This window comes from Ochotona curzoniae, unplaced genomic scaffold (genome assembly GCF_017591425.1).
Source record: "Ochotona curzoniae isolate NIBS_2020 unplaced genomic scaffold, NIBS_Ocur_1.0 contig_2321, whole genome shotgun sequence".
NCBI classification, from domain to species: domain Eukaryota; kingdom Metazoa; phylum Chordata; class Mammalia; order Lagomorpha; family Ochotonidae; genus Ochotona; species Ochotona curzoniae.
Window position 1 is genome coordinate 11,310,670 of NW_024465421.1, and position 281,371 is coordinate 11,592,040.

At 45.9% G+C, this 281,371-nt stretch overlaps 3 protein-coding genes across 14 annotated transcripts; all 3 read right to left on the minus strand.

The window, feature by feature from the left end:
- Window positions 1-1,625: 1,625 nt before the first annotated feature.
- Window positions 1,626-26,801, minus strand: SLC5A11 (solute carrier family 5 member 11). Of its 9 annotated transcripts, XM_040973888.1 has the most exons (15): window positions 26,652-26,801; window positions 23,663-23,734; window positions 22,972-23,076; window positions 22,323-22,382; window positions 19,234-19,338; window positions 18,098-18,203; window positions 15,881-15,961; window positions 14,113-14,318; window positions 12,528-12,663; window positions 8,764-8,871; window positions 8,347-8,497; window positions 5,525-5,693; window positions 4,204-4,419; window positions 3,032-3,203; window positions 1,626-1,831 (listed from the first exon to the last, which is right to left on the minus strand). In XM_040973888.1, the coding sequence occupies exons 1-15, from the start codon at window positions 26,775-26,777 to the stop codon at window positions 1,626-1,628; spliced, it is 2,019 nt and encodes a 672-aa protein (XP_040829822.1). In that variant the 5' UTR covers window positions 26,778-26,801. The 9 variants fall into 9 exon arrangements, with proteins under 9 accessions (XP_040829822.1, XP_040829824.1, XP_040829823.1 ...); XM_040973890.1 differs by lacking the exon at window positions 19,234-19,338 and having other exon boundaries at window positions 26,652-26,777; XM_040973889.1 differs by lacking the exon at window positions 15,881-15,961 and having other exon boundaries at window positions 26,652-26,777.
- A 17,837-nt stretch (window positions 26,802-44,638) lies between these two features.
- TNRC6A (trinucleotide repeat containing adaptor 6A) lies at window positions 44,639-199,972 on the minus strand. 2 transcript variants are annotated; one of them, XM_040973186.1, is made up of 25 exons: window positions 128,512-128,662; window positions 128,070-128,117; window positions 105,422-105,509; window positions 97,692-97,713; window positions 81,401-81,847; window positions 68,414-71,020; window positions 67,141-67,317; window positions 65,527-65,702; window positions 64,390-64,422; window positions 62,772-62,852; window positions 62,376-62,427; window positions 58,528-58,670; window positions 58,002-58,148; window positions 57,710-57,847; window positions 57,153-57,281; window positions 56,703-56,780; window positions 56,217-56,427; window positions 55,766-55,897; window positions 52,540-52,698; window positions 51,209-51,349; window positions 50,708-50,815; window positions 49,127-49,348; window positions 48,191-48,261; window positions 47,175-47,314; window positions 44,639-46,772 (listed from the first exon to the last, which is right to left on the minus strand). In XM_040973186.1, the coding sequence occupies exons 1-25, from the start codon at window positions 128,514-128,516 to the stop codon at window positions 46,397-46,399; spliced, it is 5,931 nt and encodes a 1,976-aa protein (XP_040829120.1). In that variant the 5' UTR covers window positions 128,517-128,662; the 3' UTR covers window positions 44,639-46,396. The 2 variants fall into 2 exon arrangements, with proteins under 2 accessions (XP_040829120.1, XP_040829121.1); XM_040973187.1 differs by lacking the exons at window positions 58,002-58,148; window positions 128,070-128,117; window positions 128,512-128,662 and adding exons at window positions 174,742-174,867; window positions 199,688-199,972.
- A 14,328-nt stretch (window positions 199,973-214,300) lies between these two features.
- On the minus strand, window positions 214,301-248,010 carry RBBP6 (RB binding protein 6, ubiquitin ligase). Of its 3 annotated transcripts, XM_040973190.1 has the most exons (19): window positions 248,000-248,010; window positions 243,607-244,787; window positions 239,602-239,701; window positions 236,954-236,990; window positions 232,789-232,833; window positions 230,822-230,910; window positions 230,608-230,704; window positions 229,712-229,851; window positions 227,011-227,183; window positions 225,251-225,354; window positions 224,806-225,140; window positions 223,697-223,793; window positions 223,494-223,572; window positions 223,325-223,379; window positions 221,864-221,932; window positions 219,915-220,277; window positions 219,522-219,623; window positions 216,874-218,631; window positions 214,301-216,555 (listed from the first exon to the last, which is right to left on the minus strand). In XM_040973190.1, the coding sequence occupies exons 2-19, from the start codon at window positions 243,770-243,772 to the stop codon at window positions 214,986-214,988; spliced, it is 5,379 nt and encodes a 1,792-aa protein (XP_040829124.1). In that variant the 5' UTR covers window positions 243,773-244,787; window positions 248,000-248,010; the 3' UTR covers window positions 214,301-214,985. The 3 variants fall into 3 exon arrangements, with proteins under 3 accessions (XP_040829124.1, XP_040829122.1, XP_040829125.1); XM_040973188.1 differs by lacking the exon at window positions 248,000-248,010 and having other exon boundaries at window positions 243,607-245,043; XM_040973191.1 differs by lacking the exons at window positions 219,522-219,623; window positions 248,000-248,010 and having other exon boundaries at window positions 243,607-245,043.
- Window positions 248,011-281,371: the final 33,361 nt, after the last annotated feature.

Consider the following 281,371-nt stretch of genomic DNA (forward strand, 5'->3'; position numbering starts at 1 on the left):
TCTGTATCTTAGACCCTCTGACTGGCTCAGCTGAAAGCTGGCTTTTAGCTACGCAGTTCTCAGGAGCCCAAGACAGGAGGCTGGATGAGCTGCACAGTTGCTGCCATGAACTTGGCCCTGAAGGAGCTAAGCTGGTGCAGGAATCGAGGGTGGTCTTATCACAGCTTACCTGGGCAGAGGTGTGGAGCCAGGCTGGGGAGGGCATGGGGCTGCTGGCCAGGAGCCGGGGGCCCATTCTTGAAGATCACCCAGCTGCTCATGCGCAGGGCATGGAGATAAGGCATCCGTGTGAATGGCACACTCTGCCCTCGTGGGACTCTGGCTCCTGGTTGAGCAGCTGGTGAAGTAGTTAAGAAAGTGTGACACAGGCTTCAGAGTTACCAAGTGGTGGGGGTAATCAAGGAAGGCTTCCAGGAGCAAGTGATAGCTGAGCAGAAACTGGCACAGACCTGGCTGTTTGCTCTCAAGTCACACCGGGTGTGGGGGTTAGGGGCTCTCCCTTTTACACCACCTGCATGCGAGGCTCTGATCTGACCTCAGGCTGCTGAGGTGGGCAGGGCAGAGTGGGGACCAGAGGGTGGCCTGGGTTGTCAGGGGTCTAGCGTTCCCAGCTTGAGGCCTGGAGATGTCCCTGTGAGATTCTCAGCACATCGTCTGTTCAACTCACTTCCACCTGCAGCAGGAGCGTGGGCAAGGCTACTGCAAGAGGGCTAAGCAGGGGTGAGGGGAAGAGCTGGGGCAAGCTCTTGTTGTCGGTGAGAGCACCCGGTGCCCCACTCCCCTCCCTGGCCCTTGGAGAGGACAGCACCAGTTCTCAACAGGAAGAATGGGGAACCAGTTGCAGGGACCCAGAGACAGCCAGCTCCCTTCCTGGGAGGACACTGTGCACCTTGTATCCTGACCACTGGTGTCATTTAAATCACTGTAGGAAAGCTAGGGCTAGGGACTCAGGTTGCGGCTCCTCAGGTAAAACCACTGCATGTGACAGCAGCATGTCGCGTGAGCACCAGTTCAAGCCGTGGCTGCTCCACTTCCTCTTCAGCCTGGCACCCATTTGGGGAGTGATCCAGTGGTTGAAAGATCCCTATCTGTATCTCCCTTCTCTCTCCCACATCCTTCCTCTGTAATTCTGCCTTTCAACTAACTGAATCTTCAACCAAAGGAAAACAAGAGAAGGGCACATAGCTCCCTGATCTCAGGACACCGACTCGGGAGTGAGAACCACCCAGAGCAAACCTCTGGGCACTGGCCAACCTTGGATGGCAAGAGGGAATGCAGGTCCCACTTCTAGCAAGGTTCAAATGTTGAATGCAGGGGGCCTGGAGCAGTAAACGGGCTTTTCTTATTCTAAGTGGGTGTTTGAGCAACCACATCTTTGTTTGGAATAATAATAATAATAATTAAAAAGCTTCTGTCCCCTGGGACCTCCAAAACATAATCTCTGGTCTAGGAGGTTCTGAAAGGGGTGAGTGAAATACCCTGTAGAAAACGACTCCCCCCCCCCCAAACAGCTGGGAAACATCACAGTAAATAAACAAAAGCTTTATTATTATTGTTTTCTTGCATTAAAAAATAACGGGGCCGAGGAGGGCGGCGAGGGCAGGGAACCCCGGGCAGACGGCACGCTAGGCGAAGTAACCCCACATGAAGAAGGCGCAGCAGATGCAAAGGAGGCAGTTGATGTCCAGGGCCCTTTTCACCACGGCGTTTTCCTCCAGGGACGCCAAGGTGGGTTCGGCTGGGCTCGGGGGCACCTCCGCGCTCTTGCTTGTCACCCCGCACAGCCACAAGATGGCGCTGAGCACCTTGGACTGCTGTGGGCTGGCGTCACCTGCAGAGAACCCGGCAGAGCAAGCTCGTGATGGCGCCTTAAAGAGGGCAAACTAAGAGAAGCAGTGGCTTAAGCTGATAAGCAGCTCTGCTGCTTCTTCTTCTTAAAGATTCATTTATTTTTGTTGGAAAGTCAGATATACAGAGAGGAGGAGAGACAAAGAGGAAGATCTTCAGTCCGCTGATTCACTCCCCAAGTGAGCGCAACGGCTGGAGCTGAGCCAATGCGAAGCCAGGAGCCAGGAGCTTCTTCTAGGTCTCCCACATAGGTGCAGGGTCTTTGGGCCATTCTCTACTACTACTCAGGCCACAAACAGGAAGCTGGATGGGAAGTGGGGCTGCTGGGACACGAATTGGTACCCAAATGGAACCCTGGACATGCAAGGTAAGGATTTTAGCCAATAGGCTACAGCACCAGACCCGCTGCTCTGCTTCTGAACCAGCTCCCTGCTAGTACTCCTGGAAAAGCAGCCGAGGATGACCTGATAATTCAGACCCCTGCAAACCATATGGGAGACCTAGATGAAGCTCCAGGCTCCTGGCTTCAACCTGATCCAGCCGCTGGACCATTCTGAGACCACCTGGGGAGTGATCCAATGGATGAAAGATGTATCATTCCCCGTTTCTAACTCTGACTTTCAAATAAATAATAAATCATTAATTTAAAAAATGTTTGTAAAAGAGCCATGGCCATGACAACACAGCCTCAGGGCTATGGAGACAGCAGGGATGGGTGAGGACCTTGGCTAAATGGCAGTCACATCCCCAGGGAAGCTGCAGTTGCTGCACAGCCTCTGGCAGCTGCCTCGCTGTGGGTACCATGTTGCTGCGTCTTCCCCTTTCTTTCAGGAGTGGCTGGAAATCTGGAATTTCTTGTGCCAGTGCCAGGTGTTTCCATAGTAACTCCTGGCTTAATGCAGCAGTAAGCGGGCTACACCAAATTTCGCCAGGGTAAAAGCTGTGCCCCCTCCCTGCCAGAGTTGCACCAGATTGCAATTCCAGGTGTGCCGGGCGCTTAGCTGGCCTGCCTTTGCCGCTGTGGCCCAGGCGAGGCTCGTGGGAACTCCCTCTAGTGACCCGAGAGTGGGCAAGGTGTGTGCGAGGGGCTGGAGTCCCCAGGCTATCTGCTCCTCTGGCTGGTGTGGTTCCCTGAGTTCCCTATAACCCCACGCTGTTGTCCCCACGGACAGCGACCACTTACCACTGTGTGTTTTGGATGCGCCCTCCTGCACCATCTCCAGCTGGATGCCGGCGCTGTGGGTCTCAGCTGTCCCGTTCTGACACACGGCAGGTGGCCGGGGAGTGGCCGCCGCCCCCTGCTGCTGCTTCTGGACTACCGGGTCGTGGCGAGTAAACCAGGTCAGGCGGCTGATCTAAGGAGCAGAGAGCAAGGGTGAGGACGTGTGTTCCTCCCCAGGTTCAAGGTCGGGCTTCACCTCCAGCTGGGGCCACCCCCAGAACAAGCCTCCGCGCCACATCCCCCAGAACACTTGGCTTACTTTCCTGCCCTTAACAGTCCTCTCTCATCCTAGCTCTAGGGCACAGTGGTACCCAGACAGGAGGCATTCCAGCTTGCCGAGTTCCCTGGCCCATTACATGGGTGATGTGAAGTCCATCAGAATACAAATAGACTTGCTTGTGTTCACCCTAACCCGAATAAATAAGGCTGGGAAATTATGAAGGAAGGATCCCACATGCAATTCCCTAATAATGGTAACTTTTAATAATAATACATTTCTAGGGGGCAGCATTGTGGCATAGCACATTAAGCCGCTGCCTGCAGTGCCTGCGTCCCTCATGGGTATGGGTTTGAGTCCTGGCTGCTCCACTTCCCATCCAGCTCCCTGCTAATGTACCTGGGAAAGCAATGGAAGAGGGCCCGAGGACTTGAGCCCCTGATACCCAAGTGGGAGACCTGGATGAAGCCCTTAGCTTCTTACCCGGCCCAGTTGTGGTCATTGAAGCCATTTAGCGGAGAGTAAACCAGTGGTTGGAGGATTTCGTGTGTTTATGTAACTCTGCCTTTCAAATAAAAAACAACCACCAGAGCCACAACTCCCCTAAGGCCACCACCACGTTCTGCAAGAAGTCCTTCCAGCAGGACATCTGCCCACAGCTGATACTCAACCACTGCTGGACACATCTCTGTCTGACAGTCTTTGCTGCATCAGAAACACTGCTGCTTTCCACTGAACGACAGCAGAAGTAGGGACAGCCGCAGAGCCGTGTGGCCCCACGCAGGGCCTGAGCCTCCAAGTCCAGGTGAGAGATGGCTTCTGAATGGATCCCCCGATCCTTGAATGGTCAGGCCTCTTGGCTTAACTCGCTTGGAACCACGCACCTCAGCGGATACGGGTGTCCACAAAAACGTACCATCTCCTTGGACGGAGGCTCTGTGAGCAGGCTGATGGCTGTGAGGGTGACCAGGGTCACCGAGGACAGGATCATGGAGAAGTAGAGGTAGTGGACGTCCTTGACCACGGAGGGGCGCTCGTCCGGCTGGTCGCAGGTAGGCTGCACGTAAATGAAGTCCAGGATGAGCCTAAGGAAGCCCAGGAGCAGGCCCAGGACGAGGCCCCAGAAGGCACCCTGCCAACCAGAGCAAGATCAGCTTAGTGACACAGAGGGGTCAGGCTTCAGGCCGGGGGCTTGTTCATCTTGGGAGCGTCGCTGCATGGATCCCTGCTTGGGAAACACCTGGAGCTGTTTGTTTAGGAGTCCCTCAACATCCCCTGGGGGATGCATGCGGGATTTTTCAAGGATACCACCATCCACAGGCGCCCCAGTCCCCTATACAGAATGGCATTTGCATGCAGCATAGGCACCCACTTCCGGTCACTCACAACACCTAATATAGCGGGGGATACAAATTCATGAAGAAAGTCTACCTACGTACAAGAAAAATGTAAAACCTACGTCTAGTTTTCTGCATACTAGGCATTCTCGTGAGCTTTTGTTGGCAAGGTGAGGGGAAGACCTCTTGCTTAGATGGATTTCAAAAAATTGAGGCAGCAGGGGGAAGCCACACCATGGCATACTGGCTGCCACCATCATTCCACATGGGTCCTGGTGCGTGTCCTGGCTGCTTCACTTCCCGACCAACTCCCTGATGCTGTGCCTGGAGCACCTGCGTGGGTCCCTGCCCCCCCCCCCGCGAGAGACTCGGAAGGCGCTCCTGTTCCTGGCTTTGGACTAGCCCAGCTCCTGCGGCCATTTGGGGAGTGAAGCAGAAGGTGGGAAGTCTAACCCTGCACTTCTAATAAAATAAGTAAAAAAAAATTTTTAAGTTTTTGTGTGCTAGTTAAAATTTCTTAGGGAATGAGGACAAGAAAGAAAAGTTTGAACATGTTAGGGACAAGTGTACATTTTTTTTTCTCTTTTTAACCTGAGCTGGTTGAATCACAGAGGCGAAACTCATGGATACTGCCAGGAGTTTATCACATGTCATTTATTCTTTCCTGTTCACTTGGCTTCTTTGCTTAATGACCAAATTACCTCAAGGTATTGCCGACTCCCTTCCCGACTGTAGCCTCTTTTCAAAGACCAGGCGCTCCCTCCCTGGGCCTTCTGTTCTCTGTCCCTGAGAACTCACACAAGGGCAGCCCATTCTCCCATTTCCGGTCTGCTTCTCTCCCCCAGCACTCCCTGTCCCCACCCCCGGGGGGCAGTGTGGTGGGGGCTGAACCGGAGCTACCTTCTCATTGGTCCGCTTCCAAAAGCATCCCATGATGAAGACCACAGCCACGGGCGGTTGCAGGTAGGAACTGATGGCCTGGATGTAGACGAAGAGCTGGCCTCCCTGGCTGGCCTGGACCACGGGGATCCAGAGCACGGAGACCACAACGAGCAGCAGCACGAAGACCCTGTGCCAGACAAAGAGAGACCCCGGGTAGGTGCGTCTTCCCTGATGATTCACTACCAGTCTCAGCTTGGCATGGTGCCACCAGGTAAAGCTCTGCCCATGGCACTGACATACCATATCCAAGCCCTGGTCCTCTGCTCTGCTTCAGATCCAGCTCCCGGCCATTGAAGGGGACAATAACATCCCCACGCTGTCACCATAATCAAGATTTAGAACATCCCTCATGCCAGAAAACCCCTCGTGTCCTTTCGTGGTTTCCTCAGCTCCCACCCCAACGGCCACTCCTCCTGCTTTCTGTCTCCTGTCAAAGATTTGCCTTTTGGGACATCACCTCTCAGTGGTATCCTGTGACTGTGGCCTGTCACAGCTGGCTGGCTTTTTCATGACATGCTGCTCTGAGCTTCATCCATGTTGTTACACAGCCAAGGCGCCTTCCTTGCCATGGCTGTGCTGTCTTTGTTCCTTCTTGGCCAGCTGCTGGGCGTTTCAATAGTGTCTCCTTTCTCCTACTAAATAATGCCTTCCACGAACATGAGGAGTTAATCTTTCATGTGGACATAGGAGGCAACTTCAATGAGAATGAAAAGAGATGCCAAAAAAAATTGAAATCCATGCATTTTTTTTTTATAGCATAGAGGGTTCCTCTATGCTTCTATTTCCAGTGATGCAATCTCTAAGTTGGCTCAGTATGTTTATATATATATTTTAAAGAAACTGCCAAAATGTTTTTCATGCTTACTTTTATTTACTGGAAGGGGCTGGAGAGAGAGAGAGATCTTCTATCTACTAGTTCTCTCCCTAAATGACTGCCATAGCTGGATTGGGTCAGGCGCCTGGAATCCCACCCAGGCTTCCCACGTGGCTGGCAGGAACTCAGGTGCTTGAGGCGCCACCTGCTGCCACGTGTTAGCAGGAGGCTGGGACTCCTCCCACTGCAGGAGCATCCCCCCCCCCCCCGGGGGCAGCTTACGGCAGTGCTCCACAGCATCTGCTCACACCAGACTGGAACGCTCAAGCCATATTTCTACCTGTCATGTATGAAGGTCCAAAAAGTTTTTTGAAAAATGGAATTCAAGGGTAAATGTATTATGATGTTAACATTTTTAATAAGATTTATTTAATTCACTTGGAAAGTCAGAGTTACAGAGAGAGACAGAGAGGATGAGAAAGAGAGACAGAGAAAGATCTTCCATCTGCTAGTTCATATCCTAAGCGGCTGCGATAGCTCAAGCTAGGCAGGGCTGAAGCCAGCAGACAGAAGCTTTCTCCAGGTCTTCCATACGGGTGCAGGGTCCCAAGGACTTGGCCAATCCTCCAGTTCTTTCCCAGACTATAAGCAGAGAGCTGGATGGGAAGTGGAGCAGCCAGGATGCGAACCTGTGCCCATGTGGGATGCTGGTGTTTGCAGCCTGTTGCCAGCTCTATGCCAGCTCCCTTAAACATTAAAAAAATTTTTTTTTTCAGTTCTCCTTTTTTTGTGTTGTTGTGACCATGGGAGAGTTGCAGTCTGTGTCCTCATGCGGGTTCTTGGTTACCCCACTCCGCGGGCTCTGCAGGGGTGCCCAGCACCGTGCCTGGGTTTGGGCTGCCTCCATGATGTCATTTGGAATCTCTTGCCTTGCTCATTTGCCAGCCTCGCGCTCCCTTGCCCAAGTGCCTGTGTAAAGCTGCTATTGCTTGGTCTCCTTATGCCGGACGAGTTCTTCGTTTACGCTCAAGGACAAGTCCTTTGGCTGGCGGTTTACTTCCTCCCAGGCTGAGGCTTGTCCACTCCTGCTTTCGTAATAGTTATCTTTCCAAGCAAGAATGTAGAACATCTTTGATGAAATCCACAGGACCATTTAAATGGATTTATACTTTTGGGGTCATCACTAAGAGAACTTTTTCTTTTTTAAAAGGCAGAATTACAAAAAGCGGGAGAGACACAGATCTTCCCTCTGCTTGCTTCACTTCCCAAATGGTCACAACAGCTGGGACTAGGCCAAGTTCAAAACCAAGAACCAGGAACTCCATCCAGGTCTCCCATGTGAGTGGCAGGAGCCCAAGGACTTGGCCCATTTTCCGCTGCTCTCCTGGGTTGCATAAGCAAGGAACTGAGTCAGAAGTGGAGTAGCTGGGACTTGAACTGGCACCCAGGTGGGATGTTGGCACAGCAGGTGACCGTTAATCCATTGAGCCACAGCACCACTCTAGAGCTCTTCTCCTAACCCAAGGCTGAGACAACCCTCTTTAGGGTTGTTATTTGTGTGTATTTACATATAATTTGCATGTGACTCCTTCCTGTTCCATTCCTCCAGGTAGAGTTGAGGGCTTAGAAGAAGCCTTGATGTAGAACGCTTCGACCAGCCCTGGGTTCCTCTATTCTGTTACTAGTTTGTTCCTGATTCCAGTCCAGGCTGGGTGCCCCTGCTGAGTCTCTCCCCATCATAGCACTCCTAGAGGGATGGGTGTGGCTGTAAGCCGTGTCTAGTACATGGCAGGGGCTTGGTGGGAATGAATGGTCCGCATCTTTGTCCCCACAGGAGACTACCCCGGCCTCTGGGGACTACCAGCTGGACTCGGCCTCTAGGTGTCCAGATTTCTCAGTTCCTCCCGCCCCACTCTTTGTACCCCACTGCCCGATCTCCTCCTAGCCCCACCCCAGAAGGCCTTACCTGCCCACAATCATGAGCTCCCTCTCTGACGCGCGAGGCCGGACGTGATTCCAGAGGTCCATGGTGAAGATGGTGCTGGCACTGTTAAAGATGGAGGTGAGGGAGGACATGAGAGCAGCCACCATCACAGCCATCATGAGCCCTCGGAGTCCTGGGGGCAGAAGGGAGTGCTATCGGCTGGGGCTTTCCTGCCAACACCTGCTGCTTCCTACCCAAAAGTCAGCTGGGCCCATGGAACTCTGCTGCGAAGGGGCAGAGGCTCAGATGAGGATGAGTGGACAGAGCCCCCCTGGACAGCCAGCCGCCTCCTGTCCACAGCTCTCCCACTAGAGCCCAGGCAATGTCCTCCTTCCTGGCTGCCCCCAGGGCAGGGGGTGGGAGGGAACTCAGGCTGGGGACAGGGCAAAAGGGGCTTACCTGTGGGCAGGAGCTCCAGCACCAGCTTGGGGTAGGCGATGTCGGAACATCCCGAGGGGTTGCCACAGACCCTCCGACAGATGTCTGGGTCTGCACAGGCCACTTGGTCTGCAGGGAAATCACAGGTCCAGGCTGAGCGTGCAGACTGATGCGGGCCAGATTACACTTTGGAAGCTGTGACCAACCCTGTCTCTTACCCTCTCTGAACCTCAACCTGTTGTCAAGCTGGGAACACGGCGTGAGCCTCACTCTTCATGAGATGAAATTGATTGTGAGGCAAGCACCCTGCACCACATGAGCACAGCTCATGCCACCTGCTGGTGTGTCTTGCCACAGCATCCCACAACAGGCTGCCTGTTCCTGACCTGCTCTGCAACAGGGGCTAAAAACAAGGCATGGTTGGACTGAAGCTGCCTGTGGCTGGACACCTGGTGAGTGTTCTGAAACTTCCTCTTGTCCCTGGCTCCCTTCTCAGTGTACATGGAATACAGCAGCCATCACTCGCTGCGAGTGCCAATGCCAGTGCCTTTCCGGGTGGCCCCTGGCTTTCTCCCTCCTCCTCTTTCTACGTTTCTCTATTGGCATCTCTCTGATCTTCAGGTGCTCCTTGGATCACAGCCTCCGCATGGGTGAACTGGGCTAGCCACAGACGGAGACACCCAGTCGCTGTGTCAGAGAGCTTGGCTCCACTCCCGACTCCAGCTTCCTGCTACGGTATGTCCTGGAGGTCGTAGTGATGCTCAAGGAGTTGGTCCTGGCCACCTAGCTGGGAGAACTGGGTGGAATTCCCGATTCCCAGGCATTTATCTGGAGAATGGACCAGTGAATGGGAGAGCTCTCTTCCTCTATTCTCACTCTGTATCTCTCAGATAAAATCAATTAATTAAAAAAATGGCTTCTGTACTAAATATTTTTCCATTATCTGCTAGACAATACAGCATATCAACTGTCTATATAGCATTCATGCGTTATTAGGTATTATACATCATCTAGGGCTCGATGCGGTAGCCTAGTGGCTAAAGTTCTCGCCTTGCACACGCTGGGATCCCGTGTGGGTGCCGGTTCTAATCTCAGATGTTCCATTTCCCATCCAGCTCCCTGCTTGTGGCCTGGGAAAGCAGTTGAGGATGGCCCAAAGCTTTGGGACCCTGCACCCACGTGGGAGACCTGGAGAAGTTCCTGGATCCTGACTTTGGATTGGCATAGCATCGGCCGTTGTGCTCACTTGGGGAGTGAATCATCGGACGGAAGATCTTCCTCTCTGTCTCTCCTCCTCTCAGTATATCTGACTTTCCAATAAATACATAAATCTTAAAAAAAAAAGAATAAAAAATAAATCTTAGAAAAGAGCAATCTTATTGAAAAATATATGCCTTTTAGAAGGTTGGAGTTTTTGACTTTTTAGTACTCTTCTGAATTAGCTCAGAAGAATATTAGAAAATATTTACTTTTCTTATTACAGGAGCATTGTCAGGGGCCTCCCGGGGGCACAAAGTTTATGTTTAAGTTCAAATCTTTGTGAGCTTTTCCTGATCTGGCTTTTGGGGCCAATGTTTCGTGCAGCTTTGTACTGGTAGAATATAGCCATGGCCTGTAACGCTGGGACCCTCCTACAGGGGCTAATCTGAGTCTCGGCTGCCCCACTTCTGCTCCAGCTCTTGTGCCTGGGAGAGAAATTGATGATGTTCCAAACATCTGGGCTTCTGCCACCCATGTGGGAGACACAGATGGGATTCCAGGCTCCTGGATTCAGCCTGGCTATTACGGCAAACTGGGGAGTGAATCAGTGGATGGAGAATTTCTTTCTTTCACTGTCTCCCTGACTCTGTAACTCTGTCAGATAAAAACAAAGCCCTTTAAAAAGGAAATAAAAGCTGCTCTCTTTGAGGTAGAGGCGAGGGGGGAAGAATCCCCCTGAGATATAATTGTCAACTACGTAGTTTCTCTTTCTCTCTCTGGTTGAGCAGCCTGAGCTTTAGGGTCAAACCCCGGGCTTGCAAAGCATGTGTGTGACAGGCCACAGTTTGCCCACTTAGTCTCAAAAAAGTGTTCTTTATAGGCAAGTGAGTTGGTTCAACTAAATGAGAAGTACAACCCACAACCAGTTCATTACCATCTGCTCACTGCTGTGAACTAATTAATCAGCCATTTCTTGCGTGCAGTGGGTTCCCTTGCCAGAAAGCTTCAGACCCAGGCCCACATTATGTCACACTGAGTTAAACTACTGCCTGTGGCACTGGCATCCTATTTCTGAGCAACAGTTTGAATCCTGGCTGCTCTGCTGCTGATCCAGCTCCCTGCAACTGCGCCTCGGAAGATAGCAGAGTCCTTGGGGCTCTGACGGCCTCATGGGGGACCTGGACAGAGGTCCTGACTCCCGACTTGGCCCAGACCTAGATGTTGGCACCATTTGGGGAGGGAGCCAGTGGAAAGAAAATATTCTCTCTCTCTTTCTCCATGTCCTTGCTCTGCCTTTCCATTAAGCAACAAATCTTCACAAAGACAAACTAAACCCCAGAGTTCAACAGTTCCCCCAAATCACTTCGGCCCGGGGAGCCCCTCTCTGGCCTCATCTGTGATGTCACCTTGTGTATTTCTCTCATCACACTTCACCCAACCAACACGAGCGCATTCATTGGCTCATTCCTGTGTTAACCCACAGCCCCTACTGCAGTGGGGACACTGCCTTTCAGATCCACAGACAGATCTCCAGGGACTGCTAGACCAAGACCTGACAGATCGCCGTTCTCACAGCATTCTCCAGGCACAGAGATGAATAAATAAATGGGTGAGGAAATCAGTTTCTCTGAGCTACCGTGTCATCCTTTGAAAGATGGGAATATCAACAAGGGCACCTGCCTCTTGCAGTCATTCTGCGGGTGTCATGGGGGTGAGGGTTCTTTCTCATCCTCAGGGCATTTGTTCCAGAACTCCTCAAGGATGCAGAAAGCTGAAGGTGTGCAAATCCTTTAAATAAAATGGTGTGGTATCTGCATATAAACTAGACACAGCTCACCATATACTTGACATCATCTCTGGGTTATGCATAATATCTCATGTTACGTAAGTAGCTGCTATGCTGTATTGTTTAGGGAATAAAGGCAAGGGGGGCGGGAAGGCTGTTGATGTTCAGTACAGATTCAGTGTTTCTGGAATAGTTTCCAACCGTGGGACTGAATCTGCACATTCGGAGCCCCAGGATATGGAGAGCTGGCTGCAGTCAAATGAAGTAAGAACAGCGAACACTTGCCTGTGCCAGCTGGTGTTTTAAGACGTATGAAACCCTATCATCCCCCCGTCACAGGCAAGGAAATGAAGGGAGAGGGGTCAAATGACTTAGGGAAGGTCACTTTGTAAGAGGCAGAGACAAGTTCCAGGCCCAGGAAGTCTAGATTCAAGTTCATAACCACTACGCCTGACTGCAAGATGCTCCCAGGGACTGGCCTCGCACTTGAAAAGTGCATAAGGAATGTTGATTGCTTTAAGTCACGTTTGTTGTTCATACATGAAGTTTTCTCTGGGTCATCCGGATCCGGATCCCAGTTCTTATCTGCCTGGGGGTGGAGGCTTCTCTAGAGGTAAGACCAAAAACTCTCCGAGTTCCTCACTGAATCTGGTCTAGAGAGGCAACATCCAGAGTCTAGCACCATGGACAGTGACCCCAATTCCCTGCCCTAACTCCCTCTAAGTCCCAAGGAAATGCATACAGAACCCTTGGGAAGTTCCAACACCCACAGATGCTCTCTTCCCTGCTGTCTTCTCACCTGGAAAGAGGATGCGGCTGACCATCCCAGGAAACACCATGATGAAAAGGGGCAGCACCTTCATGTATGAGGCCATCAGAGAACCTCCTTTGGCGTGGGACAGGTTCTTGGCAGCCAGTGACCGCTGGACAATCACCTGGAAAACAGCGAGGGTGGCTGGAGGTGGAAATGGGTTTCTCTTAGGGTAGACCAGAAGTGCACAAGTTCTGTGTTGGAGGAGTGGGCTCAGCATGCTGGGTTGCCTTCTGGGGGGTGGAACATGTCTTCCCTGTGGTGACTCCCTACCTTTCTCCTCACTGTTTTTTTTTTTTTTTTAACCTAGAAGTTTGGTCCTGATTGATGAAAGGTGTCCATCAAATTTCATTCTAACCCACGGCTACCATCATCATCAATTAGGAAAGCACGTAAACTCCAGGCATCCAGCCGCTGCTCTCATGGGGCTTCTCAACAAATGGCAAGGAGCGAGGCTCTCCACCTGCTGCAGGCCCCACACAAATCGTTCCCTCTGCAGGTGTCACAGACCCGCTGGCTGCACAGCCGTCACTAGATCGCCAAAGACAGAAGACATCATAGAAGAAAGAAGGCCAGGAGGTGGAGGCCAAAGTCACTGCAGGGAGGAGACGCTCAGGAGGTGAAGGGAGAGACACACCCAACGGTTGGTCACGTGGCGTGAGTCCTTCCTTCTGAAGCTGTCTGACGCTGCCTGGGCTTGGCTCCTGCCTCCCTGCCTCTTGGCTGTGTGACCTTGGGTAGGCAACGATACCTCGCTCTGGCCTGGTGTTTGCATCTGCAGGATGGGTTCACGCCAGGACAATTCACTGGAACACGTAGAGTTGTACCTGACCCACTGTAACTGCCCCCCCACACCTACTGGGGTTGTCCACTTCTAACCTCCCCCTCACGTGAGGGCTTTTTTAAAAAAAATGTTTCTTGATGCTTCACAAATTCCGTGTGTGTACCTGAGGGATCCTTTTTCTTAATGTTTTTTTGTTTTTGTTCTTTAAACAGGGGCAGAGTTGTTTCATGTTGATTTTTAAAGTTTCACTTTATCTGGAAGGCAGAGGGAGCCAGAGATTGCTCTTTGTCCTGCTGAATGCTAACCCAGTGCTGGTAACCAGCAGGTCTGGGTGAGGACAAGACCAGGAGCTGGAAACTCCATCCAGGTCTTCTACAGACTTTTTAAAATTTAATTAATTTATTTTTGTTGGAAAGGCAGATCAGACTTATGGAGAGAAGGAGAGAGGAAGATCTTCCATCTGCTGGTCTGCTGGTTCACTCCCCAAATAGCCACAGCGGCTGGGGGCTATTAGCCGGTTGAAGCCAGAGTTTGTTCTGAGTCTCCCACACGCGTGTAGGGTCCAAGCTTTTGGGTCATCTTGCACTGCTTTTCCCAGCCCATTAGCAGGGAACTGGATCAGAAATGGAGTAGCCAGGGCATGAACCAGCATCCACACAGGAGGCAAACACAATGACGAGAACAGGTGCAGGGTGGGGAGATAGCTGATTTCACTCACCCCAGGAAAGAAGCAGAGGGAGGTGCCCGTCCACTGCCCGCTGCCCACTGCCCGCTGCCCGCTGCCCGTACCTGGTCCGTGCACCAGTACCACAAGGATGGAACGGACATCCCAAACAGGATCCCGGGCCACGGCAGGTCAGACGTCAGCGGGTGCCGGAAGAGATGGAAGGCGTCTTGCCGGGGCAGCCCACAGCTGCTGTTCTCGCTCCGGTTGCTGGGAAGGGCCTGAAAGTATTTCTCCCGCAGACCTTCCAACCCGCCGACCTCAGCAAAACCTGCAATCCAGGGGGAAAGCCAGGAACTCAGGCGAGGAGCAAGGCTCCCAGGGAAAGGCTGTCCCCTAGCGGTCATGGCTGGAGATGGCTTGTAGGACTAACAATCCCAAATGCAGAACAAGATTGCTTATAAGAATTCAAAGGAAGCCAAATCTATTGAAGGCAACTATCAAAATATTCTCCAAAAATGACATCCTAAATTATTCGCTCTAGGAGATAGTAAAACCTTGAAGTAGGTCTAGGAAGGACTCGGGGTTTTTCTTTTCTTTTTCTATTAGAAAGACAATGTTGCAGAGAGAGCAGAGAGGTCTTCCATCCGCCGGCTTACGCCCCACATGGCTACAGCAGCCAGAATTGAGCTGATCTGAAGCCAGGAGTTTCTTCTGAGTCTCCCACGTGGGTGCATGGACTCAAGAACACGGGAATCCTTTGATGTTCTCACACACATCAGCAGAGAGCTGGATTGGAAGTGGAGCAGCTGGGACTCAGGTTGGCACCCTATGCCACCGTGATGGCCCCAGGTGTTTTTTTTTTTCTTAAACACTCACCTATTTATTTATTTGAAAAACAGAATAACAGAGAAAGAGAGATCTTCCATGCACTGGTTCAGTCCTCAATTGGCTACAACAATCAGGGTTGGGCGAGGCTGATACCAGAAACCAGGAACTCCATCTGGGTCTCTTAAGTGGAGCCCCTGTACCTAAGTGGCCTTTCCAGGCAGGTTAGCAAGAAGCTGGACAGGAAGCAGAGCAGCCGGGGCTTGAATCAGCACTTAGACACAGGACATCGCTGTCACAAACAGCAGCTCAACCCATTGGGCCATAATGCCAGCCCTGGATTTAGTGCTAAAATAGTTATGAATGGGCCTAATGCCATGGCACAGTAGGTTAAGCCTCTGCCCACAGTGCCAGCATCACATGTGAGATGGTTTGTGTCCCAGCTGCTCTACTTCCAATCCAGCTCCCTGCTAACATGCCTGGGAAAGTAGCAGAGGATGGCTAACGTTCTCAGACCCTTGCACCCACAGGGGAGACTCAGAAAAAGCTCCAGGCTCCTGGTTTAGACCAGGCACAGAGTCCCAGCCATTGTGACAATTTAAGGAGTAAACTAGTGGATACAAGGCCTTCCTGTGTCTCTCTCTCCCTCTCTCTGTACAATCTTGGCTTTCAAATATATGTAATAAAAAAGTGCCACTGGGGGTGATGTGCCTAGAAGGCAACAGGGAATGGCCCAGGTCCCTGGGTCTTAACTGGCCATTTAGTAGGCCTGGGTCTGAGCTCTGGGCTTCTGGCTTCAGTTTGGCCCAGCCCCAGCTGTTACGGGCATCTGCGAAGTTTACCAGTCAGAAGAAGACCTTTATGTCCCTTCTCTTCCTCCTTCTTCCAAACATAACAAAAACAAATGTAAAAGCCCGTAACTTTCCACCATGAGCACAGTTCTGTTTTGGTTAGAACAAGGACAGGAATGCCCGCCTAAGTGTCACACATTGACCGCGGGGCTTGCTGACGGCAGCAGGAGAGCTGACGTCCCTGCTAGAGAAGGATGCTGTGGTTCTCACTCACTGTAGCCCATCAAGGTGAGCGCGCCGACAAGCATGATCAGGGTCTGCAGAGCATCTGTGTAGATCACAGCCGCCAGGCCACCTGTGGGGGGATAAGCGCAGTGATGAGGGGCAGGTGCACTGATGGGGCGGAGCCAGCTTGGGTCTTGGAGGGAACCCTGAATGCCAGATGGGCAATTTCTCAGTGTCGACCGATCACAGGTGCTTGTAATGACCCTCTCTAGGTGCACATGTCCATTAACTGCAATGTGACTTTGCTTTCAAGTTATTCCCTCTACCTCGTAAAACTTGACCTTAAAACTTACTCTGCATCACAGAGCATGATGGAAGTAATTTGTTTTTTCAAGGCGCCCTCAAGCTTTCTATCTTATTCTTAGGCTGCTCTGAGACCACAAACTTTAAGAATCAAAGTCTAGAATCGTACATATGTGCTTCTCATATTGGAATGCCTGCTTTAAATCCCACTTGGTCCTTCTCCAATCCAGTTTCCGGTTACTGCCCCCTGCCCCCTGGGAGGCAGTAGGTGATGGCTCCAGTGCTTAGTTCAAGGGAAGGTGACAGACATACAGCTGGTGTGTCTTTCCTTGCTCTGTCCTTGACAGCAGAGGATCACCCAGCTTAGATTCTGGCTCCCAGCTCACTGCACTTCATTTGTGACTCAGCCTGAACCTAATGAAATTCTAATTTTAATGCTGTTATATCCACTCTCCCTCTACCCCAAATGATTCACTGTCCCAGATGTCATCAACGGCCAGGCTGGGTTAGGAACCAGGACCTCCATCGCGAGTTCCCACACGGGACCTTAACCCTCGACCTGACCTCTGCTGCTTTCTAGAGCTCACATTGGCGGGAAGCTGAACTTGAACCCAGGACCTCTGATGTGGGACCAAGGTGTCCCAAATACTAGGTGTCAAATGCACATTCTTACTGCCATTTCTCTACTGTTTATCAAGCGTTTAGCATACACCAGGCACTGTGGCACATATTAGATTCAATTCTTCACCAAATAGCCTGTGAGCATCCCACCAGCTTCCACACTGAGGCATACTCCCTGCCCTCCAAGAACTTAACAGTTGGAGACAGACCCAACGCCCTAACAAGGAAAGCAAAGACGAGCTGGCGAGCGTCAGCAGCCATTCCTTTGCCCACGCTCCAGGTGCATGGTTCCCATTTGTGTTGAGGACTTGGCCAGGGTCTTCTTTCAGCAGGTCCCCTTTGCACGTGGTGGATGTGTTACTGTTCTCCGCAGTGCCTCCAGTGGAGTTGCACGGCTCTGAGAACGAAGTCCAGGCTCTTATCTCCTCCCCGGCACCGGCCCCTGCCTTTGCCTTGAGTTGTCCTCCTACCACAGGGGCGGGTATCGAGGACAACACCCAGCAGGGCCGGTTCTCACTCTCGGTTATGTGAAGGCACACCCTGGCTTAGCTGCATGATCATTGGCTCGCCCAGCTTTGACCACCTTGACCCTTTGCTGTTCCTCAGATAAGCAAGACACACACGTTCTCATCTCAGTTGGGGCAGCTGGCCTTCCTCTGCCTGCCGTTCTCCTCCCTGTACTTTTTGGGGCTGTCATTTTAATTGGGTTGAGACACCAGCACTGTGGCACAGTGAGTTAAACTGCAGCCTGCAATGTTAGCGTTCCATAGGGGTGCTGGTTCGAGTCCCAGCTTGCTCCACTTCCCATCCAGCTCCCTGCTAACGTGTCTTGGAAAGGTCTAAGTTTTTGGGCCCCTGCACCAGGTGGGAGACCTGGATGAGGCTCAGCCATAGCCACTGTGGCCATTTGGAGAGAGAGCTAGAAGTATCATCTCTCTCTGTATATACATATTCAACGCTTTCAAAGAATTAAAACATATCTTTAAATCAATAAATAAATCAGGTTCAAATGTCACCTTCAGAGGCTCTACCAGGAGATCCTATGTTGTTTTTTAAATCTTCCTCCATCACTTCCCGTTCTGTTACATTGCTAAGTTTTCCTTTTTCGCAAACTTACTAGGCATTACTATCTTATTAATTAATTAAATATCCTGATATTTGAGAGGCAGGGATATAGGCATATTTTTCATATGCAGGTTCATTCCCCAAATGCCTACAACTACCAGGAAGTGGACAAGCCAAAAGTGGGGTGCCAGGAACCCAGTGTAGGTAAGGGGTAGCAGGGATCCGAGCCATCACTGGGATGGAGGCCCTGCCAGCCTCACTCCATCTTTGGTCCTACCTGCTATGGTGTACAGGGCCGTGATGACCAGCAACCCAATCACAGACAGGTACAGATCCAGGTGCAAAGACTGCTGGATGAAGATGGCCCCGGCATACATGTCCACCTGAAATCAGGACATCGAAGAGAGTGGGTGGATGTGACAGCCCAGGCACCCCGCAGCAGCCCAGACTTTGACAAGCACACAGGAGTCACTCCCCCAGCCCCGTTCCTTTTGTGTCTTCATTTACCTCATCCCAGGCCACAGGGTCTCAACCCTGAGCTCTTAACAGGAAACAATGTTTGAGATCCTCGCTCTGGGCTAACGCAACGACCTCCTCCCAGCTCAGCCCTGGGACTTCTTGCATCCCAACCCTCGTCGGAAACCGACTGATCATCCTCCCTGACCCCAAGACTAAGGCCGAATAAACACACCAGCACTGCTTGCCAGGCACGTGCTTATTTCCAGACTTCTGGGCACTCCTGAAAATGGAGCCAACAAGCCATGCTCGCCCAGGCCTTCCAACTTGGGCTGGCACCAACCCATCCATCTGGAAGACCACTCCTCGCCGTTCCAACAGCTAAGCGCCTCCTAAGATACAGCGTCCCTTCTAAGACTTCCAACCACACAGCCAAAGAATATTCTAGAATGGAGCCTACTTTGCACAGAATCCGTCATTGCTGCTTGGATTGGGTGCAAGTCCCCCTGCGTCTTGCTCACCTGCCTTCCCACCCTAGGGCTGACAGAGAAGACAGCTGTGGGGCTAGGCTTGTAAGACTGTATGTTCCACCAAGTGGCAAGGCTTGTGCTGTTCTACCGCTTTCCAAGAAACCTGCCATCCAAAGGGCAGGGCAGAGCAAGACAGGGTTAGGGGCCCACGTGTGTGGTGATCAGCTGCTGGTTGCTTGATGCAAGATCAGAGTCCCACCCCAGGGCGGGGTGGGGGAGGGCAGGGCTCCTGGGGTTCTCTCCAAGTCCAGCCTGCTCTTCCCCACCTCCCCTGCCACTCACACTTCTGGGCTGGCCAGGGGCAGGCGAGAGGTCTTTCTCCCAACATCCCTGGCCAGGTTTGCCCTTCTCCGGCCCCTGCCTGAAGCTGGCCCAGGAGGACAGGGAGAAGTTAGCCCCGGCAGCCCGGCTGGTCCCCGTGCCTTACTGAGATCTTGGTGAAAATGTAGATAAACAGGTAGAGGACGGCGAGCGTGATGGCGATCCTGCTGCCGCCAAACCGCTTCCTCAGGTATTCTGGCATCGTGGTGACCTGGGTGGGAGGGGGCGGACAGAGGGAGAGCTTTCAGCATCCATCGCTGACCTACAGCAACTGCTGCAATGTCCACCATTATCCGGCCTCAACCCGGCCCATCGCCCCAAACTTGGGAGACTTAAAAGATGAAGAGGTGGGGGTACAGAGGAAGCGGGGTTCCACCAGGGGTGTGTCCCCATCAATTTCCCCATAACCTGTACCATTATTGACTTGTTCTTTCGACGGATTCACCTTTTTTTTTGTTCATGATAAACCTACCTAAACATGAAACTTTAAAAAAAAAATTGAATTGTATCTGGTGTTGTGGTGCAGTAAGCTAACTCAATGCTAAGTAGCTGTTTGCAAAGCCAGCACCCATGTGATGCCGGGTTCCAGATCTGGCTGCTCCCCTTCCCATCCAGCTCCCTGCTGATGGGTCTGGGAAAGCAGCAGAAGATGGCCCAGGTGCTTGGGCCCCTGCACCCACATGAGAGGTTTACAGCTCCTGGCTTCTGTTTGGTCCAGCTCTCTGTGTTGTAGCCATTTGGGTCCAGCTGCAACAATGGTTCTGGGGTGGGTGATGGACAAGGCAGAAGGAAGGCATCATTGCCAGGCAGGGCACCCCAGGGGCTGGAACGTGCTGTTAGGAGTTATTGTGGGGGGTTGCCCTTGTCTTGGGGGTGGGCATGTCCTTTCCTAATCTCACCCCCACAGTCCTCCCGGGCGTGGCGATGAGGCAGTGCTGCATCTTGACCCCAGGACCTCAGACCAATGCATGTCAGCCCACACAGCGACATCCGCCTCGGAGGATATAGGCTGCTATGCTTGCAGGCCCGCCTCCAGGCTGCTGCAGCTGGGCTGTGCCCAGGTCTGATCCAGGAGAGACTTACAGGTGTGAAGCCATACAGGACAGATGGCAAGCCGCCCATGGCAAGGTCAAGGTCAGACTGTGGGTAAGAAGACCGTGGGAGCCGGGGTGGAAGAGCTCAGCTGCCTTACTTGCTGGCCGAGCAGGAAGTGGTTCACAAGGTGGAAACTGGGTATTGGGGAATTGAGGGGGGGTTCAATGTAACATGACTACCTGACCTGTGTGTGTGTGTGTGTGTGTGTGAGAGAGAGAGAGAGAGAGAGGGAAAATAGTGGCCACAAAAAAAAAAAAATAGGGAAAGAAAAGAACAGCTGCTTTTCTCTCGTTCTTCACCCCTCCCACCTCTCCGCAGAAGGGCCTCTTGGGATTCTGACCCTCTCAAACTCCTGCAGCCTTATTGGTATTTTCTGTAAGGCAGGAAGTTTTTAGAAGGACTTTGCACTGGACTCTGACCCCCTATCAAGGCATAACAAGGCCTCCTCCATGACCATGGGACCAATTCTTGCTGATAACTGTGAGTACTAATTAGAGAGCACCCAAGGTGACAGAGGACCTGTGGCATCTGGACAACAGGTGCGTTGAGGCAGTCAAGGTCTGGGATGGAGTCTGTCCCTGGCGGCCTGGAGCAGGTGACAAGGCTCTCTTATCGCTGGCTGGCAAACAGCCTTCATTCTCAACGGACCTTGGTTTGAATGCAGGGTGCAGGAAGCTCCCAGTGAATTAACCAGGGAAGGCAGGGTGAGGGCCACAGACGGCCAGCAGCATTGGGCACCTTCTAAAATCAGATGCTGGGGAGGGGGGCAAAACTGAAGCTAGTGCACAGGGAGCATGCGGCACAGACGCTGTTGGTTCCAGTCTCCAATGACCCCCAAGTACAAGGTGTGTAGGAAATGGCCCACATTCCCAGCGACACTCCCCTAGTCCCTTCTGGCTCCAGCTGCCCCCCACCCGACTTAGTGAGGAGGGGCTGGCTGTTAACACAGGAACCACCCACCCCCTGGAGGAGGCTGGGGGATATCAGGAAAAAAAAATCAAGTGAAACAGCTGACAGCTGCCCATGGAGGTGCTCGCCCACACCCCCTCACTCCAATATACTCCTTGTCTCTAAGCGGGCGAGAGAACTCTCCGTCACCATCACCTCCCATGATCACGCAGAGCTTCCCTCTTCCTCAGGACCCCTGGCGAGGTGACAGCAGCGCCACCCTCCCCCATATCCAGAACACAGGGTCTTCAAAAAGTATGTGGAAAGCATGTGTCAAGAAAACTATCCATGAATTTTTTAAAAAAATTTATACCAAAAATAGACTTATTTTTAAATTTCATTTTTATAGAATTTGGAAATAGCTTTGTGTTTAACCTTTGTGTGTTAGCCCTGATTGCATTTACACGCAACTCAAAGTATGAACTCAAACTGAAAGATAGTTTCCAGGTATGTGTAACGAAAGCAAGAAAACGCAGACACACGCACTTATTATGAAAGGAGAAAAACTGGCATTGTAGCCCAGCAGCTTAAACCATTTCCTGCGCCACTGGCATCTGCTATCAGAGTCCCCGTTTGAGTCCCGGCAGCTCCACTTCCCATCTAGCTCCCTGCTAATGCACCTGGGAAAGCAGCAGAGGATGGCTCAAGTACTTGGACCCCTGGCACCCATGTCTGTTCCAGTCTTGTTCTACCCCAGATATCTGATCACAGGTGGGCGTGGGCTGACTCCAGGTCTCCATCATCGAAGGCGTTCGGCACTGAGTGGGATGATGACAGCACACATCCCTGCGTGCGACCCTGGCTTGTAGCGGTCCTGGAGGAAGTGGCTCTAAATGTCCTTTCTAGTCCTGAAACCCTTTCCACTCTATGTGTTCCTTAAGGTTCCATAAACGACAGAGTGGGTTGTGGCTTTATGGAGAACGTTATGCTATACTGAATATCCCTGCATACCTGGACATGGTTTACGAAAGTGAGATCGGCTGGGAGTTTGTGGTGATCTCAACTGGGTGTTGTCTCCCCCGTGCTGGGACTTCTTAGTGGCTCTGATGGATGCCCAAAAGTGGCAGAGGGGAACGTAGGACTAATCTTCCAGAAGGGCATCTCTTTTCATGTTCCCCTCTCTCCCCCACTGCCAGGGCCCTTTGCACTCACCTGGCCGGCGATGTAGATTGGGAGGAAGATCCATGCCAGCATCAACACAGAGAACATGCCCTGCCCAGGGAAACAGAGTCAGGGCCTGACACCTCACCCACATCTGGGTGGGGGCTTGGCTCTCTCTCTGCACCCTGAGGCCACCTGGCCTGAACTCCACCATAAGGAAGCCAGTGGAGCCACAGGAGCACCAGTTCAACTCCCTGCTACTCTATTCCCAATCCTGCTGCCTGCTAATGTGCCTGGGAAGGCAGTAGAGGGTGGCCCAAGGGCTTGGGTCCCTGCCACCCACATGGTAGACCTGGATGGAACTCCTGGCTTCAACCTGACCCGGGCATGGCCAATGGGCATTTCAAATATACAGAAATGTCCTCCACTTCCCAGCCACCTTCTTTCTTCTGCTTCTGCACAGGAAAGATCCTCCCCACCCCCATTCCTCACCTACGCCCAAGGATCCGCCACCCAACAAACCCAGGGTGCCCCGAGGCTTCCTGATCAAACAATCTGGCCGACTAGGGTGCCCTTGAAGGCCCCTGCTTGTTTCAAAAAGCCCCACTGGGGCTATAAAACCGGCATGCTCACCCGACTTCCTCGCAGGACCAGCCTCACAGGCAGAGGCAAGGCTGCTGGGCTGGGCTATAATACTTACATTGAGCTCATACGCAGCTACGGAGATTCCAGACGCAGCCCCGGACCCGGCCAGGCCAACGAAATGCCCGCTCCCAATGTTGCTGGCAAACAAGGAGGCACCCACCTATGGGCAGATGGACAGCGGGAAGAACCCCCATTCCCAGTTTTTGTCAAGCTCCAAAGGGTCTGGAATGGTAGGAGAAGTGGGGACAGCAGGGTCATCCCTGGTCTCCCTGGCATCTTTGTTCAAATTAGAAAGTGATCCTTAGTGGCCACAATTTGTTGCTGTGAAGCCAGAAGAAGGTAAGCTGATATAGTTATCAGATGATGATGATGATGGATAGATAGATAGATAGATAGATAGATAGATAGATAGATAGATAGAGGCTTGTAGATGATACAAACAGAATCAGAGATTCAGATGAATGGCTGGATAAGAGAGAAAGAGAAAAGTATTTGGAGAAACCAGGACGTGGTGACATGGTGACATTATTTGAGCGTCAGTACTCAGCCTGACCAAACCAGGCCAACCTTGGATCTTCCTGAACCTACAATGCTCTTTCCTGTTTAAGGAACTTTGAGAGGGAGCCCAGTCTTTTCTAGTTTTGACTGTGACTTTCAGACATCACGGAAGAAAGGGGCCCAAGACAGGACAGGAGCCCTTGAAAAACCCATCGGCAGTTCTTTCAGTGGAACCAAAGGTCACTTACCGGCCACCACACCATGTCCCCTCCAGCCAGGAAGTAGCCTTTTACTGTGTCCCTCTTGGTCTTCACTGTGGACTGAAACAAAGAAGAGGGAAGCATGAGGGGAAACGGGGTGACCAGGGGCATCCTCAGGTGGCCCTCGGTGCCTGGTAGTGGCTGAGATGCTACCTAGGGGGCTCACATCCCGTACCATGGAGCCTGAGTTCGAATCCCAGCTCTGCTCTTGACTCCAGCTCCACGTCTGTGAGTGCACAACCTGGGAGGCAGCAGGTGATAGCTTAAGGACTTGGTTTCCTGACACTCATGTGGGAGACCCAAGTTGAATTCTGGGTTCCTGATTTTCATCTGGCCCAGCCCTGGCTGTTGTGGTCACTTAGAGTGGGCAGCAGAGAAAGACTTCTGCATCTCTCTGCTTATCATCGATCTATTTATTATCTATCTCAACAAGTTGCATATCAAAGAAAAGAGATAAAAACTCAAAGGTTAAAAAGAAAATTTTTTGTTTGTTTGTTTGTTTTAAAATTCAGCTCTGGATTTGAAGAGATTCCCTCATTCAGGACTTTCCAAGTCTATGACACATCGGAGTGACCTGGTCCTCTTGCAGAGGCCTCTCCAGCATCTCCCTCAGACGTCAGCATCACACTCAGAGTGCCCACCTGGCTGGCACCTGCTCAGGTGGCCAGAGGGCTCAGCACAAGCCAACCAACCCAGCTCTGTCTTCCCCGTGAGAGGGCCGACAACAGCTGACCCTTTCCGTCTGGAAGGTCCACAAGACACTGTGTGAGTCTCTCCTTACGAATCCTCTCTTGATGTTGACACACGGCCCCTGCACCTCCGGTTCTAGAAGCTTCTGCCCCCATCAAGCAATCCCACAACATACCATTCATCACTCGCGCAGAGCTGCTACGACACAAACCCACACTCACTGCCATCCTTGGCACTTCCACCCTTCACCCTGACCCTGACCCAGGTCTGTCTTACTCATCCCTGTGTGTCCTACACACAGGTAGGGGAGGCAGGGGAAGGCCGTTGGGATGGCCAGCACTTTTGTTCCTTTCCTGACCTACAGGAGCAAAAGCTAAGGGGTAGGAGTTGTGGGAAACCCTCCAAAGAGTCACACAGAAGTAAACGCACAGGGCCGGCACTGAGACACTGCATCCCTTCTGGGTGCCAGTGTAAGTCCCAGCTGCTCTCCTTCCAATCCAGCTCCCTGCTGACGGCCTGGGAAGGCAGTGGAAGATGGCTCAAGTACTTCAACTCAGCACCTGTGTGGAGGACCTAGAAGAACCTCATGGCTCCAGATGGGTGTGATCAGGTTGTTGCAGCCATTTGAGGATGGAAGGTCTCCTTTTCTGTGTCTCTCCTTCTTCCTCTGTAACTCTGCCTTTCCCATAAAAATAAATAAAACTTAAAAGAAAAAAAAAGAAAAAGAAATGAGCACATCTCATTTTTCTACAGTGTGAAAGGCCTGGTACCAGGATACACCAAAGACAGACAGATATATCTTCTCCACATCCTTGCCTTGAAGCTACTAAATCCTTAATATACAATGAGTTTCTAGAAATAGATAGGCAAACAAACAAAAACAACAATGCAGAACCCCAAAAATGTGAAACCACAACTCATATAAAAAAAGAGAGAAGCTTTCCTTAAATATATGTGAGGGTGTCTGACCTCATTTATTACCAGATAAAAAATGTATTAGCAACACACGTAGGTGTTATCAGCACCAAGATATTGACAACACCTGTTAGTGAAGAAATGACAATACAGACTTTGGCACTTGATTGATAAAACCAAGATTAGCTCCAGGCCTGAGGAAGGCCAATAGGCATAAAGGGTAACTTCTTCAGATGGTTCTGCCCCAAGGGGCTGATCCTTCCTGACAGCTAACCCCCCAAATAAGGAGTGTCTGAGCTTTGCTTATTTCAACAACAGATCGGAAACCATGCCAGGAATCCTTAGCAAGGCTGCTTAAACGGAGGGCGGTGCTTCGATCTAATGAGACTCTGTGTTCCACTTTAGGAAGTTGGGAACATTTCTACGTACTAATCTGAAAGGACAGCTAAGATAGAGAAATTTTTTAAAAATTTATTTTTATTGGAAAGGCAGATTTACAGGGAGATGGAGAGACAGAGAGAAAGATCCTCCATCTGCTGGTTTACTCCCCAAGTGGCCGCAATGGCTGGTACTGTGCTAATCCAAAGCTAGAAGCTTCTAAGTCTCCCATGTGGGTGCAGGGTTCCAAGGTTTTGGGTCATCCTCTGCTGATTTCCCAGGCCACTAGCAGGGAGCAGCCGGGATATGAACCAGCACCCATATGGGATTCTGGCGTGTGCAACACAAGGACTTTAGCCACTAGGCTACTGCACTGGGCCTGAAGAGTGATTTTTTTCCCCCCAAAAAAAGTTATAAAGAGGGTGTAGGAGCCCCCAATAACCCCACTAGGCCCACCCTCAGCCCTAGTTTTTTGTTTTTTTTTTTTTTTTTTGCAGCTGCTGTCAGGTGCTGTGGCTTAGCCTGGCCCATCCTGTATCCTACCCAGTTCTCATGTGCATGCATGGGTGCTTCAGCCTAGCTCAGCCCATCACGCCCCCAAATACAGCCCACATGCATGCCAATGGGTGCTGCAGCCTTGCCAACTTGACCCACCCCCTAGCCCTGGCTCTCGTGTTCACCAGCAGGAGCTGCAGTCTGGCAGTGGAGGCCCCAGTGTTCCCCTACCAGACCTACTCCCAGCCTCAGATTTTGAGTGTGCCAGTGGGTGATGCTACCTAGCTCAACATGGCCTGCCCCCATGTCCTGCACTTGTCAGCAGGTGCTACAACCTAGTCCCAGCCTGACTCACCCCCAGACCCAGCTCTCATGTGAATCAGTGGGTACTATACCTAAACTAGCTTCTTTCTCTACAAAAGGATGAGGCTAAGCTGTCATCTTCTGGTCAGACATTTGCTCCACTCCCCCTCCCAGGAACCTCCATGGTTTGGCTTACCCATAGTCCTACAGCAAGGACAAAGAGGAAGTACAGGACCAACACGGCAATGTCTCCTGGCTCCAGGCTCCTCTGGGGGAAAGGGTCCAGGGGATCTGAGGAAGGGGGCTGGGTGCTGCTCTCCATGGTCCTGAACACACTCTGATGCCTGCAGGGAAGAAGTAAACACACATCAGGTGACTTCCCTGGCTGCTTTCCGGGGGGCAACTGAGGGCTGGGTGGTGGAGACATCTGCAGGAAGGCTGGTGCATCCATCCATCCACTCGTTTACCAAACAAATGTTTACAGTGAAGTCCCATTTAATTCTGCAGTTGATGTTGTACCAAGTCAACCATTTGCCTGGTAGGCAGCACAGTGGGCTAAGTGGCCATCTGTGACACCAACATCCCATGAGTGTAGGTTGGAGTCCTGCTCCCTGCTCATGTACTTGGGAAAACAGTGAGTGGTGTCTGGGCCAATTTCACCAGGGTGAGAGAACTGGATGGAGTTCTGGGCTCCTGGCTTCAGTCTGATCCAGCCCCAACCATTGAAGCCATGTGGGGAGTGAACCCATAGGTAGAAGATTTCTCTGTGTGTGTGTGTGTGTGTATGTGTATGACTCTCCTTTTCATATAAGTTGACCAATTTTTTTAAAAACTGAAAAACCCCTGACACTCAATGGTTTTTGTAAACTGGAGGGAGGTTCTAGACTCACAGAGTTACACATGTGTTTTCTGCCTTAGCAGCTACATCAGGAAGTCTCGGCTGGAGGTGCCAGGTCAGTGCCCTATCAGTGTTGCCCATCTCTGGCCTCCTGCCGCCACACACCAGTAGTATTTCCTCATCATTGTGATAACCAAGTCACTCTCATGGCATTCAAGACATTGCCACAAAGGCAGCAGCACCTGCACTGCCCTCCTCCCACCAAGCTAAAGGATGCCACTAAAGGGTTTTTTAAAGAATTTATTTATTTTTATTGGAAAAGCAAATATATATAGAGAAGGATATACAGAGAGAAAAATCTTCTGTTCACTGGTTCACTTCCCAAGCAGCTGCAACAGCCGGAGCTGAGCTGATCCAAAGCCAGGAGCCAAGAGCTTCTTCTGGGTCTCCCACGTGGGTACAGAGTCCCAAGGCTTTGAGCTGTTTTGCACTGCTTTCCCAGGCCACAAGCAGGAAGCTGGATGGGAAGCGGGGCAGCCGGGATATGAACCAGCACCCATATAGGTAGATTTGAATGGAGTTCCAGGCTCCTGGTTTTAGCCTGACCCAATAAGCTAGCAAATGGAAATAAGCTAGCAAATGGAAGATCTCTCTCTGCCTCTTCCCCTATGTAACTCTGCCTTTCAAATACATAAATCTTTAAATGAAATCTGCCTGTAACACTCACGTCCCATAGGAATACTAATTCGAGTCCCTGTTGCTTCAATCCAGCTCCCTGTTAATGTCCTGGGAAAGCAGTGAAGAATGGCCAAAGGCTTTAGGCTCCTGCACCCACAGGGGAGACCTGGAAGAAACTCTAGGCTCCTGGCTTGATCAGCCTAGCTTCAACCACTGCAGCCATTTGGGGAATAATCAGCAGATGAAAGGTCTCTCTCTCTCTTTCTCTCTCTCTCTCTCTGTCTCTCCCTCTTTTTCTGTAACTCTTACTTTCCAAGTAAAATAGGTACATATTAAAAAAAAAAAAGGCAGGGTCCAGCACGATGACCTAGTGGAAAAAGTCCTCACCTTGAAAGCACCAGGATCCTAGATGGGTGCCGGTTCTAATTCCAGGAGTCCCGCTTCCCATCCAGCTCCCTGCTTGTGGCCTGGCAAAGCAGTCGAGGATGGCCCAAACCCTTGGGACCTTGCACCCGCATTGGAGACCTGGAAGAAGCTCCTGCCTCCTGGCTTTGGATCAGCTGGGACTCGAACCCAGATCTATCCATACAGTTTCAGCACTGTTGCTTCCACAACAGGAGACCTGGTGCAGGATGAGACCTAGGCGCTTAGGAAGCAGTTCCCAGCTGGGGGTCAACATCCCAGGACTGCACAGGCCTTAAAAAGGGAGGGAGGATGAGGGGGAGGAGGGGCTGTGGCTGCCTGGCCAGCAGTGCCCTGCCTGCTGCCCTCCACTCCCTTGCAGCTCTCTGCCCGCCAGGCACCGAGAGGGATGGCAGCAGTTCCCTTGCTTGCAGCAGATAAACAAGTCATTCATCACTGTCTCGGGGAGACTGGCACCAGCTCCAGGCCTTTCTGGGCACCAGGCAGGGTGGCTGGGAGCTGGGCTCCCAGCAGGCCCCTTTTTCATCAAATCTTGCTGTGGATGAGACAGCAATTTCCATGGGAGTGCCAGATTGTGAGGTTCCTGCTGTTGTATCCCTACCTGTCAGGGCATCTGAGTGATCCAGGCCCAGGCCCTGGCTGTGCCCCTGGCTTCCGAGGCCCAGAAATACCAGAGGTGGGATTTGTACGCAGGTCCTGAAGCAAAGCTAATCGTGTCCTAGCTGGCTCACTCTCTTTTCTCTTTCACCACGTCTTTTTAATTCCCCCTGCCCTCCTCCTGTTCCTCTGTCTTTTTATTTTTTAAAATGAAGACGTATTTAGTTGTTCGAAAGGCAGAGGGACAGAGAGGGAGAGACAGAGAAAGATTTTCCAGCTGACTCACTCCCCAAATGGCTGTGAGAGCCAGGGCTGGGCAGGGCTGAAACTCAGCAGGGGCGAACTTCATCCAGATTTTCCATGTGGGTGGCAGGAGACCAGATGGCCATCTTTGGCTGCTTTCTGAGGTGTATCAGCAGGGAGCTGGATGGGAAGCGGAGCTGCCAGGGCTTGAACCAGCAATCCTATGGGATGCCAGCACTATCAGTGATGGCTTAACCGGCTACACCTAATAGTAGCCACACCTCTATTTCTTTTCCACAAATATTTATCAGACAGAAACTATGCAGGCAGGTTCTGTGCTAGATTCTGGCGACTCAAGGAAACTGACATCTATTAGGCACCAAGTGTATGCCAGACTTTGTGATAAGCCCCAGATGTTTAGTGAAACATGTGGTTGTGAGGAAAGAGCTGACTGACAGAGGTAGAAGGAAAGAGCGCTCCCATGTAATGGCTCACTCTCCAAGTGGTCACACTGGGGGAGCTGGGCCAGTTTGAAGTCAGGAACCAGAAGCTTCCTCCGGGTCTCCCATGTGGGTGCAGGAGCCCCAAACATTTGGGCCATCCTTCGCTGCTTTCCTGGGTGCTTTAGCAGGGAACTGGATTGGAAGTGGAGCAGCCGGGACTAGAACCAGCACCCAGACGGGTTGCTGGCCCTTCAGGCAAAGATCTAATCTCTACTGCACTATTCTTTATAACTTATGTGTGTCTGAAACACATTGGAGGAAAGAAGAAATAAATGAAGCAACGTTTACAGCGCAAGGCCATATTTGCACTCAAAGACACAGGATAGTGCAAAGCATGTTGCTGGGAGGTGACTGTATTTGCTGATGAATATCAAACACAGAAGTGGAAAGGTGGGAGGGGGAGGGAGAGAGAGGCTGAGGGAGAGCTTGGACGACTATCTCGTTGCAACTCGTGTTAATGGGTCAGAGACTCCGGGAAATAGGTGTGATTGAGCTGATAACACGTAGACTTTCGAACTGCCTTGGACCAAATCCCAACTATACCTACTGTTAGCAACATGTCCCTGAACACATAACCCTTTCTTCACTTCCCCGGCTATAAAACAGGGCCATTCATGAGCTGCACGACACAGGTTGGTTCAAAACAGTAAAGCAAATCCTTCAGAAAATGCTATCGGAGACTTGATCTGTCCCCATCCTGCTTGTAAAACTACACTAAAAAAAAGAGGATGGGCTTTGTGGTTGGACGGATGTTGGCTGTGTACACACCTGAATCTCCATTCAGACACAGCGCCCTGAGGATTCAGGTATCCAATTAGCTCCTCTGCCCAGGGAGGCCCAGGAGGCTGAAGTCCCGCCCAGGCCCACTGGGCTGGTAAATGAGTGATCCAGGCTCCAGCTCAGGTTTAACCCTCCAGCTCCTAAGCATGCATAGAAAATTCCACAGGGGCTAGCAAGGGCTAGCACGAGTGGCTACACGTCTCCCTTCACTTCTCTGCTTCTCTGCACTGCGGCCCCCTGTGGTGGAGGTGGTGGCCCACACCCAGCTATGAGCTGAGGCACAAGTGCAGGCATCCCATCCAGGGCAAGGAGCCTAGTTCTGCAGGGCACAAAGGGGCTGCTAGGCTTGGACGTGCACAATGAAGGACCCAAATGACCACATCTTGTCTCCTGACCTGAGTTCTTTAAGGACGTTCTCTTGGGGCCAGTGCTCTGCTGACATCCTGAACAGGCACTTGTTCAAGACTTGGCTGCTGCACTTCCCATCCAGCTCGCTGCTTGTGGCCTGAAAAAGCAGTGGAGGACGGCCCAAAGCCTTGGGACCCTCCATCCAACGTGAGAGACCTGGAAGAAGCTCCTGGCTTCTGGCTTCGGATCAGTACAACTCCAGCTGTTGCAGCTACTTAGGGAGTGAATCTAATGGATGGGAGATCTTTTTCTCTGTCTCTCTTTCTCTCTATAAATCTGACTTTCTAATAAAAAATTTTAAAAAAGAAAACTGTTCTCTAATAAGGCCAGTAGTAGTATGGCTTAGGAGCACTGGTTCAAATGCCGGCTACTCCGGCCTCCTGCTGATGTGCCTGGGCAATCAGCAGAAGACGGCCCAAGTGCTTGCGCTCTCTGAACTCAAATGTGTGACCTGGATATAGCTCCAAGTTCATGTGGGCTGTCCGGCCATTGTGGCCATTTCGTGTATAAACTAGTAGATGGAAACTGTCTCTCCCACCTTCTGTGTACCTCTGCCTTTTAAACAAACTAATACATTTTTTAAAAAAATTTCTTTAGAACAAGAGACAGATCCATCACATTGGGCTGGAGCAGGGACTGGGAGCCTCCCCAGCCCACTGGGAGGAAGCACAGCTGTGGCCGTTTAGGAAGAGATTGCAGGTTGGGTAGGGCAGGCGGCATTCTCACACAGTCCACATGGGCACTCTTCTCCACCCAGCACCCCTCGGCTCTCCCTCGGGGGTGACCTTGTTTCCTGATTCTGGCAGAGAATCAAAACATCACAGGTGCACCTGTCTTGTGCAACAGACATCTTGAAGTACACACCTCAGCACCAAGCAGATGCTTCTTTCTGCCCCGTCATCCTGTCCCATGGCAACCTCACCCACACTGCTGTTCACACCAGAAACTGGAGTCTCCCTCCCTCCCTCCCTCCCTCCATCCCTCCCTCTCTCCCTCCCTCCATCCATCCATCCATCCTGTGTGAGTCACAGGATCCGTGACACCTGTCCATGGCACTCAAACACAGCATCAAAGAACTGACAACATCTCCTCCCGGAATCCATCCCACCCTCAGTGCCATCTCCAACACGTGATCTATTCCCCTTTACTTCTAAGGCGCCCACTCAAGTCCCCCTGGCTGTTAGCCTACAGGGCAGAGGGGCTCTGGTCTTGTCTTCTCCATAGATCCATCTCTACCCACCCTTCACAGAAACCAGAGAGATCTTCCTTCATAAATCAGAGGGCATTGTTGTCCTGCCCCAACTGTCTGTACCTGCTGTGGTTTCCTGGCTTTTTTCCCCTCCAGCCTCACACACCTTGTTTCTACTCCTTGAACTACTTCCAGCCTCAGGGTCTTTACCATTCTGTTCCCTCCGCCGTGGATGCTCTTCCCTACACTCTTTTCTTGGTTACCCCTTACTCATCCACTGAGGATATCCCCTTTGGGGCCTTCTCTTGGCTCCAGTATAAACTGGGTCCCCAAGTTAGTGGCTGTCATCATGACAGTTCTTAACCAAGCATGACATCCGTGAGAATGTCTTGTGACTGCACCGGGACCACCTCTACTTGGATCACACTGTGTGCTCAGAGCAGTGACCCCATCACCATTGACGTCACAAACAAAAGAGCATGGGATCCCTGGCACCTTGGCTCTGGCCCTTGCTCATGGCTAAGCCCCCAAGGAGGGAGTATCTTTTTTCAGAGTCAGAGCCCTGGGGAGGGTTTTGCTTCCAACTGCTGCCCCAGAACTAACCGGTCAGCCTGGTAAAACTGCACTAACCAGCTGGCAGAGCTACCTCCCGCCCTCCCGCCCGTTGGCGAGCACGATGGCACCTCTGCTTGTTCATGGGCTTTTCTGTGTGACCATAGTCTGTTTGCCCACAGCCCCTAAGCTCTGTGCCTACCTTCCCAGGTAACCGTGCCAGGTGGATGAGTCCCAGGCTGCTCAGCTCTCCGGCGGCGGCGGCGAGCGGCAAGGATCAGAGACCTGTGTCTGCCTCGTCCTTGCCAGCAGCTGCCATGGGGCTCTCCCCCGCCCCTGCCAGCTGTTCGTTGTCTCTGTCACCTCTGCTGTCCTTTTGGGTCCCTCTATACCACACCTGTGGGCTGGGCCAGGCTGAGGTTCGCATTTCCATTGAACAGATAAGGAACCTGAGGCTCTGCAAGGTGAAAAGAATGGCTCAATTTCCTTGAACTGGGGGATGTATAAAGAACTAGGACCCATGACCCATTGGTGCAAGGCTGCCAGCTTTGTGCCCCCATGTCTGTCCCCCAGGCTCCCTCCAAAACACTCTTAGCCTGGCACCTGACTGCTTCTCTGTAGGACAGAGACTGAGACCCCCAATCCGGATACCAGCCTTGCCCCCTGCTCACACACAGGTTCCATGATGGAAGAGGGAGTATCTTACCTTAGTTTGGCTGCAAGGTGCGCCTGCTCTGGAAGACTTTGGAGGCAGAAGGAGGCTGTGAGAAGGGAGCCTTCTCCCTTCACAGCCCGGAGCCCCACATGGACCCTCCCCGTGTGCCTGCTTCTGCAAGCAGGTCAAACTCCAAACTCCAGCCCCAGCTGCCACAGGGAGTAAGGGAAGCGTGAATGATCTCCCCAGAACCCTTGAACTCTGAGCAGGCCCCCCTGGGGATGGTGGCCTGCCCTGTGTCCTGGCCACGCAGCCTTGATCAGGATCCTCACCTGGTGGGGGGCCCATAGCTGGGAGGAGTGAAAAAGACGCTGGAGCCCAGGAGTCCTGCTTCCCTTGCCCGCCCCACTCTTCCTCTGGCCCGCCTCTACGCTGGGGACAGGCTGGCTCAGGACAGCTGGAGGGGGCGGGGTGGGGGGAGGGATGTCGGGGAAGAAAGGGGAAGTCCCTGGAGGAATTGGCAGCCCAGCCCTGGCTGCGGCCACAGCAGGTGGTCACTGCTTGGTCAGGCCATTTGTCTCTGTGCTACTGCCCAGGCCAAGGCAAGGATGAAGATTTTGGAACCCAGGAGAGTGCAGGAGTGTTCAAGCCATGGGCAGGGCTCCACTCCACCCCGCCCCCCATGGTGAGCCCTGGAGGCCAGGAAAGCCAGGTGTGTGGGGGGTGGAGGGGAGGTGAGGGGGCATTTTAACAATGTAACATTGTACTGAATGCTCTAAGCAGCAGAACACTTACTGATGCAGCTGCTAAAGCGCAGGTGCTCAGCCTGGGGTTTCTAACACCTGTACCCCACAGCAGAGGAGCCGGTTCCATTTCCAGCTCTAGCTCCCTGGGAAACAGAAGTGAAAGTTCAAGTCCTAGGGTACCTGTGACCCACGATGGAGACCTGGACTGAGTTTCCCGCTCCTGGTTTCAGCCCAGCCCAGCCTTGGTGACCACTGACATATCTTTGCTCACGTGTTATTTCCGATCAGTCCTGAGATGAGATAGGCAAGGCTGGCCTGGATGGGCAGAGATCTGGCAGTTTCGCTGATGAGGCCTGTGGGTTTAGGGTTGCTCTCCAGGCAGATGGACAACAGAGACTGGGAGAAAGTCAGGGATCTGATCTGCAGCCTGAGGCCGCCACCAGCAGAAGGCAGCCCGAGCCTGGACCAGGGCAAGGAACTTTGAAGCACTTCCCCCTGCCATAGTCTGGGCCTGACTTCTTGGGTACCTCGAGAGGACCTTAGCTTGTTCCAGGGACTTTTAGCAGAGACAGGCAGGAGGGCATCTAGCCACTCCGAGCACAGGTGTCCCTGCTGGTGGAGACAGTCATGACTCAGCTGCAATCCGGGAAGACAGGCGCCAAGAGACTGGTGCTTCCGGTTGTTCTAGAAAAGTTGGACAAAAACCTCATGATTATGCATGGGTGAGGGCCAGCTGTGGGCCACTTGGCTATTGTCAACTCGGACAATGGCTCTAATTGTCAAGCTTCTCCCGTTGTTGCCCTTGGCAGCGGGAGAGGATGGTGGGGGTGACCACAGTGGACATTTTTGATGAGGTTAACGTGTGAGTGCATCCTCCCTGGGACCCAGTAGTCTCCATTCCATCTTCCCAAGGAAGTCAAATCAGACAGTTCTGCAGAGACTTGACACACAGATGTCCACGGCCTCCTCACTCCCACCACGTCCCAGAGCAGGTGCATTCAGACATGGGGGGAGGGAAAGAATGTGGAGCAGCTGTTTAATCGAGCGATTTAGATGCCCAAGTCTCCCACATCATGGCACCCAGGCTTAATGTTGGCCTCTGGTCCCTATTTCAGCTTCCTGTCGGTGTAGACTCTGGGAGGCAGTGGTGACAGCTCAGATAACTGGCCATCTGTGCGATACTCCTGGCTCCTCTCCCAAGCCACCACAAGCATTCGGGGAATAAAGCAGCAGAGGAGAGCACTCTGTTCTTCCTTCTCTCTTTCAAATAAATAGCTGTAACAATCCCTTAAGCAAAGTTTTTTAAAAATTATTATTATTTGAAAGGTAGAGTTACAGAGAGAAGGAGACACACAGAGATCTTCCGTCCCCTGGTTCACTCCCCAAATGACTGCAACAGTCAGAGCTGAACCTATCCGGAACCAGGAGCCAGGAGCTTCTTCCAGGTCTCCCACCTGGGTGCAGGGTCCCAAGGACTTGAACCATCTTCCACTGTTTCCCCAAGCCACAAGCTGGATGGGAAGGGGAGCAGCCAGGACACAAACTGTAACCATATGGGATCCCGGTGCGATAAGTCAGAGCCTGCTGGGCCACTGTACTGACCCCACAAAATAATCATATTAAAGGAACTGGCACTATGGAGTAGTGGGTTAAGCCACTCCCTGTAATGTTGGCATTCCATATGGGTATTGGTTTGATTCCTGCCGGTTCAACTTCCAATCCAGCTCCCTGCTAATGCACTTGGCTTTTTTCTTTTTGGTTTTGGTCTGGCCCATCCCTCACTGTTACAGCCATTTAGCGAGTGAACCAGTGGATGGGGAATTTCTCTGTCTCTTCCCCCACCCAGTCTCTAACTCCGCGTTTCAAATAAATAAAAGAACCCTTTGTAACAGCGATTATTTTAAAGAGATACAAATCAGGGCCCGGTGCGATGGCGCAGTGGTTAAGGTCATCACCTTGCACGCCCGGGATCCCATATGGGTGCCAGTTCTAATCCCAGCAGCCCCGCTTCCCCTCCAGCTCCCTGCCTGTGGCCCGGGAAAGCAGTGGAGGACGGCCCAAAGCTTTGGGACCCTGCACCCGCATGGGAGACCTGGAAGAGGCTCCTGGCTTCAGATCGGCATAGCATCGGCCGTTGCGCTCACCTGGGGAGTGAATCATCAGACAGAAGATCTTCCTCTCTGTCTCTCCTCTCTGTATACCTGCCTTTCCAATAAAAATAAAATAGATCTTAAAAAAAAATAAAAGAGATACAAATCACAGATACACAAAACTGTGCATGACTGTCAGGTCTGTTATGCTGGAAACAGAGTATCTGGGGATAGCACCGTGACGTAGGGGGTGAAGCTGCCACCGGGCACGCCAGCGTTTCATGTGGATTTGGGTTCGAGACCCAGCCGCTCCACTTTGGATCCAGTTCCCTGCTAATGTGCCTGGGAAAGCAGCTGAAGAGCAGGCCCAAGCTCCTGGTTCCTGGTTACAAACTGGCCCAGCTCCAGGTGTGACAGCATTTGGGGAGTGAACTAGCAGATGGAAGATTTCTTTGTCTCTCTGTAACTGACTTTTCAACAAAAATATATAAATCTTTATAAAAAAAAAATTATCTATTGGAAAGTCAGAGCTACAGAGAGGAGAGACAGAGAGGAAGATCTTCTGTCCGATGATTCACTCCCCAAGTGGACTCAACATCCAGAGTTGAGCCGATATGAAGCCAGGAACCAGGAGCTTCTTCCGGGTCTCCCATACAGGTACAGGTTCCCAAGGCTTTGGGCAATCTTCTACTGCTTTCCCAAGGCCACAATCAGGGAGCTGAAGACAAGTGGAGCAGCTGGGATACGAACCGGTGCCCTTACGGGATCCCAGCACATGCACTGCAATTGACTTTAGCCACTAGGCTACCGTGCCGGACCCAATAAATAAACCTTTAAAAAAATAATAATCATAAAAGAAAAGCAGGGGCCAGTGTTGTAGTTTTGTGGGTTAAGCTTTACCTGTGATGTTGGCATCTCATACGGGTGCCCGTTCCATCCCGGTTTCTCCACTTATGATCCCATTCCCTGCTCATGTGCCTGGGAGAGCAGTGGAAAATGGCCCAGGTGCTTGAGCTCTGCACTGACATGAGAGGCCTGGAAGAAGCTCCTGGCTCCTGGCTTCGGAGCAGCCCAGCTCTCTGTCCACTGTGGCCATCTGGGGAGTGAATGGAAGATCACTGTCTTCTCAGAACAGGAAACACAAATTCCCAGTGATGGGAGTCAGGGTGAGAGCGAGGACTTGACTGCAGGAACTCGATGGAAATATCTCTGAATGTGGACGGTAATTCTACAGCGCTTAGAACTGAGCTCAAGCACAGGGAGATGCGCGGTGCTGTACGCAAATTGCATATTAACTATGGGAGTGGCACCATGAGCCGTGACTGTGGCCACGGTTGTTTTGCTGCTCTGAGGTCCCTCAGTCACCTCCGGTGAGGGTGGATTTCACGGCGCCAAAGTGCCGGACTTCCCAAAAGCCTGAGTTTGTCTAGGAAATCCGCTGATTGATAACAAGTAGTCAGAAATGAGCAAAACCAGTTTCCCTGCTGAGAGGCTGCAGGGGCGCCGGAGTCCCTGAGCTGCTATCCCTGTGTGTGGCGTCTGAGCTCTGTGGGAGGCTGCGATTCCTTCCAGAGTTTTCTACAGCTTTCCTTCACCCACCCTGCCACCCGCACCCAGATCTGCATTTTGCTGTTAGCAAACCCTAAATGCCTGTGGTCAAACAGACCTGTGGTTCTAGCCAGCTGGCAAGCATGGGAGGAACAGAGCAAGATAGTAACTTAGTAACCAGGAGACTTTGGGAGAGTCATTTTGCCTTTCTAAACATCCAGGGCCTGCCTAGGCAGGCAGAGGCTCAGAAATGGCCGCCTGGTCGGATGGCCTGGGCGGTTTCTGGCTTTTGCCTCTTCCCACAATGACATCAGAGAAAGCTGTCTAGGCCCCGTATTTTCTCTTCATCTTGCTTTGCAGTTTTCCCCAGACTCTGTGTTCTCACAAATCTAGCTGGCCTTCTAGCCACAGCGAGACAGGACAGCGTGCGGGTTAAGGATCCAGAGACTGGGGCTGGCACGATGGCTCAATTTGCTAATCCCCAACCTCCAAGTGCCAGCATCCCATAGGGGCCCTGGCTCATGTCCCAGCTGTTCCACTTCCCATCCAGCCCCCTGCTGGTGGCCTGGAAAAGCAGTCGAGGATGGCCCAAAGCCTTGGGACCCTGCACCTGCGTGGGAGACCTAGAAGAAATTGCTGGCTCCTCCTAGCTTCTGATCAGTGCAATTCTAGCTGTTGTGACCATTTGGAGAGCAAACCAGGAGCGGAGGATTTTCTTCTCTGTCTCTCTTTCTCTCTGTAAATCTCCTCTTGCTAATAATAATAATAATAATAATAAATAAACAAATCTTTATAAAAAAAGAGCAGAGGCCGGAGAAGGCAATCAGGCAGGCTTGGGTCCTCCTGGCTCTTCGCCTACCTTCCACAAATGGCTTAGCCTTCTAAGCCTTGATTTTCCCATCTGTAAAAAGGCACTTTGGAAATGAAAAGAACAGGAACCTCAAAAATGGAATGAACAGCTGCCTTGATTTTGATGCCAACAATGTTCAAAATCCATACTGGCTGTTTCCGCTTCTTTGGTCTTGTGGCCCAGCCTGGTGAAGCCTGTTCCTGGCCCTAGCATGGTCTCGAGGCTCTGCAGACCTTAGGTCTGAAAGCCACGTTTTCTCCTCCTGCTAACAGCCAGAACATCAAGACCCAATATGGTTGCCGGAGCAACCTGGGGAAGACCTCAAACGTCTTTAGCATCTCAATTCCATGCTAAGGAACGTTCCTACCCAGGCCTTGACCGGGAACGATCACCATGACAACCACTAGAGAAACTGCACAAGGACAAAAAAGAGGCGGGCCGATTCCAAGAACATACCACTCCTTTCTTGAAAAACCAGGAACATTCCTGCCTCTTATTAGCGTCTCTCTCCGCTTCACCCCCGGTGGTCCTGAATCTGTCTCCTTGCCCCAAGTCTCCATCAGGTGAAATATGTCATCTGCAAGCTAGATTTCTGCTTCACTGTCCTTTTGCATCTGAGTAAAACCGTGCTTTGGTACCAAAGATTTAAAAGACTCTGTATTAGTGTGTGTGTGGGGGGGGGGGGGCGGTCCCTGTCCACTTACCAGGGAAAAGAAAAAGATATGCATTCATTGGCTTACTTCCTAGATGGCCAAAATGGCTGTAGTTGGGCTCAACCAAAGCCCGCCAGCAGCAAGCCAGGAACTTCTGGATCAATGCAAGCGCCTAAGACTTGGGTCATTCTCTGCCGATTGTCCAGGTTCCTTAGCAGGGAGCTGGTTCAGTGGTGGAGCAGCTGGGATTTGAACCAGTGTCCATTGGAGCAGCAACGGCTTGGCGCTAGTTCCTTGTGAACATCCTGTCTAAACCCATGGCTACAGAGTGGCTGTTTGGAGGCCGAGGCTTCTGGCCAGAGAGGCCTCCGGAAGAGAGCCCTCTTAGGGTAACAAGGTGTGTGTGAGGGCTGTTCAGAAAGCTACGAGAGCTCTTGGCTGAATCGCTCAGCACTTGAACGGTGCAGGCTCAAGCCTGAGTGTGACTTCAAGGCCCTGGGAAGGATCCTTGAGTGGGGCGGGCTCGGTGGACGGCGGCTCCAGCAGGGGGCGCGCTCTCCTAGCAGGATTTCCACGAGAGGTGATGGGGCCGGAAGGGTTTTGCTCTTGCAATGGGCTGAAGCCACTCATGGGCTCATGAGCAATCTCAAAAGCTTTGTCAAAGCCAGCTGGGCATCGTGCCCTTCTGCCCCTGCCCTGCCCTGGCATGCTCACGCCCTAAATGACCCCAGGACTGTAGCCCAGGGTCCCTACCTCTGGAACCATGAGCACCCACGCTGTGGTATCTAGCCACTGAAAAGGGCGAAGGCTTCCAGTTCACCAAGATTCTCACCAGCACAAACCGGGCTTCCTGTAGGTGGTGTCTCCGACAACGCGCTGGCAATCGATGTTGGTAGCAAGTTCTGGTGGAGGCCAGTGCTTGTAGGGCCTGGCTGTTGCCTTCAGTGTCCGCTTAAATCCTCTCTCTTCCAGCTTGGTGACTTAGGGCAAACTTCCCTTCTCTTCTTTTCTCCCTTCAAAAACAAATAAAGGTTGCTGGTAAGGGTTGAGCGGGAGAATTATCCGAAGAGGAGACGGACTCGCGAAGTCTGCCTTTGTCTTTCTAGACCCAAGGCTGACCCCACCGGCCAGCTCTGCGTGTGGCTGGGTGGGGCCGGCTCTTGTCCAAAAAATGAGGGGCTGTTGGTGTGGCAGTGTTTAGTTACTGTCTGTCGCACCCGCAGCCTGTATGGACACTGGTTCGAGTCCCAGCTGCTTCCCATGTCTAATAACACATGTGGGAGGACGAGTGTCAGCCCCAGCTACCCACGTGGGAGACCAGGAGCCAGGAGCCAGGAGCCAGCACCTCCTCTGCAGGTGTCAAGGGCCCAAGGACCTGAGCCATCCTGCGTTGCTTTCCCAGGCCATTGGTAGGGAGCTGGATAGGAAATGGAACAGCCAGGATTTGAACTGGTGCTCACAGGGGAGGCAGGTGTCCCAGGCTATGACTTCAACTGCTGGTCTTCCACACTACCTTCCGTTCTCTGTATTTGAAGCTGCTTCTCTTCTGGGTCTCTGCCCCAGCTGGTGGTCCTAGAATAACCCCAACGAGTGGCCCTCCCATCAGAAGCCACACCCAGTCGTCCAAATCCGATTTCCTGGGTCACTGGGTGCATGTGAGACCCGTTAAAGGACTTCAGAGTCTGCCACTCCCTGCAGCCAAGGCTGTCAGATTGAAGATCTGGGGTCGCTGTTCTTTGCCTACTTATAACCATGTCTCTCTGTAGTCTGTTTGGAAAAGTTTTTGGCTTTAATATTTAAGTGGGATCCTGTGGGGAGGCCGGCTAATCTCCCTCCTTAGGGATCTTACTTCTCAATGCTCCTCCAGAAAAATGGTGTGCCCCCTAGCGGTTGCTTTCTCCACTTACAGGTCAGTAGGTGCAAGGCATGAATGCCCACCAGGGTGAGTGGGGTGCTGGCCACTAGAGCTTGCTGCAATGGTTGCGTGAGTGAAGCGATTTTTAAAAAGCTATCATTTTATTTATTTATTTTTTACTGGAAAAGCAGATCAGAGTTACAGAGAGAAGGAGAGCCAGAGAAAAAAAATCTTCCATCCACTTGCTGGTTTTTTCCCCAAGCAGCCACACTGGCCAGAGATGAGCCAATCTGAAATCAGGAGCCAGGAGCTTCTTCCAGGTCTCCCACGCAGGTGCAGGGTCCCAAGGCTTTGGGCCATCCTCGACTGCTTTTCCAGGCCACAAGCAGGGAGCTGGATGGGAAGTGGGGCAGCCGGGATATGAGCCAACACCCATATAGGATCCTGGTGCACGCAAGGTGAGGATTTAGTCACCAGATCCTAGATAATTTTCAAATTTAATTAATTAAATTTATTTTAAAGGCAGAGAATAAGACAATGAAAAAAAAATAGAGAGAGAGAGAGAAATCTCCCATTTGGAGATTTGCTCCTCACATAGCCACAACAGTCATGGCTGGGCAGGGCCAGAGTCGGGAGCCAGGGACTCAAGCCAGATCTCCCACCTGGATGGTAGGACCCCAAGTCCTTGAACCGTTACTGCATTAGCAGGAAGCTGGGACTAGAAGTGGAACCAGGACTCAACCACTCTGACACCGTAACTGCCATGCCCATGCCCGCCTGTGCCAGCACACTTCAAGTACTGCAGTGCAAGACCAGGCCAGGGAAGATTCCTGCTGGGCTTTTTGTTAGTTTTAGTTGATCACATGGAAGCACAGCAATCCACACGAACAGTGCCCAGTGCATTTCAGCCACATGCACGTCCCTGTGACAGCATCATCACACAGTGACATCTGTCTCCCCCTCAAAGGGTCCCTAGTGCCATCACCAGACCAACCCCAGCCTCATCCCCAATCACGGATCCATCTTCCCCACTGTGCGCATGCTCCAGGCTATCCTAGGAACAACACCACACAGAGCCCTGGCTCTCTTGGGCTTTTACACTCAGTGTAGCTGACAGCCAAGTGTGCTGCACACACGGCCAGTCGCCAGTGGCTGGCCCTGTCCGGCAGCGGAGGGCCGAGTGTAAGGGGCAGTGGACAGCAGTGGCTCTCAGTGCAGACACACCCTCGTGTCACCTGGTGAAGCGGCTTGCTCATGCAGCCAGGGTATGTGAATTTCACTCCCTAAGTGGCTGAACTGGGGCAGGCACTGGCCACAGCAGGGAAGATCCCACCTAGGACCCCCACACACCATATCTGAGTCCTGGCTCCCTTTGCAATTCCAGCTTCTTGCTAGTGGGCACTCTGGAAGGGAGAAGAGATGAGGGCTCTGGGACCTGGGGCCCTGCCATACACTGGTAAGACCCTGAGGGAGTTCAGCTCTCCTGGCTGCTGTGATGGAAGAGTGTTGCTCTCTGTCTCAGAGCTGGTGTTGTGGATCTGTGGGTTAAGCTGCCACTGGAGCACCAAGTCCCAGCTGCTATGCTTGCCATTCAGCGCTCGAGGCCCTGGATGGAGCTCTAAGCTCCTGGCTTCGGACTGGCTCAGTGCTGACAGTGCGTCTCTGCCTTTCTTCTTAAAATTTGTTTTTCATTGGAAAGCTAGATTTCCAGAGGAGACAGAAGTTCCATCCGCTGGTTCACTCCCTAAGTGGCTGCAACGGCCATAGCTGAGCCGACCCAGAGCCAGGAGCAGGAGCTTCTGCCAGGTCTCCCACGCGGGTGCAGGGTAACAAGGCCTTGGGCCGTCCTCGACTGCTTTTCCAGGCCACAAGCAGGGAGCTGAGTGGGGAGTGGAGCAGCCAGGACACAAACCTGGCACCTGTATGGGATCTTGGCGATTATAAGGCAAGGGGCTGTCAGCGTTGCAGCTGCCTCTTGTTCAGGGGCCCCGCTTCTTATGAGCAGACAGGGAAAAGATGTCTTCAGCTAAGCCAACTTGCTCGGCGTCCGCTGGCTTCCCTCAGTCCCGATGCTAAGAGCACCTTCTTCCCCATCACTTTAACCTGGAATGGACCTCCCCTCAACCTTGGCATCACTCCTGGGTTCATCACCTGGGCAAACAGACACACGGCTCCACCATTTTCTGTCCTTAAATGTCGACGGCTATTACCCCTTCCAGCAGTTGTTTAGCAACCGCCCTCTGATGCGATGGATCATGCAGTATCGGAGGCTGGGAGCTCCCACCTGCTGGTTCACTTCCCGAATGCCTGCCTGGAGCCAGGACAAAACTAGGAGTCAGCAACTCCACCTGAGTGTGTGTGTGTGTGGCAAGGACCCAAGCTCTGGCAGCCTCCCCTGCAGCCTGCTGGGCTGTGCACTCAGAGGAAGCAGAGGTGGGACTCACACACACCCGGGTGCTGACACAGGAGGATGTGTGGGCCCACCTAGTAAGAAGTAAGCCCTGCTAGTCCTGCCTGCTTCCTGAAGGCTCACACAGGGAGAGGGCAGATGCCCACTCTGGAAGGTAGCAGTGGACTCCAGAAGGTAGGGAGGGTGGACGCTGGCAGGCCGGAGGCGGGGAGTTCAGTGGGGTGGGCCTTGAAGCCGGGACTGTCACAGGGTTCTGCTGCAGGCGCTGGCCCTGAGACACGTTCAGGAAGTCTCCTGCAGGGATGGTCACTCAGGGTCTGGAGCTACCAGAGCATGCCGAGAGGAGCAGGCAAAAATCAAAACCACTTCAAAAAAGTTTTTTTTTTTTTTAATCAAACACCTTTTATTTCCACGTAACAAGCGCAAAAAACTCCCAAACACTTTTAACAATACAATTAACGCAGTCATGAAGTCAATTATATACTACTCGAAGCCCCAAAAGGTCGATCAAGCTTAACGTTCCAAACATCTCCAGACATGGTTTTTCAAAGCTACCTTTGGTTTTTGGAAAAACCAGTATGGAAGTCAATATACATTGTATGCATTGAACAACATTTTGCTTCTATGAGTGAAGGTGTCCAACAACATTAGCTTACACCTGGCCAGTTGGGGCGTGATCTGAAGCCATACACTGAAGTACACACACAGGTTGGGTGACCCGGGAGCCTCTGCGGTGAGAGGCGAGGGCCGCGGGGGGAAGAAGGCCAGTCCAGGCTGTGGCATTCCGCGTGTCGTAACAGAGGTATGAGAGTTTAACACTAGTACACTGTCAAGTCATTAAGCTTCATGTTCCAAATGGTCTCTTGCTGAGGCTTGAGATGGGCACAGACGGTGGGGAAGATGGAGTCACAGGAGAGTTTTGAGCAACCAGATGCTAGAGATGCTCAGAGGGTAGGGAGGAGCAAGCTACAGTTTCCCATTTTTTCTCACATTGTTTCAGGGTGAAATGGTGGAGAAGTTCAGATAAAAGGTTCAAATATTTGCTTAGATTTTTTTTTTTTTTAAATCGGTTGCTCTATGAGAACCCTCATACATATAGCAACTTTGAAACTTTCATTATAAAAAAGAGCCTACAAATAAATTCACAAAAAAGAGACAATTAATGTTGAGCAGCCAAAAAAGTCATGGTTTATTATATCTGAAGAAATTTCATAATTCAAACACAACCAAACTGTACATTTTACAATCACATTCTATTTGTAAACAGTTAAAAGCCACTGACTTCTTTTGCATCTTAGGACACAAACAGTTAGAATCAAGGCAATGAAATGATGGCAAATTGTGTACTGTTAAAACTTTTACCCTTGTTTAGTCTCTCTTCTTTGACTAAGCAAGCATTATAATACCATTTGTGGGCAAAAAAGGGGCTGGGCGGCGGGGGGGTGGGGGGTGGGGGGAGAAATTTAAAAATGGTGTAACTCGTTAGTTTTGCAACAACATTTAAAATTTTCTTTATACAACAAACAACTCTGTAAGCCCAATGCCTTGGTTACAGTATGCATAGTTACTGATTTCGGCTTTAAGGAACAACAGTTAGACAGGAACACAGTCACGAGAGCAGAAACAGAGAGCCACTTGATGGGGTTACAAAAATGATCATCTACCGATTATCAGCAAACCATCATCACTCACTAATAAAAAGACAGCATCGGAAAGCGGGATGTCCAACTCCAGCTTTAAGCGTTTTTTTTTTTTTTTTCCTGGCTTTTTTTTTGTCTTTTTTTTTTTTTTGGCAGAGAAAATTCTTTAACAGAGCTCTATGTAGTATCAGTGCTAAAAGTTGGGGTTTTCTTTTTTTTTTTCCTATAAGAAACTACAAGGAGGGGTTTTTTTTTTTTTTGTCTTTTTATTTATTTATTTTTTTTAACTGGGGAACTGGTTTTCCTGAGAACCACGCTCTTTGATTCAGGACAGGAATAGAAAACAAAAGAACATGGCCAAATGCTGCTCCTTTTGTCCCAGAGATAGAAAGCATCTTTTAAATCATCCTCCATTTTTTTTTTTTGTCTTTTAAAATTTTTTTAAATGATGGAAGAGTAAACATTTTTCTTCTTCTCAAAAACAAACAAAAAAATCTGTAAACAAGAAGATTCACCGTGGGAACCTTCAAAACAAAATGGAAAAGCCTATTCAAAGTGCAGGGCCCGTCCTGGGTGGCAGGTGGGCTGCGAGTCACAGCTGTGGCCACAGTTTTTCAAACTGCAGAGCGAAAATTCTTTAGTTTTACATGAGAAAAAAAAAAAAAAACTGGTGCAACACTTTCATTAATAAATCCTAAGTCAGTATCATAACTTGATCTTTTAAACTCCACGATAGCACAAGAAGGTAGGCGACGTCAAGGCATAGAGAGCACACACCTCTGAAGGACGTCCTTGAGTAAACATTTACACCGGAACAGCTGCCCCCCCATATTGCCGATTAGACGGACAGAACATCATTCAGTGCAAAGGTAAAAGCTCATACATTACCAGCCCAAAACACGGTTTTGCAAAGAAACTGAAAAAGGTCACAGAAAGAAGAAGAAAGGGGGGCGGGGGCGGTGGTGAGGAGAGGAGGAGGGAGAGGAGAAAGAAAGAACGCGAAGGCTTCAACATGATGGATACACACAAGTGAGCTCATCCGATACGGCTTAGAAGGTATGGCGCTATTTGGGAGTGTAAATAGATAGATACCTTTTCACATTATAATATTGGCCTGCATGATTCAAGTATTCAAACTGATATGTTTTGGGGAAAACAAAGTGGAAAATGTGCAGAGAATAGCTGTTCCCACAGGTGGCCCCTGGCTGCAGGCGGCGAGCCCAACTTTTTAGTGCTCCTTTCTTGCGCGTCTTGAGGTCACAGTTTGAGTCTACATCTACACCTTACATGGACTCTCCACCCCCACCCAGGTGGTCAACAGAAAGAAAAGCATTAATGGGGGATGGGCTGCTAATTCCTCGGGGGTCGCTGCTGCTTGGAGGACCCCACAGGCTTGTGGAATAATGGGGGGTCCCCCAGAGTGAAGTGCCGTGAAGGTCTCCACAGTTAGTTCCCGACAGCCCAGCACCATTCCAGTGATTGAGATCGGTCCGGCTGGAGAAGGAGTGGGAACAGTCGAGGGAGCCCAGCCGGCTCTGGCTGGACCCGAGAGACTGCCAGCCAGGAGAAGGGGTCAGAGACTGACTTTGTGCAAAGAAACGACTGATCTCCTCTTCACTGGCAAACTCAGCAAGAATAGTCGTGTTCCCCAGTACACACCTAGAGGAGAGAGGTACAGCCACGTGAGGGTGAGGGCACAGGGGGCTGCAGAGCGCACGGCGACGGCAGCGCCAGGGCCCAGGCTGTCAGCGACCCAACAGCTTGAGGGCGCGTCGGCAGCTCTGGGGCTGCGTGGCGCATGGCCTGGCTGTCCACAGCTCTCCCAGGTTGAGCCCAAAGTTAAAACTCGGCCAGAGTGCCAGCGAGGTGCGGACAGCTGATGCCCTGGCAGCACAGGAAGGGCACGCAGGGAGCCACTGCGACCAGGGCTGATTTCCTCCGAGAGCAAGGAGATGGGTCTCCAGTGCCCAGCGAGCAGCTGTTGTCAGATTCCCCGGGCCGCGCGTGCACACGCACGTCTCCCCTAACCCGTCCCAAAGGCAGGCGGGATGGTCAACTTACATGTGCAGAGACTTTTGTGCCTTCACTACCTCTTCCTTTGAACTGTAACGGACCAGGGCATTTCCATGTGGGAGGTTCAGGTGGAATGTGATCAGTGGGCCATGCTGCATGCACAGGGTACGCAGAGTTGAGCCATCAATCTAGGAGAGAGTGGGGATGGCCAGGAGTCGGCCTGAGGACCAGCTGGGCAAGCTGCCCCGGCTGCCCCTCTGCTCCCGGCTCTGTTCTTCGGTGGCACTCGCTGCTCGCATGGGAGCCAGCGGCCCTTCGCCTGCTCTGGTCCCAGCGCTGTACCTCTGGGCCACTGGGCTCCGGCACACCCCACACCCCCAAGACCTCCATCCCTTAGTCAGCCTCTGCTGTGGCTCCCTTGTGAAGAGGGAGGTAGGCCTTTAATGAAAATTCAACCTCCAGGGCCCATGGAAACACTCTCACTTCAAGGAGCAGAGGTGAGAGTGTCTGAGGCAGTGGTCAGGTTCCTGCCTGGGGCACTCAACAGAGGAGAACAGGTCCTTGCTGCCAGTGCATGGCCTGGGATAGACGGCAGCAGGTGACGGCTCGAGATATTAGATCCCCGTCACCCACACAGGAGTCCTGGGCTCCTGGATTTGGCCTGGCTCAGTTCTGGTTGTTGTGGGCATTTGGGAAGATCTGGCTTTCCCTTTCAAATAGGCAAAAACAAACAAACAAACAAAACCTAATAATAATAATAATAATAATAATAATAATAATAATAATAATAATAAGTAATAAAGAACAGACCAGGCTTCCTTAAAATGTAGCCCAAGCCACAATTACCTAAAGGCCCTTGTGAGACGACGCTGGTCTCCAGATCCCAGCCCTACGGGGCCAGGACCTGGATTCCAGGCTGGCCTTCACGCACACCTCAGCACAAGAGCTCTGTGTTATCCACACCAGTGCTTGATCACTCCTCTGTCCCTTCTTGAGTGCCACTCAAGGGCCCCAGTCTTACACAGACTGGAAGCCCCTGTTCCCACCCTCCCCGGAGTCCTCACCTGAGGTGTAAGGTTTTTTAGAACAAGCCAATTTGTTATTCTCCCTGAGCTGCTCTCACCCCAGCTGGAACCTAAACAAGGAAGAACAACACAAGTCAATTTCCCAGGACTGCAGCAGGACAAGCGCAGCACAGCCAGCTCCACGGTACACCTGTGAGAACCACTGCCACCCGCCCACCTCCTCCACCTGCTGCCCTGCACTTCACAGGGGACGTTTTCCTCCTTGGTCCAGACAGAGTGCTCATTCCAGTCTCCACCAGGCATCTGCTCCTGGCACAGTGGCTTTGCAGCAGATCTTGGGGAGTTCCAAGTGGCAGCAGTGAGAGGCTGCTTTGGGCCCTGAGGTCTGACAGACACCTGTACAGGTCTGTTGTGTGCACCTGTGTGCTGTGAAGCTGGAAGGGGCGGGCTCAGCTCTGGCACCAGGGCCCACTCTCCCCAGCAGCACCTCTGTTTAAACAGCACCCCTACACCTGGGCCAAGCTATCAGCGCACACACAGTCTCCAAGGGCTGGCTGGGTTGTTCCCATCTGCCCCAGCTGTGCCAACAGTGGCTTCTGCCCCACAGAGTCGAGTCTTGGGGTGCAGGCTGTCAGCACCATGAAGTTACTGCGCACTTACACAGCTCTGGAAAGGAGACCCACAATCCACTAATTCAATCGCTGACAGACAGCAATGTGGCTTCTGGCAAATGCTCTGACCTAATCATAAATCCGGCTCAGACTCTTCAAAGACCTGGAAACTACTGAAGACAGTGGGCATTGGGAACTGTATATTTCCGTTGTCATTTGGTGGAGCCAAGATAACAGGTCTCTCTGTCACAGGAGACCTGGACTGGCGCGCGTTCAGCGTGCACCCCACACACACACACACACACACACACACACACACACACACACACTCACCCTCCTCCCATGAAATCACCTCCCCCTTTACCTGGGGTGTATCTGGCGTCAGAATTTCCCCATCCTCCACCTACACGAAGGGGAGAATTATCCCACGTAGACAAGGGCGGCTTCTGACCAGTCAGTCCCGGTGGTGGGCGGGACGGAGCAGTGATGTTTTTAGGTGGCAAAGGGACTTTCCACAGCTCATGAGCCAGAGAGGTGTTTGTAACTGAACCAGGAGACCACGTCAATTTGGAATCACTATTTCTGGCTACTCAAAAAAAAAAAAAAAAAGAGGAATATTATTTACACAGGAGAACTTTCCATGATAGGAACAGCCCCCCCCCCCAATGAAAAGTGAACCAAGCTAACAAACAAAACTATTAAAAACTCCACATCAAACTAACTGCCAAAGAAGGAAAACCAGAAGCCCAAAGAAACGGTACCTTCCTTCAACATGTGCAGGCCAGGCACCTGTGAGCAAGGGTCTGAAGGTCCAGGGGCTCCTCAGACCAGCACACAAAGCTATACTCCAACCAAAACTACAGCACTGCTTTGAACTGCGTCACAGCAGCAAGTGTGAACCCCTTACCGTAATAATCGTAACTGTGCCACTCAAGACAGCGACTTAGGACACTGAACACATTTGTGAACTTGGGTGTTTACTTAAGGAAAAATTACGGCAGGGCTGCCCAGCCTGGGGCTCACTCTGAGCAGGTGTTCACCAAGGCCTGTCTCTCCCTGGCAAGCAAGGCACAGGCTGCTGGCCCTGGGTCTGGCCATCTCTGACCCTGGTGTACAGTCTACGCAGAGTCAGAGAGCTGAAGCCATTTGTTCACAGGCCCAATGTAGAGCCAGGAGTCATTCCTAAGCTTGCCAGACTTTGAAACAAGGTAGGTGTGTGTGTGTGGGTGTGTGTGTGTGTGTGTGTGTGTGGGTGTGTGTGTGTGTGTGGGTGGGTGTGTGTGTGTGTGTGTGTGTGTGTGTGTGATGGGTGGGAGGGAAAGGAAAAACGAGAAGAAACAAAAGCAACCAGGCTGCTGGGCATGTTGAAGAGGTGGCGCTCAATAAAGCAAAGCAAAGAGAATGTTAAGAAACACAGGGCACAGAGAGGGATGGACAACCCTCCATCCTACTTCCCCATTCTTTCTTCCTGGCTTACGAAGCATGCGCTTGTTGGGCCAGCATTATCCTAACTGTGGTCAGTAGCCCGGCCACAAGGGTCTGCTTCTGCCTTGCAACAGAACAAGGAGGGCGGTCTGCAGTGGGTAATTACGAGCTTCCACATCAGTCTGACTCTGTCATAACTACGCAATCCTTTTCTAGCAATCCAAGACTCGTCTGTTGCCTTTTAGAAACTACAGTTACAATAAAAGTAAAAGGAACCAAGGTCCTTCACTACGGAGTGTTTGGAAGCCACTCCGGCAATGGAGCAGAGATGGCTTTCAGGGAAGCAAGAGTTGATTCTTTTGGCCAATGATAGCTAGGTACAACAAACATAAAAAGGAACAAATGACGTGATATTTTGCAGGTTCGCAAAGCCACCTAATTCTCTGAAAGAAAGGCTCTAGATACAAAGAGCAGAGCAAGCTTCCCAAGACGGACCCTGGTCGGTCCAGGTCAGGCCTACCTGAAGTGCTTTGTGCTGTACTGCTGAGGGGAACGTTGTAGTTGGAGGCACGAATGGATGACCAGGCACTAGTTGAAGGCAGCGTGGTGTTCAAGGATGAGGATGACCCTGCACGGAGGAGGAGTCCATTTAGCCAAGGCACAGGAGTGCAGCAGTATGAACAAGACAAGGGGACAGGCCGGCCCCTGGTCACGGCTGGTGCACACGGCAGCTCCTGCTGCCTCCCAAAGCACAGCCATCAGGCCCGCCTAGGCCATTCCCTTGGGCTCGGGTCAGGTCTCCAGCATGCCCGATCCCAGCTACCCTGTCCTGGGCATTACTGGCGTGCCAGGCCTTCTCCAGCGTGGTCCACATGACGGCTCTGACTCCCACCCTTTGTCTCACAAAGAAAAACAACTCCCCGTTTTTCTATTCAGTCCTCAACTCCAGCATCTCCACAGCGCCCTGACTGCTGCTTTAGTGGTTTCTCAATCCCAGGATAGCCCCAGTATGCCCACGTACCACTGTTCCTGTCCCTGAGGTGGTCAACTTCCCGCACAGTATTAATTGAAAGATTGTTTATGACACTGCCAGGAGTGACGTAAGGGTCAGTTTCGGGGTCAATGTTTGGATAACCTTTCCATGGTTCACCAGGGCGAAATTCTGGAAATGGAAACAAAATAAGTTTAAGGCTTAATCATTTAAAACTCCATTATTAGACATTCAAGAATATTTATTTCAAAATCGTAGCAATTCTTAAATATTTCCCAATTTACACTAAAATCTTAACATGTTGGTTCGGTAATACAGCCTTTATAGTGCAGATTATTCTCTATGAACAATATTAACATTTTCCCTAACGGAAAACTTTCTGTACTGTGTGTGTGGCTATTATTTGAAAGGCAGAGTGTCGGAGAGGGAGAGCGCTTCTATCTGCTGGTTCACCCCCAAAATGGCTACCACGGCCAAGGCTGGACCAGGCCAGGTAACTGGAACTGCACTGGGGTCTCCCGTGCGGGCGGCAGGGGTCTTGGCCCTTGAGCTGTGATTGCTGCCTCAGGGGCGCTGGCAGGGAGTGGAGCATGTGGGAAGTCGCACAGGACGCTGCTGCCCCAAAGCAATATCCAAGGCTGTGTCTGTGAATGTGCAATTCAGCCGCTTTCCCCGCAGACATGTACAAACTGCACTCGTTAAGGGGCAGGCATATGCATTATTTTATAGTGCTTTACAATAAATTATAAACCACAGCAGCTCAAAGTCAGACAAAGAGGGCTATATACACATTTGTGGCAATCCTTCAGTATAACTGATAATAAAGTCAAGTTTGGTTGAAAAGAAATAAAGAAGACTTTTATGTGATTCTTCACACAGGTCAATGGACTCATCCTGCTGTCACTGCTTGGAGCGAGGACATGGGCAGCAGTGGCGCACACTCACTTTCAGCAGACTTTACGGTCAATTTTCCCTTTATCATACAACCTAGCTTCTTTTCAGCCACGTGGAATTAGATTATATCAACAGAGAATAAGCCTGGATGTCTCAACGCTTTGTTAGAATCACAGTTTCAGGAGCTGATTTGTGTGCAGGCTGCTCCACTTCCTATCTAGCTCTCTGCTTGTGGCCTGGGAAAGCAGTGGGGGGTGACCCAAAGCCTCGGCACCCTGCACCCGCCGTGGAGAACCGGCCACTGCTGTCATTTGGGGAGTGAATCAACGGATCAAAGATCAATTGTTTCTTCTGTGAATCTGCCTCTCAAAAAGAAGAAAGAAAGAGAAAGAAAGGGAGACTGAGAGGAGAGAGAGAGAAAAAGAGAAAGGATGGATCACAGCTGGAGAGAGCTGCCGGCATGGTACCTGGTGGCCAGTTAACACTGCTAGAGCCATTAGGCGATTTGGCACGGGGCCAGCCATCTCCTATTGAACCTGGAGGACTGGCTGGTGAAGTACTGCTGTTCATAAAGTCGTAGGGAACAAATGGAGACTCTTCCAGCCGGAAACCACTTGAAATAGCACCTGAAAAAAAGAGAAGCAGCAATGAGCAAACACATGGCCACATTTAGGTCTGTGGGTCACGGAAGGGACAGAGTTAGTCTATAAGCATGCCGACACTCTTCCTGACATTCCAATACCCCACCCTGAAGGATCCTGGGAATGACCTTGCCTCCGTAAATCTGCCTTTCAAGTAAAAATAAATACTAGTGAGGCTTCAGTTTAGAACACAAATGGCTCTCCCGGCTCCTGCCTCTCTCTTACTCAGAAGTCCTCTTCACTCTGCTTCCTTCAGCGCTCCTGGCAATGACGCCACCGGGCCAGGTTACTGTCAACTCACCTGGCTGGGCTCCGCATTACATAAAGCAAGCTTCCCACCCCATCTTCACATTTACAGCTAGAGGAATCTTTGTTAAAAAAGAAACCCCACAAATCCAATCCTATAACTTCCTATCCTGAAGCTCTTCAACATCTTTATATCCCACAGTTTCCAATTTTCTAGCATCTACCTCCACCGCCCTTCTTTGTAGCCCTACCTCCAGAGGCACCCGGACCCAGAATGCCCCGGGCTGTCCTCTTTCCACTGTGCACACCTCACCTTCTCCTGGGTACATGAAGATTCAGCCCAAGCTGAGAGTATTTACAAAGCCCATACTACTCAGACTGATTCCTGACTCGATATGCGTATGTCTTCTTATATTATTGAACTATTAGCATTGATTTTTAAGAAACTATTTATACATTTGCAAACTTACTTATTAACAGTCATAATTACACAGTGGGAGGAAAAAACCAAGCTCTTCTACCTGTCAATGGCTGAGTTGGGCTGCACCAGGAAGCTGGGAGCTTCATCTGGGTCTCCCCACTCGCAGGCAAGGTCACAAGCACCTGGACCATCTTACGCTGCTCTCCAGGTTACAAACTCACACCCATTTGGGATGCTGGCATCAGAGGCTTTACCCACTACACTGCAACACCAGTCCAAGCACTATCTTCTATAACTCTTATCACACTGCACAAAAGCTTTACTTTGCTAACAACTTGTTCCTCAAGTGCAAATCATTTGATATAAACACACACACACACATTTTCACATAACATACATACATTTAAATGTAAGTACATATGCACACACAAATTCCAGGCACCCAGTACAGTTTCTGGAGAGCAGGACAGTCAATTCATACTTCCTGAATGAATGGGTAATATGAAGCAAAATGAGAACAGTATTTCTAAAAAAGTTTTGAGGAGACTATCTTTGGCTTAACAGTTAAGATGCTGTTAAGGGGGCAGGGGGATGGGGAGAGCCTGTCACTATGGCTCAACTGGCTGATCCTCCACCTTGCAAGTGCCAGATCCCTTATGAATGCTGGTTTGTGTCCTGGCTGCTCCACTTCCCATCCAGCTCCCTGTTTGTGGCTTGCAAAAGCAGTAGAGGACGGCCCAAAGCCTCGGGACCCTGCATCTGCATGGGAGACCTGGAAGAAGCTCCTGGCTCCTGGCTTCAGACCAGCTCAGTTCTGGCCGTTGCGGCCACTTAGGGAGTGAGCCAGCAGATGGAAGATTGCTATCTCTCTTTCCTTTGCTCTGTAGGAATGCTTTCCAAATAAACTAAATGTTTAAAAAAAAAAAAAATAAGATGCCGAGTGGGACACCCGTGTTTTATACTGCACTGCTTGGGTTCCAAGTCTTGGTTCAGTTTCTGATTCTAGCTTCCTGCCAAGGTACATTCTGGAAGGATGGGGGTGTTGCCGCCTGGGAAACCAAAACGGAGCTTTAGGATCCTGTCCCGGCCCTGGCCCAGAGCCACTGCTACTGCAGCCACCTGGGGAGTCAATGAGTGAATGAAAGATTTCTGTCTCTTTTCTCTCTTTCAAGTAAATTAAAATGAAAAAATTTCAATTTAACTATTGAGAAGGCAATATTAAAACCATGTGATATGTGATACAGGAAAAAAATATGCAAAGAAAATGTGTCAAAGTGAAAGAAATTGGCAAAAATGAAAACTAGGGTTTATTTTTTTAATACTACACTGAGAAAATGTTAGTAAGAACGTAGGAACAATGGATTCACTTAGGGAAAAACCTGGACTGGGGCTGGCACTGTGACACAGCTTGCTAAGCCTCCATCTGCAGTGCTGGCTTGGAATGTGGATGCCAGTTCAAATCTCAGCTGTTCTATTTCTGATCTGGCTCCATCTGCCTGCAAGAGTAACAGAGGCTGGCACAAGTGTCTGGGCACCTGCACCCACACGGGAGACCCAGAAGAAGCTCCTGGCTCCCAGCTCTGGACATTTTGCACATTTGGGGAATGGACCTATGCATGGAAAATCTCTACCTTTTAAATAGAAGTTTACTAAATAAACAAAAAACAAATACTAGATGGTCAAAAGGGGAGTTTTTTTTGTTTGTTTTGTTAAGGGTTTATTTTGAGGATGACATCTTCCGATACGCTGGCTCACCCTGCAAATGGCACCATGACCACAGATGAGCTGCTTTCCAGACTGCCCACATGGGCATCTGCTTTAATGTGCACCCAGCAGGGAGCTTGGATTACAAGTGCAGCAGCCAGGACACTCACCAGCACCCACACGTGACGCCGGCACTAATGGCACAGGGTCAGACTGCACAGCACTACGCCGGCTCCAAGGGAAGTACTTTTTAAAAATGCATCATCTGATTTCTCTTTGCAGAGCAGTACGATACGGTAGTTTACTTTTTATTTTTATTCACAGAACGTGACTTTTAAAACGAATCTTTATTTTCTTTCACTTGCTGGTTTGCTACCCAAATACCTACGGAAGCCAGGGCTCGGCTAGGTCAAAGTCAGGAGGTCAATGTCGTTCTCTCCTGTGAGGGCAGAGCCCAGTTACCTGAGCCATCACCTGCTCTTCCTGTGCAATGAGCAGGAAGCTGGACTGCAAGCAGTGGACCTGTCTAAGGTGGCGTGCAGAGCAGTAACTGAACTGCCAAACAGCCATCCTAAAATACTTTCTAAAATGAGACATAGATCCAAAATAGGCTAAGATTTGATTACTATTCTACATTTTTTTTTTTTTAAAAAAATGAAACCACAGGCATGTTTTGCATACCATGTTTGCTGGAGTTTTGATCCAAAGATGTGTTCACAGAAATGCTGTCCACTGCCGTCCACTTCCTTAGTCGTGACTGTGGCTCTTTAATACTGTTCATATCCATATTTACATTCAAGTTTGAGTTCAAGCCTTAAAAATAAAGAAGCATTATTTATAAGAGAGATCCCCTTTTTGCTTTTGGTGGCATAACTTCTGTTTTCCAGAAACACATGTATAATTAATGTTTTCAATTCTACTTAATGTTCCTAAACTGCCATCACAATGCACACCTGACCTGGCCGAGTAATGAAGGCAAGGAAGGCCAGGGGAGACACAGGGGAGACACAGGGAAGCACTTAGGACCCGGGCTCGGGTCGGCTCAGTGCCGGCTGCTGTGGCCATTCGAGCAGTGAACTCTCTCCCTCCGCCCTGTGACTCTGCCTTTAGCACCCTGGCCAGAGGAACCCACCTATAGGGAAGTTGCTGAAAGCATTTATTGGTGATGGCCCTTTTTGCAGCTCAGGTGTAGTGTGGGGCATGACGTTGTCCAGGAAAGACTTCATGGCTGGTTGATGGAGTGACTGCTGCTGTGACGACGGAGTCTGTTGTTTCACCAGCAGGTTTGGATCAAGCTGACGAGACTGCTGCATCATTTGTTGCTGCACGCTAAGAGGTCGACCCTTCAAACAACAAACCATTGGAGAAAACTGTGGGAAAAAGAGCCTTCACACAGACGCAACATTGTATATTTGCATTCATTTTCTTCTTAGTTAGAAGGTAAAGCATCACAAGGAAACAGTTAATACGCCACACAGACCAATAGAAGGCTTGGCAAACACCGTATTTTATCAGATTTTGATAAACGGACATAGCACATTTCTTGTTACAATGGAAGTGATACTAATGGAGTTGGTTAATGAGAAAGCCAGCACTGCAGGCGCAGGATCTGCTGTACCTGCTGGTCTTGCTGCTGCCGGTTACCAGAAGGCACGCTTCTCTGACTCTGCGCCCTTTGCTGCTGTGCTAACAATCGCTGCAGAGAAGAGGGCAAAGAGACTGTCACTAGCACGCCATGACCCGTGAGGACGCTTCGCAGGACTGTGGCCCAGGGAGCCCCGGATGCATGCCCCGCTCTGTCTGCGTTCTGTTTGATCTAAGCCTTCCCCTCAACAGGTCAGCTTTTCCTCATCACCCCGCCCCGGCTTTAACCCAGCTCGGCCTCCTCCCCTGGAACCCGGGACCTCTCCAGAATGCTCCTTCCACAAGCCTGTTCAATCCGTCTTCATCCACTTCAAGCCTCACGGGGGGGTCATGACCTGTTGCATTTACTGCAGCACTTTCTCCACAGAGTCTAGTGTGACTGTCTGGCACACACTTGTGCACTATGTAAGACTATTCTACCTACCTGTAACTGGGAGATTTGAGAAAGCTGGTTTAGTTGGGATAGCTGGTTCAGCATGGCTACCTGCTGAGGGCCAAAGAGCGGATTCAGGCCACCGTTGTTTGGTGCATACTTCAGCAATGAAACTGGAACCTAACGACACAATGATGAGTTAGACACGTTGATGGAAGTACCTGAAAATCAGCCCCATGCATAACATGTTTACAATGATCAATAGAGCAATTAAATTTGTGAGAATTCATTGGGGGGAATTATAGTCTTTCTCTTACTATCACTCACATACACCTTTTCTTATGTAAAAGACAACAGAATTAATCTTAAACTGGTCAGTTTGGCTCTTACCCTCATCCCAAGACATTTAATAGAGAAAAAAAAAAAACACAGTAGATTTTTAGGCTTAAATTACCCTTGACCCACTTTCTTCACCAGCCCCATATTCTTTTGTAACAGGTGCATCTACAAGATCCCAATAAGTATTATGACGCTCACTAGTCATCTCATTCCAATATAAAATTATTCAACGTTCTTTTGTGGGAACCTTGTAGAGAATGGACACTCACCTGAGGGGAGAGTAATGGAGGAGGCACTTGAGCACGGAGATTAGGCTGAGATGAGCTAAGAGGTTGTGCTGGAGGCTGCTGCATGCCCCGGGGTTGTGCTGCTGTGTTTCCAACACCAAACATACTGGGATTGCCATTCTACAAAAAACAGTTTTATAACAATGAGTTCTTTAAGGACCAATGATGCATTACCAATTGTACTATTGATTAAAACACAATAACTACACGTAAGAGATCTTATTACTAGTACAAATCATTCAACAGAGAGCCTCAAGTATACATCTGGACTTACCTGTCTAACAGAATTCAAGTTTTGCATACCCAGCCCTGCTATGGAGCCAAGGGCCTGGTTAGGTAGTGCACTATTTGAAGGGGGGAGCTTCATGCTTTGACTGGACATAAACTGCATGTTTTGGGGTTCATCTGCTACAATGCCATCCTGATTGGACAGACAGAAAGATGTGCAACACCAGCCAAGCAGACAAGCGGAAGGGAGAAATCATTGCAGGAACAGAAGAGAAGTCACATGACATTCCAGCATCAACAGGAAACAGGTAGAAAACAGAAGAGATCAGATTAGTGTGGATTTAGAATACATACAAAGAGCCAAACATATTTTATGGAATTACGAAGAAAATTTCAATGCAACTTCTATACTAAATTGAGACATAAAAAGACAACAAACTGTAAATTTAGTAATAGGATGCACTGGGTTATAACACTATACATTATATTAAATTGTTCTAAAACATTGGTGTGAAGATTATGGCTACTAACTTTACTAGTTGATTAGTCAGAGTTAAAAGAGAAACACTTACCTTATCAAAATAAGGACTGCGCTCCATGGAAGACTCTTTGGAAACCTGAGGCCGAGAACCAGGGCCTTTCCCGACCGTTCGATTGTAATCACCAATATTTAGGCTATGTTTATCTATCTCCATTCGTTTCTCTTGTAACATTCCTAATGAACAGAAGACTTTATTACCAATCGTGAGGACAACCCAGTCAATACAAATAGAATCCTCTCTTGAAGGCCGGCAGCCCTCGCCTCCTCTGCCCTTGGAAGAGGCCTCCCTGTTCCCTGAGACGCCCAGGCTGACCAGCTTGCTCACTTGTGTCTCTTTCCATCCACTCTTGGAATCGACTCCAACCAGTGTTTCTTCAAATCCTCTTTCCAAGCCATTCTTTTCTACTTGGCCCTGTTACTGTTGCCAGTGTAGAGTGTGCATCATCTTTCCCAACACTTGCTCTTCCTTTTAGAAGCCAACGGAGTAGCAAATGTGGCAACCTCTCCTAACTTCATCAATCTTCCCACGGGGCTATTTTTACCCCAGGCACTACAGTCCCTGACGACTACTCTTTCAAACACCCTCGGTTCACTTGGCTTTGGAAAAAAGGTTCTAATTGTACTCTAACATGTCCTATCTCTCCTCATTATTCAAATGCTGCTTTCCCTCCACGAGTCTGCAACTTTCTGGTCAGTGCATATTCTTAGGGTGTTAGCTACAACCTGTGACGAATTAATCTCCTGAAATGTATCTAGCTCTATTTTGAGATTTATAGTGTTCACTTGATGTCACTGTATAATTTTCATAGTAACCTCAGACTTAATACTATCAATCTAATCTGCTATTTCTGCTGTATTTCTTATGTCACATAATGACCAAGTTATGGATTTGCTGGCTCTCAGCTCCAAATTCATCCTTTCTAACTGTCCTGTTTATCTTTTCTCCTTTGCCAACTGACATTGAGGCTCTGTCATTATAAGTCACTAGAGACCGTACAGGCAGAGAATTTTGCTGTGACTGCAGTGAGCTCACGTGGCAGGCTCTGGTAGCTGTCATGGTCTTCCTTGCGCCACACTGGTCAGCACGAGAGGTAAGCTTCCTAGCAGCCTCCTTCTCTCCCCAGTATCTTGTGGTAGAGTGGCTTTGGTGAGCTGCCTCTTTATCAATACCTTTTTCCAGCATTGTTTTGCAAAGTTCTACCAGTACATCAATAACAACTTCTCTGTCACTTATTGAATAGTTACGAGGCAAAGGAATTGATACCTATTCTAGATAGGGAGTCTTTCCAATCAATGGAGCTCATGTTATAGCAGAGGACATGCAGCAATATGTCCACGTCTATTGGGTTAACTCGTTTGCTATATAAGCTATCACCCGCAAGCAGTTACATAAGTAAACAGGTAGAAAAGCTTACTGAGGATTCAGCTACATAAGGGAAGATGGAGGAAACTTTCTTTGGACTGGGTTCTGTCTCACCAGTGAGCCTAGGACACAGCAACAGTGAAGCCAGCCACCTGCATGTTCTGCACCCTTCATGACAGGAATGAACATACAAAACAGGTGGCTACTGCTGGAGGGCTGATTCTGATTATCAAGGGGAAATGGATTTCCTGAATTAAAACAAAGGAAGTCAAGACTGTGGAACTCAGTGGATTCTCTGGGGTGCACTAAAAGATAAAGATAAACCACAGAGCCCAACACAGGGCAATTGAGGGCTCACACTCCACCAGCTCTTCCAGATAAGGACAATGAGCCAGGGCGGGTGTCTGGTGCAACAGTTAAGATACTGCTTGTGAGGCCTGCCATTACACTGGAGTTCCTCACTTGAGTCTCAGCTCTCCTTTGACAGTAGATAACGGCACTAGTATGTGGGTCTTTGCTACCAATGTGGGAGACCTAGATGTAGCTGCTGCTATTTCGCTTCAACCTGCTCCAGCTCTGGTTGTTGTGCTCATTTAAGGAGTGAACCAATGGAAGATTTTTTCTCTTCCTCTCTTTGTAACTCTGTCTTCCAAATAAACAAACAAACAAACAAACAAATCTTGTACTATCCAGACTACTGACTTATTGCCTCTCAGTTTCAAATGCACCCATTTTTGATGCTCTGTGACTAAAAACAGATGCATCTGACCATGAAGTGAAGAAACGCTGCAGTATGCATCTCTACTCCCAAACAGAAGGAGCACTCCCAATTAACTGTGAAACGTATCTTGACAATAGGATGCTGAACTCTACCACCATCCATATTACAATGTCCTGACACAAAGAGCAGAATGATGGACTTGTGACTGCTGGTGAACAATGGGGAAAACAGTGGGAAGGAGGGAGAACAAGAAGAGTGGAAGGGGAAATCCCTGGGACCACGGAACTGTATTATGAAAAATAAAAATTAAAAACAAAAGCAGAAAACCAAGACCTCAGATACACTGGGCCTTTTATGTTTTTCCCTTTGGGAGCTGGCATGGGAGCTTGGTGAGTGCAGCATCAGCAGTGCAAGAGAGAAGTTCAGTTTGCTGGCTCTGGTGTGTTCACTGCTGTAGCACCTAGTTGCTGCCAGGGCTCCTCACGAGTGCCCACAGTGCCCTTGGGCACCTGTGGCAGCTCTGCTGCAGTTCTTATCAGTGCTATTTTAGACAGTGGTTTCCTACAGTTTCACTGGGGTGGTACCACAGGTGCTTCTTTGCCACGCAGAGAGCCAATGCTCTCAGTCTGGGGTGTTCAGGGAAGGGGCACATTATCCTTCCCGAGCTGAGAGACCTCTCTGTGTAGCTGCTATCCACATATTCTCTGCCATGCTGCCTAGTGCTTATTAGCCATCCACTCTTTCAATTTGTTGTTGAAAGAGTTTATGAAGGTAAGAACGCTGACAGTCATCTGCAGTCATACTCTCACTGCAGTGAGCTGGTCCAAATTAATCTTCAACTTTTATTGACTCTAATTCCTATATCCCCACAAAATTTACATTCTTTCCCTTTATTCTCTTAGTTTTGGAATCACCAGATAATACAGCAAATCTCCAACTGCTATTGTTATTTAGCATCTTTTGTCTGTCTTCTGTTGCCAGTATTTTCAAGCCCTAAGATGTTTCCAATTTATACCCAAAACTATTTGCTTAAAACACCAATTATACATTGTTCTCCTACTTAAAACTCCTCAATCCCATACTTTCAGAATCAAATTCACATTCTCCAGGCCCGGTGCAATGGTCTAGTGGCTAAAGTCCTTGCCTTGAAGTGCCAGGATCCCATATGGGCGCCGGTTCTAATCCTGGCTGCTCCACTTCCCATCCAGCTCTCTGCTTGTAGCCTGGGAAAGCAGTTGAGTATGGCCGAAAGCCTTGGGACCCTGCACCCGTATGGGAGACCCACAGGAAGTTCCTGGCTCCTGGCTTTGGATCAGCGCGGTCACTTGGGGAGTGAATCATCGGACTTAAGATCTTCCTCTCTGTCTCTCCTCTTCTCTGTATATATCTGACTTTGCAATAAAAATAAATAGTAAATCTTAAAAAAAAAATTTCACATTCCCCAACTTCCTTGTTAGCCTCCTCACCCTCACCCGAACACCAATTGTGGATTCCTTGTCCCAGTGACGGTCCTACTGGCCCTTTCTCGGGACGGCTATTTCCCAACCTCAGTAACTCACTCCCTACCTGACAGTGTACGAGGTAATCAGAGCCCTGAGCTGTCAGTCCCTAGGCCATGCAGTCATTTGCACCTTAAAGACATGTCAAGCCATTCAAGTGATGCACTTTCCACTGGAGAGCACAGAAACACCACATTTTGTGACCCTGGGTCTCTCCTCTGCTGGTCTCAGTCACAAACAATACGTCTGTCTACCAGTGATGAATGTAAACATACATGGCTTTAAGGGTCTCTTACCTCCAGAAAGGTCCATCTTATTGCTCTGTACATTTTCTTCTGGTGAGTCTCTCTGAAGAAACAACCAACCAAGTTAGCAGACGTTTATCAATGGGACCCCCCCCGCCAAAAAGAATTTCATCATATATCATTATCTCTGAAATTCAGGGGAATCATGAAGCTCTATTTTTTTTACTGCTTCATGTAAAAACTACCAAAATTTCACATAAGACCAAGGATCTAAGTACTTAACTTAAAAATGGTAAAAATAAAGGAGTAAAGGTCAATTTAACTTTAAGGATATTTATCAAGAATAATATTTTTTTTAAAAGAGCAAATTAAAAAAAAAAAAAAAGAAAGAAAGAAATTGGGATAACCTATAGCACTCGTTATAAAGAGAGAGAGAAACCTACTCACCGAAAAACTGATATTTGAAAACTGTTTAACAAACGGATTTATCCATGCGTCGTCTTGTTTGTTTCCACCTTTCATCATTCCCTTTGTAAAATAACAGAGTAGAAAGATGCCATGGCCATCTCTATTTATCTGGGTATAGCGATGGGTTCATAAAACTTCAAGACAATTCCCAACTTTCATTTTTTTTAGTCAATAATTTCTCCTCCAAACAACTCTTACCAGAGTTGCTAACAATTAAAAAAGATAATCAACTGATTTGATTTTCAACTTCCTTTGCTCCAGTCCTCTGGTATAGCTGCAATGCATAGAGAAGTATCTAAAGGCAAGCAGTCAGAAGGAAGAGGCAGCAGCAAGGGCCTTGACGACCACTCCAAGGAAAAAGGGTCTCTAAAAAACCGACAACTCTGACCAGGCAGTTCCCAATATACAAATAGATTGTGTTTTGCAAATTTGGATTCTGGGAATTTCCACTTCAAATCAATGTAAAAAACTAATGATTGGCTCTCAATTTAGTCCAAGGAAACTGAGGTAGCCCATATTGTTATGCGCTACGAAAAAAGGAAAACAAATTAGGCCCCACCTCCCCAATCAAGTGTTTCCATGTGTAAAAAATTTTAAATGTCAGTCCCTGCTGCCAAGAACACAACACTTTGAGCAGCGGTTGAAGCTGTAATCCTGCGTAGTGTTGATTTTCTGTGGCAGGCTGGCAAATGGGAAATAGAGAAACTCGACAAGAACTGATAGACTGAAGAGCCAAGTGGCCAGCGGCGTTAGCTGGGAGTCAGGGACACATTTCCCGCAGTGAGCCAGAGGTCACAGGGCCATTCTCCGCTGCCTTAACTTCCCTTTCCCATTGCTGCTACCTGTTCCTCTGACTGTGAAAAGGAACATAGCTTCATAATTTCCCCCCTAAAAGCAGGTCTCTGAAGCAAGCAACTAACCCTCTCCAAGGCTGCTCAAGTCTTCTTTGATTCCTTCCTCTTTCAGTCCCACCCCATGTTCTAACGGCCAAGTCTTTCCCATCTACTCTGCAACCTCTCAAATTGGTCCTGTTAACTACGTATTCACTCTTGCTACTTAATTTACAACCTCCTTTCTAGCTTGAATCAATGTACAAGCTTCTTAACCTAGATCCCTAACTCTGGCCTCTCCCTTGCTCCTATTTGCATTTTATACTCACAATGGTTAATTTTTCCAGTCTCTTACAAGAACCTCACTGGCCTTGCCTTTTCACTGCCTCCATGTCTCACACAGGACAAAATTCAAATTCTTTTGACATACTACTGAAAACACTTTAAAATCCATCCCTAACCTAGCTACAGACACCACTTGTTATTCTTTCCACAAATTCCACATGTTAGTTGGGCTACTATTTTCCTGATCAATTCCCAACCCCCCAGGCATCTTTCACACTTGAACTGATACTCTTCTGATGCTCTCCTAAGGCCCCCAGTGAGATCATGAGCTCCCTGAAGGCGTAGCTCACTGCACTACATCTCAATCCCCAGCACCAAGCACAGTACCTGGCACACAGCAGAGGCTAAATAAATGTTTGCAGTTGCTTTCTAAAGATTTTTACTAGTAGAAACAAAGGAGAAAGAGTAAAAAGGCTACACACCCTTTCCCTTCTCCTTTTTTTGCCACTCAGACCCTGTAAGGAAAGACAAAGTCACAAAACAGCATGGTCCAGTGGGAAGAACACAGGGTTTGGAATTGGAAGACCTAAACTTAACTCCTTGCTCTGTCACTTTGGGCAAGTCACCACCTTTTCCACTCTCATACTCCTCATCACTGTTCTATCTTAGAAGATTATGAGGATCAAATGATTTATGTAAAACATGTAAAAGCACTTCAAAAGCTACATGACAAGGCAATAGGTAAATTCAGCCAAATGAACAATTTAAAAAATGAAAATGGCAGGTCCTGGACTTAGCATCCCAGGATTAAAAGTGGGGGACCTTGGCAGTCAGCCAGTCCAGCAACCTACTGGATACCTGACTTCTAAGGTGCCTCTAAATAAGGGTAGGGAGGCTACATTAGAATCACTTGGGGTAGCAGACACATACCACCATCACCAGTCCTCCAGTACCCTCTCTTCAGAACCAATGCTCTAAAGCAGTGGTTCCCACACCTGGCTCTCCATCACTTATTTGGGGAGCCTACCGAGGACAGGAAACTTGGTACCATTTCTAATAATCCAGCAGCTTGTGTGTAAAGAAGTTACACTTTTAACAACCGTCATAAGATTTTGACAGCAAAGTTAGGGAATACAACTTGTCCATCCATAAAAGCAAAATCAAGGATTTTTTGTCACAGGACCTTGTAGGATGGGGAAGATGCAAAAGCAGCAGATGAATACGGAACATGGCGACTCCAGGTAAAGGGGAGCTCAGGGACTCCAGTGGAAGGGGTGGGATGGGAAATGAATCGGCAGTGGGATGAAACATGTTCACATGGAGATTTGCCCTTCTCTTCATCCTCACCGCTGCAGGTGCCACCCTGAGGTGAGGGACCGTCCCAGGCAGCAGTGGTGGAGGAGGAGGAGGAGGAGAAACCCCAAGCTGTAGCAGTGGGGAGAAAGGAAGTTCCTGTGGTCTTGTTTTTCTAGGTGGCTGCCCACACAAGAGGCTACACTACGTTGGGGACTGACTGCACCGTCCTGATTGCCATAAAAACGGGCAGGCGGAAGGTTAATCTATGGGTAAACTACCTTTGGAATTTAAAGCTTCAAGGGCTTTGCCCTTGAACTGTTTACCTTCGATGACATTTTCTTTGTATATGGTGGCCAATTTAAAGATGAGTTGAGCTCTTGAGATGAATTACTATTCCACATTCCAATTTCGACATCCTCTTCCTCTTCCCAGCCAGTGGGGCGATTTCCAGGCAGCGGCATATCCTCACCACACCAGCCATCTTGCATAGATTTTGGCCCTGATTTGTGACACAGAGAGAAACATACTTCAATAAGACAATTCTTTCTGAAAGACAAGCACACATTAAAAAGCGGGAGAAACAAAACAGACTATTTTTAAATTTCCCTTCTCAAATTTGCATAGTGCAAATTTACAGTTTAAGTTGAGTTAAAAGTGTCATTTAAAAATAATATATTTAAAAATTGGAGCCAGGCCAGGGACTGGCTCCAAAGTGTGGCAGACTAAACCTCCACTGGAGACTCCCAACATTCCATAAGGGCACTGGTTTGCGTCCCAATTACTTCACTTCTGATTTAGCTTCCTGATTCCACGCTTGAGAGATCAGCAGACGGCCCACGTGCTTGGGCCTCCGCACCCACGCAGGAGGCACAGAAGCAACATCTGATGCCTGGCTTTAGATCGGCCCAGCTTCAGCCTCTGTGGACATTTGGGGAGTGAACCAGAGGATGCTAGATGGGCCTCCTCTTTGTAACTCTGTCTTCCAAATAAGAATAAACTTTATATATATATATATATGTATTTCTCCCCCCTTTTCAGGGCCAGCAATGTGGTACAGCAGGCTAAGCTACTGTTGAAATGTCAGAGTCTCACAGCATGCTGTATCAAATCCCAGCTGCTCCACTGCCAATGTGCTTAGGGGGAAAATGACCCAAGCATCTGGTCCCAATTCACACGGCAGATGTGGAAACAGCTCCTTGCTCCCAGGTACATGTTCATTTAACCTACAGATTAAGCCCCAGCTTGTAGTTATTTGGGATGAATCCCTGTAACTCTTTCAAATAAGTACATAAAATATTTTCAAAAAATTCAATAAAAACCTTTCATGTTTTTATAAATCAGAGGATTCTTAAACACAGACATTACTAAGTACTCACTTAGTAAATTGTATAGTGACTCACTTGACAAAATGGATAAAAGAAATTTTGAAACAATCAGAACAGGCAAGTTTTTTTTTTTTTAAATACAAATGGTAGCCAACACGTATTAAAAAGTCAGAAGCAGAAAACTACCGCATCTGTACCTATGGGTCTGGATTTCCACGGGGTAGCTTTTCTGTCTCATCTCATGGGACAGTGACATATGGATCTAAATGCAGGGGTTGTACCTGAGCCACGCTAATTTTCTGCATAAAGGTTTAGAAGGTCATCTGATGGTCTGGATATATAACCCCATGGTTCTGCTATTCACGCTCAGTCTAGACAGAATAAAAGCTGCTAGACTATATTTGGTAAACTATAGTTTAGATGTGGTAAGATGCAAATCGTTATTATTCATGGTTATAAAAAAATGAAAAAAGACAATTCAGAAAGATTAAAAACATTAAGGTATGGCATACTGTATGAATTCATTATCAACAACAGAAACATCAGCTAATCATGACCAATAAGTGATCAGCACTGCTATAGAACAGGCACCGGTGATTGTCAATAACTTACCAGATTTGTTTAATGCTTGTGGACCAACAGAGCTGGAGCCCCACGTGGATGCGCTGGATGCTGCAGCAATCGGCTCCCCCCAGCTGGGACCACTGTCTATGGGTTTCCCCCATGCTGAAGTTCCATTATCCACAGTTGTGGCTGGAGTAGAAGGCTCCCCCCAGGGCTCACCCCAGCCTTTAGAAAGTACAGGAAAAGAAGTGATGAGCACAGATGACAGGCAGATCCAGTGCAACAAAAGACAAAGAAGAATACTTAGGTAACCAAGGGTAAAACATTTCATGTTTATGTATTGACTTGAATAATAATGATATTGCTATATATGTAAAGCATATGACATGTCTTATATAAAGAAAACAAATCATTGCTTAAATTCTGAAAAAGTCATCTTTTTGAACCAAGCCTAGTGAACCGAGACACATCATGAACATGTGTAAAATACTATGTAGATAAAATTTTTACCTAAGGTGTAACTGTACTGAAAAAACAATTCTACTCTTAGATGTGCTGGGAAATGCTTATTGAAAATAAGCCCCAGGCCGAGTTGTCTAAGGGGGTGGGGCAGAGGGACTCAAAGCCACAGTTTTGTTTAAAACTATCAAACAGGTGGTTTCTGCTCACGTTGTCTGTTTCACCCTCAGATTAAGGCTAAAACGCTGTCAAGCACGACGTCAACTCTAAGTGCAATTGGGTGCTAAAGGTTAATTCATGAAAACTACATCTACAATAAATCAATGCATGTCAATTATACTTCATGAAAATATTGCTAAGACAATCTGCAAAACAAGGGAATTAGTTCATTATCAGAGAGGAAAGTAGGGATTTATTGAAAAGATATTGTCAGACTTGGTATAACCTGCAGAATGGCCCAAGTCCCTCAAGCTATGAGGGACACTGAAAGACATCCTGGCTTCTGGCTTTCAACCGGCCCCGTTCAGAACCATTTGGGAGGTGAACCAGTACAGGTACATCTCTCTCTGCAACTCTTGCAAAACAAACTTATATTACTGAGAAAAGTTAACATTCCAAACTGCCCACTGTGTGAGTTTTCCTAATAGTGAAATGCAGCACGCAAAATTCACAACCTTGCTCATCAACTCTCTCTATGACTTACCTCAAACTTTTCTATATTAGCGTCAATGAGGCCTGTGTGTACAAATCGGTCTAATTTGTTAAACAACATTTGAAGTCACAGTACGCTGGAAACAAGCCCACTTTCTGAATGTCATGAAGCACCCTGTGATGCCATCCGACTGGACAGAGCTGGACTTACCGGAGCCACTGCTCGCCTCTTTGTTTGAGATGGCACTTGCAGATGGCAGCAGCTGATGCACCGGTGCTGGCTGGTCTGAACGGCTGCTGCCATTCGGGACGTTTTTGTTCCACATGTTCACATTTTTGTAGTTGTACTTGCTCGGGTCTCCCCAAGCCGAAGTTCCATCGTCGATCTCCATTTTGCGTCGTATAGATTCTGGGGATGGTTCCTCCCAGCCTGTGGGCTCTTCTTCTTTTGCTGGAGCTGGGATGGGTCCCCCCAGCCAGCCTGTCCCAGGCGGCTTGCTGGGAGCTGGCGGGATGCCCCAGGAGCCGACAAGGTCTTGTTGCTTGTTCCAGTCGGGAGAAGTGACTGGCTTGGATGAATCTCCCCAACCTAGAGACTGAGCAGACTTTGGAGGGTCTCCCCACCCAGGGGAGGGACTAGGTTTACAAGATTCATCCCATCCTGACGAGTTATTTGGATTTATGTTATTTCCCCAAGTGAAAGAACTTGTTTTACCCAGTTCATTCCAACCAGAGACGGATCTGTCACTGTCACTCCCTCCTGAGCTGGATTTCTTATTGGCCTCTCCCCAATGGTTACTCCTACAAGTTTCTCCCCAGTTATCACTGGCAGAAACAGACCAACCTTGGTTTGATTTTTGTCCATCACCCCATCCCTGTTTGTTCTTTTGCGAATCATTCCAAGCGGACTTCTCTTCTTTGCAGTTCCCCCATTGATTGCTCTTGATCATTCCTGTAGCAGCAGACGAATCGTCCTCCCACCCCCCTTGGCAGTTTGAGCCTTTGGAATCTCCCCACCGCAGGGCAGGTTTGGGATCGCCCCAGCCCGATACAGATGAGGTATCATTACTATTAGGGCTAGTCTTATCTGTACACGCCCCTGAGTTAAAAGTCTGTGTTGCAGAGCTTCCCCAGGCCTCTGTCCCATTGTCAGTCTTTCTTTCCCCTCTGGGTGATGTTTCAGTATCCCAGGCAGTATTCTGCTTAATAGGTGTTTGTCCCCAACCGGAGTTGGACAGGACACGTGGATCTAAGTCAGTTCTGTTTACAATGCTTTGGAGTAAGGTGTGCTGATCCATTTTCCTTCTATCTCTACTCTGACTTTCCCCAGTTACTTTCTCTTCAAGGCGTCCAGTGCTTTCTGTACTACCGTCGCTCTCTACTGCACCCCCTGTTTTGGCCCAGACACTGTTTTGCTCACTTGTCTGAGATGTGGCAGAACCCTGATCCTCTTCCTCAGTAGATTTCCATCCATTTGTAAACTTCTTACCGTTGCCATTTGCACTGTCATTGGAATGCTGATTGCTAGGCAGTTTGTTCCACTCAACACTGGGTATATTAGTGCCAGTATTCTGTGCCGGGGTTCCCCATCCTCTTCGACTTCCTCCAGAATTCGCACCATTTCCACTTCCCCATGACGTGCTCTGGGAATTCGCTGCCCCAGACTCCCACACTCCTCCTCCTCCTTTATTTGTGTTAACTTGAAAGTTAGTGCCCATGGGCCCATTCATGCCAGGCTGCATTAGAGTTGCATTCACAGTGTCACCATTAGCTTGGCCGTTAGGGCCTGAACATTTGTCTCCAGAGTAATTAGAACCATAGGCACCCCATGTAGTACCATAAGAGCCTCCACTTTTGGACTCTCCATTGCTAAGATGAGACAGGGAAGTGCCATTCATAACTGACGGAGCCTGTATCTGAGGATGATTCATTGTGCTCACGCGCCAGGCCCCTGTATTACTACTAGGCAGTTCATTATTCTGTACTGAACCGGAGTTTGGTAAACTAGAGGTCATAAAGTTAGTAGTGTTATTTGGTCCAGTCATTTCAGTGGTAATATTTTGAGGTTGACCACTGAATGAAACCTTCTGTGTACCACTTACTTCAGTTTCACAAGTTTCCTGAAGGCTTCCCCAGGTACCATGGGTAGAAGAACCACTCGCTTTAGAGTTAATACTCTGATTGTTAGGCATCTGGCCTATGGTACTGCACTGAATATTGATGCCAGAACTACCGCTCCCTACAGGCCCTTTTAGGGCAAGTCCATTGTTCTCTAATACTGGCCAGGCACCATGGTTGCTAGCTGAATTCAAAGTGCTTGGATTTAACCCTCCATTTGATGAAGAACTTACAGTGCCCCAAGCATTCATTCTATTGTTGCTACTGTCAGACTTGCTTTCAGGAGCATCCACAGAGACCTGACATGTGCTTATTATGGCTCCATGGGGAAAGCCCCACGGCCCAGTACTACTTCCGTGGCCTGCATTATTGCTGCTGCTGCTGCTGCCGCTGCCGCCAACCACAAACTTGTTTTGAGAACCAAGTCCAGCGCTATTCCGGAGGCCATCTTTTTCACCACCTGTGCTCCCTGAAGCCATGATAGTGATGTTTCTCTCGGATTCAGAACTGGAGGCACAAGCAGCATCCATGCATTCTGAAGCCAACTCAGGATCACTGCCAGAGACGGAGGGCCATGCTTCTTTGTCTGACAAGTCGTTTACAACAGCATTCTTACAGTTTGTGCTAGAGTCACTTGCAGAAGACAGAGGTCCCCGCTGGGAATTTTCATACTGGGATCCTGAAGTGTTGTGGTTGATATCTAGAATAAAAGTTGAAGTACAGTTATTTATATAAAGTGCTGTCAATTTCCAGGATGACACTAAACAGTTCTTTGCAAAAGGGTGAATATATTATCATCGTCTATAGCTCCTCATTTAAAGGGAAATGCTACACAGATCCTGCGGTTATAAGGGCACCACAGACTGTCTTCTAACCATCAACATTCCACATCCAGTAACTGCACACAGGCTGAGAGGTTTGCTTTGGTCACCGATGTTATCCTAAGGCCCTACAGCAGTGTCTGCAATGTGAGACTTCCTCAGTTATCATCTGCTGCACATGAAAATTATGAACACAATGATGAGTGGGTTTGTGCCCCACACTTGGTGGGGCACAGTTTGGGACAGAAAGGTGATCTGGGCACAGGGACCTGACAAGGAGCACAGCAGGTGAGGACGTAGGATTATGAGCATGCGTACAGAGCCCAGGTTTGCTGGAATGCATCAAGAATCCTTTTTGCATCCTCCACATCTGGAGTAGTTTTTCGACACTAACTGCTTTGGGTAGTGCTATAAGTCTGCGAGAATTCCAGAAGGCTCTTCCATTTCATCAGTCTCCATAAGTCATCTGAAGTATTGTGTAAAAGCAAGAATATTTTTGATTCTTCCATTAAAATTTCTTCATTGACTTTCCTTTTTTTTTTTTTTTTTAAATTAAAAAAGACAATTGCTGGGCCCAGCATGGTAGCTTAGGGCCTAAAGTCCTTGCCTTGCATGTGCCAGGATTCATATGAGCACCGGTTCTAATCCCAGCGGCTCCACTTCCCATCCAGCTCCCTGCTTGTGGCCTGGGAAAGCAGAGGAGGACAGCCCCAGTGCCTTGGGACCCTGCACCCTGCACCTGTGTGGGAGACCCGGAAGAAGCTCTTGGCTTTGGGTCGGTGCAGCTCTAGCTGTTGTGGCCACTTGGGGAGTGAATCAATGGATGGAAGATCTTCCCCTCTGTCTTTCCTCCATTGTATATCTGACTTTACAATTAAAAATACATTAATATTGAAAAGAAAAAACCTGCTATGATTAAAGAAAAAAAACAAAACAAAACACTGAAGACTATTAATGACCACCCATGTAACTACAATCTTAGACAAAAATCTAGACTTCTAACCTAGATTTTTCTTTCTCATTGTGTTTAAGGATCTGGCAGCTAGAACGTCCTCAGAAACACTGAACTACATAAGGTGCTCGCAATTGCTGTCTGGAGGAAGGTGCCTGTACTGCATAAGAGTCAGAATGGAATGCTCCAATAGGACCCAGACCTACCGAATCTCCAGGGACAAAGACTTAGAAAATCACAGCTACTAGCAGCAATGGATGCCAAAAGAGGAAATAGATTTAATTTGCATATTTTCTCTTGAAGCACAATTGTTAAGTAATAAAAGATAATAAGCTAGATATAGGAGGAAAAAGGTACAGAAGAGAAACCAGAAATTTGTACATAATTTACCAAGTAGTTATTTTTAAAGCTCCATTGGTGACATTTACATTCTCCACTTAAGAGTCACTCTTTTAAAACAAAATAGAGTCACTCTTTTAGGTTGCTATAAATATTTATCACAGAACAAAGAATACCAATGGGGCCCGGCGCGGTGGCGCAAGTGGTTAAAGGTCCTCGCCTTGCACGCCCGGGATCCCATATGGCCGCCGGTTCTAATCCCGGCAGCCCCTCTTCCCTTCCAGCTCCCCGCCTGTGGCCTGGGAAAGCAGTTGAGGACGGCCCAAAGCCTTGGGACCCTGCACCCGTGTGGGAGACCCGGAAGAGGCTCCTGGCTTCGGATCGGCATAGCATCGGCCGTTGCGCTCACTTGGGGAGTGAATCATCGTACGGAAGATCTTCCTCTCTGTCTCTCCTCTCTGTATATCTTCCAATAAGAAAAAAAAAACAATAATAAAAATAAAATCTTAAAAAAAAGGTGTTTATAAAAAAAAAAAAAAAAAAACAAAGAATACCAATGAGCTAGCCATAAATCTACACAGCCACAGCTGCACCAGCACCAGTAAATGTGACATTTAACACTGAGCACTGGTGCCCGCAGCACTGAACCCTAGAGCTGAGACGCTGGCAGCACTGTGCAGATGGGTTCACACGCCGTGACGGGGAGGACTCATCCAAAAGCATTCATACAGCAAGGTGGCCGAGAACCTGACAGGGAGGCTAGAGACTTCTACACTCACACCTGGACTCCATGCATAGCACCATATGGCCAAGTCTGCAAAACGGACACAAACACTACTTCCTAACACGGCTGGCTTGTCGATGAGCCCAGCGTAAGTAAAGCGTTTAGCTTCAGGCGGGCAGCAGATGAGTGTTTCCTCAAGGGCAGGGTGCTGTTGGGACTAAGGTTCAGACGCTGGAGCTAGACTGCTGACGCTGCGGACACACTCTCTCACTGATTCACTAGGAGGCCCTCTTGTGCCTCAGTTTCCTCATCTTTAAGGCAGGAACAACAAAAACCACCAAATGCACGTAACGGTGAGGATGAAGCGATCAATTAATCCAAGTGCTCTGAACCCTACCTGGTCCACAACAGGTGAATGCCAGCAGTTACCACCACTTTCCAGCCTCCCCTCCAAAGCACATATGCCCTTCATGCCAGCAGGAAGAATGTTTGAGAAACCACGGAAGAGAAGTTGTGTTTACATAAAATCATCCCTTGATTGCCTCAAACAGAATGCTATTTACTCGACTTATACAGAGAAAACTCTCCCTGAAGAGCTACTACTGTTTATTTCAGTAAACTTCCTAAAATCCAACATTTTCCCCTTTATTCCTCACTGCACAGTACATCAACACCCCAAATTGACACACTTCTCCCGCAAATCTTAAACACCATAGCCAGCAGCATCACTGTACTCTCCTGGAAAAGTACTTATGCTGCCATTCTTTGTGCATGTGTGAGTATGCTCCTATTTTCATAAGGCAGGAATAGGAAGGTAAAATTGGCTAGGGCTGGAGTGGAAGTGTAGCAAGTAAAGTGGCCAGTGTGATGCTCACTGCACGTCCCCGCCGGCCTACTTTCTAGCTCCCCACTAGAATGGCCTGGGACTAGCAGTAGAAGATGGTCCAAGTGTTTGGGCCCCGTCGTGCACACACTGGAGCTCTGAACCATGTTCCTGACTCCCTACTCTGACCTGCCCACTGTCGCTGGCCATCTGGGAGTGCTCTCTTTCTGCAGTGCTCTCAAAAACAAACATGTGTCTCCAACACCATCATCCAACCTGTGCTTGAAATATTAACCAACGATATATGACCCAACCAAGACACAGACAAAATCGACATGTAAAAAATAATCGCCTTCTGCTACACCAGGGATAGCCAGTGAGAAAAATAAGATTATAATCATCAGTGGCCTTAAGAGAACTTGAAATAAAGTTAACAGAAATGTAAGTCTTATATGACTGTGTTTCACTGCAGTGTAAAGAGGACAATTTAATTACAGAAATTTGTTTCTTCACAAGAATATGTACTGATAAACTTCCTAAGTATAACCCATTTATAAGAAATCATTGGTAAAAGCCTGCAATATCGTTAAGAGTCACTTTAAAATTTAAGAAAAAAAAAATAGGATAACCCTATCAGAAAATAAGAGCTTATCAGAAAATGACCCTGGATTATCACCCACTGGTATTAAACAGCACTGTACTCTCAGAGCAGAGAAACGACTCAACTGACAAGAGAAAACAACGCCAGCCAGACCCCAGAAAAGTCAAAGACAACAAATATTTCAAGGATTAGCAAAGGAAAAGAAATGCTCATGACTGGAAAAAAATACTTTCAAAAATGAGATAATATACCAAAATAATGCAAAATAATTAAAGTATTCAATGCAACAGATGAAATCAAGAAGCATTTTATACATAAATTAAGTCAAAAAGGGATGATGGATTTATGTTTAAAAGTTAAGCTACTCAGTGTCAGAATCCATAGAACTGCAGAAATATAAAAACAAGGATGTACTCTGCCAGCAAGTTCCAGCACCACTAACACGAGTGAACGTTTTCAGATTCTTCTCATCATGACCTGATTGCAGGTGGTAGAGTTTAAGTTTGTTTTTTCCTGTATCTTCCTGTGTAGTTTAGGAGAAAAAGGAGCAATATCATCAGGAATTGTTAATTAGCATATCATTAAAGCTGGAAGCTAAGCGACAGATTCAAGACAACCAAAACAAAGACTAGTTCAAAAATAGGGTCACCAAGAGTGAGACACAAGGTATTCTGGGTTATAAAAACAAGTCTAATTAACAAAGAACAATTAAGGGGGTGGGACACTACCTTTACTAAAGGAGTCAAAATGACAGGATTCCCCAAACACCGTGAACAGAATGCTGCAGAGTCAAAGATGACAGCACGGAGATGGCCTACGACGTACTTCCCTTAGACACCACCAAGTACGATGCACGAACGCACAGGAGCGTCAGTAAGTAGATCCTCACTAAGCTTTCGCAGGCGATAGGAAGAAACATGAAAACTGCATATCCTTACGCGGGCGACAAGAGAGCAAGGCCGCTGAGTGTATCCACGAGTGCTGGGCGAGGCTGCAGGCAGACCAAGACATGCGAGGCTGCACATCGCTTAGGGGCTTTTTAAACTGAAGATATCACCAGCACTGACACGAAACGAGCATGCAGCGCCAGGAGCAGCCTCAGCACCACACTTCGACGGGAATACCATGTCTACACTGAGATACTGGCGAGGTCACGCAGTGCAGCCAAAGACTGGTGGTAAGTGACTCACAAGGAAACGATGTTAATTAAATTGATGAAAAATTTACATACACAGAAATTCACTCATTTCTCTTACAAAGTATAGTCTATTACAAACATGAATACACCAAATATTTGCATTCTGCTTTAAAGACTTACTAGAAGAAAGAGTTTCAAAAGTAATTAATACTGAAATTTTATAGTGTTTCCGACATTTCAGACAGTTCTCCCAGGACCACAAGAGATCCTTAAACTCAAAATTTCAAAGAGCTCTCAGCAAAGTTCAAGATGTCTTTTTCAGTGATTCTATCCATTGGTCCAGGCAGGGGTGGGTCCTGTTAGTAAGAATTTTAGGCTTTGGGGGCCCAGCACAATAGCGTAGTGGCTAAAGTCCTTGCCTTGAACATGCCGGAATCCAATATGGGCGCCAATTCTAATCCTGGCAGCTCCACGTCCCATCCAGCTCCCTGCTTGTGGCCTGGGAAAGCAGTGGAGGACGGCCCAAAGCCTTGGGACCCTATACCCACGTGGGAAACCAAAAAGAGTCTCCGGGCTCCTGGCTTTGGATTGGCTCAGCTCCAGCCGTTGCATCTGTTTGGGAAGTGAATCATCAGACACAAGATCTTCTCTGTCTCTCCTCCTCTCTGTATATCTGCCTTTCCAATAAAAGTAAATAAACCTTTAAAAACTTAAAAAAAAAAAAAAAATGTAGGCTTTGGGAGCTAGATGGCCTGTGGCAACTACCAGATTCTGCCACTGAAGCTCAGAAACAGCCAAACAGGAGTGTCTTCAGAAAGATCTTACACATAGGTTTCAAAATATTTTGCACTAAATAAGATATTTTACTTTTAAAAAAACTTTCATTTATATGAAAAAGAAAGAAGGATAATCTTCTACCTACTGGTTCATTCATTCCCCAAATGGTTCTAACAGCTAGGTGTAGGCCCAAACCAGGAGCTCCATCTTGGTCTCCACATGGGTGGCAGGAGCCCAGCGCCTGGGCCGCATCAGCAGGAAGGCAGATGGAAAGTGAAGCAGGTGAGAACTGAGCTGGCACTGGCATATGGGATGGTGGCATTGTAGGTGCTCCAGACAAGAGAGGGTAAGCATGTCAGCCATCCCAAACTGGCAGTGACAGAGAAGGAGAGCTGGGAGAACTAAGAGACGGTCTAAAGTTAAAGAAGACAGGGAAGGAAAGCCAGTGGCTGGTGAGCTGTGAAGGGGAAGCCAGAGGCAAGCAAGGCTCCAAGGACTTCAGACAGGTGAGTGGATGAGTGCGGATTCTAACCTCTTGAACAGCCGTCAAGAGGGAGAAGGCGGGATGGGGGCAAGAGACTGAGCAACAAGTTGGGGGTGACGAGCCCACTGCCAGCCAGACATGTGGAAGACATAAACTGACACAAAGCCCTGGGAGGGGACAAGACCTGAAAGCTGGCGCAAGGAAAGGAACACAACGCTAACTATAAAGGATGAGCTAAGCACAGCGACAGAGCGGCAAAGGAAGGACAGAGCTTTTAATAACAAAAGAAATCACCTGCAGTAAAGATGCAGATTTTTGTAAAGACAAAAATTGAGACTTTACCACAACTGAAAAAAAAAAAAAATTGAATGCCTGGATTTCACAATCAAAAAGGTGAGTGACATGATTAAGAGTTTATTTTGGTCAAGTGAGCAACAGCCTGACAGTGCTGGACTAAAGTATTAGAGATTGTAAGTAAGACTATTCCTTCAAAAACTCTGAGACAAAGGGGAGGAAAGTCCGTGACAGGCCTCAAATGAATAGGGATCTAAACTCATTTCTTTTCCTAGGCAACAGAGACTAAAGCATTTACAGAGTAAGAAAGTGCAGGTTGAAAGCAGTCTGCAACAGAAGGAGTGCAGACAGCATTTCAACTGCAACAGACAGCGCCCCCACATCTTATCTATTGTAGTGCTAATGTTTCTGATTCTTGGTCATCCACCATTCCACCTGAAATGTTCTTTAGCTTTTTTTTTCTTTTAAGGAAGCATTTCAAATATCAGAAAAACTAAGAATACTATTAAGAACATACACAGCGGAGGGAAATCCCAGAACCTATGGAACTGTATCGTAAAATAATAATAAAGATTTTATATATATCTACACGCACACATACATAATGCCTTACTAACAAAAATGTGTTATTCCCAACATCTCCTTCCTCGCTGAGTGGCTCTCAGGTTAACCTTGGTATGTTAACTGCATTTTAATTCATCCCTAGTCAACCCCGATATTTTCCATGCTTCTTACTTTGTATCATATTGCAAATGAACAAACAAAATCATTTTGGAACAATCTGTAAACGAACTATTAGAATATACTATTGAACAGTGAATATTCTTTTTGCTTAGGAGTCATGTTATTGGAGTTGGATAGGAGACTTTATTTTAAAAATACAGAGCAGTATCAGAATGACTAAAGGTGAAGTGTCATGAAGATTTGTGTGTACACGCATCTGCTGTTCTTTAACCAAGCAAGTTCAAATTTTCATGGCACTTCACCTTTAGCCACCATCACAGCTCCAGAAAGTCAAACAAAAATAAAACAGAGATTTTAAGTCTGATTAAAAACCACTGGTAAGTAACTACTGGGGGGGGGGGGGGCATAGTCACAAATTAGAAGGCCAGATCTCAGCTGTCCAGCTTGATCAGCCTACAGTTCTTTTAATAACCAAAAAGAGAGGGCCTGGTGTGATAGTGTAGTGGTTAAAATCCTCACCTTGAATGCACCAGGATCCCATACAGGTGCTGGTTCTAATCCTGGAGGCCCCACTCCCCATCCAGCCCCCTGCCTGTGGCCCGGGAAAGCAGTCAAGGATGGCCCAAAGGATTGGGACCCTGCACCCATGTGGGAGACCCGGAAGAGGCTCCTGGCTGCTGGCTTCAGACCAGCACAGTTCCAAGCCGTTGTGGCCACCTGGAGAGTGGGGAGTGGGGAGTGAACCATCAGATGGAAGATCTTCCTTTCTGACTCTCCTCCTCTCTGTGACGTTAACTTTCAAATAAAAATAAATAAATCTTTAAAAAAAAATTGAAAGGAGAAAGCAAAAGTAAATCTAGGAAGGGTACAAAAATCAATGTATTTGGGGGCAGGATGCGGTAGCCTAGCAGTTAAAGTCCTTGCCTTGAACGTGCTAGGATCCCATATGGGCGCTGACTCTAATCCCGGCAGTCCTGCTTCCCATCCAGCTCCCAGCTTGTGGCCTGGTGAAGCAGTTGAGGATGGCCCAAAGCCTTGGGACCCTGCACCCGTGTGGGAAACTCGGAAGAGGATCTGGGCACAGCACCAGATATTTCTCTCAGTCTCTCCTCCTCTTTGTATATATCTCAGTTTGCAATAAAAATCAATCTTAAAAAGAAAAAAAGAGCAAATATGAGGGCGAGTTTGGGAAAGAATTTTATTGCTTCATCTCATATCGGAGTACCTGGACTCTGGCTCCAGTGACAGCATTCTGCCAGTGTGGACTGTGGGAGGCAGTAGGTAAGACCTGGAATCAGCTCCCAGTTTTGGCTTTGTTTTGGCCGTCATGAAATCTGAGGAGCCAACCATGGGATCAAAGTTCTTCTTTGCCTCTCAAACTAAAACACTAAAACCCACCAACCAAAAACCCCATCTAGAGCCCCCTGCCCCAACGTAGTTAGATTTGTGTTCCTATAATTCAAAACTACAGATCAGAACACGACTTGCTGAACTTGCTCATACGGTCTGGTATGCTGTTCTTCACTGACCATTAAGCTCCTTTTAATGTATACAGTGAAGACGACGGGGGCTGGATCCAGCTCCTCCAAGAAGCCTTCTCCAGCTCACGGCTGCAAGGGACACCCACAAAGATCTGTGAACATAAACAGGGACAAAATGCTGGTAGGTGGAGATTCAGAAATGTGCGTTACAGGACAAAAGCCAAGTGTGGCTCTTCTCCAGAGTGGTTAGCTATCATCACGTGCATTCTAACTGCAGAATTCACTTCCACATGAGAAGGCAAGCTTTGTTGCTACGGCCCCTCTCTAGGACTCCCATCTGAAGGCACACCTGTGTATTTTACTAAAACACCCGTTTCTGGGAAACAAGATAATTATATTCCTGTTATTTCCACTTCAAAACTACCTTTGACCTTTCACCTCTCAGTCAAACCGAAAATATGTATTTAACATATTCCCTAAATATAGCCTCTTATTTGTTCTCTTAATTAACATAACACCTTATTTATTAGTTCACAGCAGGCTAGCAAGCATTTGTTGTACAATCTCCCTGAAGGCTTTCATCACATTTTTTACTATGTTGATGACCAATTATCTGGGCTTCCAATCTAACTTCAAAGTACTAACTGCCTATTTCCTGGAATCCAGATAGGTCTAAAATGCTTCTTGAAAAGTGTGTGTCCATCTACAGAAGTTAGGGAAAGGATTAATATTTCATTAATATTTCATCTCTGAAATATCAGTCGCTATGCTGATGGCTTTCGCATGTCCTATAACTTGATCCTCAGAGCAGCTTCAGTGCTGATGTCACTGTCCACGCTTTTTACAGACGAGTAAAGATCGGAAGAGTTATTTGACCAAGTTCACACAGTCTGTAAGAGGCTAGAAGAGTAGGGAGAAAGTACTGAATTGGGGCAGTAACTTAAATGTGACTCCTCGTCTGCGTGCTGTTCCTCCTTGCCCGGCACATCCAGGCTGTTAGCAAAGCACAGCGTGGTGTTTATGAGCGTAACGTTGGAGTCACACATCTCGACGAGTCCAGGATCCGCTCCTTATTAGCTGTGGAACACCATGGTATACTGTACAGAGTAGTCCCGGGTGTATATAGAACAGAGCACAGAGGTAGAACGCGAGCCACACCACATGAGACAAGTAGGAAAGACACAGAGAATTAAACAAGCTGCCCAAAGTCACACACTGGGACACAGAAGAGCACAGACTCAGAAGCCAGGTCTCTTGGCTCCAGACCTTGTACTTGGTCAGCAGGCTACACTACCTTTTGGAAAGTTTTCAGGTCTGACAACCTGGATTTTATTGAGTCTAACACCTTATCCTCAACTGCGCTTCCAGTAAAGCTATAAAATAAATGAATAAATGGATGATGTGAGCACACCTACTAAGTTATCAGAGAAGCTATCAGGACATGTTGAAACAAACTGAGCTTTCAGAAAAATTGTTATCATGTATTAATTCCTGCCAGTCATCAGTGAGCTGAGAAAAGCCATTCTGAGGCAAATGCATGTGCTCTATTTGGCACGTTAATGCATGAGCCTGGACAAGTTATTTCATGTCCTGGTACCTCAGCATCTTTAATGCAAAAATGGATAAGAACTACCTGTTTTGGGATTGTTGAATATTAAACTCAAAAACATGTACAAATGCTTAGCTTATGATCTGAAAAAAGAAGTGCTTGGTTTTAAGCTGTAAGCACCTTAGTAAACAGGGCAGAATCTATTGGGAGAGGAAACTGACAACATCATCACTTTGAAAGTAGGCGAGGCAGCTAATTGACAGCAGTGCTCATTCATAATTTCCTGCATAGAATTGTGACATTAAAGCCCAGATCCTGATAAATATACATCACCCCAAACCTCGGAGTTTATTTGATTGCGGCCCTGCTGGGGAAGGTAGAGTTCGAGTCTGGTAAGAAACACCTTCTCTCACCTGACTGGTTTCTGCTGCTCTGCACCTCTCCGTTACTCTGTGGCTGTGGACTGGTTAAAGCACTGCTTTCTGACTGGCTGCTTAACACCTTAACAGCAGATCCCAGGTTGGCTGCTATGACTGGAAAATGCTGACCCCTCTTTAGAAGCTGTTTATGTTCCTGGTGGCGAAATCGTGGAGGTACTTCGCGAGGATACCGAGGCAAGGCCTGTGGTGGCGGCTGCTGCTGCGGCTGCGGCTGCTGAGGCTGCTGCTGCTGCTGCTGAGGCTGCGGCTGTGGCTGTTGTAGCTGCTGCGGCTGCGGCTGTGGCTGTTGCGGCTGCGGCTGCTGCTGATTGTTGGCTGTAGCTCGCTTGGCATTATTATTAGTGCTGGTTGCTGTGGAAGTGCCGTTACTAGAGTTGGCAGGCTGAGGCTGGCTTACACTGGGCTTTATCTGTTCTGGCACTAATCCCAACAAAAGAAAAGGGGTGGAAAAGATTAGCCAGTAAAGCATACCTCCATAGTAAGCCATCTAAATGCAAAGGTACCACGAAAAACAGTTGAGACCAGTACACAGGGCAGCTGCACTTGGGGCTCCATGGCTGCAGGGAGTCAGGCTCTTCTGCTAACTACCTATCCAATCCACACGCACCATCTGGTCTCTCAAACAGCACAAGGATTCACCACAAGAACAAGTCAACTTTTTCTGGCTTCAAAAGAGTTCTTAACTTCCTCAACACTAACTATTCATTATTCTACCTCTTTTTTTTTTTATGTTTGGTTCCTATTTTTCATCTTTAGAAGATAACACAAGAGCAAGGGAAGAAAGCCTGCCTTTTTCACTGCTAAAACGTAAAGTCTGAATCATGCAAGATAGACTCTGAATATGTAAGTTAATGTAACCACTGAGTCTATGAGGATAATCAAACTTTGAGGCAAAATTATAGATGCACTATCTTAGCTAAGTCTAAGCAATGACCACCTGTAAACTAAATGAGAACAACTGGAAACTGTTAACAGTGACATTCCAGTCACCTCAAAGAAAGAAGTGAAACTGTTGACAGCATCTTAATTCAGAAAAAAACATCGCCAATCTCCCAAAACCTCAGAGAGACAACACCGTAGAGAAGCTGACAGACCCAGGCTTCAGTCCCAGCTCTGCCCCAGAGCTCTGAGTCCAAGGACAACCTGTATAAACTTCCCGTTACCACCTCTGGAAAATGGGATTGATGCCTAGGCTGTGCAGAGTAGCCAAAGGTTAAAGGTCTTCATGATCACACAGCACACACACAACAGCAGAACACAGGGCTATAGAAACAGTGCCTGTTCTTTAAGGACAATACAAAATTACCTCTTAAAAAAAACTGGTTTCCTTGTTTTTTGGTTTTTAATCTGAAAGGAAAAGTGATGGTTTCTGGCCACTGACTTACTTGCCAAATGACCACAATGGCCTATGCTGAGCCAGGCTAATGCCGGCACTGGAACTCAAGCCTCCAACAGATGTGGCAGGAGCCTAAGCACTTGGGCCATCCAATGCTGCCTTCCTGGGCATGCTGGCAAGCAGCTGGCTGGGAACCGGAGCAGCCAGGACCCAGACCAGTGCACACATGGGATGCGGACACTGCTGGCAGCAGTTTGACCACTGTGTTACAAGATGGCCTTACAATACCACTTTATACTAGTGTAATAGCTTAATGTTCCAGGGAGATTTTGTTACATCCTCACAGATATCAATAACAGGCAAGTGAAACATTACGTCATTGGTGAGGATACAGAAAGAAAACTGTATAGTGGTTAAGACCATGGGCCCCAGGGGCTGGCGTCACTCAACTGACTAATCCTTCACCTTCAAGCTGGCATCCCATCTGTGTACCAGTTTGTGTTCCGGATGGTCCCCTTCCCATCCAGCTCGCGTTTATGGCCTGAGAGAGCAGTCGAGGATGCCCCAAAGCCTTGGGACCTGCACCTGCCTATGAACCCTGCCTGGCTTTAGATGGGCTCAGCTCTGGCCATTGTGGACATTTAAGGAGTGAACCAGTGGATGGATGATCTTACTCTGTGTAAACCTGTCTTTCAACAAAAATAAGTAAACCTTAAAAAAAAAAAAAGTTGCAAGTCCTGAATATCAGGCTCCTAAAAACAAACAAACAAACAAAAAACCACTAGTCCTAAAATTAAAATCTCTCAGGCCTGGCGGCGTGGCCTAGCGGCGTGGCCTAGCGGCTAAAGTCCTAGCCTTGAACACTCCAGGATCCCATATGGGTGCCGGTTTTAATCCCGGCAGTTCCACTTCCCACCCAGCTCCCTGCTTGTGGCCTATAAAAGCAGTCAAGGACAGCCCAAAGCTTTGGAACCCTGCACCTGTGTGGGATACCCGGAGGAAGTTCCTGGCTCCTGGCTTTGGATCGGCATAGCATCGGCCGTTGTGCTCACTTGGGAAGTGAATCATCGGACTTAAGATCTTCCTCTCTGTCTCTCCTCTTCTCTGTATATCTGACTTTCCAATAAATAAATAAATCTTTTTTAAAAAATTAAAATCTCTCCCCACCTCCTACCTGAGTTATCTCAGTGTCTTTCTCTTGCCTATGGAGTAGGGACCATCTCTGTCAAGTGACCAGCATGATGTAACCATTCAGTAAACAAGTTACGATTGTGGGTGAATTAAAACAAATATTTATCAAATGCCTATGCCTGCAGAGAATATGATCCTCTGACTAAAACTGTGGCCACCTGCGTTGGCAAGTCTAGTCATAGCACTTCCTTTTAGTCTCAGCTCATTCAGCAATCTAACTTCACCACTGGCTGTGTTAGCCAAACATCTGGTATGTTCAGTCTACATCACTCATGGTAGTATTTTTAAATATGATACTGGACATTGTTTTTCCAGTATGACTTCAATTTCTAAAGTAATGCAAGTCAAATGTAAGGATGAATCACAGTAAAAAAAATTACAAAGATCTTATCCACTGTGTGGAACCATGTCTTTTACTAATAATTTAGTTCAAGTGCTTTCTGCATCTGCACATAAAAATTTTGTTTCTGAGACAATGCCTTCAATGTGTGCATTCCTTTATGTGCATCACACAAAAATAAATGAGTATTAGCTATTAAAGACACTTACGTCATGAGGACAATAAAGCATTACCACGTTATAAAGCTCCTCCAAAACCAAAAGCTTCCCATTAACTCAAAATTATAGAGAACACAAAGACCCAGTTTTTATAACCTGAGTACTCAACTGAACACTGTATTTAGCAACTCAATGTAAGCAAGGTGGTATAATTAGTGCAGCAACAATACAGACTTGCCACTTTACTATCATAAAGCTTAAAATGTCTTAAAACACACACATACACACAAAGAGGTAATAATTTTATACCTAAAACAAATGTTACATGAGAAAATGCATTTCATATATTAAAAAAACCTAGATATCCTGCAGCTACTCTGTCAACAGCCTATATAAAGACATGGTTACAGGTGACTAGAGTTGACAACAGTATCTGCATCTGTGACCCAGAGACCAACCTCCAACTCAGCTACAACCAACCATTGTTCACAAGCCGTACAGTAGCGCACGGGAACCAACGCCACGCCAGGTGCTCATTGAGCGAGCAGGGGAAAATCCACTGAAACCAGCTAACACTTGAGACAATGATCCAAAGATTAAATAATGAAGTATCATCTCAGAAATAATTGTGAAATGGTAATAATGAATAAAAATCAGTTAAAAGTAGGGAGAAAAAGGGTTACTGGAGAACAGATATAAATACTGAATAATTTTGGCTACTTCGTATGTTCAATTAAAAGTTTAAACTTTATCAGTAAGCACAGAAATCACTGGAAGAGAGGAAAGTGAATATTAGAAAACTTGTTCCATTCAACAGATAAAGAAAATAAGAGCAGAAAGATTTCAAAATTATGGTTAATAAAATACATAAAGATGCCAAGAGCAGACTTAAAATATTTTTTATCTCAATAAATATGGATGGGTTAAATGTACTTGTTAAAAGACACAGTGTTTTAAACTGAATTAAGAAAAATAAAGAATATATTTTGCAAAAGCAATACAGGAAATCTAAAAAGTAGACATATACTACCAAGAAATGCAAGGAAAATTAAAATTAAAGCAATATTAATTAGAGAAAATTAAAGAACAAAACCACTAAAATGAAGAATTATTTCACACTAATTAAAGAACTGTTAAGAACATAACATCAATACATGGACATCAAATGGAACTGGAAAAGAAAAAACCACACACTTTGGAAAATGGGTTGTATCTTTTTGAAGAATATCCATCCATACAGTATCAGTCACTTTAAAATCCACTCACACCACTCTTCCCCATGCAACACTAAAAACAAAACAAAAAAAAAAATCAAAAAAAGAGCAAGGAGTATAATATTCAAATATTTCAGGATGACAATACAAATTCAAGACAAAAAATGTCACTAGAAACAACAAAACTAGCAAATAAAAATGTAGGGCTATCAAAAAAGTAATTACAATAAATTTTTAGATGCTGCTAAACTAGTACTCAGAGAAACCTACACCCTTAATTATTTCCAACAATGAGGAGAGTCTATAATCCAACTGAAGAAGGTAAAAAATTCACTAGAGGGAGGAGAAGCAATGCCTCACTAAGAATGAAAGCAGAAAGCAGGATTTCAAATACAAAGCAATAAATCTAACACACGAAACTAGGAAACAGATAACCTTTTAACAACAAAATAAGTTAAAAAATGATTTTCTAAAATTAACATACTGCTTTACACATAATATTTATAAATAGTTTGAAAACACAGAGAGAATGACTGAACATGGACAGAAGAGGCAGAAAACTTAGTTTAATCAGGTAAAACTAAAGCTTTCATAGAAGGAGAAATTTACTAAAACATTCTTGAGGATCACATATTTTTACTTGTTAATTTTGTGTTTTTGCTTTTTTCCCTACAATACCTTTATGAAACGGACTCCTTCAAATCTAATAACATTTTGGTGGCCTCAGCACCCATGAAAGATGGAACAGCAACACAAAATATTATCAGTAAGTTATATAACATGTTAGTAAGTCCAAACTTCAAATGTAGAGTGTCTAGAAAGACAAGAAACATTATATGCAACCCACACCAACAGATCGAAAAGCCAGCTAGTGGCTCTTCACATGAAGGGCAAGGTGGTGAACATTCTAGATGTACAAGAGCAGGTGCACATGGGAGGTAAATGAGTGGCTGTGGCTATGCTCCAACAATACTTCACACACTGAGAAAGCCAGATTTGACCTGCAGACTGCACTGTTCCCCTGCACTATAAAGCAAAACTTACCAAAACAGGCTAATTGAAGAGGAAATCTGGGATTATAAATAACATTAGACATTAATGAAAGGTTTTCTAAGATGCATTCCTTAAAAAGCACAAGGCCCACCGGCGTGGTAGCCTAGTGGCTGAAGTTGCCTTGCACATGCCAGGATCCCATATGGGCACTAGTTTCTTTTCTGGCTGCTCCACTTCCCTTCCAGCTCCCTGCCTTGGGCCTGGGAAGCAGCAGATGGTCCAATGCCTTGGGACCCTGCATATGCGTGGGAGATCCTGGCTTTGGATCTGCTCAGCTCTGACTGTTGTGGAGTGAATCAGCAGGGGAATCTTTCTCTCTGTCTCTCCTCTTTGTAGATCTGCATTTCCAGTAAAAATAAAAAAAAAAAATCTGTGTGTGTGTGTGTGTGTGTGTGTGTGTGTGTGTGTGTATAAAAGGACCAGGCCCAGATGATTTCACATCAAGATAATCAATGTTTATCAAGAAACATGTGATATTAATCTTACATATCCCAGAAGTACAGGTTCCAAATTAAAATCTGCTACTTACTAGTTCTATGATTATAGGCAATGTACTTAACTACTCTGTGCTTCATTTCCTCTTCTGGAAAATAAGAGTAAGTTTGTTGGGAGGCTTTTATAGGATGGGAACAGGGGGAATGTACGATAGTGTAGCATGCTAAGCTCCTGACTGTGACACTGGCATCTTATATGGGCATCGGTTCAAACCCTGCCTATTCCACTTCCGATTCAGCTCTACGGATAACAGCGGAGGATGCACCAAATTTTCAGGTCCTTGCTCCTGTGTGGGAGACCCAGAATAAGCTCCTAGTACTTGGCTTTGGAACAGTTCAGCTCCAGCTGTCGCTGCCATTTGAGGAATGAGCCAGTGCATGGAAGATATGTCTCTTTTTTTTTTTTAAACTCTGCCTTTCCAATAAAAGCAAAACAAATATTTTTTTAAAAAATTACTGTCTTCTAAAGAAAAGATAATGACTGTGAAGAACTGGAAACAGTGCCTGCCACAAGCTGTCAGTGATTAATACTTCTCTAAGTAAAGGAGCATTTATAAAGGATAAGCCTAAGGGTTTGAGCCGGGAATCTGGAACAACAATTTCATTTGACAAGATATGAAATACAAAACAAAAATCACGTTTTGGAAGTATACAAGAGAGAATGAATTTCACTTCAGATATTATTAGATTTCTTGTTACAAAAGGATAACAATTAATCTGGTTTCAAGACTTCCTTATACCCTTAAATAAAAAGTCCAAACAACTTGCTTATATAGATTACATCCACAGATATTATTCTACAAAAAAAGAATTAACAGAAAAATCTAAAGAATATTTGAAGAATTTTAAAAAATCCTTCATATTTTAATATAAATGCATTTACCCCAAAGCAAGATGTCTGGCACTGTTAGACACATTTTTACAAGTTTCTTTTCTCTCTAGTGTACAGAAGACATATGGGTGATCACATAACCACCTCCATCCAATTTTTTGTGATACCTCATATTATATAACTCATGGAACATTCCATTACATAGTCAAGACAAAAAGTGAAAAGGGCAAACGAAAATCCTCCTGTTATTATGAAAATAATTCAGATACTGTGGTTCTCAAGAATTCCAGGGAACCTTCCAGGGATCTTGCCCTCAGAGCAACTTTGACACCATGTATAGAAAACAAAAGGATATATGATTCTGGAGTTCTTTTAAAGGATGGGCTAGAAAACTGGCTTTAGGATTCAATCTAGAAGTGGGAAAAGAAGTCATGAGAGTTGCAGAATGAGAAAAGATGACAAGACCCTTTAGGTTTAAATAGCAGGAGTAAAAGTAAAAATAGCTGAGAGTGGCAAAGGCAGGAGAGCAGGGGCGTTGGCTTGGCTCCGCTGTCTGCCTGGTGTCTCAGGCCGGAATGTCCACCTCCATTTCTCCCTGCCCTTCTATATCTAGTCCATCAACCACTAACAGATGATCTCACTGACTGAACCCAACCATTTCTGAGCTCTGGATGTCAATGCTGTGATTCAGCTCATTACCACCTTACTCAGCAAACTCTCCTAGTGGGTCCCCTTGGCTCAGATCTCAGTTGCCATTTCACTCAGTTTTATCAAAAATCCATCATTGGGTTATCCCCACGTTCTCTGTACTATAAAGTCATTTTCAAAATTAAACTTCTTGGTATGACCACTCTAAACCATTCTTTCCCTGCTATACTCACCTATATTTCTTGCCCTATCACAACACAACAAATTGCTACGATTCCTTTTGCCTAAAGTGTCTTGATATTCTAAATAAGCATGACCTTAACTACACTCAGACTTAAGTTTATTTTGGAATCATTTAAGACAACTAAGTTGCCTTCCTGCATTCTGAAAAAAAAATGCTTACGACTTTATATTGGCGCACATATGTCCACAAGGTTCTGGCTTCTTATTTCCGTCTCACTGTATCATTGGGTTTCCAAGCACAGAGCCCAGCAAAGCTCAGGAATTATAGGCTGAACTTAAGAATTGTCTGCACGAGATGACTGGATCCACAGAACAATAAACAACATTAGAGGATTAGCTAGCATGGAATACCAACATTTATGAGGTAACACAACAAGAACCGGGCAATAACAAGAACTACTTACTCAGTTAAAAAAAAAAAATCACAATACATTTTTTTGCCATACCATTTAAAGATACTGGCAAAATTTCTTATTCAAAGGATTTAAGATACATTTCTAAACTATGCTCTAAATTTGGACTTTGTAAAATAATAGACTGCTTTTTAAGTTTTTGACTTTTACTTCTAAAAACTATGGAGTCTATAGATTTGTAAAACATAGCCACTATCTTTTTAAAATACTCTAGGGCCTGGTACCTTAGCCAAGTGGCTAAAGTTCTCACACTGCACACCTAGGATCTCCTATGGGTGCCGGTTCATACCCGGTTGTTCTACTTCCCTTTCAGCTCCCTGCTTGAGGATTGGGAAAGCAGTAGATGGCTCAAATCCTTGGGACCCTGTACCTGCGTGAGAGATCCAGAGGAAGCGCCTGGTTCCTGGCTTCAGATCAGTTCAGTTTTGGCCTCTGTGGCCATGTGGAGAGTGACCCAGAAGACAAAGTTCTTTCTCTCCATCTCTCCTTTTCTCTGTAAATTTGACTTTCCAATAAAAATAATTTTGAAAAATCCAAAAATACAATACATTCTATAAGATTTATTTATTTGAGGCATGAGCAAGAATGATACAGATCTTCCACTAGCTGGTTCACTGTCCATGTGCCTGCAACGGCCAGGAGCCAGGCACGTGAGCCCTTGCCCCTGCCTCCCGAGGGCAATGACAGCAGCAGGAGCTGGAGTCCAGAACAGAGCTTAGATCATACGCGGGCACTCAACTGCGGGCTGCTGGCACCCCAAGCTGTGCCAAATTCCACCTCACAATTAGTTTGTACTCAAGTGAAAAACCAACAATAAAGAATCAATATTTTAAATGCACTTCAGAAAACAAATAAACTTCACTTTTACTATCGACATATGTAATACAAACAACTTAAAAAGATGCCATTAGTTATCTCAGTACTATCAACTCCAAATACCAAGCTCAAAGCCTCAACACCTCAAGAGAGCCGACATTCCAATCCTCAACTCAAGGACGTAGCCCTGACAAGTGTTCCTATCCGCTGCACAGTCACTCTTCTGAAATACTGGTAGAACAGAAATACAGCCTTAGTATACAAAGCATCACTTTAATACATGACGAGATCACTTTAACAGAACAAACACACACATAAATACAAATCTAAATTACTACAAGGAATGAAACAGTTAAAAACTACTAGCGAAAAAGATTATTTAAGAAACATCTGTGGAATACACAGTGTTTTTCAAGATCTTTCTGACAAACTTCGGATTCATTCAAATTTCCTTTTTCTTATATGGAAAAAAATAAAGCCATCAGGTTAAGCTCTTGGAAGACATGATGGCGGGAAGTGCCTCAGTCTGAAATGGCATCCTGATACAGAATGTGCTTTATAAAGAAAATGCTCTACCTTCTTAAATCAGAGTATATGCACTATTAGCCAAGCTAACCTGGATCAACGGTAGGTTTTCTTGATAAAAAAGGTGAATCAGAAACTAAAAAACAATGGATGATGAAATAAAATTTTGTCAAATAGTAACACGTTTCTCCCCAAACATGCCTATATTCCAATTAACATCTAAACTAGAAAATATTTGTCTTTAGAACAAATCTCCTCCTCTAAGGCAGACACTGTTTCAGTTTAAGAACACGAAGCCTGAGACTTGTACTGGGATGCACTAGGTTAGGACTGCCTGTGGCACTGGCACCCCACAAGAGCATCAGTTTGCCATCTGCTCCACTTCAATCCAGCTCTCGGTTTGTGAGATGGCCCAGGTGCTTGGGCCCTGCACCCACGTGGAAGATCTGGCAGAAGGCTCCTAGCTCCCCCAGCTCTGGGCGTCACAGCCATTTGGATTAGAGATCCTTTTCTGTCATCCCTCTACCTCCAAGTTTAATAAAGAACGGGTAGCAGAGTTCAAACCAAATCTGAGCAAAGCCATACACACCCAACAAACATAGCTCCTTGATGTACTTGCATATCAAGTTTCATCTTAATTGTAACAACAAAAACAAAATCTCTAAACCGATAGGAAAGTGCTAATGCACCTGGGAATGCAGGAGAAGATGGTGCAAATCCTTGGGACTTACCACCCACACAGTTCCAATGCAGTTCCTAACTATGGACTTTGGTCTGTCTCCCCCTCTCTGTCACTCTGCCTCTCAGATAAATAAACCAATCTTCTAAAAAAAATGAACAGAAACACATTAGATTACAGGTTAGCTACTTTCAAAATTATTTTGTAAGTCATTAAAACTGACTGAGACTAAAACATGAAAGTATGCTCGATGATTCAGCATGAATGTAAAAAAAAAAAAGTAAAAATCCAACTATTCCTTTCTAGAGGGAGAGCTGAAATGGCAGACGTTCCCTCAGAGCATCTCCAAAAGCTACAAATGAAGATTTTTGAATCAGTAAATGTAGGAGTAAGAATCTATTACATGCTCAACATTTACTACCTCTGGCCCCTATAATTTATGTTCTATATAACTTTTCATTCCCACAACTCTGAATGAAGCAGGCTGAATTATCTCCTTTATACAGAGATTAGGCTTAGAAATTAAGAAAATCACCAAAGATCACACACACACAAAAAAGAACTAAGAAGGCAATATTCAAATTCAAGTCTATCTATCTGATTCAGAAGCCTGGACTTTCAGTCACTGTACTGCAAGGATGCTAAAATTCCCAGGTCATCATCAGTGTAATTCATTGCTTCTGGAGTCTGGCCAGATCTGCTGCTTAAAATTCCTGCTAGAGCAAGTACATTTTCCTGAAAACTTCTGTACTCAGAGAAAGCCTTCATTCAACATGCATTCTAAGGAACAGAAATAGAAGTATGAAACCTGACCAGCAACTCCAGGTGCATACTGTAGCTTTCCTATTTTGGAGATGTCTTATAAATGACCATAACTCACAAAGCTACTCTGGGCACTCCACCTTTATTTCTATGCAAAAATTTAAATCCAGAGAAGCCAGCCGAGGCTCTTTTGAAGAATCCATAGGTTGAGGACACAAGTCTCAGATGCTCCTATAACCTTCAAACAGTTCTGGCTCCTCTTCCTGAATCCAGTTATTAGCCACAAGCAGCACACTCTGCTCAAGGCACTCATCATTGTCTCTCATATTTATTCTGTCTGCCTTATGAGTTTCATCAGACATCTGAATGTAAGAGACTTTTCATTTCTACCAACTTTAACCATTTGCTAGTATTCATGAGCAAAAAAACCCCTCCACGCTAGAAAAGAAGTGATTTCTCGCCCACGTGAAAAAGGAGTCCTTTCCAGTCTTCATATCCTGAGTTCATAATTTGAGACCTTAGGGGTGCATGCGCACACACAAATTATCTTCCTTCTCAATAGCAAGGAAGGGGAAATGTTTACTTTGGTATACTTAAAAAATGTCAATTTTATTGACTTTTCCCATGAAAGCAGAAACCCACATTTTTGTGCATGCTGTTAGTACACAGCTATACACACTTAATTTGCTACATACCTCAAAGATATTTTTCAAAGCAAGAAAATCACACTTGCTTGAGTCATTTTTCTTAAGGATGCCTTTAAAAAAAATTCATTTATTTGAACAGCAGAATTACATACACACACAAAAGAAACAGAGAAAAGATCTTCCATCTACCTACCGGCTTACTCCCTGAATGGTTGCAACGGGCAGGGCAGGGCCAGAATAGTGCCAGGAGCTTCTTCTGGGTCTCCACATTGGTGCAGGGCTCAAAGACTTGGATCATGCTCTACTGCTTTCCCTGGCTCACCAGTACAAAACTGGATCAGAACTGGAGGAACGCATACAGCATACTGGTCCTGTGGGCTGTGGCTTAACCTACTACACCACAGCACTGGCCCCCGTAGCACATTCTTAACCAGTATAAATCTCTGCCTCCATTTCAAAAAACTTAACACTTGTGTCAAGACATCTCACTTGAAGAAAGAATACAATCATAGCACATTTGGAATCACAACCTTATCTAATGTTACACTTAATCTTAGGACTAAATTCTTGGGAACTGTCATCTTCAGTTTGGAGTGGCTGCAACAGTTCCGTTAGCAGCACTGAGCTACACACTGGAAGTCACAGCCTGCTTGGGTCTCAAATTTCCATGAGAATCTATTCATTAATCCTTGTCAAGCTTCCAAAGTCCTTGAAACACAGGGCTTCATTACTGAGAAAGTCAAGTCTCAAACAAATGAAAATAAGAACTACCACGTGACCCTGTAATCGCTTTTCTCAGTATATACTACAGGGAACCTCTCTGCCCGCCCATGGAAGCAAAATGTGGGAACAATGGAAACACGTTTCTGTGGACAGGTGGAATAAAGAAGCTGTGTCATGCACATACACAGAAGTACACACAAACACACACTGCAGAAGTAATCAGCCTTAAAAAGATCTCACCACCCGCAGCATGGGTAAAGAGGTAGAGACACTAAGGCCTTCAGTCACTATGTTATATTTAACATATTATGTACAGGCCTCGGAGGACGTTGACCCCTCTCATTTTTCTCCTCATGAATGTTCCAGCGCTTCACTCCCTTTTGTTTTTTTTTCCCCCAGGGATAGTCTCATAATACATTTTTTAAAAAAAAGACATTTGAAATACTGAAACATTCAAAATAGTCCTGATCTGAAAGACTTTAAATATCTCAAAGCTTAAGTCACAGGTAAGAATAAAACTTTCAACAATGGCATTATGTCACTCATTATATTGGTCCATAACTGTATTCAGTGAATTCTGAATCTATTGCCACAATGAAATAAAAACTAATTGTATTCATGTAAGAAGGCTGGTCAAAACTTAATTTGTACTAATTCTAAAAAAAAAATTTTTAATCTAACTTTTATTAAAAACAGGTTCTCCACTCATGGCATCAGAATTACTAGTGTTCTTGAACTGGAAAGGGCAGTAGTCAAAAAAATCAGCTGATGAAGACAAACACTATAGGAGGCGCAGCAGCCCGACTGCTGACGCTCAGTCTGAGCACTAGAACCCTCATCTCAATCCTCAAAATGGTACTAGGCCTATGTTGTCAAACAAGTCTAAAAATCACATTAGCCACATTTCAAGTACATGAAAGCCCCATGTGTTTAAACTTGTTTTTAAAATTTTTAAATAGATTCCATAATATGAAAGTACTTCAAAAATGTGGGATTACCAGTTAGGGGCAGGCTAGTGATTCTGCTGTCAAGATGCTCATTAAGACCCCTGCATACCTTATCAGGGTTTTCTAGTCTAAATCCTGCTCCAGTTTGCAGGTTTCCCACTAAGGCATACCTTGGGAGACAGCAGGGGACGGTGAAGAGTATGGATCCCAGGTGAGAGAACCAAGTTCCTGACTTCCAGCTTTGAACTGGACCAACACCAGCTATCATAGGCATCTGGAGAGTGAACCAGTGGATGAGAGATATCTCTCAAATAAACTTTTAAGAAGTTTAGGGCCCATCTGAAGACCTCATCTTGCACGCACCAGCATCCCAAATGAGCACTGGTTCTAATTCTGTCTGTTCTCCTTCCCATCCAGCTCTCTTGCTTATGACGTGGGAAAGCAGTCAAGGATAGCTCAAAGCCTTAGAACCCTGCACCCACATGGGAGTCCAGGAGGAGGCTCGTGGCTCCAGACTGGCTTAGCTTCAGCCATTGCAGCTAACTGGGGAGTGAAGCCGTGCATGGAAAATCTTCCTTTCTGTCTTTCCTCCTCTCTGTATATCTGACTTTCCATAAAACAAACAAACAAATAAATCTTTAAGAAATTTCTCTAAAGCTTATTTTGTTGCAAAACATTCGTGAAAACCCATGCAGCTTTTTCGTTTATTTACAAGTTAAAGATTTTAATGAACTTGCTGCAAGCTCCATATATGCATGGATTTTTAAAAAAAATATATTTGGACCAAACTTCTAAGTAGCTTCATAAAATAACTTATGTAAACTGCACAAATCTCATGTATTTCACGACACGAGGGAGGACGGAGATGCTTCGCATCCTGCGCTCCTTCCAAGTTACCTTCTAACTCCAGTTTTTGAATTTCTCTTGAATAGAAAGATTCTAAAAACTATTTTGACAGTACAAACACGAAGAAAAGCTGGAATACAGTCTGACTGAGTAACTGAATGCATTTTGGCATTTTGTAATAACTTCTAGAACAGAAAGTGGTTAATGTGAGAACTGGGAAACTAAACTAAGTCTAGGATGAATTAGTACATGTGAGTTAGATTTGTCACCGTCCCTTCTGTAGCTATCCTTCCAATTTTTCTGTAAGTCTGAAATCAAAATTTAAGTTCAGTAAACAGTTATGTGAGATAAATCTACTCAAGTTCCCAGTCCATAAATGCTAATCACTGTGAATCCCAAATCGTAAGCACCAGAGGTATAGTCACAGTCCCCCAATCCACTCGTTTATCAGAAAAAGTATAGTTACTTTTGAAGAGAAATTTAGCAAAAGAATCATGAAGTGAGTGAAACTGCTGGCAAAACAACATAAATTATTTGCAAAAATTTCATATATTCCCTAGCTTGTTCAGATTTGTGGAAAATCCAAAAACAAGACCCAAACATGTTCATATTGTTCATGAGGATGCAAAACAATTTACACGTGCAGAAGGCATAAAGAACAGGTACTCAGATCATACTAAAAGCAACTCCCCACGGGCCAGGGAGCAGTCTAGACGAAGATAACCAAATGTCCATATTTAGGATCATGAAGTCCTAAGAAATTGGAAAGGGGGAGACCAATGGCAATTTGAATGATCCATCAGATGAATTCTCAGAGATTTTGAAAAGCTGAAAGGCTTGATAAAGACATCCCTGGTCGAAAATTAGGTTAAAAAAAAAAAAAAAGATGAACATGAAAGAGATACAGGCGCTGTAAAAAGCACAAGGGAGTGACTGGAGACATGATAGTCACATCATGATGGGATTTTGATTAAAGCAGGTCTTGAAAGCTGGAACAACTAAGGACAACTTAACATTTCTGTACAGGAGAGTACTGGGAGAAAGTGAAGTTTAGAAAACTAATATTCCAATGCTCCTGACTCCATTCCAGATCCATGCTAACTGTATCAGACATCCAGGTTCAAAGCCACTCACCTTCAATGCCTCTTCTCATCTCATCAGGAGCCTGTCCCACCAATTCTACCTCACACACCTGTCACTCTTACTCTGACGGCAAAGACCTCCATTTAAACACTCATTACGCTCTCTACTCCTGGCTCGCTATCAGATCATGCTTCTACTGAGACATTAGGTACTACTGACCCAGACGCTCCAGAAACCAAGGTTGAACGCCTGTTTTTCCCCATTCGTATCCTTTCCCAGAATGTCTTTCTTGAGCTCTTTTTTCTTATCCAGTGGTTAACTTAATTTACACACGCATGCACACACACACACACACACACCCCCATCTGACTGGCTCCATGTCTTCTGTCTCAACCCTGCCCATGACCACCAAGTATTCATTGCTCTAGGAATAGCAACAGCTCTGCATATCACTTCATATCTCTGCCTTGAGTCACTCTCTCATCTTTTCATTTTTCAGAGTTCCTGATTTCGAGGAGGGCTTTCCTCATCCCCTAGCTTAAACTAAGCTAACAGGCACTGCTCTGCGTTTCAATACAACGTAAGATTTCTCAGCCTTTACCATGCGGAGTCTGAGCATGTCACTCTGACTGCAGTGAAATATAATCTATTCTTGCTTTTGCTCATTCTATATACCTCATAAATGTTATGCAGACAGACACCACACTTATGATATAGTTTTAAAAACACTGAGAAAGCCTGGCACTTTTCATTCCCAAGCAGTCAGCCCCTAGGATGAAATTGAAGACAAACTGGGCTTTCTGTTTTCTTCTCACACTTAAGTCTCTTGTTGGGGGGAGGATCTCTGTGTTGTGCAACCTACAGCACTGACCTAAATGACAATACAGAGATGGCTGTCACCATCTGTCTTCAAGCAGACGTGGAGGACAACACAGCGAGAGAAAGGAATGAAGCTCACAGAACCTCTATGGGATGTTGTGGGGCCACCCAACAGACTCCCACCCCCTGAGAAGACTTTCAGCTGAAGACTGAAGAAATACAATACAAAGACTGAAACAGGGCTGGAACAGGAAGTGGTGCTCATCTGAGGAGACAGCACATTCTCCACATGGCCATCTACACCCCGATAAACCATCACACCCCAAAGGATGACTCGTGCAAGGTGCTGCCCCTGGAGCCTGTTCCCATCCTGTCTCCTTCACACTCTTCTCCCTCCCATTCTAGAGGTGAATAAAAACGCATATAAACAAACTTGCTTTAATGAAAAAAAAAGAAAAAGAAAAAAAGAATAAAAAATAGCTTGAAGCAACGTACCTTTGATTTTTTGTTCAGTGGCCTAAAAACAAACAAACAAACAAAAACAATGTAAATATGAAACTGAAAGAAATGGATTGTTATGATAAAATGTTCATATATTTCTATTATACAAGATATACATTTATATTAAATAAAGAATCTGTCATTTAGATGAAGTGCTTTGGAAAAGACAGGCAAGGAAGGCATACTTTTCCCACAGATGTGCCCCATTTCCTCAATACTTGCTACATGTTATTAATAAAAAAAATTCTGCAATATTTCACAGAAGACATCACTATGACTACAGTAGCATTTTTAATGGGAGCTATACATTTCCATTTAATGATTTTTATGTAACTGTCACCTTAATATTTAATGGATTTAATAAGGCTTGCATGTTTAAGTAAGCTCAAAAATTAATACAGATGCATCAACTTTTCTGTAGGTAAAATTGCATGAGATCATTTGCTGACTAGGAAAGACTTTGAAACTAAGTTGTCACTTCGTACATATCTACTTGATAAAGGATCCTAGTCAGAAGGCACAAACTGACAGGAGCTCTGCTCGCACTGCCTCCCACTGCCTGCAAACCCTCTCCCTTTTTTCTGACAATGCCTGAAAGGGGGTAGAAGGCAGTAGGACTGTCTCAAGGCAACTAAGCTCCAACTTCCAGCAGGCCTGAAAGAGAAGCACAGAGTCCACCCCAGCAAAACTCAAACTCCATGGAGTCCTGGGGATAACAGATACAACTGGCAAGCAGGGAGGGAAGATTTTCCATTAGTAACGGTATAACCAGCAAGTTGTTTCTCCCTTAATTGTCATGTGGCATGACAAATGATTTTGCTTAGTCAAATACAAATTAGGTCACCACAAACACCATTTTTAAATTATGTCAATGTAGACATGTATAAGAAGCATAGCAATTACCATAACAGTGAAGCCATATCAAATATTTATCATTCCCCTGAGAGCCAGAGCTTCCAGCCAGGGCCTAAATAAAGGGCTTTACTGGAGTATACACCATGATATACCACGGTGACCACAAGGCAAGTGAGGCCCAGCGTTTTTACTTTTTAGAGCAAAATCTCTCGAAAAAATTGAGGGAAGGCCAATTAGCTTGACAACAATTTATTTCTGGGACATGGGGTTTATAAAATTCTGATAGTAGAGAAACAAGTCTTATTAAAGAGATCTTGGTATTGAAATACTTTTAAGTATTAGAAGTAGCATGTCAAACAGTAAGATACATAATCTTCTAAAGTCAAAGAATTATTCTGTGGCATACTGAAAACCTTCAAAAAAAATGAAAAATGGTTACTCTCTTTCACAGTTTACTTTCACTGAACATAAGTTTTAGTGTATAGAGACCAGGGTCACATTACTTGAACCCAAGGTTGAGTAACACTGCTTTTCTACTAGACACACGCACAAAAAACCTACACAACTCCTGAGGAAAAACAGCTGCGTGCTGCTGCTTGGCAACGGTGTTCAAGCGCTCTGTCACCTACAGACAGTGACATCAAGGGGAAGCCTGAAGTGTCAGCCCTCAAACACCAACCAAATATAACACAACACATGGCTACCGATCAGTGAAACACGGCTAGTCTGGACTGAGACGTACAAAATATCTACCAGCTATCTAACCTTCAGTTCTTTTAAAACATACTAAAAATTCACTAATAATATTTTATACTGATTACACGCTAACATATTTATATTTTTTCTTATCCTAGGATTCCATAAAATACATCAATATTACCTTAACTGTCTCTCTTTACTTTTAAATTATCTTACCATGTAAAACCTCTGGGTCTTAGTTTCCTATTCTTGCAAAATAACAGTTCTGCTCACCTTTCAGGATTATAGAGACAGTCAGAATACAACAGAGTTTCTTGGGGAAAAGTACACGAGTAAAATCATTGTGGAGCTCCTTGCACAACAGAATCCACAGCTTCTGATAAATTTACACATAAAATCACTATTTCCGTTGCAGATGTTTTCTTTAAAATATGAGTTGTGACTTCAAAAGTAATGAGCACAACTGCCTCAACTGTTAAGTGACAAGCTGTAGACACACAGTGATGGCTGTTCTGCTCCCACCAGGCTCCCCAGTGCTCAACTCTTGAAAGCTCCAAGCATACTTCAGTAGCTTCAAGTTCAAACTTCCTACCTTTGTGTCCTAGTCTAACACTTAGACCTTGTTCAAGTTAATTAATTTCTCCAAAGTTTGATTCCTTCATCTATAAAACAGTAGGGAAAAAAAAAAAGCCCACTCACCTTAGAGCTGCTTGAGATTAAGTGAAGGAAATGAGCTTGTATCAACTACTCAGCACAGTACCTGGCCTACAGAGAAGCACCCAGAATCTCTTAGTTACTGCAATCCCCACACCATCTGCCTGAGCTTTGACACCTCCTTTCTCCCACATTTGGAAATGTGCTGGCTACATATGAACTCCTAGTCCCCAGGACCTGCTCTTTTGTATTTAAGCCTAACTCTAGAAATAAAAAATTAAGTCTAGTCCAGTTCAGTTGTTTTTAAGTGGGACAATAGGCACTCAGAGAGAATTATTCTATGATTGAGCTGCCAGCACTGATTCTAGAATTTAGGTCTGAATAAGACAGAAGGGGAGGAAGGTTGACCAGGTGGCCTAAAAGGCTACTCCTCATCCTGCTGGTGCCAGCACCCTGCTTATGGCCTGGGGAAGCAGCAGCAGAACGGTCCCTACATACATATGGGAGACCAGGAAGACACTCCTGGGGTTTGGAATGGCTCATTTCTGGATGTTGCGACCATTTGCAGAGCGAATCAGCAGATGGAAGATTTACCTCTCCTTCTCCCTCTTTATTTTGCAAACATTAAGAACTTAAAAACAAGTGAGAGAAAATGAGAAAAGGTGGAAGAAGAGCATTATTGAATGTGTACATTTAAAAATCCTAGATAAACCCAGATTGCAATTTGATGCAGCTCAGAAGAGCTTCATATGTTCTATTGTGTTCACTGAGTTTCGAAACAAACTAAATTAAATTAACTCAAGGAGTTAATGCAAACTGATAAATCTAGTTCATAGTCTTAAAGTGTTCAGGTCTAGTCTGATCTTTACCAAAGGTTGAAAACATGATTTTTTTCACACCCAAGTTCTAAACTCAAGTATTCAAATTGGGGGTTCCAACTGAACCCATTACACATTAGGTTGGGAGAGATTATAATTCTCATTGTTTTGTTATCTAGACTTCAACAAGAAGGAGCAAGCAGAGCCCAAACACCACTCCAGGCTCCTATGACGCCTTCTACCTCTAGATCACCCCCTGAAGAACCCCTACTGTTGCCTTTACTCAGCAACATCCCCTTTCACCACAGAGCAGATAGAGCGGTTGTCACTCCATCACCACTAAGGAGCAGTTAGGGTTCCTTCTGTGTGTGGGGAGTAGGATGTGTGAGGATTCACAGGGGCAATTAGGGTTTTTCTGGTCCCCAAGTTATTAATATAAAAGTGTATTTATTTCTCGCCCATGTCTCAACTTCCCCCGAGTGTTTTTAAGGACACCCTCTTTCCTTGAGGAAGGACAGAGGAGCAGAATTAACATCAATTCACCATCTAGAAGTGGCCCACGGAATCTCACCTGAAGATCAGCTAATCTTTAGAAGGGGAATAAGGAAGTTAAGCAATCCCACCCTTCTGGGTCTCTTTGTTCTAGAGAAAGGTGCTACTGACAACAATTTTTTTCCTTTGTCCTTTGGGTAACTCCCCTGGGAAGGGGGCATAAAAGAAACCATTTCCACACTTACTTTGGGTTTTTTCTTTCCTTCCTCCTGCCACTATGGCAGGAGCCCTTTTTCCCCTAAATAAATCCTTTTTTGCAAACAGGGAAAAAAAAGAAACAAACAAACACACACCCTAGATGAGTGCACAGCTCCATGCCTGGACATGTTGCTCCCAAAGTTACCAAGAGAATTTGCTAAATAAGGGGCTCAGGGTGGTAGCCTAGTGGGGGGGGGGGGCCCTCACTTCGCAAGTGCTGGGAACCCATAGAGGGGCCGGTTCTAATCCTGGTGTCCCTGCTTCCCACCCAGCCCCCTGCTTGTGTCCTGGGAAAGCAGTAAAGGATGGCCCAAAGCCTTGGGATCCAGCACCCACATCGGAGACTCAGAAGAAGCTAATGGCTCCTGACTTTGGATCAACTCGGCTCTGGCCGCTGTGGCCACTTGGGTGGTAAACCAGAGGATGGAAGATCTTTCTGTCTCTCCTTCATTGTGTAAATTTGATTTTCCAATAAAAATAAATAAATCTTTAAAAAATATATTGTAATGAGCTTTATTAGTGTCTTGTTTACATTTAAGTCATATTATCTGGCTTTTCATCTATAACAGGAAATTTGTGGGATGAATTTAAATTTCTTAAAATATTACACTGGGGCCTGGCGCGATAGCGTAGTTAAGTCCTTGCCTTGCAATGTGCCAGGATCCCATATGGTCACCGGTTCTAATCCTGGCAGCCCTGCTTCCCATCCAGCTCCCAGCTTGTGGCCTGGGAGAGCAGTAAAGGACAGCCCAAAGCCTTGGGACCCTGCACCCGAGTGGGGGACCCAGACGAGCTCCTGATTCTTGGCTTCAAATTGGCTCAGCTCCAGCCATTGCAGCCACTTAGGGAGTGAACCAGTGGATGGAAGATCTTCCTTTCTGTCTCTCCTCCTCTCTGTATATCTGCCTTTCCACTAAAAATAAATAAATTTTCTTAAAAAAGAAAAAATCACATTGGCTACTGGAGCCTGTCAAAATCCATGTATTTTCTGTTTTATAACAGACCTATTTAATGCATTAGAAAAATTACTACTGCATATTATTTCCCATATTAATTCTGCCACCATGATGAAGCCAAGATTAGCCTGACACATTCTGACACTTCGCTTCCTACATTCCAGTGTATAACTGGAAATGAACAGACTAGAACAGATAATATCTGAAATGTTTTTCAGAAATGAAACTGTACAGATCATATCAAACAGATCATCTGTTCTTACCGTAGTCAGCTTATGCTGCAACATTCTTATCAATGGGCCTGAGCAGCTGGCTCACACAGATGTCCGACACCTGCCTGGACACACCTGCGGGACTCCACTGCACACAGATCTGAGAGTCTTTCAAACACGCGCTAACTGTGCCTACTTGGGAGCCTTATTATTATAATAAAGCTATTTTTAACAACGCCTGGAAATATCAGCTGTCCTTACTTCACCCACAGGTTGTCTTCAAACTTAGCTGGAAACTGGTGAGTACAGTCTAACATGACAGCCTAAGCTATCAAACGTTCATGTATTAGAAGAACAGAACTTTCCTTTTATGTTGTGTGCAGTGGGTAAATATTACATCTATGTATACATAGGGATACCCTACCAGGACTTAAGACCTGGCATTACAAAAAAAAAAAAAAAAAAAAAAGAGTTCTGAGTTTCTAATGTCAGTTCTAGCAGGATGTGATTCAGGTGAGACAGAAGCAGGGGGAGAGGCAAGGATGAAGTGAGAAAGAGGCTAGCACTTTAGACTCGGTGAGATGCTAAATGGCATGATAATCACCATTCATGTACTTGAGGCATACTCACACTAAGAACACATCGGGGCCCCTGTACTGATCTGGCAATTTACAGACTTGATTACAAAATAACACAAAGATGAACTTCGACAAATCGGAGCCACAGTCTATGTTACAACGTAAAAAAAAAATACTCTCATGAAAATATACTTAAAGAACTCATTCTGCAACATATTGGGTTAAATTTCAAATAAACAGTCTTACACATCACCTTTGTCCTCTTCTCTAGCCATTTCACATACATTTTGACTTAGCAGTTTTAACTCCTGAACTCCTTAAATGCAGGGTCGATGAGCCCTAATACAACACTCAGATGCTTGCCACATCACTGATTCCACAAATACTTTACCCAAGCAGATCTTCAGAAAATCTCAAGTTTCTTAGAAGCTCTTCTGACTAGCTTCACACTACAGCAGACTTACTGAGAACACAATGTTTTCCTATCAAATCCTGGACCAAAGACTTGTCAGACTGCAAACACTGTTCTCCATAAAGTAACCTGTAACGGGTATAAGGCATTAATCAATGCCAAAACTCCAGAGCAGAAACCTACCCAAATGGCAACTGAGACATACACCTCTGCATTTCCTCCCAATCCTATCACCCAAGAGCAACCAAGAGACACACACATGACTAGGGTCACCTGCTTGTTAACCTTCACTGCATCTCAGACTTTCCAAGATGTTCTGTGCTCCACTCCTTGCCTTAATAGTTATTGATCAAACCCCAGACTCAGCACACCAAGAACTGACTTAATTATTTCTTCCTTCTTTATGTCTCCTCACACACCTAACTGCTCCCAAAATGTTAAGTCATTCAAGATCTGTAACCTAAGAGCCAGCCGAGGTTGCTCTTTCCTTGTACTTTTTAAATAATTTTTCTGGATTAGAGTCATGGTCCTTTCACTGGTGTATCAATTTCTGCTATTTATTCCTTTCAATCCAACTCCCCAATTCTCCATTCTTAAATATCAATGTTTTCTGTCACTCTGCTGAAACATCTTCAGCATTTTCCCCAAAGGCCAAAGCTCCCAACAGCACAGCCATCATCAACCTTTCCTGTCTCTTCTCCTCAAAGCTCTACTGTTGCTTCCACCTTCCATCAAAACCCACACTCTACCATATACAATCTACGACTACTTACTTCTGAATTTACTCTGCCTGCACCCTTTTCTACTCTGTTGTTTACTTGCATGAATAATTTCAACTCTAAGAAAATTTCGCTCTCTGCCTCATCTTAGCCCAAGTCATGCATCTGGCTGTGGTCCAACAATTTCCATAAAAACAGCTCATGTATATTTCTGCATCCAATAATTTTCTCTATTGAATCAGTTGGAGATGGCATGTAGAATAGTCTATCTTAGTTCTAAGCACAGTGCCTGGCATTATAAGAGAAAAGGACAGTCGTCTCACCGCTTTCAGAGCATGTTAAGGTCCCTGACACCTTGGTGCAGGAGATGAACAGAGTTAACTGCCATCAGCCCTTACTTGCAACAGCTTGCGAGACATCTTTATGATAGACAGTCTAATCCTGCCACAGTTTTTATTGCTTTGGTTACGGTTTCTTATGATTTAAAGGCTAGAATTCTTTTGCAAAAAACGATGCCTTCGGTTTATGTTTACATCATCCTAATGTAAAGAGTAAATGTTTAAAATCAATCCAGGTTCTAAAATACAAGGAAACTGACACTATTCTTCATTATCTCTATTTATTTCCATTAATGCTTTATGCCTGCATTATTTTATTTCCTATCATGCATATTATGCTTTCTCATTGACTTACTTTTTATTTTACAAAACTTAAGGAAACTAAGGCCCAGAGAGGCTACCTAAAATGTAAGGCTGCACCACTCTACATGCTCCAGGTGCCTGTGCTTTCCACTGGTGACATTTTATTCAGCATCCAGAGACAGCTCATTTGAAAGATGCAAGACCTATACAATGTACTTACCTTCAAAAATGATTGGCAAGATTAAATAACTATGCATTAAGTCATATGAACTGGCTAGCTACTTCATAATGCATATTCAAAAACATTATATATTAAAATTACTCTCTAAGTTAAAACATTGAATCAAATGCTTTTAAAAATCCATTAAGAGTTCACTTTTTCAAATTTATGTTTAAACCACTTATCAAAAATAGTTTATACACACACTACCTTCTTTTGAGCAGCTTCCTTCTTTTTCTTGTCGTCTTTTTTCTTTTTCTTTTCTTCCATCAACTGTTCTTCTTCTTGCACTAAATCCCTGAACCACACAGTTGCAATTAACTTTCCCAAAATGCATTAAAAAATAAAAATAACGTTGCATAAAAGTTCAGTTTTACTTGTTAGTAGACATGGCAAATTGTTCTTTCATCAATCACTGAAATAACATAATTTGCAAACTATCTACAGAATCTCAATGCAGTACCATTCACTTTAATAAGCCATGAGTAGCATAACTTTTAATATTGTATCAAGAACAACCAGCTAAAGTAGCAGGCTGACACTGGGAAAGAAGCAGTTTCTAGAAGTGTAAGTTGGAGCTACCTTGCCTCTGTTCCCAGGGAGCAAGTAGCAGCTAATGGCAGTCCTTGGCACCTCCCACAATCCTCTCCTACCTCGGTACACAGCTTCATAAAGATCTTTAAATATAAGTTATGCATATGAAGAGGTGGCTTATTTCTGCATTAAATAGTTTAATATACTTCAAAACACAACAGTTAACCATTCTGCTGATTCTTGGGAAACAACAGTAGCTTACATTTTTTAAAGCTCAAATGATCAAATCTGTCAACAGAAATTCTGGCTTAAGATTTCACAATAGTGGACTGAACAAACGTGTCTGCTTCCTTCTTTCTTCAAGGAAAAAGGTGCTAACTCTATTCAGAGCTGGTGAATATACAAGAACAAAGACAGCCACATTGAAGAATAATTGCAAGGGAATCCTATCTCATGTTCTGGCTCCTTTCTCAGGGAGCTCTAGAGAGGAGCCCCGAACAGGGCATGTGGGTGGGGTGGGGGCAGGCACCTGCCCAAGGTGGAGAGCATCCATGCAACAAAAGGCCACAGCTACTCCGCTCTTCCCATTCATTTCCGGTGTCTGTACACACAGACTTGGAGAGAAGCTGCTTCTGAATCCAGTCTAAAACCCAAACAAGTACTCTCCAAAGAAAATAACCCTTCTGAAGGAGCCCGGTAGACTCCTGCAAAACACCTGGTTGCTCCAGAACAACACTCTTCTTACTGGAATCCACTCTTACGTCCCTCCGTGACACCCTAAAATGAAGCCTGCCAATCAACATCCTTCAAACACACAGTTGTGCACCACCCCTCCCTTTCAAGGCAAGACGTAGTAACGGACGTGGAATAAACACAGCACATACTGTTACAAGAAACATACCCCAGCTACCTTCATTATCTTAGAACCTAGAACCTAAAATTTGATTCACAATACTGACATCCAAAATTCATGAGGTAATTGAAGAAAACACTACATTCTCTCTCTCTCTCTCACACACACACTCTCTCTCTCTCTCTCTAACCCTGCCCTGAGGAAGGCGCCCAGAGGGCGTAAAGTGACTGTCAGGTAGACACAGAAGGAGGTTTGGGAATATGAACCAGGCATTTGTGAAAGCACAAATCATTTATCAAGGCTTAAATGCAAAGAATACTGAATATGAAGCAGAAGATAAAGTAAGACAGGCAAGTTCAAAAGAAAATGGGAGGAATGTAGTACATTGTATGTACGTTTATGTAGTATGTTTTATGTGTACTGCAAGGAGATTTGACAAAAGTTAAAGTGGCTTTTCTGATGAAAGAGATTGAGAGGTGAGGCAGGGAACTCAGTGAAAAATAAAATGACATTCTGAGTAACAAATGATATCTTAGTCTACAGATGTGAAAATTAAATGTTGGGAGAAGAGTGAGACTGTGGCTGTATTTCGCTGTCCTGTTGCTCCAAGTGCAACTGTCCTGTGCCTGGCTGAAAAGCAGGGCAGAGCCGGGCCAGCGGGGACTGTGCTTCACCCTCAAATTCAGATGGACAGTGCTTAAGAGCAAACAAGCTCCCTCTCACTGCCATCCGAGGGAGCCAACCCTCTAGACCAGCCACAGCAGAGAGCACTATTAGTGAACAGATATAGCTGAATTGCTCCATTATCAGGTTATCTGACCCCAGACACGCACAATTTCAGGCAGAGGAGGACTGCTAGCTCTAAGTATCTAACCTTCGGTAGCCTCACACTCTCTGTGCTTCCTAAGCCGAGCACAGGGCAGGCATACAGATGGGCACTGATGACACCTGTGTCCCCCCTTAAAGTCATGGGGGTTGTGCCTTACGCTGGTCCTTCAGCTCCAGCTTCCTGACAATGGACACCCTGGGAGGGGGTAGCGATAGTTCAAGGAGCTGGATTCGCACCACTTACATGAACCCTACACTGACTACACTAACCCTGACTCTGTAGGTGCTGGGGGAGTGAACCAGCTGATGGGAGTGCTCACTTTCTCTTTATGCCAACCTATTTATGTCTCTCAAATATAATTTTTAAAAAGATATATTTTTACTGGAAAGGCAAATCATATTTATGGAAAAAAGGAAAGAGAGGAAGATCTTCCACCCACTGGTTCACTGCCCAAATGATTGAACAGCTGGAGCTGAGCTGATCCCAAGCCAGGAGCCAGGAGCTTCTTCTGGGTCTCCCACATGGGTGCATGGTGCCAAGGCTTTGGGTCATCCTCGACTGCTTTCCCAAGCCACAAGGAGGGAGCAAGATAGGAAGTGGAGCAGCTGGGACATGAACTGGTGCCAATATGGGATCCTGGCACGCGCAAGGCAAAAATTTAGCCAAAGAGCCATCATGCCAGGTGTTTCTCAAATACAATTTTGAAGGATGGATAAATGATCTTATATGAGAATATTTCAAAAAGTCTGTAAGAAATATACATTATTAAAAGCTATTGGTGTTAGTACCATAGCACTAGCCTGCTCCACCTGTTTAAGTCACACTTACTGCTCTACTTTGTCCCACCTCCCTGCTTATGGACCGGGAGAGCTGTAGAATATGGTTCAAGTTCTTAGGTTACTGTACCCACGTGGGAGACCTGGAAGAAGCTCCCAGCATCACCTCAGCCCAGCAACGGCCACTGTGGTCATTTGGGAGTAAACCAGTGTACAGAGAACCCTTTCTCTGTCTCTCTATAATTCTGCCTTTCAAATAAAAAGAAATCAATCTTTAAAAAAAAAAAAGTGTACCCTTGTAGATCAACTTCACAGTATTCTTTGTAAGGATGGGATTTGGAGAGTTTACTTAACACTGTAGCATACATTCAAATGCCTCGGGTGAATTCAGCCCACCAATTCCCAGTGGTACCCAAGACTAACTTTATCTCACTTGTGAAGATGTTACAAGCATTCATGCATAAACATCTGCTCTCCTCAGCATTTCTTTCAGGTTCTCCTGCGAATGACAGACAGGTCCTTTCCTAATCTTCTACTTCACGGGATGTTTCCTAACTGTCTAGATTTCTATCTCTGTTCTCAAGCTTTACTTGAAAGGTTGTTTGATGAAGGTAGTAAGGGCCTTCCTAGTCAAAAACATCCTTAGTATTTAAAAGATGAATCACATTTTCTCTCAAGGAAATATTTTAATGTGAACATTTATCGCAAGAATATGGAAAAACTCTGCAACACCATCATCACAGCCAACCAGCCATGCTTTCACCACATCTTCTCCCTCAGAACACCGACTGGCAAAAAATATAAAACTGCCACCAGTGCCCAAACGTTTTCACTTATAGGATTAAATCCTAGTAGACTCATTTAAGACAGCCAACTAGACCATGCCACCTTCCCAACAACAAGTTTGCTAGCTACAGAGAGACGGGTGCATGTGTGGTATAGCAGTTAAGATGCTGGGAGGGCAAGGGGGTGGGTGCTGGAGAGCAGTGGGTTTAGCTGCTGCAGATGATGGTCCTGGCTGTGAAACAACTGATAAAAGTTACTTCTCTTTCTCCCTTTCTATCTTTTGGAATAAATAAAAATGCTGTTGGTGGGAACTCCATGGCTCAACAAGCTAATTCTCTACCTTCAAGTGAAAAGATGCCATATAACAATAGTTTGTGCCCCAGCTGCTCCACTTTCTGTCCAGCTCCCTGCCTGTGGCCTGGGAAAGCAGTAGAGGATGGCCCAAGCCTTGGGACCCTGCCCATGCACGGGAGACCCCGATGAAACTCCTAGCTTTAGATCAGATCAACTCCTGCCACTGCAGACGTGGAGTGAATCAGCAGATGGAAGATCTTTCTGTCTCTCCTCTCTATAAATCCACCTTTCCAATAAAAATAAATCTTAAATTAAGAAAAAAAAAAAGGTTTTCGCAATGTGTATGTCCAATGTTGCCCCACATAACATTCCCACAAACATACACAACATCAGTGTTTCTTAGTTTGTGAATTTGGATTAGTGATGTAAGGAAGACTTAACCACAACTAGTGAATAATGGCAAGATCCCCTATTTGAAAAATTAAAAAAGTTCTTCTAGAAACAGAACAAGAAAGTCTAAAAGCTAACAGAAATGAGTAAAAGTTCTGTCCTTAGAAACAAACAACAATCGTGGGGCAGGTGCTGTGGCTCAGTACTGGGTGCCTGGGAGTCACTGCAGCCTCGGCTTCCCACAGTTTCCTGTAATGTCACGGGAGGTAGCCCACAATGGGCCAGGGGTTTGGGAGACCCAAGTGGAGAGCTTTCAACCCAGCAGTCACTGTGTGTGTGTATGTAAGTATGTATACACACACACACATACTCATCATATACATGTAATTGCCAGATTTTCTAAGGGAAAATTACAAGCCAAATTTAATGATACACTTATTTTTTTTTTCACCAATTTTCTGCAAAAGTTTTTTCAAGTATGTAATATTCAGCATTAGTAAGAATTAGTTCAAAGAAAAAATTTTTATTGTTGGTGAGAATAAAACTACCAAGACTTTTTGGAAACTATGATGGTTACAGCTTAATCATTTGACAAAGAATCTACCCAACCACACACATTCTTCAAAACGTATCATACAATAATAAATATCAGTACGCAAGGACACAGAATGTGGAAATTCACTGCAAGGTTTGTAAGAGCTGAAAAGTATGAACAAAAATGTCCACTCGCAACTCCAGGCCCCATTAAACTCTCGGGGAAAAAAAATGAGATCCACAAAATATAAAATGAGATCCCAAAGTGGGCAACGGGTTCTTGCAAGTGCCTTATTCCACCCTTTCGTGTGTTTGACATTTTCCAAAATCAAAGATCTGTAAGATCACAAGCTTCCACATCAATGGCCAAGGGCAACAAGGCAGGCCAACAGGTTCTGGAGGCTTCAGAGTAGACAGGTGTGAGGGCAGGGAGGCAAAGCACACGACCGGGGCCTGAACCAGCAGTGGAGCACACACCGGGGCCAGTGTCCTTTCACTCCTGCCCTGCCTGACGCTTGGCGGTCAGTTTTGCCCACGTGGCCAGCATGAGCCTCACAGAAACCAGTCTCTTGCAAAGGCGCTCCTGCACACTCTGACTGAAGTATGGAGCAGCACAAAGCAAAGCCCTCCGTGAGCAATATGGAAACACCTATTCATCACGAACTTCTAAATGCCTCCACCGTATTATCTTATCAAAACTAATTTCAGTCTTCAGCCGTGAACTGCACAGAGGTGAATGCTGCATAAGCCAACAAAGTGGGAGAGGAGTTAAAGCCATGATTGGGTCACCCCATGGAGCATCACACAGACTTCCAACACCATTCCCCGACTGCATGACCTGTACAACACTGTGGTTCTGCTGAGCTCCCGCTCTGGTGTTCACCACTTACAGAAACCATACCCACACCCACCCCGGGCACAGAATTTCTAATGAGCTCCCCTGGCAGACATTGCACATGTCCTTACAACTGGATCCTGGAAACATTTCAGCCAGTCCTCTGGGACGCTGTGAGGAGCAAACTGGGAAACTTGCACCTGGCTATCCCAGAACTCACCCTAGGAGCTTTCCTCCTCTGCTGATCTTGCTTCCCATCCTTTTCGATAGTCCTAGCCCTGAGTATGACTACACGTCAGGCCCTGCACGTCTTCACAGTCAAATTACAGACACTGAAGAGGAGGGCAGTATTTCTACAGACACAGAAGTTGGGCTTTTCAGGCAGAGGAACAAAGAAAAGTCAGAAAAACTTTCAAGAATGATAATTTTGGGGCACAGCACAGTAGCTTAATGGTTAAAGTCCTTGCCTTGCATGTGCCAGGATCCCATATAGGCTCCAGTTGAATTCCTGAGTTTTCCACTTCCCATCCAGCTCCCTGTTTGTGGCCTGGGAAAGCAGTGGAGGATGACCCAAAGCTCCTGGGCCCTGGCTTGAGACTGGCTCAGCACCAGCCGTTTCGGCCATTTGGGAAGTGAACTAGGAGATGGAAGATCTTTCTCTCTGTGTCTCCTTCCCTTTGTAAATCTGACTTTCCAATAAAAACAACAAATCTTCAAAAGAGGAAAGATTTATTAATTTGAAAAGAAGAGAGAAGCCCTTCTGTCTGCCACTCATGTGGGAAATCTTGTTAGCAGAGTTCTTGGCTCCTGGCTTCACTTGGCCCAATCTTAGTTGCGAAGGCCATTTCAGGAGTGAAACTGCAAATGCCAGACCTCTCTCTCTACCACTCTACTTTGCAAATATATACATCTTACAAAAAACCAAAAATAAAACAAAACTAAAACCAACCAAACAGAAAACACGAGGAGATATATGCCCTTGTATAATAATCAAGAATAGAGAACATCTGACCCATCGAACTTCTAAGACCCACAAAATCCTTGGTGTGGATCTGCCAGAATAACTGCAGGTGGGATTTCAAATTCAGCACGTATACAGCAGACTAATTTTTAATATGGTAGTTTTGTAAGACCCATGAGTGATGTTACAAATATCCAAGCGGTCCTGGGCAGAAAAATGATTCCTCACCCCCGCCAAAAACCCAGAACATTCAAGCTCCTTCCATCCTCCCTCCAACACACACACACACACACACACACACACACACACACTCACTCACTCACTCACTCACTCTAGTGGAGATGCATATTTTTAAGAAAGTATTAGGAGGAAAAAAAGGCAAGCAACAGAGTGGCAGCAATGCTGTATATTTCTAGAAAGCTCATTTTCTCAAGGGACCAATGGTAAAAGAGCTGACTTATTTTCCTCTTACAAATGAAGGAAATGGTATTGGCAGCAGTGAGGATACAGAGAATATACTGCCTCTTCAAACCCAAGGCTGAGCTTGAAAGAGGCTACTCTTGGCTCTGTAATTTAAATGAGATTAATAATGCCTGAGACACAGAGGGAAGGCGTCCTTTGTAATGGCATCCCATGTAAGACAGCATTCCCGGCTCCACCACTTCCTTTCCAGCTCCCCGATAATGTCCTAGGAAGGCAGCAGACACCCCCCAGGTACTTAGGCCCCTTCCACCCACGTCGGAGGCGTAAAAGTGATTCCTGGCTCTGGCAGCCAGCTCCTGGTTTTAGAATAGCCCAGCCCCTGCCCCTTTAGTCATTTGAGTAGTGAACCAGCAGATGCAAGATTTGTCTCGCTTTCTCTCCACTTTCCAAATAATTCTTATAAAAAGTGTATAAATATTGCCTGGCACTACAGTATAGTGGTTAAAGCCCTTGCCTTGCACGAGCTGGGATCCCATATAGTTGCCGGTACTAATCCCGGCAGCCCCATTTTCCATCCAGCTACCTGCCTGTGACCTGGGAAAGCAATCGAGGACGGGCCCAAGACTTTGGGGCCCTGCACCTGTGTGGGAGACTGGGAAGAAGCTCCTGGCTCCTGCCTTCAGATTGGCTCAGCTCAGACCATAGCAGCCATCTGGGGAGTGAACCAGTGGACAAAAGATCCTTCAAAACATAAAACATTTAATATTATTGAAAAGTCAGATTTATAAAGAGAAGGAGAGAAACAGAAAGATCTTCCATCTGAAAGAGAAGTGGAACAGCTGGAATATGAACTGGTGCCCTTATGGGATCCGGGTACATGCAAGGTAAGGACTTTAACCAGTAGGCTACTGCACTGGGACCAAACAGATCTTTGTCTCTCCTTGTCTCTGTAACTCTGCTTTTCCACTAAAAACAAATAAATAAATAACAAACCTTTTTAAAAGCTATCTACAACATTAGTATTAATTACAAAGGAAAAAATGTTAACTGTACAGTGGTGCAATCTAACAGCTACCACCTTAACCGAGCAGTTCAAGCTACTATTATCAGTAATGGGATAAGTGGACAGCATGCATCTCCCGGTACGATATATTAAGAAAAACACAATATCAGTGCTGTACTGCTCCTGCCAAAAACACATAATCATGTGGAACCAGGAGTCTCTAATCACGAGAAACCATGAAACAGACCGAGAAGGTTCCAGAACATGGGCAACTATGTCAACATGAAAATTAAAGTAACCTGTGATCTTGGATTAAACCCAGACCTGGAAGAATTTTTATTTTGCATTAATGGCCATTATTTTAGACAACCGGAAAAATATGATTAAGGTCTCTAGATCTGTTTAATGTTAAGACTATGCCAGCAAAGGCATCTGATCTACCAATTAAGAGGTGGGTTAGGATGCTGGCACTGCTCAGGGGAGCACCACTTAGGACTTCAGCTCCTGACGCCAGAGAATGCACCCACTGTGCAGCTGCAGGAACGCTTCTCCGCCCACAGGCAGTGGTGCTGGAGCTCCTGGCTGCTGGCTCCACCTGCCTGGCCCAGTCCCAGCTGTCACGGGCTTCCCTGTGCACTCTCCCCAACCCCACCCCCGTTCTCTCTCCTCATTTAATTAAACAATACTATGCTAATGTGATTTCCCCAATTTTGGCAACATAGTTACTAAGAAAGCATCTTTAACTTTCGAAAATACTCAAATTTGTTAAGGTAAAGGTGATCACACTGCAAGCTCCTCCCGAATGGTGAAGAGTGTGGATATAAAGACACTAATGTAACAAAACGTTGACCTTGGAGAAACAGTGGCGGATCAGCTCCAGTACCATTTCTCTGAGATGAAATGATCAAGCCAGGGAAAATCAGTGAGATTAAAAATAAGAAGACAATACTCCACCAACCATGACAGAGGCTCTTGGTAGCTTACAAGCCGCATTTCGACCTGCAACCCTGAGATACAGAACTGACGCTATTCTCTTTGACAGTCAAAGAAACCGAGGCTCACAAGATCTAAGAGATCTGTCAGATGGTAAGAGGCTGCGGTGAGGCCGACCCAAAACCCAGCTGACTGATCTACCCAGCTAAACCCTACTCCTTTTTTGAGGCTTCACTTAATTACTAGTTCCTTCATGATACTTCCCAACCCATACAAACCTCACCCTTGACCTCTAATCAAACAGTACCCATGTTCTAATTACTTTAGATGCTAATCTCACTCGTCCAAATAGAACTAATTACTGGTCTAAGGGGGAAAAAATACAGAAACAGTTGTTCTACTAGCATTGTACTTCCTGGCGCTGGGCACTCTAATTGGATGCCAATTCCTCTCCCTTGCTTTTACTAACACTATTCCCCCATTGCCACCACTCTTTCCACTTTGACTCCCACCCATACTCTACTGCTTTCAAGGATGTGTTTAATTCTAATCTACTCAAATAAACACTTCCTAGGCAACACAGCACACAGTGAAGAGCTGAGTCCAAAGTCAAATGGAAGTGGGCTTAAATCTTAACCCCACTACTTGTGTAATTTAAGCAACTCGTTTAATTTCTCTAAGCCTCCGTCTCCTAATTTGAGGTCTCAAAATGTAACCTCCTCCAAGAAGATCACTTTGAAGATTAAACAAGGTAACACAGACTTGCTTAACAGACGCACTATTAGCTCCAAGAGACTTGGTATAAAAGGCTGTGCTAGGCTACAGACAAAGCACCAAGGCTGCGAACAGGACAGGAAGAGCACAGAGCGGAAAAAAGAACTGAATATTAAAACACTAAAAAGGGGGCAAGTCTGTGGCACAGAGTCAACAACATCTGCGATACCAGCACCCCAAATCAGCACAGCTCAGTCCCAGATGTTGCACTTCCTATCTTGCTCCCTGCTACCCCACCTCAGAAGGTGCAGAAATTGAGTCCCCTAGGAGACCCAGATGGAGCCGCAGGCTCACGGCTTCAGGCTGAAGCAGTTCTAGCTGATGGAGTCACAGGGGGAGTGAACTAATGGATACAAGACGCCACAGTCTTTGTCTGTAACTGCCTTTCAAATCATAAATCTTCAAGAGAGAGTAGATGTAAGGGTGAGCCTGCAGGGCAGCAGTTGAGATGAGTTCTGAGATGTTCATGCACACTCCAAGTGCCTGGGTCTGAGTCCTGCCTCTGCATCCCGCAGGGGACCACTACCAATGCATCCCCCGATGGCACCACTAGCTGGAACCCTGCCACCCACACAAGAGACCCAGACTGAATTCTGATTGCTCCCATCCTGGCTCTTGTGGGTATCTGGGGAATGAATCAGCAAATGGTACATCTCAAAAGGTCTCACCCTGTCTCTGTTTTTTGTCTCTCAAATCAGGAAAAAAAAAAAAAAAAAAAGGAAGAAAAACTGCAGCAGAATAAAGCAGATGCCCAGTCAAGCCCTAAAAGCCCACATTCCAGAAGTCAAAGCAAACTGAGTACCAGGTACCCAAAGCAAACAAAGATATCAGTAACTCTTGTGACTAAATACAAAATTCCTCACAAAAGACTAACATAAAATCTGGCAGCATACAAAAAGGAATCCAAGACTGGTTAATGTGAAAATAAAAAGAAATAATAAAATTAAACCCCCCCCTCCAAAAAACAAAACCACGTCATGGGATCAGCACAGAGCATCCACCAGCAGCCGGCATTCCATACGGGCTCCACTTCCCATCCAGCTCCCTGCATGTGCAGGATGGCTTAAGTCCTTGGGTCCCTGCGCCCATGTTGGAGACTCAGAGGAAACTCCAAGCTCCTGGCTTCAGATCAGATTAGTTCAGCTCTGGTCACAGAGTCAATTCGGGGAGAGAGCCAATGGATGGGAGATCTCTCTGTAAATCTGCTTTTCAAATAAAAAAAATTTTTAAGATTTGTTTTATTTTTATGGCAAAATCAGATATACAAAGAGAAGGAGAGACAGTGAGGAAAATCTTCCATCTGATGATTCACTCCCCAAGGGACTACAATGGCTGGTACTGCACCGATCTGAAGCCAGGGGCCAGGAGCCTCCTCTGGGTCTCCCACACAGGTGCAGGGTCCCAAGGCTCTGGGCTGTCCTCCACTGCTTTCCCAGGCCACAAGCAGGAGAGCTGGATGGGAAGCAGGGCTGCAGGGTTTAGAACTGGTACCCATACGGGATACCAGCATATTCAAGGCAAGGCTGTTCAGCTGCTAGGCCACCTTGCTGGGCCCACAAATAAAAATTTTTAAATCTTAAAAGAAAATGCTAAGAGAAAGGACACAGAAAAGGAACTCATTCACAAGACAAACACACTCGAACTATAAAAAGAAACCAATCCTTCCCTAACCCAGTGAAGAGCAGCCCCAAAGGCCCACTGCACACACTCCTGGTGGAAATGCTATTCCTCTAAGGTCAGGAGGTCAAGGACGGACCTTCCATCAGTTCCTACTTAACACTGTGTTTGAAAAACAAAACAACAACAACACAACAAAATATTTTGTAGGAATTCCCAGTCAGAAAAATGCGGTGGAGGTAAGGGGGCAAGAGCGGGAAGGAGGACGAAAAGCAATCCTTTTTCACTGACGACATGACTTTATATGAATAAACAAGTTCAGTCCAGCTTCAGGATACAGCAGCAGCATTTACACGTGCCATAGCACGGATGAACCTTGAAGGTACCACCCTAAGCTAAACAGATCGGTCACAAAAGGATAACGAGGTATCTGGAGGAAGCTAAGAAACAGAAGATAACGGTGGATGCCAGGGCCGAGGGAGATGGGACTTCCCTCCCAGGCTTCACAGCTGCTACAAAGCCACAGCAACCAAGACAGTGTGCGACTGGCACAACATGGCGCTGTGGTGCGGACGAAGTGTAATCAGAGTCCAGGGAGAATGCCTCACGTCCGGTCACATCAAGAGGACCAAAAGCAAAAAGCCACTTCAACAAATGGTGCTGCAGCCACGAGACAGAATGAGGGGGAAAAGAAGCTGGAACTCTCATTTCTAATTTAAAAACACAAAAAACAAAAAACCTCAAAATATATAACCTTTTACACTAGGTGCAAATTAACCAGGCTATTATGGAAAATAGTATAGAAAGTCCTTAAAAAAAATTAAAAAAAAAAAAAAAAACAACAAACACTAAAACCAGAACTGCATACAATTCACTAGGAGGCGTGTATACATCGAATGAACAAATCAGAAAGAACAGCGTGGCAGAGTGCGGATCACGCACTTCCACATTTACTGCAGAGAGAAACCAAACAAACCAAGGCGTGATAAACAGACAACAGTATAGGCTCATATACACACACGTTTCCACACTGAAGATAAAGACTCCATGGGTGGAAATCAAAGCCATTGTCAAGTGAAATAAGGAACAACAAAGATTGTATAAGCTCACTCATGAGCAATCAAAAAAAAAAAAAGAGTTTAAGGAAGTTGAGAATCAAACATGATTATCACAGCCTGGGAAGAGCAGATAAGGAGCAGGCAAGGCTCTCCAGCAGGTTTGAATTCACAATTAGAAGTGAAGTTAGGATATTTCATGCACACCAAGGTAACTAAAGAAAATGATAATGTGCTCTATATTCCAAAATGTAAGAAGTGATTTTGAATATTTCCCCCACAAATAATAAATGTTTGGGGCCTGGCGCAGCATCCTAGTGGCTAAAATCCTTGCCTTGCACACACCAGGATCCCATATGGCCACTGGTTTGTGTCCTAGCTAGTGTCCCAATGGCCCCGCTTCCCATCCAGCTCCCTGCCTGTGCCCTGGGAAAGCACTCGAGGATGGCCCAAAACCTTGGGACCCTGCACCTGTGTGGGAGGACCGAAAGAGGCTCCTGACTCTCAGCTTTGGATCAGCTCAGCTCTGGCCGTTGCAGCCTCTTGGGGAATGAATCAGGAGACAGAAAATCTTCCTCTCTGTCTCTCCTCCTGTCTTGTGTATCTGACTTTCCAATAAAAAAATAAATAAATCGTTTTAAAAAAAAGAAAAGAAAAGAAAAATCAGGGCCCGGCAACATGGCCTAGCGGCTAAAGTCCTCACCTTGAATGTGCCAGGATCCCATATGGGCGCCGGTTCTAATCCCGGCAGCTCCACTTCCCACCCAGCTCCCTGCTTGTGGCCTGGGAAAGCAGTGGAGGACAGCCCAAAGCTTTGGGACCCTGCACCTGTGTGGGAGACCCAGAAGAAGTTCCTGGTTCCCGGCTGCCAGCCGTTGCACTCACTTGGGGAGTGAATCATCGGACAGAAGATCTTCCTCTCTGTATATCTGACTTTCCAATAAAAATAAATAAATCTTAAAAAAAAAAAAAACAGTTAAAAGAAAAAAAAAAAGAAAAATCCAAGAATGAGAAAATGCTTGTAAGTCATATATTTTATAAAGGACTTGTATCCAAGCCATACAAAGAATTCTTAGAGTTTAACAGGAGAAAATACACAACCCAATTGAAAAATGAGCAAAGGATTTGAACAGGCATTTTTCCCACATCAGATACAGTAAGTGGCCAAAAACACCACCACCGTGGGTTGGTAGAGAAAAACAAAGCAAAACCATGACACGAGGGTGGCTATAGTCCAAAGGGCTAACACCGAGCAGTGCCAAGGAGGACGTGGAGAAGCTGGGACCTTCCTCACGCTGCTGAGGCAAACAAAATGGGGCTGCTCTGGAAACCGCCTGGTATTCTCTCAAACCAAGTTCCCATATGACCCAGCAAGTTCACCTCAAGGTACGTATCTAATTACTGAAACCATGCCTGTACAAACACCTGTACATGAGTACTTACAACAGCATAATTCATAACAGCTCAAGTGAAAGCAACCCACAAGTTCCAGCAACTGATGATTAAGCAAAATGTGGCACAGCCCCACAACGGAATACTTTCCACCACAAGAAATGACATGATACATGCTGCAACATGGCTGAACCTTGAACAAATGAAGAGGTAAGCCTGAAAGAAAGACACATCTAATGTAGGACCCCACTGACATGAATGCATCTATCCAGAACAGGCAAATTCAGAGTCAGAAAGTAGATTAGTGGTTGGCAGGACCTGGAAGGCGGGACAAATGAAGAGACTATTAACTAGGCATGGAGTTGAGGGTAAGGGGTGATCAAGTTCTGGAATTAATGGGGATGACTGCACAGCCATGATTATTCCAAAAATCACTAAATCATACTACTTCATCAGGGTTGGTTTTATGGTACCAGTATCTTATTCCAATAAAGCTGTTATTTAAAACAAAACAAAACAAAACAAAAAACAGCATCCCATCTGGGCACTGATTTGAGTCTCAGTTGTTCCAACTTCTGACTCAGCTCCCTGCTAGTGAACCTGGGAAAGCAACAGCAGATGGCCCAGCTGCTTGGGTCCCTGAATGAGGAGCAGGACAGCCTAGAGCAGTTAGGGTCTCTGGTGCCTGGAGAAGTTACCTTCCTAAATACAAAGCCTTTCAAGAGCACTTTCTCCCTAGCTTCTTTTCCCCCCAGTCCCCTTGAGGGAGAACAAAGGGAGAGAATCAACATATGAATTCCCACCTCTTTGAGTTGTTACAACAAAACTAATCCATCTCTGGGTGGATACTTTCAAAAAGATAGTATCTGAGTTATCGGCTTCTCATCAGGATGGGGGCGGGAAGCCACCAGTCCCACCCTTCTGATGGCCTTTGGTTCTGGACAAGTGCTGCACTGTTGCCCATTGTGTTTCTTTCTTCTTGCCCTTCAAGCGACCCCCTCCCCTGAGAGGGTGCATAAAAGACACCATTTCCGCCATCTCCTCAGGTCTCTTCCTCCTGTGAAGCCCCTCCTGTCGCTGCCGCAGGACCCTTCCTTCTCACTCTTTAACAGATCTTGCCTTGCGCACTAAAGTTGTCAGTGTGAAAATTCTTTCATGTGAGACCAGAAACGCGGCTGCTGCCGTCTTTTGGGTTCAACTCCCCGAACACCTGTACTCACGTGGAAGACCAGGAAGAAATTCCTGGCTTCAAAACAGCCCAACTCCCACCACTTGCAGCCATTTAGGCAGTGAACCAGCAAATGGAAGATATCTCTCTCTGTCTCTCTCAATGTAATTCTACCATTCAAATAAATGTAAAAAAAAAAAAAAAGAGAGAGAGAGAGAGAAACAAAAGAATACACTCTAAAAAGGAGCTTTTTTTTAAGAAGTGGAAGGGCTGCTGTGAGAGCTCAGCTTAAGCTCAAACATGATACAGTGTTTTAGCTTCATGGTAAAGATTTCTAAGAGACAGTGAGGACCGCCGGAGCTGTGGCTGCAGTGCAGAGAATGTGTACCACAAGCTCAGCTTCTCACCATCTGCCTCACACTGCCGAGGGATTCTCAAGTAAAACAACACACCTGACACCCTTCACACAGTGCATTAAGAGTAATGCTGAGGAAACATTTAAATCAGCGTTTACTTAGGTATCACATGCCATATTTCCTTCTGATGAACACACACTTGGGGGGGGATTTATAAAGGACCCATGTCATACCACTGCAGCAAACTGCCCAACTGATGCTGACTGAAAACACTAGTAAGAAAGCAAAACAGTCTACTCCTGCTTGTTAGTCTACAAAACCCAATCAATCACTGTTTGCAGAAAAAAATCTTGTAAGTTCAAAGTATAAAATTCCTCAACCAGGTTTCAATCTGCTTTGAACATTCCATTCGAAAAAGGAAGTAAGCTGAGTCATCCTCACATAATATGCTACTCCTGAAAATCCAAAATGCTCCTCCCTGTTACCAGAGCAGAAAACGCTAAGATTCTCCCTTAGAGCCATCCCAGAGTATGCAAATCATGTTTAAAATATGACATCTTAAATAAGAAATCTAAACTCTACTTTCCTTTTTTTTAAAAAAAAAAAAAATTGAGAGAAACCATGCTTTAGTTGAATTTTCTCTTCCGAATTTCAGAAGCCTCCCTTTTATTGGTATTCTTTAGCTCTTCCAGCAGCCTCCCGATATTGTAATGTTTCTCAGTCTTTAAAAAGTAACGACCTTTGAAATCTGATAAATACTAAGAATAGTACGTGTGTTCTTTTTCTTTTAGGCACACACATTTTTCAGGCTACATCATATGACAACAGTATCTTTGCAGACCCCAGGATGAGAACCCTGACTCCATTTCCAGGGAGCATTCTTTTAAGTATTTATTGCAAGCCCAGCCTCACTGTCGTTCTATTTTCTTCCTACCGTGGTCATCAGATCATCACAATCAAAGCTAAAGACTTTCAACAACAAGGGAACTGCCTTCAGAATCGGGCATCTTTGCAGGAGACCACGGCAAACCATTTAAACGTGAAGACGTATTATTACAACCTCAAATATTTAAAACAGAACTTTCACTTCAACTAATTGTGTGGCATGTCCCAACAGCAAAGAAACACCGAGTCACTACTGCAAAGATAACAATGTTAGCTCAACGTTGGGCTACTTTACATAAAAATCCTGAGGCAGCCTGATCAGACACCCTGAAAGCACACATCATCCCCTATGGGATATTCCTGCCAAAAAGGTTCAACCTGAATCGAACCATACAGAAACAAAACAAAGCCAAACTCAAGGTGCAAGAATAGTACAACTAGACTACTGCAAAAACGAAACTAACATGAAAGGAACACTAAAAAGATGGGGGATGAAACTTCAGACACAAAACTAAAGAAAAAGCTAGATTAAGAAACTGAGGGGAGAAAAAAATACATGTATATCTAAGGAAAACACCTCTAAGAATTTTGGGAAAGTGTGAATTTGGGCCTAAAAATTAAGTTTCCTAGGTGTGCCTACTGGTTGCGATGTAGAAGCCCTTTTTTGGCAACATGCAGATTACCATACTCTGGGGTATGGGTGCTCCTTTCCCAGCTGCTCCACTTCCTATGTAGCTCCCTGCTAGTGCACCAGGGCAGGCATGGATGGCGCAGGTCCTGGGACCCTTGCATCCATGTGGGAGACAGGGTGGCTCCTGAGCCTAGGACTGGCCTAACTAGCCATTCAGATCATTTGGGGATGGAAGATCTGTCTTTCCCCCTTTGCCATTTTGCATTTCAAGTAAAGATGAACTTTTGAAAAAAAAAAATTTTTTTTTAGATTTATTTACTTTTATTGGAAAATCAGACGCACAGAGAGAAGGAGAGACAGAAAGACCCTCCGTCCAGTGACTAGTCACCCCCAAAGTGACCACTACATCCGGAATCAAGCTGATCTGAAGCCAGGAACCAGGAACCTCCAGGTCTCCCACAGGGGTGGCAGGGTCCCAAGGCTTTGGGCCATCCTCAACTGCTTTCCTAAGCCACAAGCCGGGAGCTGGATGGGAGGCAGGGCTAACAGGACATGCCCATATGGAATCCTGGCATATGCAAGGTGGGGATTTTAGCCAGTGGCTACCGTGCTGGTCCCTACAAGGATTAAATTTTAAAAACGTTAAAAAACAACAAATTTTATGCCAAAAAGGTACCTTTTCTTGAATTCTCATAAATCAGCCTATATAAAAAAAGAGGCATGATTTTAGAGTTTCTGTTCACGGGCAACACTTTTGAGGTAGTCAAAGAAAAGAACTCGGATGAGTCTTTCTAATTCATTCTTTCAGACGTATGTAAGACGCCAAAATTCAAGGCTATAGAATATTTCTTATGTCTATATTTCAATTTCGATGGCTATTACACATTTTCAAATTAAGCTTGCATTTTGTCAACTAACTGATTTGCCAAATGAAGCTTGGGTGATACCTGTGTGAATGCTCTAGTCTTCAGACTGTATCCCAGAAAAAACAAAAAGGACTAACCAAATCAGAAGGTGATCCGCCTTCCTCCAAGATCTAGGTCAAAGTCCCCGGTAGGGAGGTAGATCCTGTTGCCCCAGCTCTCCTGCTCAGCATCAGTCCTGGCCATGGTGTCTCCCTGACCAGCGTGTCCCACACTGCTGACCTACGGCATCTCCAACAATGCTGGGTCACATTGAGGGGAAAACACAATCTAGATAGCATGAAGCATGTCAACTTCCACTCCAGACACCAGATCCCACATGATACTAAACTCACCAGAGAGTGGGCCAAACAGATTGCGATCAACGGCTCCTTTTCAGAAAGGAGAAACCTAACTTGTCTTTTATCTATTGTCTATTGCGTAATTAAAACATTGCACAGAGGGCCAAACACAGAGCAGACTCCCAAATGTCTGTCGGAATCCCAGCTCTGCGGCTTGTTAGAGAATACAACCTTGAATTCGTTGCTCACATTTCTCACTTGAAAACTGTCTTAAACAGATCTGTGGAACTAGAGTTGTTAACAACTGGGGGAATGTAGCTTCCTTTTCCCCAGCTGCCCGTTTCTGCTCTGACCTCTTCAATTGAGCGGTGGGTCAATGGCCCGTGCACCTTATGAGGCCCCCTGCCCTTCCTCCCAGCATGCACTTCCTCAGGATGGCTCTCACTTCTCTCTTTAATTCAGTCCTTCATTTCTTGCCTAGACCATTGAGCTATCTCCTATGAATACGTCGTGTCACTAATCCCTGCTATGTCATTACTCTACCCAAGGACAAGCCATGGCTCCTCACACCTGAAGATTTATGCCCAAACTGTTCAACCTTCAACCACTTTGCTACAAATGCATTGTAGCCCTACACACTGCTATATCAAAAATCCCTGGTACTTTCTGTATTCTGTGCTCTTACTTCTGCTCTTTTTCCTAATAAATGCCCCTTTCTCTTTCAAAACTAATCCCACTCTAGGGTCACGGAATGATGGCTCAATGGCTAAATCCTCACCTTGCAAAAACGCCAGGATCCCCATACGGGCGCAGGTTCATCTCCCGGCTGCTCTACTTCCCTTCCATTTCCCTGCTTGTGGCCTGGGAACGCAGTGGGGGACACCCCATTGGGGCTCTGGGCACACCTAGGAGACCTGGAGGAGGCTCCTGGCTTCAGAATGGACTGGCTCAGCTCCAGCTGTGAAGCTATTTAGGGAGTGAACCAGCAGATGGAAGATCCTTTTCTTTTTCTCTGTCTTTTAAAAATATGTGATAAATAAGTAAATCTTCAAAAAAAAAATCCCATTCCTTCAAGTTCTGCTCCCCTGGGGATCACTCTTTCCTAGACATGAGCTCTGCCTCTTTCATTTGCCCCATATTGATGTAACTGGACACTTTGGGGGACCAACAATGAATTACAAAAGCCTGTTTACCTGGGAGAGCAAACCCAGATGGATCCCTTCTGCCCGTTTTATTTAACTGGCACACTATCTTGAGAAGGACTGGTTGCTCAGCACAGGAAAACAGCCAATCCTCTCTGACAGTCAGAAACTGGACTTCCAACGTGCGAGTCCACACTGTGGAGTCGGGGACGCCTACGGTATTAATCCAACAAGGAAAGGTTTGAGGTTTCCACAGGAAAAATCCAAGGGAAGAAAATCCAGAACAGCAGTTTTGAACCAGGAGTGATTTCTCCCATCTCCCAGCCCCCAGCCCCAGGGGACTTCCAGCAGTGTCTAAAAGCACTAGTGACTGTCACAACCATGCAGGGAGTGCTAGTGGCAGTTGCTGAAGATTCTACCCCGCCAAGGACAGCCCTGGCAGTCGTTACCTGACAGTGCTAGGCTGAAACACTAGTCCAGCCACACTCGACACCTACGTGGGTCTTACTTCCCACAGTGGTGCTGTGTTCTCAAGGTGAGGAGCTATATCTCCAGTAAGAGATTGTGTGGTGGGCCTGGCGTGGATAGCCTAGCGTCTAAAGCCCTCACCCTGCACGCCATGGGATCCCACATGGGTACTAGTTCTAATCCTGGTGGTCCCGCTTCCCATTCCGCGCCCTGCTTGTGGCCTGGGAAAGCAATCAAGGACAGCCCAAAGCCTAGGGACCCTGCACCTGCATGGCAGACCTAGAAGAGGCTCCAGACTCCTAGCTTCGGATCAGCTCAGCTCTGGCCGTTGCGGCCACTTGGGGAGTGAATCAGTGGACGGGAGATCTTCCTCTCTGTCTTTCCTCCTCTCTGTATATCTGACTTTCCAATATAAATAAAATAAATCTCTACCAAAAAAAAAAAGAAGATTGTATGGATACAGCTGGAAGTCTCACAGGTTTCACTGACAGTAGAATGGCCTTCAGCAAATTAACTGAAACCTTGAAGCCTCCTCCAGATCCTTTCTGCTGAAGCAGAGATAACAGTACCTACCTCAAGGCATTTCTCAAGGACCAGTTGAAGCCAGGTCAAGTCCTTGGGTAAGCATGCTACGACCACAAGCACATCCAACAGACTGCGCCCCTCCCAATGTCCCCACCCTCTCCCCAGGGCCTTTTCCCCTGACACCCTGCCCCCTCACTACCAGGTCCCACATTTGAAACACAAAAGTTGATCAGAATGATATTCTGCCAGCTCTACCTTCAGATCAGCGATGATCTCCCCAAGAAACTGTTGAATGTATCTGGACAATTAGATGCTGGACTCTTCGCTAGGTATATGCTTGCAATAAAAGAATCTCAACTGAATTTGATCTGTAATACTGCAACAAGGTGGAGAAATCCATCATGGAGGGAGGGCAGGGGAGGGGTAAGGGGAATCCCAGAGCCTATGAAACTGTGTCACATAATGCAAAGTAATTAATAATAATAATAATAATAATAAACCACAGAATCACTCCGAGAGGCTGACTAAAGGAATACGATGTCTGGGCTCTCAGCACTAGAGGTTAAAAAAACTGGCCCACATAATCCCATCTTCCCAACCTCAGAACAAATCCCTTCTCCTTGGATGCTCAGCCCCCATGCCTTCACAATCTCCACAAACATCCATGCTTGCTTTTTGTACTTCTGGACCAAAAGCTGAAGACCCGCAAGCACAGGAACGGGGTGGTCTTCCTTTGACTCCTGAACCCTGTCTCCACAGTGCGAGTTATTTCCGTGCTGCCCACAGTCCTCCTGTCGGACCGAGCCCGTCCTCCACGGGCATGGCCTACACCTGACTCTTTTCTCCATAACCCAAGAGGCCTAGCAAACCTCACACCTGGTCGCCCCAAGTCTCTCATTTTATAGATGAGACTCAGAGACCAAGTGACTGGCCAAGTGTCAAGGTCGTCCCTGCAAAGTGGCCGAGCCGGAATTCTCCCTCGTGATCCACGCTGGTATGGAGACATCAGGTCTACCCAGGGGTGGTCACAGCACATGAAAAGTGCTGCTGGGGTCCATCTAGAAAAATCTCAAGACAATCCTAGAAAACCTTCAGAAAAAAAAAATCAGCTGGTAAAAAATAAGAGACCCATATCCCCAGGCTCTTGCATGTTGCCAAAATTAGACTCGGAATAAGGCAATCTATTTTCTCTTAACATTTACTTTCATAGTTTCTTGACAACAAAATCTATGCAAATATCTAGCAGTTTCTCTGGCGGTGATACCACAATCTCTTTGAGTAAGAGTGATCAGCAAGCAGACCCCTCAAGGATTGCCTGCAAAGGCTGGCATCTACCAAGCCCCCCCCCCCCCCCCCCGAAAGCCAGCAGTTATCGGATGGTTAAAGCCACAATAATTGGATGGTTAGACACACTGGGTGTCAACTCCCACAGAAACCTACAACTTTAAAACTCATGAAGTATGAACTACATGATGAAGTCTGTGGCCAGGAGAGTGTAGCTTTCATGCTGTCCAAGTGAAAACAAAGTTGTTGACAGACATTCACCTCCAAAGTGAGTCCCAAACAGGATGCCAAAACAAACAGAGGGCATAAGAAAGCAAAAGGCCGGAAAACAGAAAATGAGTATGAGGGGGGGAAAGTGAAATACTGTTGCATTCCCTGATGCCCAAGCATTTCCAGCTCAAGAAACCGAAAGACATCTCCCTTTTCAAGGTACCCTAAAACAACAAACACCCCGCAGCCTTGTACAGGCCACACTCAGGCCCACCAAGAAGAGAACCGCTTACTGGGAACAGATTTTAATTATTTTTCACGGGTTGATTAAAAAACAAAAACGCATACCACCAACATAGTCTCAAACGCGGGGTCAGAAGAAAAGCAAAATGCAGTTTACCTTCGGTAAAGTTCAAGGGCAAAAGTGTTTCCAATGCAACAGAATCTGCCTGAATGCGATGTGTGGGAGAGAGGGGGAAAAAAAAAAAACGGCGAACACATAGTATCTTTTTATAAAGGCAACAATTTGAGTTACAAAGTAATAACGGGGAAGCCAAAACAGTTTGACAGCCCGCCCTAAGGGCGGCCTCAATCATGAGTCACACAATGCCTGCAACCATTTACAATAGTAATTAATGCACAAGTCCCCTAATTAAATTCTAAAAGGGTGAGAATGCTTTAACTAAGTTTACAAGAATTGCTGTTTGCTTTTTTTGGGGGGGGGGGGGGAGAAGAGCGCGAGAGAAAGGCAGGAGAGAAAGGCACACGCGTCATTACGCATCTCCCTGCAATCCCTCCAGCCCGTATTCCCCGAGGCCGCTGCTCCCTGAAGGTCCAGTTCGCAGCGTGCCAAAAGAAAAAAAAAGAAAGAAAAAGAAAAAAAAAATGACACAGGGGGAGTTGAGGGTGGAGGGGTTGGAGGGGGAACCCGCGAGCCGGGAGTGGAAACATTCATGAAAACGGGGCGGGAAGGCAGACGGAAATCGCCCATCTTACCTGCTAAGATTTCTTTCTACGTCTTTGGTAGCTTTAGCTTCCAATTCTCTGAAACAGAAAAACACACACACACGTACACACACGCACACACACAACAACAACAAAAAACAACACGGAGATGCGCGTGAACCCGGAGCTGCTGCTGTTGCTGCTGCGGCAAAAGCCCAGCGCCGGGGCCCGATGGGGGAGGGGAGGCGCGGGGTGCGGGGGGCCCGGGGGGCGCACCGAGCTGAGGGGTGCGGGTGGAGCTGGGGTGCAGCCTCCCCCCCCCTACACACGAGCCGGCCGGCTTCCCGCGCCGAGGCCCGCGATGGCGGGGGAGCCCCCTTGGCGGCAGCGCCCCGGGCTCCTCCCGCTCCGAGAGCGAGCGAGCGAGCGAGCGACCACCTCCCCCCTCCGCTCACACATACACACACACACACACAGCCCGCGCGCCGCTCACCTCATGTGTGTAAAGTGCACGAGCAAGGGGGGCGCGGGGAAGGAGGCTCGCGAGCCTCAAGCCCTCCGCAGCGCCGCGGGGAGAGGCCCGAGCCGCTGCACCAGCGCCATTTTCTTACACCGACCCGCTGCCGCCGCTGCCGCCGCCGCCGCCGCCGCCGCCGCCGCCGTCGCCGCCGCCGCCGCCGCCGCTGCCGCCGCCACCGCCGCCGCCGCCGCAGGCCCCACACCGGAAGTGAATGCCCCGCTCCGCAACCCCTTCCGGGAGCGCCGCGGCCTCCCGTCCCAAGATGGAGGTCCTTAGCAACTGGACCCCAGCCGACGGAGGCAGGCCCTTGGCAACCGTCCCGATGGTGGACGCGCGACCCCCGTCCCCCCCCGGAGGGACCTCCCTGGAGGTCTCAGCCTCCGAGGGGCTCGGAAGAGCGGCTCCCGCGGCTGGCGAGGAAGAGCAGGGGGTGTGGCGCCCTGCGAGCCCCGAGCTCAGCCGTTCTCGCCGCGGCTTGCTCTAGCCTGACTGGGGTTCCTCCCCTCCTCCTCCTCCTCTTCCTCCTCCCTTCTCCACCTTCTTTGCTGCGACACAAGTTTCCTTCCCCGCCGCCCGGCCCCTCCCCCACTGGCACACGCCAAAAAAATTATTTAAAAAAAAAAATTGCCTAAACCGCAAATTCTTTCCCTAGCCGCAGCGTGAGGAGCCCGCGCGCCTTTTGAATTGGGCCGCTCCTAATTATTGTGACCTTGGGCCAGGTTTTCGGCTACTTCTTGCTTCCTCCTCAGGTAAAAGAATGCATACCTGAGGCGGGTTGTGTGAGGTTGCCGAGCGGATCCTTTTTTTTTTTTTTTTTTTATTAAGCCGCCGTATCTTGCCCGCCCTTTGACTCAGCAATTCCGCCGGCCCCAATGTCTGCTCCGGGCCTCGATGATGGTGAAAAAACCGCCAGCGGCCAACATGTCCAGCCGCGACAGAGGTGGCTTTTACAAACAGCTACTGGCCTTGTCTTTGGAGACTGTAAACATGATGTGGAGAAGGAATACCGGCGTTGCTGGTGGGGGCGGCGGGGTGTGAGACGGCGGGCGCCACGGTAGCTGACCCGGGAAGACCGACAGGGAAAGAGGAGTAAAGCGAGGGATGCTTGCAGCAAACAGCCTTAACAGTAACCCCTTACAGGTGGATACAGTGTTCGTGTAGATACAGGGAGCTCACCTCCATGCACACGGGTGTGCCTTTTCCCCTCTTGATGCTCCCCCGCCCCTGCTTTGGAACCGGAGATAATTCCTTCTCTGTGCTTAAAAATCTGTTCCCTTTTACCTGCTCAGAGACCTCACCGCGGGCTGGGGGGCAGCGCGGGTCCCTCTTCCCTTTTTGCAACCTACACCCTTTAGCTGGCCTGGACCTTGCAGTCTCTGTGTGTTTCTCTCTCTCTCTCTCTCTCTCTCTCTCTCTCAGAAAGACATGAAATAAATAAGCTGATGAATGGATGGTTGCACAGAAAAACATAAAACATGACACGGAATGTTAAGTGATGATACAATGAGATTTTTTGTATTTACTTTGCTTTTGCTTTTTTTTTTTCTTCGTCTAATGCTAGGAGCTTGTGAAAAACGCTTTTGGGGGCGGGGGGCGGGGTGGGATACATGCTAGGAGGCATCAAATCAGAGAAAACCTAGCAACTTTCCTTTTCTTGCCATCGTTCCAAAACTTATTCACCCAATGAATGTCTTTGTTTTTCTACCTTACCTAAAGCATTAAAAATGAAGTCACCATATTTTTAGGAGTTTTTTTTTAATGAACATGTATGTGTAGCACAATATGTTTTCATCCCAGGTTTATGAATAATTTTCCACAACAGCAGAAGGTGGCAAAAACAGCAATATTTATCAACATTCGCACAGCTGTTAGGATCCGCTAGTGTTTTTAAATTAGACTTTCTGAGGTTTGACTAGCTCAGTGGCTTTCCACGGGGCAGTTTTTCCCACCAATTCCTGACCCCTTAGGGGACCTGTAGCGATCTCTGGTGTTTGGGGAGGGGTCACACTGGGCGGGAGAGGTCATACTTAAACATCAGTATGTAGAAGCCAGGAAATTCTGCTGGAAACCCTGCCATCCCATGCCTCGCAGTCCCCCCCACACAAAGGTGAACCAAAACGCCAGTAATGTCAAGATGGAGAAGCTCTGGGACTGATTTCCAGCCCCAAAGAAGCTTAAGAAGAAGTGATTTTTTTTTTTGCAAGGTGTGCTGGGAGTAGTTTGACAACATCCCATATGGTCCCTTCTGGGCTACTACATAGAATGCATGTTTTAATTACCTCTTAAGCTTGCCATGTAGAAGTAGGTCAAAGACGACTGATCGTGTCCGGCCAGCGTGGATTCCTCACTGGGGATCTCCTAGGGGCCCTATGCTCTTATTATCCTTTTGACCTTGAGGCTGCCAAGTTCGATGGGAACCTTTTTGTCCTTACCTTGATTTCCTTCTTAGCATCATTTGCCACAGGGGACCATTCCCTCCTTAAGGGAGTCCCTTTTCTGAAAATTTTTTAACCTCTAACCATTTTTTTTTTTTAATTTACTATCCATTGTCAGCCTTCCCTACATTACACAAAATGAATGTCAGAGATTCTCAAGGCTCTATTCCAGAATTTTCCCTCCATTTTCCCTTGGTGATTAAGTCATCTCATTAATTCTTTCGTATTGAAATACTGTCTAAAATGCAGATGAATTTCAAATTCTTCAACCCATGTCTCACCCACGTACCAGTGCACCCATCTGACAGTTCACCCACACAACCAATATTTACTCAGCACCTGTTATGGCACTAGAGCTTGGTTTTCTGGCGCTTGTTACTACTCTAAAGGCAAACTAAGTCTAGCAAGTTTGCTTTAACAAGCAAACTGTAAAAAGTATAGCTGCAGACTACAAGAAGTGCACAGAAGGAAAGGAATGCTACACTGAGAGAGCATGAAACAAAGGAACATAGCAATACTCATAATGTGAGTAAAGGACTCTGACAATACGAGTTTCAGCTGGGAACTGAAGGATGCTGGAGTCAAGGCAGGATCCAGGAATGGGAGAGGAAGGGTTCCAGGCTAGAGGCCTAGCTGTGGGTCATCATCACTACCAAGGGAAACCGGCCACCATGTTTCTCTTCCTTGTGTACTCATTAGGAACAAAACCAGGGGCAGGGGGAGAATGCAATATAGAGAAACAGAGGGAAGCTGTACAAATGTAAAGAAGACCTCTCCTGCATTTGTCTTGCTCAGGCTTTTTATTCTTTGTTTTCGACTCAGTGTTTTATTTCATTTTATTTGAAAGTCAGAGACAGACAATCTATCTGTTGGTTCACTCCACAAATTCCCACCACAGCCAAGGCGAGACTTGGTCAAAGCCAGGAGACGTCAAAGTGTCCCACGTGAGTAGGAGGGACCCAAGTACCTGAGCCATCCCATGCTGCCTGCCAGGGTGCACATTAGTGTGGAGCTGGACCTGGAAGATGGGATTCAACTCGGGCACTCCGATATGGGATGTGGGCAATTGCACCACTGTGCCAAATATTCACATCTATTTCATTAAAAAAAAAAGTACACACATATGTATTACAGAACAAAAGTGAGAGACAGAGACTGGAAAGAGAGCTTCCATCTGCTGGTTCACTGCTGGCCTCCACAATGAGCCTGGAATTCTATCCTGATCGCCCACGTGGTTACAGGGGCCAAGTACTGGGGCCACCTTCTGCTGTTTTCCCAGGCTTATTAACAAGGCGCCAGATCAGAAGTGGAGCAGCCGGAATTCTAACCGGCACCCATTTAGGATGCCAGCATCAAAGGCAGTGGCTTAACTTGGTGTACCACAACACTGGCCCCACGTTCTGTTCCTTCAGTTCTTAAGGTCAGTCCTTTTTCCTTCCTGAGAAAAACAAAGGACAACCTAAAACATTCAGATACTATGTACTTGAAAGAAAAGGATTTTTTTTCTTCCAAGGCTTCACCAAATACTCTGATGAGATACACAGATATGTATATTTATCAGATTTAAAGAGTGAAGGGAAGATAGGAAGATCCTCTGTATGCTGGTTCACTCCTCAAGCAGCTGCAATGACTGGAACTGAGCCGATCGAAAGCCAGGAACAAGGATCCTCTTCCAGGTCTCCCACATGGGTACAGGGTCCTAAAGCTTTGGACCAGCCTCCACAGCTTTCTCAGGCCACAAACAGGGAGCTGGAAGGGAAGTGGAGCAGCCAGGATGGCAAACTGGCACCCATATGGCATGCCAGGCATGTAAGGAGAGGAATTTAGCCACTGCGCTGGGCCCAAGATACATATATATATACATTTCTAAGGCATGACACACAGATATTATATGTAAATCCAAAAAAAAAATTCTCAATGAATAAAAAGAAATTGTAAACCTGATTATAGTCGAGATATCCTAGAGAGTATATTTATTCCGTTCACCTAAAATATATTTGATATGTGCCAATGCTTTATGAATAATACCTAATCATAACATGTCCTCACAAAGCCCTAAGAAGCAGGAATGTTGGCAGATGAAGCTAATTAACTTGCATAAAGCAGGAAACGGCCGAGCAGAAACACCTCGGTGTTTTGGGGGTGGACGTTTGGCACATGAGCTAACACATCACTAGCAACCTGTGGTTCCATGTCACAGAGCCTGGGTTCTTATCGGAGCCCAACTTCCTGCTCATGCGTGTTCTGGGAGGCAGACACCAGATTCAAGTAATTGAGAGACCCAGGTAGACTTATAAGTCCCGAGTCCAACCCCAGATATGTAGTCATTAGAGAAATCAACCAGCAAATTCAAGATCTGTGTGTGTATGTGTCTAACTCTACCTTTCAACCGAATATTCAAAGAGAAAACCAACCAAAAAAAGCAGCATCTTTTACTGTCCCAAAATGATCATCACTGATAATACCAGCTTACTTTAGAGTATTCTTGGAAAATTGAATTAATAAGGCTTATTTTGGTGCCTAAACGTTTTAAACACACAGGTTTCACAAACGTTCATGAGAAAAAAGTTAAGTGAATTTAAAAAAAAATGTGCCAAAATACATTTTAATTCTGCTTCCATTAACTTTTTGAAGCATTCCTGTGTAAACTACCTAAGGCATAATTTCAGAATACAAATGTGATCGGTTATCTCTGACATAAAGAACAAATACTAGAAAAGACATAGTAGTCAAGTGGAATATCTTTGCCTGGGTAAATGCTTGGGAGATGGGTCGACTTCGGAAGACTACTGAAACAGGCAGGTGCTGGTACCAGTCTATTCTCTCTGTACATGCAGACTCACACCACAATGTCAGGTTGATTATCCACACGCCAAGAGCCATGGTCACATTTAGAGGTAATTTTTTCTAGAATGGCAAGCTAATCTCAGTCAAGTTTGAAGAAAATAAACTGTGAAGAATTCTCAGTTCACGTGGCAGGTGCATTACCGAAAATGTTCAGGTGTGTTCAACCTGAGATAATAATTAGCTCCTTAGATAATCAGAAGCATGGCTTTCTTTTGTCTGTCATTTTATTTGTATTTGAGAGGCAGAGTTACAGAAAGAGAGGTCTTCTATCTGCTGGTTCACTCCCAAATAGCTGCAGTAGCTGGAGCTGGATCAGGCTGAAATTAGGATCCTGCAGCTTCATCCAAGTCTTCCACCTGGGTGGCAGGAGCCCAAGAACTTGAGCCATCCTGTACTGTTTTCCCAGGTGCAGGGAAGTGCATTCAAAGTGGTGCATCCGGGGCTCAAACCAGCATCTCTATGGGATTCCAGTAATGCAGGTGGCAACTCAAGCCTGCTGGGCCACACTGCTGGCCCCATAAACATGGCTTTCACTTCATTGTGAATGTCCAGTAAGAGCAGGCATCTTCATTGTGTGGAACTATCTCAGTCGTCCGGCTTTCACAGTTCCCACCCGCAGACTCTTATTAACACACACCACCTCTCCCCTCATCACATCAACCAAAACCACTTCCACTATTCTCCAAACCCTTTGAGGAGTAGAAGTGAAGCTCCATTATCCTGCAGTATTCACAAGGAAGTGATTCTAGAATCTCCCCAAACTGTAAAAATCTGCAGATACTTACATTGCTTCTATGTGCTTACAACCTACACTCAGTCTTGTGCAAACTTTAAATGCTCACTAGATGACCGAGAATACCTAGTGGAAAGTAAATGCCATGCAAAGAGTGGTTTTGCTGCAAAGTGCAGGGAATACTGATGAGAAAAATGTCCATGCATTTTCTTTTTTGGAATAATTTTGACCCATGCTTGACTCAATTGGAGGATATGGACTCCATGGCTGTGGAGGGTTAGCTGTATTACTTTATTGAGAAACCACTCTTAGCTTGACTTACTTAATATCTCTTCTTTGAAAGAAGGAGAGAGAAAAAAAACAAAAGATCTTTCATCTGTTGCTTCACTTCCCAGATGCCCACAACTGCTGTGGCTAGACCAGCCCTAAGCAGATATCCAGGAACTCCATCTGGGACTCCCACGTGGGTAGCAGGCCTTATGTACTTGGTGGGCCATCGCGTGCTACCTCTTAGGCAAATGAACAGAAAATTAGGACAGAAGGGGACTCTAAATCTAGGCACTGCAGTGACTTCACCTGCCATGCCATAGCATTCACTCCAAGAAGCCCAAGGAGCAGGGACTTAAGTCCTTAGGCGTTCTCTGCTCCAGTGAACACATCAGTTATGAGGGAGAGCAAGAAGAGCGTGTTAAGATGGAGCCATAGGACAGGGCAGCACGAACGCTGCCACTTGGGCACGTGGCTGTCCCAGCCAGCACCCTGAGACCTCACTCCCCTCTGCCTGTATTGCCTGTGCAGCAGCAAGGGGTTTTTGTATCTGACCTGCTTCTTAGGTGTCCCATAGTCGGTTTCTCCACTGCTACCTCCCCAAATATCCTGAAATCTCCAGATTCTTTTTTTCCTTTCTTTTGTTGTGGTGGTGATATCCACGATTTTCATACAATTAAATTCAGGCAGTTACAGTGAAAATTTGTATGCATGTTGACAAATACAGGTGCTCAACCAACCATGATCAGAATCCAAACACAGAGTATTTCTATCACTCCAGAAAGTTCGCTTGTGACCTTTCTAATTCATCTGTATGTCTCACCCAGCACACGTGCCAGCAGGAATCCACTTTTCTTTTCTCAAGTTTTATTTATTTGAAAAAGAAGGAGCAAGAGAGAGGGAGAGGCAAGTGGAAAGAGAAAGATTTCCCATCTGCTGGTTCACTCCCCAAACACCCACAATACCCAGGGCTAAAACCAGGAGCTGAAACCAGGAGTCTGAGTCTCCCACGTGGGTCGTGGGGACCTGAGTGCTTGCGCCATCACCAGCTGCCTTCCATGGCAGGAATCAGCAGGAAGCTGAGTTGGAAGCAGAGCTGTGATTAGAATCAAGACATTTTTAGATAGGATGTGGGAGTCTCATGCATTATCATTTATTTTATTTTTTATTTTATCTGGAAGGTAGAGTTACAGAAAGAGGAAGAGACAAAGACAGAAAGGTCTTTTATCTGCTGATTCACTCCCCCAAATAGCTGCAATGACTGAAGCTGGAAGAGGACAAAGCCAGGAATCACGACTTGTTTTTTTTTTAGCAGGGGGGAAGGGGTATGGCCAGGGAAGGGAGGAGGGGTGGTCTCACACATGAATACAGGAGCTCAAGCGCTTGGCGCATCCTCCACTGCCTTTCTAAGCACACCAGCAATGAGCTGGATTGAAAGTGGAGCAGCTGGAACTCGAACTAGCTCCCACACAGGGATGTAGGGGCTCTATGTCCTATGCCACAATGACAGCCATCCCATGTTTAGCCTCTTAAGCACTGTACCACTCACTGCAGGAAAATACTTTTCCGATGCGTATCCCTGTGAGTTAACACTGCCTGTTCTGGAATCTCCTGGGGTAGTTCACCGCTTGCCTCTGGCTACCTTTTGCTGGACATGCCTGTGAGAGTTATCTGTATCGGTGTGTGCATCAGTTCATTTCTTCATAATGCTTAGGATTATACCCTTGAGTGGATATACCACAGCTGACCTCTTGCTGATTCACTCCAGTTTGGAGGCATTGAGAGTAAAGCTGCCACGAGCAGTCTCACCTGCAGCTTTCAGTGTATGTGCATAGCACATCGCTGTTTCTATTTCTCTCAAATCCCTAGGAATAGAATGATTGGATCACAGGGTGTTGTGTATTTAACTACCTAAGAACAAACACCACGTGTCTACAGTGGTCACACCTGGCGGCACTCCCAGGGTCCTAGACGCGCCTCACTAGTATTAAGCAGGTGCACACTTAGCCACGGCTCTGCAAAAACCTTAGTCAGTCCTTTTTAAAATGAAAATTACATCATCGCACTCTCTACATTCTTTTTTCCCTTAAGACTTTTTTTTTTTAATAGGAAAATCACATATACAGAGAGGAGGAGAGACAGTGAGGAAAATCTTTCATCCACTAATTCACTGCCCAAGTGGCTGCAACGCCTGGAACTGAGTTGATCTGAAGCCAGAAACCAGGAGTCTCTTCTGGGTCTCCCACGCGGGTGCAGGGTCCCTAGGCTTTAGGCCATCCTTGATTACTTTCCCAGGCCAGAAGCAGGGAACTAGCTGGGAAGCAGGGTTGCTGGGACATGAACCAGTGCCCATATGGGATCCCGGCACATGCAAGGTGAGGACTTTAACCGCTAGGCTACCAGGGCAGGCCCAACTTTCTACCTTGTAATAATCTAAAAGCTTTATAGAGTTGCTGATTAGAAGCTTGATATCCTTAAAAAATTTTTTTTCAAGTTTTGTAAGATTTATTGTATTTATTTTAAAATTATTTTTCTATTTTATCTTTTTAAAAGACTTATTTCATTTTTATTGGAAAGGCAGATTTACAGGGAGAAGGAGGGACAGAAAGAAAGATCCTTCATCAGCTGGCTCACTCCCTAAGTGGCCGCAATGGCCAGAGCTGATTCAATCCAAAGCCAGAAGCTTCCAGATCTCCCAGTGGGTGCAGGGTCCCAATCCTTTGGGCCATTCTCCACTGCTTTCCCAGGCCACAAGCAGGGAGCTGGATGGGAAGTGGAGCAGCCAGGATACGAACTGGCACCCATATGGGATCCTGGTGCATGTAAGGCCACTTGGCTACTGATCCAGGCCAAACTTATTTTATTTTTTTATGTAAAAGAAATACAGACATACAGACAGAGAAGGAGTGACAGAAAGATCTTCCATCTACTGATTCACCACCACATGGCTACCATGGACCTGAGCCAGGCTGAAACCAGGAGCTAGGAGTTCTATCCAGGTCTCCCACATGGATACAGAGAGCCAAGCACTTGAGCCGCCCTTCGCTGCTTTCCCAGGCACATTAGCAGGGAGCTGGAGTAGAAGTGGGTCAGCCAGGATTTGAATCAGCGCCCGTGTGGAATGCTGGCTTCTCAGGCGGAGGTTTAGCATACTATACCACAGCACTGGCCCCAGTTGGATGTCTTTGACATGGTCTCACGGAGTTCCCCAGTACTGTGGTAATCCATCATGCCTCCTCACTCACCCCATACTAGAGACCCCAAGGACTCTTGCATTTTTAAGAAGCTTCTTGATGTAGCCCATTCCTTACCACCTGCAACCCTAAACCCCAGCGAAGAATCCCCTGGGAAAGACTTTTCTGACCATCCCCTGTCTTGACCTTGCCAATCGCACGTCCCAAAGGCATGCTGTGTTTCTCCACAGCTGTCATCATGCCATGTCTCTGTCATCCACCTGATGTTTGAGGCTCACGATTCTTTGTAATCTGCGAACCACTGCCGACAATGGCAGCACTCCACATCGGAGCACCGGTTCGAGTCCCTCTGCTGCACTTTCAACTCCCTGCCAACATGAATGGACTGAGGAGTTCATGACATACGTAGAAATAAGGTGTAAAACAATTGCAATACCAAAAGTGGAAGCAGAGACGGGAAGAGACGTATTGTCACAAGGTCTGTTTGCCAAGATATATACAATTGCCTAAAGTTATCCTGTAATACGCTAAGCACTTCTACGTAAACCCTACGCCAACCACTGAAATAACATAATAAAGAGTTATAAGCTAGTATACCAGCGAAGGAACAAAACAGGGTTGGGTAAAGGTTCAACTTTGTTCTTTACTGTGTGGCTGTTTGATTCCCCTTGCACCATTTGTTGTGAGATCATCTTTCCCTGGCACTCTTGAAAGAAATAAAACAGAACCATAACAATCACTGGCTCCGGGTTGGCAGGAGAGATGAATACGTAGAGTTAAGTGGCCTGTGTCCCATTTCAAGAGTGCTTGTGTTCTGCACCCGGCCCCAGCTCCTGACTCCAGTTTCCTGCTAATGCAGATGGAATTCCTGGTTCCTGGTTTTGGTCTGACCCAGCCCCGACTATCATGGACATCTGGGGTGTGAAACCGTAATTGCAACGGCCAGAACTGAACTGATCTGAAGCTGGGTTCCTGAAGTCTCTTCCCAGTCTAACATGCAGGTTCAGGGTCCCAAGGCTTTGGGCCGTCTTCTACTGCTTCCCCAGGCCACAAGCAGGAAGCTGGAAGGGAAGTGAGGCTGCCGGGATTAGAACTGGCGCCTAAATAGGATCCCGGCATAGTCAAGTTGAGGACTTTAGCCACCGGACCCCCAAGAAATATTTTTTTATTATTATTATTTTTTTAATTGGAAAGGCGGATATACAGAGAGGAGAGAGAGAGAGAGGAAGATCTTCCGTCCAATGATTCACTCCCCAAGTGAGCGCAACGGGCCAATACTATGCCGATCCGAAGCCAGGAGCCTCTTCCGGGTCTCCCACGCAGGTGCAGGTTCCCAAAGCCTTGGGCCGTCCTTGACTGCTTTCCCAGGCCACAGGCAGGGAGCTGGAAGGGAAGCGGGCTGCCGGGATTAGAACCGGCGCCCATCCCAAGAAATATTTTTAAAGATTTATTTACTTAGTTGAAAGGCAGAGTTACAGAGAAGCGGAGAGAACCTTGCATCTGCTAGTTCACTCTCCAAATGGCTGCAACAGTGAAGGGCAAGCCAGAAGCCAGGAACTGCAGTTGGGTCTCCCATGTGGGTACAGCAGCTCAAAGACTTGAGTCATTTTCTGTTGCTTTCCAAGACCATGACCAGGAAGCTGGATTCAAAGCGGAGAAGCGAGACTCAAACTGGTGCCTATGGGATACTGGCACTGCAAGTGGTACCTGTATTTGCTATGCCATAGTGCCAACCCCAGGCCTGAACTATTGAATCTCAACTGGGTGAATTTCAAAATACTTTTGCTGATAGAAACCAGGAAATGAAACAAACTGTATGGTTCAGTTTATATAAAATCCTGGGAAAACTGGATTTTTCCATAGTGATAGAAAAAACATCTATAACTGTGGGGATGGAGAAGATAAAGGAAAAGGCAAGATGGGAAGATTTCCAAGAGGCAGGGGAAGCTTCGGGGATGACAGATGTGTTTGTTATCTTGGCAGTGGTGATGGTTTCACAGCTGTATACATATGTCAAAACTTATCAAATTAGACCTCTTCAACAGATGAATCAAGAAAGCTGCTATGTTAAATGACAAGTGGCACATAGACACACTTTCCCATCTCCCACAAAACCCTTACAAATTAGAAGGGAAGAATGGACATCACCTTTATCAGGGGATCAAAGCGGAAATCTTTGGGAAGCGGGTGAATTGGAACCTAGCACCACTTGTTAGAGTGGGAGAAGGATGCTGCAGCTTCCAGGACTGCTCTTGACTAGATACACAACTTGAACCTGACTGTCTCCAAAATGGCTGGCTGCATTTTTTTTTAAGTTTCAAGGCTATAAAAGGCAAGAAAACACTAAGAAACTGTTTTTAGAGGTGGCTAAAGACACACAAGAAAAAGCCATGCTGGGTTCTGCACCTTGTGCTAAGAAGACATACAACATTAGGGAGCTGGATGGGGTGTGTGCATCTGATGGCTGCCATGTTAATTTCCTGATTTGAAGGGTCCTGTGGAGGTTGTATTGGACACTTTCCAAGCTCATCATTCCCAGGAGATGTGGCATGCACCAGAAACTGCTTCTAGACCGTGTCTTCAATTGGCTCTCCATTGGCTTAAAGAAGCACTTTCATGATTTTAAAAAATTCCTCTATTTACACTTGTCTCAGAGATGAGGCATTTGTGGTAAGCACTCATGAGAATGGAACGGCTAAGTCAAAGCAGGTGAACCTTTTAATGCTTAATCCATATTACAATGTGCTTCTTAAAGAGATTATGCCAGATTGTATCCTCATTAATTCATGAAAGTGCCCATGTTCTCTTATTCATACTAAACACTTCTGTGTGCATCATCTCACTTGCATTTGTTTCTCTTATTTCGTTAGTCACTGGAGAAGCTTGAGTTACTTTTTATTGTCTGTTATTTACATCTTCTTTAAAAATAAATAAGCAACAAACTAATGAACAAACCTTATCTCCATTTTGTCTGAAAGGCAGACAGATCTCTCTGCTAGTTCATTGCCAAGTGTTCACGACAGTTAGGGCTGGGAGAGCCTGCAGCCAGGAATCTAGAATCCAAACCGGGTATCCCCTATGCGTGGCAGAACCTCAAGTACCTGGGCTGTGGTCGCTGTCTGCCCGGGAGTGCATCAACAGGAAACTGGATTAGAGGCAGAGCAGAGACTCACACCTCAGCCCTCCCACATGAAGTGCAGGCATTGCAGAATGCAGAGACGTAACTGTTGCACCAAATGCCTGCCCCTTTTTATGTATTTTAGGTTTTGTGTTTGATTCATAGGAGTTGCACCTTCATGTTTCTAATCCAGTTTTAAAGATATCCATACCTTTAATTTTGATTATAGTAGTAATTCTTTGTATATTAAAGGATCTGGCTGCTTATCATTTAGTTTATAAAAACTAAATAGTCAACACAATAACTCAACTGGCTAATCCTCTACCTACAAACACTGGCACCCCAAATGTGTGCCAGTTCTAATCCCGGCTGCTCCAGCTCTGCTCCAGCTCCCTGCACGTGGCCTGGGAAAGCAGTCGAGGACAACACAATGCCTTAGGACCTTGCACCTGTGCGGGGGACCTGGAAGAAACTCCTGACTCCTGGCTTCGGATCAGCTCAGTTCCTCCATTGTGGCCACTTAGGGAGTGGATGGAAAATCTTCCTCTCTGTCTCTCCTCCTCTCTGTAAATTAAAGATATATATTGGAAAGTCAGATTTACAGAGAGGAGGAGAGACAGAGAAGAGAGGAAGATCTTCTGTTCATTGATTTACTCCCCAGTGACCGCAATGGCTTAAGCTGAGCCAATTTGAAGCCAGGAGCTGGAGCCTCTTCTGGGTTTTCCCCACGGGTACAGGGTCCCAAGGTTTTGGGCCATCCTCGACTATTTTCCCCAGGCCACAAGCAGGGAGCTGGATGGGAAGTGGGGCCGCCTGGATTAGAACCAGCACCAATATGGGATCCCGTGGTATGCAAGGCAAGGACTTTAACCACTAGGCCACACCAGCGCTGTGCCCTAAAAAAATCTTAAAAAAAAAAACAACAAAACCTTTTTTCCTAGCTTGTTACCTACCATTTAACTTATTCTGTGCTGTTTCTGTGCCTTGCTGCCATTTAAAATTTATGTGACCATTTTTTCCTGTTTGAGTTCTGTGTCTTAAGAAGTTTTCTCTGATTCAAGATCATGTGTGTGTACACACTTCCATGTTTTCTCTTTATTCCTAATTTCATTTGTTTTTCCTTAAATTGTTTATCAGTCTGGTGCTTATTTAGTGGAAAGCATCAGAAAGACATCTGTCTTTAACTTCTGTTTTCCCAAATGGCTAGCCAATTACCCCCAACACTAATTACTGCACTATAAAATTTTGTTTTTCTCTCTGATTTGGAGGATGGCCTTATTGTACACTCTAGTTTCTCCTCTGCGTTTACATCTATTTTTTTTTCTTCATGTTAAAAAATAATTTATTTATTGAAAAGGCAAAGCGACAGAGAGAGAAAGATTGATTGATTTTCCTTTCCCTGGTTCATTCTCCAAAGCCGGCAACAGCTAAGCCTCCCCATGGTGGAAGGGGCCCAAGCACATGGACCATCAGCAGCTGCCTTGCCAGGAGCACTGAGAGGGAGCTGGGTAGGAAGTGGAGCAGCTGGGACTTGAATCAATGCTTTGATACAGTGCTGACATTTGCGTGGAAGCCTAGCCCACTGAGCCACAACGCTGCCCCCTAGCTCCGCTTCTAGGTTCTAAATGGGTCCACGCACCTGCCTTTCTCTTCCTGCCCCTGCACCAAATCTTTCAGTGAGGTTTTATTATATTCCCATCCTTATGGGGGTTAGTCAGGAAGTTCTTCAGAGTCAAACTTCAAGTCTCCCTATGACTCAACAACTCTGCTTTTAGGTGTACACCTCAAAGAAATGAAAACATACGTCCACACAAATACTTGTCAATAAATGAATACAGCAGTTGTATTTCTACTCATTGAACAGTACATATAACTCAAATGTCCATCATCTGATGAAGGAATAAAAAAAACGCAGACTATTCATTCAATGGAATATTATTTGGCATAAGAAGGACTTACGGAGTACAGATACATGCTATGACATGAACCAAGCTCGGAAGCATTGTACCAAGTGAAGCGAGCCAGGTACAACATCACATATTTCTACATGGCTGTGTTGATCAGCCAAGTCCATAGAGACAGGAAGTGGATTAGTGATTGTGGCAGACTGGGTGGGGGGAGAACTGAATACTAGCAGGTGATCACTGAAGGACCTAGGGCTCCTTTTCGGGGTGATAAATTCATGGTTGTGACGGTCACACAACTCTGCAAGTGCACAGAAAACAAACAAAACAAAAAACTGACTGGTGCGCTTTAAGTGTTTGGCTTGTAGGATGTGTGAATTCTATCCCCACAAAAAGCTGTTTCCAATTAAGGGGCAGTTCTGCGCGGAGTTCGGGCCAGCGTTCTGCAACGGCTTAAGCAGCGCTGGCATGGGGCGATGTGGTCTGAAGGCTGGATGGAGCATCTGTGTAAAGCAGGAGAGGGAGACGGGAAGCGAGAGGACAGGAGGGCAGGGCAGGCTGGACAGAAGAAACCCGGGCTGCTTTCTAGAAGAACGAGAAGGAGTAAGCAGGGAGAGAGCTGTTGGAGAAAATGGGAACCCAGCCGATGGATGGCCTCCAAGGACGTGGTGGAAGAGCTAACCTTGGAGGAGGTCCAGTTCCATAAGACCAGGAGGAAGGGAGAGAGAACCAGCGCACACACTTGTGAACTGACATAGGACTTTTTTTTTTTCCTTTCTGGTCTCAAATTTCTCAGAAATAAAGGCTGGAAATGAGAGGAAGGGGGAACAGGGTCTGCATTTAAGGAAAGGAGACGGGCAGTAAGGGGTAAGAAGAGGGGCTGGGCTGAAAGCAGACCAGGGGATCCCGAGGCAGCAGAGGGCAGGGGCTCCTAGCTCCCCCTTTGCTGCCCCCTGCACATTGCTGTGGCAGAGGCCACTCCTGAGTCATCCCTGCTTTGGGCCGACAGCCCCAATTCTTCCAGTGTTACTCACTGCACTTGGCCTTGAGCCTTTCCCTGGCTGGACTTGCTGCTTTTGGCAAGCTTCCTCTCGGAACTGAATGTTCTTCCCTGTTGAGGGTTGACCCATGTCCCCTTGCTTGGCTCTGTGCCATGCTTTTCTTCCTCCAACCCGAGACGACTGGGGCACATAGAGTGTGGGTCACAGATCCAAGGAGGAGAGAGAAGCTGCCTGTCAGCCACAGGAAACACAGAGCAGGAAGATACTGATGGTTTGTTACAAGTTGTTACAAGGGACTTGCTGCCTATGGAGGTAATTTACAGGTGTGAGGTCAGGAGCTTGTCCGGGCTGGGGTGGGGGTGGACGTGAGGGGAAAAGGATGGATACAGCTCTGGGGCTTCTCAGACACCTTGAGCCTGGCTTGGAGGCACAATCGACAGGGCACCCCAAACTCTGAAAATCCACAATGTGTTTGGGTTCTGGGTGTAGCATGAGGAAGAAGTGTGTGGGACTCCTTAGATCTGCGGTTAGAGCTGTTCTGTCTCAGTGCACCAGGAAGCACCAAGTGCCAGGTTCTTTTTCCAGTCTTTATTATTATTATTAAAAATTTAATGTATTTGAAAGGCCAAGAGATGCAGAAAGAGACAAAGAGAGATAGTCCGTCGCTGATTCATTCCCTAATGCTCACAATAGCTGGGGCTGAAGCCAGGAGCCAGGAGCCAGGAATCAACCTGGGCCCCTTCTATGGCTGCCAAGGACCCAAGTGCTGGAGCCATCCCCTGCTGCCCCCCAGGGTACACATCAGCAGGAAGCTGGGACAGAAACGAAGCAGAGCTTGAACCCAGGCGTTGAGACAGGATACAGGCAGCCAAGCACCATCCTCATCTTTTCTTTCTTCTTTCTTCTTTTTTCTTTCTTTCTTTCTTTCTTTCTTTCTTTCTTTCTTTCTTTCTTTCTTTCTTTCTTTCTTTCTTTCTTTCTTTCTTTCTTTCTTTCTTTCTTTCTAAACGGACATTTCATCCATTTATTCAACACAAGTCCTATCTTTTTTTTTAAGGTTTATTTTGTTTAAAAGACCTGGAGGAAGAGAGAAATCTTCCATGCATTCCATCATCTTCCAGATGGTGGCAACGGGCCAGAAGGAAGCCAGAAGACAGGAGTTGTCATCTGAGTTTCCCATGTGGGTTCAAGGATCCAAGCACTGGGGCCATCCTTCATTGTTTTCTCAGGCACATGAGCAGGGAGCTGGATTGGAAGTGGAGCAGGCAGGTCACAAACTAGCGCCCATATGGAATCCCAGAGCTTGAAGGGGGAAGATTAACCAATCGAGCCATTGCTCCGAACCCAACAGCTTAAATCAGTAACATGCGCTACTGGTGCCTTGCAGCGCATTAGTGAAGGAGGATGAATCAGAGGCCGAGGAGACTTGAGTCAGTTACCTCGGCAGTGTCACGGGCATCCCAAGCAGACAGTCACACTGCTGAGCCAATTACTTGTTCCCTCCACAAACTCTTCACCCTCATAAACATCTCGCAAACACCCGCAAACTACATTCATTCCCTTGGCTGCCCTGCCACATCCCTTCTCTGCTGCTCCAGCTGCCTACGGTGTCCCACTACTGATGATGTCAAAAACCCACTTGCTCCCTTTGTGGTTATCAACAATAGGGGATCTTGTAGATTCTGACGTAGGATCTGGGGCCCGTCTGACATTGTGACTTTTTAACAAGCTCCAGTGATAACACTGTGCAAGGTACATGGACTGCACTTCCCTTAAAAAATCTCTCTAAATAAGAAGTCTTGTTTTTTCTCACAGATCTGTGTAGTGACATAAAGAGAGAAACAAGCATAGAAACAGGAGTTCCTAGGAGGATTTGATAGAGAGAAACCGAAGAACAGGGCCCGGTGGCGTGGCCTAGCAGCTAAAGCTCTCGCCTTGAACTCGCCAGGATCCCACATGGGCGCCGGTTCTAATCCCGGCAACTCTACTTCCCATCTTGCTCTTTTCTTGTGGCCTGGGAAAGCAGCTGAGGAGGGCCCAAAACCTTGGGACCCTGCTCCCGCGTGGGAGACCTGGAAGTGCTCCTGGCTCCTGGCTTCGGATCGGCTCAGCACTGGCTATTGTGGTCAGTTGGGAAGTGAAACATCAGACGGAAGATCTTCTTCTTTGTTTCTCCTCCTCTCTGTATATCTGGCTTTCCGATAAAATAAAAATCTTTTAAAAATATATTTATTTTCATTTTTTATTGGATGGGAAGTGAAGCTGCCAGGATTAGAACCGGCCCCCCTATGGGATCCTGGTGCATGCAAGGCGAGGACTTTAGCTGCTAGGCTACTGCTCTGGGCCTGAGACTCAAACTCTTGTTCTCAGGGGTGGGATGTGGGCGTGTCATGCCACGGCATAGCTGCTGCACCAAATGCTGACCCCATGAGTTAGTTTTGTGAAAATGAATGGGGACTTGACCACTGTTTTACCTAGTTCAGATACAGGGACCTTGGCTGAACTGGGGGTCCCAGGCCATGGTCCAAATGTCCACTGTGCACTTTCCTGTGACACACTGCCGCCCTGCCAGGGTGTCAGAAGAGGCGGCACCTGCAGGACTCTGACAAGTGCCTGGTTCTGGAGGTGTCTGCTGTGCTACCTCCCATCCATCAGAGAGGACATACCTGCAGTCCAGGACATTTCAAAACACAAAGGCAGAAAGGGAGGGTGATGCCCTGTTGCCTTCTTCCATGTTAGCCGCCCCTTCCGGAGGAGGGACACAGAATCTTTTTTTTTTTTTGAGCCACGGAGGGAAAAATCCTCTGGGAACAAAATAATTAGTATCTCATTAAATTGTCTTGCCATAGCATGTGTATATTTGCCATTATTATCATTATTGTTTTCATTGCATTGCTATTATTAAATTGTTATTTTAAACATAATGCAGTAGAGCTGATGTCAGTCACTCACCCTGGGGTAAATACATCTTTGAATCAAATCTGAGGCCTCTAAGATATTTGATACATAGTCTGATACAGAATGTGGCACCTTGCTTTTCCTCCCGGAAGGACAGGAGCTGGTTATCTCTTAAACCAGATTTTTTTTTTTTTTTGTAAATTGCAGAACAACTCCTTTTGTGGCACTATTTATGTAAGAAAAAAATCAGAAACACTAAACACATACGAGGCGGCATTATGTAGATTCTATAGAAAGAAAGAAAAAAAGGAAACATTCAGATAAACATGTGGGAGGACCCACATGAAATCAGCCAAATAGGGGTTGGGAAGGGAGATCCAGGATTGGCAGTGGCAATGAAATGGGACTTCAGCCTTCCTGGATTATGTATATAGTAAAGGAGTGTACATTTGCATATTGTGGATAATGGGGAAAATAATGATATAGCACATTCGCTTGCAATAGAACAGAAAATGGAGGAGAGGGAGCCAGACATCCCCAAGTAAGGGAATCTGCAAGCACCTGCTGCTTTGCTTTTGCCCTTTGCTGCTTTGGCATGGGGTTTCCATAGCTACACGATGTGTTTTGCACAAGAAAGACAGGCCGTCCTTACTCTGAAATCTGGTTGAGTCATGCTCCAACTACCCACGATCTTCACCTCCAACCAACTCTTAGACAATCCCCGGAGGTTGTGATTCCAGATTCTAAAGCAGGAGAAAAGTGGGCAATGCAGCGAAAGGTAACGGAGAATGGGCTGGTGGCACGGCCCAGTGGATTAAGCTGTCACCTGCAATGCTGGCATCCATATATACCAGTTTGAGTTCCGGCTGCTCTGCTTCCAAACCAGCTTCCTGTTAATGTGCCCCCTGAAAGGCAGCAGAAGATGGTCCAAGCACTTGGGCCTTATCAGCTGTGTGGGGAACTGGGAAGGAGTTCTAGGCTCTTGGTTTTGGTCTAGCCCAGCTCTGTCCATCTGAGGAGTGACTCAGAAGTTGCAAGGTCTGTCCTTTGGAAGAAAAAGACACTGAAGGAAAGTCTAACCAGATCTTGAGCGGAAACCTCACTTTTACCCTCCAAATGTCCAGCATCACTTCCGGTGCAGTAATCTAATCAAACATGCCATCATTTTCTCTTTAGTTACTGACCACAGTAGCTTAGAATTTGAATTTGGAATTCAAGGAGTTATCCGACTTCATTAGCATTCATTACGCAGGCAGAGTCAAGGGAAAGGGGCTGGGGTGACCCAGGGTTGGAGTCACTGCTGCTGTGCACTTTCCATTGCTGTCTGCTTCCTGCATTTACTGAAAGAAGCGTAAATGAAATAATACCTATGATCAGATAGGGACAATGATTATTTTGTCATTGTTGTAATTATTTCTGTATACCTGGTCAACTACAGGATCCAAAAAGTTACCATTCTTTAGAGGCTTTTATTGAGAAAAAAAATTATATGTATCACCTTTAAGCCCATGGGTTGGGAACTGTTGGATAAATAATTTCCCTTTCCTCATGCTTCCTCTTTGTTCTTTTTATAATCTTGTTCTTCATAGCGTCTGTTACCACATAGCTGACTTTGTATCTGTGCTTAATTATTTTGTATATCGTCTATCTCTCCACTGTCATGCAGGCTCTATAGGGGCAACAAGTTGTGTCTGTCTCATTTGTTGCTGTATCCTTAGCAGCCGACACAGTGCCGGAACATAAGAGCTAAAACAACGGCAAAAACCCACTCATTGCAGCACTCTTCACAGTAACGGAGATACAAGGACCATTAAGGGATCCATCAGTGAATGCATGGGCAATGAAAAGACAGTCTATATACACAGTGGAAGACTATCTGGCCATTAAAAAAGAATGAAATCCTGTGATTTGTGGCGATACAGATAGAACTTGAGGACTACATTTTAGGGCCAATAATCTGGGCACAGAAAGATGGGTACCATGTATTCTCACTCATTTATAGCAACTAAAATAGCTGAGCTCATACAAGTAAAAGGCACATAGAAGACACTAGAAACTAGGAAGGGTAAGAGAGACAGGGAGTCAAGCAAGGAGAGACATGGGAGAAATTAGTTCTGTTGTTCTACAGCACAAGACGAAAACTGCAGTCAACAACAACTCATGGCACATTGGAAAATAACCAGGAGAGGACTTGAAGACGCTGGACACACAGGGATGGTCAAGGCAGGGCGAAATGGAAATACTGATTCTTCCGATTGGACCGTGATCACTTGTACATATATATCACGTTATCGTACTGTGCCCCCTCAATAGGAACATTGTATGGATTAGGAATTATAAATGAGAAACGGATGAACAAATGAATATTTCTGGATTTTTTTCTGGATTTTCCCTGGTTCCACAGCCTAAGGACAGCTGGGGCCTGGGAAGAGCCCTCCCTCATCACCTTTCTCGGTCCTGTCTCCTAGATCCCACGCACACGGCAGGCAGGCATTCCCTGGAGGCCCTGTCCTGCCTGCCATCTCAATTTCTGTCCACCTGCCCCACTGCCACCAGGGGGCTCTTTTGAGAGCACTGGATCTGGCCAGGTCACTGTGCCCAGGAGAATGGATGTGGCCTTCTAAGAAAGGACATCTCTCAGACTTGGTGAGACGCTAACCCTTGACCAAGTCAGACGCCCTGGTGTCATGTTTATACCGTTGATGATGCTCCTGAACATTTTCTTTTCCACCAAAGCGCATGCCTGTAAATGGCTGAAACCAGCTAAAATTTATTGAACCCCATAAAGAGTCCAGGTACAGAGTGGACATCCAGCCTATTTTGGTCTATTTGTGAGGGCTCAATCCTACATAGATCTCATTCACTGGTCGGAAAGAGAAAGCAGCTATAGCACCGGCTCCTTTTCTTCAATCCACCAAGCCCGATGCACCTGCATGTTCTAAAGGGTCGTGAGCCCTCGTCTGCTTTCCCAGGGACACTCTGAACTGAGCTCGGTCATTGCGCATTCTCAAGTCAATCTTTGTCTTTGGGAGACCACACGCCCTGACTGGCCCAGCATTTCTGAAGCTATTGCGGACAAAGGGAATGAATGGTGTTTGGTCTTCCCTGCTTCCCTGAAGTTGAGTACCCTAGATGGATACAGAGGAGGAGGTGGGAACAGGGAACCCCAGCTCCTTCACCGTGTATTTCACAGTGTCCTGAAACACTGTCTCTCAAACAATGACCACAGTGTTATTTCAATTGATGTAAAGGAGAAGACATAGAGGGTTAGGGTTTTCACCTGCCAGGGAAGAAACTGAGATCTCCAAGAAAGTTGGAACTGTCTTTAAATCAAGACAATGAAGCCTGGTGCAGGAGACCCGCAAGCAGGTTTTCAAATTGTAAAAGACCTTGGCTGTCATGAGAAGAGCCCTGGTCTCAATGCTTTCACCATTCAATCATTCCCAGGGTCATTGATCTCTATACCCGCGGCTGGTGAGGGGGCGGAGATGAAACGGTGTGAAGAGGCCGGTTAATTTCTAACATTCAGGATGGAGGGGGAGATGCTGACATTGAACAGATGAGTAGTGCAGCTCCTTATCTGAACGGTGTCTCCTTTATGCAGCCTCCCTCGCTGCCCACGCCCCAGTTCTCCAACTTGCAAGGTCTCTTGCAGGAGGGGTGAGCATACAGACAGGTCTAACGTGTTCCGAGTGTAGGCATTTGCTTATTTAAACCTCAAACAGCTCTGTGAGGGGTCACCAGCACAACCCCCACTTCAGGAGGGAAAAGGGGCTAGAAAAATGGATGAAGACCCGTTAGAGGCTCTTGGCTCTCAGTTTTAGCCTGGCTCAGCTCTCTGGCCATCGTGTACCTGTAAGGGAATGAGCCAGTGGATGGAAGATCTCTTTTACTCTCTCTAACTCTGCCTTGCAAATAAATAGAAATTGGATCTTTTTTTTTTAAAAAAAGATTTATTTATTTTTATTAGAAAGTCAGATTTATAGAGAGAAGGAGAGACAGAGAGAAAGTGCTTCTTCCATCTGTTGGTTCACTCCCCAAGTGGCTGCAACAGCCAGTGCTGAGCCAATTCAAAGTCAGGTCTCCCACGCAGGTGCAGGGTCCCAAGATTTTGAGCCATCCTCGACTGTTTTCCCAGGCCACAAGCATGGAGCAGGAAGGGAAGTGGAACAGCTGGGCCACAAACTGGAGCCTATATGGGATGCTGATAAAAAGAGGTGGCGAGTAATTTGCTCAAGGACATGGAGCTGAGGAAGTGGTACAGCAGAGACCCGAACTGGTTTTTCCTGCTCCAGAACCCAGCTTCCTTATCAGCTTGTCAAACACTGCCCCTGGGGCCTGGAGCGGTAGCTTGGTGGCTGAAGTCCTCACCTTGCACTTGCCAGGATCCCACATACTTGCTGGTTCTAATCCTGGCTGCTTCACTTCCCATCCAGCTCCCTGTTCGTGACCTGGGAGAACAGCGGAGGATGGCCCAGGGTTCCGGCCATTGCAGTCACGTGGGTAGTGAGCCAGTGGATGGAGGATCTTTCTCTCTGTATCTCCTTATCACTGTGAATCTACCTTTCCAGTAAAAATAAACATATCTTAACGACAAAACAAAAAAAAACCCCGCTCCTAAGTGGAAACCTCGGTGACACCCATGTGGCAGGCAAAAAATCCGAGCCTATGGTAGGATTTGCATAATGCCATAGAGGTTGGGGTAGGATTGGTGAGCAGGCTAACAGTGGAAGCAGTGCCTCCCATCGAGGCTTCTAGCAAGACATGGAGCCCACCGATTGGGTGCTGTTTGGCTGTTTCCTTGCCCATCTCCAGTCACCATGTGGGCAGGTTCCCTGATGGGAGAGACCTGGACTCTCCCTTGCCTGGCATCTCATCTATCATGCAAATGTTTATTGATCGAGTCAAACTACTGCGGGCCAGAAGAATGGACAATTGTTAGTGACCCGCCCAGGCGCATGCAGCCGACAGCTGAGATCTGCCAAGTTCAGAAACCGTCTTAGCACATGGGGGATGTGCTCGAGCCTCTGTCTCCTCAGCCTCGGGCAGAAACAAAAGCCTTGCAAAGAAGGAGAAGGAGAAAAACGGGGAGTCACAAGGAGTTTGGGCTGCATTCCATGACGTCACCGAGCTGGCTGTCTGCAGGGGTAAACAAAGGCCCTTGTGACATGGCCCCCGGCCAGGTGGTTGCTGTTGTGGGGGGAGGCAGTTCCAGGGAACTGCCCCAAGGCTGGCCTCCAACTCCCCAGCCCCAGCCCGGGCGCCTCTGCATGCAGCAGGTAGCTCATCCAAGGCAAAACCAGGACAGGAAATCGCGTTGCCATGGAGACCAGAGAGGCCCTTCCAGACACAGGGGAAAATAAACACATTCTGGTTGGACTTAACCCCCACCGAGCCGGCGCGGCCTCACCTCCTACTCTACAAGGTGTCAGGCTCTTGACGACGGGGCGCCCAGGGGTCTCTGCTCCAAGGATCCTCTGCAACAGGGCTCAGCACAGTCCTCCAGGGGCTGGACGTCAACCGAGGGCTGAAGAAGCCACCCGTGTTCCCACTAAAGACCTGCACAGCCTCTGCACAGCACAGGGCCAGGAGCCAACCGTGGCAATTGAGCCAACATTTATATTGCGCCTGCTGTCTGCCAAGACACGTTTCCGCACATGCTGGATCTGTTAACTCATTCTGTCCTTGTGACCAACCCAATGTGAAGACGTTGTTATCATCATACCCATTTTACTGATAAGGAAACATGCGTGGAGTGACGAAGTGACATGCCTAAGCTCACTACTAGATGGTTTGATAGTGGCACCGGAACTCAAGGTCCTTTGAGAGCGTTAGAGCATTGCATCACTGCAGTTCAGTATGCTGGTTCAAATCCCAGCTGCTCCACTTCTAATCCAGCTCCTGGCTAATGTAACTGGGAAAGCAGTTGGAAAATGGCCTTGGAGTTCCAGGCTCCTGGCTTCGGCCTGGTCTAACTCTGACCGTTGCAACCATTTGGGGAATGAAGCAGCAGATGGAAGATCTCTCTGTCCCTTCTGCTATCACTCCCCCTTTCAACTAAGCAAAACCAAATCTTTAAAAAAAAAAAAAGTTCAGAACCTGGCACCATGGCTCAACAGTTAATCCATCAGCTGTAACACCCCAGCAGCATTGCAACCCATATAGGTGGTGGTTCTGGTCCAGGCTGCTCCACTCTTGATCCAGGTTCCTGTTTGTGGCCTGGGAAAGCAGTGAAGGATGGCTCAAGTCCTTGGGACCCTGCACCCATGTGGGAGAACCGGAAGAAGCTTCTGGTTCCCAGCTTTGGATCGGCTCAGCTCTAGCCACTGTGACCATTTGGGGAGTGAACTAGTGGATAGAAGATCTTTCTCTCTGTCTCCATCTCTCTGGAATTCTGCCTTTCAAAAAGAAAAGAAAAGGAAAAAGAAAGAAAAGAAAAGTGCAATATTACCTTGTACGAGTTAGCCCCTTTTAGCCTTTATTTCCTTACTGGTTTATAAACCATTATCATAAAAGATTATGGTGGGGTTAAATTACATATACATTTATTTTTTTCTCCTCAAGATTTATTTATTTATATATTTGAAAAACAGTGGCAGAGAGAGAGAATCTTCATTCCCCAGTTTTTCCCCAAATGGCTGCCTGTCATAGCCAGGGCTGATGAAAGCCAAAATCAGTAACCCAGAGCTTGGCCTGGACCTCCTACACAGTGGCAGGAGGCCGTGTACTTGGGCCACCTTCCTCTGCCTGTCCAGGAGTGCAGAGAGGAAGTTTGATTGGAAGCAGCTGGGATGTGAACCCACCCTTTCACAGGAGATGTTGGCACTGTAGCTAGCAGCTTAGCCCGCCATGCCACATGTGGAGCCCCAGGCTCTCTTCCTGAACACTGTCTGTCTGCTGGGCTCTCTGCGCTGGGGCCTGAAAGTCCAACTGGAAAGAAGGTGATCGTGAGCTTGGGGGTCACAGAACCCATTGACAGGCAGGTGCTTTTAGGACAATGAGGGGGCTCTTCTGGAAGCCCCCTGGAAGATGTGGAAGCAAGCCAGAGTGGCTGACATCCCAGGGGATGGAGGCCAAGGCAGGCACTGGGCCACATTGGGCCCAGGGGAGGCTTATCTACTGCGGGGAAGGGTGGGGTTTGTTTCCAGGCCTGACTCAGAGCACGGGTCAGAAGAAGCCAAGCTTCCTTGCATTGTTAGGGGGTGCGTCCTGCCTGCATCAAGACTGGGGTTGGCTCACAGCAGAGGAGAGTGAAATTTGGCCTACTGCCTGCTTTTGTATGGCTCATGAATGAAGAAAGGGTTTACATTTAAAAACGTTTCAAGTCATTTTATGGATTTGGAGGGTGCAGAGAAAGAACTGCCATCCACTGCTTTACTTCAAAATGGCTGTATTAACTGTTCCACAATGCCAGCTCCCCACTCATCACTCTGCCACTCCCCCAGCCCCACCCCTGCCCCGTGAGCCAGGAGGCTTAGGGGTGCCAAAGGAGCCGCACTGGGATTTATCTCCTGATGCTTATAGTTTTTTTTTTGTTGATCGGTTGGTTCATTTGAAAGGCATAGGGGAGAGAGAGAGAGAGAAGCAGGCCACATTCAGAGCTCCCCTCTGCTGTTTATTCCTCACCTGTCTGCAATGTCCAGGGCTGGGCTAAGCTCAAAGCCTGTCGGGATCAGGTCTCCCACTGGAAGGAGTGACAGGGACTCAGCACGTCTGCCTTGCAGGGTTGCAGCGACAGGAGGTTGGAGTCAGGAGTCAGGGCTGGGAATCAAAGCCATGCACCAGGGTATGCAGTGCAGTCTTTTACCACAAGACTACATGGCCTTTTCTGTCTTGTCAGTCTGCCCTCCCTTTATAAAGAGTGGCTCTGTTAGAGCTCCTTAAATGACCTCATTAGGACGTGATCTCTCAGGGCCGGCATCGTCACATAGCCGGTTAAGCTGATGCCTGTGACACCAGCATCCCATACGGGCGCCAACTCATGTCCTGACTGCTCCGCTTCTGATCTACCTACCTGTTAATGCGCTTAGGAAAGCAATGGAAGATGGCTGAAGTTCTTGGGTCCCTGTACCCAACTGGGAAACTTAGAAGAAGCTCCTGGTTCCCTCTCTGTTGCTCTTTCAAATATATACATAATATTATAATATATAAATATATATCATATAAATAAATAAATATAATATATACATTTCTTTCTGCTTGGGCTCTCTTCCTGAGACACTTTTCATTTAAATGATTCCCCCCATCTTACAAGGAGACATCAAAGTCTGTGGGAAAAAAAATGAAGAAAAAGAGAAGTTTATTTTAGTGCAAAAAGATTTTACAGCCCATGCCTAGCTTTTGCACAATGGATGCTTTCTGCAAGCTTTCTGAAAACTCTCTCATATTCACTGGAATTTGGTGCATTTTGCTCAGGTTTTACAAAACAGCCCCTCTCCAATTCTTCTACTCTATACTTAGGGCTAAAGTTTGCCATCACATCCTATCTCAGAGATGCGTTACCTCTCGCTCAGCGAGTGTGTATGGGATACAGGTCTTTTCATATATGGACAGGCAGGAATGGAATATCAAACAGCTGAAGGTTGAAGAGGATGGCAGTGTGTCCCCAAATTTAAAAATATGCATCCCCTTGGACCCAGCATTTTCATCGTTGGGAATTCTCATCTCAAGGAAATCATCCTTTGAGCATGAAAGGTGTAACATCTTACACCGTCTACCAGTAGCTGATGGGTTAACGTAATGCATTTGACAGATGTCTGTTCAACGCTGCCGTGGTTTGGCTGCAGATCCCCCCTCAAAGGTTCATGTATAGGAAGCCTGGGCTCAATATGGTGCTGCTGGGAGTTGAGGGGGGGTGTTTGAGAGATGGGTGTGACTTGGTGTAAGGTGGTTGGGTCCTTAGGGCCATTGCCCGGGGAGGGGATTCATGCAGTTCTCACTGAAGGCAAGCTAGCTACCCTGAGAATGAGCTGTGCTGCGATGCGTTAAACTGTCCTTGTAACACCAGCATCCTGAATCAGTGTTCCGCTTGAGTCCTGGCACCTCCACCTCCAATCCAGCTCTAAACCAGCGTACCTGAGGCAGCAGCAGCAGATGACCCAAATACTTGGTCCCCCACAACCTATGTGGGAGACTCAGCTAGAGTTCTAGGCTCCTGGCCTTGGCTGTTGCCAGTCTGTAGGGGAGTGGATGAACAGACAGAAGATCTCTTTGGTTGTCTCCCTCCTTTCTCTCTGTTCTGTCGTTCAGATAATAAATAAATAAATAAATAAATAAAAAGAGTGAGGCCCTGAATGTCTCTTGCTTCACATTTTGTTTCTGATTTCCTTCATGGCTGTCATCCACCAAAGGGGGCTGCCCATCTCCTAAGCTGTGGCTTGAGAAGCACCTCTTCTCTCTCATGGGCCCAGCCTGCAGGTATAACAGTGATAGAAAACAGAGGCCCGTGGATGTCCTGTGCCCTTGGAGCCGGCCCTTTAGCAGCTGCAATGTCCAGGGCTGGTTACCCGGTTACCACACGTGTCCATGCTGGAATGTCAGACGTGTGACTATGCAAAGCAAGAGTAGTCCCTCACAGATGACTTCTAAAAAAGATCTCCACTCTCCAGCACTAACGGGAAAAAGGATCCGATTACAGAGCAATCAGTGAAAGAGCTTCCCATTCTATTCCAGTATAGTAGAATCAGAAAAAAAAAAAAAAGTAGAGGAATGTCAAACTTCTAGAAATGATTAATTTCTTTTTTTTTTTTTAAAGATTTATTTTTATTATTTTTTATTGGAAAGGCGGATATACAGAGAGGAGATACAGAGAGGAAGATCTTCCGTCCGATGATTCACTCCCCAAGTGAGCCGCAACGGGCCGATACTATGCCGATCCGAAGCCAGGAGCCTCTTCCGGGTCTCCCACGCGGGTGCAGGGTCCCAAAGCCTTGGGCCGTCCTCAGCTGCTTTCCCAGGCCACAGGCAGGGAGCTGGAAGGGAAGTGGGGCTGCCGGGATTAGAACCGGCGCCCATATGGGATCCCGGGCGTGCAAGGCGAGGACCTAACCACTTGCGCCACCGCGCCGGGCCCAGAAATGATTAATTTCTAGACTAACGCCCACCCCTTTACTTTCGTAATACAAAGATTATACATCAATATCTCTCCATGTAAAAATTTCATAAACTATAGAAAAGTGTAAGTCTTCCTGAAACACCTTGAGGCAGCGGGTGCTGATATGTTTATTCCCAGACATTTTCATAGACAAGTCACAGGTGTTATAGGAAATACACTGTGTTGAGTATTTTTTTCCATGGGTGACACACTATGCTAAGTACTGTGTTCTAAAATCCCATGTCTTAAAGGCTCTACTTAGAGATCGATTGAGTCTTTCTGAACCACTCTGTGGTATTTCCCAGTAGGGTGAAGCCCGGGCACTGTGGACCCAAAGCAAGCTGAGGGCTTGTAAGTAGGCCACACACGCTTCATTAGTCCCTCCACAAGGAACTACCCTACAAAGGAGCAGCACAGAACCACGAGCGCATATATAACCTCAGTTTCTCATCAACTCTCCTACAATCAAGTTCTTGTCCAGGGCTGCAGTCTCATCTCACGGCTGCAGTGGGAAAATCCCCTCCTCCCATTTTAAACAAGGTTTATCGTTACGTATTTCACAAAAGTGCATTGAGCTTCTACCCTGTGCCCAGACACAACTAGACATAAAGTGATGAACACAACAGAGAAAGCTCAAGTCCCCCTGGAGAGAGAGAGGAACAGGACAGTGATTGGTAGTTCCTGAGCTGTCTTGCAAGTTGACTTGCCTTGGTCTGTGATGGATGGGACGTGCTGAGCACGGGGTGCACAGGAACTGAGGCTGAACTCCTAAGTTTCAAGCTTGGGCAGAATTCGGGAAGAGCTAATGAGCCTGGTGACATGCCGGAATCTCTGGGCCAGGCAGGTGATGTTCAGGAAGTAACTGCAGGTCAAGGTGAGGAGCTCACAGATGACGCCTGAACTGCAGGGAGAGACCCCAAGGAGCCAGTGGAGGGTGGTGACATTTATGGCCCCAGCAGTGAATGTGTGGAAAGAAGGAGGCTTGTGCAACACCGAGAAATACACGCTTCTAAGTGTGGAGGGAAGGAAAAGGAGGCCAAAACAGGAAAAAGGAAAGAGTAGGTTTAGGAACAGGAGGGAGAGGTCGTGCAGACTTTGGAGAAGTGAAAGGAGAGAGCCATGGGCTGTACTGCGATTCAGCCAAGGAGGCAGGATGCCTCCGTGGGTGTGGCAAGAAGTCCAAGGTGGCCATGGCTTCCCACTTACGAAGGACTACACTATTGTAACAAAATGGAAATAATCTGATGGGGGTGGGAGTTTGCCTTCCCAGGCTCACAGCCACTACTGCTCAGTCCTTGCCCTTCCAGGACATCCGAAACCCATGCTGCTTTGTTCTTTCTGTTCTGGAGAACTGAACTGATGCAATCCTCAGGCAGCTGCATCTTTCAGCTCTGCTCCAGGACCTGGGGTCTAGCCTAACCCATATTGCTAAGGAAATCTCTCTCTTCCTCTCTCTCTCTCCTCCACTCCCAACCCCCCCAACCGGAATCACCCCTGCAGTCCCCCCGCATAGCTTGGACCACAGTGGGGAGGCACTCTCTTGGTGTGATGTCCACCCGGGGAGGAAGAGTGGGAGTGCTTCGTCACTGGTGGGGCTTGGTGGTGACCTTGGTGTTGTTGATGCAGTGCTGTTGGAGGGATGCCCGTGGAGAGGAGAATGTAGGCTGGCTGGGAAGTGAAGAATGTGCTGCCAGAAGATTGGGCTCACAGCCAGATACTAATTACTGTGGCCAAGGGATGCTAAGACCCCCCTGTCAGCGTCATCAAGGAAGTGTGGGGGCTGGTGGGAGTGGGGGAGGTGAGGGAACGGGAAAGGTGAGAAGCACTGACAGGTTGGAGAGATCCACTCGTTCCCTGAGGGTCCACCCTCCCTTCAGACCCAAGCTGTCTGGGAGAAATTGTGGCTGTCACCATGGCAACAGCAGCAGCTGATGCATGATGCGCAGTGTCTCTATTAGAGAACCTCGGTCAAGCCTGTGCCAGTATTTTTCCATCTGAATCTCATTTCTTCAGTGAAATGAAAGAGACTGACCGAAGAGGGTGGGAATGGTGTGGTTTGATGTTTGGAGGCTAGAAAGTTCTCGGCGATTCTACTGAGTTTTGGGGGCTGTGCTGATGGGAAGGGCAGCAGACTGTTACATTGCCAAGACAACATTTCAATATTCAAACCACTTCAGAATTCTCTGTCGTTCTGCATGGGCTGCTGAAGCAGCGTGTTCTCTTTCGTGGCTTTGGGCAAAGTACAGGAAGGGCACTACATGCAGGAGACCTTGGCCCATCTCTGAATACATCAGGGGCGGGGTCCCAGCTTGCCGTCTTCCAGCTGCACGGTGGCTTGGGGATAACGGTGTCACCTCATTAGGTAACAGTGTTTTCACCTGGGGCAGGGGGCAATGACACGAGCTTCTGCATAGGTTCTTGAGTGAGCAGAGGTATCTAGAGGGATGCCCCTCCCTGGCTTCCGTCAGGGAGTAAACAGCTGTGCATGTCTCTATGATACCTACAACAGCTCCCGTGACTCTGCCTGCTACTATTGCTACTCCTCCACTGACTACAGCTGCTACTGTTACTCCAGCTCCTCCTCACCGCCCTGCTAGTGCTCCAGGGATAGCACAACTCGGAGGGGACCACATCCTGACTCACCGGTTGCTCCATCCTCTTCCACGAATGGTGAGAGGATGGCTGAATCTGCCGGTGCTTTTGGGAGGAGCTGAGGTCACAGATGGGGAAGATCCAGATTCCATCTTTAGGAATGTAGTGTTATACAAAGGCATGGCTTCACTGACAGCTAGAGAAGTTCGTCAGAGCTGTAGGGTGGGGGTCAGTGCAATGGCTAAACTGACTAATCCTCTGTCTGCAAGCACTGGCATCCCATATGGGTGCCAGTTCATGTCCTGGCCGCTCCACTTTCCATCCAGCTCCCTGCTTATGGTCTGGGCAAACAGTGGAGGATAGCCCAAAGTATTGGGACCCTGTACCTGTGTGGGAGACCAGGAAGAAACTCCCGGCTCCTAGCTTCGAATGGGCTCAGCTCCAGCCATTGTAGCAATTTGGGGAGTGAATCAGTGGATGGAAGAGCTTTCTCTATGTCTCTCTTTCTCTGTGTTAATCTGCTTTCCTAAGTAAGTTTATGGGGTTAGTGTTTGACCTGGAGATGAGATGTCAGTTAAGATGTCCTGGAAACATCCCATGATGGAGAACCTGTGTTTGAGTCCCCCGCCATTCCTGAATCCAGCTTCCTGCTAATGTGCGCCCTGGACGGCAGTAGGTAATGAAGGCTTAGGTACTTGGTCCTGCCACTCACCTGGATGGGATTCCTGGCTCCTGACTGTGTGCTGGCCCAGCCTCACCATGGCAAGCATTTTGGCAATGACCTGGTCCAGAGAGTAAATCTCTCTCTCTTCCTCAAATAAATACATTTAAAAATTATTTCTAAAGTTAATTTTGATGCTGCAATTTTTTTTGAAGTCCACTCCTGCAAGTGCCGGAAAACACTGAAGGGGGATTTTGTTCCCCTGTGATTCAGTGCTCTCTATCGCCCCATGTGTCACACTTGAAGACACGTTGACTTTCACTAAGACTTCAGCAGTGGGGGCAGGTAGACAAGAAGCAGATTCTAGAGTAATCTGCTTCTCAGCTGGGAAGACAGGAAAGGGAAGACAGGAAAGGGAAGACAGGGAAAGACAGGAAAGATTGCAGGCGGCAGGTACAGTCTTGGTGACAAAAGAGAAGGCATTTGGGCGGCATTCAGGCCACTTCGGGATGTTCAGTTAAAGGCTGGCGTTGTGGCGTAGCGATGTCAGCACACCACATCTGGAGCAACAGTTTGAGTCCTGGCTGCTCTACTTCCCATCCAGCTCCCTGCTAATTGCACCTGTAAAGGGAGCACATGATGGGCCAATTACTTGGGTCCCTGCCACCCAAGTAGGAGACCTGGATAGAGTTCCTTTGCTCCTGGCCTCAGCCTGGCCCAGCCTTGGCTGCCATGGCCATTTGAGGAGTGAAAGTAGTAAATGGGAAGAGTCAGTCTTTCTGTAACTCTGCCTTTCAAATGAATAAATAAAAAGCTTTTTTTAAAAAAAGTGCAGAAGAAGGGAGGATGGGTGGTTCCAAGAGGCTATAGTTGTTTCCATGGTGTTTAGAGCCACGTGCATGAGGCCCAGGCAGCCCTCTGCTGCACAAGGTGCTGAAGTCCTGGCAACATCAACAGAGCCACCTGCCCAGCTTGCAGCTAGCCACACATCCAAGTAAGCAAGCATGGAAGGAAACCAGAAAAAACCACTCTGCTGGCTCCTAGACCTGTGAGTGACCAAGTGTGGTGTTATTTGAAGCCATGAAGCCATGAAAACCAACCCAACCAGCTGAAATTCCAAGGTGCACCTACGCGTACATGCCAGAGTTGGTGTCGATGCCAGGCCTCCTCTCCTCTCTGCCTTGCCTGCTATGTCTCAGGAACACTCAGGCAGGTGCCCGTGGGTGTATGCTGTCTTTTCAGTTCATCCCTGGGATGGAACTTTGTACTGCAAGAGCGCCACACATAGCTGTGCCCCCCACCCCATGTCCGGGCTCCTCGCAGGGTTTCAGTAGCTTCAGAAGCAACGAAAGAAGGGGTTCTATGGCAACTTTGCCACAGGCGGCCCCTCCCAACACCCTTCAAAGGCAGTGCTTCTCTTCCGGAGGCAATGTTGGCCTGCTGGCACAAAAGGTGTGGGTAGAGACAGTGGCCCATAGTGGCCAGAGGCCCAGAGACTGTAAAAGCAATGTCCTGTAACACACACACGCATACACACACACACGCACACGCACACACACACCTCCGCCCCCCCCCTGCGCCCCACACACACACAGCTGCAGTCTGCACCCAGCCCCTGCCCTAGGCACCTCTTCCCTTTGCTGTTAGTAGCATCCTCTCAACTCTAATACCCACAAAGTAACTTGTCTGAATTCTCTGAGCCTTCCAAGCAAGTCATCCCATATGGGGCGGGGGGAATCTCTGGACCCTCTCAGTGATTCTTCCCACTTCCTTCTCTTATTTCACTTCCCTAGGAGCCAATTAAGATCACCCTCAGTTGTTGCTTGTTCTGACCATATTCAAATCATTGGTGGTCTTACACCATTTTCTAAGCAGTATACACACACACACACACACACACACACACACACATTTTCACAAGTGTCAACCTTTTGTCAGAACCGAGAGATCTTTCATTTTCTGGTTTAGTTCATTCCCCCAAATAACTGCAACTGAAGCAAGGAGCCTGCAATTCCATCTGAATCTCCTGTGTGAGTAAGAGAGTCCAAAGCATCTGGGCCATCTAAGGCTGCTTTCCTAGAAAAATCAGCAAGGAGCTGAATCAGAAGCAGCATCAGGTGAGACTTCAATTAGAGTTCTGAAATGGGATGCTGGCATTGCTATCCGTGGTGTAACATGCTGCGCCACAATGCTGGCAAATCCAGGCATTCATTGTGCACATGACAAGGCCAATGAACGCAGAATGAAAAAACGATTGGCAGCTTCCCCAGTCATATTTGGTCCTTGCGAATAAGGCGAAGGCCCTATAGCCATTTTCTCCCACTGCCGATGACTTTGTATGAATGCAGCTTGATTTTCTCAACCAGTTCTTTCTGATTGGATATTTGGGTTGTTTCCAACATGTCTGCTCTTCCAAATAAAGCACCAATAAAGATTCCTGCAGAGTAATCATCAGGCTCTTCTATAATTATTATCTTGAGATAGATTTCTACACATGGAGCTTCCAAATTAAAGGGTACAAATGTTTTTAAGATCTAGGATGGATTATACCTTTTGGGGATTGCATCAATTAAAAATTCTTTCAGTTCTGTACAAACACAATCCCTTCCCTGATTCAACAGCACACTGGGCATTAATCACTTGTTCCAATAATTAATTAATTGCTGCATCAATAAGAGACACATTATAATGCATTTATACTAGAGAACATTACACTATGAAGAGTAAGTGAAAATTCTCGGCGCTCCTGCTACTGTAGAGACTATGCCTTGGCCTCGGTGCCAGTGCCCCACAGAGTTGCTGGTTTGAGAATTGGTGGCTTCTCTCTCTATCCAGCTGCCTGCTGATAAAAGCGGCAGAGGATGGCCTCAAGGCCATGCACCCCTGCATCTATGTTGGAGACTCAGAAAAAGCTAGAAAGCTCCTGACTCCTGGTTCTGAACAGGGTCAGCTCCGGCCATTGTGACTGTTTGAGGAATGAAGCATTGGATGGAAGATCTCTCTCTCTCTCTCTCCTTGTCTCTCTGTTTTTCAAATAAAGATAAAATCTTTTTTTAAAAAAATAATTATTTATTTTTATTGGAAATCAGTGTTACAGAGGAGGAAATCCACTGGTTTACTCTCCCAGTGGTCACAATAGTCGGAGCTGAGCTGATCTGAAGCCAGAAGCCAGGAGCTTCTTCTGGGTCTCCCTCTCAGGTGCAGGGTCCCAAGGCTTTGGGTTGTCCTCTACTGCTTTCCCAAGCCAGAAGCAGGGAGCTGGATGGGAAGTGAGGCAGCCGGGACACAAATTGGCACCCAAATGGGATCCCGGGGCATGGAAGGCAAGGACTTTAGCCATTAGACTATCACATTGGGCTCTAAAATAAATCTTAAAAAAAATAATAAAGAAAACTTCCAAATTGGAAAGGTGGAGAGAAGCAGAAGGATAGACTTTTCTTATCCCAGTATAATGAAATGAATGAATGAATGAGTAAAATTTAGATTAAAAAATAGAAAAGTGCCATGAATGTTTATGAGCCTGGGTCATGGTGTTCAACAGCAGGAATATGATACAGGAACTTCAAGCAATCAACAGGTGGCATTTATACCAAAGCACAAAGCATAGTAAGGAACTGGAGGTAGGTAGGGAAGGGCACAGATTCTGAATAGTTAGCAATATCCCTTAATCAGAGAAGCTTCAGGCTGATGTCCCTAGGAAAGTAGTAGCAGGTGGCCCAGGTCCTTGGGTCCCTGCCCTCAAGTGGGAGACCACAAACACCCTCCTAGTTCCCACCTTGGACCAGCTCAGCTCTGACTGCTCCAGTCATTTGGATTGGTTTGAAGTTTTTGCTTTCTGCCTCTTCCTCTCTCCCTCTGTAACTCTGTCAAGTCAAACAAATCATGAGAGAAGCCAGTTGAGAGTTGCAGCCAACATCTTTTTCTACCAGAGGCCTGGAAAGACAACCAGAGCTTGTTGCTACTCTCCCGGAAGGCAGCATAGCCCTAGATGTGTCTTAACCACCTTGCTTTCACCATCTCCTGCCACATAAGAGAGGGGCCAAAGAGGCTACAATGAAGAGGGCCAATCAGATGGCAGTCTACTGCGCAAATGTGTGGCAGGTGGACGCCGGGGATGCCTGTGTCCTTCTCTGCTGTTGTCTGGTACGGAGTGGGAGCAATCAGCTGGGTAGACTGGGTGAACTCTGTGGGAGGGGCAGAAACCAGTCCCAGGCAGCTGCCACTGCTCACAGCCTGGCTGAGTGCCTGGGTCCTTCGCCTCTGGTTTACATTCTCCTGAACGTGAAAGGGACCCAAGAGAAAAGCAGTAAGCAAACCCATGTGTTTTGATTTGGGTGATCAGCAGTTTTTATCTGTCCATGAGGAATCTTGAAGCAAAGGCTTACGATACTGCAGGGGTAGGGAATGTTCTGCTTATGGGCCATGTAAGGCTTGTGAAATCATTCCGTCTGGCCCTGCCAAGGCAGCTCTGGGAGGGACTGGAAATCCTACAAATTTATACAGGCTTGACGCAAGTTGATAATTTTGTGTGGCCAGCAAGTGATGTTGTGAATACTCAAAAGGCCCTTGGTAGACAAGAGGTTCGCCAACCCTGATGGGGATGAAGTCACGGGCAGGTGTTTAGCACATCAGTGAAGAGACTATCTGGTACCCGCCTGCCTGAGTTTGATTCCCGGCTCTGCTTCTGAGTCCAGCTTCCTGCTAATATGCACCCTGGGAGACAGCAGGTGATGGGTTCAAGTACTGCCACCAACATGAAAGACCTGGATGGATCTTCAGGCTCCTGGCTTCAGCCTGGTCCAGCCCGGGGTTGTTGTGGACATGAGACCAAGTGGATGGAAGATTGCTATCTTTATTTTTTTCCCTTTCAAATAAATAAAAATGTAAAAAAAGAAAAAAGAATTGTCCTAAATGTATAAAGCTAAATTTGATCAGAAATACATAGCTACAAAATAAGGGGGAGTAAATAAACCTGGGGCTGGTGCCAAACACAGAAGGCACAAAACATATGAAAAACATAACGTACGATGAGATAGCTAGGACCAAATGATATGGGTATGTCACTAAATACATATGGATTTTGTTTTTAAAAGAAGCAATGTAAAGAAAAAGACTTTTAGAAGGAGTCAAGAAAAGTCTGATTTTTGAGGACCAGTGCTGTGACATTCAGATTACGCTGCCTGCTCTATCAGCATCCTGTACGGATGCTGGTTCAAGTCCCGGCTCCTCCGCTCCGAGGCAACTCCCTGCTGATGTGCCTGGGAAGGCATCAGAAGATGACCCAAGTGCTTGGTCCCTGCACCCACGTGGGAGATACTGAATGCAGTTCTGGACCCCTGGCTTCTGCCTGGCCCAGATGTGGTCATTGCAACCATTTGGGTGTGAACCAGTGCATGGAAGATCTCTCTTTCTCTACATCTGACAAAAAATAAAAAAGAAATTGCCACTGCCTTGAAAAAAATGAATGAGCACACATCAGAACATCTGTCATACTGCTAAGCTGTGTTCTTAAAAGGAAAACACACAGGGTCCTGCACGGTGGCCTAATGGCTAAAGTCCTCAACTTGAAAGCACCGGCATCCCACATGAATGCCAGTTGTAATCCCGGCGGCCCCACTTCCCATCCAGCTCCCTGCTTGTGGTCTGGGAAAGCAGTTGAGGACGGCCCAAAGCCTTGGAACACTGCACCTGTATGGGAGACCTGGAAGAGGCTCCTGGTTCCTGGTTTTGGATCGGTTCAGCTCCGGCTGTTGCAGCCACTTGGGGAATGAGTCATTGGATGGAAGATCTTCCTCTCTGTCTTTCCTCTTCTCTGTATATTTGCCTTTGCAATAAAAACAAATAAATCTTTTAAAAATATATATATTAGCAATATGGAGGTGAAATAACAACAGAGGACATGAAAGGAACACTTTGCAAATGTTTATGCAATTAAATTTAAAAGCTCAATGAAATAGGTGATTTTTCTAGAAAATACAAAGAACTATACCAAAATAAGCTGTTTTAGAAATAGTCAATTAAAAAGCAAGCAGAAACAAAATTTAGAAGGTCAACCAGTTCCTCAGCAAACACTCACCACATCCACAAGGCTTCTTGGAGAAATTTTTCCAAATAATCAAGGAATTAATAGTTACTCTCTTTCTAAATTGTATCATATAATAGAGAAGTAGAAGGTATTTCTTTGTTTTCCATGGGGTTGCCCAAGTCTTTTCCTTTCTGCGCTACTAGGTCTCATCAGTCATCATGTTTCGTCCTTCGGAGGCGAGTGCTGCCATGTTTACTCTCTCCTGCCATTTGCAGTGTGAATCATGCTGTCTTGGTTGGTATTCCTCTACTTGTTCTAGATCTGTTCATTTCAGTTTTATCCGTGGACACACACACCTTCAAGTTTTGACAGTTCAGAGTTCCCCTAACCCCTCTCAGGACAAGGCTGGCTGCATTCCCCGGGAAGTGGAAGGTGAGTTCAGTTTAGAAGATGACCCAAAGCCAGTGTTCCCAGGGTGCATGAAAACAAAGTTCCAGGAGATTCTAGAACCTGTCCTCTCGCTGAATCGTCTTCCTTGCCAAATTGTGTTACTTCATGCAAGTTGGGTAGGCCAAGGATAATGTTGCCTTTGGGAGGTTTAACTGAATCAACCCGTGTGCAGTAGACCAACTGTCTACAGGGGAGAGGAGGACTGGCCTGGCTTACGAATTCCTAGCTGCGTCTCCCTAACGCAAGGCGAGGCAATCTGAGGATCCTTAACTTATTTATTTATTGCTTAATTTCTTTTACTGTTTCCTCTCTTTCCGGAGAAGAGCTATGCTGTTTAGATCTCTCTCCGCTGTCTCTTCTTTCATCTATCCATCCGTCTACTCATCTGTGACAAAGAAGGCAAAAACAAAGGCCAGTGGGTGGACAGGAAGAACTATAAGAACATAAGGTGTACTAGAAATGGTGGATCACTAAGTGGAATGCCTGTTGATACTTTTTAACAGCAGCTCACAGTTCACCACCTGGGCATTAGCTAAACACTTGGGTAGAAAAGTCTTGTGAATTTGACCACCATTTCGCATTTGCCAGTGTACAGACAGACCATCCCATAATTTAGACGTCTTCTTTTTAGAGAATTACGTCTGTGGTATAGTATGCCATGCAATACTACTTATTCAACCACTGTCTAATCTCCAATGTAGTTAATTCTATTTAATTGGTTTCTTTGTTCATTTTGCCACTTGTCTCAAGACTTCCCTTCTCTTATGGTCTTATTTCTAAATTAATTGTAATTAGATGAGTAATACATAAGCAGATTTTTCTTACTAAAATAACTTAATCTAAGTTTTTTTCTCTCTGTCCACAGTGGCTCAGGGATAGCCATTGTCTTTCTGTCAATTTATTCATCATCAACTTAAAAATATATTTTAAAAATATATTTTATTCTTTTAAAGGCAGTATTACAGGCTTAGGTGCGGTAGCCTAGTGGCCAAAGTCCTCAACTTGCACGTGCCAGGATCCCATATGGGCACTGGTTCATTGGTTCATGTCCCAGCAGTCCCACTTCCCACCCAGCTCCCTGCTTGTGGCCAAAGAAGCAGCAAAGGATGGCCCAAAGCCTTGGGGCCCTGCACCCATGTGGGAGACCTGCAAGAAGCTCCTGGTTCCTGGTTTCAGACTGGCGCAGCTCTAGCTGTTGTGGCCACTTGCAAAGTGAATCAGTGAACAGAAGATCTTCCTCTCTGTCTCTTCTCTCTGTATAACTGATTTCCCAATAAATAAATCTTTTCTTTAAAGGCAGTATTGCAGAGAAGGAAGGAGAGATTTTTCACCCTCTGGTTCACTACCCAAATAGTTGCAGTGTTTAGGGTTGATTCAGGCTGAAGCCAGGAGCCTCTTCTGGGTCTCTGATGTGGGTGCAGCAACCCAAACACTCAGACCCTCTTCTATTGCTTTCCAAAGGTCCACTAGCAGGAAGCTGTGTCAGCAGTGGAGCAGCAGGGACTTGAACCAATGCCCAAATGGGATGCCAATGTTGTAGTCAGTGGTTTAACCCATGATGCCACAACAGTGGCCACATCATCAACTTTTACAAAGGATTTTAAAACAGTATCACATTGTACAACTTGCTCTTTTTCCTTCGCGCACAGTAGCATGCCTTAAGAGATTTAGTCATATGTCTGTTTTAAACCCTAGATTAGATGCACTGCTATTTCCCCCCATGCCTAGTTGATGGATATGTGGGTTGTGATTCCTGGCTGTTGGAGAGTGTTACAAGAAGCATCCTCCTACACACTGGGACCTTCTTTTGCACATGTGCCGAGTTTCCTTAGAGCAGATATGGCCCTGGATTTGCTTCACATTTCACTGGGGCAGAATTAAGTTCAGGAGATCTATGGTAGAACATGGGGACTTAGTTAAGCACAAGGTAGTGCAGATGTGGATTTTATCAGTAGAGTTCACTTCAGGTGACCTTGTCCCCAAATCCATGTGGAGCATATGAGGGAATGTATATATTAAATAGCTTGGCCTAGCCACTGCACATCACAGGTATATGTCAAAACACGTTGTGCATCATAAATCTATACACATTTCACTTGCCAGTTGAAGAAAGGGGGCGAAAGAACTCCCAGGAGACTGGGAGAAGCCACGGCACAATTTCACAGTGGATTCCAAAGGCAAGGTGCCTTGGCACAGCACATGGGAAGCGCTGTGTGTTTGTGGTGCAAGGTATTTGAAGACAGTAAGGCGTGAAGCATTGAGACACACCCTAAGGTGCACAGTGGTGTTGGTCTGCTTTCCCTCAGGGCCGGCAGCATGGCACAGTAGACGAAACCTCGACTTGGGGTGCCTACGTCCTGTATCGGTGTGCCTGGCGGGGGTCTTGAGGCTTCCAATCCAACTTCCTGCCGATGTGCATGGTGGGAGGCAGCAGGGAGGGAGCTGTCATCCTGCCACTCATGGGGACACTCACTCTGAGTGCCAAGCTGCTGGCTTTGGCCTGGCCCAGCACTGGCTCTTGTGGACATCTGGGGAATGAACCAGCAGATGGAAGATCTCTCTGTGTTTATATCTCTCTGCTTTTCAGATAGATTAAATAACATTAAAGAATTGTTAAACATTTATTTAGAAGGTAGATTTTACAGAGCAAGAAGAAGAAACAGAGAAAGTCTTCCATCTGCTGATTCATGTCCCAGATGGCCACAAACAACCAGAGCTGAGTTGATCCGAAGTCAGGAGCGAGGAACTTCTTCTGGGTCTCCTTCGTGAGTGCAGGGGCCCAAGAACTTGAGCCTTCCTCTGCTGCCCTCCCAGGCCACAAGCAGGGAGCTGGATGGGAAGTGGAGCTGCAGGGGCACGAACTGGCACCATACAGGATTCTGGTGCCACTGGGTGGAGGATTAGTTCTGACTCGCCTCTGCACCTGTTGACCAGGGCCCAGTGCAGTGACCTAGTGGCTAAAGTCCTCATCTTGAATGCATCAGGATCCCATGTGGGCACCAGTTCTAAACCCGGCAGCCCCACTTCCCATCCAGCTCTCTGCTTGTGGCCTGGGAAAGCAGGCGAGGATGGCCCAAAGCCTTGGCACCCTGCACCTGTGTGGGAGACCTGGAGGAAGCTCCTGGCTTCGGATCGGCACAGCACCAACTTTTGCGGTCACTTTGGGAGTGAATGATCGGATGGAAGATCTTCCTCTCTGTCCTCCTCTCTGTATATCTGACTTTGTGACAAAAATAAAATAAAAAACCCTGTTTAAAGAAAAAAAAAAACCCTGTTGAATCAAATAAAAGATGCTGAACATCTCTGTTCATTTGGAAAAGGCAAACCAAAATCAGAAGATACTACTTTGCAACAATTAGGAAAGCTACTAATCAAAAGCAAAGTAAAGCAACTGGCGACAATGATGTGTGTCGTTGAGGCTGTAGACCCACCGGAGCACTGATACCCTTGTGCATCGCTAGCGAAAACGTGCCACTGCACAGTCGCTAAGCAAAATAATGCGTGGTCTTCTCAAAAATAATCAGCAGGAATATCCTGCGACACAGCACTTTTCCCTTCCCGGCATGCAGCGAGCGGAAGCCGAGCCGAGCCCGGAAGAAGTGTCTGCGTACTCCTGCCCTCACATTCCTCACATGAGCCACAAGGCAGAAATCACCTGATGTGCATCAAAACACAGAAGAATGGACCAAGCGTAATGTCCTTACAGGGCACTGTGACCCAGCCTTGAAAGGAAGGACAAGGCTTCGCAAAGGCTTATTTTAAAAAATTTATTTGATGTATTTGAAATGCAGAGAGACTCAGACAAAGACCTCCTCTCTCTGGTTCACTTTCCGAATACCCACAGCAGCCAGCTTGCAGCTGGGAGGCAGGAACTCAGTCTGGGTCTCCCACACGGGTGGAAGGACCTGGGGTCTTCACTGTTGTCTCCCAGGAAACTGGATTGGAAGCAGAAGTGCTCAATTTGAACCAGGTCCACTCTTCAGCATGCAGGTGCCTTAACTAGGAAGTCATAGGCCTGCCTGAAAGGGGGCGGGTGGGGGGGGGGAAATCCTGACACATGTTACAACATAAATGAAGCTTAAAGACGTTGAGTGAAGTCAGCTGGTCATATTGTGTGGTTGGTTGTAGTACAGCATGTTAAGCCGCTGCTTGTGACAGACACAGCATCCCTTATCAGAGTGCTGGTTCAAGTCCCATTGTTGTGTTTCTGATCTACTTTCTTGCTAATGTGCCAGGGAAGGCAGCAGAGGAGGGCTGGGCTCATGTCACCCATGTGGGAGACCCATATGCAGTTCCTGGCTCCTGATCTCGGCCTAGCCCAGCTTTGACGGTTGCCTTCGTCTGGGGAGTGGATCAGTGAAAGCAAGGGGGATCTCGCCTCATATCTGACTCCCTTTTTTATCTCCCTGGTTTTACAACATATAAATCTTTTTTTTAAAAAAAGATTTATTTATTTATTTTTATTGGAAAGATAGATACAGAGAGAGGAGGAGAGACAGAGAGGAAGATCTTCCGTCTGATCATTCACTCCCCAAGTGGCTGCAACGGTTGGAGCTGAACCAATCCAAAACCAGGAGCCAGGAGCTTCCTCCAGGTCTCCCACTTGGGTTGCAGGGTCCCAAGGCTTTGGGCTGTCCTCGACTGCTTTCCCAGGCCACAAGCAGGGAGCTAGATGGGAAGTGGGCCGCCGGGGTTTAGAACCAGTGCCCATATGGGATCCTGGTGCATTCAAGCCGAGGACTTTAGCCACTAGGCCATGCCGCTGAGTCCAATGACGTGGATTCTTACAACGATGCAATTTTAGTTGTGAATATTTTGTTTGAAAATGATGAAGAAAGAGTGTACTCATCTGGTAAACCATTGAAGAATTACCCAGAGAACAAAGGAACATTGCAAGGAGAAATTAATTCAATTTTGGAAAAGTGCAACATTTAACCGAGTCAAGCCTGCCATGAGATCCAATGGAGAGTTAGCTTCAAAACTCTTCCAAATGTAGGGAGGTACATTATCTGTTCACAGCTTTAAAAAAAAATCTGTAGAATAAATCTTTTGAAATTTTTTTAACATCTGACAAAGAGCTTCTGTTTAATATGAAAAAAAAAAGGTTTCTATGATGCCAGATGGTGCTCCGGCTATGTTGAGTAAAAAGTCTGGATTTATTGAAATTTCCAAACAAGAGACTGATGTTTCCAAGCTTCGTTCCACCATACGTTCGGCATTGAAAATATTGGAGCTGCTTTCGGAAGCAGACGCTGCAGATCCAGTTGTTGGGCTGGTTCTCTGTGCAGTGTGAGTCATCACCAGCAAGTGGGCGTTGTCGAAGAAATGGAAGAAGACAGCTAACGTGATGATCTGGAATCTTTGCCATGGTTCACTGGTTGAATTGTAGAAGTTCTCCCAGGATTTACTGTCCTATCAATTTCAGCTTGACATTTTCTAAAAACAAAAGGAACGCTTGGGCTAAAATCCTTGCCTTGCACGCCTGGGATCCCATATAAGTGACAGTTCATGTCCTGGCTGTTCCACTTCCCATCCAGCTCCCTGCATGTGACCTGGGAAAGCAGTGGAGGACGGCCCAAAGCCTTGGGACCATGCACCCATGTGGGAGACCTGGAAGAAGCTCCTGGCTCCTGGCTTTGGATTGGTTTAGCTCCAACCATTGTGGCCATTTGTAAATCAGTGGATGGATCTTTCTGTATCTCCTGTTCTCTGTAACACGGACTTTCCAATAAGAATAAAATAAATCTTAAAAAAACACACACACACACATAAAAGGAATGTTTGCCAAGTATTCAGTGATCAAAGTCATGGGCAGCCAGACTGCTGGGTTCAAGCCCTGCTCCCAGTTCCAGCTTCCTGCTAACACACACACCCCAGCAGGCAGCAGGATGGCTAAGTGGTTGGGTTCCTGCCTCCACATGGGAGATTTGTATGAAGTTCCCAGCTCCTGGCCAAACTCTGAGAAAGCAGAGGAGGATGACCCAAGTCCTTGGGTCGAGACCCAGAAGAAAGTCCTTGCTTCTGGCTTTGGATCAGCTCTGCTCTGGACTTTGTGGTTATCTGAGGGAGTAAACCAGAAGCTAGAACATCTTCTGTCTCTTCCTCTCTATCTCTCCCTCTCTTTGCCTCTATAACTCTACCTTTCAAATAAATAAATACATCATTTAAAAATGCAGGTGTGGGCCCGGCGCAGTGACCTAGCAGCTAAAGCTCTCACCTTGAAAGCGCCGGGATCCCATATGGGCGCCGGTCCTAATCCTGGGAGCCCTACTTCCCATCCAGCTCCCTGCTTGTGCCTGGAAAAGCAGTCGAGGATGGCCCAAATCCTTGGGACCCTGCACCCGAGTGGGAGACCTGGAGGAGGTTCCTGGCTTCAGATTGGTACAGCACTGGCCGTTGCGGTTACTTGGGGAGTGAATCAACATACGGAAGATCTTCCTCTTTATATGTGACTTTGCCACAAAAACAAAATAAATCTTAAAAAAAGAAGCAGATGAATTAACAATAAATATTAACATAGTTGGTCCTTTAGTAACTCTGGGAGAATTTGTTCTAGAATGTCACACCCAGGACTGGGCCAGGTAGAAGCCAGGAGCCTCCCACACAATGGCAGGGATACTGGTGTTTGGGTCGTCACCCAGGGCCTCTCAGTGTGTGCCCCAGCAGTCAGGTGGATTAAAGCAGAGGAGCCTGGTTTGAACCAGACTTGCCCATATGGGATGCGAGTGTCTCAAGCAGAGACTTCACTGCTGTGCCCAATGCTCATTCCTTTCCCAAAATATTTTGAATTTATGTTTGCTTGAAATCACAGATATGGACCTTTGGATATGGGAGACATATAGATCAACTATTGTCAATAAAATGTAACATCTGGAGCTGCTACGATGGCTCAATTGGCTAATCCTCTGCCTGCAGGTGCCACCATCCCATTTGGAGAAAGGCCTCTCTGGCGCCATCAACATCAACTTCCTGCCAATGCCCACTTTGGGAGGCGGCAGTGGTGGCTCCAGAACGCAGATCCCCGGCACCTCTGGCTCCTGGCTTCTTCCTGCTTTCACTGTTGCAAGCCATGACTCCAGGCCCTATTCCATTTCTGATCTTGCTCCTTGCCAACGGTCTGGGACAAGCATAGAGGATGGCCCAAGTGTGTGAACCCCTACAACTTACATGGGGGGTCCAGATGAAGCTCCTGGCTCCTTGCTTTTCCCTGGCCCATCCCTGTTCATTGTGGACATTGGGGAGTGAAGCAAGAGATGGAAGTCACCTCTCTGACTCCCCACTCCACCAGCCATAAATTTGACTTTCCAATAAATAAATCTGTAACCAAAAAACAAAACAAAACAAAACAAAACAAAAAACAAAAAAACACCGTTCTTCTGCATATAACACAGTGACTGATCAAGGCAGTTTTGTTTCACCAATGCTGGACTTACAGACATCGCTTACTGTACGTAGCGAGGGGGACATACGTGGAAGCTGGCATGCTCTCCTTTCCCATCCTGATGTGTTTTCTAGTCTGTCCTTTTTATCACCACCGCTGGCACCTTAACCAGTAGCCATGAACCTCAGGAATGTCGCTGACCAAGCAGACTGCACCTGCTCACCTTTCCTCTCCTTTCTGAATTCCAACGATGCCTCCTCATTTGCCTTCCTGCCTCCTTTTTCCTCTGGCCTCCCTCTCCCCTTGCATCCTCTGCAAGTGGCCATCGATTTTCCCAGCACTGTGGATTGCCCTGGAGAGAGTACATGGGTAGCAGCGTTCCCGAATGACGACTCACCGTCACACATGATACCAGCACCTGCAGAAGGTGAACCCGCCCTGGGACCAGCAGGGCTGCGTTTCGCATCTTACCCTCTGTGCCCTGGCCTGACTCTGAACTTCACCCTAGCCACTTTTCCAAGAATGTGTCCTCTAGTTCCTTAGACGCTCAAGCAGCTCTGGGCTGAACGGGGTTGACCCAGACCACCCCCCAACATGATAATACCTGTTACACTCCTCCGGCAGCGGAATGTCTTGAGAGCCAGGGCACCTGGCTTCTAGGCCTGGCTCTGCCACTAGTTGCATGACTTTTGGCAAATCACATCACCTCTGTGGACCTCAGTTTTCATACCTGAGAAATGAAGGGGTTGCATGACGTTAGTGATTCTCCATTTCTGTACTTTTAGTTCCCTCCCAGAAGACCGGTGACGCATGCGCGCATGGACCTATGGGACACAGATTCGTAGGGGTGCAGTCACATTTCATTCCTCTGCTTCCCGAGCAAAGCAGGATGGAAGGGGTGTGCTCACACTGGATCATGTTTTAATTTGACAAAATGCTCTGCAGGCTTGGTACTTATTGAGCATTTAAGTTTCCACCTTCAGAGTTGAGAGAGAGAGGGAGGGAACACAAAAGAAGACCGCATTCTTTGACTAGAGTGGAATGAATATGAGATGGGAACTTGTGGATGTGCTGATCTCTCTGTTGGTTTCCGTCCTTGCCAATGTCCCTTATTGCGACGGTCTCTCTGAAGCTTATTCTCACAAAGACACAAAGCCAAAGATGTGTGCTCATACCCAGCTGAAGAACCAAGCCCACGGCGACGCCAGAGGGGAGGAAGAAGCAAGCAGGACGCACGCTTTCTGCAGAGGGACACTGGGCGACACCCCTCTCCACCCGAGCTCTGCCGCGCTTACAGGCTTCGGGAGCCACCTTTCGCGACTTACTCTTTTGTGAACCAAGGTTGATAGCTGTGAAATTCGGCACTCCTACATCTTGCCCAGTATCAAAACTGCTGCCAAGTCACCGGGCTTCATCCTGCCATCACCTGCGTGGCTTAGCCCCACCTAAGGTTACGTTTCCACTTTCCTGTTGTGGAGAACGGCTCCCCTTGGCTGCACCAATTGGCGCTGCTAGATCAGAACCCTAGTGCCGGACACCGCCTCCCACATCAGAACTGATTCAACCCGTCCCAGTCATCCTCCTCTCTCTTTTTGTCATCCTCGACTTGAGCCTGCTTCTTCTCTGGTAGATAATAGGCTGAGGGAAGGCAAATTCATTCACTGTTCTTTTAGCCCTACCAAAAAAAAAATTATGGCGGTGGGAATCTCTCTCATTTCACACTGGAGTGTTTGGGTTTGGTTCCGGCTCTGCTCTCAATTCTAGCCTCCTGCCAGGGCCGTCCCTTGAACCCGGGCGCTGCAATGTGGGCTGAGTGCCTACTCAACTTGAGCCTTCCACCTTGTGCCAAATGCCTCGCCCCTCCTCATCTCATGCTCTCTTAAGATGCACAATCAAACAACTGCAAAAATCTGTTAGCCCTCAGCATTTGCAGGCCCTCACATCCCGTGTCCCCTCATCCCTCTGTAGTCTGGCATCTGTGGCTTTCACATGAGTGGAACGGCTTCTCCTGGCAACACCATGTTCTGGGACAGTGCCAAGGCCTGTGGGCAAGTGCTCCCTGCCTCTCACTGGATGTCCTCATTCTAAATCCCCCTTTGTTTGCATGCTCTTGGATGAATGCAGTATCCTTACCCATGGGTGGAGGGACAGAGAAACAAATGTTTAAAACACAAATGTCAGAGTAAAAATCTCCTTGCTGCTGCACAAATAAAAAGACAATTAGGGAGGGAGGGAAGTATGGTTGTTTTCTTAGAATTGTATCTACAGGGCCCAGCACAGCAGCCTTGTGGCTGACGCCCTCACCTTGCATGTGCCACAGGATCCCATTTGGACGCCAGTTCTAACCCCGGCGGCCCACTTCCCTTCTAGCTCCCTGCTTGTGGCCTGGGAAAGCAGGCGAGGACGGCCCAAAGCCTTGGGACCCTGCATCCATGTGGGAGACCCAGAAGAAGCTCCTGGCTCCTGGTTTTGGATTGGCTCAGCTCTGGCCATTGTAGTCACTTGGGAAGTGAATCATCAGTCGAAAGACCTTCCTTTCTGTCTCTTCTTCTCTCTGTATATTTGACTTTCCAATAAAAATAAATAAATCTTAAAAAAAATTGCATCTACAAAATTCATGAGATCTGTCTTCTTTATATGAATAGAAAATAAAATTTCATGAAAAATGTATGCTACAGAAAAACTATGCATGCATTTCTCCTTTTTTTTAATTTCTACCTCTTTGTGCTAAAAATAAAGTTAATCACAAAGAAAATTGCAATTGCTTCCATTTTTCCGGAATGATTGGTATAAGGGAGGCAGGCTGCACTCATACGAAGGAGACTATAAAGAGGGAGGCCATATGTCTATGAATATAGAACATATACAGAGACTTATTTGTTCATCATGCATTTTTTTATTCACACACATAGGGAATCCCTGCTGTGTGCCCGGCACTGAAGCAGGTGCTACAGTTGCAAAGACGAATAAGACACAGTAACAGGTTTTGAATGTATCCCATCTATTAGCAAGACAGCGATGCGTTTTACTTATGTACAAAACATTGGCATGCAGTATTTAAACCATTTTAAAGGCTTATTTATTTTTATTGGAAAAGAGGGTTTACAGAGAGAAGGAGAGACAGGGAGAAAGATCTTCCTTCTGTTGGTTCACTCCCCAAGTGGCTACAATGGCCAGAGCTGAACTGTTCTGAAGCCAGGAGCCAGGAGCTTCTTCTGGGCCTCCCCACATGAGTGCAGGGTCCCAAGGCTTTGGACTGTCCTGTACTGCTTTCCCAGGCCACAAGCAGGGATGTGGATGAAAAGTGGAGCAGCCGGGACACGAACTGGCACCCATATGGGATCCCAGGCATGCAAGGTGAGGATTTAGCTGATGATCCATCGTGCTGGGCCCAATATGTAGTATTCACATGGAAAGTTGTGCATCATGAATGCGTAGTTGGGAGAGTGTCCCAGGCTGCACCTGTTGCTGTTAGTAGCACCTGGGTGGATCGACGAAACCTTAGCACCCACGGATCCCAGCTGTGCCTCTTCCCAGCCTCTGCCTCGCTTCGGTGCTCACTGCTTTGGCACCCGGAGAAGTGCTGCCTGTTTTACGTAAATGGAGTCACAGAGAACCCCGCAGAATGTGCTCCATGAACCTCGCTCCTCCCTCCCACGACGGGCCCCGCGAGAATCACTGACGGTGGGGGCCCCCGCTACACACCTTTCACTCCCACTGCTGTCTAAATTCTCTTTACAAAAATGACGTCTACCCACATGAGCCCTTGCCCTGCTTTCAGGAACTGTGTGAGGTAAAGACTTATTGATTTATTTTCACTTACAGGGAGAGAGGGAAAGACAGTGAGAGAGGGGTTCCTTCTCCCACATGGCCACAACAGCCAGGGCTGGGCGGGGTGGAAGCCAGGAGCCGGGTGCCAAGCATGTGGGCCATCTTCTGCTACTTTTCCCAGGCCATCAGCAGGGAGCTGGATCGGAAGCAGAGCAGCTGAGCCTGAAACCGGCGCCTGGCCATGGGGGGCCAACGTCACAGGAGGCGGAGACGCTGCTGTACCACCAGTGCAGGCCCCCACTGAGCAGAAACGCTGGTCCCCCTCCCTGTAACGTTTTCTCTGCTCTTCCTTCATTGTTTTTTCCCCAGCCCTCATTGACCACCTTCTCAGTATACTACACACTTCTCTATCTTATCGATGATTTGTTCCTTGCCTATTATCTGGTGTCCATGGAGTTAGACACAAATGAACCTCCGCTACACGCACAGGATGCCCAGGGCACTCGCAGCTTAGGCAGTGCCGCCAGCTTACTAACCCAGAGCAGAGATGCAAGACCTGCAGCAATGGGCACCTTAGCCCAGAATGCCTGGTGCCACTCTGCTGCTGGGACTGAGGCCACAGACCCAAATGCCGAATGCTTACGGGAAAACCTTCCTTAAAATGTTAAAAAAAAAAAAAGGAAAGAAAGAAAAAAAATTTAATTTACATAATTGAAAACAGGAAAAAAAAAAGTCTATTCATAAGGATTGTCCTTACGACAATGATTGGAAACTGGATGTTGGGTTTCTGGCTTTCTCTTCTTTTGCAGCTTTTAATAAGAGACATCTACTGATGAATTAAAAGCCAAAGTATAACGTGGTAAGTGAAATGCAGTTTAGCCTAGTACGACAGAAGCAGGTCGACATTTGCAAATCGACACGAGCATGGTCCTGGAGCCCCGTGGCAGCTTACAGAAGTCACACCTCTAACATGAACAATAATGGAGCAGTGCCTGGCATCTAATTGGCACTCAGATATTTCTTGGGAAAAATGAACAAAAATGCACCGAGATCTTAAAACCATGCTCATAGGTCACATAAGAAAAACACAACCCTAGAACATCATTTTACTCATAAATGCTGAAAAGGTGCTGAAAAATAAACACACACACACACACACACACACACACACACACACACACACACACACAACCAGCCCTCCCCGATGAACACCCTTGGCAAGCCGTGAGGAAGGACTGGAGCAGACCTCGCTCTGCAAACCTCTGCAATCTGGCTTGTGCTGGCCCGCAGCCATCGATCCTGCGTCTCCCCAGGGCCCTGCGTGTTCTACAGATTGCCAAATCCAAGGCACTTGGACGGGCACCAAGAAGCACGCGCTGAATTAAAGACATGGGTGAGGCTCTCCGATCAATAGTTTGATATCACCCCGAACAATAGAACACCAGCGTTGCGTCTTGAAAATCAGAAGTAAAAGCAGGCTGTGGATTATCGTTACCGTCCTTGTCACTTAAGGGTGTTTCCGGAAGCTCGAGGAAAAAAAAAAAAGTCATGGAAACAAAATACAAAGATATAATAGATTTGGCAACAAAAAGATAAAACTGATGTTTCCTTGCACGAATCCTCAGAGAATCAGTCACAAAGGATCAGAAATGATGTGAGAGCTCTGAAAGCTTATAAAATAAACACACAGAGAACAATAGTTTTCTCCCAAATATCAGCAAACATAATGTTTATGGAATGATGGGTAGTAAGGCAATGGAGAAAGTAAAATATTTAGAAGGCATAAAATTCCACAAAGAAGAAGAAAAGCAATCTAGGTAAGATGACAAAAACCCCAGCATTATGAATGAAGAAAGAAAAAAGCTGTATGGAGGGCCCAGGGCCTAGTGGCTAAAGTCCTTGCCTGCACCTATATCCCATATAGGTGCCAGTTCTAATGCTGGCGACCCTGCTTCCCATCCAGCTCCCTGCGTGTGACCTAGGAAAGCAGTGGAGGAAAGGTTGTCCAGTTCTTGGGTCCCTGCACTCACGTGGGAGACTCAGAAAGAAGTCCTGAATCAGATCGGCTCAGCTCTGCCCCTTGTGGTCATTTGGGGAGTGAATCAGAGCATGGACTCTTTCCATCTCTCCCTGCCTTTCAGATAAGCCAATCCATCTTTCAATGAGTGAATGAATAAATGGGAGAGGGGTAGAAAAACTCGTGGTAAAGATTCTGGAGGGAAGATGGTTCTTCCCAGCTGGCCTCTGAAAACACAAGATGAGTGTTAACAGCTACAGAGAGCCTGAGGTCCTTCAGGGCAGTCATCCACTAACCACAGCACCACACTTAGCCTGACTCAGTCAGGCCCCAGCTCTCTTTCTGCTGGCTCCAAGAGGATAAGGCATGCAAGGCGAAAACCCCAGATCGCCTTTCAGAGCAAAGGAATAAATAAGCAATTTTCTTGAGGAAGCCTCTGAACTTGCATGCTGGCCTAGACCTTGGGAACAGGATCTCCACAAACAGGTAGGAAAAAGGCCGAGGTGTTAGAGGAGTTTCTGCCCCTGGTCACAGCCACACGTGTAACCGTGGAGATTTCAGAGTGGCCGCAGGGCTGCAGGAGGCCCATGGCGGCCTGGATAATGGGAGGCTATCAAGGAGGGCACAGAATGTAAGGACCGTATCCACTTCTGTGCCCTACCACCCCAAGAGCTAGCTCAGTAGCACAGCTTCCCCAAGGGCAAATCTTCTGGAGAAAGTTTCCCAGAACTTTCTCTAGTGTCTGGAGGAAGGCCTTGTGGTGCAACAAGTTAAACCCTGGTGCGTCCCATCCAGTTTCTGCTCCTGTGCCTGGGAGGCAGCACCAGACGGCCCACGTGCATGGGTCCTTGCTACCCACATAGGTGACCCAGGTGTGAGTTCCCAGCACAAGGCTTCAACCTGGGTCAGGCCTGCCATGCTGGGCATTTGGTGAGTGAGCCAATGGATGCAAACTCTGTGATCTTCCTTTCTGTCACTCTGTCTTTCAACTAAACAAATAGATAAAGTGTGAGATCCGGGACTGGGAGTGGGCCCAGTAGGGAAATGGTAGGCATATCTCTGACGGGCTGCAACTCTCACTGGTGAGTATGAGAACCAGGGCTAGGGGTGAACCTTGATAGTCAGGTGGTGCCACTGCCAGCATGAATGTGGACTGGATGGTGGGGTTAGTGGGACTGAGCCAGGCTTCAGTGTCCACTGCTGTGTATGAGAGCTGAACGGGATGTGGGACAGACTGGACTAGTCTGCTGCACATGTTGGCATGCACAGAACCCAGGGCTGGGGGCGGGCCTATTGGGGTCTATTGGGACCTATTGGGGGTTACTCTGACTGGGCTGCAGCTCCTTGTATGTGAGGGCCAAGTGTGTGATGGGCAGGGCCGGGCTGGGCTGCAGTATCCATTGGTTTACATAAGAGGGAGTGCTGGAGACAGAATTGACCCAACAATTGCAACTGCCAGTGTGTGTGTAGGCTGATGTGGGGGATGGACAGAGCTGGACCCTGCACTGGCAAACACACACGAGGCAGGGCTGGGATGACTTCAGACAAGGTTTCTTGGGGTATTCCCTCCTGCTGAACTACTGGACTCAGAACTGCAACCATGGGGAGGATTATGGGAGCTGTGGTCTGACCATGGAATGAGGAGAAACTGGGTCTCCTCACTGGCATGGACAGAGCAGTGGACGGCATACCCAGACGCACGTGGACGATATGGCAGTCCATTGGAAGCTGCAGAGGACATTGGATACCATAGCAGAGGAAGGAGGGTAGAACAAATTGATCTACTATCCCAACCAAGCATTGGCAGCAAATATCTGGGTGAATGAGACTCTGGGGTGGACTGTGTCAGCCAGCTGACCTTGGAAGGATGTCCTCATCCTTGGAGTGGTGAGATCAACAGCATGCTCCACGTTGGATGACACTGGGTGGCTATTCCCCATCCCTGTGTGCTGAAGCAGTTGGGAGGCTGGGTGAGGTTTCTCCCATTATCTTTCCCCTTTCCCCAGATACAGGAAGAAGGAAAAAGGAAAGCTGGAAGCAATGGTCTCACTCACATTTCCCTAAACCCTGATCCTTCCCACCCTAACCTACTATGTTAAGATCATCAACAGACACCTGGAACCTGCATCTCTCGTCTCTTAATATTATATGGGATGACAGGAAAAACAGCATCTGTAGTTTGGTTTCTTAGAGTTACAACATCTCAGAATTATCCACTGTTTCTTTTTCGTTCATGTGTGTGCCACACAGGTGAGAAGAGCTGGGTCATGCCTCCCCACCTAGAAGTGGTTTCACTCCGTGCTAAAACGAGTGAAATGGCTGGTACTGTGACAATTTTGGTGCTCCCACCCCCTTTGTATTGCTGTTTGTGTTATGCAGCACATAACCCTGCTGCTAGATTTGCATATGGTTAACTTAAAAAAAAAGATTTATTTATTTTACTTAGCGTAAAATAACTTAAAAGTCAGAGTTACAGAGAGTGTGAGGGAGAAAGGAAAGAGAGACCTTCCTTCTGCTGGTTCACTCCTTAAATGGCCAAATGGCCCAAACTGGGTCAATCCAAAGGTGGGAGCCAGGAGCTTATTTTGTGTCTCCCAGTGGATGCAAGAACTCAAGCTCTCGGGCCCTCCTCTGTTGGTTTCCCAAGCCATAAGCGGGAAGCTGGATAGAAAGTGAAGCAGCTGGAACTCAGATTGGTTCCCATATGGGATACCAGTGCCTCAGGCAGAAGCTTACTGTGCTACACCTCCATGTCGACCCGTTATGATACGTTTTATTTTTTTTTCCCAACATTATGTTTGTTCTAAACATGGGGCTAGTTTTATAAGCATGTTGACAATGCCATGATGTGTGGGGTTGAGCATTGTGGCTTGGCTGTTGAAGCCACCACCTGCCACCATGGCGTCCCATGTGGTTGACGGTTCAAAGCCAGGCTGTCCTCCTGACCTGGCTCCCTGCTAATGCTCCTGGGAAGGCAGCAGAAGATGGTTCAAGTACTTGGGCCCTGCATCCGTGTGGGAGACCCACATGAACTTCCTATCTCGTGGTATCTTATAACTCTGTCTTCCAAAAGAGATTAAAAGTAAACCTGTCAAAAAAAAGTCCACAATGTTTTTTTTTAATGGTCTTACATCCACTTTTGCTGCTGTTTTGGCCTTTCTCCCTTTAGAGAACAAAATAGATCAATTGCAAAATGGGAGGTATTTATTGTGTTCTTGGCTCAGGAAAGGGTTGACAAGAGGGATGCGAAAGGGTGTGAAATCTCCGGCAGTGTCATGCAGCTCTCTGACGGTCCTTCCTCAGAGCGTGTGCATGGGAGGCAAGCAGAAGGTGTGTCCCTCATTCAGCATGATCCAGTTTGCAGACGTTGGTTGCCATGCTTCCCACGCGCTTTCCGTTTCAGCTGCTGGTCTGAGATCATCACGTCCTGAAGGCCCAATTGCTCATGATACTTCCCAAGTGTGGTGTTCGTACTTCTATTCTTATCATTGCTCTTACACTTCAATGAACCACCACATTGTAGTCATTTATTTTTGTTCACCAGAGCCATCCCACAACATACTAGTAACAGAAAAAAAAAATGCAAACTTTACACACAAAAGCAATCATGCAAATGAATAGCTCACAGATACTATGTCCTAGCAGTCAGACCCGTTTGTGCCACCTGCCCCTGAAATTATAACTAAAGCCATGACATAATTTGGTGACTTTTCTTCCATTTCAAATGGATAAGCACTTATTTTTCCCCCCAGTTTTCTATGCTGCGGAGGCTGTCGAATTACAGGAAGACTGTTTTATCAACAGGCTGTTCATGTTTTAGAAACTGTGATCTAAAAGAAAAAAAATCGTAACTCTCTGACATGTCATGATAAGATCAGCCATTTTCTAATCTATTCCTTTTTCTTTTCTCCTACAGGTTTACTTATTTTTATTGGGAAGGCAGATTTATAGAGAGAAGGCAAGATAGAAAGATCCTCCATCCACTGAATCATTCCCCAAATGGCTGCAATGGCAGGAACTTTGCAGATCTGAAGCCAGGAGCCAGGAGCCAGGAGCTTCCTCTGGGTCTTCCATGTGGGTTCAGGGTCTGAAGGCCTTGGGCCATCCTCTGCTAACCTAATAGGTCATAGGCAGGGAGCTGGATGTCATGCCTGTGCTCGAAGGGGAGGATTAGCCAATTGAGTCATCGCACTGGATCCTAATCTATTCCTTTGATTACTACTGTTACAACACTGCTCCCCTTTACAGGAACCTGATCTTGGGACCAGGGACCTCCCTAAGCATTTCTAATGGATTTTTCTTTTCCCTGTTTAAAATCATCCTGGGGAAGTAAGCTAGTACGGCTCTGATTGCAAATTTACAGAAGGGAAGCCTGAGGCTGGCAGAAGCGCTGGCTCTGGGTCAGGGAAGCAGCAGGAGGTGGAGCCGGGATGTCCCCTCGGCTTGTCGGACTCTTCGTGCCCGTGTGAGCTTGGATGCTTGCACGCACCATGTTCTCTCTCACCCACGATCTCCATGCACCCCAGCCAAGTCACAGAAACTGCGGTGCCCCAGGGAATGGACACTTCCCACTCTGCGTCTGTGCCCAGTTTGTTCCCTCTCTCCAGAAAGTTCTCTGCCGTTCCTCTGCTTAGCATCCGGGAGATTGACAACTTCTCCTTACCGCCCAATCCCAGCATCTCCATCCACAAAGTCTTTCCTTCCACTCATGTTCCAGGATTTAATTTTTTTTTTTACCTCATCTGTAATACTAGCCTGACTTTTCTTTCTTCCCATCTCTAAGACAAAAATGTAAAACTGTCTAGGTTGACAGCTGAGTTATTAGCAACCACTAAATGACGGGAGAATCAAGATGGTGGAATAGGGTAAGGACACGTTTAAATGGACGGAGAAACATTTAATCAGGATGAAGCAGAGAGAACACATTCCAGGAAATAGGAGAGGACAGAACAACAGCAGAGGGGCACCTGGAGACTGACGGATACAGGAAAGCAGCAGACACAACGGTGTGGTGTTGCAGTGACTGACACTCCGGTGGCATTCAGCTAATGAGCGATTTGAACTCCACTAGCAGGCAGAACTCCACCAGCAACCAGGTGGGAAGGGACTTTCACTGGGAGCTTGGGAGTTGAACCCAGACAAAGAACTGTCCATCCTGCTGGTCTGTTTGATTTGACCAGGAGCAGAGACAGAGCAGCAGATCCCAGACGGGCAGTGCGAGAATAGGGTGGATTTCACAGCTCAGTCAGCCCCCTAGAGCAGAATTGGGTGCCATTTCGCGTAAGGAGACAAAAGCAAGGGAAAGGACTGAGCATACACTGAGCTGGGAGTGAAATCATTTCTGACTCAGTGAACTGCATCAACGTGGCATTCTACAGGTTCCACCCAAGACAGGTCTGGGTAGCCCTCAGATCTGATGGCCAGCAGATCAAGAATTCTAGTAGTGGTACATCAGGCACCATTTTGTACACTGTGGCAATAGCTTTAGGACTGCAGGGGACAACAGTGAACTGTGCATGTGCTGAGCTCACAAGAACTCACTAAGTTCCAGGGATTGCACTGGTCCTGCAGGAAAATAATACTGACTGTGGCCTCGTATGGGTCAAAATAGGTCTATGTGGCACCCAGGCCTAACGTCCAACAGGTTCTGGCAAGAGCAGTGCCACCAACAACCTAGCTATATAAGACACCTGGTGTCTCGCTAATCCTGGGATCTGCTCCAACAGGAAGTGGGAGAAAGGTTTTACAGACAACAGGGCAGCCTCAGCACGGTATCACAGGAGGTGGAGACTGGTGAGCCAGGCGTTGGGGCTACGGAGTTCTTTGTGGAAATCTAACATAAGAAGCCAGACCTGGAATTCGCTGGAGGGAGTGGCACAATTGGCTGCAAGCAAAGAGTTGTGTACCAACTGCAATAAGTAAAATTGCATTGTAGACCTGTGGGTGACACAGCTTAGAAACCTGCCCCAAGGAGAAGACTCTGCTAACCAGAAGCACAATGACCAAGAGCAAAAGAAGAGACAAAGGCACAATAAATATTACTGAAAACTCCCCTGCAAAGGAGTAAAACCCTTTGCCAACCTCAGAGTTAACTGAGGATGACATCAAGAACATGGGAGAAACAGAATTCAGAAAACTCATTTTAAAGCTTCTGATCAACAATGAGAAGCACATACAAGAGTTCAAAGAATTTAAGGAAGTAATAAAGCAAATCAAGGCTGATATATCAGAAATTAAAAACACAGTAGAGCAAATTAAAAGTACAGTGGAGAGTCTCCAAAGTAGAATGAAGCAAGCAGAAGAAAGAATCTCAGAATTGGAAGATATTTCCTGTCACCAGGGAGAAGCAAACAAAATGCTGGAAGCAGAGCTGGATCAGGCCAAAAAAAGTATTCAAGAATTGAGAGACACTATTAAGAGGCCAAATATAAGAGTTATGGGAGTCCCAGAAGGTGCAGAAAGAGAAACTGGTTTTACAATTATATTTAATTAAATAATAAAGGATAATTTCCCTAGTCTAGAGAAAGAATTGGGAAACAAGATCCAGGAGGGCACAGAACTCCCAATAGGCTTGACCAAAAGCAATCTTCACTAAGACACACGATCATCAAGCTCTCTTCAATTGAACATAAGGAAAAGATTCTTAAATGTGCATGTGAAAAAAATCAATTGACATATAAAGGAATGTCAATTAAGCTCACAGGAGATCTCTCACAGGAAACTCTACAGGCAAGAAAAGAATGGAGTGACATATTCCAGATTCTAAAAGAAAAAAATTGTTGGCCTAGGATAACATATCCAGCAAAGCTTTCTTTCATCTTTGAAAATGAAATAAAATCCTTCTACAATAAAGAAAAGTTAAAAAAATTTGCCTCTTCCAAACCTGCCCTACAAATGATACTTTAAGATGTTCTCTTGACAGAGAAGAAGAATAGCACCCAACAAAACCAAAGGCAAATGTGAAGAACATCCCAGTAAAATGACAACAGAAGATTAAACCAATGAACAACCCATTCCTAAAATGACAGGACCAAAATACCACCCATACATATTAACCATGAATGTAAATGGCTTAAACTCAATCAAACATCATAGATTAGTAGACTGGATTAAAAAACAAAACTCTTCTACTTATTGTCTAGAAGAGACACACTTCACCAACAAAAATCAGCAGAAACTGTATCGCATGGGTTTTGATGTTTTCGGTTAGTTTCATCTCTTCAAAACACTTTCTTCTGATTAAATCATTCAATGACTCATGGATCATACAGTAGCATCATTTTCTTCAAGAAGGTTCTTGATCTTTATTTCTTCAGCTATACGTTAGTCATTTAGTAGCATGTTGTTTAACTTCATGGTATTGTTAATTTGTTTTTTTCCTGTTGTTGATTTTGTTTTGTGGCTTTTCATTTAAGGGGATATACAGTAGCTGTGTAATGGAGACTGTCATATCTAGTAACGTTATTTAACTTCATGGCATTGTAAATTTCTATTTTTCTTTCTATTTTTGATTTTGTGCTATGCCTTTTCATTTGAGTGGATGTACAGTAGCTGTGAAATGCAGACTAATATATCCAGATGTGAGGATACAATGTAGTATGCATTTCTACTTCCAGACAAAAATGGACTTACAATGAAACTGTTTACTATATCTTGACAATAGGATGCTGGACTCTCTGACATTGTCCATGCCCGCAATGGTGGACACATGACTGTGTATGAGGAACTATACTTTAGTAATGATATAGAGGAACTAGGTGGGGTGGAGATTTGGGGCAGGGATAAGGGAAATACCAGGAGCCTTTGGAATTGTATCATATAATAATAATAATAAAATATAAAATGTAAAAAAATAAAAAAAAACCCAAACAAAACAAAAAAATAATTACTAAATGACAGAACACAATTACTGCCCTGTGTCTGATTCCTCCCTGGTCTATCTTTAGCCAACTCCACTCACTGACTTCTGCCTCAGTGAACAGGCAGCTCCCTTCCTTAAAGATGGCATTGTGGGGCAGAGGAAGGAAAGTGTTCATTTTTATCGCAACTGCAACAGCAGCTAGTTAACTTGGTGAGACAAAGAGAGTATATTTTCTAGTTTATCCTTTTACTCTCTGAGCGTGAAACTTAACAATGGTAGATCGTTTCTCAATGCTAACTCTGAGAGACAGTGGGGAGATTGCTTCTGAATACTCCAGCAGCCCTCTGACGGTGGCAGTGAGAAATTAAGTGACAATTAGGAAAACCACAAATGAAGCAGTTGGGTTCTCTGAGAAGAAACCACCGACTAGTGATTTGGAGCAACGAGCTCTGGATTCTTTTTAACACTGACTTCGGCAGTACACATGTTTCACCTGTACCCCTGCCAATGTGCGTATTTATTCCTAACTTACGTATGTGGACCACTGTGGCAAGATTTGGTATCTTCCCAAATCTTCATGAAGTGGAAATGAAAGGGAAGGATGTAAGGATTCAGTGAGTCCTACTGTTGTGCTTCCTCACTCTGATCTTGTGCACCTGCTGGGATGTGTCGCCCTGCTGCTGACAGCAGGTCATTCGCAAACCCTTTGGAGCCTGAGTTGTTTCTCCGATACTTATAGTGGTATCACTATAGAGTGAGGGGATTCAGCTACGAGTTGTGGGGCTGCTATTCTTGGCTTTATTCAGGGTGCTGTTCTAGGAAGCGGGCTGTCCGCTGAGATGGAATACCCAGCTTCATGCCAGGCACATGCCAAGTGCTCATGAAGATGATGGGTCTTCATGGAGAGCAGTTCAGGATGAGCCTGACCAAGGCAGAGGCAAAAAAAAAAACAAACAAAAAACAAACAAACAAACAAAAAACCCAAAAACAAACCACATGCTCTGAGTGCAACTCCAGAACTGTCCAGAGAACACGGAGCCCTCCTCTCCCACGGACACAGATGGCTCCCCCCTTCTCAGCAGGTGTGTCGGGAGAACAGGACATGAAGGCACAGACCCGGAGCCAGACACCTGGAGTCCATAAGTTGGCTCTGCCGTTGACTGGGCATGGACCACTGAGAGTGTGTGATTTTCTCTCTCCCTGCCTTAGTTTCCTCGTCTACGCGGTGGATGTGATCTGAGTGCCTACCTTCGAGGCTTGTTACAGTGTGTAATGACACACCTGAGACATTGCTTTAAGTGTTGCATAGGTTTGTTGCATGTATATAATAATATCAATAAAAGATTTCTTGATTACACCAGCTGTTAAGAGAGCTCCTGGACCCATTTCTCACTCCCTCTCTCTCTGCGCGCCCCCCCACCTCTGTCTGTGTCTCCTTCTCTCTGTAAATCTACCTTTCAGATCTTCACTTCCTTTGGTTCAATTCCATGCTTTCCAAACCAGTCTCTTTTCACATGTGTGTGTTTATGTGTGTTTCTAATAGTATGAGCTGGTTAGCTGGCACAGAAAGCTGGGTTTCTCATTCTAAGTTAACATATAAGTTATACTACAGCGATTTGGGGGAGTGTGAGTCGACACTGCGGAGTTTCCAGAAGTCACAACACAGTCTCCGTCAGCATCTTGTGATGCCAGGAACCGGCTCCCGACCTGTCCTGGCGACACCTGCTTCCAGGAGGCTCTGAGTCCACACTGAGGCGCTGTTGAGCACCTAGCCTCTTTTAGCCTCTGAATCCAGCTCTCTTCCAGATGAGTAAGCTCTCCTGGTGCCCCCTGGCGCCTGTCTTCACCTTTCCTTTTTCCGTTTAACGTACACGGAGCCTGAACAAATCTGAAGTGCTCACTCAGTTGTTATCAATGGACATGCTGGTGTGACCAGGACACATTGGTGTGACCAGGACACGCTGGTATAACCATATCCATTGAAGATATAAACCATATCTGCACCCTAAAATCTGCCTTTGAGTCCCTCAAGGTCAGCGAAACCCACTATTCTAAATTTAAGCATGATAAGATTTGCTTTTCCTCTTCTAAAATTTTGTATAAGTAGATTCACAGAGAATGTGCTTTGTATTCTTTCATGTCTGGCTTTTTTCATTCAGCATTAGATCTGAGCAAGTCAGCCAAGGAATGGACCATTACTTTATTTATTTTTTTTAACCAGTGTGAAGTACTCTTCTTCTTACACTTTCCAGCTCCTAAGTATCTATCTAAAATATGACTTCAAAAAACAATGAGGAGGCATGTCAGAGTACAAGACACTTATACCTCACAAAGTTGGGAAACAACCTGGGAGTTGGCTGCACAAATGTATTTTTTGTATTCATGAGCTGTGACTTTCTGGAAGGTGCTACGTTTGAGTAACAGTTGTTAAATGCAATGCACTGCCCGGATTCTTCCACATGAACTTTTAGCTGAGAGGCAATAGAAACTCCCAGCAAGTTCATAAATACACATAAAGGCAGTGGTGACCCAGGACAGAAACACAGACTGCATGGGCACTTGAATTTTATTTATTGGGCCTGGGGTTGTAGCCTACCAGTTGAAATCCTTGCTTTACATGTGGCAGGACCTCATATGGGCACTCATTCGAACCCTGGTGGCCTTGTTTCCCATCCAGCTCCGTGCTTGTGCCCTGGGAAAGCAGTCGAGGACAATCCAAAGCCCTGGGACCCTGCACCTGTGTGGGATTCCGGAAGAAGCTCCTGGCTTCAGATTGACTCAGCTCGGCGATTGCGACTGCTTTGGGAGTGAATAATTGTACGGAAGATCTTCTTCTCTGTCTCTCCTCCTCTTTGTATATCTGACTTCGCAATAGAAAATAAATAGATAATAAGACACCTATCTATCTATTTATTTATTTGAAAGACAGGGTAAAGAAATTGAGAGATAGAAAGAGAGAAGGTCAGATATTTCCACCTGCTAGTTCACTCCCCAAAGGGCTGCAAAGGCTGCGGTTGGACTAGGGGCCTGGAACTCCATGCAGGTCTTCCCACATAGATGGCAAAGGCCCAAACACTGGATCATCTTCTACTGTTGTCCCAGGCGCATTAGCAGAGAGAGGGAACACAATTGGAACCACTGAGACTCGGGCTGGTGCCCGTATAAGATGCCAGCATCAAATCAGTGGGTTAACCTGCTGTTCCATGACACTGGTCCCTTAATAACATCAGTAGTACCTGTGACTATCACCAAGAAAAATCACAGACATTCTCGCATCCCACTAAATTTATTAGAGCTGTTTAGATTTATTTTTTTAAATTTTTTATTTATTTTTAAATTTTTATTGCAAAGTCAGATATACAGAGAGGAGGAAAGACAGAAAGGAAAATCTTCTGTCCGATGATTCACTTCCCAAGTGACCGCAACGGCCAGTGCTGTGCCGATCCGAAGCCAGGATCCTGCCAGGAGCTTCTTCCAGGTCTCCCACATGCGTGCAGGGTCCGAAGGCTTTGGGCTGTCCTCGACTACTTTCCCAGAGCACAAGCACGGAGCTGGATGGGAAGTGGGGCAGCTGGGATTAGAACCAGTGCCCGTATGGGATCCTGGTGCATTCAAGGCGAGGACTTTAGCTGCTAGGCCACCATGCTGGGCCCTAGAGCTGTTTAAAACGATCATTTGTACTTAGAGCACTTCAAAACTACAGTACTAGTCAACCTGCTACTAGGTTTTAAGCTTTAATATGTAGATACGGAACTGCATGCGTCAGCCTACATATAATTTCCTTTAAAATATATATTGGTGAATATATTTTAGTACCATTTGTTTCCTTTATAATGCTAAGTACTCTTCACATTTCCATGCATGTACTTTACACTCAGAAAGAGCACAGATTTAAGCAAACTACAGGATTTGTAGCACAAACACACACACACGCAGACTGAAGAGCCCCCGAACTACCACGCCTATTGGATAAATGCGTCACTGTGTAAGGATTTCAGCACACTGGCATTACTGAGAGAATAAGGAAACACCAGCCCAAAACTCAAGAACATTCTTCCAGTGCGGAGAACTTGTATAATATGGTTAAAAATTTGGCCTTACATATGAAATTTTACATCCAACCATCACATAATGTACATGCTCTTTTAAGGGCACATGCTAGGGTATTTTTTAAGATTTAATTTATTTTTAGAAAGTCAGATATACAGAGAGGAGGAGAGATAGAAAGATCATCTGTCCAATGATTCGCTCCCCAAGCGGCTGCAACAGCCAGAGCTGAGATGACTGGAAGCCAGGAGCCAGGTCTCCCACATAGGTGCAGGGTCCCAAAGCTTTGGACCATCCTCAACTGCTTTCCCGGGCCACAAGCAGGGAGCTAGAAGGGAAGTGGGGTTGCTGGGGTATGAACTGGCATCCATATGTGATTCTGGCTAGGCGACCATGCTGGGCCTGTTTTTTGTTTTTGTGTGTGTGTGTTTCTTTTTTTAATTCGCCAAATATCAAAGGATCACATATCAAACATACAAAATGTGTTCTCTGACTGTAATCACATTTAAAAAATAAGTTAATAGTAACTGACATGGTAGTTCACCAAGCTAATTCTTCACCTTATAGCATCAACATCCCACAGAGTTGCAAGTTGGTGTCCTAGCTGTTCCACTTTGGATCCACCTCCCTACTTATTATCTGGGAAAGCAGTGGAGGATTGCCTAAAGCCTTGGGCCCCTGCACCCATGTGGGAGACCCGAATGAACCTCCTGACTCCTGGCTGCAGATTAGCTCAGCTCTGGCTATTGTGGCTATTTGAGGAGTGAACTCTCCTTCTCTCTGTAAATCTGCCTTTCAAATAAAAAAAGAAATCTCTGCAAAAATAAGAATTTAATAATTTATATATTTTCTTCACAAAAAGCGAATAGCAATTTAAACTCAAAGGAACTAAAAAGAAGGAAATAATAAAGCTTATAAATTAATAAACTAGAAAGCAAATAGCTAATAATGAGGAATAAACAAAGCTAAGCACTGATTCTTTGAAAATCCTTTTGAAAAATTTAATAAATTCTTAGTAAAGCTGATCAGAAAAAATTAGGATAAAACAACATCACTACAAAGTCAGCATATATTAAAAAGCAACCAAATACAATGAATTAGATATAGTGAGCAAATGCCTAGCAAAACAACCTATAAAAAGTCTCTCACACACAAACCAAAGAGAAAATTTTGACTCCTACATTTAGCAATGAGATTAAATATGCAAGTAACACATTTCCCGCAAAGAAAACTTAAAAAAAAATTCATATGTGGCTCACTAGGGAATTCTGCTTAGTAGTCACGAAATAAAAGAAACAACACAGATTTTGACTTTCAATCAGGTACAGCACAAAACAATACTTCCCAGCTCATCTCGATGGTACAATCTTATTATCAAAACGAGATAAGAATTTATTGAGAGGAAGATTACAGAAACATTTCTCTCATGAATACAGGTGTAAGAATCAACAGAACACGTCAACCAACACAAAACTGGAGATATTCCATAAAAATCTAAACTGACAGATCCAATTGTCTAAGCAGTGCACCATATTGTCATGGTAGATTGTGATTATTCTAGATATGTAAGATTTGGATAAAATTTAAAATAGAATTCGCTAAACCAAAAGAATAAAATACCAAAAAAAAAAAAATCACTTTAGTATCTCAAAAGACACAGAAAGAGGATTTCGATACAATTCATCTGCAACAACCACCACATCTCTGAACAGAGGAGACGTAGGAAGAAATTTCTTCGTCTGACCAAACAGAAAACCACAAAAACAAATCCCTTCACCAAACACACTGCTCAATCACGTCGTGTTGAAAGCTTTCTTTTTGATTCCAGATTGCGACGGGGATAATTGCTTCCACCAACTCTATCACAGTGCGTGTGAGCTGTTAGTGGTACGAGGAAAGGAAAAAGAAACGAAAAGGTACAAGGATTGGAAAGAATAATAAAAAAGAAAAGAAATGAAACAGTGGGACATCTTCTTGGAGACTCAACTAATCCATACTCGATGCTCTGGCACTTTTATTTCTTTAGCCTAGAAAGATTGTTGCGCCCGGGGCATAAGGTCTGTACAAGAGCGTGGATGGTAGGGACTATGTGCAGTGCCCAGAAACGGACAAAACTCCAAGAACCCCCGAGAGCTGGATGGACAAGCAGGCAGCAGTGCGCGCCTGCAGTGACTCCATCAGTGAAACGGACTGTATGTTTACATATATAAACACGGATGAATCCCAAAGACGAAATTCTGAGCGAAATCAACAAGCCACGGAATGTCTACATTAAAATCTGGGAAGAAACGACATAGCATAGAGAGTGCACACTTGTATGATAGAATCAGGAAGAGGTTGGAGAAAAGATCATTATAAAACTTGGAGATGGGGGCAGGCATGTGGATGAGTGGGTTAAGCCACTGCTTGGGCTGTCTGTATCCCACCCTGGAGAACCTGGTGGGAACCTGACTACCTTGCTTCCAATGCGGCCCAGGTGTCTGGGTCCCTGTCACCTACGTGGGAGACCTGGGTGGAAGTTGTTGGCCTCTGGCTTTGTTTCGGCTTAGCCCTGACTTGTGGGCCTCTGGGCAGTGAAGCATCAACGGAATATCTCTTCCTCTGACACGCTTCCTTCCTCTGTTTCTGTCACTTTGCCTTTCAAATAAATAACAATACGTAATTTTTTTAAGTCAAGCTAGAGATTGCACCTAAGGAAGATGACAAGAGATTGTATCTGGGCCCAGCACCGTAGCCTAGTGGCTAAAATCCTTGCCTTGCATGAGCCGGGATCACATATGGGCGCTACTTCATGTTCCAACTGCTCCACTTCCCATCCAGTTTGTGGCCTGAAAAGGCAGTAGAGCATAGCCCAAAGCCTTGGGACCCTACACTCAAGTGGGAGATCTGAAAGAAGCTCCTGGCTCCTGGCTTCAGATCAGTTCAGTTCTGTTTGCTGCAGCCACTTGCTACGTGAACCAGGGAATGGAAGATCTTTGTCTCTGTCTCTCCTTCTCTCTGTAAATCTGCTTTTCCAATAAAATAAATCTTAAAAAAGAGAGACAGAGAGATTGTATCTAAGGTTTTATGTGACTATTACAATTGCATTTTATTCTTCAGACAATATAAACAAATAATGTATGTGTTTCACATGTGAAATATTGCGTTTGAGACACTTTTCCAAAGCTGTTCCCTTTATGGATTGACAAGTTTACAAAACTATACGGAAGATGGAGGAATGTATCAAAAGACCCTCTGATCAGTTATTGGTAATATCTAGACTTCAGGAGGTCTAGAGGACAAATAATATGGTTTCTTCATAGAAAGTTTCAATACAAAAGGACATGACACATTACAAAAGATCTAAAAAACATGCATTAAAAAATCATTTATTCGAAAAGCAGAGTTATTGAGAGGGAAAGACACAGAAATATCTCCCACATACTGGTTCACTCCCCAGATGAGTGCAGCGACCAAAGCTGGGCCAGACCAAAGCCAGGAGCCAAGCTCTTCTCCTGGGTTTCCCAGATGAGTGCAAGAGCCAAGGACTTGGGCCACTCTGCTGCTTTCCCAGCCACTAGCAGGGAGCTGAATCAGAAATGGAACAACCAGGACTTGAATCAGTGCCCGTATGGGAGAATGGCACTGCAGGTGGTAGTGTAACTCACTCTACCACAGTGCCAAGCCTAACAAACGTATTACTCAATTGCTAATATGGGTCTTGTCTCACATACTCAAACATCAGGACAATTGCAGATATGAGAACATGAACTGGATATCTGATGACAAGGAATTATCCATGATGCAGTGATGGCTGTATTTAAATGGGGGGTAAGGGGCATCCCTATTCTTGTCTTTTAGAGACAGTTAATGAAAAATTTAGATGAAAGCTTTATTCTGTGTAAGTTTTGACTCAAAATCACATCCTCTTCAGGAGGGGTAGTACAAGATTGGCTTTGAGTTAAAAATGATGAAAGCTAGTGATGGCATACAGGGCTTCGCAAGTCTACACATGCTTGAAATAGTCTGTAATAAAAATAAAATAAAACCAGGAGCTAAGGTTAAAAAAAGTCACGTTTGATAAGTCAAGTTTGATAAGTCAAGTTCTATATTGAAAAGAAGAGAAATAGAAAATATGACATTTGGGGGTTCACTATTTTCTCATCCTTCTCGGAACAGCATCTTCCCCTCCCCACACAAGAGCTTTTGCATCAAACTTCAGTGCATCAGGTCACCTGAGAATCATCCTAAAGCAGATTTGGATCCAAAAGGCCTGCTGGGGGCAGGGGAGAACCCAGTAATGTGCCTTTCTCACAAGCCCTGATGGGATGTGAATGTTATATTACCTCTGAGAATACACTTCTTTCTCCCTCTGTCACTGTCTTTGTTCTCTGGAGCCCACCCTTTATTCCTTCTCTCCTTCCTGGTCCATTCCCGTTCTGGTGTAGCTACGGTTCTACGGATCACTTGTACAATTGTTTCCTGTAAACTCCTTTCTATTTTGCCCTGTTCTATTCAACAACAACAACAACAGAAAAAAAAATAAATAAAAAGACAACTTGTAAAGGGCCCAGCACAATGGCGCAATTGGCTAATCCTTCTCCTTGTGAGTGCCAGGATCCTATATGGGTGCTGGTTTGTGTTCTGGTTGCTCCACTTCCCATCCAGCTCCCTATTTTGTGGCCTGGGAAAGCAATAGAGGATGGCTCAAGTCCTTGGGACCCGGCACCCACGTGGGAGACCTAGAAGAAATTCCTGGCTCCTGATTTTGGATCGGCTCAGTTTCAGCTGTTGTGGCCACTTGGGAGTGAACCAGAGGATGGAAGAGAGCTATCTCTGTAAATCTGCCTTTCCAATAAATATAGATGAATCTTGAAATTAAAAACGAAACACTGAATCTTTTTTGTTTTTTTTTTTTTTTTTTAGAAAATGGTTTAATCATCTGAAAGGCAGAGAGAAAAAGGGGAGTGGGGAAGAGTTCTGCCATCTGTTGGGTCATGCTCCAAATGCCTGCCAAAGCTGGGGTTGGGCCAGGATGCTGGAACTCGATCTGTCTCCAACGTAGGTGGCAAGGACCTGAGTGCTTGGGCCATCACCCACTGCCTGCATGGTGTCCATTATCTGAAAAGTGGAATGTGGAAGGCAACTGCAGTTTCAACCCGGACATTCTGATATGGAAGTGGTCGTCTCAAGTGGTGTCCTAACCATCATTCCAATTACCACCACCACCACCCATTCCTTTCCTTTCCTTTCCTTTCCTTCCTTTCTTTCTTTCTTTTTCTTTCTTTCTTTCTTTCTTTCTTTCTTTCTTTCTTTCTTTCTTTCTTTCTTTCTTTCTTTCTTTCTTTCTTTCTTTCTTTCTTTCTTTCTTTCTTTCTTTCTTTCCAAAAAATTTTATTTATCTACTTCAAAGGTAGAGAGAGAGAGAAAAACAGACAGAATAGAGTTCCCATTTGCCAGTTCATTCTCTAAACATCTATGCCAGTCAGGGATGGGCTGGGGCTGAAGCCAGGAGCTCCCACAGGGATGGCAAGGAATAATCATTGCTGCTTCCTGGACTCTGTTAGCAGGAAACTGGAGGCAGAAGCCAGGGACAGATGTGAATCCTAGGCATACTGAGATTCAGGATTCTTAACTAATAGGCCAGAGACCCACCCTGATGTCTCTCCCTTTTCTCTGGCGCATTCACTTAAAAAATCTTCCATCTGACTGTGCCCTGCCATCTTCAGGTGTTTGAATCCAAGAACTCAAAGGCTGATGAGGAAAATGATACAAGTTCTCTGTTCCCAGGATGTTTTGCCCAGCACCTGATGCCTTCCTTCGGTTCTCCCTTTTCAAGATGACCAACTTCTCAATGTCTTAGCATCCTTTTGAGACAGTGAAGAACTTCCTTATTCCTGAAATACTCTCTATTCTTGCTTGCCATAGTCCACACCCTCATGTCTTGCTTCTTTGTTTAGCCTACTCCCTGGGGGCTTCTTCAGATCTGGCATTTGAAGGTTGGAACAGCCTGGGATTCCAGTTGGTCCCTTGTTTGTTTTCTCTTTGACTTGTCTTAAGTGGCTTCAACTCATCTTCCGAATGTACAGATTGAATCCAAGCTTCTTTGTGTGTATGCCTGATCTATTGTGGGTTTCTTAGCTGTCTCACATAGGGAACTTAGATAGAATGGGTTCAACATGGAATGCTTGATTGCTTCTTGCCCTCTACACATCCACTACATTCACCCCAGAATACTGTGCTCCCTCCTCATCTCTTCCCTTTACTAAATGGCATCCCCAACCTAAGGATCCTTAACAGGTCTCTCTCCTTCAGCTCTTACAGCAAATTTATCAGCAAGGCTTCTTGTTTCTAACCTACAAACATTTTTTTTTTTGAGGCCTGTTCATTTCCTTTTCATTGCCAGTGCAATGACATTAAAGTAAATTGCCTCCCTTCTATTTCCCAAACAAGCCACTTAATGACTAGCCCCAGGACCTTTGCAGATGCTGGTATTCTGTCTAGACCACTTTAACACACTTGGGCTCCATGTAGCCCACATTTTGTTATGAGGTAACCATTTCTAAGGTCTCTCCGGACTCCGGGTCTGACCCCAGCAGTCATGCAAGTGGACCTTATTACGTCACATCTGCCTTATTCTAGCATTCTGCTACCCATGTCCAAAACAGATGCTTAGAGCCTTGCTTATTCTAAGCAGAAAACAAATTCATTTATAATCAGGTTTAAGTTAATCTCTAATCACAAAATTGTCTCCAATCCTACTATCATAGGGAGAACAGAATCTAGCTTAAGCTTTCGAATTCATGACATAGTCTGGGAAAAGAAAAGTAGACACAACATTTTGCACCTTCTTTCATTAAAAGGCATGCGCAGTCTTTTGCCCTGTGAATCTAGGCTTGCCAATGTAACTTGCCCAGGCCATGAGCTGCTAACAAACACAATGTGAGCAGATGCTTGCAAAATGCTTGTGGAGCAGGGCTTCCCTTCCCATGGCTGCTCTTGGAAGTCAGCTGCCATATGAAGGTGACTAGGCTAGCTCACAAGACATGGAGATGCATGACTAGGGTGGTTCCAACAGTCCCTACTGATGGGCATCAGAGACCGTCAAAGGTGTGGCTTCCATGTGTGTGGCAGTTGAGATGCCCTGTGACACCTGGGCGAGCCCCTAAGCAGCCAGCGCTAGATTTTTAGCTCCTACTTTTGGCTCCGATATCTGCCCCCAGAGAGCCAGACACTGGGGGTCAGTGGATATTGTCTGCTGATGGCTGCGGCTGTGTCTTCTATCCCTTGAGGATCCGCCAGCTAAGTTGAGACCTGGAACCACAGCCAACCTTCCAAGAAATGGCCCCAAAAAACATGCTCATCTTCTGTAACATCCTCACACACACGTACACACAATATCCATTGGGCAATTTCAATCGTCTTAGTGGACACAAATACAAAATTATTTTAAGGGGGACATTTCAGTATGCTTCCCATCACCAGATCCTTAGACGCTGGCCCTTCGGATGTAAGCCAGATAGAACATACCATCTGGGTTTCCAAAAAATAATTTTAAAACGCAAGGTAAGCGGGGACGGGGAGAGAGAGAAAGAGAGAGAGAGAGTAAGCAGGGGTGAATGCAAAGAGGAAACAGGAGGGATGAAGAGAGGAGTGGAGGAGGAGAGGTTGGAGGGACACAGGTGGGGAAGGCTGGAAGCAGAGCTGTGGAAGCAGGCAGCCTGTGTGTGCTGGGTAGGGCCAGGAGCCGCTGCAGCTCCCCAGAGCCGGCAGGCACTTCCCCTGCAACGTGCCCAGGAAGGGTGCCCTGTGCATGCTAATGAGCCAGTTGAGGACAGCTTTCCAGATAATTGCTCAAAGTGTTGAGTAACTTACCAGGCTGGAAGTCAGTGGGCTGCAAAATGATGGGGGTACGGCTCCTGGGGGAGCCCCCAGCCGAGGGGGGCCTGATCTCCAGGTACCCAGCACCTCCAGCTTAGTGGCTGCAAGGCGCTGGCTTTTCCATTCAGTCAGGCACCACCCCAAAGGTAGGGAGAGCCAGACCAAAAGGCAACGGAGAGGAGGGGAACCTGCTTGTGTTTTTGTATTTAAATTGTTTTTGAGCCCACGTAGCCCTGGGAGTCACATGCTGCCTCCCACATCACCGGAGCCATCACATGACACAGGTCCCCCATCATGTGATGAGACAAATCTGCCTAACTTCAGTCGCCACTGTCCCTTTCCCCCTCCCCGCTGCTTCCCTCCCTCCTCCCCAACGCGGGCTCACAGACTGACAGTGTTTCTGCAGGAGCGCCCTCTCCCTAAAGAAAATCAGCGACGGAGCGATGCAGATGGAGAAGCTTCGCAGCCCATGCGACGCTCTGATCTTGATGCATAGCTAATATGTCTTTCTCTCCCCCTCCGAAGCCACTGCGCCTTGGAGCAGTGCCAACCTCATTGAATTGCAGCCTTTGTGAATAGCTCAAGTGTCGCCACTGCCACCGTTGCTTCAGCAATCGCGGGGTGTCTGAGCTCACGCCCCGTGGGCGCCGTGTGGAGCTGCAAAAGAGGCCACTGTTGCCGCTGAGCCCTCTAGCTTTCCCTCTCCCCAGGTGTAGACCATGGTACGACCTCCTCTGCCTATGATAGCTCTGTTGTCTGGAGATTTCCTTTCTCGCTCGCTGTCTCTCATGCGTTCTATGTTCTTACCCCTGGCCAGGATACGGTTAAGCAGATTTGGTTTACAAAACTGTTGGGCTTCCCTTCTCTTGTTGTAGTAACCGCTTCTGCTCACTGATTCATTCATTCAATGTTCTACGAACATTTTTCTAGAACCCCGACTAGGCTGCAGGTCTTGTGGGAAACTCTAAGCAAGAGAGAAAAGAGAGAAGCGATCTCAAAGATAAGCGCAAGCTAAAGCCCTGTCCTTGAGGTGTGTGTTGTCAGAGAAAGGCAGACAGAACAGATGTGGCAGCGTGTGAGGATGAAGCGTTTCAACTCACACTGCCCAAACTTCTGTTTCCCGGGAGATTCGGGAGATTCGGACACCTGCTTCAGGTAACAAGAACTTGGACATTTTTCTTACCATTCTCTTCACCCTTGGTGGATGCTAAGTTCTAATGTTTGCTCAAACAAGTAAGGAAACAAACCCCATAGACCCATTTCCTCAGGAGGTGCTATGATTTACTCTCATTTTGTAGTCACTGGTCCTGTTGAGCAAAGGAAGATTATATTTGACAATCAGACATTTTGCGGGCAGACACATTCCTTTCCATTATCAGAGTGCCCCGATGTTCCAATCCTGCCTCTGCTTTCCATCCCAACTTCTTGCTGGTGTTGGACCCTGTCTAACAGCATACGCGTGGGTCTATCCTGCTCCTGGCTCTGGTCTGGAGCAGCCCTGGATGTTGAGGGCCTGCCCCCATCCCTGGTTTTTATGCAAACCAGTAGGTGTGATAGCCTGGGCCAGTAGGGCCTGCACCCCATCCTGGCTCCTGTGCATGCTACTGTGCTAGGCTTTGACCCGGCCCTGCCCAGTCCACCCCACCCCTCAGCCCACCCACATACCTGCTGACAAGTGCAGCAGTGTTGCCCCACCTGACCAACACCCAGCCCTGACTCATATGATCAACAGCAGGAGCTACAGCCCATAAGGGGAGTTTCTTAAGTTCCCCCATCAGGCCTACTCCCAGACCCAGATATCACACATGCCAGCAGGTGCTAGGCCCTTACCTGGCATAGTCCATCCCCTGGTCTCTTGTGTGTGCTGGTAGATGTTGTGGTCCAGTCTGCCCCACACTCTATCCTTGATGCACGGATGGGTGCTGCAGCCTGAACCATCCTGGCCTGTTCTCAACTCTGCTAACCATGACTGTTGCTGACTTCCATGGTCATGCCTAGCTCAGCCTGTCCTCCGCCCCAACTCTTGAGTAAACCAGCAGATATTGCTGTTCTACAGAGGTGAGCCCACATACACCCCACAGAATCTGCCCCTAGACCTGGTTCTCTTGTGTGCTGGTTAGTGTCATGGCCCAGCCTAACGTTACTCATCCTGTTCTGACACTCACTGGTGGGTGATGTGGTCTAGCCCTGCCAGGCAGGCCCCCAACCCTAACACTAAAGTGTGCTATAGTGGGTGGTGGTGGTGAGTGGTGGTTGATGCTGACTCACCTAGCCCAGGTCTTCCACGTGGGCATTGGTCTGACCCAGAAAGTTCCTCCAGCTTCCCTTCTCCAAAGCACTTAGCCCCTCCCCTTGCTTGTCTGCAAGCACAGTGATTTGATCAGTGGAAGTTCCCCAGAAGCCATTCCTCACCTGTTTGTACTGCCTCCTCAGTCCCTCCTTTCAAACATCCCTATACCCCTTCTGTGAGCCATCCACAACCCCTGTGTCTGCAATGCATGGGTTTCACAGCATGGTTTTCTGGAAGAGTGGTGTACTGGCCTGGAGCCCTGGCCACCCAACTAAAACCGAAACACATACAGAGGTCCCCAGATACAGTCCACCAGCACACCATGCCAGCAGGCCTGAGACCTGGAAACCCTAACCTATATCTCCTGTTCCCCCGCCCTGCCTGCCCAAGGACCCCTGGCAGCATCTTAGCCCAGAACACTACCCACTCACCTGGGACCCACACATGTGCATGGCTCCTCTGGCCTATGCCAGCTTGCCAGCCTGAGACCCAAGCATGTGGGCAAGATTCCAGGTCCACCTTGCTGGCCCCAGTGGAAGCCAGTTCCAGTCACTTTTAATCTGGTACCTCATCCCTTGTGGTTGGAACATACCCTAAATGCAACAGCAGTCATAACGTCCAAGCAGTTGTTTCATGGTCACCAATGGCCTGTGAAGAGCAGCACCAGTAGAACCTCTGATGATGGCTGACCAAGAACTGCTAGTTCGGGTGGGGCAAAAGTGACTCAGCAATCTGCTGCAAGCAAGCTGCTAGTCTCATCCAGGAATATTTGGCATGCCAAATCACCCTAACCTTGTCCCAGTGCAGAAGGTCACCACCTGCCATGATGAGTACCCCATGCTATGCATCACATGCATGTGCAAACTGGGGAGCTGCCACCTTCTCCTATTTCCTGTGTCTAAGATGTGCAAAGGCCTAGCGCTGTATGCGGTGGGCAGCCATTCCCCACGTGGTTATCCCATCACGTGGAAGTGGTCCTGGGTCCTTCCTTGCCAGGGAGCAGCCCTTCAGACTCTCTCCCCTAATAAAACCCTTCACCTAAACTACAAGACTCTGTCTGTTTCTCTCAGTCGCCACTTGACCTAACAAGAACGAGATGGGAAAATTTCGTTTCTTCCAAGTTGGAAGACCAATATTCACAGTGAAATTCCAAATACACTAGCCTTCTAAGGGCATAGCTAAGCTCTCAGATATGGAAGAAAAACCACAAGAAACTGAGAACGAAGCATGGAGGCCTCACACTGGATCGACCCCCGGGACTTCTGTGGTTTGGGTGTTTTTGTTCTTCCAAGGCTTATTGTGCTTGAGAGCTTGTCCCCAGAATCGTGGCACGGAGAGGGGTGCAGGAGCTTTCGGAGCTGGGGCCCAGTTGGAAGTTCTCAGGTTATTGGGGGTTTGCAATCAAAGCAACTGTGAGCTTCTAGCCTGTTTCTCTGGCTTCCTTTTGGGCAGTGCGCTCTCCCACACACGCATCTCTGCTGTGATATGACCTCGTTCAGGAGGGGCTCTGCACCAGGACAGAGCCGAGGCAGGCAGCACGGCCTGGAACCTCTAACTGTGAGTTAAATAGAGCCTTCCTCTTGATCAAGTTGGCTGCCTCGGTTGTTTTGTTGCACTGACACAAAGCTGACCCAGGGATGTAGTGTGTGATAGAGGCATGCCAGCCTTTGGGAGCTGAACTGTACCTTCAACCAAAGGGGAGGAGACCAAGTATTTTCTGGAGAAGCTGAAACAGTTTAAGACCTGTATGCTCAGTGAAAAGATGGATAGTGGTCAATATTATCTATCCATGTAATCACCAAATGCCCAGATGAAGCCATTCTTTTTAGGTGTGTCTGTGAACGTGGTTTCAAAGGAGATTAGCATTCAGTTGGTGGATTAAGTATAGTACAATGACCTTCCCAATGTAGGAATAAAGCAACAATGTGACAGGTGTAGGAAGGACGTTTTTCCCCTTCACTGCTTGCCTACCCGAGCTGGGCCATCTCAACACCAGCATTTGGACTCAGATCTCCTCCCCTGGCTCCTAGGCTCCCCTTACACTGCTGGCTTACTTGGGGCTTCAGCTTGCCAATGGTATAAGCAGAGCAGAGTACTCTACAACCTTCCTAACTGGGTGAGTCAACACTTCATTGTGCAGCCGTCAATCCCACTAGTTCCGTTCTGTGGGAGAACAATGGCTGGTAACTTGAACAGAAAAACAAAAGTTCATCTTTAATCCCAAAGAAACACAGAAGCTTATGTGACTTGATCTGACTTCTGGATAATTACCAAGGCCTGTCCTCAAGTGGCCTGTAAGTTCGAACACATAGCAAGTTTATGACCCACGAATAGCAAAAATTAAAGATAATACAAAATACAGGAGCACTGGAAAGTGCTAGGTTTCCTAAACCAAGTCCTCACATAATTCTCACAGATGAGTTTATTAGCCAACATTATAAGACATCATAAATGATGAAGCACTAGTAGGTAAAAGAGAGAGCAGGATTGGACTCCATTGAGTTTCTTTTTTTTAATTTATTTTTATTGCAAAGTCAGATACATAGAGAGGAGAAGAGACAGAGAAGAAGATCTTCTGTCCACTGATTCACTCCGCAAGTGACTGCAACGGCCAGAGCTGCACCAATTCGAAGCCAGGAGCCCAGATCCTCTTCCAGGTCTCCCACGCAGGTGCAGGGTCCCAAGGCTTTGGGCCGTTCTTGATTGCTTTCCCAGGCCACAAGCAGGGAGCTGGATGGGAAGTGGAGCAGCCGGGATTAGAAACAGCACCCATATGGGATCCTGGCGTGTTCAAAGTGAGGACTTTAGCTGCTGGGCCACCGCACAGGGCCCCATCAAATTTCATATAGTAAAACATTGGATGGAGATCATTGAAATAACTATGCTAATCTTTTTTTAAAGGGCAGCAGTGTGTTTAGATTCCAAAGAAGGTAGGATAATGGGAACTGGATGGATCCCTTCCACCTGAAATAGCTTTTAAAAAGTGTTTTTGTTTATTTGTTAGTTTTTTTTTAAGATACTGGGCATCCAGTAGCAAAGGGCAAACTAGAATGTGGTTAATTAAAATTGTATACTACAGATTGTAAGGTGACTACTAAAATAACAAAATCAAGAATAATACTAATAAATCAATAAAAGGAGATGAATGAAACAATATAAAAATATCCATTTTATCCCCAGCTGCAGTCAACAGTCTAGGTTACCTTGTACCTAGACAAGTATTACACTGCTGGCACTACATAGCTCGTAGCTGGCACGCATCCTGGGCCTGGTATGTAACACTTCCGTTAACTATACCAGTGTAGTCACCTATTCTATTTTTCTTAAATATGTATGCTGGGGTCCCACCATGCTAACAGACAGGGTCTGGAGAACCGTACATGAGTGTACACAGACCCTGGGTAGGTAGGCAGGGCCCCAGGCTGCCACACCACAATGCCAGAGGACTGGGCATCGTGGCTGTGGATTGCTCAGGCAAACAGGTCTGGAGATGGCCAAAACCAAGCTGGCAGATGGGTTATGCTGGGCTGGGTTGGAGCAACCACTGGCATGCACCAGATCTGTGGCTGGGAGCAGACCTGGTCGGGGAGCTAAGGGGACACCCTGGCTGGGCTGCAGTTTCCACTAGTGAGTTTGACAGCTGGAATGGGGACCGCAGCTGGGCTGGATATGATTGCAGCATCCCTTGGCATGGGTGCCAGATTGGGCTAGGCGCCAGCACCTGCTGGTGCTCACAATGCCAAGGTGAACTAACACCCACTGGCCTGCATGTGAGCTGGATTAAGGGAAAACCAGGCTGGGCTAACTGAATGTATCCATTGATGCATGCATGAGCCAGATTAAGCACAGGCTGGTTGGGCTTTGCTGCAACATCAGCTGGCAAGAGCTGGTATGGAGGTATAGGGGAGACAAGTCTAGTCAAGCTGGACTACAGAATCACCCAGAAAATGTGAGATCCAGGACAGGTTGTGGGCTCAGTGGGGAAAGTGTGAGCACCTCTCTGATAGACTGCAACTCTGCTGATGAGCAGGAGAACTGGGGCTAAAAGTGGACCTGGGTAGACAGGGGGTGACACCCACCAGCCTGAGTGTGGGCTTAGTTTAAAAGGGCTCAGAAGAAGACAGTAGAAGGCAGAGGAGACATTGGCAACAAGCCTTTAGAACTAAACTGAAGTTCGTATAGACAAGTGGTAACTGTCATAAAGGCCAGGAAATCAGAGGTCAACACTGAAGCCCAAACCAGATGTTCCTAACTTAGAAGTCCACAGTGAGTCAACAAGTGGGCATGACTCTGAGAGGAGAACTGCACAGAGGGTCAAAGGGCAAATACACAGCAGCTCATCCTGGTAGAACACTGAAGGTCCCAGACAGGTGCAGCTGCAACAGCGGTTCTCAACCCTGGGCGTACGCTAGGACAGCTGAGATTCTAAAACCTGACGTTAAAACCCCGATCATGACATCAGGTACTCTCGAGGGAGGTATCCTCTCAAACCTTCAGCATTTTGTTTTTTTTAAAGCACAAAATCTTGGGATTTAAGATCTTGAATCTTGACAATAGGATGATTGCCTCTCTGCTATTGTCCGTACCTACACTGTTAGGTTACACTTAAATAGCAGAATGATGGACATATGACTGACTGATGGTGAAAGACTATGCTATTGTAATGACATGGGAGAAATTGGTAGGGGTGGTGGCGGGGCAGGATCTTGAGGAGTGGAGAAGGAAAATCCCGGAGCCTATGGAACTGCATCATGGAATGACATAATAAATATGCTAACTAAAATAAATAAGTAAAAGATCCCAAGGCAACCCCAATATGTAGCACTTTGGACCATCCAATGAAATTCTCCAACCGGGCCCAGCGCTGTGGCCTAGCAGCTAAAGTCCTTGCCTTGAATGCACCACCAGTTCTAACCCCGGCTGCCCCGCTTCCCATCTAGCTCCCTGCTTGTGGCCTGGGAAAACAGTCGAGGACGGCCCAAAAGCTTGGGACCCTGCACCTGCATGGGAGACCCAAAAGAAAGAGGATCTGGGCTCCTGGCTTCGGACCGACGCGGCAGCAGGCGTTGTTGTCACTTGGGAGTGAATCATCGGACGGAGAACCCACTTGGTAACTTCACACATTAATGAATAATAAAAGGAGATTAAGCTATGTGACACATACCAGCGAAGGACGGATTATGAAAGGGAACAACAACCACCAAATGGAACTCTCAGAATGTGTAAAAATATCAGCAGAGATTTTAATATTGGAAAATGTTGAGGGAATTTCTTTCTCTCTCTCTCACACACACACACACAAACAAAACAGAACAAGCAGAAAAAGAATAAGAAAGGTTCCCCTTTGGGGATCCATTAGGAAATTTCAAACCCAAATCATGAGCCTTAGAGAAAGAACGCAGAAAAATACATATATAGAATGAAGAATATTATTATACTAACAATGAAAGAATATTTTCTAGAATTGAGGGACATTTTTCAGACTGAAAGGGTTCGTTGAGCATTCAGCAAAATCCATTTTAAGACTCATGTATCAAGGTACCCTGTTGGGTTTAGAAAAAAAAATGTATTCAGGATAAAAGGAAGATTCCAAGAGATTTCTGGGAATAGGAAAAATTACTTCTAAGAGGGATGAGAAGGCAGAACGGCTTTGAATTCTTTATCAGCAACACCAGCAGCTGGATTATAACAGAGGAGTGCCTAAAATATGGGTGAAAATGATCTCCAAGCCTAGAATGTTCTGCCAAGCCAAACCATCATTATGAGGCTGAAATAAGAACACACTTGTCACCAAAGGCTTTAAAAACATTTGTCTCTCAGGTGCTCCCCCTCAGGACCTTCCTGGAGCCAGCCCCCACCCCGACCGAGGAGGCAAGCCTAGGAAGACAGAGCCAACAGGATGGAAAACGTCAGGAAAGTCAGAAGCAAAAGATACAGGAGAATACCCAGGAGCTGTCAGGCTCAGAGAGAACCATTTTCATCGGCTAAGAAGGTTCTAGAACGGATCATCCTCCCCTCACTGAGCCATCCCCGCCCCCTAAAAATCTGATGGAACACTTGAATAATTTGAATAAACAAAAAAGAAGTTTGATTTGGGTGAAATGAGAGTTGTTACTAATTCCAGGAAAAGTGAAGACCATTTTAGGCGAAAGAAATCCCACCATAAGTGCAACAATGTGCCACAGTATTTTGATTTAACCAAAAGATAAGACTTTGACCTGGACAACGGGGGACGACAAAGGTGTGTCAGGGTGGCAGGATGGAGAATCAGACTAGTTTTGGGCATAGAGGAGATCAAAATGCCTGAAGGCAATGGAACTTGGTTTATTGGCATTTTTACCAGCAGGGATATTTAGTTTTTCAAATGTTTATTGGTCATTTGTATGTCTGTGTAATGAGATGGTGATTTAAAAAACAAAAAAGAAACTTAGGGAGAAAAATGGTGTTGTTTTAAAGAACAGTAGCTTCTTCTGCCCTCTAATGGCACAATTCATCTCAAGAGAATCGTTCCTTGGTTCAGGAAAAAATATATATACACTGTGAAAAAGATGAAGAACGTGTGATGTGGGGCGAGAGGATGATGGTGCATCCTGGGGACGTGAGCATGTGACCTGAGACATCTGTCACAAGAATTGCAAAAATTGAGATGCTAGCATGGTGACTGTTTTAAAGCAGAAACTCAGCACCAGGAAGCTCTGAAGAAACCGATCAGGAATCCGGTCCTCTCAATCTTCAGAAACATTGGGGCATACCCTTGCTTTTTAAGTTTTTAAATTTTATTTTTTGATGTTTACATAGTTTAGCATGCCCATGTGGATCACTGATTGGGGCGGAAAGGATTGAGGAATAGGGGAAAGTGGACAAGACAATTTGTTTCCGATTTTCTTTGGCTTCTTCCTGTATCTGAGGGAAGGGGGGAGAGAAAGGCAGCGTCAGCACCTGGGAATGGGGTCGGCCACCCGAGGTTATCCCAGGGTCCCTGACATGAAGCATGCTCCAAGGGCACGGCTCAAGCGGCTTTCATGGTTCTGAAATGCTGTTAATCTCATTGCTCTAGGGAAGAGGAAATCCTTCCAAGGTCCATTGGCTTAGACAGTCCACCTTAGAGTCTCCATTTGCCCAGACACTTGCTGTCAAAGCTTGGCTGGAAGCGCTGTTAGTTTATTCTGCTCTCCTTCCAATGCTATGATACTAGAAGTCCTCTGCAGGCCCCAACGGACTGCCATGTCAGTCATGTGCATCTGGGCATACCATCCACTACACTGTCTTCAGCAGCTGAGAAGGCCCAGTTCTGACACATGTACTCCATGGTCAGACCACTGATCCTGCAGTTCTCCCCATGGCTGAGTCTGAGTCCAATGATCTATTTGAGGAAGTACTCAAAGAAACTTCACTTCACTAGAGGTGACACTCAGACCTGACTTCTGTGTGTGCCAGCTCAGTCCATTGCCTACATTAGCCTACACACACACACACACACACACACTGGTGGTTGCAGTTACTGGTTTAGTTCTATCTCCAGCCCCATCTCATATGCAAATCAATGGATGCTACGGCCCAGCCAAGCCTGGCCCACCACACACACACCCCTCACATACACCAATGGGAACTGCAGCCTAGTCAGGGCAAACCCTAATAACCCCACCAGGCATGTCCCCAGCCCTGGTTCCTGTTCATGCTGGTATGTTCAGCAGACTTACCTGGTCTGTCCAACGTCCCATTCGGCTCTTGTACACACCCATGGGTGCTGTAGCCTAGCTCAGCCCAACTGACCCCACTATCCAGCCTACCCTTATGCCTGCAGGTGCTTCTGCCTATCCAGCCAGGTGCAGTAGATCCTTGTTTCCACTTGACTGGTCAGTTCATGAAAACAACAACCTGAATTATTTAAAGAGAAGAAGGTAGTTCCAAAAGACTTGAGGAAAATCGATTCAATCCTCAGGATATGCAATTTTAAAAAATGTAAAAAATTGATCATAATTGGGAAACAGTTCTCTCAAAGCTACTTCGTGAAAAAATTATCCTTTTCTCATTTGCTTATGCTGAAAAGCATTAATGTACTTTTCTACGTGGGACAATTTCTGGACTTTTACTCAGTTCCACTGACTTTTCACCTAATGTAGCAACAAGCCCCAATGCTGTGACTATACCTCTCCCTAACAGCTGGCGGAACTATTCTAAGTAAATGGGCTTAAATTTTGCGCAATTCCTAACACTTTGGAATATCCTTGGCACACTGAAGCACCTAGTTATTGCAAGGGCACAATTCTTCAGAACTACAGTATAGCTCAAAAATTAAGTCCCTCACCAAGTAAGCTGACATGCTGCTGGCTTGTTGTTCTGCTCATTACACATATGTGTTTTGGCTATGTTGGTGAAGATTAACTTGCTTGGTAAAACAATCTCAAAGTTAAAAAAAGAAAAACTTATTTCAAGTTTTTACTATGTGGAAGACATGGTTTGGCTTCTGGAACCCAAGGCAGACACTTTCTTCTGAGGCTCACTCTCAGGCCAACAATGGGGACACCCAAACAGAGCCCAAAGGAAATAATTTGCAGTGTTACCACTGCATTTTCAATGATGCCATCACAGGGATGGGCAGGCATTCCCTGGGAGAAGGTCAGTCAAACAAGGTGACACAGTGCTTGAATAAATAGGGAACTTTGAGAAGCACAGAGAAGGAAGTAAATTCCAGCTAGGTGAAATAGCCAAGCTAAACCAAAGAAAAGGCCTGTTAGTGGGCTGGAAAAACCAGGTGTCCTTACCTGTTGTCTGACTCTACCCAGGTTTGCTAATTTTTCACAAGCAGTGGAGTTTTCTGCTGAAAATGGCAGGAGACATGAAGAGCCATTGCATTTTTTAGAAAAATATTTATTCATTTTTATTGCAAAGTCAGCTATAGAGAGGAGGAGGGACAGAGTGGAAGATCTTCCGTCCATTGATTCACTCCCCAAGTGACTGCAATGACTGGAGCTGAGCCGATCCAAAGCAAGGAGCCAGGAGCTTCTTTCAGTCTCCCACATGAGTGCAGGGTCCCTTTGGGTTGTCCTCAACTGCTTTCCCAGACCACAAGCACGGAGCTGGATGGGAAGCACGACCACCAGGATTAGAACCGGTGCCCAAATGGGATCCTGGTGCGTCAAAGGCAAGGACTTAAGCTGCTAGACCACCAAGCTGAGCCCAAGCCACTACAATTTTAAGGATTAAATGAAGTAGAACCAACTGGCACAACTGGCAAGTAATTTCTTTTAATATATATATGTTTTATTATATTTTTGACAATCTTTACATAATTACGATAAAAAGGTTCAAGGACTATAGGAAAGTGGGTAAGACTATTATTTCCATATTGTTTCTTGTATGTGAGGTAAAGGGGGATATTGAGGGAGAAGCCCCACCCAATTTCTCACCCACCCCAGGTCCTGGATGTGGGGCAGGCTCTGAGATACTTGCTCAAGTGGTTTTGATAGTTCACCAGTTATGAATTGCTGTCAATCTCGAACTGGCAAGTAACTTCTTAAAAAGTCTTTGAACCCCAGCTGCAGGCAACTGCCTATGTCGTATCATGTCTAGGCAAGTGTTACACCACTGGGAGAAAAGCAGCTCATAGCTGGCAGGCATCCTGGCCTGGTTAATGCCAAATTTGTGTTAACTACACCAGTGTGCCTGTAGAGTCGCCTATTCTATTTAGCTACTGCATTTGCAAGTGAATGAGAAGGGTCTGAGACCACGTGGTTTAGAGAAGAAAAACCAGAGAAACCTTTGGGGCCAAACCAATACACCTGCCCAGCCTAGGCTACTTGCTTCTACTGCTATGACACTTAGAAGGCCTCGAGGGGCCGAGGGACTCTGGCTGGAGGCTGGTGGAGCAAGGTGGGCCTGGTAACTCCTCCATGTGTTTGGGTCCAGGTGGGTGGGTATGGGGATACAGCCCTAGGTTGGCGTGCTGGCGTAGAGTGCAGGTGGACTGGACGTATGGACTCATCAACATGCTTGAGTCCCGGCTGGGTGTCAGGACGGGTTTCCAGACCGGCATGTGTGCGGGAGGACTTGTTCTAGGATCCTGGGTGGACAGGTCAGCATGCTAGTCCACCAGAAAACCAGACTTCGGAACCCATTTGCTCGCAGGCATGGGGGTTGTGGCTTGCTCAGGGAAGGGGTCTGAGATATATGGGAGGGACTGAGGAGGCAGTACAAACAGGTGAGGAATGGCTTCTGGGGAACTTCCACTGATCAAATCACTGTGCTTGCAGACAAGCAAGGGGAGGGGGCTAAGTGCTTTGGAGAAGGGAAGCTGGAGGAACTTTCTGGGTCAGACCAATGCCCACGTGGAAGACCTGGGCTAGGTGAGTCAGCATCAACCACCACTCACCACCACCACCCACTATAGCACACTTTAGTGTTAGGGTTGGGGGCCTGCCTGGCAGGGCTAGACCACATCACCCACCAGTGAGTGTCAGAACAGGATGAGTAACGTTAGGCTGGGCCATGACACTAACCAGCACACAAGAGAACCAGGTCTAGGGGCAGATTCTGTGGGGTGTATGTGGGCTCACCTCTGTAGACCAGCAATATCTGCTGGTTTACTCAAGAGTTGGGGTGGAGGACAGGCTGAGCTAGGCATGACCATGGAAGTCAGCAATAGTCATGGTTAGCAGAGTTGAGAACAGGCCAGGATGGTTCAGGCTGCAGCACCCATCAGTGCATCAAGGATAGGGTGTGGGGCAGGATGGACCACAACATCTACCAGCACACATGAAAGCTGAGACTGGGGGCAAGGGGGGGGGGGTCAAGCAATGTTGGGTAAGGGCCTAGCACCTGCCAGTACACATGAAATTTGGTCCTTGTGGGGGTACTTGCAGAACTCCCCTGTGGGCCATCACCCCCTCTGGTGAGCATGAGTCAGGGCTGGGTGTTGGTCAGGTGGGGCAACACTGCTGCACTTGTCAGCAGGTATGTGGGTGGGCTCAGAGGCGGGGTGGACTGGGCAGGGCCGGTCAAAGCCTAGCACTGTAGCATGCGCAGGAGCCAGGATGGAGTGTGCAGTATGATGGGCTAGGTTATCACACCTACTGGTTTGCATGAAAGCCAAGAATGGGGCAAACTAGGTAGGGCTAAGCTGCAGCACCCTGCAGTGAGAGCTGGGGCTGGAGGTGGTCTGGCCCAGGCCAGGTTGCAGCATCTAATGGCAAGGGCCAAGATGAGATGGGCTAGGTTGGGCTGGTTTAGAGCAACCACCAGAACACACAAGATCTGTGGCTGAGAGCAGGCCAGGTCAGAGAGCTCTAGGGGCACCTTGGCTGGTTTATGGTTACTACTGGTGCGCGTGAGCTGAAATGGGGCCATGAACTGGGCTGGACCTGACTGCAGTGTTCTTCAGCATGGGTGTGGACTGCGTCTGAGGTGTGCCAGGCAGGGCTGGGTTCCAGCACTGCGGATGCTTACAAGTGCCAGGTGGATGTAGGATGAGTTGGGCTCTCTTGGGGCCTGCCGAACCACACAAAAGCTGAGTCTGTGGGTGGGCCAGGCAGGGCTGGGCTGTAGTACCCAACAGTAGGCGCCAAAAGGAGTATGGGTTGATTCAGCAAGGCCGCTGTACCTGCCAGTACAGGAGGTGGGCCAAGGAGCCATTGGTGTGTGCGATATGTGACTGGGGGGTGACCTGATACAGGAGCTTGGCAAACTCCTCTGTCAGGAAATAATCCCTGCAGCGGAGTACAAAAGCAAAGGCTGGTATTAGCCCAGACCAAGCCAGGTTACAGTACCTGTTGGCATACATGGGGGTCAGGTCTGGGGGATAGTCCCCAATACCCACTGGGGCACAGGACAGTCCAGGCCAGTTCCTAACACCCACTGGGGGACTGTCCAGGCTGGGCAGGTCCATAACACCCACTGGCAGATGAGAACCAGGATGAAGTGCAGAACAGGCTGGTTGGGCCACACCACCAGCCTGTTTACATCAGGACCAGGACTGGGGCCTGGCTGGCATGGGCTAGGCTGCAGCAACCCCACTTCCCTTCCCTTCCCGCCCCGCTCGGCATCAGCTGGAACCGAGGGCAGGTTGGGCAGTTCCAGGCTGTAGCACCCGCGGGGTGGATGCCACGCAGTTAAGTCAGGTGAGATGTAGAGCATTTACTCTCACTCCCCATATTTTAGTGGTTTTTCCCTGTTTACAACAATACCTATTATACCACAGCAACAAAAGAAATCCAAGTTAGAGTAAGTCACACTCACTGGATGGGCTGCATCCCATTTTATCAAATAGTCACACTTACCAGAATCTTGAGAAAAAAATAAGCAAGTCAGAATTCTTCATCTTCCAAGATCCAAACCAGCTTTATTAAAAGCCTAAACTTGCAAATACTGTATTAAGACCCTCCCGGATTTATTCAGCAACATCTCCAATTAATCTTGACATATGTATCTGGCCATCTTTCACCTATGAGATTTATCTTCAACATTAGTTTAGAGGTTTGTATAGTCCGAGTCCAACGTTTTTATTACAGCCTCAAAGGATTTCTTTAAATACGGAAATGGGAGGGGAAAGAGAAAATGACACAACCACTCAAAAGTAACAAACACTTAACATTTGAAAAGTTTACTGAAAACTTTTATTGTAATCAAAAAGTGACATAACGGGGTTGTAATGAATTCAGCAAATCATTCTGCTGATATTTTAGAACTGGTATCAGCTTTTGCCAGGCAATTAAAAAAATTCAAATGTGAAAATTTCACAGTAAACTCCACCTCAACTAATTAATGGTGGTTAAAAATAATAGGCCCTAGCAAAACCTCTCATGTTACATGGTCACAACACACATTTCTGTACAAAAGTTCGTGTTATAAAGCTCTGATGTAAAAATCAAATAATCAAGCAGCAATATTTTAAGTGCAGCACAGGGTCTTCCATGTCATTATTTACAAGGTTTCAATCTCTTTACATTATAACAAAATTTAATACAGATGACTTAGTAATTAAGTCGATTTTTAAAATCTGTCCTTTTACGCAGTGACAGATTTCGCTTTTTGGTCATCCTTCTCTTTCTCCTTCTCCTTCTCTTTGTTTTTCTTGGACTTCTTTTTCTTGTGTTTGTGTTTTTGGCTTTTCTCCAGTTCTGCCTCAGCGCCTGCGTGTTTCTTATGCTTCTTATGTTTTTTGTGTTTCTTGTGCTTCTTCTTCTCTTTCTTTTTCTTCTTCTTCTTGCTGTCCTGACTTTCTGCGGAGCTGGCACTGCTGCTGTGGCTTCTCGTCTGACTCCCAGAAGGGCTCTGACTCCGGCTTGGACTCACGCTGGGGCTGCTCTGGCTCTGGCTCTGGCAGACCCCAGCCTGGCTGACGGCTACTGTGTCCAGGCTCTCTTTTGCTTTCTCCATCATTTTGTCTTTCAGGTCCTTGGAAATGTTTCCAGAAGTTTCCTCCTCTTTCACAGACACATTACTTTCACTGTCACTTTCATTATAGTCTGGTTCAAAAGCAGCCTCATCAGTTTCTCTTGTTAAGTCAGAGGAAAGTCTAGAGGAATGACTTAATGGGGTTTTGGGCTTGACAGCATTCTTGTCAATCTGCCCAGTAATTTGCTCTTTTTCAATCTGCGTGTCTTGTGGATTAAAAAAATAAAGCAATTTATTGCCACTTGACTCTTTGTTTCTTGCTTCTAACAGATGCTTCTCACGATCCTTACAAGGATTTTTGTCCACAGATTTTGTCTCCTCACTTGATCGCTTAGTATCGTAAGTGGCTTTGTGATCGTGAGGTTTTTTGTCTCTCGAGGGACTAGAACTACTTTTTTTAGACTCTCCCGTTCCTTTTTTAGACAAATCTTTTTCCTCCCTTGGCTTACTTCTCTGACCAGATGAGTCTCTGTTCCGGGGAGGAGAGTCTTTTCTCCTTGTCAGCTCGTTCCTCTCGTCTCTCCGTCTGGAGCCTGAATACTCTCTACCGTCAGAGTCGGCTTTTTTGTCCCTGCTGGGAGTGAGGTCTTTATTTGACGAACCACGAATGGAGTCGTGCTTATCTGAAGGTCGAGTCTCTTTGGAAGATTGGGACAGACTTTTAAAACTTCCTTGTTCACTCAACCGGTCCGGATTACTCTCCTTTTCTGGCTGAATGCTGTTCCTCCTCTTTTCAGGGTTCTCCTTCTCTGATACAGAATGATCTCGATCTTTGATTTTCCCTCTTTCACTAGATGCAGATGCAGAAGTTTTCGAACTTTTGACCTCATGACTTAGAATGTCATGGCTAACTTCCTTGGTCAGTTTCTGGACTTTTTCTGATGGCTCAGTGTCCTTCTCAGTATATTTGACCGTGTTTGATGGTTTATTACTAACATTTTTGATGACGCTGGCAGGTTTTGCTACAGTTGATACGGGCTGTGCAGATCTAGCATCTTCTTCTTCAGACTCAAAGTCATCTTTATCCCACTTGGACTGAGGCACCTGGATCATGATGATGACATCCTCTGCAGGGGCCGTGTTGTCATTGTTGTATTCTTCCATAGTTTTAATGACAGTTCGTTTGGTGTCCGTCTTTTCTTCAGACTTACGCACAGGGCTGCCTCCGGTTGAGCTGGTGCTAAAAGAGAATGAGAAATTCTTAGTTACAAAACTATTAATTACAAATTCATAAATTCAAGACATGAACATAAACATGACAAATCTAACTTTTTATAAAAAAAAAAAAAAGTCATTCTGCTCTAATAATTCATAGTGACACATACAGCTATCGTCCTCAAACCGAATCTACAACCTTGTTTTTAAGGGCAACAAGAGAGTAAGCTGGACTATTCCTCATGATCAGCACATTTTTAATTAACATAAAAGGCACGATCGTGAGCTGAAGGAGATCTTCCCCACAAAGTCCATCCGTTCCCGTCTGCCTTCAGTCAAGTACCTGGTATAGTCCACAAGAGTCGACGTGGATCCCTCATTTCCAGTTGCTTTTCGTTTGGCCTTTCCTTTCACCTTTTCCTGTTTAATTTTGCTCGATGTTGACTCCAGTTTTTCAGAGGACTCTTTAGTACTAGACGGATTTTCTGTACTTCCAATTTTTTTCCCAGTCTCTCTGTTGAGCTTGATTTTTTTGGCAGGGGCTGTTGATGAAGCTTTGTCTTTTTCAGGAGTCCTATCCAGTTTTTCACTATCAGACTCCATTTTGCGTTTTGGTGATGGTTTCAGCATCTCTGTTGAAGCTTCTAGTTTAGAGATTTTCACTGAGGACGACTCGAAATCTTTATCTATCCCTTTTTCTTCAGTTTTTCTTTTTCTTTTTTCTCCCTTGCTATCAAGCAGTTTATTTTTCTCACTAGGCTTTTTGGCCTTTTCTTCCTTATTAGTCAGCTTTTCTGATTTGACGTCTTTGGAATAATCCTTCTTCGCCTTCTCCTCTTTGACTGACTTTGTTTCTTGGTGTTCTTTCGCAGGTTTTGAGTGCGCTTTTCTGGGGGTGCCACTGGCCTTGTCGTCCTTCTGAGACGATGAGGAGGATTTAGCGACCTCTGTCTTTGGAGTCTCCTCTTTGGCTTTTTTAGGTGGCGGCTCAGATCGAGGAGATCTTTCCCGTTCTCCATCTAGTTTTTCCTGAGCTCCTTTAGAAGGCTTAGTAACATTTTCCTTTTTAGGTACAGCAGATCCATCATTTTTCCGTTTGGTCTTGTCCCCTTTTGATTTCGGTTTATCTTTTTCTCGCTTCTCTTTCTCAGATACCGATTTAAAAGTGATAGAGTCTGCGTCCATTGGTTCATCTCTAACTGGCGTGGCATCGTCTCTACTTGGGAGAACAAACAATGAGTCTGTTTTATTTTCTTCAACACTTGCAGGTTCTCTTGATTTCCTAGAAGTCTCTAATAACTCTGGGTTCAGAAAGCCTTCACTTTCTTCCCCTTTTCTTCTTTTTCTGTGTTTTTTATGCTTATTTCCTTTACCATCTCCTGCAACGTTGTCACTCTCTTTTTCTTTTGACTTTGTACTATCCTTCTGATTGTGGCTGTCTCTTGTTGAAAGTTTTTCTGGATAGTTGCCACCGATATTCCGACCTCTGTGAGTTTGTCCACTAACATAATCTTCTCTGCGGCCTCTAGTGAAAGGAGAATTCCTGATATTAAGTGGTAAAAACCTCTCTGGAGAAAAGTTCTCTCTATTTGCTGAGGGCCTGGGTTGGGCTCCAGCAGCATAACCTTTATAGTATTTTTCATACCACTCTCTGTATTTTCTCTCCCATTCTCGGTATCGGTCTTTTTCATACTGATCTCTAAAATCAACACTCCTCCCGTAATACGCTTTCATGTCATACGGTGGAGGTATTTCTCTGAATCTATTAAAATATTCACGTTCTGTCTCCCCTGGAGGTACAGTACGCTTACTGGGAGACTGTGCCCTAAATGCCTGAGGAGATCTCGATCGTGAATGGTAGCGTCTATACGGGGGTGACCTTGACCTAGATCGATGATATCCATGAGATCTGGACCGTGAACGGTAATTCCGACTCTTCCCTCTCCCTCTTCTGGGATATGGAGGTGATCGTGAATAAGAACGAGAATGTGAGCGGCTGAATGATCGAGAATAAGAGCGTGAACGTGTTGAACCCGATCTTGACTTAGAGTACGTGTATGAGCTTCTTGAGTACGATGAACCACTATAGGGTGATTTAGACCTAAAAATAAAAACAAAACAAAACCGGTGATAGTTGAGAAGTATATCAAAATAAACCATAGAATCTCAGATTCTAGAATTCTCTCCTCACGGTTTGATTTTTTTTTTTCCATTACATAAAATTTTATCTCAGATGATTTAAGAGGCACAGTGACCTCTATTGGGATGGAATAAAATACACAAATCAGAGCAATCACTTATTACAAAACAAAAGTGAAATCTTAACAATTAGGAGTGGAGTGCATTAATGTACCGTGAGTTATATGAGCCAATTAACATTAAACAAAATGCCAATTAAATTTCACTTCCTATCTAATTATTTAACAGGAGTTTAATTTTTGCCCTACACTGGCCAATAGTCTAACTTTGCCAAAAAAACAAATAAAAAAACAAAACAAAAAGTCAAAAACCAAAAACCATGTTTCAAGCGTTAAGTCTAAAAAATAAGTTTATAAACAAACTTCCAGGGAATTTAAAAAATTCATTTTCTATCAATAAAGCAATTTGTCTGCTATCACTACTTTGTAATTCCACAGGTTAATGTTCCAGCAAGAAGCTGTAGCCTTATGATAAAAGGGTGTCAGAAATGCTTTGAAGACTTTCCCCTATTTCTTATCTTCAGTAAACATCTCCCAGTTATTTCTCACTACACATGACTTCAAGGGACATGGGCAAATTAATCCCCATAACTGCGAGTTCTACACAATAGAATTTACACTGAGACATTATTTCAATAAACAGATATTGGGAAATAAGCTACATCTCCATTTCTATAAGCCTAGACCGAATCAGAAAAATTTCATATCTGCAATGTTGTTATATCCATAGCTAATCCCTGGATATTCAAAGTCCCATTTATAATTCTGTTGTGAAGGCTTGCAAAACACTAACCTGGAAAATGAGCGCCTACGCTCCTTTTGAATCTTTTTGTATTCCATCAATTCCTTAGCAAAATCATTTGTAAACTCATCTAGCTTGGACTTTTTCTTTTCCCTAGTAAAATAAAGTTAAAGAGTGAAAGTTAACAAAAACCATTTAAGAAAACTAACAAGACAAATGTAATTCGATCATGAATGAAATGAATGAAATTGCCATTAGTTTTCCACTTTAAACTACAAATAACTAGAAATCCCTGAGGAAGTGTCTTATATGGCTTTGGTTTAAATTTTAGGTGAATTTTCTTGCACTAACTGGAAACACTGTAAAATGTTTCCAAATATACCTATTTAATGTTATATCAGAAAATGAAAGAAGCGTAGAGTAATTCCAAAATGAAATACTTACTCTTCTTTCAGTCGTCGTTGTTCTCTATAGAATTCTTCCCTGGACAACGGGGGTGCTTGTGTTGTTGGGATGGCATTGGAATGAGCTGTCTGCACTCCTGATGATACCCAAGGTGTTGATAAATTGGCGGGAGCCGGAGGAAACCCTGGCGGAGGGACACTATACCCAGCAGGGGGTGGCTGGCCAGGAGGAAACTGAGGAGAGAACTGTGGAGGAGGAACACCTGGAGGGAGAGGAAGCGTATGGGGTGGAGGTGGATACAGAGGAGGTGGAGGAACAGGTACAAAGACTGGAGTTGCTGGAAGTGATGGGCCTTGGGTCCTCTGGGATCTTTCGCTGTGGTGTCGCCCACGGTTTATACTTCTGGAGAAATAAATTCCAAATTATTATTTTTTTCAGGCTAAAAGTCAGATAAGACAAGTATGTATGTATTTTCTACACACAATTATTTTCAAGCTTACAAACAGCAGAAAAGAAACAGCCAGCATAGAAATAGATACATTCATTTGTACAACTAATTTTATAAACAAAATTTTTAAACAAGATTGACGTATGTTCATAGAACCTTCTCTACATGGGGATACTGATATGTGATTTTCACCTTTTATCTAACTTTAAAAATAAGTAACAGGTTAATGCTACTGTGATCCAGCTCTTAAATGTATTTCAAGATGAACCTTTTAAAGAAAACCTACTTCTTGTAACCTCTTTATTGAGACAGAATTTATACAAGCTTTAACATTTTAATTATCGGTGCTTTCTCTCAAAGGGTTAACTGCATATCATTAAGAAATTGAGTGGGTTTCTGCTGAGTGAAAGGTTCATCTCATTACAGGCAAGTAGTACACAAGCAGAAGTGCTTTAGACTTTAAGTCTTTTCAGAACTAGGAGTTCATAAACATCACTGCTTTCAACATGTGATCAAGCAATATAAAACTTAATTTTTCTAACTTTGGCAATTGTCGATTAAAAAAAAATCAGAAAGTATGGAAGCCACCCTACCCTGGGGGTGATCAGTAACCCAGCTATTAAGATTTATGGCTTGCTTGTGCCTAAAGGGTCATGCCCCTAATAATAATCTCTCTAGAAGAGAGAAGGCAGGAGACGACTAAGACAATTCACTCCAGAGAAACACAAGCACAAGTCTTTCTCACAATTAGGAGTGAGCAGGTTATCTTTCATTTCAAATTGTCATCTTTTATTTTTTCTCCTGTCTGGACGTAATGATTTCTTTGTGCCTCCAAAAGAAAGTGCATCCTTTCTGTCACTCATGTGTTGGTTACTCAGTGGTGCATTTTTTCATAGTGCTGTGATTTGTTGTTGTTGTGGCTATTCTAACTCATACCAGTTGCTGACCTTGTTTCACGGCTTCTCAATTATGGAAATGTATAGTGAGGGAGTACTGGGTTCGATCATATACAGATGTGGGAGTATAATGGAACATGCATCCCTGCTTCCAGACAAAAGATGGATTCCCAATGAAACTGTTGGACACGTGTAGACAATGGGATGCTGGACTGTCGACCTTGTCTGTACCAACAATGTCGGGGTACACTTAAATAAGAGATTGACAGAATTATGATTCCTTATGAAGGACTACACCACTGTAGTAAAATGGGAAAAATCTGCTGGGGGTGGGAGTTTGGGGGGGAAATCCCAGCCTACACAAAATTGTACCACATAATTCAAAATTCAAAATAAAAATGTATTGAAGAAAAAAAAAGCAAGCCAATTTTCAGTATTGATAGGCTAAAAGCAATCATTGGGTAGCTGTAAAAAAGTTGGCTGGAGCCTTAAAAAAAGTCATCATTGAAATACCAAATGTACTTTATTCTTGAGGATAACCGATGAAGGACTCGAGCTAAGCATAAACCAAATGGTTACCCAACCCTTGCCACCTGTGCTTTAATTTCTTTCTGCATGTTGCAGTGTGCCTCATGCCTTCCTACCTGTAGCAGCTTCTCTCTCCCCTTCTAATTTGCTGTGGTGGAGAAACCAGATATCCAAGCTTGTTGGAACTGTGCAGGAAGAAAAAGGTCAAAAGGCTTGAGCATTTTATCATGAACATTAATATACAAACTTTAGTGAGTAGATGCTAAGCATTTACTTAAAACTTTTTCTTCTTTTTGACTGCTAACTTAGTAACAATAATTAAACCTCAATATTTTTTGTGATATTTAAATTAGTACTCCATAAAAAAAGAGACCCTTCATCTGCAAAGTTCTATGCAGGAACTTTACACGTTAAGGTGGCAGCATCATTCCGATCCTACAACAAAACAAATGGAAGCTGTAGTAAAGCCATGAGCTCAGTCTTGACTAGTCAACAGAAGTGGGATGGAAGCCCAGTTTACTCATCTCCAAATCCCATGTTCTTCCTACTGCTAAATTCTGCTGTCCTTCATTTAACATACATCCCAAACAAAGTTCTTTGTATTTTATGGCAGAAAAATGACATCCAATAGATTATAATATACAATAAAATTTTATTAGCAACTCACACACTACTCAAAATAGGAAAAATGTGTTTTGCAAACTTTACTCTTAATATGTACTATTTACTGAAATGAAATTTCAGTCATGTGAAGGAAAATACAACATACCATAGGTAAAATAAGTTTTTAAGTCATTTTTATTAATTTACTTCCTGCCAAGATTGCCATTATTATTCACAAAAATAAAAGAATTTGTGATTTTCTGTTTTAGTATTCTGACCTTTAAACAACATGGGTTTTGAACTGTGTGGTTTTTTTCTTTAAAGACTTCTTTAAAGACTTAAGACCATTTGAAAACCTCCTAGAGGTGAACCATGCCAAAAACATACTGAAAACATATGAAAAATGTATGTCACAAGTGTATAAATTATTTAGGTGATAGTTTTTTAAATTTTCTGCCATTAGACAAATTATAAAATATGCTATTGCAGCAAGCTCTAGAATCTGCTCAACATGCACGTGATGGAATCATTTTTATCTGAGCAGCTAGTTACTCACTCTAGTACTTTGTGTATCAAAGTATAAAGTGATCATTTGTGGTTCTCACGTATTTCTTGAGACCATATAGTGCATATAAAATGCAAAATATGTGTTAAGCAGTTGTTTGCTTTATCAAAAAGGCTTCCAGTCAATATCAGGATAGTAGGGAAACTTGTGGAAAAATCAAGTTATATGTGGTTTTTCAACCGTGGAGAGCGATGCTCCTATTCTGCAGGTTGTTCAAGGGCCAACTGTGCACTCGCTGTTCTTAGAAAGCAATTCTTCACAACAGCTTGAGTTTGTAAAATGTTACACAAAATTGTATTCCTCTGGCAAAATTTTGCAATGAACACAGTGTGGCAACACCTTGCCTAGTTTGTCTTAGGATCTGGTTTCAAGAGCAGCTGTCTTTTAAGGATGTGTAAAACACACTTACTGTTCCCATCCTGGCCGACCAGCACCTGGACGCGCAGCATTTATTCTCACTGGGCCTTTGAAACAAACAAACAAAAGCAATAAATACAAAATCGCATGTTAAATAAAGCTAAATGAAAAAAGAAAAAGAATTATTTTTTAAAGTTCCAGACCAAAATGTTTTTACTCACCAGTTGTGGGGATCAACTGCCCATGTAGTAATGACTGTCCAAGCAAAGATGGAGCTCCAAGTACAGGTACCTGGTACCCCTTTAGGAAGAAACAAAAATAAAGAGAAAGTTTAAAATGTGGAATAAACAGATTTAAGAATCAAGCAAACAAAAAATATTATATGAAAAAAACCCCACATTTTAAAAAAGCCAATAAAATCTACCTTCTCTTCCATAAGAGCAGAAATTGCAATTGAGGATGTTCCCTTTGAGTGCTCTGATGCCAGGGCTGCAGCTGGCAACATCTTATTATCAGAATCCCTAGAAAAGAATGCAATTTATAGCACATTTAAAAACTCTCAGATAGGAAGGATTAAGAATTTATTACTAATTTTTTATCCAGTATCACCCACATAAAGATGATTTAAGTCAAAGATATGAAAATTTCTGGGAAATTATCAGAGAATTTGAACTTCAGGAGTTTTATTATATATTTAGGCAAAGTAAATTGGAGGCAGTACTACAATAAGGTAGGACACAAACTGGTTTCAAAAGTAGTGAAACTTCAGTAAAAGAAGAAAATAAAAATGTGGACTTATATGAAGAAAATAAGAGATTTAGGAGTCAAGTGAAGAGGTAATTCTGAGGCAAGCCACTGAACTCCGAGCCTTATTCCCCATTAACCACACAAAAGGCTAACGGATCAGAGGCCTCACCCTGTAGACTGTGCTTTGGCATACTCAAAGCAGGCCCCTGACACCTCCTTTTTAAAAAGTTACACATTTCTAAAAAGAACATGTGAATGCTTCGGCGGCACGTACACTAAGACTGGATGATCAGAGAAGACTGGCACAGCCTCTGTGCGAAGATGACATGCAAATTCATGAAGCATTCCACATTAAAGGGTCAAAGACCTTTACTTCAGGATTTTAATGTCACGATTCTATATCCAAACAACAATAATGATTTCTGATCTCCTTAAATCAACGTTTTGTCCCTTTGTCTTGACCCGATTCAAACTGTCCTGAGTTCTGCTTAACTGTACCACTTTCTTCTAAGACTATGATATTAAGAAGCGACTGCCTGCAAACTGCAGAAATGTTATGACTTAACACTTAACAGGTGTTGTAGGCAACTTCTGTAGTGTACAGTCTTGCCAAATGAATCATATTTATTTGCCTCTCCCTTCAACCTGGCTAAATATAGTTTCTTCTAAGTCAGCCCAACTTATTGAGCACAGTAGCCCAATCAACAAAATGTTAAAAAGCATAAAACAAACTGCATGATGACCTCATTTTTTTTCTCCTAAAAATGAGAAATACACAAGACTCACCGAAAAGGTCCATCTGCTTTTTCTGAATGGACAGATATAGACACGGTTGCAGTTATATCAGGTACAGGAGCTGGGCCGGAGGATGGATTTCCAGGCCCCGGAGGGGCCAAGGAGGACTGGTTGGAAGACAATGACATAGAGGCGGCTGGATGAGCTGATGAAGATGTGACTGGGAGCATGAGAGGGTCTTGCTGTCTCGATAGGGGAGATCTCATCAGAGGCTGCAGGCTGCGCTGGAGCAGTGGTCTTGGAGGTGGTATTGGCGGAGGTGCTGGAGGTAACTGTTTCCGTAGCCTCTTTGTATAACCGGTTTCATTTTTGAAGTTATTAACAGCCTAAAGATACAAAACATTAAGAATAAGAATTCACAAAAATGCAATATGTCATTAAAATAGTATAGTTAAAAATTAAATTTTGTTCATAAAAGGAATGCAAAGATAGCTACCTGTCGTAAAAATTTATTGGCAATTAACGCATCAGGAGAGACATCATTTTGATGACATGTTGGACATGTGTGTTCTTCTGATTCCAAAAGTGCTGTTCTTATACCTATGTATGATAAAATTTAAATATTAATAAAGCATAATAGGAACTCAGTGTTTATAGAATGAGTTTTTAACAAAAACGGCCTACAACTTGGTTCAGTCATATCACTTCTTGCCAAGCAAGAGAGCATTAACTTCTCAGGCTAAGAAATTTAGGTAAAAGATTGCCTGACAATACTCCTCTGCTGACTTTTCTCCAGGACCTATGCTGTATTAAAGAGGGGAAAAAATCAGAAAGAAAAGATAGTCTAGATAAAATGGTAAAAAAATGTACACGGTTTGCTTAGGGTTTTTAAAAAAGCCTCAGGGGCAGGTGTTCGTTCCAGATATCTCTTGGCATCCATATTCTAGTGCCTGGGTCCCTGTCCCGGCTCCACTTTCGATCCTGCTTCTTGCTAATGTGCACCCTCGGAGGCAGCGGGTTATGGCTCAAGTACTTGGTATGGAATCATGCTCCCATCTGGCCCAGCTACAGCTGCTGCAGACATTTGAGGTAGTGAACTAACAAATGGGAAATCCGCCTGTCTCTATTTTAAGTAAATGAAAATTAAAAAAAATTTTAAAGCCTCTTTAATAGGCATTTAAAAAAATAAGAACTGGGGCCAGCACCATGGGCATAGCCAGTTAAGCCACCACCTGTAACCAGCCTCCCATACAAGGCTGCTCAGTTTCAGATCCAACTCTCTGCTAACATGTCAGGAAAAGCATCAAAAGATGGCTTAAGTGTTGGGCACCTGCTACCAGAGTAAGAAACCTGGATCAAGTACTAGGCTTCTGGCAGGCACAGTTTTGGCAACTGTGGCCATTTGGGGAGTAAACGAGAGATTAAAGTTTTCTCTTCCCCACTATACAACTCTGCTTTTTAAAAAAACTAAGAACTATTCAGGCAAAGAAATGAGACACCTACTACAGGACAGCAGGCAGAGAAGAAACACTAAATTACAGATTCACTGATGAATAGTAAGTGGTTTGTTGAATCCAGGAAACTGAAAGGAGTCTTCATGGACATCTTTTTGACCTTGGTCTTCAACTGAAGAGCCCCTGTCCCACCCCTAAAGATTTACATTTGAAACTATCAATAGAAATTAAAAAAACAAAAACAAACAAACAAACAAAAACAAAACCGGAGTGGCACCCAGCAGTGAAATTTTCAAAAAACACTTTATCCAAGAAGAAGCAAACTTAAGATATGCCACAGTGAAACATACACACACAGTACTAATGAAAGTAGTTTAAAAAGGCACAACACCAAATGGTAATGTTTGGCAGTCTGTTTGCAGAAGGCAGATCATAATTATATGCAGGAATTTTAGAATAAGCCAGAATTCACAATCTTAGGTTGGCATTTAGGAATCATCTAAAAATATTTCCAAAACCACTGAAGGCATAAAAGGTTTAAGAATTTTGTAAACTGTGTGAAGCAAAAGCATATTATAATCACCCAGGTTGAAGGTAGAAAAAGTGTTCAATTCCAATGTTTAAAAAGACAGAGGCTAGTATTTAGAAAACACATAACAACAAATCAGTTCCTACTAAACGCTCACTTACTATCAACGCTTCAAATTTCATTATTAAAATAGATGTTAGTCAGAGCCTCTAAATAAACACAAATATGTTAAAATGCACATTTCTGGTGGTTTGGTGGTTCAGCGTTTCTTACATTCATCACAGTAACTGTTTCCACAGCAGGGAATGACAACGGCATCAGTCATAATGTCTTTGCAGATGAGACACAACAATTCATCTGGGATGGGGTCATCTTCCTCTGATGAAGAAGACGGCTCCTCTGGTAAAAACGGTGGCTTTTCCTTCTTCCCGATGGCATACGCCTCTCTGGAAGAGAAGGGGTGAGGGCTTTAGCACTGGGAGGCAGGCACCGTGTTCACGCTGCATGATCCCCTACAACCCTGCAGGGACACACTTGTTTAGAGAAGCTTAACAATTTCCAAAATGAGAGAAGATATGTACACCTCCAAAACAAAGAGACATAAAACAAAGCCATAAACAAGTACACAATTTAACAGAAATACTATAAAAGCAACTAAATGGATCTTCAAATATACAGCTTTAAGAAAGGCCGTAAGCAAAGCAACTGTGCCAGAGACAGGATCTGAACTTAAACAGCCTAACCTTCCTCATGCTTCATGGGAAAACAACAGCCCGCCCCATTTCCATATTCCACTAGTCTCCAAACCCTGGGATAGGTATTAGAACGAATGCCACAAGATGGGAAGTAGTGTAAATACTGCCATTATAAAGTCAAGGGGACATTCAAGGACATTCAAGGACATTATGCTGTCACCATATAAACAAACTGGAATGAGACTTCAAAACTAATGATCTAACTATAATTTCAATTTTTTTTTAAAGAAAAAGAGATTAATCTACTACTGCTAAGGTATTATGAGTTTATTGGTCAGAATGGGTTACAAAAATATGAAGTAACATCTCACTAGACATTCTGAGTGCAGCTTTTATCAAAGTGCATTTTGTAGAAGTGCTGGTTATTAAATATACAAAGATAAAAAAGCTAGTCTCAGACTTGTCACCGCTGTTTTCATACTCCCATCTCTGTGATCAAACTGGTAAACAGGAATTCAAGAGAAATTCTTTCTATTTCATTTAGACACAGTGTGAAGAATCTCAGCTATACAGAGTAGGGTACCTTAGGTGTGTCATTTGTGTTGCAGGTGCTCCATAGACATCACCACGATTCCAGAAATAAGTATCAATTTGCTTATGCCCCATTGTTCCCAATTTGTGAAAGAGGAGTCTCCCACTGCCCAAAAGAGAGAAAAGGAAAAAAAAAAAAAGACAAAACAAAAAGGAGAGAAAAGAGGATAGAAAAAGAACAGAAGAGTCTGAGTTGCTTATCAGTGGTGTTAGTGGAGAGGGTGAAAGCTTCATTTAAAATCTGTGCTCCATCTTTCCCCAGTATCTGTCTGAGGTGTGGCTGAGACCAACAGGCTTCTGTATTGTATTCAGCCCTCACAAGCAAGGTAACTCATTATTCATCAGGGTTCGCAAGGGCTATCCATCTCCCCCAAATGTCTATACTTTAACAACTTTTACATAAAATGGTCTGCTCTTAGACTGTAAGACTCAATAATTTCAAAGTGAAGTTGCCTGGAAAACATCTGTGAAATGTCTGAATTACAAACAGCATAACAACCAGACTGCTGTAAGATGAAGCACAAAACACAGGATGATAACTAATAGAAAATAGATGATGGTGAAGTTGAGGGAGTGAGTAGAGTTGGAAGTACTGGGAAACACTACTTCTCATCTGTGATCTAAAGTACACAGGCAAAACAATATATCAATTTGGTATCATTACATGGAATAACCATTTTCATCATTCCCATCTACTCACTACCTTCCAGCAGTATTTTAACATGAAGCTGAAGTAGGCTGTCCATCCACATAGTCTTTTTGGGGATGGGGAGAGTCACTGAGATGGACCTTTATTCCCTACTTTGATCTTTCTCCAAGAGTGTACTCAAACATTCCTTAAAATACATAACGTTGTGAAAAACTTCACAAAAATAGAATCTTTTCAAATCACCTCTAAGTCAGAAATAAAGGACAGAGTTTTCAGAATCTTTTAAAACACTTTGACAGAAGGTTCTCACACATTACGAAGTCAGAAAACCCTAGTCCAAAGACACAATGCTACGTTACAGCTTATGTGAGCTCACAACTGCTAAAGGCAATTAAGAGTAAATACATTAATAAGAGCAGGTAAAATTGGGGAAGTTCCTAAGTTGAATCATGCCACTGGATTTTCATGCCTACCCCTTTCATTAAGAACTTACTTTTAAAATCAGAAAGCACGTTAAGTAAGTATTAAGGTATTATATAGAGCCATATCTGATCTAAGGCTTTAATAAACAAATCCTACGTTAGAATCTAAAGATCCACACAGTATACCCAAACTTCTGGATTTCTCGATATTTCATCTGAATGGTATTTAAATTTGCCTAGTACCTTAAGAATTTCTAAAAATGTTTTTAAAAATGATTGCTTTGTTCATCTATAAAATACAAAAAACATGTATAATAATTATATGGAAACATACATGTGAATGAGGAAGAAAGGGTACAACAGAAAAAAAGAAACAAATTAGAAGACTACAGAGAAGTGGCATTCACTGATGACAGACCCCCAAATCACCCTACATTTGTTTTAATGGAGCAGACTGCAGCCTCATTCCTGACACAGAAATCCAGCATGTGGAGACTCAGAGTTGACATCAAAGTTCTCAAGCAAATTCAGATCGCCAAGTTATAAACCCAGGATTAAAATACTGGACTACGGGGACTAAGTGCCATCTTCTCGGATGATCTCATTTGCATACTTACGCATCTATAGTTGGTATTGCGTATTTTCCAGTGTTGGTAAGCATTGCACCTTTCATGTTAGGATCTTTTACTTCCATCATAAAACTTCTGGGAATTCCAGTGCTCTTTTTAATCCTAGGACCAGATTCAAAGTTCTTGTCCTATTTGGAAGAGAGAACAAAGAAAGGAAATAAAACAAACAAAACAAAACAACAAAAAACCACAGAAACAAAGTTACCTTTCATACAGGTTAACATTATGCAGTGATGTTTCATAAAAAACAGCACTTCATAATCTCCACAGAAAATGAAACTGAAGTTTAATATTAACATCCATCTATATTTTCTCTGTATTTCCCACGAATGCCTTGAGGACAACTCATTTAACTCTTCACAGTCCTGCGACCTGAGTACTGTCACTGCTTCCACTTTAAAGCATCAAAAACTGGCTTAGAGACCAAGTCACCTGCCCATGTCCACACAGCTGCTGAACTGAAAAAGCCAGACAGGAAGCCTGGCAAATATGGCACTAGTGATCATCCTCATTTGTTGTTCAAATAAAGGCAACACTGGGAACAATGTTTTGGTGCAAGAGGTTAAGCTACTGCCTGGGATACCACCATCCTATAAGGGAGCCAGGTCAAGCCCCACCTATTCTCCTTCTGAACCAGCTCCAGCTAATAATGCACCTGGGAAAGCAGTGGAAGATGCCCCAGTCTTGTACCCCTAAATTAACATGAGATACCCATATGGAATTCCGGGCTGCTGGCTTTGGCCTGATCAGCCATGGCTATTGCAGCTATTTGGGGAGTGATCTATCAGACAGAATATTGCTCTCTGTAAGCTTTTCAAATAAATATACTTTTAAAAACACTCTATTAAAATAGGCTGTACACATAGTTTCTATTTTGGACTTACCCCATTTGTTGGACAATTCTTAATGTAATGGCCGGGTTTACCACAACGGAAACAAGTATAAGAAGGAGGCGGTGGGCCTAAAGGCTTCTTCATGTAACTGAAAGGGAAAAAAAATCTCTTGTATACAAGGACAGAAAAATAATGTTGTTGACTAGGGGAGAAAAGCCCACCCCAAAACTTCCTCCTTTTAGCATAAAAACACTTAGAAACTTACTTAATTGGGTCGTATTCATGGCCAGATTGCGACATCATGGCTTTAATTTTATCTTCTTCAGATGCATTGGCTTCAGCCAGATTGGCAGTCTGTTTAACAGGTAATTATTTGACACACACATTAGAAACACATTAAAGACCAAGCAGCCAGAGACAACATACCACTCCCTGTGAAGAGCAGTATCTAACTAACCTGGCATGACCAAGCAGACATGTGGAAACCTAGGTCATTCAGTTAAGTCTGTGCCAGCACTCCAGCCTTAGCCCTGTTCGTACCTTACATTAGCTCTGCATACTACTCATCTAAGAGTAACAAGACAAACAAAAGCCCTAAAATTAAGTGAAAGAGAAGACACTTGATGGTCTTAACCTTAAAAATGTTTCAAGTGTCACATGATGAATACTACTTGGAAGAAAGAAGAGCAGAATGACTGAATATACTACATAGCAGATGTGAGAAGTCAGAAAAGGGTAGTCAGGTAGTAGTTTCAGCTTTAAATTAGGTGCAAAGAATGTTCATGAGCATCCATAATTTTAAATTCTCCAAGATGCTAAATACAATGGTCTAGATATAAGCGGGGTTTAAGGGAGTGAATTCTAACTTGACTTTTCAAGCATCTAGCACATGGATCAGCCATTCATTGAGTTTTCTCTTTACATTCATTCACAAAACAAGCAACCAGTTTTAACGCTTTATTGTAATTTTATATACAAAAAAATGCTTAACATTAACATAGCTTAGAACAACAGCAACAGTTACAGAAAAATAGGTTACAGATGTTTAACTAATTTGTTTGAACCCAAACATTATTTTACAAATGGGGAAAAAAATTTTCCAAAAGTCCCCAACTCTTCCCTGCTAAGCAACAATGGTAAGAACTGACTAAAACTCAAACACGGTTCTTTAGAGTACATAATAAAAACAATATAAACTGCTCAAGGTCTTCATTCTATGCTAAAGCACTTTGCATCAGATAATTATAAAATAGAATAATTTTAGAATCAATTTTAACGTTTCATTTTTCCCAGGACAGGAGCTTAAAAAACAATTATTTTATTTGAACATGTTTTGGGGATCAGATTCCAGGGAAGAGGACACAGCCTGCAACACACCGAGGAGACAGGGATAGTACTAATGGAAAATTCACCTTTTTGTTCATCTTGGTTACTGAATTTAGGTTCACATTTCCAGTAGTAGGCAGAACTTTAAAAATCTGTGTTAATTTCCTTCTTGGTCCCCAAAATTCTATCAAGTAACCTATTACTAGTGCTTTCCCAAACAAATGATACACACTGTTCAGCAGAAAATGCAAGCAACTGTACTGAAAGCATGGAGTTAATAACGTGCCCCTCTGCCAAGCACACACATGGATATATTCCTGCCAGCCGCCTTAGATACTTCCACCATTCATGCAGTCTGCATTCAAACAAACTAGTCTATGTAAAACTTTGTTAAGGCAGACAGAACTATAAGCCTTTAGCATAAACAACTGTCACTTTTAAAATACAGGCCTTTGCTGGGCACAATTTAAATATTAAAAATAGAAACAAAAAAACCCATAAAACAAGAAAAACACCTTATCCATGCAAAGAAAATCTTCTGTTTTGGCTCCTTAAATCAAAGTCCATGTAAGTAAGAGCCAAAACCACAAAATTCCTCCAGAACTGTTATCGTCTAATGTGCAACTCAACCAAAATGTATAAGGGAAAAAAATCATGAGGTGTAGCTTCATGTGCTACTTGTCTTGAAGATGAGTAACAACACTGCAACTCCAGGCTAAGCTGACCAAGTACCCCCTTCTTCTCCAAATAGTCAACTACTCTTCACAGGACAGTAATATGTATAATTCTTAAAATAAAACAAAAAAATCCACCCCAGCCCAGTCTAACAAACTGCTCCACATTAAAAAAAAAAAAAAAAATTAGAGAAAGACATTTCCAAGAATACATATACATACGTATATATACCTTTGTAAGCTGGGCCAGTGTAATAGAAGCAGAGGAGTCATCAATCTGTTCACAAAAAATTAAACATACATTCAAGTTCCACACCGAAACCAGGGGAAAGTGATCATTTAGCTCCTAATGTTCAAATACTGGGCATTTTCTTAGTTTTTAAAGAATGCTATTTTCTTTCAAGTCTTCAAATGTAGCTCAACTCTCTTCATCCATCATTTTCACTGAATCTATCTCACACTATTGTAACGGCTATCAGTTGGGGGAATGGTCAAGTATAATGGAAAAAGAGGGTTCCAAGCAAAGGTTATCATTCAGACAATCCATATGCAAGAGTCCTGTGTCTCTCAATGGTCTCTAAATTTGATAATGCTCATGACAGTGTACACTGGAAGCAAGAATAAGCATTTTTCTAATTTTCCCTGTGCTGTAAAAATAAGCAGTTATTTCATGGCTCAGATAATTGTTTTCCTAAATAACAGCTCTTACATCATTGCTACTTTTTTTTTTGAGCGTGGACTGCATCTCAAAAACATTTGCTTATTCTCCCATACAAAGATTAGCAGCAACTTTTTTTTTTGCCAAAGCAACCACAGCTTTATCTGGGAAAGGTATTCAGCAAAAGCAAGCAAATGTAAAAATAAAGGAATAGCAAAGGGGAGAGAGTAAACAGCTGGCAGTGTGTGACGATGGATCCCACCGAGAAGGCAAAGTTAACCAGACTGAGTATATGTGAACGACATAAGAGGGTTTTTAGAAAGTAAAAATCTTTAAAAATTTCTAACTGGCTCTCCTAAGACAACTTTAGTCAGTTAAAAAAAACTGCATATTTATGCGTGTATACACACACAGACATACATATATGCAGCAAGTAACCCTGAAGATGGATTTCCCCATTTCCTAAGTTGGCTGTGTATTGAAGGGTATGTTTCTCGTATATCACTGGTCAGAACTCGTTTTAAATGAGCAGAAAATAAAGATATCTCTAGCAAAGAAAAAAATCTTCATTTGGTATTTCTCAAGTTCTTCAAAACTAAGAGCATTAAAATAAAAGCAGTATGACTTAAGAGCCCCATGTAGAATACAATCAACATGCTCATCACATCAAGGACTTAATAGATATAAAAATAATGGTGGCTCAATTTAACATCCATCGTCAGTTAGCTCAATGTGTGTTATAGTTGGGAATATAAACAATTTCTTTGTTCCATGTTGAGGAACTGAAGAGCTCCTATTCTTAACACACTAATTCCACATTCCTAATGCATAACCACCTAACTGGCCAGAGGGTTTTCTTGATGAGCTCTGAAGTATGCGCCCCTTTAAAAAAAACTAACAGGTAAAAATTATTCTAAACCACTGCAAACATCACCTATACCATGTTACTAAACAAAATAAATAGCGCTTAGAAATAATCCATGTCCATTACTCTCTAGAACATTAATATTGAAAATTTCCTTAGATAGCAATCTGCTATATTAACTTAATAACTTTCTCACCACTGGAACAAGAAAAGTAGTGTGCTAAAAAAAAAAGTCCCCAACCTTCCATTCCTAACATCTAACATAAAATCCTAAGATCTGTTTTGTGCTTGTGCTGGGCTTTCTTTTTAATTCCCTGCCAATTTACTTCATTATATTATTCTTGAGCTTAAAGTGGTTTCAGATTTGGAATTCCACCTTAATCATTTTCTACTCCAAATAAATCATATCACCTTAAAATTCACACCCACACCCAAAAAAACCCCAAAATTTATAACAAGCTTAGAAAAGCATCCAATTTTTTCTTGTGTAGCAAGGTGTTAAGAAATGAGCACAAAATGTTGAGAAATATTTTTAAAATGATTTGGAATATATATATATATATGAACTAAGCATCAATAAAGTCTCCATAAAATACTAACAAAATTGCCACACTAAAAAGTCTTTATAAAAATGACTGATGCACACTGTGAATATTTAAATTTAACCCACCCCCCTGCACCAAACTGGGTGGGGGTGTCTTATTTTGGGGCACAAGAATCTAAAATCTCTTAAGCCAATATTATTTGCTTGAAATTAAAGGACCCCGCAAAAAGTAATTTTGGTATCTGTCAAGAGTAACAATCAGTTTTGGAGTCAGTACCAATATGGAAGGATGGTTAAAACAAGGCTTAAGAGTATGAAAACAGTCATCTTGATTCAAGTTGGTATATTATTCCCCAGGAAAAATGTACCTATCTTACTTTGACTAATCAGGATAAAAATGGGCTCTCAGCGCCTCCACTTTGTTTTGTGAATGTGTACAACCCATGCAATTGTTACAATCTCCTCAAATGGGCACTAACTGAACTTCAAGAGAATAATTCTTACTCTAAGATGTCAGCTCATGTACTCCAAGCAACAACAATGCAGATTCTAACAAGTTCTCGTGTTTCCTAAAAATTGCAGCCACTTTTCAATGTATTAAAAAAAAAAGAAAGAAAGAAAAGAGAAACCTAATAGGCTTAAAATACACTGCTTCTTATGAATGTAATACAGACATGCCAGGGAACACACAAGGCTAAAAGAATGTTAACTTTATTTATGAACATGTGATTTGTGTTTATACACATGCTAATAAACAAAAATAATTATTTTCAAGAAATAAAACTTCACCCGAATTAAATACTATATAGAATGTACTTTATACAAAATGTGTTACATTAACTACTACAATCACCAGGATAGTCAGTCTAATTTCTGCTAGCATCTGGATACATGAAAATCAGGTTTAAATCAATCACCAGCAAAACAGTTACGTGGACAATTTTTACAGCATTATGCTTTAAAAAAACAAAAAACAAAAAACCCATATCCAAAAAGAGGGGGGAAAAACAAAAGACACTAAAATGTTTGATCTTTGAGAATCACTATATTTAGTTCCACAAGAACTAAAGATCATATATGTTATAAGAACAAGTCCAAAGTTCAGATACTCTTATGTTACCATTTTAGATCCAATGATCCAGCGTTACTGAAATGCCTCATACACAAAGATTGGTAGTACTTAAAAAGTATAAAGTGAAATAGCAAGCAATACCCTTCAATTCTAAATGAGGATTTCAAACATCTTGCATGGTGTACAATATCAAGCCTGAGCAGTAAAATGTTTAGAGAACCATCAAGTTAACAGAACCCAAGTAATGACAGACCTCCTGTGTTCGCCAACGTGTTTCACTCCACACTCAAGAATCCTACCACCTTTTACTTAAGAGCTCAAAGTCAAAACAGTGTTAAGCTAAAGGTGTATCTGTGATCATAAAAAGTGAGATGTCATCCCGGTTAAGAGGAATTATATTTGATAAGCTACAGCTTTCAAACAGCCTACAATTAAGGTGGCATTATAGTATCTTCTGAGAAAGAGGGAATATTTTAATTGGCCATTTGGGCAGACTAAATAGAAGTGGAAGACCTGTACTGAAATTAGAAAACAATATACAGAAATTACATCAAAATTAAGATCACTGAAATATTCTGTACTCGTGGAGTTGCAGCTGGGGGTAGGGAGCAACTTTGGGTTGACTTCATAACACAGCTGTAAACAGGAAGCTCAAAATCCTTGCCAAATAAAGCAAGATTTAATATTAAAGCTGTATCAAGGGTTTCTGGAAAGCTCTTTCCTATGACGTGTCTGAACTTGGAGAAAGCATTAAACTTAGCTTTGAGTGTTACTTATGCATTTCTGAAAGCCAATCAGGCAGAAAAAAAACCTAAAACTAAGTGATACAACGTGAAGATGGCAAAGTATACACTCCAGACATCTTTTATTGCAAGAAACGAAAAGCACGCAACAGCCTGTACATACATACAAAATACTAACTATAGACAGACAGATGTAGAACATGTTCTCATGTTCATTAGTGTAAAACCTACACGATCTAAAAAGATCATACATGAGCTGTACAACACAGTGTCATACAGGGAGAATGCTAGCATATTTAATATGAAACAGTGCTATGGGCACAAATCACCCATTTCCACAAAATGTGTGCAAATTATGCCACAAAGATTCATATTCAACTGGGCTGTCACCAAAATACATTTTATTTACAATATGCTCTATGATCAGGTGGATAGTATTAAAATGATTTACTTCACTCCTACATTAAAGGTAAAAGCAATGTGTAGAAAAAGTTTGAGATTGTGTTTTTACATACTGCTTTCGTAGTCCCCATGACTGGCTCAGTTCGACTTCTAAAAAACAAAACAAAAATTAACATCAGCTACTGAATACTGTTTTTTTTTTAAATGCTAACAAATCTTAATACATAGGTCCACACACATTTTTTTTACACAGTTCTACTTCAGTACAAAATTTAAAAACTGCACATTTCTAAAGTAAGTAAATGAACAAATTACTACATTAATCTTTGCTACTTTAGTTCTTTTTTTTTTTTACTACTTTATAAAGTTTAAGATACATCAACAACTGAAAAATTCTGTACCAGGTAACTGTAAAACAGGCCTCCCTTATAAATTGCAATGAATATTTTTTGAAAGGTAGCATATAAATTCTATATTTATAAACTTTGTGTTTTATTCTTACCAGACTAAAAAATAATACTATTACCCAGCTTCTGAGTTCGCCTTGACAGAAAAATTTTCACATTGTTTTCTCAAAGCAATACCATTGTTAACATTTATGACCTGGATTCCTCAAAAATTACTGTGTTCCAAAACTCCTGAATCAAGATAGGCTAATAGCTATTTTTAGTTTCAAAATCTTTAAAACAATGACCAAAGACAGAAGAATTCAGTCCCAGTAAAGTACAGCTTAGTCTTGAGAGTTTAGTTTAAAGGGTAGTTAAATGCAAATGGACAGTTTGATGTCTAAAAGAATATGCCAGAAACAAACAAAAAACCCAAACCAAAGGGCCTGGGAGGATGCCTCGATGCCTAATCTTCCATGCTGCAAGCACTGGAGTTCCATACGGGCGTCCTGGCTGCTCCACTTCCCATCCAGCTCCCTGCCTGTGGCCTGGGAAAGCAATGGAGGATGGCCCAAGGCCTTAGGACCCTATATCCAAGTAGGGTACAGGGAGGAGGATCCTGGCTTCGGATCAGCTGAGCTCCAGGTGTCGTGGCCACTTGGGGAGTGAACCAGTGGATAGGAGATCTTTCTTTCTGTCCTGCTTTCTATAAATCAGCCTTTCCAATAAAAATAAATGAATCTAAAAACAAACAAAAAACAAAAAAAGAAAAAAAAACCAAAAATCTTTAGTTCACAAAGGAAAGAGATTAGGGAGTTGAGCTGCCTTTAAAATCTTTAATTTTAAAAGTTTATGCCACTTTAACTACAGAAAAAAGGTTGGATAGTATCTAAAAGGAGTCCGTATATTAAAACCATCGAAGTTTTAATTTTTTATTAATTGCTTACAGGTATTTCACATGGCAAATTTACCATAAAATTCTATGGTGTTGTGAACATAAAATTTTGTAGAAAAGGCATATAGATTTGGTAATCCAAATGGATTACCAAAAATTTGTTATTTTTTTAAAAAAGCACTTGGTAACAGAAGAGTACTTAGCTTTTAAAAGTTGTCCGTAGCAGACTTATATAAAGTTTACAACAAATCTCAATGCTAAGTTTACAACAAATTGAGAAAAATCTTAGAATACTTGGCCACATGAGGCGAAGTTCCAAGACATGACTGTTTTACTTCAAGAACATACAGAGTTTGCCAAACTCTCAAACCTAACTAGTTATTTGACCTAATAGCCCCTGTCGCTGCCCTGACAATGAGTGTAAGATCCAGGCTGGTCCCAAGCAACTGCTGTGTTTTTATTCAAATAATAGGCATTTATCATATGCCAGGCACTGTTTGTTGAAATCTTACAACCCTCTCTGTGAAGCATAGTTGTTCCTTAGTTCTAGCGGACTGGTTCCAGGAACCCTTCAAGATACTAAAACCTGCAGGTGCTCAACTCCCTTATATAAAATGGCAGTATTTCACATATTTTACACATATGTGCTATTTACTTTAAACCATCTTTAGATGACTTGTAATACTTAGTATAATGTAAATGGTTATATAAGAAGTTGATATCCCATCTTGTTTAGGAAATGACAAGAAAAAAAGTTTGTGTATATGTTAACTACAGGGGCAATCATCACCAGCCCGAGCAAAGGATTTCTTTGTCTTTTTTTTATTATTATATATGGCAGCAACAAGATAACATTTCTCTCCCAAAGATTTTCAATCCAGGATTGGTTAGGAGGGCTGACCATATTCTGAGGACTCTAAGCTAAAGACTAAGCATCTTCCCCAAAAGCATCTACCAGTAAAAAGCAGTAAAAATGAATTCAAACCTAAGCCTGATCTCAATGCCTGTCCGTGAGTCCTACATACTACGGTTTCCCAACGAAAACCCGCTACTGTAAGAAACACCTTAGCATCAGTGGCTAATCTTTATGCTATCAAAATACTCAGGGTAAAACTCTACAACATGTCTACTTCCACAGTGACAAGAACAGAAACGATCAACACCAACACAAAGGAAGTAAAAACTAAAACTAAAAAGGTATTTGAGCATCACTTTTTTTGGTAATTTTTTTTTTAGAGCATCACTTTGTTTTCATGAATATTGCGCATATGGAGCAAAACCTTTTCCTAATAACAACTCTTCTTCCAACAAGTGGTCAAGCCAGCTGACTGGGGAAACAGGACAAAACCCCTCATTCTAAGTGTGCAGAACTGGGAAGACATTCATTAACAATGATAATAGTTTCAGCTCTGAACTATATATTCTTTCTAACTTGTACAAAGGGCCCTTTGGGAAAAAAAATGTGTAATTCGATACTTACATGACATATGTCTTGCTTGTAGATTTAACTCCTCCAATAGGAATCCTTCTTACAATTACAGATGAATTCTTAGGAATGAGAGCGTTATCATCAGTATATTCTGTAAATAAAGGTAAAGAGTTGAAGTCCTATTTGAGGATTTGTAAGTTCCCAAAGAACTAGAAAGCTTGCAATGTCAGATTTTATGGGAAATAAGCTTCAACATAAAACACATAATAACCACACGACCCTTGCATTTCTACACTGGGGAGTCAGTGCAAATACCCAACATCCTTAGGAGACTTCTTAAAGGAAACCAAATCGTTGTCAGTAAAAGCTCTTGGCTCTAGCACCTCCATTTCTGAGAAATTCGAAATCTTAGACTCTCTCGTTACTTGGCTAGAAAGGCTGCTGAACCACAGAAAATGCTACCACTTACAATGAAGGCAGTGTGTCTCTCCCAGTCCCTGACTAGGAGTTAAATATTATGATCCATGTTCTCATAGAAACGCTGGCCAGCAGAAAAAGCTACTACTTAGAATGAAGGTAGTGTGTCTCTCCCAGCCTCTGATCATGCCTTAAATATGATCTCTGTCCTTACGGAGGTTATTAGGACGACGACTAGAAAACTAGATGCTATGAATAAAAATGAAATTTCATAGTAACAAAGGAAAACTTCAGATAGAATGCTGACTCCAAGGAAGCCCCTCTAAACAACTGAGCAACTAGTTATCCCAAAACAGATGCATCAAGATGCCAGCAGAGAAAAGCTGAGGACAGTGACAGAGGGGAACAATGTGAGATACAGGCAGAAACACACAAATCACACACCAATTGATACTTTTGTTCCTAAGTACAACAAAGACACTGGAAGACTTTGAACAAGGTGATGACAATGTAATTTCCTTTGACGTCTCTGGCATCTACCTGTACAACAGTTACTAGCTACATGAATCAGACAGAAATGGAGTGTGTTTTCAAATAGAACTGATAAGGCCTGCTGATGGACTGGGGAGCTCAGGGGAAAGAGGAATCCACACGCACACCTAGGATGCCGGGTTAGCACTTTCTAAGACCAAAAGGAGAAATGGCCTTACACTCTATTCCTTAGATTGCCATTATTTGTAAGACTTCTATAACAATGCATTAAGAAACTGCAGCTTAACTATTGCCAAGATTTACTAAGGAAGGAATCTGTCAAAATGTTCTCCTTATCCTCTCATCACCAGATGAGGTTTACTCTAAGTTTCAGTTAAAATTATAGATCACATAATGGCCAACTGTTTTTCTAATGATTTCAAATATATCCATCTATCAACTATCATTTTTAGTCATGTTAGTATTCTAATTGTTGAGGCAAGGGCTCTAGAGTGTATTTTCAAGTGGTAGGCTGCTTCTCACAGGTATCCAACTGGAGTGATGCAACTTCCTAGACACAGGCACCCTCATAAGACTATCATTGTTTATCTGGATGGTTTATTGGTCCCAAATCCAAGTACACGGAGTCAGAAAAAAAAGGAGCAGGGGAGATGGGTGATTTTTGACAAGGAATCCTGAAACACAACGTAATGTGAAACACCTGACACAGGTTTCTGACAATGTGTAATAATTCTCAAATATTGTCCAAGACAATTCATTCATCTGATCAACACAGTGCTACACCGGACTGAAAGTCAGCTGTCCTTACGGCCCTCACACAGGGATGGATGTCCAAACTGCCTTTTCTGTCTTGAGAGGGAAGATTTCCCATGCACTGGTTCACTCCCTGAATGTCTGGGAGCCAGGAACTCAGAACACTCAGTTGTCACCTGCCAGATTAGCAGGAAGTTGACATCAAGGGTGGAACTGGAATTGGAACCAAGGCACTTAGATCTGGAATGGATGTCTGAGGCAGGGAACCACCTGCCCTTTTAGGTTCCTGAATTGCAATGCCTTCTATCCTAGCAGGTACCTGCATATTTCAAATACTTCAACAAGGAAAATGTTTTACTTTAAAAGACTTGCTAATGTAACTGTTTTTATCCAAAAACCTGAATGGGATGGAAGGAATGAAAAACAAGATGAATTGGACAACTTGAGAGAGTCAAGAAGTTAGTATGGGTCCCTCTAAAATGCTTTCAAACTCCTCAGACCAAGTCCAGAATGAAAGCTGGTTTTTAGGGGTCAGTGTATGGAAAAGCTTAGTAAGCCCTCAACACACAGTAATGAATGTTATGGGGACCTTCTGACACAGTTTCAGAAATAAGATTAAAACACATGGCATCCTGATACAAACACTTTAGATTTATCGAGATGTTAAGGGGCCTAAACATGGACTGATTTACAGAAACAGGGAACATGAGGTATTCTAGACATTAACTCAAAGCAAATTAAAGAGGTCCAATTCAAGAGTCACTCCTAGGTGGTCTCCTACGAAGCTACAAACATTTATTTTGCAATCTGTAATTCACTAGATAGTGCTAAAACCAGTGGCATTCTTAATCTACTACCTAGTGAGGTAAGGCACCTATCCTAAAAAGTGGCAGTTCCCACAGAGACACATCAAAGGAAACATGCTGCAGAGCAAAGCACTTTCCTGACTGGTGAATCATCCTTTATTTCCCTGGACTAGCGGAAAAACAAAACATGCACACAGTCACAACACTCTTAACATTTGTGAACAAAATTCCTTCTGCCATAATTCACTTTAACAAGGTTATGTTCAAACGTTAGGGGGAACACAAGCATAAAAGCCTAGTCTCAAGTGACTTGTGTAACACATCAGTAAAATATGAAACTCATGTATGATCAAAAGCAGCCTCAATGACCCTTTATTTTTGGTTCTTCTCAATCATAAATACTCATTAATACATCACAATGGCCTAAAATTCTTACCCATCCATTACATAAAATGTAAAAAAATAAAGATAAAAATGGCGGCCTTATATTTCCACTATTCATGACCACCGACAACTCATTTCACCAAGCACAAATACAGTACCCACGACTAATTTCCCAAGGTTAAGGTACTCATTTTTAAAAGCCGAAGGAGCATGTTGTTGGAGTGCCACCCTGTCAGTACTGATGTTCCTTGACCTGAGGTGACTGACAGACCAGAGGTAGGGGACACTTCATTTCAGTCAGTTCTGTGATCAATAAGTCCCCTAATTAAAACTTCACTTTCTTCTTGGTACTCCATCAATAATCTCAGGAGATTCATCTACTGAAAACTACACACCAGCATTAGTCTGCCCACAAAGAGAAACTGTGGCCAGTCAGGAGAGACAGCCTGTCACGTGGATCAGCGCGCTTTAAGAGAGAACTAACTAGATTCTAACTAGAGGCCTACTTTCCACTTCTTTTGTAACAGAATTTTCCTCCCAATATCCTGGCTATCAATAGTAATGGGAAGCCTAGCAATTTCTACTTTAAAACCAGAAAAATCGGTCCTTCTGATCTTTACCCAACTGCTCAATTTTAAGAGCAACGTGAAGAGCTGAGAGCTCAATCGCCCCCATTATTATATGAATCACTCCTAACAAGAGTGGGCCAATGCTTTCACGTTCCAAAAACAAAACAAAACACCCATTCTAACACTGCCTGAAAATCCACTGCTGCTTCTTTGCGACACAAGGAGTGAACGGGGAGCAAGAAAGCAAGGTCATCCCATTTTGCCATTGAATTTCATAAGCTTGTCAGGTTCGGAAAAGTTAAAGCAACACTGCACCTGCTTCTCCTCTCCCCATTCTGGTTGGAGAAGCCACACAGGCTGAGCGCCATCCCAAGAACTCAATCCATCCCCCCTGCCCTGTGCGCCCTCTGCCCTGAGCGCCCCCCACCCGTGCTCCTGTGGAACCAGGCTTTCATTGGACTTGCGGGCTTGGTGAGGTTGAAATCAACAGGGAAGCCGGTTCAACTCCAAGGCCGACGGCTTGCAACCCTAACCAAACAGTCCCGCAAGAACGGCGGTTAGGTCTTCTGCCAGGCTCCTCACGGCTGGCATATGCGTCTTCACCCAGCACGTAGCTGGAGCCCGTGGGCTCTTACCTTCTTTCGTCTGCGCGTTGGTGATCTGCAGGTCGCAGTCGGCAGCTTTCAGCTTCTCTCTCCCCATGATCTGCTTCTTTAAGTCGCACAGGGAGATGTGCAGCCCATCAAAGGTGACGGTATCATAGTTGAGTTTAGAGGAAAATTTATAATGCACGCACGACATGGTGCCAAAGGGTTCCTAAGGTTCAGCGAGGAGACGTGGGACACTCTCAATATATGTATATTTATCAAATGAAGAGCAAAAGAGGTACACACACAAAAAAAACACTCAAAAGAGACACCGGAGGACCCTAAGGCCTCAGCAGATTAAATAATTCTCCCCTCCCCCACCAAAACCACAAGCAGGGGTTCGTAAGAACAATAATTCAGAACACCCCCCGCCCCGCACACACCCCGAGACTCAGAAATCGCTTCATGTGGGGAGGAGGACGTGGCGGGGGGCGGGGGGGTGCGAAAGGAGAAATCGAGAATCCGCCAACGGGCACAGCGTCACCCGGCTGGGTCCCCCTCGCTCATGCTACGGGCCGGCAGGAGACGGGGGAGGTTTTTTTGGGGGGTCAGGCGGTGCAGTCAATAGCGGTCAGTCCACAACGTTTTAAGAGTCCGGATGACCCCGAGGGGTCAGGGGTCCATAGCGCGGCCGCACCTCCCGGTTGGTCTCTCCTTCCGTGGATATATTTTTTTTTGGGGGGTGGGGGAGGGTGGAGGGTGGGTGACCCAGGCCCCCGGGAGAAGGCTGAGAGGGGGGGAAGAAGGGGGCCCTAGGCCCGGAGTCCACGAGCGGCTCTCTCGCCTCCTCCCGGCTTCCGGACGACCGGCGTCGGCTTCCCCAGGCCCAGGCTCCCCGCCACACGACACGCCAAGCCCCCTTTTTTTTCTGCGCCTGCTGAGCACCCGGAGGCCTCGAGCGGCTGGCCCCGCGGCCTAGGCCCGATAACGCGCGGTCGGCGGAGGAGAAGAGGCCTTCCCGTGGGCCGCCCCCGGCTCGGCTCCGCCTCCCCCGCCGCCTCAGACACAAAGCCGGTACTAGGCCCCAAGTAGGCCTCGAAGCGCTTCCTCACCACCCCGGGCCCCAGCCAGCGGCCGGGTGGGCTTGGGCGGACCCCGGGGACACCGCCGAGGCTCTCCGGACGCTTCCTCTCGCCGGATCCTCCACGTTTTGCTCTCGCCTTTTCGCTCTCGTCGCCTTCCGGCCCCACGGCACCGCGGCCAACAAGCCAAAGAAAATCGGCGGGCGGAGGCGAGGGACGTGGGGCGGGGGGGGGCGCTTCGCAGGCTTCCCCTTCTCTGTGTTTTGGTTCTGATTTTGCCCCCCCGGCCGCTCTCGGGGCCCTCACCAGGCGTCGGCGACACCTCCAAGCCGGGTACTATGGCGGACGCGGCCTGGCTGCGGGCGAGCGCCCCACTCCGGGGTCTCTTAAGCCGGGATCGCACGGGCGGCGCGCGCGCGGGGCGGGGCCGGCGCGTGCGCGGAGAGGCGGGGCCGCTTGGGGGCGGGGCCGCCGGCGTCACAAAGCGTCCCGCCCCGCCCCACGTGACCCTGCGCTTTGTGACTCGGCCCGGTCGCGGAACTTGAACGCCGGGAGGCGGGGGGGAGGAGCCGGGAAAACGGAAGAGACCATGTTCCTCGCAAAGGGAGAGGGAGGTCGGAGGAAACCATCCGCTTCCAACACGAAAGGGGGAGGCCGTGGCCGAGGAGGGAGGACCCGCTCGGGGAGGCGGTCCCCGGAGGAGGAGGGTTCGTTTGGCCAAGTTTACGGTGCCAAGCAAGGGAGCTGGCTACGTGCCCCTGCCCCGCCGCGTCTGTCCTCCATCCCCACAACCCTCCACATTTTTGTAAACATGATGGTTGCTACGCAGTCCACGATGGTTGCTATGCAAGCCCTCCCCAGGTGCCCCCAACAATCTGGACACCCTAAACTCTGCAAGGGCACTTTCTGCCGCAGACCCTGCAGGGACAAAATCGCCACGACCCGCGCCAGGATGGATTAAGCGCAGCACTAGCCGCTGGCTTCGGGAGTCCTCAAGCCGGGAATCCTTGCCTAGACTTAACTCTGGCTTCGCTTTGGTTGGGAAATGCTGTTAAAAGCAGGACCTGGCTTACTGGGCGGCTAGGGATGAAATGAACGGATGCCTGTCCATAGCTTAAGACCAGGCCTGGCCCGCGGGGCAATACATCTCCACACGTGTGGACTCTATAAAAGTCCATTTTAAACACCCCAACCCCTACGTGTGGTCCACGTGGCCATTAGTTCAGGGATTGAGGAAATTAAAGTTAGTTTTCTGCATTTGCAAAAAAGCAGCGTTGGTTCGCCTGTAACTGACCGTCGCTGCCCTCGCAGCTGAGATTAGAGTTTTAGCTTTATTTTTGGTTGTGTCCCAGCTGTGGGCTGGCACACAGCCGGTGCTCTATCATCAAGTGTTTAAGAACCAAATACACTTGATGTGCCCCCTGGGAATACCATGGGCCTCAGGGCAACCCGGGAGAGGCAGATACAGGGACACACCACTACCCAGAAGCAACAATTTTATTTCGTCCAAATGTTTGCATTTCATAATTTACCTTAGTTCTCCTGTGGCTCCGTCTGCTTCAGTGTGGGTGCTGAAAGGCACAGCGGGATTGAAGGCGAGAGTGCCCTAAAAGCACAGAAAGAGTCAAACACCCAGCCGGCGGTAGATCCTCTGGCTTTCTCAAAACCGAAAAGGGCAGATTTCAGTCCTTTTATAGTGCCAAAAGGGTGGGCTATAATCTCTTCTACCCTGAGCTCCTTAACCAATCACCCAAGGATTAATCGGGTCACACCCTAAAGATAATGTAGGGTGGGACAGAAATCAGTCGGGGAGGAATACTCCTCGGCAAGAATGCCATCAACCTTACCTGCGGTCAAACCTCTCTCCAGCTTCCGGAGCCACCCAGACGCTCAGTCGGAGGGGAATCGGATATGATGAGATCTCACGGACCTACTACTGCTGGATTGATGCAAAAAGCTCCCTTGAGTCTATTTCCTACAAGTCCTTGAGTAGTCTCAGCTTTGTAGTTTTCTTCTGGTACATACAGGGCTGTCCTCCCTGCCGCGTTCTCCCCAGCCCCACTACAAGCAATATCTTGATAAGCCCTCACATCCCTTTTTTTGTATTATGCCTCCCGTGACGGTCGCATCGAAGCTCTTTGCTGTAGCAGCTGGGGAATCCCTATGTTTCAGGATGTCAGACTCCTGTGATTCTCAAGCGCACTGCGTCTTCTCAGTGTCAACTGCAGATATTAAGCAGCGCCCTCATCTTTTTTCCTGCGTCCAGATTTTAAAGTCAGAGCCAAGTTCAGCCTAGCCACTCCCCACCTGTGCAGGAAGTTGGAATGAGGTCTGTCTCCCCCTCAGGTGGTTAGAGACCCTTGACTTATTCTTACTGAGGTTACTTAGGCTCAATGTCATCCTGCAGGCCGGCCAGCACTGATGACATCACCGGATTCTAAGTGGACTGTAAATCCCCCAAGTTATTTAATTTTTATAGTTATTTAGTTTATAGTTATTTGTTTCTGAAGCGAACACAGGTTTTTTTTTTTAAATTATTTTGTATTTTTAAGAAATAAAAGCCATCTGGACCAGGCGCGATAGCCTAGCAGCTAAAGTCCTTGCCTCGCAGGCACTGGGATCCCATATGAGCGCCGGTTCTAATCCCAGTACCCCGCATCCCATCCAGCTCCCTGCTTGTGGCCTGGGAAAGCAGTTGAGGACGGCCCAAAGCTTTGGAATCCTGCACCTATGTGGGAGACCTGGAAGAGGCTCTGGGCTCCTGGCTTCGGATAGATGCAGCTCTGGCCATTGTGGACACTTGGGGAGTGAATCAGGGAATGATCTTCCTCTCTGTCTCTCATTTCTGTATGACTTTCCAATAAAAATAAATCCTTTTTAAAAAAAAAGAAATAAAAGCCATCAACTTTTTTTTTTTCTTCATGGTTTTGGCTTTGATTTAATATACAGAATATCCCACCGCTCACATCCTCAGAAATGATCGAGATCCTATTGTTTGTAACAAATATTGCAGTTTTTCTTTTTAATCTTTTGTTTAGGTTGTTTTTGGACTTTATCAGGATGGATGGATGACTCGTACTGTGTCTCGGTGGGTGTCTCCTTTTGCTTGGCACTATGTTTGGGGCCGGTGTCGTGGTGCAGTGGTTAAAGCAGTCCTTGGGACAGTGGCATTCCATACTGGCAGGCGTCCTGGCTGCTCAGCTTCCAATGCACCGGAAAGGCCCGTCCCTGCTGCTCATGAAGGAGAACAGGATGGAATTCTCAGCTCCTGCCTTTGGCTTGGCCCAGATTTTGGCTGTTGTCGCCCAATTAGAGAGTGAACCCCCAGACAGAAGATCTCTTGTTCTCTCTCTCTCTACCTCTCTTTCTCTCTGTGTGTGTTTGCATATGTCTGTCTTTCCAATAAACAATCTGAAAAATGAATAATCTTTATTTTGTACAGCAGTTTCAGCTTTATAGAAACTCTGGGTGGGAATCCAGAGTTTCCATATAGCCCTCCCTTCAAAAAGTTTTAGTTCGTAAATATTATTAAAATTTTTTTTGCATTCATGGGATTTATTTGTGACAATTTTGAGGATACGTGATTATTAAGGAAGGCCCATGATGCTCCAGGTTGACCCAGTGGATTTAGACAAGTTTGTGACTACATGCATCTGCCTTTATAGTTCTACAGACCTTCCGTAACTCCTCTCGCCTCCCACCCCCAGCCCCTAGAAGCAGCTGTTCTTTGCACTCTCTTCACAGTTTTAACCTCCAGAATTTATCTAGAATCATACAGGGCACAGCCTATTCGGGTTTGAAGCTTTGTTTTAAAATGAAAAATGTATGATTCCAAGAGCAATGACAAGAATAATCCAAGAAGTTCATCTTTGCCCTTCACTCAGTTAATCAGCTGTTACATTTTGGACCCATTCCTGGTAACATTGGTTTTCACTTTCTGTCCTAGACTCACATCACATTGATCAAAATCAGAAATTGGAACATCAACACCAAATTACCTAACCCACAGGACAGATTAGAAAGTTGTCCACCCACCAATGTCAATCATCTTGTCTTTTTTTCTGCTCTGTGATTCTATTCTGGATCACACATTGCAATTAGTTCACTTTCATCTCTGTCTCTCAACCTCCTGGAGTGCGCAACGTTTTCCTAGACTCTGTGCGTTTTGGCATTCTGGAAAAGGATGGATAATTCTTCTGTATTTTGTCCAATGTTTCTTCATAGTTAGATTTTACAGTTAGAAAATGCATAGTTTTGTATTTTCACAGGGAAACAAGAGAATTAACGTCTTTCTCTAAGCATCAACCCAGATAGAGGCACATGAAGGTTGCCAGATGAGTTTTCCTATTGTTTAACTATATTTATTTGAAAGGAGGGAGGGAAGGAGGGAGGGAGGGAGGGAGAAAGAGAGAGAGAGAGAGAGAATCTGTTGTTTTTTTCCCAAATGTTCCTAACACCTGAAGTTCAGCCGGGAGCCTGGAACTCAATTTGGCTCATGTACAAATGAAGACCCGATGGCAGGACCCAAACTAGAACCATCACCTGCTACCTGCCAAGGTGCTTGTTAGCAGAAAGCTGGAACTGGAGACAGAACGGGGACTTGAACCCACATACTCTGCTGTGGGATTTGGGCTTCCTAAGGCTTCCTGAGCCTAAGGCTTGCCCCAACAGCATAATTAGCAGTATATTTTAGTTATTCTAGTTATAAGCTAGCATCATAAGTCCTCTTATGAACAGAATTTTTTGAAAACTGATATGAACCGTATGTGGTTGTCCCATTGTTCATTTACTAATTCATTCAGGAGCAAAACTTGAAAGCGTGGCAATGACTGTAGGAGGGATGGGCGTCAGAGGAATGCATTTCATTGGTGAAGTGTGTATTAGAACTGCCACTTTGGGAGGTAGGTGTGCATGCTCTAGCTAAGGCGAGCATTCTTACACCCATGGATATAACTTGCATTATATGCTCGAGTAAAATGTGACAGAAGCATTGCACAAGAATTTCAAGGGAGCTGTCTTCTTGTTTTATTTGCCTTTAAGAGTTTATTTTTTATATAAATTATTTTTAATTAATTAACTTGAAAAGAGAATCAGTTAACGCCCTTAATGTCTATGGAGCCAGGAAATCCAAGTTTTGTCTCCCACGTGGGTGGCAAGAACTCAACTTCTTGAGCCACCACCTGCTCTCTCCCAGAGTGCACATTAGCAGGAAGCTAAAATAAGGAGGAGAGCTGTGGGCTTGGCACGATGGTCAATGCTTAATCCTCCCTTTGCAAGTGCTGGCATCCCATAGGGACACTACTTTGTGTCCCAGCAGCACCACTTCCCATCTGGCTCCCTGCTTCTGGCCTGGGAAACCAGTAGAGTGTGGCCCACTCAGAGACCTGGAGGAAGCACTGGCTCCTGGCTTTGGATTGGCACAGCACTAGCCATTGCAGGCTATTTGGGGAGTGAACCAGCAGATGAAGGATCTTTCTCTGCCTCTCTCTCCATAATTCTGACCTGCCTTTCCAATAATATATATTTATTATATACATATACATATATATATATATATACAGTAGTGCTGGGGCCTTGAATTCAGGCACTCTGATATGGACAATGGGTGTCCCAAGTAGTATCTTAACTGTTGTGTCCAACACCTAGCCCAGAAGCTCTCTTCTGAATAGCAAAAGCTGGCAACCACCCAAGTGCCCATCTGCAACAGAATGAATAAATACGTATGGTCTATCCAGTTTCTGGATCATTATATAAGCAGTGAAAACAAGTAAAATATAACTACCTGCAGCAACATAGTGCCGGAATCTTTTTAGCTTGAGTAAAAAAAAAGTATTCGAAGAAAGCTTTGTATAATAACTTTTTTACAAAGTTCTAAGACATATAAAATTAAGCAATATGGTATTTAGTCAGGCAGACATATTTAGCATGTTGGTAAAATACGATTGGAAGGCACAAAAGTCAGAATTGTCCTTACCTCTGAGATAGAAGGATGAGCTGGGGGAAGTGCTCACGAGACATGAGCTATTCGCAATGGCCTTCTTCTGGCTGGTTGAGTGGCTCTGCAGGTATCATTATTTTACTGAAAATAAACAAGTAAAAAAGAGCAATTAACCTAAAAGGAAGCCATGCACAGAATGATGATGACAGGTGACATGACATCAGGGCTATGATTAATCCACTCGTGTGCACCTGAATTCCCACTTCTCCCCTCCCCCAGCTGCCAGCAAAGAATAATCTCTGCATTCGGAAAGAAAACTCAAATCCCTTCAAAGGAATAATAGACTAGCTCCTTACCACTTATTAAAATGAGATTAATTTTAGCTGATGCAGTTAAGCCAGTGGTTATGCACTTAATTCCATAGGTGTAAATAAAACTGATTTGAAGGGATTGAACTAGAATCAACTGGTTCCAGTTTTCTTGCATCGAGATCATTGAGAGGACTGGTGGTCTGTTGCATGCATTTGGGGAGTGACCCAGTGAATGGGAGATCTCGCTCCCTCTCTCTCTCTGTGCCTTGCAAATAAGTGATATGGCATCAAGGGACCTCACATGATCCAATGACTCCGAATGTCATTCCTCCCTCATTGAGACTCATTTACAAGCAGTGTTTTGGAATGCTGGGGCCTTATAAAGGTTGCCAGCATGTGGGCATTCCTTATAGACAGACTTACCACCCTTCTTGCTTGCCTTTCCTAGGAATGCAAGGGTTCTAGGCAAACACTTGAGGGGGGGAGGGCAGGCATTGGAATTGACTTGTGTCAGAGATCAGGCAAAGAACCTCCAAGTAGCTTCTTTTCTCTTGTGTGAATGTGACCTCTTCACCGATTCTGTACAAAATGAGACTTGTTAGGAGTGCTTATGTCTGCCCGTCAATCCAGTCCGTGGCTATCAAACCAAGGCCCCTATCATCAGGATGTCCTATTATTTTAATCCCTGGGCTCGGTTTCCATCTGCAATCTTAGTTGGTGACCTTGGGAAGATTCCTTCATGTCTCTGACCCTCGAATTCCTTGATGGCTGGTTTCTGAGCCCCAAGGTTGCTTTAATGTTCCACTGTTACAGCCTTGACATTGTTTGCAAAAGTTTGAATGGAGGCCGTTACCTGCACCTTTTGCTCTGAATCCAGCTAACTATGCAAAATGTTGTTAAAAAAGTAGCTTTCTAGAAACCGAAAATAGGCCAGTGGTTACCAGAGGGACAGGAAATGGGAAGATGGTGTGTGCAGTGGACATGGAGTTTCAGTTTTGCAAGTTAAAAAGTTCTAGAAGTCTATTTCATGGAATCTTGATAGTTAAGATTACTAAACCCACATTTAAAAATGGTTAAGAAATTCTATGTTATGTGTAAAGGGGAAAAAGGTGTTTATAGCGACCAAAAAAAAAAAAAAAAGAAAGGAAAGAAAAAACCAACATGAGTACCTTCCTCAAAGGGTGATTAGTGCAATGATTCTGAATGTTCCCAAAGTACCATTCTAATATTGTTGGGGAAATAAGTTCAAAGGGCAATTGCCAATGATGTTCTTTGGTGTGATTTCAACAGGGACAAACGAAACAATAATAAAACAACAAGTGCTGGTGGTCAGCACTGTGGCAAAGTGGGTTAAGCTACTGGTTGGGCTACCTGCTTCCTATATCAGATGCCAGTTGGAGACCTGAGTACTCCACTTTCCATCGAACTGTCCACTGATATGCCTAAGATGTTGGCCTAGATTCTGGTACCCATGCAAGGGACCTGGGATGAGTTTCAAGCTCCTGGCTTCAGCTGTGTTTGTTGTAGGCATTTGGCTCCTTTGTGTCCAATCCAGCTCCCTGCTGATATACGTAGGAAAGCAGCCAGTGATGGCCGATTTCTTGGGCCACTGCCATCCTTCTCCTTCTTTGAAATTATTATTATCATTTTATGAAATAGTTCCATAGACTCTGGAATTTCTTTTCCCACTGCCCAATCCCCTCCTCCGTCCCCACCACCAAGTTCCCCTATATTATTATTGTAGTATAGTTGTGCATAAACAGTCATATGTCCATCATTGCGGACATGGACAATGGCAGAGAGTCCAGCATCCTATTGTCCAGATGTGGTAAACAGTTTCATTGGGAGTCCATCTTTGATCTGGAAGTAGAGATGCATACTGCATTGTATCCTCACATCTGGATGTGACAGTCTCCATCACAGTTACTGTATGCCCCCTTAAATGAAAAGCCACAATACAAAATCAACAACAGGAACAAAAAAAGAAATTAAAAACACCATGAAGTTAGATAGCATGCTATTGAATGACTAATGTGTCACTGAAGAAATGAAAAAAAAATCAAGAACCTTCCTGAAGAAAATGGTGCTACTATATGATGTATAGGTTACTGGAGAACTTAATGAGAGTTTTGAAGAGATGAAACTTAAAAAAAAAAGTCCATGAGATACAGTTTCTGCTGATCTTTGTTGATGAGATATATCTCCTGTAAGCAAGAAATAGATGGGTTTTGTTTTTCAATTCAGTCTACTTGATTGATGAGTTTGATCCATTTAAATTTAAGGTCAATATAAATACGTGGTAACTTAGTCCCGTCCTTTTAGCAATGAGTTGTTCATTGGTTTAGTCTTCTGTTGTCATTTTACTGGGATGTTCTTCACATTTGCCTTTGGTTTGGGTGTGCACTATTCCTCTTATCTGTCAAGAGAACATCTTTAAGTATCATTTGTAGAGCAGGTTTGGAAGAGGAAAATTCTTTTAACTTTTCTTTACTGTGGAAGAATTTGATTTTATTTTTAAAGACAAAGGACAGCTTTGCTGGGTACATTATCCCTAGCCAACCATTTTTTTGTTTTTGTTTTTAGAATTTGGAATATGTCACTCCATTCTCTTCTTGCCTGTAGAGTTTCCTGTGAGAGGTTTCCTGTGAGTTTAATTGGCATTCCTTTATATGGCAATTGATCTTTTTCATGAGCACATTTAAGGATCTTTTCCTTATGTTCGACTGAAGAGAGCTTGATTATCACACGTCGTGGCAAAGATCACTTTTCGTTAACCCTGTTGTGAGTTCTGTGCCCTTTCTGGATGTAGTTGCCCAATTCTTCCTCTAGATTAGGGAAATTTCCCTTATTATTTCATTAAATACATTTTAAAACCCAGCTTCTCTTTCTGTATCTTCTGGGACTCCCCTAACTTACATTTGGCCTTTTACTACTCTTTCAATTCTTGAATAGTTTTTTAGCTTGACCCAGCTCTACTCCAGCTTTTTGTTTCTTCCTAGTGACAGGAAATATCTGCCAATTCTGAGATTCGTTCTTCTGCTTGCTTCATTCTATTTTGGAGACTCTCCACTCTATTTTTATGTGATTCATTTCCTGTGTGACATGTTTCTTGAATTCCTTGAATGCCTGCTGTACGTGCTTTTCGTTGTTGATAAGAAGGTTTGTAACAAGTTTTTTGAATGCTGTATTCCCTATTTTCTCGATGTCTTCCTCCGTTAACTCTGAGGCTGGCCAAGGCCTTTGCTCCTTTGTGGGGGAGTCTTCAGTAATATTCATTGTGCCTTTATCTCCTCTTTTGCTCTTGGTCACTGTACTTCTGGTTATCAGATACTTCTCCTTGGAGCAGGTTTCTAAGCTGTGTCACCCACATGTTTACAATTTGAATTTATTTACTGTGGTTGGTACATGGCTCTTTGTTTTCAGTCACTTGTTCCACTCCCTCCAGCGAGTTCCAGATCTGAGTTTTTGTGTTAGACTTCCGCCATGGTCTCCGTAGTCCCAGCTCCTAGCTCACCTCTTTCCACTTCCTGTGATTCTGCCTTACTGCCCACACTTGCTGGGACTGCTGTGGCTTTCGAGTGCATGGCTTGGCCAGATTATCCAAGCTCTTACCCCATTGCCATCCTTGAGGAAGAGCCGGGTAGAGTTTTAGGTTCCTGGCTTCAGCCTGGCCACGCCTCAGTGGTTGTGCCATTCAGAGAATGAATCGGCCATTAGAATTTTTTTCTTTCTCTCCCCCTACCTGCCTCATCACTTTGTCTTCCAACTAAGGAAATATATTAAAAAAAAAAAAACTCTGTGATTAGGTGACAGTATTTTATAAACGAAGCAAGTGGGGTGTAGACTGGTAGGGACACACACTGGAAGTCACGCAGGAGCCAAGATTTAACACTGGGTGTGACTGCCTGGGTGGTTTCTCTTGACCACTGACTCCACATCCCCACCTCTCACTGGAGGCACCCAGTGGCCAGGGCGTCTCTGGTGGGGCCCCTAAGATGGGGCTCCCTCACACTCAATTGCACCAGTGACGCTGGCCCAAGGCCAACAGTGGGCCTCCTGCCAGCTTGTTCTCTGTGATCCTGGTCTTAAGTTTTTATTTTGTCTCTGTGTCTAAATCAGCTTCCCAGGGGGGCATGAACCTTGTCTGCCACATTTGGGCCTTCCCCAATGCGCTTGGCAGAGGGTTGGGCAACTCTTTGTGGAACCCCCAACTGGCTCTTGGTGAGCAGCATTTTTGGCTAGCTCAGTGCTAAGGAGTCTGGTAAGCAGAAGTGGAGCAGTTGGCCTTGAGTCACTCTGGGGCACCTCCCCCCACTCCAAACCTCCCTCCAGGAAGTGCAGATGGGGAAGTGTCCACTTCCACAGGGCAGCCCTTGGGCTTCGAGCACTGTCATGACACTTCCCATAAACAGCTGCCTGTTCTCCCCTCCCCCATTCAGCATCCAGGCCGGGGATGTTATAGGCCAGGCGCTGTGCCGCCAGCCCAACGTGTGCTGTGGTCCACCCAGCCACGCAGGTGAGGTCCGCATGAGTGGATCCCACCAACCATGCATTGAAAATGGTCTCAAAGAAACCTGGCATGGATAAGCAACATGTCAGGACTTATTTTCGTCTTCGTTCCCTAAGCAACTTGTGAACACACGCATAAGTGTTCACGGGGCATGTATGTTCTGTGAGGTTCTAAAAATCACAGAGACAGGGAACACTTGGCACAATGGTTGGGATCCTATGACACATGCATCCCCCATTGTAGTGGATAGGCTGGAGTTTCAGCTCTATGCCCAGTTGCAGATTCTGGCTAATGTGTTCTCTGGGAGGCAGCAGGGAGCAGCTGTCACCAGTGTGGAGACCTGGACGGAGTTCCTAGCTCCTGGATCTTTTACTTATTTCCTCTTTTTCTTTTTCTTGCAATAAGAACCACAGAATCTTAAAAATTACCAGGCTCTGTGCAGTGGTCCAGCGGCTAAAGTCCTTGCCTTGCATGTGCCAGGATCCCATATGGGCACCGGTTTATGTCCCAGCAGCCCCACTTTCCATCTAGCTCCCTGCTTGTGGCATGGGAAAGCAGTCAAAGACGGCCCAAAGAGGTGACATTGGAGTTGACATTTGGATTTTGTCTAAGAATGAGTCATGCAAGTCTCTTAGGAAATAACTTCCAAGGGGGGGTGAACAGTGCTTGCAGAGTCCCTGAGCTATGACCAAGAGAAAGCCCAGGACTGCTGTGGTTGATGGTAAGGTGGCAAGGGAGTGATAGGACTTAGATCAGAGACATAAGCAGGGATCCGGTCATGCAGGACCACACACACACACACACACACACACACACACACACACACACAGTCACATGACTGTTTATGTAAAAATATTCTGGACAAACTGAAAAAAGCTGATGCCATGAATTCCTGTATTGTTTCAATGCACCTGAGTTTTTAATTATCCTCAGGGGCATCTTGGGACGTTCCAGGAACTTTGGGCTTGGAGTTTCCCAGGTGTGGTTTCTTTAGGCGTCAGAGGTTGGATGACACACGTATCATGGCTAATAGCATTGTTGCCGGCAGTCCCAGCACCAGGATTATGGTTTCAAATGAGTGGGGATGTAGGCTCTGAAGGACAGCTGTTGCTTCTCAGAGCTTCTGGAACCTGTTCTACCTGTCCTGCAGGCTGGTGACACAGATCCGTCAGGAGCAGGTCAGAGGCAGCCTTAATTATCCAGGTCCGGGACATGGGTGAGTGTCCTGAAGGCACCGGGGCAAGCAATCCTTCTCCGTGAGTCAGGAAGAGGGAGGTGGGAAAGAGATGGAAATGCTCCTATTTCAGCCCTGACACCGTGCCAAGGCTTGGAGTTCCATCCAAATCCAGAGCCCGGAGCCTCCGACGAGGCAGGTCTTTGCAACGCGCACTGGCAACTGCTGCACGACCAGGAGGAAACCCCTGTGCTTTCTAGGTGGTACACGACACTGCACCGACGCCCAGCATCACGTAGCCAGGATTCCAGGCCCAGCGCCACCATGCGCTTATGACAGCCTCTGAGTGAGTCACGTAAGCTCGTGGGACCTCAGCGTCCACACGGTCATTAGAGCTGTTCCTTAAGAGCGTCTCATTCCAGGGCTCGCTGTAAGCAAGAGGACACCAGGGCGGCAAGACCTGTGCCGAGGAAGACCCAGGGTAACTGTCCGTCACCATTGTACTGCTTCATTTATATTCATCAGGATGAACTCTGCAAACAAAGCATCATTGCTAGTCAGATTTACAGATTAGAATTCAGATTAAGTGACCTCGCCAGATTAAGTGACGTTGCCAGGGTCACCCTGAAAGTGTTCTATTTATTTATTTATTTATTATTGGAAAAGCAGATTTACAAATAGAAAGATCTTCCATCTCCTAGTTCACTCCCCAAGTGGACGCAACAGCCAGAGCTACACCAATCCAAAGTCAGGTGTTTCTTCCAGGTCTCCCATGCAGGTGCAGGGTTCCAAGGCGTTGGGCCATCCTCCACTGCTTTCCCAGAGCACAAGCAGGGAGCTGGATCATGAATGGTGCCAGGTCAGCAATGAATACCTACAGGGATGCTGCCATTTGTGGGTGGGGCATGAGCCAGTTGAGCTGTTGTGTTGGCCCCTGAATGTTTTTTCTGCTTACACACCCTACAGGCGACCCCAAGGCTCAGGCGGACTGGAGTCCAATGACCCTGTATCTCCTATGAGTCTAAAGATAGGACACAACAACAACAACAACAAAGCCCTTTTATGGATTGTCCTGTAGGTCAAATGTAGCCGCTAAAAAGAGTGAGGCTCTCAGCTACCCTGAGGAACTCCCTTTGTTTCTCACTCCTGTGCAGGAAATAAAATCAAAGCCTGCACAAGATAGGAAAACAAACCACCCTGGGGCTGTGGGGTGTAGCTGGTTACGCCACTGCCTGTGATGCTAGCTACTGATGTCCCAGGGAAAAAAGTAGCTGAAGAGGGCCCACTCTTTGGGACCCTGCCACCCATATGGGAGATCTGGATGAGACTCCTGGCTCCTGGCTTTGGCCTGGCTCAGTGCTGGCCATTGCAGCTGTCTGGGGAGTGAACCAGCAGGTGGAAGATCTCACTTGGGAACTCTGATTTTCCAATAAATACAACTTAAAACAACAACAACAACAAAAACAGCTGAAGACAGATTGGGAATGCTGTCATTTGGAAGTACTGAATGAAGTGTCCCCATTTTGACGGCAAGTCTGCAGCAAGATGTGTGTGTGTGGCTTAGGTCTTGGGCTCACTGGACCAGAGACCTGGTAGACAAGATATACACAAACAAGGCCTGAGGAAACTGAGGTGTGGTGTGTGTGTGTGTGTAGGAGAGCAGAGAGAGCTCTAGATTCTTGGTAGAAACTCTGCCAAGACCTGAAGCAGAATAAGGATATACAGGGTGATTCCAGCTCGGGCTAAACCAACGGAACTGGGAGGGGGTGTTGGCAGGCTACAGCTAACTAAACCGAAAGGAATGAGACAGCTTGCTAAGGACTGCTAGGAAAACATATCCAGAAAACATATCCAGAAAACAGTGCCAATCACTGTAAAATGAGCATTTAACATGCTGCACTCTGCTATGCTACATGGTAAGGGCAGGCGTTGTGGTGCAGGTTGAAGTTGCCTCTTGGGATGCCCCCATCTCATACTGGAGGGAAACTGGGATTGGGTGGATCAATGGACAGTGCAAAAGGAGCAAACACTTTGTATTCCCGTCAGTGTTTTCAAAGTCAGATCCACGGAGGTCATGCCCTCTTTTTTTGTTTGCATTTTTTCTGCGCTCTGCAACTGTTCCTGATCACGTGACCACGCTTGGTCCTGCCCCCACGGTGAGCGTGGGTGGCAATCCCTCACATCTCTGGGATGGCCCTGTGCCTTGGTGGTCAACCTTGCCCTTCATGTCCAGCCCAGCCCTGGGCATATCTTTTCTGTTCCTACAATGTTGTCTCTCTGGTTTATGATATGCATAAAATTTTATGAAACCATTTGAATGCCTCTTCTTGGTTTTGAAATAATTTTTATTTTATTTGACAGGCAGACAAGGAAGTGTATGTGAGAGAGGGACCTTCCATCTCTGAGTTCACTTCCCAAATGCCTGCACAATTTGGGGCTGGGCCAGGTCAAATTCAGGAGCCCCGAACTCCATCTGGGTCTCCCATGTGGGTGACAAGAACAAAAGTGCTTGAGTGACTCAGAGTGCGCCTAAGTAAGAAGCTGGACTTGAAGTGGACTTGATGTGCTGCTCCACCACCTTGCAAGCACCAGATCCCTTATGGATGCTGGTTCATGTCCCGGCTGATCCAGTTCCTATCCAACTCCCTGCTTATGGGCGGAGAAAGCAGTCGAAGATGGGCCAAAGCCTCAAGACTCTGCACCTGTGTGGGAGACCTGGAAGAAGCTCCTGGCTTTGGATTGGCTCAGCTCCAACCATTGCTAGAAAAAAATGTGGAACGGGTGATCAAACGCAGATACTCCATCTGGGATGCGCACCCTAAGCACCATGTTAGCCACTAGACCAAAAGCCCAGCCCGTCTGGCACCTGTTATCTGGCACACTTCCTGAGGTCCATCCGTGCTTCTTCTAGCAGTGGTACCTGTTGCTGACTCATCTCCCGCCGGGGACATCACAGTTTTGTTTACATGTCCGCAGAGGACAGCTGGGTTCTTGGTCTGGAAGTTATAAATAATGCTACTGTAATATTCAAGTAGAGGTATTTGCATAAACATGAGTTTCCATTTCTCTTTGGGAAATAGCTGTCTACAAGGAGGTTATGGGACCATATGGTAAGATTTTGTTAAACTTCATCCAACCTGTTAAATTGTTTTTTCAAACTGACTCCATTCAGCATTCCCAACAGCATTAGATAGGATGTCTACAGCTGGGCCACATCTTTGTCAGAATTTTGTATAACCAACATTGTTTCTTTTTCAGTCGTTCGAACAGATGGGTGGGGGTAGCCCATTGTGGTTTTAATATGAATTTCCCTAATAGTTAATAACATTGAACATCTTTTCAGTACCTATTTCCCATTATACAATATTTTTTCCCCTTTTCACAGTCTTATTGAGATATAATTCACATAGCACAAAATTTACCTTAACATACAGAATTTACTGAGTTTGGGTTGTTTGTTTTTGTTTATAAGACTTTTCTTTTTTTTTTTTAAAGATTTATTTTTATTATTTTTTTAATTGGAAAGGCGGATATACAGAGAGAAGAGGCAGAGAGGAAGATCTTCCGTCCGATGATTCACTCCCCAAGTGAGCGCAACGGCCGATGCGAAGCCAGGAGCCTCTTCCGGGTCTCCCACGCGGGTGCAGGGTCCCTGGATGGGAAGTGTGGCTGCCGGGATTAGAACCGGCGCCCATATGGGATTGTGGGCGTGCAAGGCGAGGACCTTAACCACTTGCGCCACCGCACCGCACCGGGCCCTATAAGATTTTTCAATTAGGGCTGCTGCCAGTTCATGTCCTGGCTGTTCCACTTCCCATCCAGCTCCCTGCTCATGGCCTGGGCAAGCAGTCAAGGACGGCCCAAATCCTCAGGCCCCTACACCCACATGGGAGACTTGGAAGAAGTTCCTGGCTCCTGGCTTTGGATTGGCCCAGCTCTGGCTGTTGTGGTCACTTGGGACGTGAGTCAGAAGGTTAAAGAACTTTCCCCACCCCCACTCTCGTTCTCTCCCTCTTTCCCTGTCTTCTACTCTCTGTGAAACTCTGACTTTGATAAAAATAAACGAGTCTTTTAAAAGAGAACAAAAACATGCAAATGCAAACCACTGTGAATAGTAGCTGGATCAGAAGTGGAGCAGCTGGGACTCGAACGAGCACCCACGTGGATTTCTCGCTTGGTCTTACAGTTTTTCGTTTTACATTCAGACACAGCCTCCATTTTGAGTTTAAAACATTGATCTATTTGAGAGATTTACTTATTTTTATTTGGAAGGTTGATTTACAAAGAGAAGCAGAGACAGAGAGATCTTCTCCCACCTGCTGCCTGTACCTACGTGGGAGACCTGAAAGAAACTCCTGGCTCCTTGCTTTGGACTGGCCATTTGGGGAGTGAATCAATGAATGGAGATCTCTCTCTCTCTCCCTTCTTTGTGTAATTATCATATATATATTCCCCCAAATATATATATATGTACATATATATTCTTTTATATATATACACATATATATACATATATATATATATAAAATAAATTTGTTAACTTGCAAAGGGACCCCAATTATGTCACTACTATCATCATTTTGGAAAATAAATTATTTTATCACAACATTATTTATGTTGACATGTGATAGTCATGGTTTTCAGACGAATAGACAAATAAACCCCTTAAAAGTTTATCGGTTTAAGTGTGCTGTGCGGTGACTGCACATAGGTATAAGCCATATAATTAAAAGCTCTTTGGTAGTCAGTAGTGTTTTACACGTGTGAATGAGCTCTGAGATGAAGGAGTTTGACATTCAGGATATATGCCGATTAAAAAAAAAGATTCACCTAATTTGAAAGGCAGAGTTAGAGAAAGAGAGAGAGAGGTAGAAGGAAAGAGAATCTTCCACTGGCTGACTTCCGCTGACTTGAGCCATCGTGGCTCGAGCTGAGCCCATCTAAAGCCCAGCAGCTTCTCCTGAGTCTCCCACACAGGTGCAGAGCCCAAGCCCTTGTGCCATCCTCTGCTGCCCCCCACTGCACGAGCAGGGAGCTGGGTGAGAAGTGGAGCAGCACTGAGAGGATGCCAGTCACCTGCCATGCCACGGCGTCGCCCCAGGGCATACACCTGTTGAGTGAACACGTCACGGTCCACGCCCTCTGCTGAAGGAGGACATCAGGGATGTTTGCCACCGTGCAGGAGCAACATTCCGAGTCTATTTTTGACTGTTTTTCGAGTTGTTTTGTAACAACTCATATTCTTGTCAGTAGCGAATGTTCCAATGTCTACATTCGTGCCATTAATTATAATGACAATACTTTTAATTTTTGCCAATTTGTGGATGAACGATGGAGACCTTTCCCATGTGCATTCCTTGTTTTACTTTGTCTCATATTGTTATAAAAATCATCCTATTGAGTTTGCAAAGAAAAAAAACAAAACCACTCAAGTAACTTTCCAGACGTTTCAAAGTGCGCGTATGTTCTTTGACCTTGAAAAACGTCCTTGCAAAAGTGGGATGCACCATCCACCTGTGTGTCTTTACGGTAAGTGGCAGGCCTGGAGTCGGGGACTCGGTTTCATTTCCTTTTCCCTTGAGGAGAACTTGTCAACAGGCAGTAGATCTTTTCTTGTTTTGTTCTAAATGACCTTCTGTGAACGGCCGCTGCTGAAGGCTGCCCTCTGGTGGACTGCCACTGAATAGCAACGCCCTCTGCACAGTTGACCTTACTGGACTCAGCCAAGGGAGGTGGGAAAATAGGAAAAAACTACATCTGTACTCAACATGTGCTCACTTTTTTTTTCTTGTCACTGCTCCCTAAGCAATATAAGACTCTAGGGATTCTATAGAGAGAGTATAAAGTGCGCCTGGATTAAATGCAGACGCCACCCTATTTATAGTAGTTTGACTATCTGTAGATTTTGGTACCCTCAGGGGACCTGGAACCAATCCCTGTGGACACAGAGCAACGCCCTCATTAGCATCCCACCTGCAGCAAAGGGTACGTGAAAGGATCCCTTGCCGTGTGGCACGGATGTAGAGAATCCACATTGTTCGCTACAACCTCACACATCCTTGCACACCCAGGTCAAGCTCTTCAGCCAATCCAGCTCGGGCATACGGCCTTTCTTCAAGTGGCCCGTCAGCCTCAGCCCTGAGACCGTGCAGGCTGGCTGGTCTTTTGCTGACTGGGTTTGCGAGGGCAGGGAATGCTTCCTGTGAACTAGAAGTTGTTCAGCCACCTGCTCCGTGTCTCCACCTGCTAGATGCCGGGCGCCTCTTTTCCCAAAAGTTTCCAGCCGGGATGCGGGTGTCTGGATTGCTCTGCCCCTCCTGTGTTTCCACGTCCTTCCCAACGCCGCGCCCGAGGAGGCAGTCCTGGGGGGGTGTGAGTCCTGGTCACCGAGATCTCCACAGCAGAGCATCTCTGCAGGTGCTCATTGCGGTCAGGAGGTTTCTGTGTCCGGTGAGTGATGGGTGAACCTGGTTTTTCATCCCAGAGTGCTCTGACCTGCAGGTTTCCAAGCCTGATGCAGGCTGGCTTAGGGTCCTTGCCTGTTCACGGTTAAAGCAGGGCATGGGAGCACCAAGAGGCATCCTGCAAGAGGCCAACCTGCCCATTCTCCCCTCTGTGTCAGGTATGCAGCACCAAGCCTCTGTCTGAATGAGGACAATGAGACCAAATGAGCTCTGAGAGAGACACTGCTTTCTGCGTTGACTTTGGGGCCTCTGACACGGGGAGCCGGAAGTGAGCAGGTGGCAGCCTAGCTTTCAGATTGTGGCAGTCCCAAGGTGGAGTGTCCCTTCCGTAGGAGTTCGGGCCTTCAGCTTGGCGAAGCTTCAGTGTGCTGAGGGACGATGCACTGGGGCTCCCTGCTGCTCATGGGGAGAGAGGGGGCAGAGCTGCTGACAGGTGGGGTTCCCACAGCCCCATATTTCAGCTGTTAGCGACACAGTGCCACAGTGGCTGTCAGTTTAAGCTCAGACGTCATCTTGGATGGATAACACACTCTAACCTGGGTGGCGTCATTCCCAAGTTCATGACTCAGTGGCACCTTGAGTGGGTCATTCCATGCTTCCAGTCACTGAGCTGCGTGGCATTCATCCTTCAATACTTTTCCAGGGCACAAGCAGGGAGCTGGATGGGAAATGGAGCAGCCAGGACATGAACTGGTGCTCATATGGGTTGCCAGTGCCTGAAGGGAGAGGCTTAGCTAAATGAGCCATCATACTGCTTCCTGTCTCCCATTTTTTTTAAAAAAAAACTCAGAATCCCATAATGGGGGCCCAATGCTGTAGCTTAGTCGCTAAAGTCCTCACCTTAAATGTGCCGGGATCCCATATAGGCGCCAGTTCTAATTCTGACAGCCATGCTCCCCATCCAGCTCCCTGAGTGTGGCCTGGGAAAGCAGAAGACAGTCCAAAGCCTTGGGACCCTGCACCTATGTGGGAGACCCGGAAGAAGCTCCTGACTACTGGCTTTGGATCAGCTCAGCTCTGGCCATTTTGGCCGCTAGGGGAGTGAATCAGCAGATGGAAGACCTTCCTTTCTGTGGCTCGTCCGCTCTGTATATCTGACTTTCCTACATACATAAATAAATAAATATGAAAGAACCCCATGATGGAACATTAGGCCAGGGCTCCCACGGACGGGCAGGACAAATACATTCACCCTGGGAACCCACATGACTCCCAGTCGGGGTAGATCATGGTCTGCTCCCGGGGGGAAGTGGATCAGGGCCGTGTTGGCCACCTGCAGGTGGGCTGGGCGCCTTGAGGGTGATGCTGACCAGCCTGGTGTCCAGCAGCAGCAGCAGGAGTAGGCTGGCCGGTCATGGCACGAGGCAGCCCAGATCCTGGGCCCTTGCTGAGTCTCCCTCTCTCTAGGACCATGGCGACAGCTGGGCACATGGCATTGGCATGAGATTTAGAAGGAGCGAAACCCTTCTCTCAGCATCCAGCCTTGCTCGCTGAAGCCTCGGACCAAGCATTGAAGCCCAGCATCAAAGCCAAGAAATCTGTACTTATTATTATTATTAAAAAAAAACATTTTAATTTATTATTTTGAAATGAAGAGAGAGAGAGGTCCCATGCATCCGGTGGGCCTGGGAACTTTGCCCGTTTCCCGTGTGGGGAGCACGGACCCAGTTAAATGAGCCATTGCCCACTGTCCGTGAAATTAGTAAAATAAATAGAACTTTAAAAAAAAATTCTGAAAGCTGGGTTTTGGACACTCAGTCCAGTAGTGCTTCATATACTCAGCTATTTGTGCTGCTAAAACAGCTCGCCCACTTTTATTTTTAAGCCAATTTGTCACGAGGTTTAGCCGCTTGTGGCCAAAGAACCTGGACTCCTGAGGCTGAGCCCCAAGGCCTGACCGTGACCTTGCTCTGTGACCTGCTGGGAAGAGCAGCCGAACTGCGAACTGGAAGCCCCACGAGCTGAGCTGGAAGGCCTGTGGCGGGGCTCGATCTTCCGCTCACGTGTACACTTGCTGAGAAGGTCCGTCTGAGACCAGCTGTTGGAACAGGCTTAAGCAGAGTACCAGGCGCTGGGGCCCCTCCTACTCTGCTTGCATATCGTGTTCCATTGCGCGTGGACCACATCCTGCGGAGAGCAGCTGCAGGAGGAGGTGCTGGCTGGCTGGTGAGCGAAGGCCATCTGCAACGCAGATGAGGGTGGGAAGGTCACCACTTGGCTGCTTGCTTCCTGTGGTGGGGACACGCCTCTGAGAGAGTCCACCGCTTTTTAGACTTTCCACAGTGGTAGCTGGGAGACGCCTCCCCTGGTGCGCATCCAGTTCTCCTGTGCCTTACTTCCTGTGATGTGCTGACTGGGGAGGTTCCTCTCACAGTTCACTCGTGGAAGCCCTAACCCTGAACAGGATTGCACTCATTGGCGGATGCGCCAAGTTCCACGAGGCCCGCATCTAAGGCCCCTATGGGGGAAGAAGTTGGGACAGAGATGCCGCGCCAAGCAGGTGCATGTAAGAGGGGACAGGAGAGCAGCTGGCCTCGCGCCAAGCAGGTGCATGTAAGAGGGGACAGGAGAGCAGCTGGCCCCAAGCCAAGCAGGGAACCTCGGAAGGAAGTCAGCCCTGCCTGTGGCTTAATCTAAGCCAGGCTCTCAGCCTGCAGAACCCAGGAAGAGGAGTTCGTTTTTTGCCGCGGAAGCTGCCCAGCCTGCGCTGTGTGGTTGTGGCAGCCCTGTACACGGGTCTCGTGTGCTCATTTCCCAAGACGGTCCAGGAGCCCTTACACCTACCAAAATCCACGGAGCTGCAAGCTCCTGAACTGAAATAGCATTGCATTTATATGCACAAGACACATTGTGTTTGCACATCGTCCCGCATGCTTTAAACCTTCTATAGATTAATCTGTTGTATCCAATGCAAAGTTAATGCGGCAAGAATCGTTGTTATATTGTAGTGTTTAGGGAATGATGGCAAGGAAAAATATTTGCACATGCTCAGTACAGACACAATTCTCCCTAACCCCCAATATGTTTTTTAAATCTTTATTTATTTGGAAGGCAGAGTTATATATATATATTTAAAGAGGGAGGTCTTCCATTGCGGATTTACTCCCCAAATGGCTGCAGCGGCTGGGCCTGGGCCGGGATGAAGCCAGCAGTTCAGAGCTGCCTGTTACTCTCCCCACGGATGCAGGGGCCCGAGCGTTTAGGCTGTCTTCTGCTGCTTTTCCAGTCATGTGAGCAGGGAGCTGGATGGCAGGGGGAGCAGCCGGGACATTAGCTTTGCCCAATTATAAGTTGAAAGTTGTTTAAGATAGTGAACTACAAAGAACTAAAATTGTCGTATCCTTGTCTTTCAAAATGTGTACCATAGTTATAGTTTATTCCTTAAAAACCATGTGTTTATTTCTAATGGTTTGAAAGGCAGAGAAAGAGAGCGAGGGTGCTTCCAGGCCACTTCCCAACTGCTGACCGCAGCCAGGCCTCCCAGCATGTGTTGGAGATAGATTAACTGGAACTCAACCCAGCCATGGGGTTCAGGCGTCCCAGGTGGCAGCCTGACCCACTGCACCACAATGCCACCCCAAACCCCTGTCCTCACTGTTTCCAGTCCTGTTGCTAAGACCAGTGGCAGCAGAACAAGCCAGCTTTCCCAGGGTCAGGCAGCCAGGCGTACTTACAGTGGCACAGGGGACCTTAGACCTGGCAACAACTGAGCCTGCACGGTGTTTGAGGGCAGGCACTGTTGTGTGCTTGGCTTTCCATGGGCCTGTGGCTGGTGTCCTGCTCTGGACCGGCCAGGCCTTTCAGAATTGCCAGGGGGACAGCAGGTGTAGCAGCCCCGTTCCTGGGTGCTCCTGCGGTTTCCATGGTGGGCCTTCCCTGGCACGTAAGAGTTCGCTCAGTTTTCTGTTTGACCACTAGAGGTCAGTCTAACCACAAAGTTCAAGACTCGGTTCCCTCAAGCCAACAAAACAAAAAACCGAACCATGTCTGAAGCTGCCAGGGTTAAGGATGACTTAATACAAAGAGAACCAAACTTTTTTTTTTTTTTTTTTGTTAAGGATAACACGGTCTGGTCTTCTCTGATTGTATATGGCCACCTTTCCAGGCTCTACTGCTTTTGTGTGGTTTGTTTCCCTGCCTGGTTTGGTGTTGAAATGTAAATCTTCGTAGTGAGCTATGAAGAGGGTGCAAACTCTGACTGCAGAGTTTAGAGAAGGCTTCTGGAGGAGGGGAGCAGGATTAGATGAGGTCACCAGGGCCGAGGCCCTCAGGATTTGATCCGGCTGAATTTCTAAGAAGAGGGAGAGGGCCCGGCGAGATGGCTCAATTGACTAATCCTCTGCCTGCCAGCGCCAGCATCCCCTAAGAGCGTCAGTCCTGGCTGTTCCACTCCCCATCCAGTTCCCTGTTTATGGCCTGGGAAAGCAGTAGAGGATGGCCCAAGTCTTGGGGACCTTGCATTTGCTTGGGAGACCCGGAGGAAGCTCCTGGCTCCCAGCTTCAGATTGGCTCAGTTCCAGCAGTTGTGGCCATTTGGGCAGTGAACCAGTGGACTTTTCACCTCCTACTGGGTGGTCCTGTGCAAAGGCCACTGCCAACACCCATTGCTGGCTGAACATGGGTGTCCTGACTGGGACTGGTAGCCAGGTGAGTGCCCCCAGTGGCTCGTAAAGCATAAAAGCTTGCAGAAGCAACCCAGCCTCAAGGGGTTGGGGAAGCCAAGCCTAAAGTCTTGCTCCAGATCTACGGAGTCAGAACCTCTGGCAGGTGTGCCCCACTGCTGGGGTGACTCTGGCACATGTCAGCGTTGGGGGACAAGGTCACTGCAACATGCCGTTGAGCTACGGATGTCCTGATGGCACAGGGAGGCAGTGAGCACTTATCCAGGACCCCAAGGGTCCCCAAGGAACTCCACAACTCGAAGGGACGTTCTCCACCTTGTGAGCCAGGTCAGGAATGCTCATGGAACCCCCAGGAAGACAAGGACAACGTGAGTGCCCATCAGGAATGCATGGTGCTGCTAACCCAGAACGGGGGCAGGGCTGGCACTTGGAAACCACAGAAGTGGCAAGAACTGGGGCATCTCTGAGAGTCACCTTGAAGAGGGAGCAGGCTGATTTTGGTCTGGGCAATGGGGAGGCAGGCTGGACTGCTACAGATTGTCTGCTCATGATCATGAAGTCTGCTGTTAAAAACTAGCCACCCCCAGCCTTAGCTGCTCGGGGCAAATGCATGCATTGTAACCTAGTTGCCCCTGCTTATTGCAAAGCGTATAAGGCTTCCGTGCACCTGTACAGAGTCTAGTGAGTGAAAGAAGAAAATCTTGCAAAAAGACACTTTGGGGCCCAGTGTGGTAGCCTTTGACTAAAGTCCTCGCCTTGCATGAGCCAGGAGGATCCTACATGGGCACCAGTTCATGTCCCAGCTGCTCTACCTCCCATCCAGCTCCCTGCTTACGTCCTGGGAAAGCAGTAAAGGATGGCTCACAGCCTTGGGATCCTGCACCCACATGGGAGACCAGAAGAAGCTCCTGGCTCCAGGCTTTGGATCAGCTTAGCTCTGGACTTTAAAGCCAGTTGGGGAGTGAACCTGCTGTTGGAGATCTTTCTCTCAGTGTCTCCTTCTCTCTGCATATCTGCCCTTCCAATAAAAGTAACATAAAATTTTCAAAAACATAAAAACAAAACCAAAAGGAGACTGCCCACTGGAAGATGCCCTAGCAATCAGAACCCAGGGCTTGGCTGTCCTTGGAGAGCATTTGGTGTGTCCTGGCTCCCTGGGAGGTGGGCGGATTTGACATCACAGGGTAGATCAGATGGCCCTTCATGACTGGGGTGTGACTCCAGTGGGTGCCCCATCCCCACGGTGGAGGCAACTACTGGGTTTGGACCCGTCGTGTGGCTTCTAAGTTTGTCAGAGCTGTGTCAGCAAATATTTCGATCACTTTTGCAGCAGCAACTTGGCGGGTGGGCACATTATCACCAGCTTTATTTAAAAAAAAAACTCACTTATTTTATTTTTATTGGAAAGATTTACAGAGAAGGAGAGACCCAGAAATCTTCATGCTGCTGGCTAACTCCTCAGATGGCCACAATAATTGGAGCTGAGTTGATCAGAAGCCAGGAGCCAGGAGTTTCTTCTAGGTCTGCCACAATGGGTACAGGGGCCCAAGAGCTCTAGTGCTTTCTCAGGCCATAAGCAGGGAGCTGGATTGAAGTAGAATAGCCGGGACTTGAACCAGCACCCAGATGATATGCTTGTATCAAAGGTAGAAGTTTAAACTACTATGCCACAGTACTGGGCCCTCAGTTACACTTTATAAAAGGGAAAACTGGCATTCACATCGAAGCCTTTGAGCTGAGGTCACAGCGCTAGAGTTTGAAGCGACAGGGCCTCCCTCCAGGCGGCGGCACCACTGGGTACACGGGGGCTCAATGCTTGCCAGCCTTGACTCAGCTCCCAGTCCCACTCTGTTCCTGCCCCCAGGACTTCCCCTTGATACTGTAAATGGATAAAGCCTGTGGTGATTTCTTTTCTAATCTCTTCTGGGTTTTGACTTTCTTTAGCTTTTGATCTTAAAAACTGAGCATTTGCTTTCATTGTTCTCTGGTTTTTTGGGTGACAACTTTCTCCTTCAGGCAATGGGTGGGTGACTCACGTTCTGCTGCGTAGGGATTGCAGGAGGAAGGCGGCGTGTGGGGAAGGGCGTCGCAGCAACAAGCGTAATGCCACCTCGATGAGGCACCAAAAATAGTCAGATTCATGGATTCCAGGAGCGCAGTGGCAGTTGCTAGGAACTGGGGGAGGGAGAGCTTACTGATCAATGGAGGACGTTTCAGTGAAGCGAAGATGAATAAGCCCTGGAGAGCTGCCGTAGGACACGTGCCTTTCACCCACAGTGTGTGGTGCCGTGTCTTAGGAGGGCAGAGGGGTGAGTGATTGCTGAAGACCGCTCTTGGGGCACCCTGGGTTGGAGTTTCTATTCTGCTCTCCATCCCAGCTTCCTGCTAACATGCACCTGCGGCGGCAGCAGGCGATGGTTCAGGTGCTTGGGTCCCTGCCATCCATAGCGGAAACCTGCTTTGAGTTCAGGACGCCTGACTCCAGCCTCACTCATCCCTGCCTGTTGCAGACATTTGGGAGAAAAAAAGCAGTGGATAGAAGATCTCTCGCGTTCTTTCTCTCTCTCTTTTTCCACCCCCTCTTTTCCCTACTTCTCTCCTCTCCTCCCAATCCCTGCCCTTCATAGTGTCTTTCAAATAAAATAAATAAATAAAAACTGCACAGTGTGGTAAGTGGATGGACTTCATGTTAAGTGTTCTTACCATAATTAGCAAGAAGAGATAAACTACAAGACTCTGCTTTCCTGTTTCTTGAACTGCCTTTCGTTTTACTGCCCGTCAGCCTCAGGTCCAGGTTGAAGGGCTAGGCCTAGGTCATGGCTGCCCTCCTGCTGACACCCCTCTGCTTCCAAGTCGGTGCTGGCCGACAGACACAGTGCAAGCCACATATGCAATTTTAAACTGTCTGTGGCCACAATAAAAAAGGATATAGATGCCATGTATTCTCCTGTTCCCATAAGTTCCTTAAGACTGGATCTCCCCTATGATCCAGCCATCCCACTTCTGGGAATATATCCAAAGGAAATGATATCTATGCATGAGAAAGTGACCTGTAATCCTATATGTACAGCAGCATGATCTACAACAGCGAAGGCATGGAAACAACCCAGACATCCATCGAAAGAGGAATGGATACAAAAAGTGTGGTACATCTACTCCACAAAATACTACTCAGCCATGAAAAAGAATGAAATCCTTCTATTTGCAATGAAATGGTCCCAACTAAAGACCATTATGCCCAGCGAAATAAGCCAGTCCCACAAGGACAAATACTTTCTGTTCTCTCTGATATAAGTCAACCCTCATGCAAAAAAAAAACACAAAAAAACAAAAAAACGAGATCAACATATATTTGGGAAAGCATGTATATACATATATTCATCTAGAGAAACTGTATAAGGGAGACTAAGACCAAGAAGAAAGATACACTAAAGTTTGCAACTCTACTCTCGAATAAAAGGAGGACACCCAATGAAACTGTTACATGTATCTTGATAGGATACATTTAATAGGATGCTGGGCTCTCTACCATTGTCCGCACTTACAGTGTCAGGATACACTGAAGCAGAATGATGCACTTGTGACGGGCTATACTATTGTAACAATATGGGGGAAAACAGTGGGAAGGAGGGAGAATTGGAAGGGTAGAAAGGAAAGTTCCTAAACCCACGGAACTGCATCATAAAAAAAAAAAAAAAAAAAACCACTGGAACAATAATGGTGTCTGCCTCAGAGTTCTCTGACATTTAAGCAAGGCAATCCATGTGAATGTGTCTTATTAATAATGTTCAAAGTAAGAGAATCTGCAAGTGGATTCAGATCAGCTGGTGTCAGGAGGGCCCTGGAAGGCTACAAGGGAGAGCTCACACTACTATTTACCAAGCAAAGGATGTTCCTGAAGACCTTGGTTTCTTTTGGTCTCTTCCTCTTCCCACCTCTCCACCTGCCAGTCCTCTGGAAAGGAGGAAGTGAATGCAGGGTTTCACACAGCTCTCTTCTTCCTTCCCATTGGCGTGTGCCAGTGATGGTTAGAGCTGGAACTCTGTGGAAAGCTCGTTTTTGCTCTTTGCCTTCTACTGTTTGCCTTTTATTCTTTGCTTTCTTTTTTGAGTCACTAAAGTAATATACGTTCTGTTTTGTTTAAATACAATTGTTTGGGGCCAGTGTTTTGATGCAACAGGTTGAACTGCTGCCTGTGATGCAGGCATTCTTAGCTGCTCTGCTTCCGATCCAGCTCCCTGCTAATATGCCTGGGAAACAGCATGATGGCCCAAGTACTTGGAGTCCTCCCACGCGGGAGACTTGGACAGAGTTCTGGGCTCCTGGCTTTGGCCTGGCTCAGCTATGGCCATCACAGCCATCTGAGCGAGTGAACTACTAGTTAGAAGATTCTCTGTGTATCTCCCCCTTTCTTTGCAGTTCTACCTTTCAGTAAATGAACAAATGTTGAAATAACACCTAATTGTCAAATCTTAGAAGAACACATACAGGCATTCTGAGTTAAATGATTTGACACAACCCTCCGTCTAGCCTGCTCTTCAACGCATTCTGAAAACACTTAATTGACTCTGGATTAGACAAAAGGCGCCTTTGAGTTTGATCAACTCTGTGCAGTCATTTCCTATCCAGATCTATCTTGATTCTTATCTGGATCAAGTGTTGAAGAAACATAGACTCCATTCATAGAATCTGGAGACATTACTGAATAGGTTAGAATTCTCTTCTTTGAGGTAACTGTCTACATCAGTATTCCTATAAGCTTTTGAAGGTTAAGTAGATATTAATATTGTAACTTCTTTCTTAAAAGTTTTTTTTCTTATTACAAAAATAATACTTACTCTTTGTAAAATATATTTAGAAATTGTAGGTAAAAGAGAGAAGGAACCAAACTTGCCAGTAATCCTGCTAGCACATTTTAAATTTTGATTTATATTTTTTCCCAGTGTCTTAAAAATGTCTATCTGATGAAAATGGGGTCACACTTTCCAAAATCAATTTATCATGGATGTCTTTTCCAGCCCTTGCTTATTCTTCTGCAACATAAATTTTTTGTGTGACTCTGTAATAAATATACAGTCAGGTTACATTTAATGCAAATTTGAATTTTACGGTTTGAAGTAGTAGGATATGAAATATTAATTAACTCTTGTTTTATGGACATTTGAAGTAATGTAAATCCTGCTTTGCATTTATCTTGGTACCGAAATTTTGTCTTGCATAATGTGAGTTTTGCATTCTGGAAGGTCTTCAGCAGTTCAATCCCTTGCATAAAATAGGGCTGGTCTGCGAGACCATTTATTTAGCCAGCCCTCTGTTGATGATCACTTAATACTGCAATGAGCTTCTTTGAAGATAAAACTTTGTGCATGATGATTTATTTAAAATTTTAAATAATAAATCCATGAAGATTTATTCTGAAACCTTAGATGTGGAATTGCTTGGTCAGAGCTTTTGATCAGCCACCATCAAAACCCTGTCCCGCAAAGTGGTATCAGCACTCCCTTAGCAAATATTTCCATACTGTTTACTATGTGCTGAGCACTGGCTAAGAATTCTGCACCTCGTAATGGTGATGGTCAGCAGGCATCATTGCCATTCGCAGTGCTGCAGAGATGAGGAAGTTTGGTTAGCCGTAGGGACCCAGGTCACAGAGCGGGCCTCTGCTTCTGGCTGCTCAGTACTGTACTGTACATTTCCCCAACAGCATCCTGAATTTTCAAGTGCAAGGTGACTATTTCCTTGTGCCTTGGCCTACAAAAAGTAGTGTATTTATCTGTCCCAAAGGATTATAACTACAATGGTTGTATTTGGGAAAGAGATTCACCACCGCCCCCCTTCCCCAAATTCTGAGCACCGGTACTGAGAAACGTAGACAAGAAGTTCTAATCCTTGCCTATCAGTGAATTAATGGCCTTGTTGATTTTTTTTTTTCAATAAACCCTGGTGTTGCAGAATACATGTTTGCATTCCCTGCAAAATTCATAGGTTGAAACCCTTATCCCCAGCATGGGCAGTATTTGGAAGGTAGTCAGGACACAACTGCAGCCCTTGTGATAGGATTAATTCCCTTCAAAGAGGAACCAGAAGGCTTTCCCCTTTCTTTTACTCTCGCTTGCTTACTCCGACATGACGAGACAACTAGAGGACGGCTGTCTGCTGCACATGAACAGGAGAACCTTCACCAGCCACTGGGTCAGCCCACACACTGATGAACTTCCCGGCCTCCAGAACTGGGAGGAGTAAATACATTGATTCAAGGCACCCAGTCTCTAACAATGAAAACCAACTAGGACATCTATCAGGGTAACATTTCTGCAGCTTTCCCTGGGCGCAGGAATGCCCTCACTGCTGGGCTTCGTGGAACAAAAAAATGTTCCTGGAGTCCATTGGTCCTCTTTAAAGTCTCTGTAGGTTGACTTAACCCCTGTCTCGATGCTTGATGGATTCATTTACGGCAATGCATGTTCAAGCTGAGAGGTGAGCAAGGAGGCCTGGAACTCCTTGGCTTTCAACCTGCACGAGGCAACTTGATTTAGTTCCTCTCCCTGAGCACACACTTGTGTATGGTATGATTCATTCTTCTCCAAGACCTCTATACCCTTTCTGTAGTAAGTGTAAAGGCCTGAGCTGCCATTACAAACCTATCTAATACTGCACAGCTTAAAAGACAAATGAACTGATTTGATCTAGTGTCACCATTCCGAGGTGAGTCACTGGGAATGCTGGGGTGATTGCCAGCCACATAGTCTTTCAAGCATCCAGGTTTCTTCTCTCATGTGGCTTGGGTACATGCCAAGCTGTTGACCTTGTGTTTACTGCCAGGGACCAGCCAGTGGGAAAAGAGAAAGAACCAAGAAGAGCCAAGCTCACTGGAAGGGCCTAGATCTATGTTGTTTCTGCCTGAATTCCATTGTCAAGAACTCGGTCACTTGGTAACACTTGATTGCAAGGTGCCGGGGAATGTAATTGAGTCACATTTCCAGACAGAATGAGACAGGGATTCTGAGGACAGTTATAGATCGCAATAGGCCCTCAGCGCAGGGGACAAACCCAGCAGTGTAGCCGGCTGCCTAGTTAGACTGTCATGATATCTTTCTTGTGCCCTCTTCCTATATCATTCCAGTGGGTGAATTTAAGAACCAGATACATAAGCATCTGAAATTTATGGAGCCTGAGTAAGCTTGCCTCATTGACTCTGGAGAGCTCACTGTTGGCTGTATCTGACCCAAAAATCAAGTCATGGTTTGAAGTCAGAACAGAACACAGAGGCTTTGAAGGCGTAGAGTTCTGGGTGAGAATCAGCTCCACTCTTTATCTGTTGTGTGTGACGCTGGGCATGTGACCTGGACTGAATTCCATGAACACACAGCAGTCTGTTTCTCTTTCTTAAGATTTTTTTTCTTGTTTATTGGAAAGACAGATTTACAGAGAAGAGGTAGGAAAAGAAGGACTCCCATCTCCGAGTAGCCACAACATTCAGAGCCAGGAAACAGGAGCTTATCCCGTGTTTCCCATATAGGAGCAGGGTCCCAAGGACTTGGCCACCCTCCACTGCCTTTGTAGGTCACAAGCAGGGAGCTGGATGGCAAGTGGAGCAGCTGGGACTAGAACTAGTGCCCAGTGGGATGGCAGTGCTTGCAGGTCAAGGATTAGCCAATTGAGCCACAGTGCCAGCCCCCAAGCATGCAAGATTCTTAAGAGCTACAGTTTTTTTGTTTTTTTTTTTTTTTTTTGGTCCAAGAGAATCGGATATAAATCTTAGTGTCTGTGACACTAAACAGTTTTAATTTATCTGAGCATCAGGTTGCTCATAGACTGGGATGATACCCTCTGTGTCACAGAGATCTTCAACAGTTAGCCCATTGGCTCACAGTACAGACTCAGCCTCTCACACCCAAAGATCTGAAATGCTACAAACGTTCTTGAACTCAGCTGTCAATCAGGCAGGAAATTGCACACCCACTCTGAATCACAGCTGAAATTCACAAAATTATGAAGACTAACCTATGAAATCACTTTCAGGCTAGATGTATAAGGTGTAGATGAGGAGAATGGACTGTGTTTTTAGACTTGGGTTTCACCCCCAAGGAATTGCTCATAAAAGAAAACCTTTCAAGATCTGAAAAAATTCAAATTCAAAAATACTTCTGGTCCCCAGCATTTCAGGTGAGGTGTACTGCAGCTGCCTTGAGAAACCCGGAAAAATAGTTCACCTTTAGACCCAAGCAAGGTGACCTTCACTTGTCTGCCCTGGTTTGTAAGTAGACTCCCTTCTCACGCTGTCGACCTTAGAAGCCAGACAAATGGCTACACGATCAGGGGAAGGAGTGGCTATTGTTGCTATTCTGCATGCCTCCTTGTGTCTTGTGAGCGCTGAAGGGTTAGGTGAGTGTCTTTGAATTATGGTTTGGGGGATTCAACTCACTGATTGATTAAAAGTCAATTGGCTCCGATTCCTAGAGCCAGAAATGAGGTCATTCCCAAATAACTCTATGGCATTCATTGGGGAGTGTGGGGGAAGGGATGGTCCTCCGAAGAGAAACGGGGCTGTAATTACCAGAAAGGCAGCCCAAACAGCAGATGTCCACGACAGAGAATGTGTTTGCAGGATGAGTTAATTGGTCCTAATTATGACCCAATTTTTATTTGTTGTTTGAGATGATGAGCTGACTCCTTCTGACAATAGAGGAGCCAATGATGGTCTGTGATAGTTTGTTTTCATTTCCCTCTTGGTTGACTTGTACTCCTTTCATTTCTCGTCAGTGAATGCTACACACCACGCCCAGGGCATCTTCAGTGTCTTTCTGACACATAGGTTCATGCTCAGGTGTGCACTGTACACCTGTTTGTCCCCAACAAACACATTGATAATGAATCCAGCTGAAATCCATGCATTTTTTGAAACTTCAGGGTTTGTCTTTGAAAGAATAATTTTTAAAGGAGAAGCGTGAACTGGGAGCAGTTCAGTGACCAACTCGCTGCTGCTTTTCTGGCTCTAACTGGGCTCCTGTTTCCCGTGGAAGAAAGGCTGCCTTAGAATGTAATAGATTTCAGGAAGGACTTGGTTTTGACTGCAGCCGTGACGAAGGATGGAAGGCGTGCCCTGACTGCAGCTGCATCATTTGCATCTCTTTTTAACATGCACAGTGCTCCCCCACTCTCCGAAATTATACCGGTATGGGTGAGCATATTTTTCCCCCAAAATTACATTGCTTGGAGTTCACTTCACACTTGGCTACTTACTTTGTACCAATTATTTCAGGCTAATTTACTAGCCTGAGAGAAAGGCAGAGGAAAGTGGGGGAGGCAGTCAAGATAGAAGAGGACAAAAGAGAGAGAGAGAGAGAGAGAGAGAGAGAGAAGCATTATGTTTGAATGGCATTCCCAGTGCTGACAGGTTGAAGCCTAATAACCTTGGATATGGTTGTGATTGGAGATAGTTTTGAAGAGGTGACAAGCCCAACCTGACTTATGTCCCAATGAGAAGAGATGAGCACTCACAAGGTAGCACCAGCGATGTGAGGAAAGCCCGTGTGAGGACATGACTAGAAGACAGGCACCTGCCAGCTAAGGTGAAGCCAGGTCTGCCAGCACTTTGGTCTTGAGCTTCCAGCCTCTAGAACTGAGAGCATGCATTTCCGTTGGCTAAGCCTCCCAGTGTATGATGGTTTGTCGTGGTGGCCTGGTTTGCAATACAGTGCATCCCAGGTTGTCATACCGGTAGATCTCTGCTACTCCAACCATGGCTTTCCTGTTGGAGACATGGTTGTCAAGCTCTAAGGAACTTTCAAGGAATGTGTTGGAGGTTGGGGCTTAGAGTGTGAGATTGTTATTACTTCAGCCTTAATTCAGTATGGACAAGCTCAGATACTATTTGCTTTATACTGGCTTAGAAAGGGTTTACTAGAGGCATGGGTGACACAGTGTGATATTCTGCTGTTGAATGTTGCATCTTGTATTGAAGCATCTTGTATTGAGTGCCTGCTGCTCTGCTTCCAATCTAGCTTCCTGCTAACGTCACTGGGAAGGTAGAAGGGGAAGTTCCAAGGTTCCTGGGTGACCAGGATGGAGTTTCTGGCATGTACCTGGTCCAGACCTGACTGTTGTGGCTATTTGAGTACCAGGGAATGGATACTGAGCTTTCTAGTCCCTGGATTACAAAGCAGAGAAGAGAGAGCTGAGTTTGGAACTGAGAGGTGATAGCTTGGCCACTGAAGCCAGCCTGAGTTGAAGTGGATCTCATTTCCTGGGGGATGTGGGCTTTGGGAGGAATGAAAGGAAGTTCTTGCAGTCCTGCTCACTGAGCAAGTTGCTAGTCCTCCTTCTAGAGAAGAGATGTCATCTTGCAAGACCTGCTGGAAGCTTCTGGGTAGTGTTGGGGGAGAGTCAGCCTTGGCTGACAGTGACGATGGCAATGACAGTGAAGGAAGAATTATAGCGGCAACAGTTAAGGGGAAATTGACGCTTCCCTGTTCGCCACACCTCTTCCCAGAGCCCAACACAATGGTGGAGAATGTGAAACCCAGAAGAGGGTGTCAGAAGGAGGGTTGACAAATAAATTGTAAGACTCCCAGGTTAATTCCAAACAGTGTAAGTCGGTCACACGATGTGCATGTGGCTCCCTCTCCTCTCTCTTAACGCAGCCATTCCAGGGCCAGGTTGAGCTGGGAGAAGATATTGGAACTAGATATGTTACTGAGGTGTTTTTTTTTTAAAACAACATTTATTTATTTTATTGGAAGGCAGATTTACAGAGAGGAGAGACAGAGAGATCTGTCTGGTCATTTGCTCCCCGAATGGTCACAATGGCTAGAGCTGAGCCAATGCAAAGCCAGATGCCAGGAAATTTTCTGGGTCTCCCACTTGGGTGCAGGGTTCCAAGGACTTGAGCCATTCTCCTCTGCTTTCCGAGGCCATAAACAGAGAGCTGGATCTGAAGTAGAACACCCGGGACTAGAACCAGCACCCATCTTAACAACATCTGTTAAGAGATGTTGGAGAGGAAGTTAACGGCAGTGAGTGGTTGGAGAAAAGCAGAATTGCTTTGTGTTTATTACTCCTCTGGTCCCTTGGGTTCAGACTTCTCAATGAATTATGTGTGCGTGTGTTTGCATGCATGCATGCAGAGGGATGCATGTGGCTGGCGTTTAAGAGTCTTCTGCATCTGATCACCAATTCTCGGACTTGAAGTGTTGCAAGAGTTGTTGACTTTGAGCCTTGGTGTCCAGCTCTATAGGTGGAGCCTGATTAGGATCTTGAGTGTGTGTGCTGTTGGAGACCTTGTTTGGGAAATCACACTCGTTTGTTCACATTTGTGTCTAACATAGACAAAAAAAAAAAAAAAGGCAATTCAAGTAATGGGAGGTTGGGGCAGGTGTTTGGTGCAGAGTTAAGCTATATCTTGGGACACCCACATTCCATGTCAGAGTATCTGGCTCAGTCTCCATGTCCAACTTTCTGCTAATGCGCACCTTCAGAGGCAGCAGGTGGGAGTTCAAGGATTTCAAAGATTGCCGTTGCTCATGTAGGAGAGCCGGACCGAATCCCTTGCTCCCAGCTTCATCCTGTGTCAGCTCTGGCTATAGCTGGCATTGGAGGGATGAAGCAGTGAGTGGAAGACAGATCTCTTTCTTTCAGATCAATGAAAATAAGTGTTTAAAATAAAGAAACAGTGGAAATCTATGTACCAAATATTTGCTGAGGTATCTAGAATGCATAGGCCCTGCTTTAGCTGCACAAAGATGAATGAAGTACAATCCTTGAAGAGCACGCCATCCCTGTCTTGAGGTGCTTACCCCACAGAATGGAATACATGACAGCTATAGGAATTAACAAGGTTTAAGAAAATATATGTGGCTCACCACTGGACAGAGACAGAGCTAATGTCCTCAGAAGTGGCCAGAGCCCTGAGATGATGTCATAGATTTACATTTTTAAAAAACAGAACATCAAAATTTAGAGATTGCTTATGGAAGAGAATACATTTCTGGCTGGACCAGCCATCCCAAGGCCTGGAACTGAGTTTTTCTGCCTGGTGTGTGAGATGTGAAGAAGCTGTGCTAGTAATAGGGTGTGGTATTAGAAACAGAATCAATAAATAGTAGGAGGAAAAAAAGGAGCCTGGAAGTAGACAGAGCTCTGGACAGAACGGTGACTCAGCGGAATCTTAAGAGAGGACAGTATTTTTCCATAAATAGCAATGGGACATTTGGGCATCAGTGTGGAAGAGAAATGAAATTAGACCCCTATAACGTATCTACACTGGGACCTATTCTTGGAGGATTATAGGTCTATGTTTTGGAAGGCAAAGTTCTAAAGCTTTTAGAAACTCAAAATGAAAGGCCATCTTCCCGGTCTCAGGAGAGAGAAAGGTTTCTTAAATAAAATACAAATCACTCACCATAAATAAGACTATTAAAACATTAAGCTATGCTCAAGTGCAGAACTTGCGTTTATTAAAAGACATTACTAGGAAGTAAAAAGGTAAGGCAGATGGCGGAAGACAACGTAGCGACACAAATCAACAAAAGCTTCATGTCCAGATGATAAACAGCACGTCTACACATCAGTGAGAAAAGCACCAGCCAGCAGAAAAATGATCAACATTCTCACAAGAAAAGAAATTCTAACAGGCAGCACGAAGAAAAAGATGCTCAGCGTATTACTAATCAGGGAAAAGCAAATTACATTGTAAGGAGTGACTGCAACATTGGGCCCTGCAGTCTGACCCCCGCTGTGCTGGACCCAGTGCCCCCGGGAACACCTGCTTACCCAGCGCTACCGTAAATCCCCTAGGTCTCAGCCCCCTTAAGGCCCACTTGCTGGTTTAAACCGTGCTCTCCGCCAATCCCTGCTCCTTGTGATCCCTTGCCCTGCTCCCCTGCTCCACTAACGTCCTGAGGCATTTATCCTCCCGTCTGCCTGCCGCCACAAGTGCCGATCCCTAACCTTGCACTTTCATTACCCACCCCTAGGCTATAAAGATGCCTTTCCCCTTTGTTCTCTCAATGCTCTGCTCTCTTCCTGCCCTTTCTCCACTTTCCCATCTCCTTTGTTCTCTCTCTCTTCTCTCTTCTTTCTCTTCCCCCTCATGCACGCTTTCACTGCTCCCGCTTCCCTCTTCCCCGCCTGGATCTCCCCGCCTGCTCTCCCCGCCTGGATCAAGGATCTCTCTTTGGCGACTTGGGTTGGAGGAGAAAATAGCTAAGGACGACTACAATGAGCGTGGTGAGCAGCTTTCCAATGTCTCCTGCCCCCTAATGGCATGTATTCAGTGATTCCAATTCTCCTACATTGGACAAGGCTTAGTTAGCACGATCAATAGAACGTGGCCAACATGATGGAGAGTCACCCCTGAGTTTAGATTCTATATCTATCCATATATCTACATCTATATCTATATCCATATCGGCACTGCAGGTTTCACCTTGACTACTCTCTCTCTCTCTCTCTCTCTCTCTCTCTCTCTAGTTTCTCTGGAGAAAGCCAGCTGTCCTATCATGTTGTCTTAGAGAGAGGACAGCAGGCCAAAGAACCAAGACCTTCAGCCAGCAGCCACCTGAGCAGGGCTTAGAAGCAAATCCTAGCCAACCCAGCCAAGCCCTTCTTTGGCTAGCATCCTAATGTCCATCTCAAGGTTTTTGAGATTGTCTGTTCTGCAGCAGCAGCTAACAGTTTGAGAATCCTGAGTGTGGTGTGGCAGCACGGCACAC

Excerpts from the sequence above, each read along its gene's own strand:
- SLC5A11 (XM_040973888.1), bottom strand. The coding sequence starts at position 26,777 with ATGGAGAGCAGCACCCAGCCCCCTTCCTCAGATCCCCTGGACCCTTTC. Across the intron at positions 15,962-18,097 it reads GGCCCTGTACACCATAGCAG|GTGGCCTGGCGGCTGTGATC; the intron begins GTAGGACCAAAG and ends ATCCCCCCACAG. Across the intron at positions 8,498-8,763 it reads GCTGGAGCTCCTGCCCACAG|GACTCCGAGGGCTCATGATG; the intron begins GTAAGCCCCTTT and ends TTCTGCCCCCAG.
- TNRC6A (XM_040973186.1), bottom strand. Across the intron at positions 81,848-97,691 it reads CACTGAACAAAAAATCAAAG|TGCCAGAACAGATAAAGCCC; the intron begins GTACGTTGCTTC and ends TGTTGGGATTAG. Across the intron at positions 47,315-48,190 it reads TAAAAAACCTTACACCTCAG|ATTGATGGCTCAACTCTGCG; the intron begins GTGAGGACTCCG and ends ACTCTCTCCTAG.
- RBBP6 (XM_040973190.1), bottom strand. The coding sequence starts at position 243,772 with ATGTCGTGCGTGCATTATAAATTTTCCTCTAAACTCAACTATGATACC. Across the intron at positions 225,141-225,250 it reads CCAATAAATTTTTACGACAG|GCTGTTAATAACTTCAAAAA; the intron begins GTAGCTATCTTT and ends TTGTATCTTTAG. Across the intron at positions 220,278-221,863 it reads GGAGAGAGAAGCTGCTACAG|AAGTATAAACCGTGGGCGAC; the intron begins GTAGGAAGGCAT and ends TTATTTCTCCAG.